The 243,793-nt window shown below is 42.2% G+C and overlaps 1 protein-coding gene across 3 annotated transcripts; it reads left to right on the top strand.

Moving 5' to 3' along the window:
* Positions 1-89,289: 89,289 nt before the first annotated feature.
* TSPAN5 (tetraspanin 5) lies at positions 89,290-242,675 on the top strand. Of its 3 annotated transcripts, none has more exons than XM_010980608.3 (8): positions 89,290-89,768; positions 212,862-212,912; positions 229,631-229,777; positions 233,110-233,280; positions 235,618-235,743; positions 237,792-237,839; positions 237,929-238,045; positions 240,464-242,675. In XM_010980608.3, the coding sequence occupies exons 1-8, from the start codon at positions 89,688-89,690 to the stop codon at positions 240,527-240,529; spliced, it is 807 nt and encodes a 268-aa protein (XP_010978910.1). In that variant the 5' UTR covers positions 89,290-89,687; the 3' UTR covers positions 240,530-242,675. The 3 variants fall into 3 exon arrangements, with proteins under 3 accessions (XP_010978910.1, XP_031324962.1, XP_064340766.1); XM_064484696.1 differs by lacking the exon at positions 89,290-89,768 and adding an exon at positions 105,038-105,098; XM_031469102.2 differs by lacking the exon at positions 229,631-229,777.
* Positions 242,676-243,793: the final 1,118 nt, after the last annotated feature.

The raw sequence follows: 243,793 nt of genomic DNA on the forward strand, positions 1-243,793 counted from the left end.
AAACTGGAAGCTCGGGGCTGGATGTGTCACCTTGGGAGACAGAGATGGATGGATTATTAAATCCATCTGAATGAGTTCAGCTTCCAAAAGTATTTCTTCTTCTTCTCCCTTCTTCCTCTTCTCCTTCTCCTCCTCCTTCTCCTCCTTCTCCTCCTCCTTCTTTTTTTTAAAGCATTTTCTTAAAGTTTTAAAATACACTCATTATGTAGAATCAGTTTATTTTTCCAGTGAGTGAAGAAAATCAACCAGGATTGGAAAAAATTGAAACACTGAGCAAACCATTTATGTCATAATTTAGGCTTTTAAAGGAATCTCAATAGCTTATTCTCAACATTAACATTATATTTCATCCCTGAAGTGATAATTTTATGCTAGCTATTTAATATATTGATAATATTATACATGTAATATTCAAACAAGTCACTTGAAATCATAGGGATAGTTTTTAATAAGATAACATATGTCCCTGGGACAGTTTCAGTTTATGTCTATTATCCCAATAAAACCATTAAAAGTGCATCCTTTCATTCTCAAAAGTGTCCTTGATCAGACAATAAATTAGATGGTCTCCCTAGTCCTTCCTGGCATTAATAGTGCTATGAATGTAGAAATGTTTCTATATACGGTCTCATGTGAGTACTTTTGAATAAAATTAAATTTCTATGTATGGTCTCGCACTCACATTTTTTCCTATGACAGTGTGGAAAAGTGGACTTTTTAAAGTTGCTGCCTACTTTTTTTCCCTCCACACAGCATGCTAGACAGTTTTACCATTAGTGGATATAATTTGATTATATCTTTACTTGCCGTTATTTCCTTCAACTCAAAATCAAGATCAAGAGTCATTCAGCATTAAGTGCCAATGAATGAGTGGAACAGTGTGGGGTCAGGTAATCCGGAGCAAATTCTGTTTGTCCTTTCCTGAATGTTCCCACTTGTCAACACTGACCCAAAGGTACTTTCCCAGTCCATATCCCTTTTCACATAGGAGTTTGCAAGTAATGAAAAATCTCTTCTCTGTAGTAGCATGGGTTTCAGTAATAAGTGGAACAAATACCATTACGCACTTCTCCCTCATAGATGGACAGCCCATGTGCCAAGTGTGGAGTCATACTCAACATATCAGAGGTTCCATCCAACTGAGAAGAACACACACACACACACACACACACACACACACACCCATGAACCTGTTACAGTGCTTCCACATATGTCATTGTCGTTATGTGACATCCAATGGTTCCGTTTGATAAAGGAGTTTTATCTAGTAACTCATTCTGTTTCCTCTCAAGCACTATATTTTTATCTACAGAAGTTTTATAAACTTAAAAATAGTATGACTTGTGTCTAATTTTGTAATGAGGAATAAAACTATGAATCACATTTTAGTAATACTGGTGTATGCTTGTTGTGATAGAATGTATCAGTTGTCTCTTGAAATGCATTATATAGGGCTTGTACTGGAAAACTTCCTTAGTTTACTATAGAGGTCACTCTTCTTTATTTAAAAATTTTGAGGAAGTTCTGCTGACTTCGATACATCTGTTCGACAAAATTTCAAAACAGTGTATCAAGGAATAGGGATAAATGGATTATAAAGCCAGTACATTTCAGTTTAATGTTTCATCACAATGTACTTCCATTTTGCATTTTATTTTTAGGCTGCATGTGGGAAATTATCTCATTCGTAGATCACCTTAAACCAGAGCATGTAAGTTCACATTCTATATTTACATTGAGTTTCTGATTACTATTTACAATTATAACATTTTTATGAGTTCTTATATTTATGATACATTTTATCATTATTTTATTTTTATTTTAGTTTTTATTGAAGGATAGTTGATGTTTAATATTTTATAAGTTACAGGCATATAGTATAGTAATTCACAATTTTTAAAGATTATACTCTATTTACAGTTATTATAAAATATTGGCTATATTCCCCATGTTGTACAATATATCCTTGTAGCTTATTTTATACATAAGAGTTTGTACCTTCTTAATCCCCTACTCCTATGTTGTTTCTTTTCCTTCCCTCTCCCCACTGGTAACCACTAGTTTCTTTCTTATATCTGTGAGTCTACTTCTTTTTTGTTATATTCACTAGTTTGTTGGGTTTTTTAAGATTCCACATATAAGTGATATGATATAGTATTTGTTTTTGTCTGTTCTACTTAGCAAAATACTCTCAAAGTCCATCAACTTTGTTGCAAATGGCAAAATTTCATTCTTTTTTATGGCTAGATAGTATTCCATTATATATATATATCTCACATCTTCTCTATCCATTCATCTGTTGATGAACACTTAGGTTACTTCCATATCTTGGCAATTGTAAATAATGCTGCTGTGAACACTGGGAGGCATGCATCTTTTCAAATTAGTCTTTTTGCTTTTTCAGATATATACCCAGGAGTGGAATTGCTGGGTCATATGATAGCTCTATTTTTAGTTTTTTGAGAAACCTCCATACTGTTTTCCACAGTGGCTACACCAATTTACTTTCCCATCAACAGTGTATGAGGGCTTCCTTCTCTCCACATCCTCACCAACGTTTGTTATTTGTGTTCTTTTTGATGATAGCCATTCTGACAGCTGTGAGATGGTATCTCATTGTGGTTTTGATTTGTATTTCCCTGATGATTAACGATGTTGAGCATCTTTTCACATGCCTGTTGTCTATCTTCATGTCCTCTTTGGAAAAATGTCCGTTCAGGTCCCCATTTTTTAATTGGCTTTTGTTTTTTGATGTTGAACTGTATGAGCTGTATATGTATTTTGGAAATTAACCCCTTATTGGTCATATCATTTGCAAATCTTTTCTCCCATTCAGTATGTTGTCTTTTTGTTTTGTTGATGGTTTCCTTTGCTGTGCAAAGCTTTTAGGTTTAATTAGATCCCATTTGTTTATTTTTGTTTTTATTTCCTTTGCTTTAGGAGACAGATGGAAAAAGATATTGCTATTATTTTTATGTCAAAGAGTGTTATCCCTATGTTTTCTTCTAAGAGTTTTATGGTTTCCAGCCTTACATTTAGATCTTTAATCCATTTTGAGTTTATTTTGTGGTGTTAGAAAATGTCTAATTTCATTCTTTTACATGTAGCTTTCCAGTTTTCCCAGCACCATTTATTGAAGAGGCTTTTCTCCATTGTATGTTCTTGCCTCCTTTGTGGTAGAGTCATTGACCATAAGTGCATGAGCTTATTCTGGGCTCTCTATTCTGTTCCATTGATCTATGTATCTATTTTTGTGCCAGTATCATACTGTTTTGATGACTGTAGCTTTGTAGTAAGTCTGAAGTCAGGGAGCATGATTCCTCCAGCTCTGTTCTCCTTTCTCAAGATTGTTTTGGCTATTCGGGGTCATTTTATCATTATTTAAATTTTAGAAATCCTAGAATTTTAGTCTGTGGTCCATTTTTATCAATTAGAGAAATAATAAAATGAGTCATAATGTTAGATTTGAGCTGACTCCTCTGATAAAGCATAATGCAAGTTTTAATAATGAGTTGGTTGTTGAGACTATAATAGCTTTTCTGTGAAAATCACAATTAATCTTTTATTTCAAATTTGTGAAATGTACATTGAACCAAAATCTCTTTGCTTGTCCCTGTGAACCTGCCAGGGGACTAGCCATGTTCTGAAAGCACAGTTTTAGAACAATGCCTCAAAGTTAGGTCCACCAGTTGCCTCCACATTGACTTCTGTTGGCCAGAAAGGCATAAAAACTACATGACTGTTATTTTCCTGTAAAGTAGTACTTTAGCACAGAGAAAGTCATGTTCTCAAATATGGATATTTGAGAAATCAGGAAAGAAAATCATCTGAGTTTGTTTGGTTACACCAGTGTTGTTTCACAATTCTTGCAGCCTGGAAGTTCTTTCTACAGTGCAAGAACACAGAACATTCTACCAGACAATGATGTTAGTCACCAATAGCAACCAAGGGACATATGAACTACAGAACTCTATGAGATGTAACTACAAAATAATGACACTAGTATTGCAAAGCCATACATGAAAACTAATCTTGTTACATTAATTATTCACTTATTCATTCATGTATTGATCCTTCAATGAACATTTACTGAATGCCTATTTTTCTTGACTCAAAACACTGTAATCTCTGCCTTTACTCTCTTTACCTCACACTATTTACATCATCAATTAAGTTTTTGAACCAGGTTTTGAGTCTCAGCTGTTAATCTTTTTTAAAATTGAGGTATAACTTACATATAGTGTATATACAGATTTTAAATGCACTTTTGAGTAGTTTTGGCAAGTTAATACCAAGAAGCAGAATAGGTCTAGAAATTAAGTTTTAGATGACAATTTTTTTTTTGTATGTAAAAGCCTTTTTTGAATCACTTAACATCTACCTGGTCATATATTTAGGTCTCTTAAATAGCACATTAGACATGACTGAAGAGAGAGTTACTGAAGTAGAAGACAGATGTGAAAAAATTACCCAGAGTGCAGCATATACACACACAAAGCAATGGACAATGTAAAAGGGAGATTAAGAGATACTGAGGCTAGGCTATCTTTGGATAAGCCTACCTTCAGCTCTTGAAGGTGTGCCTTTGCGTGGCTAATAAAGTCTTTAACTGCTCTGGAGAAAAAAAAAAAGAAATACAAAGAACTCTTAAAAATCAATAATAAAAAGAGAACTCACTCTAAAAATGGACAAAGCAGAGACATTTCTCCAGTGGAGGTATACAAAGTGGCCCATAAGCCACATGATAACATGCTCAACATCATTTGTCATTAGGGAAATGCTAGTTAAAGTCACAGCCAGGTATGACTTCCCCCACACCAGGATGGCTGTAATAAGAAGGATGGAAATAACAAGTATTGGGGAGGATGTGGAGACATTGGAACCCCGATGCATTGCTGGTGGGAGTAAAAATGGTGTAGCCACTGTGAAAAAAAGTTTGACAGTTTCTCCAAAAGTTCAATATAAAGTTACCTCATAGCCCATCATATATACTCCTAGGTATACACTCAAGAAAAATAAAAATATGTTAAGTCTTTACAAAAACTTATATATGAATGTTTATAGCAGCAGGCTATTCATAACAGCTCCAGAGTGGAAACAACCCAAATGTCCATCAATGATGAATCAATAAACAAAATGTAGTGTTTCTATAGAGTAGAATATTATTTGGCCATAGAAACACATGAAGTGCTTATATATGCTACAGCATAGATAAATCTCAAAAACATGCTAAGTAAAAGAAGCCAGTCACAAAAGATTACATTTTGTATGATTCCATCTATATGAAATGTCCAGAATAAGCAAAACTGTTAAAAAAATAGATTAGTATTTGCCTAGGGTAGTGCTGGAGGTGGAAAGTGATGAGGAATAGGGAGTGACTGCCACTGAGTACATGATTTCTTTGGGAGATGATACAGATAGTCTAAAATTAGACTGTGGTGATAGATGTCCAACTCTGTGACTATACTCAAATTCACTGAATTATAAACTTCAAATGAGTGACTTTTACATAACTCAGTAAAACTGCTTTAAAAATATGATATTCAGAACATTCAAAAGAGGATCTTAACCTTACCCAAAACTCTCTTAGTGATCTAGCTTGGTGTGGTCCAGAGAATAAGAAGAGTCAGTGGGAGAGAAACCTGCCACACTTGATTGTAACAGTTACATGCTGACAGGGGAATTTTTAAAAAGTCACATCAGAGTACTCCGCTTCAGTGGTCTCATAGGTAATAAAAACCAAGATGTAATTTCATTTTTACAACCTAGATTTGAGCATTCTTGCTTTGTTGGGTCTGATTAGAAACAGAAAGTCATTCTAAAAGATAATCAATTCTGTTCTTCAGTGGTTTCTCACTTATTTGTATATTATTACCCTATCAAGGGCAAAGAGCCCAAATGTGCAGCAAGGGAAGAGGAGAGAGGACTTTGCAAAACAAACAACTCCCCCAGACATGCACATTCACATGCTTTTATCAAAAAATAGATAGATAGACAGACTGTGTGTGTGTATATGTGTGTGTGTGTGTGTGTGTGTGTGTGTGTGTGTGTGTGTGTATAAATAGCAACTTCCTTGTTTATAATTTGATAATAGATTAGTCTGGGTTGAAATTTTAGAATTATGTTTGGGAATAGTGAGCCTGGAATGCTAACCACTTAGAAGATGATCCTAAATCTACATAGATGCATATATATATATATATACACACACACACACACACACGTATTTTATATATATACATTCTAAACTTAAATGTGTATGTTGAAAATTCAAGGTATCTGATAATGATAGGGCCCTGCACTTACTGAGCAACTACTAACAGCTTTTGTTGCTCACATATACTAACTTAACCCTCACAGCAATCATGTGAGACAGGTTATATTATTATGCTCAATGGCAACACATCTAACGTTTAACAAGCTCAGAATGGATCTCCTGCCTGCCCCCACCACTAACCTTCCTCATGGAAATTTTATCCTTGTTGCTACACCAAAAACCTGAAAGTCACCTTTAATATTCTCTCTCTCTTCCTCCCAACACGTGTGGTTGTGCAGGTTGCACACTTCACAAGGTAAGGCATTGCCATTCACACTGTAGGCATCACAGTTTGTGCATTAAGTACAATAATTTCCCAGCAGCTGCCAATTCTAATAAAATAACAATTTTCTGCGAGATGGAAGGAAAGCAGGCCATGAGGCTTCCTTTCACCATCTACGCTGAATTATTACTGTGGCCTCCTCACTTCCACCCTGGTCCTCATTCAGCTGTTCTCAGCACATCCTCAGCACGAACCTGTAAGGTCAAGTCACGCCTTCATGTAAAACCCTCCAATGAGCCTTCGCTCAGAGAAAAGTCCAAGACCGTACAGCAGGTCTCCGAGATCGTCCGGACACTGCTCTGACTTCGTGCTGTGCCCTCAGCTCCCACGCTGGCCCTTGTTCTTGCTCCCCTCTGCTCACTCCTTTCCACTTTCAGGTCTTCACACAAACCTCCCCTTCTCGCCATGCCTGTGCCTGGCCACCCTACTTCAACTGCAGTCCTGTCCGCTCCCCATTTGCGTCCTGCCTTCTCTCTCAGTCATGGCACTTGTCACTGTCAAATTTTTTGAGCTATTTTATTTGTTCTGCTAGATTTTATTTCGACATTGTAAACCCCATGGGGGTGGGGATTTTTGTTTTATTCACTGTGGATCTCAGGTACCCAGAATGATTCTTGGCACAGAGAAATCCATCCATCTTGTAAAATGAATACATCTTTGTTTTACAGATTAGGAAAATTAGACTCAAATCATTAAGATACCTTTTAAAGACCAACAGTCAAGAATGGATCCTGTGGGTCCATCCGGTGGTGGAAACAGGGTACAAACTCAGGCACAGTTGAACTCTAAACCCTGTGCTCTCTGACCTCTGTGCTCTACTGCTGTACATCCAACAAGACGCCTCTTTAATGCTGATAATGATGATGATGATGATGTTGGTGGTGGTGATGACATGGTAACCATAGCTAGTGTGCCTACTTGTGCCGTGCGCTGTGCTTCACATGTATCATCTCATGTAACATCTAATTTAATATCCAGGAAACATCTCACCTAATTCAGGTCAGAGTCCTTAAACTTTTGGCAAATGAACCATCATGTCATTGAAGTACAACTAAAGGTGAACAAGACCTTATTCCCAAACCCTAAAGATCAGCACACACGCCCCTTCTCCCTGTGGGGAAGGCAGGAAACTAACAACTTCAAACTGCACATGAGCAAGTTGGAAGTTGTATCACTATGAGACAGACCCAGTGTAATCATCCTATTTTGGTTGGGTTTTTATGCTCAGTTTATTATTCATTTATTCACTCATGCATTTATTTATCCACTCATTCAATAAACATTTATTGAACAATTGCGGTGCGATGTACTATGCCGAGTTCAAAGGCTACAAAGATAAAGACTTATCCTCTGCCCTCGAGGGATTCTCAGCCTATCAAGAGAGACAAATAGGAGAGCAAGTAATTCTGCTGAAGGAGTAAGTGTGATGTCAGAGGATCAGCGCAGAATGCCGTGGGAGCCCAGAGCAAGAAATGCCTACCTAACCCTGTCTGGGGAGACATGGAGTATTTCTCAGAGAAGGTGACCCCAGAGGAGTTTGTCAGGCAGGATGGGGGAGAAGGACCTTGGAGCCGAGGAAGGGGTTTGCGAAGGCATGGGGGGACTGACTCATGCGGGCATTCAGGGCACTGTGTACAGCTCAGTATAACTGGAGCCTGGAAGCCATGTGGGGCTGGGGTGGGAGAAGGGGAAACAGGAGCCAGAGCGACTTTAAATACAGTCATGATTAGATGAGATTTTCATGTTGTAAAAATCCCTCGGGAGTCTGGATGAAAACTAAATTAAGGGGGCAAGGCCAGTCAGAAAAAGGCAGCAGATGCTTGACACTTTGAAGCTGCTGCTTTGATACAGGTGTTTTGATTTGGGGATATTTTGAGGTGGCGTAAAAGTAATTACATTTTCAGCTCTTAAAAATTACCAAGTGACGTGCAGAACAGCAGTATCACCTCATTGCAGAACCTTGCCCCACACCAACTCCTGAATCTGTGGAGGCTGGGGATGGGGTAAGAAAGAGGGTGAGAATTAGACAGCATCTGGCAAATAAGCCACATACAACCTGCTTCCTGCAGGTTCTTATCTCAAAAAGAGCCATTAACATGCAGTGAAAAGCCTGCTCCTTCTCTGAGAGTTCCCTTGTGTTTTGCAAGAGCTGCACCTCAAATCCCCTGGTTACACCCTTGTGGTTATAATTTTACCAATGATTTTCTTTTCGTTAATAAGTATTATTAAGTGCTTTAACTAATATGTGTTCTATTTTCCATCAGAGAAATCTCAAGAATGGAAACCTCCACTTTTGCAGGCTTCCATATAATGTTCAGTTTCTTTGGGGGGGGGGGTTCATGTCATACCCTGGAAGGGGAGTTGGAGAGAGGGCATATTAATTTGAAGTATTTTCATTGTAATTTTTTTTTTAGAGTCATGTCTCATTGAACTGAGGAGTCTGGAATGCAGCTGACTTGAGGCACAGCTGGATTCAGGAGCTCACTGTGGTGGTCCCACTTTGAGACAGGCTTTCTCCACATGGCAGGCTAAGGAGTCACTGAGATCCCAATGCTCATATCCAACCAACTGAGCAAACCCAAATAAAAGAGAATTTTTCCAAAAAAGTCTGTTCCAGGAAGGACTCTGATGGGCTAGCTTGGGTCATATGCTTATCCCGAAACTGCAGTCCCAGATGTGAGCTGTTCTAACTGGCCACACTGGAGGCGTGTGTCTGTCTATGGAGGTTGAGGCTTGAGGGAGTAGCAGGTGGTGTTCAGCCCTATTGGAATCCCATATTATGGGTACTTTCCAAGCAAAGGAATCCTTCTACAAGAAAAAAGGAGGAAGTTATATGAGATGTCCATTCTAAGTATAGCGATGTAACGTTTATTGCCCAAGCTGGATAAATAATGACTATTCCAGGACACCCCAGGCATGGACTGGAACTAGAACGCTCCTTGGTCACTTAGGAAGTATGGTCACCCTGCCCATGGGGAGAGGCTTTCTGGGCACAACATGGTTCTTTATTTTTCACTCCAAACTGCACAGAAAATCCTCAATGAAATTTCTAACAGTTCTTTCAGTATTCTTATAATATATACAAGTTATATTTAATAACATCAAAACTCATTCATGGTCTGATGACTTTGATACCCTTTTATAGGCTAACTTTGATTTATCAGAATTTAAAACATCATTTTCCTCTGATTATAATAGTCATCTTTTCAAAGGACTCGTGAAAAAATAATATTAAAGAATATAGATGTGATCAAAGTATAAAGTAAAAGTTGCTGTAATTGGGGAACCAGGAAATACTTAAATGTCAGCTATAGCTTTTGGTAATACAAAACCAGTGAGTTCTGACCAGGCAGTTTGACTTAGATGCTTAGAGGTCAAATAGGAAGTTACCCTAGGAATCCATGTGTGAAATAACCAGTCAGGGTCTCAGCTAAGGTAGTGGTGGTGGCTTTGGAAAGAAGGCACGGAGTTGAGGGATTTACTTAAGAAATAGGACCCAGGACTCGGTGATCGGACCTGAAAGTGCAAGGGAGAGATTAATGTCCAGGATTCTGGATCAGATAACTCCCCAGAAAGGGCACTCATTGCAGGAGTAACAACTATTGGAAGACAAGAAGGACTAAAAGATGTGAAAGAAAGATGGTCCCAAACCTCTTCTGGGTCTGATATAACTTACAACCTCATTCTGGGAAGAAATGAAAAAAATGCATAAGCAATTTTCTGATAAACTTTAATGGAATTAACACTTATTCTGAGAACCAGTCTCCCTCTACTTAGATGACTATCAGTCGGGAGTCTTGGGACCAATAATCAAACCTTCTTTTCTTTCTCTTCCTTGTTTAACAATGATGATTTGACATTCTCTTTACCTGTAAAATGCCTTGCCAAGACTTACTCTTTGAAATGACCTCAACAGGCCTTTTCTTTTGCAGCAAGATCATGATGAAATTCCAAAATTCCAACGTGCTTGTAACTTGGGGGTTGTAGAGGAGAGTAAATGCTTCATTTATAGATATTTTAAGCCTAGTTCCATGGAGCCTTGTAACATGAAAATAATAATTAAAAAATAATTATTAAATTAATACATGTCCGCAGATAATAGAAAGCATATGAATCTTATTTTCAAGTCATCTTTATGCATTCATTTTTTTCCATTATTTGTATTTCTTTCTGTGAATTTCCTGTCTTTGACCATTTTTCTGTTGGTGTGTTGCCTTTTTAAAATTAAATCATTGTAACTTTTTATAAATTCAGGGTATTGCTCTAGATGGGTTGACCTTTCTAGGTGGGAGCTTGCTTTGTGACTGGGACCTCTGCTTAGAGTTGGGTTCTCTTGTAGTTCCCATCATTGACTGGTTTAATCCTGTCAAAAGCCAGCCGGCCCTCAGCAGTTGTTATGCATCAGACACAGTTACCTTGGCCTCCTGAGAAGAACCTTCTCCTGCTGCAGCTCCGGGGATGAGCACTGCATCTGCCACATGGCAGGGAGCAAATACCTGATGGATAATGATTGCAGTTACGTTCTTCAGCGATGAGATTTGCCAGGAGTTACTAAGCATGTTGCAAGCATTGTTTCATTTAAATTCCTCATAATAATTCTATGAGGTAAATGCAGTTATTATCATCATTCTACAGATGAGGAAACTGAGCCTAAAGACGTGGGTAATTCATCTGAGGCCTCACGGTAAGAACTGAGATTGAAACCCGGTTCTGTCTTACTTTGAAGTTTAAACTTTTAATTAGGATGCTATCGAGAGAATTGTATCTAGAAGGGGAATTTTAGCAACATGGATGGACCTAGAGATTATCATATTAAGTGAAGTAAGTCAGACAAAGACAAATGTCACATGATATGACTTATATGTGGAATCTAAAAGTAAGATACAAATTTTATTTATAAATCAGAAATAGACTCATGGACATAGAAAACAAACTTATGGTTACCAAAGTGGGGGTGGGGGAGGGATAAATGAGGAATTTGGGATTAACACACTACTATATAAAATAGATAAACAACAAGGACCTACTGCATAGCACAGGGAACTATATTCAATTTCTTGTAATAAGAAAATTCACTGAGCTGTACACATTAGATTTGTGCACTTTTCATGTCTGTGTTATGCTTCAGTAAAAAGGGTTTTAAAATGAAAAAAAAATGACAACGGAAAAAAAAAATTCCATCTTACTTACAAGTTTCTGTTTTTAATTATGATGCTATCGAGAGAGTTGTATCTAGGAGGGGAATTTAATACTTGAGGCATGGACATCTGACCCTCTGAAGTATTCAGCTTTAATGTGGTCCTGCATCACAAAATTTATCCCCCAAAGTTATTTTGAAGCAGTTTTTTTTAATGAAATTGAGAGCATTGCATTATACAACTAGCAAAATCCCAGATCATAAATTTCATGTTTCTCAAAGCTCTTGAATTATAACATCAGGGAGAATTTGGCAGGGAAAAGACCCAATGGAGGCTGAAAAGACCCCACAGGTAGTAAAATGAGCTAATGATCCCGACTAGCGTCATGAAACTACCCACAAATGCAAGAGGCAAATGGTGGAATTAGCTCTCACTTTGTGGAACTTTCACTGTAGCTCAGACTGAAACCTTGGTCTTACATTACAACCAGTTTTTGTAACACAAGTTAGTGGAGATCATTATGAGTGCTGATGTATAAAATCCTCTTCCTATAGGTAGAATCAAATTCCTAATTGACTTGGCCAATTGAGATTGAGTTCCCTTCTGTTAGCAGAAGACCACCTTCATGGTCACATGAAGATGTCATCCAATGTAGCCCACCTGCCACTTTCTTGGCTCAACACAGACTGACTTGCTGATGGGGACAAGCAGAGAGAGGCCAGCTGACTCCTGTTCCCTGGGAGACTCCGGGGAGTGGCTCCACTTGCAGGACATTGCTTTCCTGGGGGAAAAAGTGGTAGTCCACACTGCCTGGACCTGCAAACTTAGTCAAAATCAGGAGTGCTGCCTGGGCTACTGACAAAGGCTGCATTTTGCCCATCTTCCTTTCAACTCATTTTCTTTCTCTTTTTTTTTTTTTAAACATTTTTTATTGATTTATAATCATTTTACAATGTGTCAAATTCCAGTGTTCAGCACAATTTTTCAGTCATTCATGGACATTCAACTCATTTTCTTTATTGCTAGTTGGTTAGAATATATTTTGTGTTTTGTGGAAAGAGCACAGGACTATGACTCAGAAGATATGGGTCCTTATCCTGCATGATTTAGGACATTTCCGAGCCTCAGTTTCCTCAACTGTAAACTAGGGGTAATCAGATCTTTCTTGTGGGATAATTGCAAAGATCAAGTGAGGCAGTGTTTGAAAATGCACCATAAAGCTCTATGTGCTTATGAATTTGTTTCACACAGAATTTTACACCAATTTTACAACCAAGGATCTTAAAATTTTTGAGATTAAGGCCATACCTCTAATATGAAAGAAGACAGGGATTTGAACTAAGTCTAATTCCAGAATCTCCAATCTTTTTTTTTTTTAACATGCTGCCTCCTTAAACAAATTCAAATTGTTATCATGAATATAATTTTTTTCATAATGTATGCTGGAAATTTTTAACCCTGGTTTCAAGAGTCCCATACAACCCTCTGCAGGACTCGGCTCCGGCTCTCCCTGGTACCCAGAAAAGAGAAGGTACCCAGGTCTAGAACTCTTTTGATTGCACACAGATTTCTCATAGACCCCAAAATAGGGCACAACATACATGTGTAAATGCCTGTCACTGTGGCACTGGCGGCCACCACTCAGTGTGCTATTTTAACACTAAACAATTCAGAGTGAAGAACATATCCTGTGTTTATTCTTTGCCCATTGTACTCCCGAGCCCTACAAATCAAGGTCATGTAACAATATATGGTTGCAAGTGGCTTTAGAGTCCCTTTTATCAAGATGATACAGTAGGAAGCTGCAACCTTCTGACCCTACCGAACGAAGGAGAAAATGCTTGTTGTCTGTCAGATGAAGTTACTAATGAAAAATATTATCTGTTAGGTAACCCTGAAAAAATAAAAAACTTCAAAGGGGGAGGAAAAGAATGAGATGTTTTCCTGCTTTCTTGCCTGAGAAATCTCGAAGAGTTGACATATGTCTTGAATTTGGGTAATCACAGTTCCTTCACGAGGAATAAACACTTCTTTGTTGATTTACAGTTTCTCATTTGGTATTTTTCTTGCAACTGGCTGTAGAAATTCTATTAATTAGCTGACTCCTTAGTAATTCCCCAGTTGCTGCAATATGGAAAGTTCTGATCAGAACACCTAGAAATAGCAGGGCAGGCAGGGTGGACAGGCAAACGACTCAAACATGCAGCGTCTAAAATGTAAAAACCTGACGTAGCGCAGTCTATCATCGTGTTCGAGTGCCTTTGGGCACCTCCTTTTCCTGACTGGTGAAGACCTTAGCTTTCCTTCTGGCCCAGCATTTGGTGCCTGGCACACCTGAGAGTCGCCCAGACCTCCTGGAACGGGGCTGGAGATAAAGGATGCTCAGAGGGCAGAGCAGGACCCTTTGGTCAGCCCAAGGACTTACCATTGATTTCCAAGCTGCTTAAAATTTAGAGTCCAAACTAATCATGGAACCACTAGTCCACTTCTGACTAGTTTTTTCATAGACCTGGACTGGGGTTACTTTGTTCTCTTTTATTACTATTTTAAAATTATCTTTTCTTTCTTGTATGTGTTGTATGCTTGATGCAGACAGAATTTCAGCCAACAGCAGCAAAAATACAAAAAGAAACAGAAAACCATCCTTTCACTCTCAGAGAGAACTTTTTATTGTGCTGTTTCAGCTCCCCCACCCCCACAATAATGTGCTTAATACTACCATACCGCACATGTAATTTTAGCCTTAGTGACAGGCTGGACATTTTCCATGCCCACAAGTATTCATCTGCAGAATGATTTTTAATGACTGGTGTTTTGGTCTATAGATATCTAATAATTGATATAACCAATCCCCTCTTTTTAGGTATTTAGATTATTTCCAATTTTTCACTAGTTTAAACCATGACATGATAATTATCCTTGTATAACATTACTTCCTTACCATAAATCCATAGAAGTGAAATTGCTGGGTCAAATTAGTATGTTTTAAGTTTGTTGGCACATATCACCTGCTTGCCATCCAGAAAGGCATCCATTTCACTCCCGCCAGCTGGGTAGATGAGGGCTGGTCTTCCCTTACCATTGCCACTCTTATACTATTCTTTTTAATAGCAGTCAATGTGTTTGGTTTGAAAAGGGTATCTCATTGAATTACTTATAAATTTTTCTTGATTTTAGATGAATAGTGAGGTTGAAATTTTTTGCATATTTTAATTTAGTCTTTGCCTTTTTTTTTTCCTGAGAATTTCTCCTTTATGCTCTTGGTCTATTTTCCTATCGATGAGTTCCTCCTTTCTTTGTTAATCTGAAAGACCAGTTTTAAATTTTAATGATAGCCATTTTTCACATATGCTAGGAAGGTTTCCCCCTAGAATATCAGTTAGCTTTTATTTGGCATGTGTGTGTATTTAACCAACAAAGGCTTTTAACATTTAGATTGTGAATCTTTATTAATCTTTCCTATAATATTTTCCTCCTTTGTTGTTTTGTTTACAGTGGGTTTCCCTGTCCAAAGACTGATTGCCAGTTGTTTTATGTTTTCATTTTAGACATTTAATTTATTTGGAATTTATTTTGGATTACACTTTGAAATAAAGATCAAACTTCATTTTTTTCCCAAAGAACTAACCAATTTTCCCAAGATCACTTATTGAACAATCTACTTTTGTCACACATTAAATACTTACGACTGCTCAGGGTTTTTTTTTTTAATTGAAGTATAGACGCAATGTTGTGTCAATTTCTGGTGTTAGGTTTGTTGTTAATAGAGGCAAAGTGGGGAAGATAAGCCCTTTAGGACATGGTAAGTGTTGTCACAGTCACGTCCGTTCCTATGGAGTGTGACTATGGACTAGAAATGAAGGCATGAAAGAGGTATAATTTAAAAAGGTAGATGATGATTTTTCAGAGTCTACAAGGTCCTGAGATAGTTTTCTCCCAATTTTTTGTTGATGTGTTGGTTTTTAAAATGCGATCCCAATTTAATGATTACACATAAATTACATATACACTTTAAAATTCTTTTTCTTACTAGTCCACACTAGCTCTCCTCAAAAATAATGTATTATTAAGAAAGCTATTTTACTTCAGTGTACTTGATTACAAATGCATAGCAGATACCTAGATTAAAGCTAGAAGAACCATTATTGGGATTTTTTTACTCCAACTAAAAATAGGGGAAATGTCCTTTCTTCCTTTGGTTGGGACCAGTGCTAAACTATCTAGTAACTAACTGACAAGCTGTATTTTAGTGGCCCTTAGAGAAGATTCCATATCCTCTATTGATATAATCCATTTCAATATTTAATTATTTTCATTAATAAAGAAATCTCATGCAGCAGTTTAAGTTGTTTCTCCTTTTTTAAAGACAAGCTATTGAGTATAATTCTCTGTGCTATATAGTAAATCCTTGTTGTTTATCTATTTTAATATAGTAGTGTGTATCTGTTAATCTCATACTCCTAATTTCTCCCTCCTCCTCCCTTTCCCCTTCGGTAACCATAAGTTTGTTTTCTGTCTGTGAGTCTCTTTCTAGTATGTAGAGAAGTTCATTTGTATCATATTTTAGATTCCACATATAAGTGAAGTGATATTATATAATATTTGTCCTTCCCTGACTTACTTCACTTAGTATTATAATCTCTAGGTCTGTCCATGTTGCTGCAAATGGCAATTTTCACTCTTTTTTATGGCTGAATAATATTCCATTGTATAGATACACCACATCTTTTTTATCCATTTATCTATTGATGGACACTTAGGTTGCTTCCAAGTCTTGGCTACTGTTAATAGTGCTTCTGTGAGACTGGGGTGCATTTATCTTTTTGAATAAGAGTCTTCTCTGGATATATGCCCAGGAGTGGGATTGCTGGATCATATGATAACTCTATTTTTTGTTTTTTAAGGAACCTGCATGCTGTTTTCCATAGTGGCTGCACCAATTTACATTCCCACCAACAGTGTAGGAGGACTTCTTTTTCTCTACACCCTCTCCAGCATTTATTATTTGCAGACTTTTTGATGATGGCCAGTCTGACTGGTATGAAGTGATACCTCATTGTAGTTTTGATTTGTATTTTTCTAATAATTAGCAATGCTGAGCATCTTTTCATATGCCTGTTGGCCGTCTGTATGTCTTCTTTGGAAAAATGTCTATTTCAGTCTTCTGCCCATTTTTTGATTGGATTGTCTGTTTTTCAATATTGAGTTATATGAACTTTTTGTATATTTTGGGGGGGAAAAAAGCCCTTGTTGGTCATGTCAATTGCAAATTTTTTCTTCCAGTCTGCAGGCTATCTTTTTGTTTTGTTTATGGTTTCCTTTGCTGTGCAAAAACTTATAAATTTGATAAAGTCCCAAGTCCCATTTGTTCATTTTTGCTTTTCTTTCTTTTGCCTTGGGAGACTGATCTAAGAAAATACTGCTACGATTTATGTCTGAGATTGTTTTTCCTATGTTCTCTTCTAGTTTTATAGTATCATGTCTTATATTTAAGTCTTTAAGCCATTTTGAAACCATTTAAGCTTTTTAAAAAAATTTAATTCTTCATAGTGACTTTCTTTAGGCTATTGCCCCTCAGACTTCACTTCTCCAGACTGAACAATCCCAACGCTATATGCAGACCAAATCAAGATACTTTCTTTTATATTTATCTGGTGTTCAAGAACATCTGAGCAACTGGTGACACTAACTGAGGACCACGCACACACACATACACTCACATATGCACATGTAATACTCCCTCATTTAAACAATATTTAAAATTGACTCCAAATTTTCCATTTTAATTTTGGCAAAGTGTCTTTTACTTGGCCTAAACAAAGGCCAACTGTAATACAATAAGTTGGCTTTTCATCATAGTGAAAATTTTGAACACAGTCCAAGAGGACCCCTCAGTGCAGAGGGGCCCTGGAGCTGGCTGTTGGGAGGCCAGGACTGCCAGGCCATGTTTGTGGTGAACATAAGCTTCTAGCCCTCACTGTCATTGTGCATGGAGCTCAGCTCTGAGCCTGCGCTTTCAGAAGGAGATTATCTTTTCCTGGGGAGAGAGAGCAAACAAATGACACATCTATGTTACTAGATAGGACAGATATACAAATAATGAAAGACAGCTGCAGTGCTAGGTGCTCGGGCGTAGGAATGGCAAATGCCATGGGGCAGAGTTCATGCATTCTGAATTGAATTTGTTGTAAAGACAGATTTTGTAGGTTTGGGGGCTATGTTGTAGGTCAAGGGACCTCAAGGAAATAACTGGGCACAAGGGAGGTTGGTCACATTTAGGCTTTCAACAGGATGCCTTACCCATGGCCCATATACCTTGCCAGCATCTTTGAGAAAGGATTTCATTCCCTAGGCCTGTTTTCCTCCAACTCATCTCTTTACCCATAGCTATCTGCCTTCCTAATTCCTACTGGGGACTTCAGGGGTGGTGCCCAGAGACTCTGTGTGGAGCCAACTCTTCTCAGGTGGGTCTTGGCTGGAAAGAGCTGATACCTAGGGTAAGAGAACTTGGGAGTTGAGTAACCTTACTCTCATTGCCCAGTGAAAATTGGCGAAGTGACTGCACAGGTGTCCTGCTTCCTCTTTTTAACTCTAAAGTAGAGATTTGCCTTGAGATCTCCCCACTTACACCCACTCCCCAAGAGGAAGGTCTGGAACCAGGACACTCGAATCACCTAGTTGAAAAACTGTCCAGATGAACAATGCTATCTCCCCAGGATGAACCAGTCGAAGTTCCAAGATGGCAAACTCCTAAGGTCCAGGGTCTTAGCCAAATGTGTGGGTTTCTTGGCAAGCTAACGTTTTGGCACTCCTTCAACTAATATTTCAAACATACTCTAGACTTTTCAGTTCACTGGTTGAGGGAGATGCCAGAAGCTCTGGCAGAGAAGGAGGACACGGGCTGCAGGACTCAGCCTCTCCTCTGTTGACCCAGCAGTTCTGCTCTGGCCACATTCCACCAGGGAAGACAAGAACTTAGTAATTAATTGCGCTTGTCTTCCTTAGAAGACAGTTGGTTAGAAAGTTAGACAGTTAGTTAGTTAGTTAGTTTCTTAGAAGTAGTTAGTTGGCCGGCTGTTTTTATTCAAGGATGCCTCGTAGAGGTTCTCATTCCCAGCCCAGGTGGCTGTATGAGAACTTTATGCCTTTGAACCACATACAGCACTTTCCTTCTCCGAGACAAGTTTGGTGAGTATAATTTTCACCCTGTCACCATATTCCCAGTGTGGTTTTTTCCCCACACATATTCACACACGGACAGATTGAGGCTCTTGGAAATCACCCTTTTCGCGTCTTGACGTAATCTGCGTGGGCAGAACTCCACGTGGGTCACCTGTTGCTCTATTTTTGAGTTAGCTCAGTGCAAACAGAAAAGAATACTAGAACAACTTACTTCCTAACCAGTTCAAAGCAATCCACAGGGCACTCAGTTCCAGGTTTTGTTCTCAGATTACATCAGACAGGCAGGAGGTGCTTTTGAGCAGGTGGCTTAGGTTCCGAGGGACTGTTTTCTTTTAGGAAACAGTCTCTTATCATCAGTAAGCTCGAGCAAGGCCCTAGAAAGGGTCTTTGTTACTTTAACTTGGGCACGTTGTGTTTGTCCAGCTGCTCTGACCTTTCCTGGTGCGAGGGGGCCAGTGGGGAAAGGGAGAGGCAGCAGCCCCTGAAGGCAGGCCTAGGGAGCCCTCTGGGAGGGGAAGCAGCCTCTGGACAGAAGCACAAAGAACAAAGGGTGCCTGCGTTTTCACGTCCCTAATGGATGAACCCACTGCGTGCTAGGGACAGCAAAAGGCCACCTGGCCAGCCGTCTGCTGCATGGTCTGCAGGGAGATCAGGAAGTTGTGTGGGCCCCATTTCCTCAAGAGAAGGACTCAATACTTGGCCAGATCTCCCAAGTGAACCTGAAGGACAGCCGCCCCCACGGATGGAATGGATGCCAGCACGTATCTCCTGGGCTGTGCGGGTCGTTTTCTGGGCTTTATGGTTCGAGCTTTTCAAAAGCATTTTGTGTAAACCAACACTGCAAGAGAAGGTCAAAAGTATTTCAAGAGGGTCAAAAATTCCTTGTTCAGGCAAATCAGTTAGTGGTCCTAAATTGGTGATCAGTGGGGTGAATTCAGTGATTGGTTTGGTTTGCAGGATGCTTTAGAAAAAATTTCAAGCCCTGCACAAAGAAATAATAATACTCTAGTGGGGGAGGTCTAGCTCAGTGGTAGAGTGTGTGCTTAGCATGCACGAGGTCCTGGGTTCAATCTTCAGTACTGCCATTAAATAAATAAAGAAAGAAACCTAATTACCTCCTCCCACAAAACAAAAAATGAACCCCAAATAATAATAATACTCTTGTTGAAGTTCAGGATTTCGGTGGAGGCCCACAAGTGGTTCCTTGAGGAAACACACGATGGGGCAGGCTTGCTGGTAGAGGGTTGTTCCATTGCGCTAAGCCCAGGGACCTGAAAATAAATCACATAACTGAAGAGCAAAGGGCCCCACCTTCTGAGTGTTTGAGCCTCTCCCCTCCTGAGTGTGACTCAGAGCAAGATGTGGAGAATGGCGTGTTGGCATCAGATAAAGGAATCAGCGGAGGCAGGAGCAGCGGAGGCCTTGCGGACATTTACATAAGCCTGCTAGAAGTCGGGGCTCAGAGGCCCAGGCGGGACAAAAGGGCACCAGACCGAAAGAAAACATCTGTAATGAGCTGTGAGGGCGAGGGAGCTGCAGAGATTGCAGCAGGCGCCTCCCCATCTACAGAACAATCCAGCAGCTGCCAAAGCAAACCTTTCTCCAGTTGGGATTTCTTTTATTGTCATTCCTCCCTTCCTGGGGCTGCCAGCCTTTGAAGTGATCCTCAGTGTGAAAAGCTGGGAGGATGCGCACAGAAGAGGTCCTTTGAAAAAGCCTTGGGGAAAGTGGCTAAGCTCGGCAGGGAGTAATTGCAAGGTGCCTAGGACAAGAAGTCGGAAGGCCTGTGGGAAGACCTGAGGTGATGGAAGAGAGACTGGGTGGCTGGTCAACTTAGCCATGGTGGGGCTTCTTAAAGCAACAAACCCCACAGTCCCGCCCCTGGGGCCGCATCCAGCACTGTAAGTGTGGGTCCTGCTTCAGTGTGGAGGCAGAATACTTGACCTCAACGACTGTACCCCCAAACCACAGAGGGTCCTTTAAAAAGATCCTTTGTTGATCTACTTCGTGAATAAGCAGTAATTATTTGAACACTTAACACTAGCAAAATCTAGCGTGTAAGGTATAGGCAGCAGAATAATAATGAGGAATTCAATCTTAGTTCCTGGACCACTTTCCCATCAGACTCAGAAACGTGGGGCTTACATTTGCTCCACCGGGGACTTGCAAGAAACACAGTAGAGAGGCAAAGAGAAAAGCAACTTTAGCCTTTTAGGGCAAACATTGAGGGCTCTGCTGTGACACTGGAGAGATTCACAAAGCAGGTGTAAGTAGAATATTGGCCCTGCCACTAACCCCGATAAAGAGCTTTGAGCCTCAGAGAGGGTGAAGGGTTTGCAGTTGAGGAAAACTATAAAAGGTAGCATGAAGTCCTTGTAATGTGCCCCATACTCTGAAATAAACCCTGTACAGAGGGTGACATGACAAATTGTTTGTTTGGTTTTGTTTGGGGTGGGGGTAATTAGGTTTATTTATTTATTTATTTTAGTGGAGGTACTGGGGATTGAACCCAGGACCTCATGCAAACTAGGCACGTGCTCTACCACTGAGCTATACCCAACCATGACCGGTTGTTTCCTGATGCTTGGGGGATCCAAGAGTAGAGACAACTCATGCCCCATCCTTCATTTGGAGTTTTGACGTCTGTATGGAGAGGGCCAACAGGACAACGACATGGAAAATCTAAGCAGGAGAAAGCCATAGACTGGCCCCAAGTTTCTGAAGTGGGGTTGGAAGGGGATCCAGAAGATTCGCAGGTAAAGAAGTTAACTGAGAGAAAGAGAGGGAGCATGTCCGCTCCAGTGCAAGTGAAGGACCGGCAGAAGGAGGGGTAGGAGGCCTCTGCCAGTGATGGGCGAAGGTCACTGCTGCAGTCTTGGCGGCATCTCCAGCCCCGAGGTGCTGAGTGGCAGCAGGATGGGGACCCATGTGTAGATGGGCTCTCACCGTTTCCAGGAGAGAGACCCTTGGGTGATGTGCCAAGAACTAGACTGACCTAGGTTACCTGAGGAGGGGGAGCTGCTATAGAAGGAGCCCAAAGTGGACCCACTTTCCTTCCCTAATGATCCCACTCAGTACTTTGTATAAGCCCCTGGGAGTTCATGGTAGCCATCAGAAAGAGGAGGTAGAAAAACCCTGAGGAAGGGGAATTCCTAAATAGAACTTAGTTCCCAGTTAGATGCTACTGAAAAGTCATTGGCCAGGGCTAAGAAGACCCAGAAAGTCGCTCTGAATGTGACAATGAGAGCTGGCTCAGCTCTAGGACTTAGACTCTTCAGGGTCTTGGGGCAAGTGGAGGAAGTACTTAGTAAGAAAAGACAGATGAACCTGTCAAAGTCTTCTACTAGATAGCTCTAGTGCAATAGATTCTTGTGTAATGAAGGATTATTTAGTAGTAATGGCAAGTGCCCATTTTCTTGCTTTTCTTCAGATTCTAATTCAGGGATGCGAAGGTATTTACAGAGTAGCACAGAATTTGTGACAGTGGCACACGACGAGCAGGGGTGGTGTTGCAATATTAGACAATTCACATTACTCTTAAATTAGTGGTTCTGGGGACCACTGAAGTCCCAGAGACCTTTCCAGGGTCTAGAGGTCAAGCTATTTTTTTTCTTAATACTACTAGGACTTTATTTGCGTTTTACATTCTCATGCATTCTCAAGTGTACTGTGGAGTTTTCTAGAGGTTGCAAGACATGTAATGTCATCATTGCTCTGAAAGCTAATGGGATTTTCTTTCCGGCTTACTTCACTTAGAATGACAATCTCCAGGTCCATCCATGTTGCTGCAAATGGCATTTTATTTTTTATGGCTGAGTAGTATTCTATTGTGTACACACACACACACACACACACACACGTGTGTGTGTGTGTGTGTGTGTATTTACCACATCTTCTTTATCCAGTCATCTGTCAATGGACATTTGGATTGTTTCCATGTCTTGGCTATTGTAAATAGTGTTTCTGTGAACATTGGGGTGCATGTGTCTTTTCAAATTCTATTTTTCTACAGATGTACACTCAGGAATGAGATTGCTGGATCACATTGTAAGTCTATTTTTAATTTTTTAAGGAACCTCCATACTGTCCTTCATAGTGACTGCACCAATTTACATTCCCACCAACAGTTTAGGAAGGCTCCTTTTTCTCCACAACTTCTCCAGCATTTATAGTTTGTAGACTTTTTAATGATGGCCGTTCTGACGGGTGTGAGGTGATATCTCATTGTAGTTTTGATTTGCATTTCTCTGACAATAGTGATGCTGAGTGTCTTTTCTTTGCTTGTTGGCCATCTGTATGTCTTCTTTGGAGAGATGTCTTTTGCCCATTTTTTGATTAGGTTGCTTTTTTTTTTTTTTTTTTTTTAATGTTGAGGTGTATGAGCTGTTTGTATATTTTGGAAATTAGTCCCTTGTCAGTTGCATCATTTGCAAATATTTTCTCCATTCTGGAAGTTGTCTTTTTGTTTTGTTGATGGTATCCCTAGCTTTGCAAAGGCTTTTGAGTTTAATTAGATACCATTTGTTTATCTTTGCTTTTATTTCCATTACTCCAGGAGCTGGTTCAAAAAATATGTTGCTGTGATTTATGTCCCAGAGTGCTCTGCTTATGTTTTCCTCTATGAGTTTTATAATATCTGGTCTTACATTTAAGGCTTTAATCCATTTTGAGTTTATCTTTGTATATGGTGTTAGAGAATGTTCTAGTTTCAGTCTTTTACAGGTAGCTGTCCAGTTTTCCCAGCACCTCATATTGAAGAGACTGTCTTTTCTCCATTGTATATTCTTGTCTCCTTTGGTAGATTAATTGACCATAGTGCATGGATTTATTTCTGGACTTTCTATCCTGTTCCATTGATCTATGTGTCTGTTTTTCTGCCGGTACCATACTGTTTTGATTACTGTAGCTTTGTAGTATAGTCTGAAGTCAGGGAGCATGATTCCTCTGGGGCTTGAATTCTATCACAGGTCTGTTTTGGATAAGAACCTATAATGACTAGCAGTTAGACATTTGTGTGGCAAACGAGTAGAATCTGGGACACCCCAGAGGGTAAGATGTACATCACAGATGGTAGGTTTTTTTGTTTGTTTGGTTGGTTGTTTAAGCATTACTTTTTTCTGAGTATTAACTAAACTAATATATAGCTTACAAAAAAAAAAAAAGTCAAAGGAAATTTCAGAAAGAAAAGCTGCAAGGTCACCTATAATCCCACCATCTAAACAGAACTACTTTAAAAATTGCAGGGAGGCGGGCATTTCTTTCCAGAGGTTTTTCTCTGCTTTTGCACACATGAGCAGACACATGCACACTTTAAAAATTGTGATCTGTCTCATAACCTACATCTTGTACTATTTTGTGGCCATCTTTCCATGTGAATAAATATAGACTTACATTGCTATTTAAGGATTGATTAGTATTCTGCTTTTGTAGATTTGCTGTTATTTACTTAACCTCTCCCCTATTGATGGTTATTTAAACAGTTTCCAGTTTTCACTCTTACAAGCAATACTTGAAGGTCTTTGTGCACTTGTTTGATTATCTTCTTCAGAAAAATTGAAGATAAAATTTGTGTAGCACATTTTAAGACTTTTGATATATTCACCAAATTGCCCTTTGGAAGCATTGTCCAAATTATGTTCCCACTAGCAATGCTTGCAAGTGTGTTTCCTCAAACCCTTACCAGCTCTGAATATTCTCCTTCTCTTTAATCTTTGCCAATTTCACAGACCAGTGTGAGATGTCAAGATTATTAATTTATATTTCCTTGATTGATAGTAAAATTAAATATATTTTATTATGCCTGTTGGCCATTTTTACTTCCTTTATGAACTGTTATTTTATACTCATGTCCTTTGCCTATTTTTCAACTGGGATGACAGGCTTTTTAAAATTGATTTTTTAAGAGTGTTTTCTTCTTATAGTTACTGCAGCCTTTAGCCTACTTTAAAGCTTTGAGTTTGCTTTAAAAAGATGGGTGTTTTTCCTGATAAGCAAATTAGTAGTATGTGTTTATTATTGAAAATTGAAACCTAGAAAATACAGAGAAAGAAAAGTAAAAATGGCCCATTATCCCACCCCATCTTCTTTTTTAAAATGTACAAAGTAAAAAGTGAATGTTTTCCCCCTCCTCCCCTACATCACAACTCTGTCGACCTTCAGAATGCATCCTTTTAGACAGAATACTTATTTGCATATTAAAGATAAAGATAAGATTGTAATTTTCTTTCAACTTTATCACTGGTATCATTATTATGACCATGAAGGAATTTTATGATCATTTCTACTGGTTTTTTTCTGTTATGTTCTCTGGATTTTCTTAGAAAGCCATTTGCACTCTCAGGGATAGATAAATATCCAACTCTATGTTCTTTGGATAATTTTATGCCTTCATTTTTTAAACTAATTAACCCTTTAATTCATCTGGAATTTATTCTGGAATATGGTATGAGGTAGTAATCTAACTTTATATTGGTTAAATGGTTATTCACATCATATATTGAATTACCCATCCCTTTTGAACTAATTTTAAAAGTCACATTCATTATTTAATTTTTTTTACATGCTTTTGACTTTGCATTTTGGCACCAGTTTTGCACATTTAAAGATCTGGCCAGGCAGTTATAATTTATTACTCTTGTTTTTAGAAGTTTTTTCGCTATTCTTACTAGTTCATTTTTCAGATGAACTTTTATTGATAATTATGTTAATTGTATATATTAATTTGGGGACAACAGTAATGACCGTCCTTATGCAGGAACTCAGATTTCTCTCCAATAATTAAAATCTTGTATGATTCTCAATAAAGTGAGTCTGGATGTTTCTTGCTAAATCTTTCCCTGGGAATTTTGTCATTTTTTTTAGGTCTTTTTTTTTTTTCTTTTCTGTCAGATATCTAAGTGATAATTGTTGGAAAGAGACGGCAAGTGTTTTGGAGGAGTGACTTCAGGGATGTTAGTCAAAGGAAGTGGAAGGGAGCCAGGGCACTGTCACAAGCGCGTGTAAACACACCTTGCCCTGTGCACATCCTGTTATTGAGGAAAGGTAAATGCAAGCTTACTGGAAAATGAAATTTATGTCCTTCTAATCTGGGCCATAAGCTTCCAAAAAACCCCAACTTCTTTTCCTGTGTTCTCTAAAGCATAATATAATTTGAAAAAAGGTTTTAGGTCTTCTTCGGGGCCCAAGACTGTATTTTTCAGCAATTTCTTTTCATGCTGATGAGAAAGAACTTCAGATCCCCGGATGTGGTAGCCCCCCAGGAACCCCCCAGCCCCCACCCCCACCACTGCTGTGTGTAGATTGCCCTGAAGGTTTGTTTATTTCCTTTGGCCCATCTCATGCCTCATCCCAAACTTTATTGTCTCAAGAGTAATGACATTAGCAAAAGGAGGATTGTGTTTATCTAAGAAGAGTGGGAAATATGCATCATTTGGGTGAGTTTTGTCTTAGATTAAATTTCAGGATTATATCATTTAAAACTTCTATAGACTAAAGATACCACCAATATTTCTGAAAATAAGTCACAAACAGGAGAGCATATTTAAAACTTACATAATTCAAATATAGATTATAAGACCATATATGGTACTCCTACAAATCAGTAGGGGATAAAAAGTGACCAGTTATAAAAAAGGGCGAAGGATTTGTTAAGGCAATTCACAGAAGAGCATACCTTAAGGGTCAAAAAACATTTGAAAAGATAAAATTCTTTACCAACAATCTTGGAAATCAAAACCGTGAGCTACTATTTCACACATCATTTTTATTAAAGAAAAAAAATATGGCAATATCAAGTACTGGGTATTCTCTGATATTCTGCTGGTGGTGATATAAATCAGTTCTGTAACTTCAGAGAACAATTTGACACTACCTAAAACAATTTAAGATATTCATAACTCCTGATCCAGCAATTCCATTTTTAAGTATATTGCCAAGAGAAACTTGCAAAGGTGCTCAAGGAGATATGTATAAGGTTGTTTAGTGCAGCATTATTTATAATAATGAAAATTGAAACTCATATGTTCATTGAGTATCAAAATTGTGTATATGGGGTTTTTTTCCCCACAGTAGAATACTGAATGGACTACATCTACATTTAGATGTTGATGACTAAATGTCAAACACATAATAATGGATAAAAATGTTGCAGAATTAATTCCTACAGTTTGATACCAATCAATATTATATATTGTTTCTGTGTATGTACCTCTGTAGTAAAACTAGAAAGATGCAGATAGAAAAGATACACACCAGCTTCAAGATACTGGTTGACTCTATGAAGCAAGGAGCCAGTTGGAATCAGATAGGAAGAAAAAGAGGCTTCAACTCTCTCTAAAACTTAATTTCTTAGAAAAAAAGATTCAAATATGAAAATTTAGAAACACTTGCTAAATATTGGTAGTGGAAGCATGGATACTCACCATTATTTTCTGTACTTTCTTATACGTTAATAGTATTTCTGTGGTGAGAACACGTCCTGGACTTCATCCTGTGTGACAGATAAAACATAGCCTTCCCCTTGCTACTCTACCCTTTATGTATATGACACACACCCAGGATACTTCTCTTCAAGTCTTTGATTTCATCAGTTCAGAAAATATTCTCTACCAACTCAGAGGAATTGTAAGGCTCTGAAGGACTGCTCATGCCAGGGGGTCATTAGAAATGATTATGTGAAGATTGATTTTTCATTGTCTGAAAACTGGACTTCACTAGAAAAATATGCTAATTTTCTATTAGACTCCAGGAAGAAAAAGCTCATCTTACCTAAAAACTAATAAATTTTCTTTTATTGGGCACTAAGAACTGCACAATTCAGATTCCCTTTATGCCTGGGCTTTTAGGAAGCTGGAGCTAATGTAACGATAAGTTGAATTTACCATCTTATTCTTGATCCTGATCCCAGATAATTGCTTTCCCATTTCCCCTATATGGTTTTTGATTTTCCTTTCTGATTATTCTGATTTATTTAACTGCTATATTTGCACATGTTTGTAAGTGTTCTTAGATCCATCTAGAAGGAAATGCATTTTAAAGTAGTAAGCAAGTCAATTGATGGATACCCAAATGGACTGATTTATGAACCATAGATTTAATTTACTCTGAGAAATACGACTGCCAAATAGACCAGCATATTTTGTCAGCTGCTCAAGGTACTTGCTTACCAGTATGAGAGTCTACAAAGGAAAAAAATTTCTAGCAAGAAGGTTTCTCAGTGAGTGCAAAGTCAGTCTTTCCCACAATAATTTGTAATATGTGACTGCCAGATTACTTTTCCCCACATACAACCCTAGTCTTATTATATTCCCACTCAAAAACTTTCAGACATTCTTATAGCCTCCTTGGAATCAAGTAGACATTCCCCACCTGAGCATCTTATATGATACTCACCAAACACTCTAACTTCTGTGTCTTTTGTTCCTAATGTATACCCTCTGCCTCAGCCAAACTGGAAAACCAGTAGTTTTCTGAGCACCCTCCACTTTCCCATACTTATCCTTCTTGAATACTGCTTCAGCCACTGACACACCTCCCCCACCGCAGAATTTTACTCATACCTAAATGTCCATCTCAAGTTGCCTGGTTGGGGGAGGTTGTAGCTCAGTGGTAGAGCATGTGTTTAGCATGCACGAGGTCCTGGGTTCAATTCCCAGGACCTCCATTAAAAAATAAATAAATAAATAAAAATGAACCTAATTACCTCCCCTTCCCCCCTAAAAAAAGTAAAAAAAAAAAAAAAAAAAAAAGAAAAAAGGTTTTAATCCAAAGTTGCCTGGTGATAATAACAGCACATATTCATGTATTAACTCATTTGATCCTGATACAGTTGTGTATATAAGTATTATTAACCCCATTTTACAGATGAGAAAAACTGAGGCACAAAAAGGTCAATACTTTCCCAGAGGCACACAACTAACGAGAGATGAAGCAGGGGTTCAAACCCAGCCAGCCTGGCTCTGGACTCCACCTTCCCATTGATGAGGTTTGGGATATAACATCCCAAAATATGGCACCTTGGCATATTGAATATTTCAAGCTGAGGGAATCTGAGATACTGCTGGTGCAGGAAGGACTTTCTGATTTTCCCCAAAGCATATCATAAGACCTTCATGTGAATGGTGCCTTTCCTATACCTGGAGGAAAGGACTATCCTTATCTCTGAAGACTGAAAGATTAGACAAATCTGAATGAACATTTCAAACCTGGCTCTTTTTCACTGTCTCTTGCCTCAGGGAATGTTTACCAAGATCTAACGTCCCTGCCTACCCCACTACCCCTGTCTGGCGCTCATCTCCCTTCTCCATCAGTGCTCCAGTTCTGTATCATCTTCTGGTTTTTCGAAGTTCTACTCCACCCTCTCCTCACTGCCTTTGCACATGTGGTTGCCTCTACCTGGAATAAGCCTTCCCTCTGACCCCCCACACTTACCACCCAGGGAGCCATTACTCAACCTTCAAACAGGCTCAAATGGGACTTCCTCAGAGAGCTTCCCTGACTGACCCTATAGGCCTAATCAGCAACTCCTGCCTGCACTCTTAGAGTTCCCTGTACTTTTCCTTCATAATACATAGCACAGTTTGCAGTCATATGTTGTATGTCCCAGTTTAAAACTGAGGACCCACATGGTCCAGTCCTAGCACAGTCACTTCCTAATAAACATCAACACAAAGCATGTAATTAAAAGCAATTCATTCTTTACTAAAGATCAGTCAGAGAATACCAAGGGAGCCAGTTAATAACTCAGTTATACTTAATAACATCTATTTTGCCATTCCTCTCACTTTCAATCATTTTGGATTACTATCCCAAGATTTGTCTGTCTTGTAGCTGGTATGGACTCTGGGGTCACACCACCTGGTTTTGAACCCTGGCTATACTGCTTATTAAATGTGTAAACTTGTACAAGTTACTTAACTTCTTTATGCCTCCATTTTCATATCTGAAAAATGGGGATAAAGTTAGCACTTCTCCCATTGTTTTGGGGAGCACTATAAGAGAATACTAGTAAAGCACATTGAACTATTCTTGAAATATAATAAGGTACTCAATGGAAGTTATAAAAAGCAATCGCTTAGACATTTTATTTTATCTTTTAATAAATAATTTCCATCGGCCTCTGTTGTTTCTTTTCTTGGACAAATTGCTCACCCTTACTTCTAAAGTCTAGTCTTTTTTCCTGTCAGTTGGATTTGGCAACAGAACAGCTCAGGAACCCAGCTGACAGAAAAAGAATTTTTCATGGAGTGAAGCAGGGGAGGGAGTGTGATGGGAGAAGCTTAGAAGAAAAAAGCAGAATTCTCTTTGATTGTTGAGTGAAGGAAATTGCTAATATTGTAATTAACAACTTTTTTTCTTTTCCATTTATCACACTTTCCTGATTATTTGATTATTGTATAGCATCCCCACTGGGCTAAGCTCTAGGAGAAAAGAACCTGTGTTTATTCAGCTCACCATTGCATGCACAGTTCCTGGAACACAGCAGGTGCTCAAAAGTCTGATGCATGAGTAAATGAGGGAAGTCATAATGGTTAAATGAAATCACTCTGATGAAGCACTTGGTACAGTGCCTCGCACACAGCGCTGAACACATATTCATTTTTGGTATGTTCTTCTTTTAACATCCACCTTCTTTATAAGAAATCTTTCCTGTGCCAATTTTACACCTAATCTATTTCCAAAGCTCATCCTCAGGCCCTCTTCTCAGGAAGCTTTCCCAAAATACCCCTTCTTAGAGTTCCCTGTAGTTTTCCTTCATAACACATAGCACAGTTTGCAATCATATATTTTTGTTTGTTTTTTTTTGTTTTAATGGAGGCACTGGGAATTGAACCCAGGACCTGGTGCATGCTGAGCATAAACTCTACCACTGAGCTATTACCCTCCCCCGCTGCAATCATATGTTGTATGTCCCAAATTAAAGCTGGGGGCCCACATGGTCCAGTCCCAGCATAGTCACTCTCTAAGAAACATCAACTCAAAATAAGTAATTAAAAACAATTCATTCTTTACTAAAATGAGTCAGAGAACACCACGGGATCCAGCTAGTAACTCACAATTATACTTAAAACATCTCTTGTGCCATTCCTGACTAGGAGTTCTACCCAGGTGCTCCCACAGCCCTCCTTGGTTCTCATTATCTTAGGATTAGCCAGTAACATGTCACTCTCGTCACCAGATTGCAAACACCCCAGGGGTCAGTGACCATGTCAGATTTGACTTGGAATCTCCATTGCCTGGCACACTGCTTGAAACATAGCAGGTATCCAGCAGATGTGTAATGAGTATTATTACATCACAGTTTCTCTTAGATATGTTTCAATGTGGTTTCTATTAATTTCTTAACAAAATTTGGGAAATACTACTTTTATTAGTAATATTTGCAGACCAACTCTGAGAACTACATTACTTCAGCATATGGCTAATATTCATTTTATGTTAAATCTTTCTAGCTTCAGAATGAAAGATGATATATTCTGGTGACCTTGTTACCAAGTGTGGGAAATCTGGTCTTCTCTCTGCACTAGCTAAACATTTTAACTTGGCTTTGAGAATTCAAATACATGGGAATATAGAGTTGAAAGGGATTTCCTTCTTGAGTAAGTTGCCTAAACTACCCAGAGCTAATGGCTGTTGAATGCATTTTCAAAGCTCTCCAGCGATGGTAATGACAGAGTTTAATCACCTTTGCAGCTGAGTTCTGCCTTAGGTCATGGAGAACTCTCTTGTTGCATTCTAATCCAATTTTGTCTGGTTTTCATCTCTATAGAGATGGAGAAAAGCCAGCTAGCATCCTCCTCCAAATAAACCATCCTTTTCTCGAAGAAAGTTATTAAATCAGTCCTTGGCCTGCAATTTTCAAGGCGAAGCCAGTTCAGAGTCTTTAACCTTTCCTCAGAGGTCTTCTCCTCCCTTCTCTTAATGGTTTTTGCTGCTTCTCTTTGGACCTTTTCCAACTCCTCTACAGCTCTCTAGATATTCCGAAACCAAAACTTGATTCAACGCTAATAGGGGCCTGACCAATGTTAAATACAGAAAAAAATTATAGGTTCTCAGCTTTTGTGTGTCACACTCTGTCAGTCCGTGTCAGGGCAGGAGAAATTCATTAATCCAGACATCACTAAAGCATCATTTGCGATATTCTAAAACAAGGTTGAACAAGGATTTACCACTTTAAAAATATCTTTTTCTTCACAAATAATGTAAAGGGATGCACAGAAAGATATTTTAAATCCTTACAAAAAATACTATTTCAAAGATTCATTAACTGAAAAAATACCCAATATCACATATTATAAGCTGTTTTTAACTTTTTACTAAACCAATTTGTCTAAGAACCCTTTTAAGCATTGGTTTAGTAAACCAGTCTGTATTTCTGTGAGTATCTGAAGATGGTATTACGTTTTCTTTCCTGTTTTTAAGTTTTAATTTGCTAACGTAAAGTCCGGTAAAATACAATATAAACTTAGGTTGCATTTCATTATTATTATATAGATTCAGAAATATAAAGAGAAGTAATATATCACCTCCTTCCTACTATAAAATCAACTTAAAAGATGATATTACGTTTTGACATGCAAATACATTTTGTACCTTGGAGTTTTTATTGATTCAATTGCCTTCCAAATGTCTTAAAATTAGTGATTTTTCTAAATTAAAAATATAATCTGGTATTTATAAAATTTTTTAAATTACTTATTTTTCTGATTTTTTCCTCTTTTTTTTCTTTTGGATCCTTATCTGTAGAAGACTGTTCCCAGAATGGATTTTCATGTTCTAGTTCCCTAGTGTCACCTGGAGATAAACGATCTAGTGTGGAAAAGTAACTCGCATTTGTTGGCGTCTCTCTGAAGAGATGGTGGGGTTAAGGGTACCCCACATGTGCCTTTCTGCTTCTCTCTAGCACTGCCCACCCACTTTTTCACTTTTTCAGCTCCCAGGTGGATAAGAAGTGGATTCAGAGACAACCAACCTCTCTTCTATAAGATTTCTAAATTTCCACCTCAATTTCTTTTGTTCTTCCAGGGATGACTACCCCCCCCAACCCCGCCCAGTATTTCTGTTACCAAATCCCTTCCTATTCTTTTAAAAACACTGTATATAAGTATATCATATTGCAAAGGCTTTGTCTGGGTTCATGAAATAATTCCTTTAGATATGTGTTTCCTTAAGTCAGTTACATTCTGCATAGTTTAGATTCTCTTTTAGTTCCCCTAGAGGAGTTTTAGTTCCCCTAAAGGAACCCAAGGAACTGCGTGCAGGTGTTTTGTTTGGGAGGTTATCCCAAGGAGTAGGAGGGAGGGAAAAGGGAGAGTGGGGCAGGGAAGGAGGGAAGGTCAATGTAAGGTGTGTTACCAAGGTCTAGCTGCAGGCAATACAGATTCAATTTCTGAGATTCAAGGACCTCTGAGGAACATACGCTTCTCCTGGAATTTTCCCCTGAAGGACAGGAGGCTGGAGTGTATGTCCATTAGTACCCATCCCTTCTTCTTTGAGGGCTGCTGCCAGCGTTGTTAAGTCCCCAGTACTCGTGGGCTGACAGGCGCACAGGCAGGTGTTCTGTGGCAGGTATTGGGACGGGCCCTGAGGATGCTACAGGTGGGTACCGGAGCGGGGTCCAAGCCTGCGTGGAACTGTCCATTGCCCCTGCACTTGAATTAGAGGTGGGATGAGGTGATGTGATAGAGGGCACAGGTCCCTTACCTTATCAGGCATTCCATATCATGAACAGGTGTGAGTCATAGGAACACTAAGAACGAGTGGGGCCACTTGATGGGACTCTGTGCTCATGATGGGCCCCTTAATGAACAATTAACTACTGGGAGTTGAAATTTGGGGAATGACTTCTAATCTCTTTAGAATTAAAAAAAAAATCAGCTTTAATATGAATCTACACCAATACGAGGGTACTTTCACCAACAATGCCATGGATGTAAACCTGATTTGCCTCCTCCCCCCACGTCAGCATAAGGAGCAAGAATCAGGCAACAACCAAAGATGGTGTTCAGAGAGACCCCTGGGAGAGAAGGAATGCAAGAGCCAGCTCCACCAAGCGACTCAGGCTGAGACCCAAGGAGCTCGCAGGGGCTCAGCTGGTGTCCTGGATCCCCTGTGGCTCCGTGCATCTGGGGCACCATTTTTGAGAAGGAACATTTTATTGCAGTCACATGATGAGAATATTTTTCATTAGAAAAAAATGTTAGATTTATTTGTATAATTAAATCAACCAGTCAGTGCTGGTGGTTTAGAGGACTGTATGTAAAGAGGGACGGTCAGTGCGTCACTTTATTCTTAGACAGTACTGCTCAAACCCTTTTGGCCATGACCCACAATAAGGCCTACACTGTACATGGTGACTCAGTAGACACATACATAAGTATATAACTGAAACAAGCGTTCTGTGAGGTAATAATCCTCACCGTGTACTCTGGTATTTTCTATTCTATTCTTTTCTATTCTGTCCTATTCTGTTTGTTCCATTCCATTTTTAAAATGCTAGACCCACTAAATTGTTCACATGACCTACGAGCAGGTCACAAACTGCAGTTGGAAAAACACTGCTCAAGGGCACCGTAGCTTTGCACTCACAGTTCCTCAACTGATTTGCTTCCTTTCATGTCATAAATCAATGGACATATAATTTGTTGCCTGCTATAACCGTGGAATTGGTTTCCTATCCAGCCTTTCCCCCCCATCAAACCTTTTTCCTCCAGCCAAGACTGTAATAATGTAGGATATATTGTTTTGTACACATTGGAAACATTTCTAAATCCTTTGGTACTTCATTCTAAAAAGAAACCTGTAAAACTGTAAAATGTACAAAAGTGGGTCCTGGCTCAGGATGCTTTAGGTTGTAAGTAACAGAAATGCTGCCTTAAGCTGTCTTAAATAATGCACCAATAAAATATCTCATAATCAGGAGGTTCAGCGCTAGGCTTGGTTGACTCAGTGGCTTCTTGGTGTCACCCAGGATGCTGGTTCTTTCTGCCTCTCAGCTCTGCCAGTCTCCGGGTTGGCCTCATCCTCAGGCTGGTATCAAAAGGGTGCAGAAGTTCTAGGTAGCATATCCAGGCACAGCCAATCCAGAGAGAAAAGAGACTCTCTTCCTGTGGCTTTTTAATGGAGACACTCCCAACAGATGTCTTGCCATATCCCATTGACCATAACAAGGGTCACATGTCTTTTCCCAAGTCAATAACTGGCAAGAAGGATATGATTACCCTTAAACAAATCAATTTACAGAGAAAAAAGACACCTGTACAACTAAGTCAAAATCCCTGAAGTTATCTTGGATTCCTGCCCTTTTCTCATCTCCATATTTAATTTGTCACCAAATTGTGCTGATTCTTCCTCTGAATGATTCCAGTATCAGGCCACTCCCCACCGGCTCCTTTGCTTTCACCCTGTCCAAGTCGCCATCATCTCTTGCCTGGATATTGCCATAACCTTCAAACTGGTTTCCTTTCTTCCTCTCTTCACCCCCTCAGGTCTCTTCTCAACACAGAGTAACCTTGTAAGTACAGCAAGTCAGGTCATGTCACTTCTCTGGTTAAAGCTCTCTCATTGCTCCTCAGCTCAGTAAGCATGACCTAGAGGCTTTATACCAAGAGCCGGACCTGGAGGAATGTATGAAACAGATGTGAAAGGTAGGGATATACAGAAGCCAATTGAATATGTAGCAGAGTAAATGGTGATAAGTGATGTGGATAAAAATAGACAAGTCCCTGCCATCACACAGTTTATATTTTAACATACTTGAAGGACCTGGTACAGAGTAAGTCCCTGATATGTGATAGCTCTGTTAGTTACCCTTTCTTTCAAAAGTGACGAGTACCTAATTCATACCAAGTTAAGCAGATCAGGAGAAATGCAAAAGCAGGTCCAGCTCCAAGCACAGCGAGATTCAGAGGCTCAAACATCATGTGGAGCCTGTCTCTCTCCACCATCCCCGCATGCTTTTCACCACCTTGGCTTCGTTCTCAGATACACTGTCACCAAATGGGGGCAATGATGGACCACGGCTCCAACCAACATCCTACTGTCCCAGCAACCTGGTGGGAAGAGAATCTATTACAGAGTTCTAGCCACATTTCAAGCCACACTTTGGAAAAACACAGCTCCAAATAACTGATTAACCTTTTCTGTAAATTGAGGGCATTAATAATAATACCTATTTCACAGATCACTGTAAAGAAAATTTGCTTAATGTCTCTAAAGACAACTTGTATAGGATTTAGCCAAAAGTACACACTTAATATTGACTCATTGTTAATTTGTTTTCAGATGTGAGTGAGTTGATCATAATTTCTGCTTTAGGGAGCTGTCAGAAATCAGCAACTTTTTATCAATGTTTAAAATGAATACTTTGTCATGTATCATCCTGCCCTGTGGCTGTTTTAGGTTTCTTCCTTTGTACTGCAAAGTCTTCCCTGTGAAATAAGGTAGATAAGAGATGAATTTGGTATCTGAAAAACCTGGGTTCAAGTCCTGTTCTGCCACTTAAAACTTGTGGGAGCTTGTGCAGCTGTTTACCTTCCATGAGACTCAGTTTGCTTATTTGTAAAGTGGGGCTAGTGATGCCTGCCTCACTGGGGTTGCCGGAAGGATGACATGAGATGATATTTATTATTTCCTAGCACCATGGCGGGATCAATATACAGTAGCTTGAAGCTAAGAGCCTAGGATGGTGTCCCCCACACAGTGACTGTTCAGTAAATGCATACTTAGAATTAGATGCACATTCTGGACCCTCGTGTCTGGTGAACATGCCTGGACTCTTGGCGCAGCGCTGCTTCCCCAGATATTTCTGCAGACTCATTCTTAAGAATGTCCTTGGACACAAGTTGTAAACAGTCAAGTTTTCAAGACACTTCTTTGGTTTAATAACTATTCCCAAAATGCGATTTTACTCTAGTTTTTCACAAACTAAGTTTGATCCCACATCAGTAATTGTCCTCCTCTGTCATTTCTCTCATAGTCTGCTCTTCATTTTCTTTTTTCTCAAGTAAACTAAGAGGCTATTTCTCAAGGGGCCCCGGGGTAGAGAGGGGCGAGGGGCAAGTGTACTTGTGCTCTCCCTCCTCCTGACCTTTTGGTTTAGGCGAAGTCATGAGCGGGTGGCTTTGAAGAGGGGAAGAAAGTGATAAGATGACGTTTAAGGACAGCATGTAACTCGTGTGTGGACTGTGTGAGGAAGGGCTGGTGTCACCAAGTAGAAAAGCAGCAGACATTCTGGCACCAACTGGTGATGTCGTCATCACCTCCTCCATTCACCAGGTTTCTCTTTTTGTCTGTTTTGTTTTGTTTTATTCAAAAAACTTTTTGAGCCTGTATTATATACCAGGCTATGTACTAGATGTGGGCAACACAGAAGCACAAGGCACTGCCTCTGCCCTGAAGAAACTTAGCGTTCTCGGAGAGAGTTGACAGGTGGGTATGGGCGGAAGGGGATTCTCTGGGAGAAAGACCTGGAGGGCGCTGCTGGGCATGGGGGCCAGTGAACCCGGCTCTGAGGTCCATGGACTGCAGGAAGGGGAGTATGAGAGAACAGGTTAGACAGCAGGGTGGCACCAAATCACGTGTCAAGGAGTTGAGGCCTCCATAGTGCAGATCCTACCACACGGGTCTCAAAAATCATCGATTGCCCCACGGAGCCGCCAGGGCTGTCGCCTTGATGAAGCTGCGCAGAAGACAAGCAGGGGCTGCCGCAGCTCTTCGAGGGCAGCCAGTTTGCCGTCTGCTGGGGCTTCATTCCTCTCGTGATTTACTTGGGGTGTAGGAGGACACTTTGAGCTTCTTTGGTTGTGAAGGACAATTTGATCATCTGGATTCGGAAGCGATCATTGAACAGGAGCAACGTGGAAGGTGTGCGCTCTGACTAGGATGAGAAACAGCCCATCGTTCAAGTGCCCACCACCTGGATGGTGCAGGCATCTTGCTTTATAGACGCATCTGTGAAGGAGCAGAACCTCTACTGACTTATTTACGGTAGAGTCTCCAAGGCAAATGTTTTTAACAACGAAAAACGAAATAAAAACCCATCCACCCAGCCTCCCTGTCTTCAGGGTAATAAGAAATTGTCTCCATTTGACTAATGAAAGCAACGAAGTTCAGAGACAAATGACTTTCCCAAAGTCACACTTGCTTCCTTGGGTCTTCTTTGGGAGCGTGAAGCGTCCCTCAAAGCCACATCTTTAATATGGCTTTGTTCTAAGAGAAAGGGTCCCTCTGAGTTACAATGGGATTTTTATAACCAAGTTGACCAGTACATTTCATAAATAGTGACAACTACAAGTATTTTCATATTTCTTTTAATCTATTTGCACTCAGCTCAAGGAATAATAATCTGAATAGAGACACTATTTAGATTTCATTCATTCATAAACACCCATTACATAGAAAGCTCAGGGCTGGGATTCTTCAGTAAAGAATAAACAGTACATGCTTTCTCTTCTTGTATGCACGCTAATATAATCCTAAAATGAGTTCTGTACTCCATCAAGGTAATAAAAACTATCCATTTTGACATTGAGCTGTCCATTATCCAATACAAAGCAAGTATTTTTTAAATTAAGACGATTTTTTTAAAGTAATTTTAAGTTCACAGGAAAATTAAGGATAATGTACAGAGATTATCCCATATATTCCTTGCCCCTGCACACGCACAGCTTCTTTGGTTATAAACATCCCCCACCAAAATGGTGCATGTGCTGCAAGTGGTGAACCTACAGTGATACATCACTATTGTTGCTGCCAGAAAAACAGGTTCACCTCTTGGTGGGTGTGGAGCCAAAAGACACAATCAAGCCGAATATCAGGAGAAGGAAGGATTTCTTACTTGCAGCAAGTAAGGAGAACACCATGGATCTTTCTCAAAGCAGTGTTTCCAAGAACAGCAAAACTGGAGAAGTTTTAAGCTGAGGGTACATGTGTATTCATGAAGATACCTGGGCATAGACCAGAGCGTAAGCTTTAGTTGATGGTTGACCACTTCAGGCTAATCTTCACCACTGAAACAGAACTGAGAGTCTTTACAGCTGATATGTTCTTTGATATTGTTACTTCATTTGTCTGATAAGTCATTTGTTTCTGCATTCTTTTGTCCATGAGACCTGTTTAAGGACAAGCATTGTGACCAGGCTTAGATCACAAAATGGCTTAGGCCAAAAATGGTCTCTTTTCTGTCAAGAAAGGCATGCCTGGCTCTCTTTCTCAGGGGACCTCATTCCTTCTCTGCTTACATTATCACGCAGAAGTCCAGAGTTGACATTAGGCTTCACTCTTGGTGCTGTGCATTCTGCGGGTTTGGACGTATCCATCATTATGGTATCACAGAGGGTATTTTCACTGCCCTGAAACTCCTCTGTGCCTCGCCTATTTGTCCCTCCCTACTCTCAACTCCTGGCAATCAAAGATCTTTTTGCTGTTTTGATAGTTTTGCCTTTTCCAGAATGTCATATTGTTGGAATGATATAGTTTGTAGTTGTGATATTGTGATTTATAACGAGAAATAGCTATTTGGTTTTCATCTGCTATTCCTGGCACAGAGCTCCTAAAGCCCTTGGAATTTGCTAAGTGATAAGAGCCACAAAGGTGTCTTTTGTTATGTTAATGAGGTACCCCTTGGACTGCACCTAAGGCTGATTGCCAGGAGAACCAACCATGTGATTAGAGGGTTGGAGCTTTTATTTTTTTGGTCTTCTTTTTTTTTTAATTGAAGTATAGTCAGTTTACAATATTGTGTCAGTTTCTGGTGTACAGCATAATGTTTCAGTTGTACATATACATACATATATTCTTTTTCATATTCTTTTTCATTATTGGTTACAAGATATTGAATATAGTTCCCTGTGCTATACAGTATAAGTTTGTTTATCTGTTTTGTATATAGTAGTTAGTATCTGCAAATCTCGAACTCCCAATTCATCCCTCCCCTGACCCCGGTAACCATAAGTTTGTTTTCTACATCTGTGAATGTCTTTCTGTTTTGTAAATAAGTTCATTTGTACCTTTTTTTTTTAGATACCACATATAAGTGACAGCATATGGTATTTTCTTTCTCTTTCTGGCTTCACTTAGAATGTCAATATCTAGGTCCATCCATGTTGTAGCAAATGGCATTATTTTATTCTTTTTTATGGTTGAGTAGTATTCCATTGTGTGTGTGTATGTGTGTGTGTGTATATATATATATACACACCACAACTTTATCTAGTCATCTGTTGATGGACATTTAGGTTTTTTTTCATATCTTGGCTATTGTAAAGAGTGCTGCTATGAATATTGGGGTGCATGTATCTTTTCAAATTAGAGTTCCCTCCAGATATATGCCCAAGAGTGGGACTGCTGGGTCATATGGTAAGCCTATTTTTAGTTTTTTGAGGAATCTCCATACTGTTTTCCATAATGGCTGTACCAAACTACATTCCCATGAAAGCTGTAGGAGGGTTCCCTTTTGAGGTTTGGAGATTTTAGTCCCACCATGACCTCCAGGGAGGGGAGAGGGGCTGAAGATCGTATTCATTCATCAGTGGTCAATGATATAAACATTCATGCCTATATAATGAAACCTCCATAAGAAATCTCTGAAGTACTAAGAGCTTCTGGGTTGGTGAACATGTGGAGAGGCTGGGAAGGTGGTTAGAGAGGGCATGGAAGCTCCTCGCCCCTTCCCCTATAGCTTGTCCTATGTATCTCTTCCATCTGGATGCTCCTGAGTTATATCCTTTCATAATAAACCAATAATCTAGTAAGTAAACTATTTCTCTGAGTTCTGTGAGCCAGTTGCTCTAGCAAATTAATCAAACCCAAGAAGGGGGTGATTGGAACCTTCAGTCTACAGGTGACAACCTGGACCTGCGACAGGCATCTCAAGCAGTGAGGGGACAGCCTTGTAGGACCAGTCCTTAACCTGTGGAATCTGATGCTGTCTCTAGGTAGTATCAGAATTGAGTTGAATTATGGGATACCCAGTTGGTGTCTGGAGAATTGCTTGTTGGTGTGGGGAACATCCACTTACCCGCACGTTTGAATTGGCACCAGAACCTGGAGTAGCTTTTTCGGATTGGCTTCTTTCCCTTAGTAATATGGATTTAAGATTCCTCCATGTCTTTTCATGGCTTGATAGTTCATTCCTTATTAGCTCTGATAATATTCCACTGGCTAGATGTACCACAGTATATTTATCCATCCACCTACTGAAGAACATCTTGGTTCCATTAGTGGATAGAGAGACCCGTAAATTAGGAGGCCCAATACTCAGCCATAAAAACTGATAACATAATGCCATTTGCAGCAACATGGATGCTCCTGGAGAATGTCATTCTAAGTGAAGTAAGCCAGAAAGAGAAAGAAAAATACCATATGAGATCGCTCATATGTGGAATCTAAAAAACAAAAACAAAAACAAACAAACAAACAAAAACAAAGCGTAAATAAAGGACAGAAATAGACTCACAGGCAGAGAATACAGACTTGTGGTTACCAGGGGGGTGGAGGGTGGGAAGGGATAGACTGGGATTTCAAAATTGTAGAATAGACTACACTGTATAGCACAGGGAAATATACACAAAATGTTATGATAACTCACAGAGAAAAAAATGTGACAATGAGTGTGTATATGTCCATGAATAACTGAAAAATTGTGCTGAACACTGGAATTTGACACAACATTGTAAAATGATTATAAATCAATAAAAAATGTTAAAAAAAAAAATTAGGAGGCCCAAAATGTGGGTCTTTACCACTGTCTGTGAAAGAATTCACAGCAGAGAAAGAGGGACAAAGTGGATGGCTGCTTTATTTCTCAAAAGAGGAAAAGGACTCGAGTAAAGTCACAGCTCCAGCAGTGGCTTGGGCCATGTGGACATTTATAGGAGGCTCCCACCATCAGCATCTTCCTTTCAGGTGTGAGCCAATCACCTTGTCTTCTGTCCTTGTATGGATTTTTCCAGTTGTTGTCATGGCAATTGTCAATTGTCATGGAGCTGGCAGGTATGTCATTTAGCATGTTTATACATTACAATGAGCTTATAATAAGTCTCAGGGTCCACTGGAAGTAAAATCTTTCACCATCTTGGTCTCAGTTGATTCTAACTAGTTCTTGTTTCTTCTCTTTGTGGTTGCCTCCTGGGACTTAGATGAGAGTAATTGGTTTCTCTTTGAGGAAGGGGCAGGAGTATAATCCTGGGGGCAACAGCCTTGGTAACAAAGAGGAAAGTTGCTTTTAATCAGAATGCTGGCAATCTGGTAGACCCAGTTTTCCCCAAAAAACCATCTTGGAAGATTCTGCTTAGCCATAAACAAGAGGGTGGGGGTGGGAGTGGGGCTTGAGGAGGAACCAGGACCCTGCCCCAAGGCTGCACTATTGTTTCTTGACAACTTCTCCCTTGTTTCTGCATTCTCCCTTCCCAGATTAGCAGCTATTTGAATCTGCTAATTGGAACTCACAGAAGTTCAAAGGGGCTGAATGAAGCCTATTCCCTACAAATCAGAAACAGGAAACATGGAAAGATTTGTACCAGGGAGGACCCCACAAGGTCCTGCGTGGTATGAGTTGCTTCCAAGTTTTGGCAATTATGAATAAAGCTGCTATAAATACCTGTGTGCAGGTTTTTGTGTGGACATAAATTTTCAGCTCCTTTGGGTAAAAAGTAAGGAGCACAATTGCTGTATCGTGTGGTAAGAGTATGTTTAGTTTTGTAAGAAACCACCAAACTGTCTTCCAAAGTGACTGTACCTTTTGCATTCCCACTAGCAATGATTGAGAGTTCCTGTTGCTCCACATCCTCAACCAGCATTTGTTGTCAGGATTTGCACATTCTAATAGGTGTGCAAAGCAAGTTTTTTTGTTTTTTTTTTTTTTAATTGAAGTATGTGAAGGGAAAGCCGGGCTGGGCTAACAAGATCACTCACAAGTCTAGGAATGTGAAGGAAAAGCTGGGCTGGTCTAACAAGATAACTCATAGGTCTAGGCATGTGAAGGAGAGGCTGGGCTGGGCTAACAAGTCTAAGTTTTGGAATACTGATCTGAGTTCTGCTGGACTAACTTGTAAATCTAGGTTAATTAGTGTTGGTTTGCTGTTCATGTTTTTTTGCTAGCCAGCTGGATTTTCAAAGAGATATATCTGCCTTTGGAATGTTGGTTTGCTGCCTCCCTGCCTCCACTTTTGTGATAATGATGCTGCTAAAGCTGTTCCATGCCTATTGGCCGAATACCCCAAGCTTGTACTTTACCCTATAAAACCTCATGCGCTCGTCTTGGAGGTGCTCAGAGCTTCGGAGCAGAAGCCCCTCTGAGCCCGCCGGCGTAATACATCTGAGTGCTCCAACCCTCCGAGTGGTGCTTGTTTCTTGGCTGGCCTGTCGTTTCCGTAACAGTATTGTTGATTTACAATGTTGTGTTAGCAAAGCAAGTTTTAATATAAGGAAATCCAAATTTTATATAAATATATATATCTCCAATGGTTTAAGGGCAAAAAGATAAACTTAGGAATCTGACTGGTAAGGATCCTTGCTCCATCACTTCCTAGCCACGTGGCCTTGGGCAGATTATTTAACTTCTTCATTTCCTCTTTTACAAATGGGTCATGGTAATAGAAGTCTCATAGCATTTTGAGGATATTGTGTGAAACATATGTAAAGCACTCAGCAGCGTCCAGTCACACAGCAAGCACTTAATGAGCACCCGTCTTCATCTCCCCTCCGGAAAACACGCGGTCATCTCTCTTCATTATGACAGCCCTTCTCTGTTATCTCCTCACTTACTGAGTCACTTACCAACATGACTAGACTTGAGCTTCTGAGTTTTCAGGATATATATTTAATTCATTTCACAGAATAATGGTGAACTTAATCTAAGCTACTGCCTTTCACTTCACTAATTGCTACGCAGCACATAGGAATCCAGTATTTGATGCTCATTTCACTAAAATGTTCTTTTGAATGAATTAATAATCAAATTCTCTAATTCTGAGAAGCTTCTAGATTATTAAGAACCCACCAAGTAATAACATATTATTGTCCTAACAGTTTATAATTCCTGCTTAGATCACCTATCCTGGAACACATTAGAACTCAGATTTTTAGGTTTCTGTTTTTAAATGTGATATCCTTCAAAGGGAGATTATTAAGTTTTTTCACATTATGAACATTACTACTAAATGAGTTATGCCCACCTGCAGAATGCTTTCTTACAAGAGCTGCAAGAGGCCTACCGGAAACGATCAGAGACCTTCCAGAATCATAACAAACCATTGGAACAAGCATCGTTGGTGACATAGAAAAGGGGAGCAAAGGAGGAAACAGAACTTGGAGATTTGGTTCAAACCCCAGCCAGAGGAATTAGGAAACTGGAAACCTGATAGTACAAGCAAGATTTGCCTTTGTTTATTTCTCAAATAAAAGTAAAGGAAACCATGAACAGTGGGAAAATTCCTTCCACCTTCCCAAAGGAAGATAGAAGGGGCCTAGGAGGGCTGTCACAAGATTCATAAATAAGAAACTGAAACCCAGCCAGCTGTACGGCCAGCAAAATGTGAGCTCCTTCCAAACGTTGCTAATGATGGGCACATTGAGCTAGGACAACTTAATTTCAATTCCAGAACAAACACATCAAATGCTTGTTTGTTTTTTTTTAATCCTGCTTTTCTGTTACTGCCATAAATGATGGAAATAGTATATTCTCTTCTCTGGGAAGAATAACAGGAGTGACTGTGGTTTGTTTTTTAACTCTTCTGTTTGGTTGATTCGCTTGACCAGGGAGAAATCTGCCAAACGTATAACATGCGAGCAAGTCCGCCTGCAGCTTGGGGCTGTGAGTTCCTTGAGGGTAAGGACCGTTCTGGCACTGCTTCCATGTCCTTCAGAGTCTCTAGCCTGGGGACATGGGAGCAGTGCCCTTAGAACCTGGAATTTGAAAGAGAATTAGGGAGGGGTTCCTAGAGGCCTGGGACCATCCTTACCCCACAGATCACAGAGACTTTTTTCCACCAAATGAAGGAGGCAAATTAACATGTGGAGTAGAGGAAAGCCCCTCCCTCATTTGTACACCTCACAAGCAAATTGCAGGAAGGAGGTGGTAACTGATACTTCACAGAAATCCTTTCCTGAATGTTGGCACCCTAGGTATGATGACATCCTCTATGCATTAGACGTTTAGAACGATTTTCACTGACTTTTATGCCTTGGTCCACTATGTGGCTGGGTGTGATCCTGGGCCCACCATGGTGGCAGATTGATACCCTCTTTTCCTCACCCCTCAAAAGATCCATCTTTTGGGCTCTTTCTTCTCCCTTTACCCCAACTCTTCTTTTTCTTCCTCCTTTCCCTTCTCCTCTTGCTCATTCATCAAATTCAGCATTGCCATTCACTATTTTTCACTTAAGATGCATCTTCATCATTGTACTCTCATAATCCAATTGGACTTTAGAGGGGTCTCAACAGATCAACAGATCAATGACAGTCAAAGCAACTGTGAGAAATTAGTCATTTAATATGGTTATATAACCACCTCTGGTGGCAAAAAGAATAAGTTGTGCAATACTACTACTAGTTAGCATTTTTTGAAAACCTAGTAGGTGCCAAAGAGACAATGTAGTAAGTGTCTGTCTGTATTATTTTTTTCCAGTCCTCACACCATGTGATCAATTAGCTACAATTATTCCTATGTCACAAATGGAAAAACTATGGCTTAGTAAAAAAGGTGAAGCCCAAGGTTATGCGGCCAGTAAGTGATGGGGCCAGGTTTGAATCCTAGAATTTTAATTCTCTGACTTAGACTCCTAATTACTGTGCTATGTGCTGCATTACTTCCTTGGGTGGCAGGGGGTTGGGGAGAAGGGTACCATTCTTGGTTTTTTCCCTCAAAGTTTCAGTGTTTTGTGTTCAAAAGTCTTGTCACATCAATTTTTTTAGGTACTGTCTTGTGAAACTTCTAGGAGTCTGAAAAGTTGTCTCAAAGTCCTTTAATTATGAAAAAAATCCTTGTTTGAGGATGCAATTCTGTGAATCTTTTCAACAATTTTTTTGACTTAGCTATCTTATTTTATTTAACCCAACATCTATAATTTAATACTCCTCTTCAGCTTCTTCTTAATGTTCCATAAACTGTGATGATTGTGAAGACAGAAACAGGAAGAAAACTCAGGATCTTAAAATTGTTTTCTTTGTCACATGAGATGAATCAGACTTGCAAAGTCCACAGCACAAAAGCTCCTGATAATTCTAGTTCTGTGGAAGCTCTGCACACCACCCTCTTTTTTAAAACAAAACTTCCTTTAGATGTTTGTTCTATTTGTGACAGATTTTCCAAGTTTAGACTAATGTTCTCATTCCTTACTGATGTGTGAGTAGAAACTCCATTAAGTCCTAAAAACCATGACAGTCCCATATCTATCACTGGGAGACCTTCGGGAATTAACTTAATTCTTTGAGCCCGAATGCTTTTATTTTAAAATGAAGTGTGGTATAATGAAGGCACCTCTAGATCCGTTCTCCCCCTTTCTTCTCTGGGGTCTTTAGGGACTGTATCAATGGATTCTCTTGCCCTCTGCCTTCCAGTTGGGTTCAACCAATCAGAGGTACCAGCAGAAGAAGGGAGGAAGTCATATTTATTTGGCCAGCTCCCTTACTGTCGTGGCAACAGCCACATTCCTCTACCAAAGGTCATCGCCTCTCCAACCACAGCTCTTAAGTTCCAGTGACCATTCCCTCCCTTCACCCTTCCTCGTCCAGGTCAGCAATGGCTTCCTGCCTAAGTTAACCCGATCCGCACCCTGTCTGATACAGAAGATAGAGGTTTAGATAAACTCTGAAGTTTTTTTAAATTCTAAAACAGGTAGCATCTCCTTTTTATATGTCCTAGAAAAATCTTTTCCTTTTTGAAAGGAGATGGTTGTGATGTTTAGTTGATAAAATGTACTCTCATAGGAGCCAGTGTATGTAAATGAGAGGATACTGGACCGGGGGTCAGGAGATCAGCACTACTAAATACCAAGCAGGATACAACTTTCTTTCTCTTTAAAAAAAAAATGTGGTAAAACACACATAACATAAAAATCACCATCTTAACTTTTTGTTGTTGTTGATTTTGTTTTTTCTTGGGGGGGTGGATAATTTGGTTTGTTTGTTTATGTAATGGAAGTACTGGGGATTGAACCCAGGACCTCTTGCATGCTAAGCATGCACTCTACCACTGAGCTATACCCTGCCCCCCACCATCTTAACTGTTTTTAAGTGTATAGTTCAGTGGCATTAAGTACGTTCACATTGTTGTGCTATCATCACTACCGTCCGTTCACAGAACACTTTTCATCTTGCAAAACTGAAACTCTGTGACCATTAAACAATTACTTCCCATTTTCCCTCCCCACAGCTCCGGGGAATGATTGTTCTACTTTCTGTCTCTTTGAATTTGACAATTCTGGGTCCCTCATGTAAGTGGACTCACACAGTATTTGTCTTTTTGTGACTGATTTATTCCACTTAGCATAATATCCTCAGAGTTCATTCATGTTGAGCAGAATTTCCTTACTTTTAGAGGCTGAATTATATTCCATTTTACATACACACCACATTTTGTTTATCCATTCATCTTCTATGGACACTTGGGTTGCTTCCACTTTTTGGCTACTGCAAGTAATAAGGCTATGAACGCGGGTAGCCAAATATCATTGTTAAGTCCCTCCGTTCAATACTTTTGGATATATTCCCAGAAGTGCAGTTGCTGGATCATATGGTAATTCTGCTTTTAATTTTTCAAGGAACCACCCATCCTGTTTTCCACAGTGGCTGCGCCATTTTACACTCTCATCAGCCATGCACAAGAGTTCTGATTTCTCCACATCCTCACAAACACTTGTTATTTTCTGGTTTTGGTTTTGGGTGTTTTAAATAATAACCATCCTATAGGTATACAACTTTGAGCCAATATTCATCCATTCACTGTGTCAGGTATGGTGAATGCAACAAATAGACCCTGCTCTAAAGGAGCTTATAATTCTAGGGGGAACAGCAGACAAAAACAAACAAATGAAATAAAATACTTACAAATCTTGATAAATGCTGTGAAGGAAACACAGAGATGAGACAGATAATGATGGAGACATAAAAAATAATATTTTATGAAGAAGTAACATTTAAACAAGAGATATGAAAGAGCTAGCTAAGTGGAAAGGAAGAATATAGAAAAGAGCAAGCCAGGCAGGGGTGCAAAGTCCTCAAGGCTAGAAAGAACTTGGGGTGTTCAAGTTGGGGATGTGACGGGATGGTGGAGCAGGAGGACGCAGACATGGAGAGAAAGGTGGGGCCTTGTGGTTCAAATCTGGGATTTTATTCAGCGTTCAGTAGGAGGCCACTGAGGTTTTCTGTGGGAGAATCACATGCTCTGAGCTTTGCACTGAACACTGCCCTTCCAAGCGTCCGGGCACTGGGTGCCTTCCCCGGAGCCCTTGCGGCCACTGGGCTGTGGGTCTCGGGCTCCTGGAAGCCATGTTGTGCAGGGTCAGAGCGCATGCTCCATGGTCAGGTGTACTTGGATTCAAATCCCATTTCTACCGCCTACTGGCCGTGTGACTTTAAGAAGGTTACTTAAACCCTCAGAGCCTCAGTTTCTTCATCAAGGAAATTGGAAAAGTGGTACTTTCCTCATAAAATTGTTTAAGGATTAAGTGAGAAAATATGTGTGAATCCCCTAACACAGTGCCCAGCACACATTAAATGCTAATAACATTAGCTGTAATAATTATTATAATCTTTCATTCAACAAGCCTTTATTGAGAGCCTATTATATCCCTGGCTCTGAGCTAGGTGAGAGGGATGAAAAAACGAGACCATCCAAGTAGCAGCAGCAACACATCTAATTAGAACACGGAATGCTGAGTGCAATGAGAGACGTGTGGATAGGATATTATAAATGTACGGAGAAGGTGCACTCAGCCTAGACTGGGGACGAAGAGAGAGAGGAGTTCCCCAGAGCAAGTGATACTGAGCCATGTTTTAAAGGATGAGTTGAGTTGGGTGAAGGGCAGCTAGGCACGAGTGAAAGCAGGGAGACAAGAAGCAGCATAGGATGCAAGAAGGGAGCTCGCTGCAACTCAGGGGCTGCCAGGACAGTAAGTGTTGGGATATGTGGCTCAGGAAAGCCAGATGGGGGCCAGATCATAGAGGTCCTTGTATAATGGGTGGAGGAACTTGGAGTTTACCCTGTAGGCAGTAGTTTACCCATTGCAGGATTTCTAGCAGAGGAATGCCCTGTCCAGATTTGAGTTTTAGATAGTTCATTCTTGGCATGTACAGAAAATGGATGTAATTGGGAAAAGAATGAAAGCAAGGAGAACAGGTAGGAGGCAACTGCAGTAAACCAGGCAAGGAGACAGTGTGAGACTGAATAAGGTCATTGGACGTAAGGATGGAGAAGATGAGGCAGATTTTTCAAATTTATCTGAAAGACTAAATTGGCAGGACATGGTGAATTACCAGATGTGGAAGTGGTAAGGGGTGGAGAGAGTCCAGGATGACTAGAAGCTATAAACTTGGATGTCTGAGTGGGTGGCAGGCACAGAAACCAGGGGGAGAGCCTGTAGTGGATACTACAAGGCGGTGCACGGTCTTCAAGGTGGACGCCGTCACTTCCCCAGCCTCCAGGGTGATAGCCGCGGAGGGCTCACAGTGCAGTCCTCTCTGGCCCAAGGGAGCTACTTTGCTCAAGGGTGTGCTCCCTTGTCAGGGGAAGCCCATATTCAATAACTGGTTGACACAGAGACACAAAAACCAGGTCTCCTTTTCTCTATTCTGGAAAACTTTGAAGGGCCAGTCCAGCTGCAGTGCAGAGCTCTCCAAAGACCAGCTGAGGCCTGTGTTGTGTCTGCATCACACTTCAGCTCCTCCTGGTGCCTGGTCCTGCTTCCCTCACTGGCTTCAGGTACTGCCCCCTGCAGCACTCCCCAGGAACTCTCCTGCACACAGACACCTGTCTCAGAGTCCGTCTCTCAGGGGACCTGACCTTAGACAGAGCGGGTGATACTCAGTTTTGAATGAGGTGAGCTTGGTATGTCTATAAGACATGCAGGCAGAGATGCCTAGCCTGCTTTGGACAGCCCAAACTTCCATATAATGCTACAACCTGGATGAAGATTTGATTTATATCAGCACATTGGTGGCACTGCTCTATAATCCCTTACTTGCAATTTCTAAATCCAAAAAAAAGTCTAAGAAGCAAAAGTCTTTTAAAAATTCATTTGCTGCTTGCAAAACCTGACGTAATCGGAGCATTTTTTACATGAAGACATAACCAGAAGGTACATGAAAACTATTTCTAGCCCCTTTACAAACCCTACTTAGTGTGACTATTTCTGTGTTTTTTGCTACAGAAATACTCTTGTATTTGATTAAAAGGTGTTCTACTGAGACCAGCATGTAATTTTCAGTGTGCATTCCAAATAACCTTTCCAAAATCTGAAAAATTCTGCATTCTAAAGCCACCACCTAGCCCCAGGGCTTCAGATAAAGCACTGTAGACTTGGAATTTGGAACGTGAAAGAAGATCATCTAGGGAGGAAGTGTAGATAAAAAGCAAGCAATAGACGGGCAACAGCAGCTCTGTGGGCTAGCCAGAGGAAGTGTGGCCGACAGAGAGAGAGAAGAAATGTTCACAAGGTATGGTTAGTTGGAGAGCAGAGAGTCACGAAGGCTGAGAGAACATGTTATCGAACAAAAGTTCTTGTGCCTGGAATATGGGAGTTTGGAGCAGAGAAAGGTTTATTGCAGGGCCCAGCAAGGAGGATGGGCGGCTCCTACTTGGAAAACCTGAACTTGCCATTGGTTTTGAGGGGAAAGTTTTTATAGGCAAAATCTGGGGGGAGGGCAGCAGGGTGTGTGACATTCTACTGATTGGTTGGTGGTGAGGTAACAGGGCGGTGTTCCAGGAATTTTGTGCTCATCCTGAAGTTACCATCCTTCACCTGGGTGGGGGCCTTAGTTCCTGCAGAAGAACTCAGAGATAATGTTATGTATTTTCCTTGAGGAGTAACCAGGACCCTGCCCCAAGGCTGCACTGTTGTTTCTTGACTGTTCCTCCCTTGTCTCTGCATTCCCTCCCTTCCCAGATTAATAACTGTTTGAATCTACCCTTTGGAGCTCAGGGAAGGTCAGGGAGGCTGAATGATGCCTATGCCCTACTAAGAAGAAATGGAGCACACAGGGAGGACCCCACAGGGTTCTGCTGTTTCAAACAGAGAGCTTTAAGAAAGAGGAGTGACATCACATGCAGTGACTTCACGTGCAGCAGGGGTCTAAGAGCCAGGAATTAAGACTTGCCCTCCAGACTTGGCAATTGGTGCTTAATTGAAAACCATAGTGAGCACAGCTTCAGAACAGTGATGGGGGCAGTGGCTCACAGGCAGTGGATTGTGAAATGAATGGATAGTGAGGAGAGAGAGAACACAGTTGCTGATGGGTAAGGACAGGTTATTTTAGCCTGAAGAAAGCCTTGGGCATGTTTATAGGGAGGTGGGGAGGAGACAAGAGTGAGGGAGAGTTGGATGATAAAGGAGAGGGAGGAGAACTAATGGGACAAGATCTAGGAGGAGGCAGGGAGAATGCAGGTGGTGTTGGGGTGGGCATTCATTTAAATAAAGGGGGGATGGGGTTGGTCTAGAACTGAAGGAGGGACCTCTCACCTTCTGAGATTGGAAGAAAAGGAATGAGAGAGGGATTAGATGTAGAAAAATGGGTCTGTAGAAAGGGATAACAAGGTTGATCATCTCTGATGACTTCTATTTCTCATTGAAACAGACTGGAACATCTGCTGGAAGCAGAGGATACAGGCTGAAATGGGATCTTGGGGAGAGGTGAAGGTTTGATGTAAAGAGAGGGAGTAACTAAGGAAAATCAGAAAGATGAGTGATTGGTGGTATTAAAAAAATTCAGCTGAGTAAATTTGAATGTCTAATTGGCTTTGTTAAACAATTCACACATATCAGGCAGCATCTCATTTAGCAAAGAGATGTTCCAAGGAGTTATACGAAATGAAGGCTTTTATAGAAAGAAGGGTGGGACAAGGAAGTCATTAGCAAAAGAAACATGAAAATTCAATGGGGGAAAGTAAGAGTTCAGGGTAACGATGGCTTCTCATTGGCCAAGCTGTGGTGTTTTTCATTGGCTCAGCTTGTTGCTGGGCAAGAAGGAAATCTTCCTGCCTTCTGAGGTAGTAAAGTAGAGACACTTTCCTGTTGGAGATGCAAGGTGCTTCTCTTCCGGTTTGGGGTAATTGATGACGTGTGGCAGGGCATGAGAACTCCTCTACAGGCCTTCCTGACTCCAATTTTAGTTGTGGTTTCCTTCATTAATTTTCACAGTTGTCTAAAGTTAGAGAGCATGGACAGGCATTAATGGACACATTGGTATTTGGCGTGATTTTTTTTGCCCCCAAGTCCTCAGCTTTATGCACAGAGATGTTAATTAAACAAAATATCCATGTAATTATGAAAAGTTGTTACAAAGAATATTTAATGGCAAGGAAAAATGCTTAAGATACACTGCAGGAGATAGTGCTGGCACCTTCCTCAGGAGCCCTTGGCATTCATCGCTGTTCAGATCTCTGTTCCTGCAAGTCTGCCTGCTGTGATCACATGAAACTGTCTCCCTGAAGCTTTCCCCTGGCCAAGGAGCGTGCTTAGAAGTCACTGCTGGGGAAATGCCCATACGTCCCTGTGGGAATTATTGTTCCCTCCCCAAACGTCCCAGCCCTAAACAATTACTGATAGGCAGTTGGTGGTTAAATACTTCAGCTTCCTCAGTCTTCCCAGGGGACAATTGTGAGATGTTTTCTACACTGTTTCCAAGAGTTCTTCAGCAGAACTCAGCTCCCATTGCAATACAGTGCCATTTGGATTTATTACATACCACTTATTGGCTTCTTCCTTCCTGCGGTGATTTTTTTTTAAGGCCCTGAATTCTTTGGCGTTTTTCCCATTAAGTTGTAGAGTCTATGTCCCCTTCCCTTGTGGGCTTGTGACAGCTTTGACTAAAAGGGTGTGGCAGAATGGACACTATCATTTCCAAGGCTAGACCACAAAAGGCCATCAGCCTTCATCTGGTTCTCTTGGGCATTCACTCTTGGGGAAACCGATCACCAGGTAGGAAGTCTGACTCCCCTGAGGCTGCTCTAGAGAGCAGATGCTCCGGTGGACCACCCTAACTGAGCCCAGGGTCCACCGTCAGGCCCAGGCTGTGTGAGTGGACCATCTGGAACATCTAGCCCAGCAGAGAGAGCCTTCAAAGGCCTGCAGCCCCAGGGGGTATCTCTCCACTGAGCCCTTCCTAAATTCCTGACGCACAAAGTTGTACGCAAAATCGAATGGTTCCGTTGTTTTATACCGCTAAGGAGCAGCTTGTTACTTAGCAATAGTGACTAGAACATTCCCTTCCTCTGTATCTCTTCCCCGTTTTCCATCTGGTTTTCCTGGGTTTGCCTTCAAAATAAAGTACGTGCTCTTGAATCTTTATTTTAGAATTTGTTCCTGGAGAACTCAAACCAAGAAAAATCATGTTGCAAAAGAATGATTATAATGTCACCACAACTATGAAAAAACCACAAGGGGGAAAAAAGTGTTATATATATATACAAAATATATAAAAGTGTTAACCAGGTTAATTTCTAAATATGAAGATTGAGGTTGATTTTTATTTTAAATATTCTTTTGTGTATTTTCTAAGAATTATAAACTGTGTATATATTTCTTTTTTCTTTTTAAAAAATATTTATATATTTCTTTTATCAGAAAAAAACTTTTCTAAAACATTGGAACGTGACTAATATATTATGAAAAAATATTTCTACAAAAATCAAAATTTAACAGCTGTCATAGTTAATGTAAAATTTATGTTCTGAAATTTTTATTTATGGTAGAACTCCTCTTTCTAGCTTAAGGGGCCCTACTTACATTTCTTGGACAGGGTGATTCTAGTATTATGGGACCCACCTTTGCCAATTGCAGCCTATTGGACCAGGGTTGCTGTGGCTGACCCTCAAAACACCAGTCCATAACCTACCCCAAATCCAGTCATTTTCTCTCTAGAATTTGACTGGGAAATGCAGTGCCTATAGTGACAGGGCCACGGAAATTAGACCTCTGAGGCCCAGTAGTGTCAGGATGGGGGCTGGCCTACAGTCAGCTGAGGCCACATACAAACTGAAGTCATATGGAGGGGCAGAAGCCTTGAGAAAGAGAGGACCTTGAACTGCCAAGTGGAGAAAGGGCAAAAGCAAAGAGAGAAATGATGACGAAAAAACTCTGTGTGTTTGTGTGTGTGTGTGGACATGTAGGGGGAGAGACAGAAAGACGGATGGGTTTCCAGTTCTTACACAGTTTGGCTACACTTCCTGTACGACAATTCCCTGAGAGTCTACCATATCTCCTCATTATCCTTTTCACTTGACCCTTTTCGAGGGGTTTGTGTTCTTTGTAACCAGTAGAATCCGATCTAAACAAGTTCATTTCCCAAGACCAAAAAGCTAAAATAACACTAAAGCTGATATTAATATTGTCTTGGTCCACTGGGGCTGCACTAACAAAAATGCTACAGACTGGTTGACTTAAATGACATGCATTTCTTACAGTTCTGGAGGCTGGGAAGCCCAGGACTAAGGTGCTGGCAAGTTGGCAAGTTTGGTGTCTGGTGAGGACTTGTTTCCTGATTCAGAGACAGCTATCTTCTCGCTGTGTTTTCGTACGGTGGAGGGGGTGAGAGAGTTCTCTGGATCTCTTTCATTAGGGCACTAATCCCATTTATGAGGGCTCCACCCTCATGACCCAGTCAGCTCCCGAACATCCCATCTCCTAATACCACTGCACTGCGGGTTAGGATATCAGTATTTGAACTTCGGAGGCACACAAACATCTAGCCCATAACAAATATTAACACTAATTGCTTAACAGAGAAGTATTAACCATATCCCTGTTTCACATATGAGACAGCTGAGACATCAGGACACTTGGCAAGGCCCGCAGTCCCATGGCTGACAAGTGCAGGGCGGGGTTCGCACATGCGCAGTCTGGCTCCAGGGCATTTAACCTCCATGCCATTCCATTTCCACGCTCCTATGATTTCGCACACTCTAGCTTGGGATGGGGGCTGAGGCCGTGGCTCTCTGTTGAGAAGCTCATTACAGGGTGCTGAGAGGTGAAGATTCAAGGCTCCCCAAACCGCACAGCCGGTTGGGGGCCACCTTAGGATACCAAAGTGCGCAAAGCGTGGTGATTGGCAAAGACAACGTGCGTGGCATTTCACTCTTCCTCCGCATGCTTCCACTCTTCAGTGGTGTCTGTTCATTTTCTACCATCACCTGACCACTTAAGAATATTGAGAATGAGAATTGAGAATATTGAGAATGAGAATAAGAATTGAGAACGAGAGGAAACTACAAACCGCAAAATGCCCTAGGCTGAGAGAAAGACAAGGCAAGCTAAGTGTGGGACAGAGCTTTGTGGGCACTGCGCCATCACCCGTTGAAGATGCAGGAGCGCTTAGCTGTGCTTGCCGCCCCGGGTTCAGGGACTAGGCAGGAGGCCTCAGTGCTTTCATGAACATTCTCTCATTTTACCCTTGCCAGAACCCTGTGGAGTATCATTAAACTTATTTTAGAGATGGGGCAAATGAAGTTCAGAGAGGGTGAGTGATTTGGCAAAGGACACACAGCGAGTAATGGCAGAGCTGAGAGTCTAAATTCCATTTCCATTTCTGGATACTGTCTTTTCAGTCTGAGCTGCTCTACATTCGATTGTACCCTTCTTCTTAACTCTAAGATTACTGGCATGTGGGCTCGGGTAGCAATCTGACCCTAACAGCATTAAAACATAGGTAGTTGTTTTCAGTATGAACCTCAAATTGTGCCATGCACTGACCAATTGCCCCATCTGCTAGCATGCAAGGCCAGCATGATCAGTTTCTTACGGAAGCACAAATTTTTTGAACGTAGCTGCTGCCAGTTTTTAAATTTGTAAATTGAGAGCTGTGGCTAACCAACTCAGATGTTAGTAGGGCTTTTGTACCTGTTACTAGCCTTACAGGAAGACAGACACAGACAGACAGACAGACACACGCTCACACACACACCCCCCAAACAAGAAAGGACATACTAAGCTAGGAGGATGATCAACTCATATCTGATAGCACCGGTTCCGTCACTGGTTAGAATAGTTCATCTTTTTTCCAAGGTGTCCAGAACACTTTCTCTGGTTTCTAATTTTTTTTTTTTTTTTTTTTGGCAAGTAACAGAAATAGAATCTCAAAAACATGTAACATTAACGGGTGAAAATGGAAATTTCTTTCCAAGATTTATAATGAAGAGATAGATTCTCCACATAAATAATGAGCCTAGCATTTTTATGGCGTGAAATGAGGTCAGTCGTTTGTAAAAGACATGTCGTTTCATACTTCAGCAGCTCCCTGGGCCATTAAAAATGCAGCGCACGACCTCGCGTTAACGCTTGTACAGGATTGTATATCTTTTAATCCAGCCTGAAAGTCAGCCCTGAAAGCACTGCATTTAACAGGGGACATCAGTGGCTCATGAACGTTCAGGAAAAGGAGAAACCTGCTGACATGCATGTTCAGGGAAAAGAGAGAATGCAAAAAGAGACTTTCTGACTTTTTTTTTGGCAAGCAGCGACAGTGAAGGGAAAAGACAGGCCAGAGGGACAATGGGGGAGGGGAGTCCCCAGCCCCTCCCAGAATGGTTTCCACAGATCTGTGGCCCCAATCAGCTTTAAGACAGAAGAACTTCTGAGGTTCTCTGACAGGCATAGCCAGCCCCAGCCACAGAAGTACAACTTCTAAGAGCCATATTGTGGCCCCTGGGTATGGTGGCTCTCACCTTTGAACCCTCAAGACCCACAGAAGACTGAGAAGTTTCTTGGGGATGGGAAATTCCTGGGGACAGGAAGTTCAGTGTGGCGTAGTGGGGAGAGCATGACTTAGCTCCAGACAGCCTTATGTTGAAATCCCGACTGCACAACTTGCCAGCTGTTTGGTGACGGGAATGTCACCAGACTCAGCTGAGCCTCAGTGTCCTCATCCATAAAGTTCACCGGGCAGATGTTTATCCAACATGCACCCTGGATGTTCTGGGCTGTCCCAGGTGCCGGGGATGCAGCGCTGCCCTCAGAGAGTATGCCCTCGTGATCGCAGATTCTTTCAGGACAATTTCCTTGAAGAATTGTGAGAATTTGAGCTCATGGCGGGGAGTTTCTGGAACTCTGTAGGTGGGCTTCCTAGACATCAACTCTTTTACTATGAGCAGTTGCTCTGAGGGTCATTCTTGGATCTCACTTAATGTCCAGTGTCAGAGCAGGCCCCGGGCCTTTGTGCTCAGAGGTGGAGCTTGGCTGTCTTCTGTTTCAAGAGGAGGTTACAAACTACTCCTATAACCCTGACTGAATTGTGGGCTAATATATATGCAAATCACTTAAAACAGTGCCTGGATGGATGGATGTGTATAACTGAATTGCTTTGCTGTACACCTGAAACTAACATTGTAAATTGACTACACGTCAATGAAAAATAAGAATTAAAATATAAAAATAAAAAATAAAAGACAGGTACACCCTTCCCCCTGCAAAAACAAACCAAAAACAAAACCACAGTGTCCGGAATGCACAAATGCCACATAAGTGATTATCATGCTGTTGAGTCTTACTGAAAGGGAAGTCAGAGTGGTCTCTGAGGGGGTGCCACTGGAGCTGAGACCTGAAGGCTGAGGAGAAGAGGGAGGGTTGGGTGGTGTCTGATAGCAGGGCTGTCAAAGGGGTGCCACTAAGAGAAAACAATAGACTCATTTTGGTTATTGTTGTTTTGTAGAAACAATGTTGTGAATTGAGGACCTTCTTTGTGCTGGACACCATGTTGGACATTGGAGATACAGGGATGGCTGCCTCACCCTCCCTCCCTCCAGGAGCTTACTACCCAGTAAGAGAAGAATGACAGGTGAGGAGGCAGGTGCATGAACTGAGGGCTGTACGGGCACCAGGGAAGAAGCAGTGAATTCCCTGGGGTGTGATTTAATGATGGTGTCACAGAGGAGGTAGTGGTGATGGAGGAGGTGGTGGTCGCCAAGTAGGGAAGGCAGAGGAGGACGCTCCATCTCAGGTCCAGGGATCAGTGCGGGCAAAGGCGCAGAGGTGTGACTCATTGTGGCACGTTTAAGGACCAGTGAGGATTTTCAGGGGACTGGAGCGACGAAGGGTGTGGGACAGATGCAGCTGGAGTGTGAGGCAGGCTTGGTTATCCAGGGCCTTGGAAGCCAAGCCACGATGTTTGGATTTCATCCTGGAGAGAGTTTAGAATGAGCACTCTGGCAGCAGTGTGGAGAGATAAATTGATGGTGAGACAGGAAGCAGAGAGAAGCATTAGGAGACTGTTGCCACTGTCTAAGCAAGACATCGTGAGGGGCTGAACAAAGTAAGGGAAGGCGGAGTGAAGAAGAGGGAATGAAACCAGAGGGAGATCCTACCTGGTGACTGGAAGACCGAGGGCCGACTCCAGGGCCTCGTGGGGTGGCTCAGTGCCTGGAAGCTTATTCCACAGTGCAGGGCAGGGTCTTCGTGACCCTGGGGAGGGCTGGACAGGCACAAACCAGAGAGAATGTACACCTTCTGAAGGGCATAGCTATGCTTACTGAATGAGTTCTCTGTTTCTGCATAACAAATTACCCCAAAACTTACCAACTGAGGACAGCAAGTATATATATTTTCTCAGTCTATATACATATACATTATGGGCCAGGAATCCAGGCATGGTTTTGCTGGGTCCTCTGGCCCAGGTTCTCTCATGAGACAATAGTTAATGTGTCAGCTGTGTCTGGGGGAGGACACACTTCCAAACTGATGATGTGGCTGTTGGCCGCAGGCATCAGTTCCTTGCCACGTGGGTATCTCCTTAGGGCCGCTCACAACAGCCTCCCTACAGAGCAAGCAAAGAAGAAAGAGAAAAAACAAGATGGAAGTTAGTTTTCTGTCACCTAATCTCAGGAGAGCTGGCCTACCACTGTTGCTGTGTTCTGTTCATTAGAAGTGAGCCGCTAGGTTCAGCCCACACTTGAGGGGAAGAGGTTTCACAGGGGCATGCACACCAGGAAGTGGGGTCACTGGGGACCATCTTAGAGGCTGCACTACATTATTTGCCTTCTGGGAACATTATGCAGTGTTGCTAGTGTTTGATGTTTCAAGAAGAGTTGAAAAGTCAAAATTTTGTGTGAAATCTTTCCATTTTTAAATACTGGCCTTTCATCCAAAAAAAAATTTTAATGCTATTGGTCAGATAGAACATCTCTCTCAAGCATGACCCATGGGACACTGTTCTGAAACCACCATCATAGAGACCACAGTAGAAGGAGCAGGATTGGAAGGGAAGGAGCAGAGGTTTCCCCCGTTCCTTTTATTTGGAAAACCAAGTCATTGTTAAAATGGTGGGAGCTTGAGAAGTACAAATGCCAGTCATTTGATCCGGATAACTGTATTCATATAAATTCTACAGTCATAGTGACAAAAATGACTTGTTTTCATTAAAGGCAAGCATTTGATCCCTGATCTGAGGGCTGCACATCTATATAAAATGAGACACTTGGACATCCACAGCTCTGATCTCAATGGGACAGGTGATTTCCTGCACACTAATGGAACAGAAAGACAATTGAGCATTATTAGATAGGAGAGAATGTTCTCACACACAGGAAAACAGCTTTTTCCTTTGGAAAAAGAAACATGATAAAGAACAGAAAATGACTGACAGAATCAGAGCTTCCCAAATGTCAGAAGAGCTGTTTCAGCCACACTCTGGCCTCTGTTAGGGAAGATCAGGATAGTTTTTAGACAAGTATTGAACATACCTTAGCATTAGCTGACTCAGGGAGCAATTTGCTGGTAAAATAAGCCTGCTTTTGGAGCGTGTCAAAAAGCTAAGATGCTGCTTGGGCTTTTTGTATTTAAACAAAGCAAACACTTCGGTAAAGCTTAATTTGTACATACTCCCAGAAGAGTTTAGTAAGCAGAACCACTTTAGTATAAAACCCTCCTTCCTTCGTTATTCAACAAATACCAACCCAGGTGCTGGACGCTGAGGGGGTTGTGGGAAAGACAGCCAAGGTCACTTTACCACATTGCTTTACAGACCAGAGGACAAAACAGACATTAATCTCATAATGAAAATACACTCTGTTGCATGTTGTGTCGGAGGAGGTAGAGGTGCTGCGGGAGCTTCACCCCAGTGACTTGAGGAAGGCACTCAGAGAACCAAAAATGTCTAGCAGTTCACTAGTTCAAGGTGGTGGGCTGGGAGCCGACTTTGGGCTGTTTATTACTGAAGTGATAATATAAGAATTATTTTTCACACAGTTCCAATCCAGGTTTGGATTCCCCTTTCACTTTCCAAATTATTATAGTACACGCTGAAAAAAAGTCAGCTTACAGTTGTAGTAGAGCCATAAAGTAGAAGAAAATAAGCATTTCTTAGAACATAGTAATAGTGGGCTCTTTGGCCCAAAGTGTAAATCTTGTGTTCTCATCTCACTTCTTTTGTCACATAAGCTATTTAAAGCCAAATAATGAGAGTATATGGCAGGCAAGGTTGTGGTCAATATGTGGAAAACAACCTGGCACTTCCTCAAATGGCTACACATCAAGTTAACATATGACCTAGTGATTCTGCTCCTAGGTGTATAACCAGAGAAATAAAAACATAAGTCCACACAAAAACTTACACATGAATGTTTATTCATAACAATCATAGTAGCCAAAAGGTAGAAACAACCAAAATGCCAATCAGTTGACATTTGGATATACAAGTGTGGTATATCCATACAGTGGAGTATTACTTGGCCATAAAAAGGAACAAAGTACAGATACATGCTACAGCATGGATGAACCTTGGAAACACTGCTATGAAATAAGCCAGACACAAAACAACATATTATATAATCCATTTATATGAAATACATAGAATAGGCAAATCTATAGAGATAGAAAATAGATTTGTGCTGGGCGGAGGAATAGGAGGATGCAGGGGGGTCATAGTTAAAGGGCACAAAGTTTCTTTTGGGGGTGATGAAAATATTCTAAAATTGACTGTGGTGTGTGGAGAAGGTAAAGCTCAAGTGGTAGAGTGCATGCTTAGCATGCATGAGGTCCTGGGTTCAATCCCCAGTACTTCCTCTAAGAATAAGTAAGTAAACCTTATTACCTTCCCCCACAAAAAATAATAATAATAAAGTAATAAAATTGACTGTGGTGATGGTTGCACATTTCTATGAATATACTGAAAATCATTGAATTGTATACTTTAGATAGGTGACTATTATGGTGTGTGAATTTTATCTCAATAAAGCTGTTAAAAAAAGAAAGAAAGAAAAGAAAACAGAACACATGGCAGGCACCCAGTTCTTCCTCACCAGGTGTTGGAGCTGGCCAACCTGGGAGATGTGGGCTTTGGCTCATGGGGCGGGAGCACGGCCCTGCTCTTCCCCGTGAAGGTCTTTGGCATTTGCCTTCTTTTCCTTCTATTCATTTTTTTAATTCTTCCCCCACAAACACCAGGAATACTTAGGTGTCATTTTTCCCCCTTTGTTTTAAACCTTTATCCATCAGTCACTGATAATGTATTTGAAGTGTAATATTTTTAATTTGGTTTGGAATTGCGATGCCTTCCCTTCTGTACTACAACCTGAGACCCTCATTTTCAAATTTCAGCACTGCTATTAACCATCCCCACATGTTTACATTTCAGCCTTTTTCCCATGACTTTAACCTTGTTCCTCCTCCATTTATCTATGGAATCAGCTCCATGGAATGGTTGATAACTCATCAGTCAGCCACGATGATTAGTCCCCCTCTCCAGGGACCCGAGATGGGACTGAGGTCAGACGTGACTGATCTGATGATCCCAAACGAGTCAGTGACAGCAAACATTTTAGATGTCAGAAAAACTGGTGAAAATTAATATTGGTGTTGATACATAGACATGATCTAAGGGTTTTAAGTAAAAAAAAAAAAAATCAAAAATTTACAAAACCACACAATTATTTGGCCATACTATCCCATCCCCTCATTTAATATAATGAAATTAAAATTTTTACATCTGGCTTGTTCAGCAATCTTGGCAAGTAACTGCAAGTTAGAGGATCCAAAAGTCATAAATGTTTGATTTTTTAATGTATCCCATTTGTGGCCGGAGATTTACCTTTCTGCTCATGTAATACGTATCTTAATATTAAATTGTATGCATTCTATAAACATACAAGATTGGTGGTGGGAAGTCAGCCAAGAGTAAACGAGGAGTTCATGGGAAAATCTCCTTACTTTCAAAATTTTGCTGGAGCTAATTTGCAAAGAGAATAACCCACATGTGGATTATTGAGGGTTAGCTCTGTAATCCCCAAAGAACAAAACACTGGGTAATGATTCCTATTGAGAGAGATATACTGCCAGTTTCTGTATTTAAGGGCTTTTCCATATATTATCTCAAATTCTTAAACAAATGTACAAGGTGGGTGAGAGTCTCCACACTTTCTAGATGAGGAACAGGCCCAAAGAATTTAATCTGCCCAAGGCCATAGAGATGTCACAGACTTGACAGACCTGGGCTTATCCACTGCACAACATTGGCTCCTTTGTCCATTCATTCATCTGTTCAGTCATGATTGTAGTGTACAAAGAACTGCCTTGACTCTGGGATAGTATCTGTGGGTAACAATTAACAAAACAATTTAAAGGAAGAACAAGTTAGAGGTTAGCATCTTGATTGTAAACAGTTTAAATGGCAAAGCATAAAAGGAAAGGATTACTTAGCAGAGGCTAACCTCTATATAAGAAACAATCATTTCCCAAAATCAAAGATGTCTAGTCAATAGGTGACAGTCTTCCAGAAAATCCCAGCTGGGTCTCTGAGTTGCAGCTGTGACATCTCCGTCTCCACGCCTGCCGAGCTGCTTTAGATGTTAGTCTAAAAGAAGTGATTTTTCTTTGATATGTAAAGTTCAAAGGAACTTTGTTAGACTGGAGTTTACTTACAAGCTGAATAACAGCATACAGGTGAAAAGAATTCTGAATGACTGATAAGCAGTGGTCCCACCCGAACTGTAAATATTTGGGCAAAATCAGGAAAGCACGAAATGACAAAGGAGCAATGAAGGGAAATGGACCACCCGGGAGCCTGGAAATGGACTTTGATGCCCTTTGTTTTTCTTATATAATCAGCCAAGACAAATAATAACAAAGTAGAATTATTTTGTCTCTTGGTCTCATGTGCAGGCTTGATAGCCATTCAACTCATACAAGATACAACCCTAGAGTTCTTCCTAAGAGGCGAGATCTCACCAATGTCTTTTTATTATTGTTATTATTATTATCACTACAGGTTGTTTGTTTTCTTGCAGTTTGTTTTATTGAGCTTCATCGATAATGCATTTTTTACAAATTGAAGGTTTGTGGCATCCCTGTGTCAAACAAGTCTATTAGCACCATTTTTCCAACAGCATTTGTTCACTTCATGTCTCTGTCACATTTTGGTAATTCTTGCAATATTTCATACTTTATTATTATTATTTATTATGATGATCTATGATTAATGATCTTTTATGTTACTACTATGACTCACTGAAATCTCAGATGATGATTAGAATTTTTTACCAATAAAGTATTTTTTAATTAAGGTATGTACATTTTTTAGACATAATGCTGTCACACACTTAAGCTACAGTATAGCATAAACATAATTTTAAGTGCACTGGGCAACCAAAAAATTTATGTGACCCACTTTTAAGTAATATTTGCTTTATTGTGGTGGTCTGGAACTGAACCTGCGATATCTACGAGATATTCCTATATAATAATAGTAATTATTATTATTAATTTTAAAAGAGAAAAGCCATTCCCATCTACCTCATTCTTACACCACCATGTTGGAAAACCTCTCCCTTTGATGGATTAAGAATGGAGATATTCCATGAAATGTCCCTTGCAGAAGAGTGGGAAGGCTGCTGAACCTACCTCCCTAGCTTCCAACTCTACATTCTAGGCTAGGGAAATGTGGTTGGCAGAATAAAGACCCCCCCCCAAAGATGTCCACATTTTAATCCCCACAACTTGTGAATATGTATGTTACCTTACATGGCAAAAGGGACTCTGCACATGTGATAGAGTTAAGGACTTTGAGCTGAGAGAGTATCCTGGGTCATCCAGGTGGGCCCTGAAAAGTGGAGAACCTTTGCCAGCTGAGATCAGAAAGAGACGTGCTGATGGAAGAAATGCTACATTGCTGGCCTTGAAGATGGAGAAAAGGGGACATGAGCCAAGGAAAAATGTGGGCACCCCCTAGAATCTGGCAAAGGCAAGAAAATGAATTCTTCCCTAAACCTCTAGAAAGGAACACAGTCCTGCCGACACCTTGATTTTTTAGCTCATGAGCCCATGTTGGTCTTTTAACCTACAGAACTGTAAGATATTATGTTTGTGCTGTTTAAGGCCACCAAATTAACGGTAATTTGTTTCAAAAGCATGAGAAGGAGAGAACAAATCAAGGCAGTTAGAAAATCTGACCTCTTTTAAATTTTTAGATTTTTTTTTACTTTTTAAATTACTTTATTTTATTTTTTAATGAAGGTACCGGGGATTGAACCCAGGACTTCATGCATGCTAAGCATGTGCTCCACCACTGTGCTATACCCACCCCAATTTTATTTTTGTTTTTTGAATTTAACTATAGTTGATTTACAATTCTTTGTTAGTTTTGACTTAAGATTCTTTTCCATTAAACGTTAATACAGGATATTGAATATAGTTCCCTGTGCTATATAGTAAGTCCTTGTTGTTCATCTGTTTTATACACAGTGGTTTGTATCTGCTAATCCCATACTCCTAATTTATCCTTCCCACTCCCCTTCCCTCTTTGGTAACCATAAGATTGTTTTCTATGTCTGCAAGTCTGTTTCTATTTTGTAAATAAGTTCATTCATATTATATTTTTAGATTCCACATATAAGTGATACATATAATATTTGTCTTTCTCTGTCTGACTTACTTCACTTAGTATGATAATCTCTAGGTCCATCTATGTTGCTGCAAATGGCATTATTTCATTATTTTTTATGGCTGAGTAGTATTCAGTCATGTTTATATATACTACACCTTTTTTTAATCCAGTCATCTGTCAGTGGATAGGTTGCTTCCATGTCTTGGCTATTGTGAATAGTGCTATTATAAATGTTGCTGTGCAGGTATCTTTTTGAATTAGAGTTTTTGTCTTTTCTGAATATATGCCCAGGAGTGGGATTGCTAGACATATGGTAACTCTATTTTTAGTTTTTTTAAGGAACTTCCATACTGTTCTCCATAGAGGCTGCACCAAACTACATTCCCATCAGCAGTGTAGGAGGGTTCCCTTTTCTCCACACCCTTTCTAGCATTTATTATTTGTAGACTTTTTCATGATGGCCGTTCTGACTGGTGTGAGGTGATATCTCATTGATTTGCATTTCTCTAATAATTAGTGATGTTCAGGATCTTTTCATGTGCCTGTTGGCCACCTGGATGTCTTCTTTGGAGAAATGTCTATTTAGATCTTCTGCCCATTTTTTGATTGGGTTGTTTGTTTTTTTGATATTGAGTTGTATGAGCTGTCTGTATATTTTGGAAATTAAGCCCCTGATAAGTCATATTATTTGTGAATATTTTCTCTCATTCAATAGATTTTATTTCCATTTTGTTTATGATTTCCTTTGCTGTGCAAAAGCTTAAAAGTTTGATTAGGTCCCATTTGTTTTTGCTTTTATTTCTTTTGCCTTGGGAGACTGATCTATGAAAATGTTTACTCTGCTTTACATCAGAGAATATTTTGCCCATGTTCTTTTCTAGGAATTTTATGGTGTCCTGTTTTATATTTAAGTCTTTAAGCCATTTTGAGTTTATTTTTGTGTATGGTGTGAGGGAGTGTTCTAACTTCATTAATTGACATGTGGCTGTCCAGTTTTCTCAACACCACTTGCTGAGGAGACTGTCTTTTCTCCCTTGTATATTCTCACTTCCTTTGTCGAAGATTAATTGACTGTAGGTGGGTAGGTTTATTTCTGGGCTCTCTATTCTGTTCCATTGATCCATATGTCTGTTTTTGTGTCAATAACATAATATTTTGATTACTGTTGCTTTGTAGTATTGCCTGAAGTCTGGAGGTTATGTTCTTTGTTCTTTTTCTTCAGTATTGCTTTGGCAATTCTAGGTCTTTTGTGAGTCCGTATACACTTTAGGATTATTTGTTTTAAGTCTGTGAAAATATCCTGGATAATTTGATAGGGACAGAGTCACATTAAATCTGTAGGTTGCTTTGGGTAGTATGGCCATTTTAACAAAATTTATTCTTCCAGTCCAAGAACAGGATCTATCTGATAATCTGGTGTCTTTCTCAGCATATCCCTCCACCCTATGGCTCCAGCAGTGGCATACTCCTAGATGAGGAAGAACACTCATGTAATCTCTAGCTTCTCAGACTAAAGTCAATACCTGTTAAAGTCCTTGTTACTTTTTTTGATTTATTAGATTGTTTCTTTGTTTTCATACTCACTAAAAATAGATCACTTGTTAATGCCTTTGAAATTTATTTATTTGCCTTTCCTCTATCTGAAGATCTAAGAGAGTAATTTAATTATTAACCAGAAGGTTGCTCCTATTTTTATAAAGAAATCTACCCAGTAAATAAGGGGTTGCTCTTACCTTAACACCAATGGCTTCAGTTGAACCAAAGAATACAAAACCACACAGAATTTAGTGAGCTTACAAACTAGCATAATCATTATTATCACTATGACAAATACAGACTTAGACATTTTCCAATTTATTATCATCAATACTAAAAACAAACCTTGTGTACTTTCCATTTATAAATATGTTAAGAAAATCCTTTGGGCTGAGGCCTACAGGAAAATCAGGTACAAAGTAACAGCTCAAATTAACTTTTAGTGGGTAGGTTCTTATCTCACAGACCTTTCTGGATTGAAGAAAACCAAGTTCTCTGACTCCCTCAGTTAAATAAATCAGGTAGACATTATCTTGTCTTTGAGGATCATCTTCTATCCTTTATGTTAGACACACAGGGCAGAGAAAATGCTTGTATTTTGTACTTGTAGCTTATTATTTCCATCTTCACTACCACTTCCCAACTCTTCTAATGATTCCTCTCATTTACTCCCTCTTTCCATTTCATCACAGCCAACCATTGCCCCAAAGGGTTGTCTAAACTTTATTCCTTACTGCCAAAGTATAAATGATCAAAAACCAAATATATAAAGACTACACCTGTAATGAAGCTTTTGATCATTCATTTGGCATCCTGAAAGTTAGGTTTACTGAGAAAAGAAAGAAATGTAAGCTTCAAGGTCCCTCTCATGAAGGGATCCTCTTATGTGTGGGCTCCTTCTAAGGTCCTGGGAAGGATTCTGACACATTCACACAGTTACAGATTTTTGTAAACTTGGCAAAAGTAAAATACTTTTATTTATCACACTGCAGTCAGGTGGTGCTTCCGAGACATGAGCATTTTGGAGTCTGATTAGGGGGAAGTTGAGTTGGCACAGTAAGTTTTGCTTTAGTGGGATATGTTTATGAGGGTCCCAATCACTCCTTCATATAGTTAAGCTACTCCTGGCTGACTTGGGACAACTCACCAGGTGTTGTGACTTGAAGGACCAGGGTCGGAGGTCATGTCGGGATAAGAATGTGTCCTGCAGTACCTTGCACTGGAAGCATGTGGGGAGTAGAGAGAAACAAGGTTTGCAGTGATTAGAACCAGAAGTAATTCTGTGGAAATTTCCTCCAACCATCAGATGTGTAAAATTATAAGCAGAGGATTCAGTTATCATCAATGCCTCATCAAGGCAGAAATTCTCTCCTGTCAGGAATATACTTAATAATACATTGTATATAAACTCCAAATACATTTTTATGGAAATAATCTAAAATAGATTTTATTAGAATTCCTGTCTTACTGGTTCACAATCCTGTAACAGCAAGTACATCTGTGTGTGAAGCTGCGTGTTTTATGCGTCCTGTTTATCAATAATGAAACAGGAATTTTGACCAGCCACGCCAGAGGAAGATAAATTTCTTTTCCTTCTATTGAAAACCATGCTGCAAACTTGGTGCCATATTGAGAGGTGATCAAAAAATGTGCAGCCAAAATATGTAGGAAAAAAGCATTATAAAAGGATACGAAATAATTAAAAAACAAGAATGTTATACATTTTTTGATTTAGGGGGATAGATAGTGTTCATCATCTTTCTAATGTTTGTAGTTTGTTTTAATTTCCTTTTATTCCAAGTAAATATTTACTTCTGTACCTAATTTTGTATTTATAATTTTACACTTTTATGTGGGGGGGTAATTAGGTTTATTTATTTATTTAATGGAGGTACTGGGGATTGAACCCAGGACCTCGTGTATGCTAAACATGCATTCTACCACTGAGTTATACCCTCCCCTGCCCTGATACTTTTAGAGAAGATTAAATAAACTTAAGGCCCCATGAAGCTTAGATCCATTCAGGCATCCCATTCTAATCATTAAGTACGCCAATTTGGCAATCTAGGATGGAGACCTTTATTGTTCATTGAAGGCCTTTGGGTTGCTTGGTTATCTCTTATGTCTAAATCCACTGGGAAAATAAGAGAAGATGAACTAACAAAACATTGTGATACTTCTGAGAGCAAGGTGTACATCCTGTGCACAACTGTCAAACAAACATTAATTAGCATCCGAGTCCTTTTCTCAATCTCTGCTTTCAGGGGAACCCAAAGTAAGAAATACGCCTGTATTAGTTTGCTCTGGCTGCAAAAACAAAGTAGCACAGACTGGTGGCTTAAATAACAGAAATGCTTGTCTCACAGTTCGGGAGGCTAGACATCTGAGATTGATGGGTTGGCAGGGCTGGTTCCTTCTGAGGGCTGGGAGGGAGAATCAGCTCCAGGCCTCTCTCCTGTCTTCTGGTGGTTTGCGGCAATCATTGGCATTCCTTGGCTTGTAGTTTCTTAGTTTCGATCTCTGTCTTCATCTTCACGTGGCATTCTCCCTGTGTATGTGTCTTTGGGCCCAAATTTCCCCTTTTTATAAGGATACAAGTCATACTCCATTAGGGCCGACTCTAATGACTTTGTCATAACCAATTACATCTACAAAAACCCTCCTTCCAAATAAGGTCACATTCTGAGGTAATGGGGGTTAGGGCTTTAACGTGTCTTTTGGTGGGGACATAATCCAACCCATAACAATGCCTAAAATTTTTTGTTCTTTTCTTCATTATAAAAGCAAGAACAATGATACCCAATGCTGATGAGAACACAAGAAAGTGATCATTTGTATGTACTGCTATCAGGAATGTTAATCAGATCATTAGAAGCATAGAATTTAAGTTCATACTAGAATGTGAACTCCAAAAAGTCAGAAACCTCGCCTGTCTTCTTCTGTACTGTGACTTCAGCTGTGAAAATAGAGCTTAGCACACTATAGTCACTCAACACATATTTGTTTTAAATTAATGTATGCTCTTCATATGCCTGTACTGAACCATTAATTTTGATAATGATTAGTAACCCAGACCAAAGTATTGCCAAATGCCAGCATCTTGACTAAATAGATGGAAAGGGTCCATCCAGCCTGAAAATCCATCCAGATGAATAATTTAGGTCTTTATAAAAATAATAGAATTTATTAAATATGATGGAATTCATACAATGGAACAAAAGCTATAATCATACTTAATTTCACTGTGTGGGAAACATATGTACATTATATATTCAGTAAACCAAAAGTAAGTTTTCCAATTCCTTCTCCACTAAAGAACTGGTAAAAAATTTTTAGCCTAGCTTAATCTTTTTCACCTTTCAAATTTCACTTAAAATTTTGAATCCCAGAGAAACCTAAAGGATTCTCTGATCCTCTGAATTAGGTTAGGTTCTCCTGCTACTTACTCTCACAGACTTCAAAACTTCTCTTTTGTTAGTACGTATCACATTTGAACTTAAATAATAATTTGTGTTATTATTGTTTCAATCTTAGCTTTGCTACCATTATATGTTCTATGAAAGAAGATCTTCGTTTTTTTCACTAAGGTAACCCCCAATACTTGCTTTGTGCCTGGCATATATTTGGTGCTCAATAAATATTTGATGAATCAACTGATAAATTAATGAGAGAGTGAGTGAATAAACCAACATGCATGGAAGTGTGACTTAGTGGGCAGTCTCTAGTCTGGTCTAGATTCCTCTGTTCTGCTGCTCATCTTCATCTGCTTCCTATGCTAGTTTTGCAAGAATGTCATTTTCTGGCCCTTATTTCTCTGCAAAAAGTCTGTCTTTGCTTTGAGTTTGCTCAAAATAGTAGTCTTTATCAATTTCATAGCAAAGGAAACTTTGTTTTCCTTCAGTAAGCTCTGCAAAATGCCTACCACTGCTTATTTATTGTCAGAGGAACCTCCCTTTCTATTGCAAGACCTTGAAGCTGTCTAGTCCCTTAATCTGGGTTCTCTGTGTTCCCTGATCAGTGGCCTCTAAGTTCTGCCTACATTGTGTGGAGAAAAGCTAAATTCTTCTCTTGGTGGACAGAGTAACTTACTGATTGGGGTCAGAGCTACAAAGAGATCTCCACTGGGCAGAAATATACACACAGTGAAACTGCTTTTGTAACGTTAAGAATTATTTCTGGCTGTAACAGGGAAGGCTGTTTTCTAATTTAACCACTTCAGGTCCACTGTATCCAAAATTTTTCTACTATTTCCATTTTGAAGCTTTTATAAATTATGATATATATATATATATATCATATATATATATATATGATATATATATATATGTAAAAAGCTTTCTCCATGTAAGAATTATTTCTTTAATCTAGTCTACAAGTGGAGATGCTGGGCCATCCATTGAGCATAGACTTTTTTTAAAAAATAAATCATTTTTTAAAAATTTAGTTTAGTCTTTTCTGGGGAGGTTGATAATTAGGTTTATTTATATTATTATTTTTTTTAATGGAAGTACTGGTGATTGAACCCAGGACCTTATGCCTGCTAAGCATGCACTCTAGCACTTGAGGTATACCCTCCCCTCAAACATGGACCTTTTTTTAAAGGATCTTGATACAAATTCAAGTTGCTTATCTAAATGTCCATCAGAGCAAAAGAAGTACGTCTTAAAGACGTATTGTATGGTATCGCTTACATGTGGAATCTGAAAAATAAAACAAACTAGTAAATATAACAAAAACCAGACAGATTCACAAATACGGAGAACAAACCATGGTTACCAGTGGGGAGAGGGTAGGGTACAGGATGAAGAGGTACAAACTACTATATATAAAATAAATAAGCTACAAGGATATAGTGTACAGCATAGGGAATATAGCCAATATTTTATAACTATAAATGGAATATAACCTTTAAAAATTGTGAATCACTATTTTGTATATCTGAAATTACATGATATTGTAAATCAACTGTACCTCAATAAAAAAGGTAGTAAATAAATAGTAAAAAAAAGATAGTGAAAAAGAGTCCTCTCTATTGAACTCTTCTCAAGACTGTATATTATGATTTTTAAAAACTAATCTTTAGTAATAGTACTGGTGAAAAATTATAACAATTTGTTGTATTATTTCTTTGATAATTATCAAGAATGAACATGGTGGCATATAAGTTGACTAGCTGGCTTTTCTCTTTTGGGTAATAATATAATTTTTTAAATACTCTAATGACCAGTTACCACTGGGGTCCCATTGCTTTTCTGATTAGTTTGCATAAATTTTTTATGTAGAAAATATATCAACTTTGATGTTTTATTGAAAATATTTTCCTGTTTTAATATTTACCACATAGTTATTTGTGCATTGAATTTTTCATTTTTATTGATTCAAAATTGCTTGTCTTTTGCTTTATAATTTCTTCTGTTATTTCTAAGCTTAAGAAATCTTCCCCCTTGTAGAAGTTTTACAAATAGATGTCCATATTTTCTTCAAATATTTCTTTTGTCAGAACTTTAAATATTTAACTTTTTAATCAATCTAGAATTTACTTTGCTGTGTAGAATGAAGTGAGAGATCAATTTTGTTTTCATATGGCTCGACACTTGTCCCAACACCATTCATTGAATAATTTGTGCCTGCCCAACGGTTTAATATGCTTCCTTATGGCATGTAGATTCTCCTAGGATCACTTTATGAGTATCAAAAGGAAAATTTCTTAGACGTATTTTTCTCAAGCACTTGCTACATTTTATTAACTTGCTGCAAGGACACCAGCCAGGTGACTGAAACAAGTACAAAAGAATAAAAATGGAGAGGTTGGATAGTGGGAGATAGAATGCTTACACAAGCATATAGATTATTTTTAAGAAAGAAAGATTTCATTTTCATTTTATAAGATCATAAAAACATGTCCATGTCATTTGTTACAAAAGAAAATGTGGTGAGATGACCCATTATCCTAGGTGTGCATTAAGCTTTTCTGGTATGTTTTAGAGTGATATTGTCAGTTAGTAAAAATGAATCATTGATACTTGGATGGGAGTTATATTAAACCACTTATTTGGCTTCTGAGACTCTCAGGTTCTCTCCTGTTTTACTAGCTGCCTCCTTTCAGTCTTCTCTGCAGGATCTTCTTCCTTGTCCCAAACTCTGAACATGGCATTCCCTAGGCATCTCTCTGTGTATTCTCTCCATAGATGACCTCATCCAATCCTGTCTTTACATTTCAGCCCCGTGCTGATGGACCGAGAAGCTCCCCTGAGTTTCAAATTCATGGGAACTGCCTGCTCAATGTCTCCACTTGGTGTCCGATAGAAATTTCAAATTTGACATGTTCAAAACCCAGCTCTTGATTTCAGTCTGCCAACTCCTGCTACTTTTCCAGTCTTCCTCGTCTCATTAATTAACACTGTGATCCAACCAGGTCTTCGAGACAAAAACCTGGCGGCCAACCTTGATTCCTTTCTTTCTCTTACTCTTAAGTAAGAGGATACTTAACCCATCGGCAAATCTTTAATGTCTGTCTCTAATCTGTATCAGGATTCTACTTTTGATTTCTCTACCCGACTCCCCAAGAACAAGCCTATTTTTTCCAGCCTGAATTATTGAAATAGGCTCCTAATTGATCTCACTATTACTCTCTCACTTCTACCTTATCTATTCTCGGCTCTGAGACCAGATAAATCTTTTTTAAAAAATGTAATTAGATCACATTCTTATCTGATCAGAATCTTCCAATGGCTGCCATCAGACTTAGGACAAAAGCCAAAGTCCCTATGTGGTCTACAAGGCCCATAAATGATCTGTCTCATGTTTCTTCTGTCCTCATCTCCTGCAATGATCACATCACTTGCTCTGCTTCAGCAACGCTGGATCAGTTATTATTTCTGGAAGACATCAAACATGATTCCATGTCTGGGCCTTTGCATTTGCTGTTCCCTCTGCAAGAAACACTATTCCTCCTGACAGCCACATGGCTCTCTACTGCACTTGATGCAATTATCTGTTCAAATGTTACTTCTTCAGAGGCCTTTCCTGATCCCTCTGTTCTAAACAGCATCCCCCTCCTCTCATTCTCTCTCAACCCTGTTTAATTTTTATTCAGTGCACATATCATTACCTGACATTATATTAAAGCAAGACTGTATTTGTTTGGTGTGTCAACTCTGTAAGTATCTAAACACCATGCAGGCAGTCTTTGTGTTTTTGGCTGCCCGCATGGTTATCCTCAGTACCTAGAATTTTGTTAGGCATACGGTAGGTGCTGAATAAATACTTGTTGATGGTCTTGATTAAACCTATGGAATTTTGAAAATATTTAAATATTTATAGCAATGTCTTCCTGATCAAGAACACAGTATATTTTCCCATTTTCTCAATCTTTAATAATATATATATCTCAATAAAATTTTGCTCTTTTCTTTGAATAGGTGAAAGATACCAAGCCTTAAGGCTAGTTCTAGGATATTTTATATTTTTCGTTGTTACTGTGTCTGGGCTCTCTGTATTCATTTTTTCTCACAACCATCTCAAAAAAATTTTAGAACTACATGTAAGTATGTATTGTAAAAGTTTCTAGTTGATTATTTCAATTGTATTGAAATGCTTTTGATTTCTTACATTCATCCCCTGTGTTTAATCAATTTTAAAATTATTTCTTTGTTCTAGTTATATAATGACTTCATCTCCCAAAGAGAGATATCATTTTATCTCTTCATTACTAATAATATACCTCTAATTTTGTATTATGTCTTATTGCATTGACTATAACTTTCAGAACAATATTAAGTAATATTCTTCCTTTTCTACATATTTTTAATAAGGATATCACTAATGTCTTACTATTAAACATAATACTGGCTATTGGTTTTACTCTTATACTTTTCTTATATTAAAGAAATATTTTTTTCTATTTCTACTCTCAAAATAATGTTATTAGGGATTGGTGTTGAATCTTATCAAAAACATTTCAAGCGTCTATAGAAGCAATTTTTTTTTTTGTATTTGATGTTTTATATTAATAGCCCTCCTATTATTTAATGATTTCTACCTTCCTGACTGTGGTGGCTTATTCCTTTATGTACTGCATAATGTAACTTGATAATACATGCACTGCAAAGTTGTGGCCATTTTATGTCTCTTGAATATATTGCTGGATATTTTAATCCAAATTTTCTTGCTCCTTTTTCTTTCTTTTCAGGCTTTTTGCCATTTCACTATTACTACCAACCTTTATTATTATTGGCCAATAGATAAGAGGTAAGAAACCATTACTCTGTTTCAGAGTCTTGTCTCAAAATTTAAAATAGCCCTATCATCATCTTATTGAGTACAAAGGACCAGGTAGTGGATATCTATCGAGGAAGGTTCCCACAAGGCTCGGTTAGCAGGACATCACCTTCCATTGTAGAAAAGCCTGTCCAGCCCCCATCTGACAGTTGCTAACGGAAACTACCATTTGTTGAGAGCCTTTTTTTGTGTCAGACATCTTACACATTTTATCTCATTCAAACTTCACTTGAATCCTAGGAACTGGATGTTAATATTCCCATTTCACAAATTGGGAAACTGAAGTAGGGAAGGGCTAAATAAGGTGAACTAGGTCAAACAGCTGTTGGATGGCAGAGCTGGAATTTAAACAGAAGGCTCTCTGGCTCCAAGTCCACTCTTTCTATACAGCTGCAAGGCTCACAGGGCAGTGCTCTGAAGAAGCAGAGGCTCAGGAAAGGGGATCAGATACAGCCATAGATAACCACACTCCAAGACAGGATGTAATGACTGCCATGAAACATGGTCAAGCACAGTGTTTTCCATTGTGCTTCAGATTCATTTGGAGACTGTAGGGAGCCTTTAGGAAGGGAGGAGCATAGAATGGGGAGGAGGGTCTTCTAGGCTGAGGGAGCAGTAAGGGTGAAGGCGTGCAATCAGGAAAGCCTAGGACATGTTTACAGAAGAGCCCTTTAGTTGGTGGATTGTGTTCATGCTGCTCTGTAATTAAAGATGAGGCTGGAAACTTAGATTAGGTTCCTACTGTGGAACTTAAAAGATAGATGAAGGGGTTTATTTTTTAAGGTGGGCTACAGGGACCCATTGAAGTTTTTCAACAAGGGGCTAACAAAGTCAGATTAATATAGATTGAAGAGGGTAAAGTCGGGAGATGAGAGTCCCATAAACAAAAAATGGAGCCTGGTTGAGGAGTGGCAGTAGGAATAAAAAGATGAGACCTGATTTAAGGACAGATACAAGGGTAGGTTTGTTAAGCTTGTGCAGATAGGATGCTGGGAGCACAGGAGTGGCAGAATCAAAGATGCCTTCGGGTCCCTGGGAGCCTGAGACACTGGAAGAAGCATGGGGCCACTGACAGATAGATGGATATTGGAGGCAGGGCTGGTTGGTGGGCGAAGAGCTGAAACACCCAGATGGAAGGTGGACGTCTCTCGAGAGTTGCACTTGGAGTCGTCTGCCTACAAATGATAACTGGCCTGTAGGAGGTTGTTGATGTCTTTTAATAGAATAAATAGTCTTAGTGAAGGTTGGAGAGCTGAAGCCAAGCAGAGATTCTCAATCCTAGTTACGCATCAAAGTGACCTATGGATCTTAAAACCAAACCAAAGTGAAATAGCTGAAAAATTTCTGTTCCTACATCTGTTGACTCAGAATCTCAGGAGCCCAGGCCCCTGAATAGTTCCATGGGCGAATCTGTTGGGCAGCCAGAGTTGAGAACAACTAGGTGAGGGGTAGGCATGTGCTGGGAGAAGGGAAGGAGGAAAGAGTGATACAGCTCTTCTCCCCGACCTGGAAGGGAGATGTGTCACCTGGGTTCTCTGTTTCCTGTTTCACATCCTCCAAGCATCTCTTCATTTTGCAGATTCTATCAATATCTAGTGAATACTTTAACTGACAGCCTTCTGGTGTCCTGAGCAGGCATTCGGCTCTCTTATTGTTGAATGTTAAAGAATCAGAGCATGTAAGAGCTGGAAGGAAACAGTTGTTTTAGTCCAGGGGTTTGCAAACTTTCCTTGCCGTGGGTTACCTTTCAGAAAATGAAATCTTATGTAAAACCCCAATGTGTAAACAGAACAGAACTGTTCTGAGAGAACCACAGCCCAGAACCCACTTATTTTTCCCACTTGCCCCAAGCAGGGACTTTGGAGAGTTCTTTTAGCTCTCTTTTTTTTCCCCCTTTTTGTGGCGCAGGTGGAGGTAATTAGGTTTATGTATTTTTAGTGGAGGTACTGGGGATTGAACCCAGGACCTTGTGCATGTTGGGCATGTGCTTTACCACTTGAGCTACACCCCCAGCCCTGACAATTCTTCTAGATCAAGATCTCTAGCCCACAAATTCAATCTAACCTCCTCCCTTTCAGATAAGAAAACTAAGGTTTTTAAGAAGTGAAGTAACTGATTTAAGGCGTCAAGTTAATTAGGGTAGATTTCCTAAGCCCTGGTACAGTTTTCCTCCCTTTGCAGGGTGTTGCCTCCCCCTCCATCAGTCTAACGTCACCCGAAAATTCACGTTCATTTCAACAGAGAAAGGCGCTCAGGGAATTAAATTACCCACCACAGCTTTGGTACAAGGTTAAGTGAGGGAAGAGGCTGCAACTCCTGACTGCCCTGAATTATGTGGTTTATCTGCAGGGATCTCATTTGCCTGTGCTGCTCCAGTTTCAATTCTCTCGTAATTCTGAGTGGCCTGTAAAGTCGTTATCTTGCCAACTCAGGGAGATAAAAAAGCCTTGTTAGTTTGAAAGGGAAAGTTTCCGTGATTGAAATTTTATCAGCAGGATAGGCATGGAAAAACTTTTTTTATACATATCTGAGGAAGAAGTAATAAGACCTAAGGAATTATAATTGAAAATGAGAATTGTTAAGTGTCTTTTGCATATTTTATGTGACTGTCAAAAGAGGCTATTCAGAGGCATATTTGATACTGAATACACTTTTGGCATCTAATAGACTTCCTATTTACCCCAAAGCCATCTCCTGGCTGCAACTCGACTCCTTGGGAATGTTTGTCACAATGAAAGGAGCCACAACTTCTAAAGAGGCTAAGATACATTTCTGAGCTTGAGGAGCGTTAACTTTGAATTCCTGTATCTTTTAAAATTTATTCAGAAACTTGAAAGAATCTTCCCAAACAATTGCAGCTAGGAGTTCTAACTGCTCTACTCATCATGCTGTTTATTTGTACAATGTGCCTTTGCTGAGCTGAGTTGCTAATACTTAGCTGTATAATCATGGCTTTAGATGAGATCATCAGTCCAGGGATGGGAGGTATATAGTTCAGTGGTAGAGCATGTGCTTGGTGTGCACGAGGTCCTAGGTTCAATCTCCAGTGTCTCTGTTAAGGAAAAAAAATATATTTTTTTTAAAAAAAACACCAGTACATTTCTCTGCTACTATACAGGAATATATTCAATCACAGAAGACTGAATTCATCTTCTTGGCTCATATTGTTTGTTTTATGAGGGAGAGGTAATTAGGTTTCTTCATTGATTTCTGCTTGGAGGAAATCGAACTCCTGACCTCTTGGGTGCTAAGCATGCGCTCTACCACTTGAGCTATACCCTTCCTCCTGAATTCATCTTCTTAAGGAGACTTGGAGCATGATTTTCCTTTTCTTAGTGCCAGGTGATTCTACAGGCCACTATGTAACTCACAACTTCTTGTTCAAGTCTCAAATAAATGATCTCCTAGCACCCTATCAGAATATGCATTTCTTTTACATCTGGCATCATTGCAAATTTTCTTCCTCAGTATTTTAAGGAAGGGCCTGGTCTTTGTGTACATGGGGGAGACAGTGCTCTAACTACAGATCCATCTTTAATTTATGATAAGTCAGCAGCAAAACTGCCAGCATAGAGACTTTTCCCCAGCTGTGGCAACCTCATGGAATGACGAAACCTCACAGGCACCCAACTTTGCATGGCGACCCATCATATAGGTGCTTATCTTAGCACCAAGTTGCTCCTGAGAGCCCAACTCACATTTATTCACATAGTAGTACTAAAAAAAATTGGCAGTTTGATAAATGAATAATTCAGCTAACACATTCAGTCTTTAATGTCTGGAAAATTCATGCTGTTTGCATTTCTCCCTGACTCTCCCTCCTTCTTCCTTTACTGCATGTCAGCAGCCAGAGCAGCTGTGGATTGAAATACACGTGTTAATTTCCAGGCTCCAGCCATTGCTCCTCCTCCTCCTCCCTTTCTCCTCTGCCTTTGGCCACTCCTCATCCTCAGAGACTGGGGCTGGTCACTTAGCCCTGTGCCTTGAGGAGAAGCTCACCCCAGCTATGCATATTGTCCTGGTAGCTGGGGCGAAAGGTATAGAATTATGATAATGATGATATACCTTGGGTTTACAGAAATACCCAGTGTACAAAGCACACTCACCTTCATTTTCCCCATAGATGACAAGGCTTGAATCCAATCTACACAGGGCACCTCCCTCCTACCATGAGACTCTCTGGAACAGTTTGAAAATGTGCTGAACTCAGTATTTCCCCAAATTCCCCAGCATAGCACTTGTTAAAAATTCTGATTCCTGGACCCCAAATAGACTTACTGAAAATGAACGTCTAGGGAAAGGACCTGGGAATTTATGTTTATGTCAATAGCCCTAGATGATTCTTACCACCAGACAAGGCTAGAAAACAGTGCTCTGGAAAACGTCTATGGTTCTCAATGGCTCAGTGACAGCAGTCCTGGGAGGGCCCAATGACCAAAGTGCTGGGCATTTCTGTGCTGCCAGAGATATATCAATAGCAGGGTGCCAACGGAGAGACTGGGTACAGGAGAGTCCTCCTAGGCTACATCCTTGGTCCTAGAGAGATACTCTAGATGGTGGTGAGTCTTGTGGGGCCGAGGAGTCAAGAGGAAGGGACAAACCCACTCTTTGTAACAGCAGTTGACCCCCTCTTAATAGTCTTGGCCCAGACCTGGTGTTTCGACTGACCTAGGTGTGCAGTTGGATGTGTTCTTCCCTCCAGGAGGGTTGCCTGGTCCATGAGAGCAACAGTATACAGAGTTGTTCCTCTGCTTCACAGAGAATCTTCCCTGCTCCAGACAGTCTTGGAGAGAAAGCGGTGGTGATGGACCAGTGGGAGCAGAGGGGCAAATGGAAGCTGAGGTTCCAGAAGCTGCAACTTGAGACCTTTCCCATTTCTCAGGTTATATAAGGCAGCAAGGTGCTAGGGCTTAACCTATGGTACTTTGGTTATTCCTAATTCATCATACTGAGGGGTAATAGTTCCTGTTCTGTACCTCAAACTTTAGTTTCCCATGGTGACATTAGGTATTTATAGAGCAAATCTGAACATATAATTTTAGAATCCCAATCATCTTATGCCTTTTTTTTTATGTTTAGAGGATAAATGATCATTGACTTGAAATAAAGCAAAAATGAGTTTTTAGTTATAAACCATTACTGTGTATTTTATGCCTAATAGCTCAATCATGTCACTCTGGGATCGATGAATTTGAAGAAACATGGAAATTTATTGGCTGTGGCTGTGAATCTAGCGATGTGGAGATGCTGCATTTATATATGTTAATTTGATTCATATGCAAGTCAAAACATGCATATTTTTAATCAGCAGATGGTTTAATATGCTTTCCACACTTGTAAAAAATGAAAAGTACTGTGAGCTATTTTTTGCCTTGTCATTCATTCTGTCAACAGCATTTATTGTGAACCCAGTGAATGTGGTGCATTTGGGTACAAGGCAGAGTTACAAACACAATAGAAAACAGGTCCCTTTGTAGGAAAAGATAGGATAAGCGTGGACACAGATTTTGCTCACTTGATGCTTTGAGGATTGTTTCTCTGAAATTGTATGTGTCACCTGAACTTTTGTGACGCAATTGGATTTCTTGCATATTAGAATTTCAGAGCTGCTTTGTAACTATTTCTGTTTGACCTTTCATTGCCATTTTATGCTAAAGTTATTAATGAATTCATTCATTTATTCAGTAAATAATATTATGCAGTCAGCACTTGTGGAATATTTGAAAGGTAACACACTACAGAGAAAATCTGATTCCTGCCCTCAAGGAGTTCGCAGTCTCATAGAAAAGGTAGCTGACTGACTAAAATGAAAAACTCAGGCCTTCAGCTGAGAAGGTAGCTAAGGCTCTCACCACCACATCCCCATCACGTCAGGTATATGGGATGCTCCCAGGAGGCTTGAGAGGGGCCAGAGCTCCTCTGGGAGGAGAAAAACACAGGCGGCTGGTCTCCTGGGTAAGACTGTGTGCTAAAGAGGGACCCCAGCTTCCTGACATCTCTTTCCAGAGCACGTATGCACTCTCAACAGCCTTTGTTGGGTTGTCCCTGATCAATTAGTGAACAATTAAGTTTTACTGGAGAAGCTCCTTGGTTAAAGGAATACTTGGGTAAATCCCTCTGTAAAAGGGAGCCTTTTATATGCAATCATCTCTACTTTCATTTTTTTCACTTCTGTTAGATTTCTTCAAGTGAGAACATACACAACTCGTAACCTTGGAGTGCATATATATTGGACATTTAATTTTGATCATATTTAGACTTGTGCAAGCAACTTATTTCTGTGTTTTGAACTATTCTTCAGCTTGTTATTTGTTGTAAATGTAGACTGTTTAATGTGCTAAAATATAGAGACCATAAAATTTAGCATTTTAACCAATTCTAAGTGTACAGTTCAGTGGCATTAAGTATTGGCCATGTTGTGCAACCATCACCACCATCCATTTCTGGGACTTTTTCATCATCTCAAACAGAAGCTCTGCGCCTATTAAACAATAACTCTTCATCCCCTTCTCCCTCAGTCCCTGGTAATCTCCATTCTACTTTCTGTCTCTGTGAATTTGCTTATTCTAGGTACTTGTCTTAAGTAGCTTCACACAATATGTGTTCTTATGTGTCTGTGTCTTATTTCACTCAGCATGTTTTCAAGATTCAGCCATGTTGTAGCATGTATCAAAATATTCCTTTTTCAACCTGAATCATAAACTATTGAATGTAAGCATATTTTGTTTATCCATTCATCTGTTGATGGAACTTCGATTGTTTCTAACTTTTGGCTATTGTGCTGTTATGAGCATTGGTATACAAGTATCTCTTTGGGTCCCTGCTTTCAATTCTTGTGGGTTATATACCCAGGAGTAGAACTGCTCAAACATCTGTTAATTCTGTTTAACTTTTTGAGGAACAGCCAAACTGTTTTCCACAATGGCTATACCTCTGTGGTTAAGTATAAATCTTAAAGGTTATTCTTTCAGAGTCTTGAACTGATTCAAATAAATGATTCACGTATAAGATGGTCAGTCTTAAAATGTGACAATGAATATAAGTATGTTCATGTATAACTGAAAAATTGTGCTCTACACTGGAATTTGACACAACATTGTAAAATGACTATAACTCAATTAAAAAATGTAAAAAGAAAAAAAAAAGACGGTCGATCTTTGTAAATGGAACTAGTTTTTGTTCCTAGTAGAGTTGCACCTTAATGTTACTATTACAGAAAAGTTAAAAAAAAAAAAAAGAACTAGAAGAGGGTTTTTTCGTGATTCTGTATCACACTGTACTTTGCTGGAATTGTAGCACTTAGCTCATTTCAATCTTAGAGCAGAAACCATGACTGCAGATGTGTTCAGTGGGAGATGTGCTCAATAAATATTTGTTGTTGAATCAATTGATTCTGCATAATAAAACCTAAATGGATATCTGATGAATCTGCTAATGTCTATTCCCTGTTTCTGGACATTAGGTTCAACGTTCCACCAATTATAGTTCCATTGGAAAGAGATACATCACAGAAGCAAAGTTTTTAGAAGGTAAGAGAAACCAAACAGTGAGAGAGGAAATTACTGAATATGATTAGCATGCCTAGTGTTAAATGGGGGCAGATTTTATAAGGCATTGAAATGCTTAACTGCAAAATAATTTGATTTGGTGATAGAGGGAAGGAAGGGTGGAGTTGGTGGGATGGGAATGGCATTTTGAGATTGTTTGGAAGAGGAGTGAGTTAGGAATGTAGGGGAGCATGCATGCATGTTTGCCTTATCAAAAAAGGAAACAAAGACTGATACGAGGTGGAAAAGCAAATCACTTAAGGGTTAGCGATATGGGGCGACGAGGTTAGAATCTTGACTGGTATCCAGAGCCGGGAAATTGAGTGGACTTGCTTCTGCTCTGATGGAGGAATTCTCTATGCCAGTTTTGGGCACTGGCAAACAGAAAATATGATGGGTTTAAGTTTTTTTCTCTGCAGAATGAGATCAATCATACAAAAATATTATTGAAGAAAATATTCAATACTGATAGTAGTTTTCTTTGGAAATGTTGTCATGGGTGATTCTTTAATAATGTCTCCAGTATTTTCTAAAGATTGCAGAATGAGAACATCCTATTTTGGAAATCAGAAAAAAAAAAGTTAACATTTGTCTCTGAAAAGTGCAGCTTCAAAAGTTCACATAGTATTGACTAGGAATTTTATGGTCTAAGCCATAAAACAGGCACTGAGTGATTTAATCAGAAGGCAGATTCGCTAGGAGGAAGGAAGCTAGCTTATGGGACCAGAGGGAGGGCAGAAGACCCAGGAGGATCCCGAAGGTGTTAAGGGTGGCCTCAGACTTGTCCGGGGGCTGCAGTCAGTGAACTTGGCAGTTTTGGGGTTTTTTTCCCCTCCCCCTGCGCAGTATCATGAAAGGGGGTTTCCAATTGACCGAACGTGTGTCATGCACTTGCCCTAGTGAGGTGAGAGTTGGGCCTGGCACCTTGAGTCAGAGGCCTCACTGTTTCCAAAGCAAGAGGAAACTGAGGTGATATTTCCAAAAGAAGGTGGAATAAAAAAAAAAAATCAATGCCTGCTCTGTCATATTTTGTAAAAGAATTCATTTTATTACACAAGCAATTATAATTGATTTTAAAAAGTAAAACAACTGTGTTCTACATATGCTTGTTTAATCATATTTATGAGTGAGACATGCTTTCTTTTTCTGTTCTTCCTGGGGCCTCCAAACTAGCTTCTTTAATGGGTATGTGTGGGCGTGGGGCCAGAAGGGCATAGGCGTGGTACTGATTGTGGGGATCCATTGTATTTTAGAGAAATCTAATAGTTTAATCTACTCCCTTTTCAACCAAAGAACAGTAGGCACAATATTTAATTCACTAATATAACAAAAATTTACATTATGGCCAATTAAAAAATGTTTTAAGTCTACTTCATTAGGTAATGGATTTGAGGTGGGAGGACCTGCTGTTTTAATCAAGGTTCTTTGATTTCAAATATGAGATGCCTGTGGCAAAGTAGCTTGAGCCAAAATGGGATGCCATGGAAGAATTCTATCTAAAAACCTCATAAACCTCAAGGATAGGGTCCTCTTGAAGAAATCCAGAAGTAGAAAGCCTTTAGCAGGGCTGGAAGCTTTTCAGAGCACAAAATGTACAGCCCACGCTGTCAGAGACTCTGACCTAGTCTCTCTCTGTGTTTGTGCTTCCTTCCTCTTTCTGCAGAGAGAGTCTTGGCTTCCTCCTGGGAACACAGCACTCCCCCCCTCACACCTCTTGAAAATATCACCTCCATTTCAGCCATGTGCAGGGATCCCTTTTCTAAGGAATCTCAACTGGAGAGAGACAGACTCTCCAGCTGGCCCCGCCTGGATCAACTCTGACCTGTCAGCCATGATGTACAGACGTGGCTGGAGGTGGGGAAGCACTTTGTGGTTGAGAAAGCGAGAGAAAGGAGTGGGTGTGAACTGGTCAGACTGTGCTAAAGGTTTCCCCTGTGTAGTTGAAGAGAGACAGGAACAGTTGGGGAAGAGGTGGGGGAGGGATAAGGAGAAAAAGAGTGGTGCTGAGAGAAGCGTGGAAACCCTGCTGGTGACTCAAGAAGAGAAAATCAAAGGGTCGGGGGAGAACACCAGAAGGAGAGTGTTTAAAACAGAACACTCTGAGCTGCAGGAAACAGAAAACCTCCCTCAGGGTGCCTCCACCAACGCATTCTCTCCTGGGACAGGAAGCCCTGAGGTAACAAATCAGCCAGGTGACGATGGCTCGGTTCTTTTCATTTCCTCACTCTGCCATCTTTGGAGTGGTCTTTATGGTCATGCTGTAGAGGATCCAGGTGTCACATCCAAACACAATTAAGTCCAATGCCGAAAAGAGGACATCTCTTTGACTTGAGGAAACTACCAGCAGATTCTCCTCATTGGCCAAAGTTGTCTCATGCCCATTTCTGGACCAGACATTGGCAAGAGGCTGGGTTTGGCTCAGAAGGTCAAGCCTCATTCACTGGAGTTGGGTCTTCCCAAAGAATGTGGGTGTGAAAAGAGTGGTGATGCTGGAACACCACCCGGGATCTGAGAGGAAGGAGGCATTGGGGGTGGGTAGGCAACCACCAGGGCTGGCCACAGAGCAGGAAAAGGAAAATAGAGGATGAGAGTTGCAGAGAGACAAAGAAAGGGAGGAGGGAGGTGGAAAGGTGGGTGGGAAACACAGAGACTGACAAGCTCATTAAATTTGGTGTCTTAGGTTAACATGCTGTTGTCATATCTTGCTGTCTAGCTAGGCAACTATTAGAAGAACATGCTTTACCTGCTCTCACTGCCATTTGAAAGGCTGATTAACTTTTCAGTAATTAAACTTATTAACCATTTTTTCAACCTCAGAAATATAAAGGAGATGGCTATAACATCTCCAGGGAGAAAATTACTCTTTTTTTTTTTTTCCCTCCTTAAAATAGGTCAGAATTGATTGAGTCATGAAAAGTTGTGCTGAAATAAATAGAATGATTCCTTAGTTATTGGTTTATGTCTTTATTGATAGTTGTATCCATGTAATTGTAAAAGCAATATAACCACGTTAAAAAAATGGAAAGCAGAAACGTGAAAACGAAATCCCCACAGTCCCACCATCTAACAACTGTTATTATTTGGCAAGAATTAACTCCTAACTTTTTTTCGTATAATCGCCTACAGTTTTGTAGGTTGACTTGTTTTTCAAAACAGGCATATTATATACATGTACAAAATTTGTACACATACATGGTACAAATTTTGAAAACAGAAGAGTATATTAAAAAAAAAAAAGCAGTAATCTCATCGAAAAATAAAGCGGGTCTCCCTCCCATTATATCTTTAGCCCTGCGGTCTGTACTCCCCAATCCCCTAAACTATTACTACATTCTTTTGTTTTCTTCCATACGTAGCCTACCCATTAACAAGGAAATATGCCAACACACTATATTATTACAACTATTTTTTACAAAATGGTAGCCTACTATGTATACTGTTTTGTACCTTGCTTTTTTCATCTAATTTTCATATTACTTTGAGATAGTTCCACATATAGTACCTTTAAAAATTAACATTATAATGTATTCACACATTGCCACATCCTCTTTATGATCAGCATCCTTAATGTCTATCAAAGGTCTGACTCAGTGATTCATCCATATTTTAGATAAATATTTCTCAAGCACCTGAAGCATGTGCAGGGCGCTCGTGATTCTAAGATCAAAAGGCGATAGACCACACCCTTGAAGGAGTCGCAGTGGAGTGGAGGAGACCAGCAGGTAAACAAGTAATTACAGGTCGTCTCCAAGTGCCAATGCAGAGAATGTAAGAGGTGTTGGGGGAACAAAAGACAGAGCCTTTAAATGCGGATCAAAAATGTTGAGGATAAGTAAGAGAGCCCAGCTCACAGACACAGGCAGGGAGGGTGCTTCAGGCAGAGACCAGGAATGCTCTGGGCAAAGCAGAGAAATGTGAAGCCACATGGTGGTCCAGGTGGCTACAGGAAGTTGGGGATAGCCCCTACTCTAGCCTCTTGTAGCTGTGGCCAAGTCTTCAATATAAATAATGCTGTGACGTACAACGTGCAGGATATAACTTTTTCCCTATTTTGAAGTATTTCTTTGGCTAAATTCCCAGAAGTGGGACTGCTGAGTCAAAATGTAGGGGAGCACTCTGACCTGTAACATACAGCCAAAATGCTTTCCAAATGGCCAGTATCATTTTACAGTGCCATAAGCAATGTATGAGCAAAGCATGCTTATTGTCTCTGTATCTTTATCAGCGATTTGTTTTAACATCTATTTCTTTAATTACTTTAAGGTTACTTTTCACCATATATTTACTACTATTTGGTTTCTTTGTATGTGATTTATTTGTTTTCTGTTTATACTCAATCATTGAGATTCTGTATTTTACCTTACCTGTATGAGCCCTACTTATAATACAGCTATTCATACTTCTTTCAAATTTGCCATCACTATTTTTGTTGTTGTTGTTTGTTTTGATTTAGGTTGCTGTTTAAAACAATGTTTGACACAGAAGTTTTAAGATATTACCCAGACATATCCATTGATTATTTTCTTCTGTTGCTTCTAAGTTGAGAAATACTTCTAGCCAGAGTCCAGAGTGCTCACCATTACATGGAATGCTTCTAGCCAGAGTTTAACAAATAGTATTCTATTTTCTGGTTTGCTTTAAAAAGTATATTTAACTCATAAATCCTCCTAGAACTTACTTTTTATTTATTTTTATTGATGTATAGTCAGTTTGCAATGTTGTGTCAATTTCTGGTGTACAGCATAGTAGTTCAGTCATACATATACATACATATGTTTTCATATTCTTTTTCATTATAGGTCACTACAAGACATTGAATATGGTTCCCTGTGCTATACAGTATAAACTTGTTTATCTTATATATAGTAGTCAGTATCTGTAAATCTCGAACTCCCAATTTATCCCTTCTCAGCTCCCTTACCCTCCGGTAACCATAAGTTTGTTTTCTATGTCTGTGCATCTGTAGAACTTACTTTTGACATATGAAATGAGAATTCAACTAGCTACCCCCTGCCCTCCAAATTACCAGTGAGTTATCTGAACTTCCCCTTCTCTGTTGAGTTTTATTTTGAAGATAAATCCTGCTTAGGGATCAACTCAGTCATCAGCTGGATCTAATTTCTAGTCCTTTTCTAAATTGTGTCACATCAGCTTAAGGTAGACCTTTCCTCTGACTTATCTGGGAATCTGCAGCAACTGTTCTATTTATATATGGAAAGAATTACAATATAGCACAAATAGACTTAGGTAAACCTTGCCAGTGCCTTTCTGTTAGTAGGGAACCTGCTGCTGAAAGCAGACTTTACCTTTGAAGTCTACCAGATTGGTGGTAGTATGCTGAGTGTTTTGGGTAAGTGGAGGACACTTGAGGGAGAGAGGGTTAGTTTATCCAAATGGCTAAAGTTACTGTTAGCCAGTGTCATAGTTCTGGGGTATTGAATGGGTCAGATCTCCTTCCACCTTTGTGGGTACCCTGGCTCCTATCTGTGACCTCAGAATGGCCCCAATCCCTTGCAAGGACAAGCCTATCGACGTGTGGTTTATTGCAAGAAAAAGTAACTTCTTGCTGCTCCATAAGGTTATCAACTAGCTAGCTAGTTTTTGAGAAAAGTTCTTACTTTTAGTTAACTAGGGAAATCCTATGCCAAAGGTTCTCAAACTTAAGTATACTTAAGTATCACCTGGGGACCTTAGGAAACATGCAGATTTCTGTCCCCAGTACCAGGTTACACGAGGTGGGGCTGGAAATTTTTCCTGATCTCATCTCTTTCTAGCTTTCTGAAGCCTTAAAAAAAATTCCCACAGATGTTTACAGAGTTCTGAGCGGTTCTTCATTCTTTTTCCATGAAATACTGGTACTGGCTTGCCAGAACCCATGAAACCCTCCAGGAGGTGGGCAGACACGCAACTCATGGGCAGATCTTCTCGGGTAGGGTTACAACCCAATTTCCAGCCACGTTCTATCTTTCTCAGAGGTCAAAAGCTTAATCGGTCATGAGCTATAAACCCAATTCAGATTCCCCAGAAGACCGTCCTTCAACTCCTTCTGGATTCCTTCTTAGAGTTAGGACCGGTCAAGTTCCTTCGGGCACTATTCCATTTCGGGGCGGGGGGTGGGGGACTCATTTGCAGCTGGGTTTGTGTTGTTGGAAACAGACCTAGGGCGAGGATCGTGTCCCCGGTCAGGACTCCTTTGGGCCATCTCTCCTTCCTCGTCCCCATTTCTAGGATAAGCCTCTTCCTCTCGCAGATAGGGAGGTTGGGATGGAGCCACAGCACTGGGATTCCGGGGGCTTTCTTGTGCAACCCTCCAGATTCGCTCTCCCCCCCAACCCCCCTCCGTTTCCCGTCTCTCTTTTCTCCCCCTTCCCTAACACCTTATCCTTCCCCTTTGCTCCCAGCAAAGTCTACGACCCATTTCCTCTCCAGTTCGGTGGCCCGGCGTGTTCTCTTGCAACGTAACCGGGTGGTGGAGGGGGCGCGAGTGTGACTACACCCAGATGGAGGCTTGTCGGCTGTGGGACTCTCACTCAGGATTGCTACTCACCCAACCCTCTCGCCCCGAAGCCACCCTCTCCCCCGCGTCCCTCCAGAAGCCGCCTGCTGCTGCGAGTGGCAGAGGGAGACCCACTGCTTATCAATCCCGGTCACTCCTCCAGGCTGCTCCCAATGGGCGCTCTCCTCTGGTACCCTTCCTTCTCCCTTCTGCCTGCCTTCCTCCCCACCTACCCCGCTGCAGTGCCCGGGGGGTCGGCGGCGCTCAGAGCTGGCCGGAGAAGGGGCGGGGAGAAAGGGTGCAGGAGGAGCGCAGAGCGCTGGAAGGAGGGGCGGCGCGGCTACGTGGTGCACAGCGGCCGCCCGGGAGCGCCCGAGCCCGTGCGCGCGCGCACCTCGCTGAGGCTTGGGCGGCAGGCGGCGGGCGGCGGGCGGAGCTGCAGGCGGCGCGGGCGGAGGAGCTGCCGGCTGAGCGGGCGGAGCGATCGGCGGGCGGAGCGAGGGGTGGGAGGGAGCGAGTAGCGTCTCCACCAGCATCTGCCGCGGCCGCATTTGCCCGAAGCCCGGAGACGGACCGACGGACAGATCGCCTGGCAGAGGGACTTAGGAGCTCGCCTTGTGCTCGAGGCCAGCTTCAGCGAAGCTCGGGTCTTGCAACGCGCGCTTCCCCGCCGGATCGCGGCCACCCCGGCTCCGGCGGCCTCGGCGCGCGAGGGGCTGGAGGTGCGGGAGCCGCTCTGCGCCGGTCGGTCCCTGCGCTGCTCAGCCCCGGCCGCCGCGCCGCGGCCCCAAGCAGCGTCCCTGAGCCCCAGCTTCCCGCCGGGCTGCTCCGAGCAACCGTGCTCCGGGGCTCCAAACTCGGGCTGCCGGGGCAAGTGTCTTCATGAACCCAGAGGATGTCCGGGAAGCATTACAAGGGTCCTGAAGTCAGTTGTTGCATCAAGTATTTCATATTTGGCTTCAATGTCATATTTTGGGTAAGTTGGAGCACTTCTGGGATTTCAACTATTGTGGCCGGTCGATTCGCGACGATTTCCCCCACGTTGCTCGCTGCCTTTACTTTTCGCAGACCTTTGGGAGCTTGCCGGAGCACTGAAAGGCATTTGCCTTCCGCTTTTCCAGCCTGCGCGTTGGAGAGATAAACATTTAATCCTTTCTAGGAATGAGAAGAGGTAAAAAGAAAAATCGAGCCGGAAAGGGGGCACCCAGGCCTTGGGTTGGCTTTTTAAGGGACGAATAGCAGGGATGCAGATGAAAGAAAGGGCTCGGCCGTTTGAGAAATGAGCAACCACTCGAATGAGATTTGCTCCCGGTGGGATATGGATGTTGGTCAGAGCGTGGTGTCATAATAGGGAAGGCTAATCGGGTAGAGCCGACCCTGAGGTCCACCTTCTAACAAGGATCTGATTGGACAAGGGCTTGGCTCCGTGTTGCCGCGGCTGGTCTGTGCCATGCTCAGCGTATATCTTCTTGCACCATCTCAGGCTTTGTGTAGGATGCAGATGCGGTGGTATATGGTTCTGTAATGTGTACGTAAATAACGTTTACTGCACGCTCTTCCTCTTCATCTGGAAGGCGCTCCTTTTGCATAATGGACTGAGCAGTGGGCTTGTGGGGTTGAGGGATTTATTTTTCTCTCTTATATTACTGTCAGGTTAATAAGTCACCATCAACATATGTTTCAATGTGTTCGTGCCTCACGTCCTCCTTTTCTGAGGAGTGACATGGAGCGGGGCCGTTTGGGGGAAACCTTGGAGAAACGCAAGGGAGAAGGTGTATGAGACATGCTTTAGGGTGCTATCAAGAGAGCAGATGCTTGAACGAAAGATTCAAACCATGCTCTGCTGGCACTACAGTGTGCTGGGCACCTATTGTAATTAGGCTGGGACGCCTACTCTTTTGTTTGTTTCTTTTCCTTGATCTCACAAACATGTTCAGCAACCAGACAAAGAGTTCACAGGACAAGGGGAAAATGTTGGTTCAAGGACCTTGTTATTTTTCTTCTCCATCTCATCCCATCCCATCCCATCCTCTTCCTTACTGTGCACTCTTCTCCCCGTTCTCCTCCCATGGAAAGTAAAGATGGTGGCTGTCTGGGGTTTGGAGGGTTCTCCAAGTTGCTGTTCAGTATAGGTTCAGTATGAGATAAACAAAAACCCAATGGTGGGATCAATAATAATCCACAGCAGTCTGAACACAGGGGGTATTTATTTTGATTCTCCTTTAATTTAGGCCTTTGCTGTAAACATATACATCTATGAGAACAGTTGTCAATATAGCTCTCTATATTCTTTTTTTCCTACCACGCATTTACCAGGCTATTTTGTTTTCATTTTCTGTTTTCTGTAGGAGCATCCTGCATTACTCACGCATGTTTTGCGAAAGGAAGTGGAAGGGGTTGGAGATCACTTTCTGTATCAATATGTCATCCGGCCTCAAGGACTGATAAAGATAATGAGGGGGGACACGTGAATAAATACCAGATTCAGTCCTTCACAGGCAATTTTTTGTCAGGGATGAGACATGATTCCTGTTAGCAGTCACCCCCTCCCTGCAGTCAGACACTGCTACAAATATAGGAAGAAGAAATTATTTCTTTGCTTTCTTTTTTTCAGTCCCTCTTGGGAATGTTTAAAAGTGGTGGGTCGTCACATTTCTGAGTGAGGCATTTTGATTTTATTTGAACTTGAAACTTTCATGACTTTGAGAGTCAGGGACTACGGAATTGGGGCCAGATCTTGTGAGGGTAGTGAGTCCAAGCCTCTTGATTCTACTTGAACACTTCCAAAAGTTGCACATTTCAGCTACCAGGCAACAAAAGGCACCCAGGGGCTTTCTCTGCAGTTTCATAGCAAGAGGTGGAAAAGAAATAAAGGGATTTGGGCCTGTTTCCCTGACAGTTTGGTGTAATTTTGTAGTGTACAGAGGCACATTTAGTATTTTCTGTGGACTAGGTTGTAGCAAAACCTCTAGAATTGTGGAGAGCTTCAAAGAATTGCAGCATGCTTGCATAGAGAGTTCCAGAAGAGAGTCTGATTTTGAAGGTCTTCATCTCTGGAGGGGAGTTTTATGGGATGCCTGAAAGGAGATTTAGTCTCTGGAACGAAACCAGCTGCCCCAGGTGGAATTATTTCATAGATGCCTTTGTTATCGGGGCCCCTCTCTTACTTTGCTTTTTACACACCTTGTTCCTCCTTTCTGTGCCTGAAGCCTTCCACTCCCATAACCCTTTATACCTTCCCTAATCTGCTGTCTGTTTCAAAATTACCCGATATTTGAATCTCTCAGTTTGTCAGTACCCTGGTCTCTAGAGTGACAGTCAGCAGGCAGGTGGCCATGCTATTTGATCACAGTTATTCAGACTAAGATGTTAGTGACTGAATGACTGGGGTCAGTAACTGCTAGGCTGCTTCTGTACAGTTGCACGCCTCTGCTCTGTACAGAGTCACCATCCTGTCTGCGACTGCCAGAAACGGCAGACTCAGGGCTACTCTTACAAGATTATGAACAAGAGATTGATCACAGAGAGCATGGTTTCCTAATTTTCCATTTTCACATTGTGAAATTCTAGGCTAGAAATTTAAAAACATTGAAGACATTTTGAGGTAAGGTTCTGGGAAAATAAAAATTGAGAACGTAGTAGCACCAGCACTAAGAGCTTGGCTCTCTTACTAATGAGTAGTTTGACTTCTTGCTAGTCAGTTAACTGCCCTAGGCCTCAATTTCTCAGCTGTTAAAATGAAGAGTTAGACACGTTGTAAGGTTCTTTCTGGTTCTGAAAAAGAATGAGTCTACTGAGCTCTAATATGCAGGGAAGAAAAATAGAAGAAATGGGCACTAATATATCATGAAAGAAGTATATATTGGGACACTTATTAAATTATAGACTTTTTCTCTTACTGAGACTTGTCTGAAGGCCACTTTTTTTTTCTCTCAAAGATCCTTTCATTAAAAAGAAAAATCTTTCCCTAATTTCTTCTTGGCTTATTCACTTATTGGCATAATATACATTCTTTCCTCTCCCCACTCTGAATCTCAAACGTAGTCCTGTGAGTCATTAAATATATTTTTATTATTACAGTTTCATGTGCAAAATCTGAATACTTTTTATAATGGTTGTAATGATATTCTAAGTAACAAAGTCAACATCTTGTACAGATTCCTTTCTCATTAGTTATCAGGGGGAATGGGGAAAATCTTATTTTCCCTATTCTATATTGGAAGAACTCAAGCCAGAAGGGAATTGATTTCATTGAGAGTGTCACCATATTGGGACATTTCTCAGAAAACCCTGAGGCTGCTCTGGGGTGGGGGAGGGAAGAGAAAGGCAGTTTTATTTTAAAATTGCTTCTTTTGGGTACTGAACCCCCACATCTCATTACTCACCATTAATAGATGTTTTGTTCTGGAACTTTTTATATTCTGGCTCTAATACTTCACTGTTCTTAGGGAAGTAAATTGATCTCTCAGTATTCTGGTTATCTATTGCTACATAACAAACAACCCCAAAACTTAGTGGTTTAAAATAAAATTGTATTGTATCTGATAGTTCTGTGATTTGACCAGGCTCATCTGGGTGATTTGCACTTGGAATCTCCCATGCAGTTGCAGTGGGCTGGGACTGGGCTGGAGTTACCTGAAGGCTCACAGGGGTGGGATACCCAAGATGGCGTACTCACATGACTGGCAGGTGATGCTTGCTGAGAGCTCAGCCAGGGTTGTTGGCTGGGGCACCTAGACATGGCTTCTCCCTGTCTCTGAGACTGGAAGGAGAAACTTCCAGCCAGTTAAGGCTACTCCTGGAACTGGCCCAGTGTCACTTTTATCTCTTCCACTGTTTAAAGCATATGTGGAACCTGCTCAATTTCGGAGGGGCAAAGAAAGCAATTCCTTCTTTTGTTGGACAAGTGTCAAGGTTGTGGGTTGTGACCATCTCTGGAAAATACAGTCTGCTGCACTGATCCTTAATTTTGTTTATAAAGGAAAGATAACATCATTCAATAGAGTTGTAGATTCAAGGATGCAATAAGGTACGACTCAGCACAGTGTCTCAGTATTTAACAAATGGTGAATATGGTTTGTGTCATTGTCTCCAGATTTCATACTAATTTCATCCTGGCTATAGAATTTCTAGAATACCTTATTAGCCTGGTACTCCGGCATCCTTACTACCAGGTAATGATGCTCCTCTTAAGATGTGCCAAGAAGTTGAGGTGAATGGATTCAGCAGATTTAATCTTATTTGAAAAAAGCCCAATGGACCAGTGGAAGGCTTGAATGACTTGGGAGATCAAGTCATTGTTCTCTTTTCTTTGCTGTACAGAGTTTAGAAAGCCTTTGATACTTGAGGCCAAATTTCTCTTTGATATGCTTTCAAATATTACATTGTGTCTTTAAGTGGAGGTTTATCCAAGTCTGATGGCAGAATGTTGCATCTAATTTGTTTCCACAGGGCTTAAATTCAGAGGAGAGAGATTTAGGGAACCTTGCGGGAGGCATCAAGTGGGAAGCCTTATCTTATGATTCACTATAAATTGTAAGATGTTCTGGGATGATGATACATCAGCAGTTTATAAGTCATAATTTTTGTTTTAATTTGCTAGACATCTGTTAGCTTCGATGGCAACCATATGGGAGTCTAAATTGCCTTTTGAATTACAGGGAGATGGTAGGAAGAAAGCTAAATATGGTTATGAAAGTGTCAAATGGGAAAAATGTAAGAAGGGTGTAGAGACCTCAGTGGGGAAAGGAATTGAGTACTGACTTACTTGGTCTGGTTGTTCATTCTTGGGTCAGTGAGAAGGCACTGAAGCATTCTCACTTGATGATATGCCCGGAAGATTCAAACGAAGCCAAGGCGAAAAGTTGGAAAACCAAGTAAGGTTCCACCCACCATAAAATTCCCAAGGTGAGCTCATTTAGATGGATCACTCTGAATTAATACGTCCACGGTAATAGTTAGTCCCAGGCCAAGGGTATAAGCAACCTGTATTTTAACAGAACTTTGTAATTATGATGTCTTTCTTCAAAGCATCTCAAAGCAGTTTACAAGCCTATTATGACATCTTCGCGACAGACGAAGAAATTGGAGAGCAGGAACGTGGAATGACTTTCAACGTGTTGAAGAACATATCAGGGTTCACTTCTAGAATGTTAAGTCTCTTGCATAACTATAGCCCTAGCTTCTCCTTTGAAACTTATTTTAGAAGATGCTTGTTATTCTAAAATAAAACATCAAGCAAGTCATTTACATCTGTTCATAATTGAAAAGTGATAAAGATTTTGCATATGCCTCAGTTAACACCACCCACAAGCGCAAAAAGTTAGGACGAAAATGTTGTTAAAGAATATGATAGAATAATAAACTATTGTGTAGTCACTAAAAGTTCATAAGAGAAAAATGGAGTATTAAAGACAGTGTTCTTGAGTCACATACTTTTTTCTATATGTAATACTGATGACTGTCTTAAAATTGTAACAAGACTTCTGAATCATCATCCTTCACTGGAATATAAGGGCTTCAACTGCAGAGACTCTTACTCATTTTCGTAAGCTCATGGTCTAGCAGATTGTCTGAAACACAGTAGGTTTTTAATAAATATTTGTTGAATGAATGAATTATGAAATCATTGGAAAGTACAGAGGTGTCGTCTTCTCTCACTTTCTAATCAGTGAGGCACTTTCTCTGTAACATCCTGCCAACCTTTCTAAGGATGGATCTGTTTTGGGACCACTTTAATCACTTGAGAGTTTCATCAATCCCTCACACTAGATGTAACCTTTTCCCCCAGATTCTATCTTCCTAATTTACTGTTGTTGATTTTTAATTTTTATTTTGAAACAATGTCAGACCTGCAGAAAAATTGCAAGTGGTACAATTTGTTTTTTTCCTGAATCATTTGAGAAAAAGATGCTAGCATGATGGCTATCACACCAATACTTCAGTGTATATTTCCTGTAAACTAGGATATTCTCCTAGAACACCACAGTACAGCCGTCAAAGCCAGGCGATTATCACTGATACATTACTACCATCATTCAGGTTTCCTAGGTGTTCCAATCAGGTCTCATAAAGCAAAGGAATTCAGTCCAGAAGACACATTGTATTTAGTTGGGTCTTTTTCTCTTTTAGTCGTTCAATGTCAGGTTCTTGACAGTTTTGAAGATTTTAAACTAGTTATTTTGTAGAATGTCCCTCAATTTGGGTTTGTCTGCCATTTTCTCATCTTTAGATTCTGGCTGTGCTTCTTTGGCAGGAGAATTACAGAAATGTTGCTGTGTTCTGCTCAGTGCATCCGTCAGGTGGCAGTGATTTCTGTTTGTATTTGTTCCATTACTAATGATGGTTACTTGATTAAAGTGTTGTCTGCCAAGTTTATCCACCGTAAAGTGACTCTTTTCCCTTTTGTAATGTATACATATTTTGTGTCATGTTACTGTGAAACTATGTGAATAGCTCATCCCTCATCAGATTTTCGATCTGTTAATTACATCACTAAGAACTTACGATCTTTTTTTTCCTAGTGTGTTTTAATTAAACTGTTATTCTTATTACTTCCTTTGGCATTCCAGTTGGTCCCAGGTTTGGCAGTCCATCTTTTCATGCTGCCTCTTGTGCCCTTTAACTCCCATCATTCTTCGAGCACTGCTTTGCTTTCTGGCAGAATAAGATGTTCCAAGCTCATCTTGAAATTTACTGCTGTCATCTTTTGTATCATGTATTTCCCCAAGAAGTCCTGGTTCCTTTGAGTGGAGGATGGTATCTAGAAGCCAAGATCCAGTCACAAAGTGTGCTTATTGCTCTGAGTCTATCACCACCCCTGGGGCCTCTCAGTGGTCAGAACTATGGAATATGTGTGTGCGCATACACATATGCACATGTGTACATCTGCATTTTTATACGTAGCTATATATTTTGAAAACTATGCATTTACAGTGGTACCTCAGATCCCTGTCTGATGCCACAGGGTTTATTTTAGGTTTTTCCTTTTCCATATTTATAACTACCTTCTTTGACAATGAGAATTCTGGCTCCCATTATCCTTAACAATGTACTTATTTAATTAAATCTCCCCTTATGTAGCCAGTCTTCCACTGCTCCCCCTGCCCCTCACATGGTTGCCCTCCTTACCTGCTGGTGCTCCAGCCCCACATCCCACTGTGGACACTGATCAGGCTCTGTTACGCTGCTCTGGGCTTCCACATCCCTCCCCATGTCTTTCCCTGCATGAAGGTCTACCTTCCTGTGCCCCCACTCGTAACTTGAGGACTGAATTTTTCGGGAAGGAAGAGTGGAAGGGCCTAGGTTAGTCCTGTATGATACCATACGACTTGTCTTCCTTCTGCCTAGCCCTGTGTTATTAAAAAAATGGCTGTTATTGCCATTCCCAAACCTTCTGTTTTCCATCTTTAAAGGCTCTTAGTTTTTCCATTTGATCTTCATACACTATTTCCAGATTGTTCTTTGTCCTGGTCATGGTACTCGGCCTGTGGTCCCATTTGGACACACCTCCCTTAATGTAGCAAACAGAAGGGAACACATTTTCACACACTGTTCCAACCTTCCAGAGAGTGGTGGGCGGTTATTTTCGAGCTCCCCCTTAAGTCTCTGGGCCATGCTGGACCTGGAGGCAGAAGCCTGGGTTTGTCCTGGAGTTAGTTATTCTGACATTCGTTCTTCAGTTGCTTATCTAAAATGTGTTGAATGTAATTCCAATAGCTTGCAGAGTTGTTACCTAACATTAAACAGGATCACGCATGTGAAGGTACTTTCTAAAAGGAAAAATGTCTCAGTACAAGTAGTAGTTCTTAACCCAGGCTGAACCACACATGCTTGTCCTGGCAGCCAGAGAACATTGTTGGCTCAAGTTGAATTTCCAGTGAAATGAAACCTTCATCTCTTTTTCAGGTGAACTTCTGTTAAACCCGTTTCCCTGCGCTAAGCGCTAATCAGAAGCCCTAACCCTCCAGTGCATTACTTGAATTTAGATTTAGTGCTATGTATTTATCCCATTGAAATGTCTTATTCTGGCCCAGTGGCTTTCAAACTGCGCTTCCAGCAGCCCGGGGCTTCCCTGAGGTGTGCCCGGGGCTGAGTGAGAGGTTCTCTGCCCTCTCTTTCCCCTGCAGAAGCTCAGCCATTAAGTTTGATGTTTTGGGATACCACGAAGAGTTCTGCTTGAAAAAAGGGGTCTACTGCTTAAACAAATGATTGAGAACCACCATTCTAGCCTTCAGATAATTTTAAATCTTGAAGGTCAAGGCATGTGTAGAAAAAAATATTTCTCATCTGGGTTTTTCTTCTGTGGGCTTTTCTTCAAGCATAGGAGGTCCCTCTCCCTGATGAGGGGTGACTTCTGACGGATTAGTTGATATTTCACCCCTTTATGGACACAGCAGTGTAATCAGTCAGTTGTTAGGAAATTTCAGTCTTCCCACCAGGAGGCCTAGGATGGGACCCTGGTATTAGTGGGGTGTTTTTGTTTGTTTTTGGTTTTTTTTTTTCTAATCCCTGCAGGTGATTTTGATGCCCAGCTGAGGTTGAGGAGCTCTAGCTTGTTTTTCTTGGCAAGATGTGGCATCTCTTCCCATTACTCTCTGGAGGGTACACTGGGGGAGCTGGGAGAGGGCGGCATAGGGCTATGACCAAAGGGTGACTGATCTCATCAGCACATGAAGCTGGTGTTCTTTGCTTACGAGGAAAAAAAAAAATAGTGTGGCCTATTTTATCCCTCATGGAATTTTTTATTAATCCAAAGATGCCAGTTTATTTTTAAACCTGAAAGCCCCGAAAACAAAATGAGAAAATCTCTGCTAAAGAGACTCTCTTGTGCTGCAATTAGGATGCTAAAAATTAGCATCATATAGGGATGGAAGCTAGTTATTTATTCGACAGGAACAATGAAGAAATAGGCATTTTGTTCTTTTGCCCTTGCTGTCCTGCACCCTTCAGTGCAGTGGACTGGATCTAACCATAGACGCCGGACAGGACAGCGCACTGCCCTCCCCTCCAAAAACCAGCCTCCCTGTCCAAGGTGCTCTTCCTTTCAGGCTCTGTTTCTGGAGACTTCCTCCCGTGCCCTCAGCCCCAAGTGTCCTCCCCTGGAGGTGGGGAGGTGGGGAGGAGGGGAGGAAAGGAGGAGGGGAGGAAAGGAGGAGGGGAGGAGGGGAGTTGCTTTCTGAGTCTCTGTGGCTGTTTCATTGACTTCCCTCTGCTGTCAGGTTGAGGCGGGGACATTTCTTCTCTTGTATCCAAGTTTACAGCACTGTCACAAAGGGCTGACAGTAAAGTGAACATCGGAGACCCAAACCTGATATTTGTCACTTTTCTTTAGCAGGAAGAGTTTCAATGTTGAATATTCAGAGTGGGCATAATGAATTCTGCCCCCTACCCCTGGACTTCTTCCTTTCCCCTGCCCCCTTTAGGAAAAAAAATAGGTATTTGATTATGGCTGAGCTCCTAAATTGGTAATCTTTTGAAAGAAATACAATTTGGAATAAAAATCTCTTATGAGGGGGAGGCTATAGCTTGGTGGTAGATTGCATGCCTAGCATGCATAAGGTCCTAGGTTCAATTCCCAGTATCTCCAGTTAAATAAATAAATAAACCTAATTACTGCCCCCCACCAAAAAAAAAAAACAACAAAAACCCTCAATTATTTCTCAGAGGTATTTTACTGGGGCATAGTTATCAGCATTTCTAAACAAACACACCCAGAATGGCATACCAACCCTGTGGTTAGCACTGTGATATTATCTGTATGTACATAAACGAATGTTAATCATGAAATGTAAGGTATAATTTTTAAATAATATAATCACCAACCTCAATAACAAAATAGTATTTGGACATGGTGGGCAAAACATTTTGGCTCTTCTCATTGAAAAGGCACAGTGATGTTCCACACCTCTTCCAGCTACTGTTTACTATTTGGATAAGTATTGCAAGACATAGGGCTCTTTTTACTTGTTGAATTTTTTTTTTCTTCTAAATTATACTTGGCACCAAGTCTTGAATTTCTAAAAATCTGGAGGGAACAGCTGGTGCTCTAATAAATATTCAGGCCAGCTATTTTAATGGTTGGTACTTAATTAAGTAGTCCTACTAAAAGAGGAATACTTGACTTAAGCATTTCTCGAAGTATAACGTTTTGCTTCCAACAAAAATTTCCCTCAACTGTTAATATTTCCCCCGAAGCAGCCTTAAAACTTAATTCTGCCAAGTGAGTAAGTAGTTCTAATCACTCTTGAAGCATTTAATGCCAAAACTTAGTTTTCCTGTTTTAAGGTATAGTCGTATCAATATAGTGCAGTCCCTTAACCTTCGAAGATTCCAGTCATTGAGCTTTTGGAAGGTTCTTTACAGGGTCCGGCATTAGAGGGTGATGAAAGGTGCATCCTCAGTTGGGCACTCTAGTGCTCTGGTGGAAGGCAGGTGGAAGAGCCTGGTGTTAAGGGGCTTGGTTGGAGTTGGAGTACGTCTGGATTTTTACCCAGTGCCATTCCCAGGCTTGTGTCCTTAGACAGGCTACTTACTCACCTTGAGGTTAAGTCTCCTCATCTGCAAAACAGCACTCTCTGTAGTAGTACTGATGCTCTTCACAGTAGTATTAAGACCTAACATCTATCTCAGAGTCAGGAGGATTGGAGGAGTTCATATATATAAACTGCTTGGAATAATCAACAGGTATTAGCAATTATTCCTCTATTTTCCTCCACACCTGTAATTTCATTTGGGTTTTTCTTGACTTCTTTTAGAACCATTAAAATAATCTCCCATTGTAATATATAGTTTTTGTTCTCTGTAATGTTCTGCCTACATAAGTACATTCTCAAAATAACTAAAGGGAAATAAGATCTAACAAATGTTCACAATGTTCTTTTCATTGTAATGAATGGCATGTAATTCTTATCACATATACCAGACCATGAATTCAAGTCTATTGTTTGTTGTTAATTTTCCTATTCTTCTTTACCCCTTAGAGTCACTCTTCATTTTCTTTGTAAAACCAGACTGTCTCACATTAGTGTTTTGTACTGGGAAGTTGAGTTTCTGATGTTGAACTCTGGTGTTAGGCCTAACACCTGGGAGAAGTAGAAACACTGTAGTGGGGAGGGTAGAGCTCAGTGGTAGAGCACATGCTTGGCATGCACTAGGACCTGGGTTCAATCCCCAGTACCTCCATTAAAAATAAATAAATAAACTAATTACCTCCCCACCCCCCAAAAAGGTCCTTAAAGAAAAGGAACACTTTATTAAAATCTGTTAAATCTAGATATTCTGGAAATATCTAGATGGCTGTAATGCTACATTTTTAGCTTTTAAGGTATCACAAGCCCTGCATATTTTGGTCATTGTTTTACGCTGTATTTCTGACATGTTCTTTCAGCTGTGAAGGTGAACACTGAGTCAGCTATACAGATCATTCAGGCTTTCCCCTTGGATGTCTGTCCAGTTGACGAAGACGTAAAATTTTGGCCTGAACTACTGGATCATTGGCCACCCATCTTGGTCTGCCTGGCTTCTCCTTTGAAGCATCACTGGCGTGCACCAAGAGCTGTGCTCTTTTGCTTCCAGGACTGCCACCTGATGCAGTAGACCCAGGTGTTTTTATTTCCAAGCATAATTATCTCTCTGACTGGGCTTAGCTCTGGGAGAAAAGACCAGGGCATGCTAATTTAGTACGTGTGAGGAGCCTGGGCACTCATTCCCATGCTGAAGGTGTGCAGAAAGCCCTGGCCTTCGAAGAGGGAAGTGGAGGGATGAAGGGGAGGGTTAAGTAGAATTTTTACTATAATATTCATTAGTAAAAAAAGATGATCTGTGTCACATGACAGGGTATTATAAGAGCATATTTAAAGCCATTTTACCTTACCCACAACACCCCCAACACCACTGGTTTAGATTCACTCACTGACCTCACAATCCACTGATGTTTGTGACTCCCAGCAGGAAAGCACTGGAGTTTCCTCCCTGTCCTTCTGACCTCCACTAGCTGATTTCAGTGAGTGCCTGGAGGATGGTCACCTGATGATCCAAAGCAGCGAATCCCAAAACTCAGTCATTTGCAAACTGCCTGCATGGTTTTGGACAAACTTTTGTACCACCCTAGAGTTTCTCAAATTTTAACTCACGTGGGGATCTTATTTAAAATGCAGATTCTGATGCAGTAGATGTAAGAGGGGCTGAAGATCTGTTATATTAACACGCTCCCAGGTGAGGCTGGTGCTACTGGTCCACTGAACTCATTTTGAGTTGCAAGGATCTAGACCATTTCAAACTTACTCTTTTCTTTTAAATCTACTCCGTTTTTGTTTTTGTTTTTGATGGACTGGGGGAAGGTAGTCAGGTTTGTTTGTTTGTTTATTTATTGGAGGTACTGGGGATTGAACCCAGGACTTTGTGCCTGCTAAGCATGAGCTTTACTACTGAGCTCTACCCTCCCCCCAAATCAATTCTGTTTTTGAACCTTCAACACGTTTATTTAAAAATGAAACTTAAAAAATATCACTATTCAAATGCATGCAACAATCTTATGGCTTGTTAACTTCTAGGTAGCCCTGGGTTGGAGGAGCTCATTTCCTTTGTTACAGTGGAGGTTAACAAGTGTACAAAGTGTTCAACATCCTGGCATCAGATGGAGACTTTCTTCTTGATTAGACCAGAGGATTAAGAGAGAGTTGAAAAGGATATGACTTTCTTATTCAAGATGACTTAATGCTGTATTCTAAAATTGTCTCCTCTGGCACCCCAGGTCACCAGGGAGTCTCACTTTGGGGAACACTGCTTTTAAGTAATTTGCAGGAAGACCTGCATTTATAAGCTGAAATCTATTAGCCAGATGGATGAATCTCTTGAGGTAAAATGTTTGGGAGGATGTGTTAAAATTTTTCCCTATTCCAGGTTCTATTTCCTATTGGGAAGAAAGAGGGGTACCCCCATTTCTGAAAAGTTGCTAACTCTAGAGCCAAGTGAGTAGTTACACTGTAGGTGTAAAAGGAAACTGCTTTGGGAAGTTGGATTTCAGGTGAACAGAAAGTCAACCTTAAATACTTAGGAATTCTATCTCAGTGGGTTTCTTCTCCTCTGTCTCTTCTTCCTTCAAGTTACTATTATGTTCAATTTGGAATGAATCCATTTATTTGGTGCATTTTTTAGAATAGGGTACTTTCTTTACACTTTTCTATTGTAAAAACAATACAGCAACTTTAATATACCTTTTTTTTTAAGGAAAAGAAATTCAACACAATCCCAGTAATTTCTCTTGGTTCAATTACATTAAAAGTAGAGACTTAGTCAAATGTTGAGAGCAGCAAACACCCCAAAACAAACAGCCCACTTTAGAGTTTCAGTGGTAGTTACAATGATTTGGATTTAGCAAACCCCGGTTACTTAAACTTCGCAAAGGAAGTGTGCTTTTCCATCACTAGCTTTTAAGCATTTCTTCTGACTTTACCAGTATCTACCCCCCTCAGGATAACATTTAGAATAAGTGTTTCAACATACAGAACAAATACCTTGTAAATAAACATCAATTTCACACAACTCCCCCCAAATCAATAAATCTGTGTTGGGCATTTGAAAAACCCTACACTTTTAAAAGAAGGTGTTAAAGCTTTAAGTAACTGAAAAACAAAACCCCAAAACCTAGGCTCTTAGCTTTAAATGTTTTTTAACATGACCTTTACTTGGGCAGAAAAATGTAGCTGGCAACTTTCTGAATACCTGTTTCATTGTTGGTACCCTGTGAATTCAAGGATGTGCAGAAACTGCCCACATGACAACTCATGTGAGAAATACTACTTAGGTTTGTTTTTTTTTTAAACGTCATCACTGGAATCTTAAAGTAGTGTATTTTGGTACCAGTTCTTTTTAGCTTTGTTGGTTTTTGAAAGAATAAGTTGAATGGAGTGGCTAGATGATATTATTATATGTGGCACTTTAACTCTTTTCCCTGGTCTGCAAGATTTAATACCTAATATTCCTACTGTCTGCTTTAAGAGTTTTAAAGTTGCTGTCTAGTCAGGGTCTGAAATAATTGTGTAAATTTTGAAAATAATGTTTTATTCATTTTTTAAAAGATATAGAATCAATATTTTAGAAATGAAAGAATTGGTGTCACTAAAAAGAGGATTGGAATAGCTTTTATATTTTGTAAAATACATATATTCCATTTAAAACTGATATATATCCTTGGATTTTTAAAGTATATATAATCAGGGAGGAGGGTATAACTCAAGTGGTAGACAGCATGATCACCATACACGAGGTCCTGGGTTCCATCCCCAGTACCGCCTCTAAAAATAAATAAATAAACCTAATTACAGCCCCCCACCAAAATAAATACATAAATAAATTTAAAAAATTAAAAAAATATATGATCAGTACATAGCCTTTCAGTTGTGGAGGTGAGCATTTGAGCCAGCGATACAGATCATTCAGGCTTTCCCCCGGATGTCTTTCCAGTTGACAAAAAAGTAGGATTTAAATTAAATATTGTATCTAAACAGGAAAAAACGCCATTCTTGTTTTTCGTTTGCTTGTTTGTTTTTGGTTGGTTGGTTTGTTTTTGGTTTTTAGATGAAAACTAGAAAATAAACTCTTTGAACTACAAAATTACTGTATCTTAGCTGGAGGCCCCAACAAGTCATTAATTGTTGCTAAGAACCTTTTAAAATGCAGTTTTAAAATTTTAAGCGTCCTTTCTGTTGAATCCCGCCCCACCCCCTTTTTTCCTGTGAAGTTAATTCCAGAGTTGAGAACACAGGTTTTTTTTTTTTTTTTTTTTTTTTTTTGCTTTTGCTTTTGAGGTAACAAAATCTGTTGCTCACTCTTTGAGAAGGTTAACCTGCTGATGAAAGCACAGAAGGTTGGAATTATTTGGAACAGGAATGGCCGCGCACACATTTGAGTGTTCTTTGGAGAGTCTTTTGTCTTTTTAGTGCTCAGGTATTGGAACTATCCTCTAATTGGTCTTTTGCCGTCTTGATAAAATCTCGACTTCCATGTTGCGACCTTAAAAATCTTTTAGGCCTCTAGTTTTTACCACCTTTTCTCCCCCTTTTTCCCCTCTTCATAGTGAAATCCTCCCCCCTCCCCCATGGAAACTTCTCTGCAAAACCCCCAATTGGTAAAGTTGGGACAGCCGGTGCTCTTAGCGCGGAGCGTCTCCGTGGGCGGGAGGTTCTGCGCTCGGTGCGCGGGCGGAGCGTGCGGAGCGGGAAGAGCGTGCGGGGCGGGCGGGGCGTGCGGAGCCGACCACTAGAGGCTTTGAGGATTTGACGTGGTGCTGAGCGCGGTGGAGAAGGTATCTATCTGTTTACCGCTTAAACGTTGATCCAGGCTGAAGCCGGCATTTGGTCTCTGCTGTCTGTAGGCTGTGTACTTGCTGAATTGCCCAGGTTTCCAAGACCCAGTGCTTTGACTCCGTTTGGTTCTACTAAACAGTTTTGGCTCAGTCATTTTGATTAACATCAGCCTGACTTTATGTTAAGTGAGTATTCAGATTATTTGTTACGCATTACTCTTGCGCTTTGGAATGAGCAGACTCAAAAACTCCTGCTTCATATCGATTCCATATGTGGCTTTTAAGTTACCAGAGAAGCAAAGGCCTCCAGTTAAATTGCACGTAAGGTTTTGTATTGAACAGATTAAGCTCGATGGCATAGGTATTATTTGAAGTTCTTTGTCATTTCTAATATTGTTCATGTTTCATTTAAGCTATTAGGTGTTTGGTGATTCCGTGTGATGAACTTAACCTATGATTTCGCTTGTGACCTATTTGGGGTTTTTTGGGGTTTTTTTGTTGTTTGTTTTTGTTTTTTTATTACTCAACGCAGATACCCATGGATTTTGTTATTTGTTTTGCACTGATGTGCTCCAAATAGTACGAGGTGATACATATTTTTTAAAAGGTACATTTATTCTTTTTCTCTCCTCCCTCCCCAGCCCCCCTCCCCCATCCAAGCTAGGCAGAGAATATTGCAGTATTTAAGATAGTCATTAAAAGTGAGACTTATTGGGTTCAAATACTGGCTTTGGTACTTTCAAGCTGTGTGACTGTGAAGAGTTATGTCATCACTCTGAACTGTTTCTTTTGGGCAGAAAGTGGTAACGGTAGTGCCCACCCATAAGGATAATTGTAATGATTCAGTGAGATGAAGCATGCGCAAAGCTTGACGAGGGGGTTGGGGGTGGTGAGTGCCCCGTGAATGCTGATATTGGAGTCGGGTGTGGAAGGGATACCTACTCAGGACAGGTGCAGGCTTTTGATTCATTATTACCTGGGAGAGGTGATGTCAGAATCCAGGAATGTCAACTTTTCCTTACTAGGGAATTGCACTCTGTATAATAGCACTTTTCACTCACGCCAAACTTTGCTTCTTTTTGTCCTTCACCTACTGGAGGAGTTTGTATCTCCATGCTTTCCTTTGACAGCTGGATCTGAGAGTTTAGTTTTCTCGCTGGGGCAGCTGCTCCGTTCCCCAGTCTCCTGGACCCTGCTTTCTCCTCTCACAGCTGCAGCTGTTCTCCATGTCCATTCCTGCCACGACCTGATCAGCCCTCTGTGGCTTTATCACAAATGCCAGCATTTCTCATGTATTGCCTATAGGGTCATTTTGAGGCCACATACCTACCTGTTTGTTTTTTTAATGGTAGTATATGCAGAACATTATAGTTCCAATAAAATAACATAAAGAAATATGCCTAATAATTAACAAGTATCCAGTAATTATTAATTGAATTAAGTTAGTTGAAACTAAAGTAATTTTCTCAGCTTAGGAACAAGATTAGCATCCATCTGGGCCCTTCTGCAAAAATTTGTTATGCACAAGGAGGTGTGTTTATGAAATGTGGTTTATTATATAATTGATTGTAATTACAAATTTTCTAATTGAATTTATATTTAGAGTCTCACAAGTTTTTGTTAGTGTTATGGGCTGTTGAATTTTAAGGAATCTGGCATTTTAAATTGTTCTTCACTGTATGGGAATGAAACAGAAGTCTGAATCAGTGATGTTATAGTAAAAGAAAGCAATGTCCCTCCCCAAAGTTAGTGCCTTTCAGAGTGTGAGCGTTTATCAGGTGGACTTGTTGCTTTTCATTTTCTGAGCTATGGCAAAGTGGTTTCTCTTCCTTCAGCTGTACAGGTGAAGATCCCTGGAACTAAAGTTTTGCCCAGATTGAGACCAGCCTCTATCCTGTCCACTATAGATACATGTAGATTTTATACGGATAGATGTGTATAGGTATGTGTGTATATGTTTATTTTTTGATTACTTGTGCGTTTCTAAATATAGGTAAGTCTCCAGAAGTGGAGGAGAAGCAGCAGAGGTGGTGTTAGGCCACTGAATTGACGGAGGGATCTTGGGGGCATCCCAGACCGTGCCGCTGAACAGCTACATTATGGGGTGTTTCAAAGTACCTTTCCAGGGAGCGGCATAGTGCTGCTGCTTTTGTAACTCATGGCATGAAGCGTGGAGGGGGCTCATGTGGAGGGGTTGTTGAGACCATGAACCCCATCAGGGCCACCGTCTAAACTGAGGAATGTACACAGTTTGTTTGGAGACAGTTCTCTGTGGGTCTCTTGTGCTTCTCCACGTCTTGCCGGCTGTGCCAAAAATGCTATTCACCTGGACTGTCCCTTAGGGTTGTGTTTGTGGCAGCAACCCTGAAGGGTGAGGTAACATCTCTCCCTGGGACAAAGAGCAATCTAGCTTCTTACTATGAAGCAGCAGGTTCCCGAGGCACAGGCTGCACAGCTGTGACCCCGACGTAAAGCAGCACGTGCACCTCCCTCCGGGGCCCCTCAGAGCCACCTCTGTGGACTTTGGTTAGAGGAGGGCTAACACCCATGCTGCGGATAATGCCAGGAGTCTCGAGTCTTCGGCCAGCTTCCATGAAACAGTACTGAGGTGAATGCGTTACCTTGGAAGGAGGGTAAAAGCAAATCCGGAGCAGACACAGGTGTGCTGTGTACCCGTTGAGTGCGTAGCCAGTTAAATGTATTCAGATGTGTCCTGTTTAGAGCATAATCACCTGGGCCTCACCTACAAAGAGTGTAGTTAGGAAGGCGAGGGTGGGTGGCTCCTCGGAGCTCAGATTTCCGCGACCTGATGGGGGCTTCTCAGGCACTTCATCACAGTGCCACTGGCCAGTGTGACACCAGGGAACCGAGAGAGACCAACGCGTCTTAGCAGGCACTGTTGCGCCCTGAGTGAGGTAAGACATAGAGCTGACACATGAGGGGCTGATTTTGAGTGTCGAGCAACAGGGTCCATGATTATTGGTGGCAGTGGAGGAGAGCACAGAACATTGGGAGCCTCGGCAGCCCCGGAGGGCACAGACAGGGCTGGGTGCAGAGATGGGCAGACATCTGGCCCTGAAGGGAGAGAGATGGGCAAGTCCAGGCCAAGGCAGCGGTGGACCAGAGCTAAGAAGGAGCAGGGACAGTTCGTCTTAGAAGCCGCCTGGCTCTGCTGCACTGGACTAGGGAAGAGACTTTGCTTGCTTTTTGATACTTGTGGAATGAATTGTTTTCAAACAATCAGTTAACCAGCCTACTGGAGAATGACACTGAGATCACCTCTAAGCTGCTATAGGCAATTTAGAGAAGCGTTTATAATTGACAGTTGTGCAGCTGATGAAAGCTAAGTAAGAACATTTGTTCAGAACATTGTTTTGTGAGTGTGTTTTTAAAAATATAGCTGTAAAAATGTATTTACCAGTTATCTGCAATAGATACTTGCTTCTTTCCTCATCAGAGGAATAATATGTCTACATGGTAATCAGGCCAGACATTAAGATTCTAGACGGAGAGAGGGCTCTCAAGGCTCAAATACACAAGATAAGATGTAGAAACCCCACTCCTGTTGTTTTCAGCATGAAATAAATAAATACTGTTTTTCATTCATTTAATGATATGTGAAAATTATTAACTTCCTGCAGCCATCAATTGAGATCTGTGATGACTGCAAGAATCTGGGGATTCACAGGTTATGTTTAAAAGAAAAAAATTCAAGGATCGGGAAGTGGACTTTGATGGGGAAGCATCTGTGGGAGTGACCCCCTACCCCTGAGGGTGCTGCCACCCATAGTGACACAGGTTGTGGACCTCACAGCTCCCTGGGACAGGCGTGCGGCTTGGTCCCCAGAGTTGTGTAGGGTGGCATCTTGTGGGCGTTGGGCAGTCATCCAAAGATTTAAACAAGTGGTGTGTTAAGTGGGTGATCCTTTTAAATTGAATGGTTCAGACTTTTCTGTCAGCGTGAGTAGGCACCACCTGTGCCTTTCACCCCTTGAAGAGGAACGTGATGGTGAGGGTGGGGCTTCTCAGGGGGAACTGAGAGCGCCCTGACAGGGGGGAGGGTCCCCCAGTCCGACAAGGACTGCTTAGTGGCCTGAGCTAAGAAACCTGAGGCCAGAGTCTGCTGTCGTGCTGGCTCCCACTGAGCACAGGGAAACTGAAAGGCCTGCAGGTGCTGAACCTCTGTGTCTCCTTGGGGTCAAGCAAGCCATTTGTTCACGTATGTTAATAAATGAATAAGCTTGCTCGCTCGTGCTGAAAAGAAAGGCCCTCTTTGGTTAGTAGTAATTTTCTGCCGTTACTAGTTGATTCTTGAATCCAGTACGTAATCAAAATGAAGAGGCTGCCAACCACATTCTTTTTAGTTTCTTAATACAGTTTACTTTCTTTTAATCATATGTGACATGTTAGCTAGTTTAAAGGCACAGATGGGTAGAGGTCATTTTTTATATGGAAAATTATTTTATTGCATACCTCTGCAAGTGATTTCAGGAAGTAAAGACTGTGTATTAATATATAAACCTTCTTCACCATTCTGAATGCATTCTAACACAAAACTTTAAATTTTGCAGGGTGGATATTACAAAAGACATGGGAGTAGACCTCTCCCCCACCACATAGAGATACCCCTATGTTGCCTTCTACAACAGGCTTCTGTTCCACCATTGGAGTTTTAAAACATATAACTAAAGGAGAACCTTTATCTTTAGAGCTAGGCAGAGTCACCAGCCCCTAGTATGTCCCTCTTCCCTTCCCAAGTGAGCTGGTAACCTCCAGGAAAGCCTGGAGGACCTATTTCCCACCCCTATCCCCTCTTGCTCTACGGAAGTCCTTGTGTTCTATGTAAGAAGATTTTGAATAGTGGAGGGCAGTAAGGCTTAGCGTCATAAGGTCTGGGTTTGAATCTCACTTCCCTTACCTTCTAACTGTTTTAGCCCAACTCATCTTAAGCTCTTTGAGCTTTAGTTTCCTCATGCATAAAGTGAATATGTTGGGAAACAGTTCTCCATCAGTCTCATGTTTCTGTGCTGCTTGCAAGCTGAGGTACTAACTGCCTTTGTTCTGGACCGTCTTTTCAAGGCTGTTTGTAGAGTGAGAAGTCTTGGAAGCTAGATGCACATGAGAAAAATACTTGGGCTCCCCGAGTTCAAGGGTCCTCTCTTGTGATGCAGTCCACTGGGTGAGCCGTCTTTGCATTGTCCAGGGGGAACTGTTGCTCAGGGAACCGGTGCAGATGCTGATACTGTGGCTGCTGTCTTGCTGTGAGTAATAAACCATCCTTCGTCTCCGACCCAGGAATTGTGCGGGTCCTGCCAGCAGCTGTGAAACCGTGGTTAGCTTGCAGGTAGGTTAAAATCGCGGACCTTGCACAGTGCTGTCAGCAATAACACCTGTTCAGTCTTAATCAGTGTGCTCTCACCTCCTCCTCTCCACCTCCTGACCCTGCCTTGGTTCAGGCATTGCCATTTTTCCCTTGCAGTGTTGTTGTACCCCCACTCCTTCCCCAACACTCTATTCTCTGCGGGGAGGATTTGCTAGTGGTAAATCTGATTGTGCCATACTGCCTGCTTTAAATACTTAAATGGCTTTTAACTGGGACAGGATTAAAGCCGAACTCCACGGTAGAGACCTTGCCTGTTCTCACTTCTCATCCGCATTCTGTTCCCCGGCCACAGGAATAGGCATATGTGATGTCTGTTATATAATATCCAGGATCTCTAAATTCAGGATCCTCTGCTGTGATGCAGTCGGCTGTGTAAGAGGTGTCACTGGGTTCTCTCCCCGTCACCCTGTGGGAATGGGAGTTTGGGAACGAGCCCCAAATTGTGAATTTATTTATCTTTCCTGACTTTAATTTTGCATTTACCCCTGCTTTCAGTGCTGTGTCTGCCATTTCTGTCTACCTTCTCCCGAAGGTATGGTATCTGCCATACAAAGTTGTAAAGCACAGAGGCCGTGAGTGCAAAGCACTTCTCTCAGGGCCTGGTTGGCTGCTGGTTCTAGAATTACAACCTCTGGGAACTCTTTGCTGAATTTCCTCTACCCCGCAACCCCACCCCGCCATTTAGCTCTACCCCATTTAGCTGTTCTGAGCTTCAGCATATATTCCTTTATAGCTCTTTTACAGACATATTTTTAAAAGCATCAAAAATACACCAGAATATACTACAATACTGAAAAGAAGGAGCTTACAGATTTTGCTTCTGGCTGGTTGGTTGGCCTCTATAGAGGGGGCTGTGGAATGTTCTAGCAACAGAGTGCCAGCCTGTCTCTCCCCCCTCCCCTTTTTAACACCCTGTTTTTCACCTCATGGTCTTTGATTCACAGCACACTTTTTTAAATGGTAAGTCAAAGGTGGGTTGAAATGGTTAAAATACAGGCTGGCTATTGTAAGTGTTAGCAGCTGTCAGATCACATGGATCAGGTTCTGTCTAGCTCGGTCCACCCTTGGAACCATTTCCATTGGTGGACAGATAAAGACATCAGGCAGTAAATCTCTGCCTTGTGTAGGAATTATGTTGGTGGATTGCGCCTCCCTGGGGCGCTTGCCACAGTGGTCATCTTGGATGCGGATTCAGTTAGGAGGCCCATTTCCACTGGCCTTTGAGGTCCTTGTGGGCCAGGACCTGAATGGGGTTTCATTCCAGGTCTTGACAGGGCCTGGGTCCTAGAAGGCATTCCAGAAATTGTTCTGAATGCGTGAATGACTCAGAAAATGTGAGAGTGCTTAGTTAACTGTAAGCCATTAGCCCAACGTGAACTAACTTGTTCCCCCTTCTTGGATATGGAAAGATGTGCTGGTGCGGGAGCGGCGGGCTGACAGTGGAGATTGAGGGGGATGGAAAATGCCTATTTTGCTTGGCTTTCTCTCTGCTTGTACTCCTGCCTTTTCTCACCTCTTCCCAGAAAGCTTGGAGAGGCTGGCTGTGGAGCGAGTCCTCAGCAGTGTGTGGTCCTGATTTCTGTGACCCGTCTGAGCTCAAACCTAGAGGGCTTTCCAAAGATTGGCTATCTTTTGTCTCTTCTCCCACCCCCTCCTGATGGGTTTATAATCCTTTTATTCCCTTAATTCTCTCCACCTCCCTTCAGCTCTTCACCATAAAGACTCACCTCTGATGCAGTTTTGCGTATCCAGGAGAATCTCTCTCCTTCCAGAACCACAGACCCCTCCTTTGTGTTCTAGGGCCTTTTTGAGTGAGGTGGGGGTATGTCTGGTAAGATAAGAGAGGGGTGACTATCTACTTTTAAAAATTCAACTTGGGACAAAATGTCTACAGATTTTTTCCCCCTATTTATGGACTTTTGTAACAAACATTTTATAATAGCATACAAATTAAACTATTTAATGAATTATTTTATTTTAAAGAGTACACTTAATAAGGCAAAAAAAAAGTCATATATGTGTGTGTCAGTTGATGATACTTGAATATTTGAAATCTGGATCATGGCACTCTCAGGTAGGGAAACTTTATATACTGTAATCCAGACTTTGGTCCAAGACAGTTTTCCTTTGTTGGCTCATGTAGGGCCCTTGTGACAAATCTTGATAGTCAAGTGCACATTCGCCTGCTTGTGCTTTCAAGGTCACTGAAAATAGAGCTTTGCAAACTAGAGGGTATGATATCAGTTGTAATTTTTGCTGTGATTGATCATTTTTACTTATGTGCGTGGGGATTCTTGGCATGCAGGAGAGGCTGGACACTGTTCTGTTTTCTGCTTGTGATATATTCACGCAAGCCTAATCTTTAGGGGTAGGGGTACAGGGTGCTGTAGCCACTGTAATCATAATGATTCCTTTCCATTTATTTATCAGATTCTCTCAAAGGGTGACCATCAATCCTCTTTAGTTCTGTTCATTGAAGTGATGAAATAAATGGGGACCAGATATTTTTAAAATTCAATTTATTTTTTAAATTGAAGTAGTCTACAATATGTCAGTTTCTGGTGTACAGCATAATGTTTCAGTCATACATATATATATTCCTTTTCATATTCTTTTTCATTATAGGTTACTACAAGATGTTGAATATAGTTCCCTGTGCTACACAGTACAAACGTGTTGTTTATCTATTTTATATATAGTAGCTAGTTTGGGACTAGATATGGTTTTTTACAGATTTTCACTTCTAGAACGGATTTTCAATTTGAATACCATCTCTGAAGATGGAAGGCAGACTTCCTGTATCCCTCAGAACTCTTAACTTCATTTTCAATTGGATTATTGGGTGACATAACTGAAGAGGTCATGACAGACCCTGAGAATATTGAGTTGTTTAGGTGAATCAGTCTTGTTTAGATTGTTGAAAAATTCATTGATTTGTGGGAGAGAGAAAACTGGCAGGGTAGCTTTCAGTGTTTCATTTTAACATTATGTTGCGTGGGGTTTTTGAGGCTGCGTGAACAAGATGGCAAGGCAAGCTTAGGCAGTTTAGGAACTGGGCAATGTAAGGAACTGGCTTTGCTGTCTTACGTTCAGGCCCTTTTTTTCTGGCTGAGCCAGAAGCTTGGCAAGCTTCCTCCCCATCAGTGGGGTCATTGGACGTTGCATCTCCATTTCTTTCACATCTGCTCTTGTTAGTCCACCTGTGCAGTCATTGCCCTAGTCCGAGCCCTCATCCTCCTGACTGCATAGGCCTCCTGCTTCCTTTTTCCTCCCTGTGGTCTACTCTTGACCCTGGGCCAGAGTGGTCCTGTCCTGGGTCTGATCATGACTCTCATGCTTTGAGTGATCTCCCCGGCTTCCCACTGCCTTTGGTCTTGCCTAAAATCCTCCCTATCCTCTTCCTTCTCCAGTGCCCACCTTTCAGCCATATCCCCTCCTTCCTCTCTTCCTCCTCTCCCACTCCAGCTCTGGTCTTACTTTTCTTTCTGGAATTCCTCCCTACTTCACATCCTTGACATGTGCTCTGCTCAGAGCATGTGGGATTCCCCCCAAATCAGGTTAAGCCTTGGAATATTCTGTTATAACACTAGGACTTTTGAGCACCCATCATAATTAGGTTAGATCATCATTACTTATTTGGGTGATTATTTGATTGTATCTTGCACTAGTCAATTTCAAGAGGGTTGGGGCTACCCTTTAATGCCACTTTGATGATAACCTCAGCACCCAGGGTTGCATCGTTCAAGTGCTTAATGGGTCTTGGTCTTCTGCAACAGTTTTAGCTTACGCGTGTAGTCTCAATGTAATGATGAATAGTGTCCCCTTTCACTTTGAAAATTATTCATCTTGGATGACAGCATACACAGTGATTGTACTTAAAGCCCAGGGATGTTAAATCACTCTGGTCGAGGGTTCCACTGCCTGGCTCTCAGAGCAGGAGGCTCCCGCGTAGGGTGGGGGTGGGAGGGAGCTGTTGATAAATTTCGATTCTAGCTGAAGATAATTTATGTTGTTAAAACTCTGGCAGCACATACAGACGTGCATGTTAACATTTTGAAGAGGGGAGAATGTTGCCAGTGCACCTGGGACTTTAGAATATGATAGTGGATGCATCACGACTGTTAATGAAGTGGAGGGTAAAGCATCAGGTCGGTGCTTCCTTCAGTCCAAGGCTTGCAGATTGTCGATGGGAAGGGGTTGAGGATGCTGTTGCATTTTGTTGGGCCAGCAAGCATGGTCCTTGCCTCTCAGTCCAGGGCAAACCCATCACTGGAGGCAGTGTGTTTTGGGGGGAACTGGTAGGAGGCACAGGGATAATATATGCTCCCATTTCCCTGCCCACCTGTGGACTCAGAGGTGATGCGGACAGTGCCAAATGATCGTGTTGCATTAAAAAAAAAAAAATCTAAAAGGCAGCATGAGGGAGGCCCTGGTCTGTAATGGCCCAGGCCCCCAGAGACTCAGTTTCCTTCCCTCTGACTTGGAGCTGCTGCGCGTCTGCCTCAGGGAAAGCTCTGAAGACGAGAGCAAGAACATACTTTGCAAGACGCTTTCAAATTGCAGGGTCCCTTTGGGGGAAAAGGGCTTTCTGTGACTCTAGCCTGAAGATAATTTTTCATCAGATTCCATAGCCTGAGGTCTCAAAAACAACAACAGCTAGGAGCCCCTCTCAGACCAGGCTTCTGGGCAGTAGCCGGGCTGAGTCCTGAAGAGGTGGATTCCTTCACGCTGGCCCGGCACAGAGGCCCAGGCAGGCAGAGGAGCTGAGAACGAAACAGACAACAGAACCACAGATAAGAGCACTGTCTTTGCCCGTGTGCAGGTGTGATCCTTTCATAGACGCAGGCACGGCCAGTCAGAGCCAGGGATGGGGAATGCGGGCTCAGGCCCCAGCCTCCTGGGATGTAACCAGAGTCCAAGATAGGCTCGGTGAAATTAAACACAGCCTGCCTTACTTTCCCGCCATCTGTCAGTTTCACAGTTGTGTGCTGAGGTCTGTGTTTACCTGTCCAGTCAGCTCAGGCCTGAGCATCAGAATGTGGATGTGAGGCCTCGTGAAGATTTTGCCTATCGGATGATTCAGCAAAGCATTTGCAAGGTTCCTCTAATAGTTAAATAGCTACAACAGGCTGGATTTGGATTGGCTGAAAAAGAAGGTGAAATGAGGTAATCAGAATTATGATTTGTGTGTGTGTGTGTGTGTGTGTGTGTGTGTGTGAGAGTTCTGGCATCTTGTGTTCTCTGCCTACCAGGAATACTCCAGCAGAACCGTTGATAATGCCTTTCACGTGCTAAGCCTTCCAGATGGCGGCTTCTCAGCCAGTGAGCAGAAGAGGGCGTGGAACGTTTGAGATTTACGAGCGAGTTAATTCCCTCCCTTGGTATGACCCAGGGAGCTCTTCCTCGTTCGCTCTTTGTACATTGTCCTGAAGCCCTCCGCCCTGCAGGGTCTTTAAAAACCACTACCCCTCATTTTAAAGGGAGGAGTAAGTCTTCACATTCCTGGGAATAACTGACTCTGGATAGAGCACTTAAGAGGCTTTCTCACAGCTCTTTGTAACCTAAGCAGACTCTAAGTTCCTTGAGGACAGGGGCTCTCCCTTCTGCTCAGCAGCGCCATGAGCGGGCGAGCTTGGCACTGGGATCCGTGGGCTCCACCTCAGTGCCTCACTGTCTGGATAGGATCCCTTCCCCTGGCTGAGGGACCCTCCCTGTCACTCTCTCCAGGGATGTTTACTGAGTGTGCAGGCCTGGGACCACAGTACAAGATGGTTTCAGATTGTTCTTGGACTTGGGGAGCTCTCAGTCCAGTGGATGGAAGACATGTAAAGAAATACATCAGGGGAAGCGGTGTGTAAGCCCGCGGAAGGAGTGGTCAGGGAGCGCTTCCCAGGAGGCAGAGTTGCTGTGTGTTTTTAGGGGTATTAGGGATTTACTGAGCAGAACAACACTTGCTGTATTTTTTTTTTCCAACAACAAAACCTCCGCCCCCTTTGCCCAGCTTGCCGGGGTGCAGCCTGGGTAATGCGTGTTACACACTTGCTTTATGCAGCCTGGTGGATGGAGACAGCTGTGGCGCTGTTACGCTGGCATCTTCTTCCTTTGTCTGGATCCCGTTCACTTTGAGGGTACTTGCAGCGTGCCCTTGGGTGCCCCTCTCTGTGAACTCCTAGAGTGGATTGGATACTCAGGGGCTACCACTTGGTTTGTCTCTGTTAGTTTTGTTTCCCACCTAGATTTTAGACTCACTGAGGGCAGGGACCACCCCATCAACATTAAGCCCAAATGCATCAGTGCATACGGAAAGCACCGAGGGAACGCTGGTTGAGTATTTTCCTATGTCATTATCACCTTGCTCTGTAAGTATGAAAAGATAGTTCGGCATTGACTCTTAAGTACAAGCAGTGTCTTTTTTGTTTTTTTGTTTGTTTTTAGGGAAAGCAGAAGTTTGTGATCTGCAGCATGTCACCAGTTGTGTATTGATTTATTCTTTCATTCATTCGTTCACTTACAGGCTCTGCCTTTAGGGGATGGTGCTTACCTTTTCCTGCATTGATGGTTTTTTTTTTTTTTTTTTTGAATGCTGCGTTTTTAATGCACTGGGAATTTTATTCTTCAAACTTGATTGTTTTGATAAATCTATCACTTGGATACTGGTTTAGAGCTAATTCTTTTCTATTAAGTACTTCGTAGAGAGGTTGACCATAAACCATTTGAGAAATCACTACTTTTATTAATGACTTTGAGATTTGACAGCCAGTTAAATTGATAATAATGGAATGTGCTCTGAGTAGAAAACTGTAAGACAGTGTTTGACTCTGCAAACCAAGGCAGAGATGAAGATGGTTCTGACAGAACATAACTTATCAGTAATTTAGGTCAGTGTATCAAGTAATACAAGGCTGGGCAATAGTGATTGTTTCTTTTGCTGTTCTAAATCCTGCTTGTGTGTTAACTCATTTAATCTTCCCAGTGACCCCATGAGGTGTCCGTGCTGTTCTTCACCTTGTTCTGATGAGGACACTGAGGCACAGAAAGTGTGTGCCTTGTCCATGGACATGGTTGTGTGTCCACAGGTAGTCCCTCTGGGATTGAAAATGTTCTGATTACGTATAATCCGGTATGCAACTAGGAAATTGGGAAGTATTCAGAAAAAAGTTAAAATATTCATTATTTTGACAATTGAAGGCAATTATGCTTATTAAATTGTTTCTATTACAGTACATGTGTGTTTATGATGGTTATTTTTTTCTCATATTTTCTAATTCGTGGTGAAATATACACAACTATGATGATTAGTTTTGAACTGATGTAGAGGGCTTCTGAAACAAACAGCTGCTCATTTTGATAAGCAAAGATACTTTCAAAGCATTCCTGTTTTCCCCAGCAAAGTGTTTTCAGTTAAAAATGATAAACTTTGCCTGTGCCAGTGATGCTTGTGAGAATGCCTTTGGAAGAATGTGAATGTAATTTATTATACATAATGTTATTAACGTGGGCTTTCTCTTTGAAGTCTGATTAGAGCAGAATGTGTAAGATACAGGTGAGAAGGGATAAATTGGGAGTTCAGGATTTGCAGATACTAACTACCGTATATAAAATAAATAACGAGTTTCTTCTGGATAGCAATATTAAAGGTATTCAATATCTTGTAGTAACCTATAATGAAAAAGAAGGAATATATGTGTATGTATGTATGATTAAAAAACCGAATGCTGTACACCAGAAATTGACACAACATTGTAAACTGACTATACTTAAATTAAAAAAAAAAGGTACAGCTCAGTTTTGGTATCCTCCTCGCAAGTTGGGTATTTTGTTGTCTCTCGTCTTGTTTTGGATTTTTTCCAAGCTGGGGTTGCAGATCCCTCTGCTTAGAGGGACCAGGCAGATGACGAGCCATTGAGGGTCGGAGGGGAGTGTGGTAAAGGGTCAGCCATGCTTTCGCCCAGCGCAGGGAGAGCTGCTTTCCTCCAGCTGATGCTCGGCCAGAGGATATGAGCCTGTGTTGCCAGATCTAACTGTGTTCCAGGAGCAGCTGGAACTTCACATTTTTAAAATAAGCCATTTCTCAATTTCACCACTGTGGAAGAAAATCTAAATGAAAACAAGCCAATACCAGAGAGCATGGTGGACCCCACATACAGAGGAGCGGAGGGAACTTGGAAGGTGCTCTCTCTCTCTCTAGACCCTCGCTGTGGCATTAAACTCCTGCTTTCACTTGCCTGTTGACGTTTTGGTTGTACAGTACGGAGCTGTGTCCCTGAGAAGTTGTATGTTAAGCTAATTTTGTTTCTTGCCTATATTTTAAAAATGGCCTTACACCTCACCATGGAAGACCAGGGGACTTCTGATGAGTCCTTTGTACCGTCGGTGTATTTCTTTTGTATGTTGTTCTAATGTGTTTAAAATGGGGAACGCTGTGAGCAATTGTACGCTGCTTGAGTTACGGGGTCATTAGCTAGGCACGCTTTGGGTTACTCTGAGATTCTTATGGCTGTGGTGTTTGTTGTAATGATATTGGACCTGTCAGCGGAGCTGCAGATGCTTGGAAGAGAGTTTGGTCCTTAATACTGGTATCTAAATTCTAGGCATGTTGCCTGTAACTTCCAGTTTCAAAAAAAAAAAAAAAACTATGTCAGTCTGTTTCTCTATACCCCAAGCTGTTTCTCCTCCACCCGCCTTATTTTATATTTAATCATTCTCTTTGGCTCACAACAGCAATCCAGTCCAAAGATTTACTTTTTCTATCTTCAACCCCATCATTATTTTTATGTAAATAGTATGTTTTGAGTTACAGCAATTCACGGGGCTCAAGCTTTACTCTGTAGGGAGAAGAGAGATGTCATTTACTATAGAGTTTATGCAGACAAATGTCCTGCTGCGTGCTGTGTTTCCACTGTGATCCAGGGGGTTTGTGTTATACTTAAAGAAAAATGACCATATTTGGCCTGACTCTAAGCCAAGATGACATAGGCCCAAAGTTTTTCTTGGAGGAATTGGGGAGCAAGGGGAATAGAAATGTTTGAAAGAGATAGTCCTTTTTCCTCCTATTTTATTCATTGGGCATTTAATTCACAGATTATTTAATGCGTTACATTTACTCATATAATTCTGATTCCTTTTGTGTTTTCCGACACCCCTTGCCCCCTTTTTCTTCTTTGGAAACAATTTCAAACTTACAGGAAAGTTGCAAGAATACTACAGAAGAACTGCTCTATACCTTTCTTTATCTATGGCCTCCAGGTTTCTCCAGTTTCCCCAGTAATGCCCTTTAGAGCAAAAGGATCCAGTTCAGAACCACACACCACACCCAGCTGTCACGTCTTCCTGGTCTCCCTCAGTCTGAAAGATTTCCTCATTCTTTCTGTGTCTTTCGTGACATTGACATTTTTGAAGATTGCAGGCTAGTTGCCATGTAAAATATCCTTCCTTTTCTAAGAGACTGTTTTCTGTTCTTCCTTCAAAACCCAATTTGTGTTCGCTTCTGTGAGGGGAGGTGGGCTCTTCCCATGAGGAATGGGTAGTCTGTCCTCTAGAGTCCTACAGCACTCCACTGGTGCCTTTATTTGAGCATTTATGATAGTCAGTCATTCATTCATCCAATGAGTACTTTTTGATGTCTGTGTGCCAAGTGGTATACATTTAAGAACAAAAGAGATTGAAACAAAACCCCTGCTTTTTCTGAAGCTTATGTTTTAGTGAGGGTAACAGACAACTAACAAGATACGTAAGTAAACTGGTAACTATTTCAGATACTGGTAAGTCCTAAAGAGGATAAAATCAGGAAAATGTGTATCTGTGTGTGGTGGGGGAAGGGGAGTGGCTCTTGATAGGGTGGCCAGGTAATGCTGGAGCATGACTCCCAGGGAAATGAGGTGCAGGCCATGAGATACCTGCAGGAGAGCAGTCCGGGCAGGGGAGCCTATGGCCACAAAGGCTGTGCCTCTGGCGGGCCAGGTGTGGGAGGAGGCAGCACAGTGATTGGCACCACGGGGAGGGGGACGTGGCAGGAAAGGACAAAGTGGGAGATCATTCAGAGCTGTGGCCATGAAGGGACATGAGAAGCCTTTGGAGAGTTTTGAGCAGAGAAGTGGGCATGATCTGACTTACACTTTGAAAAGGAACCCTCTGTTGTATAGAGACTAGCGTGTGTGTGGGGATAGAAGGGCAGAACCAGGGAGACCAATTAAGGGGCTGAGATAAGCTCTTTGAACAGCTGGGATGGTGGTACTCAAACTTTGGGAAACATGTGCACAGTTTGTGAGCGATGCAAAATTCTGCCCTCAGAAATGAAATTCATTAGGCCTCACCTGTGTTCACAGCCACCTCTGGGCGATGCTCATGTGGATGGTCCTTGAACCACGGATTGATAGAGTAACAAGTGATTTTGGAATGAGTGAATAATTGGTTTATGAAAAATCATTTAGAGATATTTATCGATATGAAGTGTTTCCACTCTAATTTTTAAAATTTTTTATTGAAGTGTCATTGATTTACAGTGTTAGTTTCAGGTGTACAGCAAAGCAATTCAGTTATGCATACATATATATTTTTTTCAGATTCTTTTCCATTATAAGTTATTACAAGAAATTGAATATAGTTCCCTGGCTACATAGTAGGTCCTTGTTGTTTATTTTATATATAGTAGTATGTGTCTGTTAATCCCCAAATCCTAATTTATCCTTTCCCCTTTGGTAATCATAGTTTTTCTGTGTCCATTAGTCTGTTTGGTTTGTAAATATAATTTGTATCATTTGTTTTAGATTTCACATATAAATGATACCATATGGTATTTGTCTTTCTCTGACTGACTTCACCTAGTATGATAATCTCTAGGTCCATCCATTTGCTATGTTGCTGCAAATGGCATTATTTCATTCTTTTTAAAAATTTTTTGGTTGAGGGGGGATAATTAGGTTTACTTATTTATTTTTAGAGGAAGTACTGGGGGTTGAACCCAGGACCTTGTGTATGCTAAGCATGTGCTCTACCACTTGAGCTATAGCCTCTCCCTATTGCGTTCTTTTTTATGGCTGAGTAGTATTCCTGTGTATATATACCACATCTTCATTCAGTCATCTGTTGATGGGCATTTAGGTTGTTTCCATGTGTTGCCTATTATAAATATTGCTGCTATGAACATTGGGGTGCATGTATCTTTTCAAATTAGAGTTTTCTCTGGACATATGCCCAAAAGTGGGATTTCTGGATCATATGGTAAGTCTATTTCCACTCTTATTGATTTATTTCTTATAAACATATTACTCAAAAAATTATATGTGGTAGTATAAATTTCTTCTTATGACTTATGTAGTATGTAAAGATCTAACTAGACAAGACTATTATTTTTTAAAGAGAAGATGTGTATTTTATGAAATAAACATAACACTCTAACATGCTATTTTCCTGCCTCCTAACATGTGGTTTCAGAAGGAATGAATAAATGGTGCTAATAGGATTCATTCACAAAGAAGCTATTAAATGTATTCAAGAGAAAATTGGATTCGGGGAGTAGTAGGTTGGATGAAGCCATTAAAGATGTGAATGAGTATTTGAAGTACAAATGAGTGTTTTAGAGCCGGAATGGGCCAGATATGGCTTGGCATTTTATTGTACCAGAGGTCCAAGGGACCCGTGACAGAGGGAGCAGTGGAACACGGTTCAGTGCAAAGCATTAGGGATTTTTGTTTCCTCTCCTTGGTGAAGTAAATTCAGTCTTGCGTAGGTAATCCTGGGTTGAACGTGAAAACAAGTTGTGCCTTGTTTAACTGTATAATGTTGTGGCCAAGGGCGTGGACTTTGGAGCCGGACTAGCTCCAAATCCTGCTCTGAACTCTCAAGGTGACTCTGGAATTACTCCCATGCTGCCGTTTCCTCTCAGGAGAGTAGTAGCACCTGCCTCACAAGCTCATTGTGAGGGGCGGCAGTTAACGCCCAGCAGGTGCTTAGAACAGGCCTGGCATGTTGCACGTGTTCAACAGTTATTAGTATTTCTCCTCCACCCCCTGCGATTATTGTTATCATTATTAGTACATTTCAGTGCTTTCAAATCATATTTTCCCTTCTGGAATACTACAGATTTTCAATGATTATTTTGGTATGAACGTAGTTATTGTGTCTAAAATTAAGCTCATCCATATCTCTGATATATATGAGGAATTTAAAGTCTTAGTGTAGTGTTTATCCTTTGTATTTATGACTAACACTCTCCTGGAAGTCGGTTGCCATCACTTCTGTAACATTGGGGTTTTTCCCTCTGTAAAAGGGGGATGCTCATACTTGCTTCAGGGACGTGTGTTGAGAATTAATGGATACATTAATGGTTGTGGCTCTACTGTGTGAAGTACTGATGAGCAGTGGTTACTGCTCTTATAATCTAAGTGTCATCATCAAACTGGGTCTCTGAACCAGGGGCACTGGGAGGACTTTTTCTTATGAACTGTGGGGAAACAGTGTTTTGGAACACCTTGGCTGTTTTATTACTTCCCGTGTCTGAAACAACATGAAAATGACTCCCCATATCTAAAATTCTCATACCTCCCCAACACCACTAACAAAACTAAATCAAATAACTTCTTGTAGAACTCTTAGTAATAACATGTTACTTATTAACTGAGTATTAAGTATATTTTCCGCTGGGAGATCACCATCTTTCATTTCTGACTTTCTTTTCTCATCATTATGCAGCAGTTGCAACTGTACTTAGCAATAACATTCTAAAAATTCCCACATCAGGTCTCTGAAGGCTTAGTCTGGTGGAGGCAATTGTAGTAGTGTGGTTTAAAAAAAAAAATAAAGTACATTTCAATTCTGTGTCATCAGAGGCAAGATTGGGAGCTTCGGCACTTCTGGACCTTTGTCCGTAAAACAGGGATAATAATACCTTTGGAATAACATATGTCAAGTACCAGGCACGAATACCAGCCTGTGTGACTGAGTGTGGCTAATGCTTGCAATGATTTTTATTACTTTTCCCAGTGTGATTCAGTTTTCTAATGTAACTGGAACCAATTTCATAGTTTCCATGTAAAGCAAAAGAAAATATCTTTTAGGTCCAAATGTCAATTGGGTTTTTGCCTGGCATGGACTTGCCTCAAACAGCTAATTTCCAAATTTACTCTGGGAGGACCCCCCTTCTATCAGTTGATAATATTATCTGTTGCAAAGGGTATGAATATGGAGTGAATACAGGGTTGCATATTTTATTCAAATAAAATAAGTCGGTGTAGTGCAATTTTACATTTCCTGATTTTTATTAGTGTTGCGAGTCACTAAAGGAGTAGACTAACCAAGGACACAGGTCTGTATCTAAAAAGGACCACAGCCTGAGTGGAGATTGGTTCCTGTGCAGTGTTTCTAAAGGCAATGTTTATTTAACCCCAAAAGTCCTTTGTTCACACAGTTGCAAAGTTAAAATTCAATTCCTTGTAATGTAGTTTTAGCTGCACCCTTGATTAATATGTAAATCTCTGGATATGGCTTTTGAGGAACAAAATAATCTAAACTATAATTTTGAAATGGGACAGAAGATGTCATTACAGGTTTATTCTTAGGAGTCTCATCTTTTGATTTGCCTCTGTAATTAAATACCTACTTGTTGGCCAGGAGGGTGTGCAAGGGAACGGTTTTCCTCCTGCTTTAATCACTGTGGATTTCTTACTTTGAAGTGGCATGTGACCGTCTTCCCTGGCTCTCAGACGCTTTGATGAAACAATAGGAACTTGTTAAGTACATAACCAGACTTTTCACGTGGCTCCCTTACGGGAGCTCTGTTTTAAGCTAAATAGGTTTGATGTCCAGACTGAAAAACGTTTATTCATCAGTTCTGATAAAAGATCAAGTAGTTTAACCTCTCACAACATTAAGAGTGAGGGAACTAAAATGAGTTCCTCTCTCCCTTCCAAAAAAAAAAAAAAAGAAAAGAAATAAAGGGAAAAATGGAGGAAGAGTAAAATGGTGCATATCTGATTCTTCGTTAAAGTATCAGAATTTAGACCCTTTTCCCATCTTTTGTTTCTTATTACAGTTTTTTTCTGTTTTCTTTGTTTTTTTCCTGTTGTTTGGCTTTTTTTAATCTTTTGTCTCCTTCCTCTTTCTTAATCGACCAATTTTATAATTTTGTGACATCCTGTTTATCTTGTTCCTTTCTTCAGACTCCATTTTCCTCAATCCCACCTTTCATTTGGATCGCCTAAAAGATCAGACCACGCTTTTCTTTTTCTCCATTCGGTGCTTCCTCTTGAGGAATCTCGGACATGCTCCAGGCTGCTGAGCCTCAGATTTTAACTCTAGAGCCGGCTGACCTCCTTTCCAAACCTCTCCTACCTGCTATCCTGCTATTCCCACTTGAATTTTATTTTTTGATTTTTTTTTTGGAGGGGGTGGAGTTAATTAGGCTTATTCATTTAAAATTCATGCATGCTGAGCACGCACTCTGCCACTGAGCTATACTCTCCCCGCTACTTGAATGTTTTAGGACCCATCAGTCCTAAACCAACTCAGATACTTTCACACAAGCTAATTCCTCTTGTTTTTCTTTTTCAGAGCGCAATTCTGATGTTTACCCTCATTGGCTTATAACTTGCCAGGGAGCCCTCAGACATTGCTGGTAGGAATGAAAATGGTGCAGCCACTGTGGAAGACACATTGGTGTTTCCTCAAAAAGTTAAAGATAGAGTTGCCATGTGACTCAGCAGCTCTACGCCTAGGTAGAGGCCCTAGAGAACTGAAAACAGGTGTTCATATAAAGGGTGTCCAGGAGTGTTCAATAGTACCTTTATACATAACAGCCAAAAAAAAAAAATGGAAACAATTCAAATATCCATCAGCTGATGAATGGATGAATAAAGCACACTCGATGGAACATGATTTGGCTGTCTAGAGGAATGAAGTACTGATACATGTACAACATGGAGGGACCTTGAAAACGTCATGCAAAGGGAAGGATGCAAGACACACAAGGCCACATACTGTGTGATTCCATTTATATGAAGTGTCCAGAGTAGACTAATCCACAGCGATAGAAAGGAGATTAGTGGTTGCCAAGGCTGGGGAGAGAAGGGAACAGGATTTCCTTTCCAGGTATGAAAGTGTTCTAGAATTAGATAGTAGTGATCATTACACTATATATATATTTAACACATTTTAAATTTTATTATTAAAAGTTTAAATTTTTAGGGGGGAGGTAATATTTATTTATTTATTTAACTTACTATCATTATTATCTTTTTATTTAACAGAGGTACTGGGGATTGAACCCAGGACCTTGTGTGTGGTAAGCATGCGCTCTACCATTGAGCTGTACCCTCCCCTGACACTGTATTTTGAAGATACTAAAAATCAGTGAATTACATACTTTAAAGTGTTTTAAAATGGTGACAATCTTAGTTCCCTGGGGCTGCTGTAACAAAGTACCACAACCTGGGTGATGTTAAAAGCAGGAATTTGTTGTCGCAAAGCTCTGGAGTCCACAAGTCTGAGATCAGGGTTTTGGCAGGGTTGGTTTCTGCCCCAGGCCTCTCCCCGGCTCCTGGGATTTGCTGGCCATCCTCTGCATTCCTTGGCTTGTAGACCCATCACCCCAATCTCTGCCTTCGTCTTCATATGCCGTATCCCTGTGTGCTTGTCTGTGTCCAAATTTTCCCTGCTTATAAAGACACAGTCCTGTTGGATTAGGACTTAACCTAGTTGCCTCATCTTAACTAACTACATCCCATCCCCCATGACTCTATTTCCAAATAAGGTCACACTGTGAGGGACTGGTTTTGACGTCATATGAATTTTGGGGAGACATAATTCAATCATAAAAGTGACTTTTATGTGAATTTTGCCTCAATTAGGAAAAAAATCCAAAAAACAAACAACCGTCCAGGAACTTCTGACTGCTGTCACATAAGAGACCAGAGCCCTGAATGTGGTCTGGCCCCCGTTACCTGGTCAGCCTTGTGCTCTTCTCTCCCTGTGCTCTGCCCAGCCGGCCTCTTCCGGCACCAGCCATGCTCCCTCTGACCGCAGGGCCTGTGCCTACAACCTACTCTTATGCCTTTTTGACCATCCCCTCCCCTTCCTTTTGTTGCAAGCCTTTTCACCCCTTGGCTCTCAGCCCCAGCCTTACTCTCACGTAGAGCACTTGTCTGGCCAGCGTACGGCAGGCTGCTTTATATATACACCACCTCTGATTGGGTTGTTTCCCTGGGTAGCGGAGCACTCCACAACTTCCTGGTGTTAAACAACCATCCTGTTATGCTCTGGGATTCCATCGGTCAGGAACTCAGACACGCTGAAGATGGCTTGTCTCTCCTCTGTGATGTCTGGAGCCTCAGCTGGGAAGATTTGAACAGCTGGGGGCTGGAATCATCTGGGAGCATCTCCACTCATGTGTCTGGGGCCTGGATAGGGGTGGCTCAAAGGCGAGGCTCAGCTGGGACTGTTGACCAGAGCTCCTACTCAGAGTTCCCTCGTGTGGCTTAGACTTCCCCACAGCCAGGGTGTCCTGGGGATGGCCAGACTTCTTAGCACGCCAGTGCACGGCACCGAGATGGAGTATTCCAGCAAATAAAAAGAAGCAGAAGGCAACATGGCTTTTGTGACTTAGCTTTTGGAAGTGACATAGCATCATTTCCACCCTACGCTAACTATCAAAGCTATCATAGCCTACCCAGATTCACAAGGAGGGGACCTAGACCTCACTTCCTAATGGGAGAAGTATCAGAATTTGGAGCCATGTTTAAAGACTGCCACAGTACTTGCCAATCTCTGTTCCTTCTCAGTGCTCCTTTGTAAATCACTCACTCCTTTGTGTCCTTACTTGATTAATTTCTGCCTTTTCAACCAGGCAGTATACTTTGCTCACCATGATATTTCCAGTATCCAGCACAGCGGATGGCACATAAGTGGTGCTTGATAAGACTATGAAATGAAAGTTGACTGTGAAGAATTAGACAAGGTAGAGAGCAAGGCAAGACATTGGCCTCTGTCGTAAACATCACAAGCACGTGCCGCTGAACCGAGCACGATCACCAGTAAGTACGCCCAATGGCCTGTAGCTTTATCGTTCCATCCTTATGATCTTAGTTGTTCAGCAGTAAGTCTGTGGCTGCCTTGTGCCTCTCGATATTACATGTGATGTCTGAGACCCGCTACCCAAGAGAAAGTCATATTGACGCCCGCAATAAAACAACAACAGAAGTATAAGCAAAGCCAAATGTTTGCCGAGTGAATCCCCCAAAAGAAAATAAACAGAATGAAAAATTTAAGGTGTAAATAGGCTAATACTAATAGGGTTTGTGTGTGTGTCCATGGGTTTCTGTGCTCGCTAGGTGAAGAAGGGAATGTAGTGAAGGAAACAGTTTATTTTTTCATTTCTAACAGACTGACTGTCAGAGCTGTACGGGGCCTACTATGTTCATTTAACATTCTCTGCAGAATTTAGAAGTAGATTCTCCCTTCCATCTCTTTGGCTTCTCATTTCTTTTAGAAATTTCAAGTCTGAGACAGATGCACTTACAACTTTGCCGGGCACACGGTTCACTTGTTCCCCCACAGCTGCTTGCATCTGTGCTGCAGACTTGGTAGGTGAGTGCCAGTTTCCCTCCCTTGCCTGTAAAATTTTCAGGGCAGTCATTTACACAGGACCTCTTAAAATGCAGAGGGATGTGGTTCAATGAAAAACGCAGTTTTAGTGTTTGCTTCTACACCAAAGATCCCAAGCCAGAGTGAAGTCATGTTAAAAACGGCTTTGGGGTCATGTGGACCTAGGTTTGAACCTTGACTTGGCTGCTTTTTGTTGACCTTAGGCAAGTTAGTTATCCTCCAGATGCCTCTTTCACTTAAAAAAACGAGGAGATAGAGTTGTTAGAAGAATTCAGTGAGATCATACATTGAAGAATCTCATGCAGTCTGGCACATGGTGAATACTCAATCAGTGTTAGTTCTTATGACTATTATTATACAAATGTAGCTGCTTGGGGTTTACTTGGAATTTAAATATAATAATGGAGTGGCTTTCAGAGAATGCTCAGTTTCATTCTGGTTTTGCTCTTAATTGAAAAGTAATTTTATGCTGTTTTAGGTCTGGGATATTAGTATATTATTAGTGTGGTTGTTCCTACTTTGTATTTAATACTTGCAACTTGTGCTTCAAAAAGTGTCTATTAAAGAATAAGTAAAATGTGCATTGAAAGAGATAAATGGTCCAAGATCCTAAGAGTTGAGGAAATTGAATGTATTATCCTAGCATCTACTGTCATTAATGCCCTGAGACAGAATACATGGAGGTGTTTGTTTCAGGATGTCGGATCTCAAACTACTGGCTCCTGTGTTTCTGGACGAGGTCCTCATGGGTGGCGTCCTCTCCAAGGTCACCCCGGAGAGCACCACAGACTTGGTTCCGAAGGCTCTCGCTAACTCCCACTTGTGTAACCAGGGATGGTGGCAGATGCCGCGGTGTGTTACGAAGTGAAGTGGGAGGAGGGAGGGTTTTGTAACAGATGGTTTCTTGGATATCTGGGGCTTGTCCAGCTCTGAGCTTGGAGAACGATGGGCTAGACCCTGAACAGGCGCAGATGTAGTCCTGACTGCCAGAGCAGGAAGTGAGGTCCGCGGGCCGTGTCTTTGGGCCAGTTGCTGCTGCTCAGCTGGTGGGCTGGCACGGCAGCACCGGCGTCCTGAGGTTTGGTGAGGTAATTGTGGTACAGTAACAGCAAGGAGGTGGGAAACCCAGCCTGGAATCTGAGAAGGTCGTAACCACTTTTGAGCTATTGGTCTGTTTTAGAAAGAGTGTCAGCTACTGTGCCTTATGGGACTCACGCCACCTTTGGATGAGAATGTGTGAACCGAAGATAGATGCACTGATTAGCACTGATCAGCCCCGTGTTCCAGCTTGTGTGGAACAGTAAGCAATGCTTTGTGGGAGGGCTTGGCTGTCCTCTTTGACATTTGCCTCTAGAGACTAGGAGCTTATCCCAGACTGCTAGCATCCTCTGATACCTTTTTGGAATGAGTAAATTATTCTTGGCTGGGTTCTAGTGTTTGGCCTTCCTCTCACTAGCTGGGTATCCTTGGGCAAATTACTTAATCTCTTTGTGCCTAACTTTGTTTATCTATAAAATGGAGAGGCCTGGATGAAAGACTAGATGAAATCATACCTATGAGATCTTTAATGCCCGGCTCTGATTAGATCATTTCAATGTATCCATTTATTTTGGTATTTGCTTTTTTGAGTAGAGGGCTCCACAAATTTACTTTTGTACAAAGTACAAAAGTACTTTTCCTCTTAAATTCTTCCTTATGGATTCAGGTGGTGCTTCTCCATATCTAGTATTCAAGAGTTTGGAAATTAGAATCTGCATCATTATCTTACAGAAAGAGAGGGACCCAGATTTTCTCTTTCTGCAGCCTGGAAATAATTGCTTCCCATATGTGGTTGGGACAATGCTGGTCATAACTGTCATTGGGGAGGTAAAGTATGGAAAGCACGGTGTAGAATTATAGAAGCATATTGTTGCAATGGCAGTAGTGGCCATCTGGTCAACCCTGTCATGTTGTGAGAAGAATGGGGCCTGGAAAGATTTACCACGTGTCTGTCTGAGACTGTGCAGCTGGACCCCATGAGGAGCGAAGTGAGCACATGTACTGTACTCTCTTCATCTTGACATCCCCACTGCCTCTTGGGCATCCCATCCAGCTGATTTCTTTATCGGTGCTTGTCGGAGTGACCTGAGGTAAAGATGCTTCACATGAATTCTCCCCTGACCCATTCGGTTCTGAAATGTCAAATCACCCATACTCCAAAGAGTAATTTCAAGATGGAGAAAATTCCAGGAGCCTTGGATTTCCTCTTCAGTATGGTCTGTGTAAACATGAGCTGCTTCTCCGCAGCTGGGCTCAGGCTCTGCAAGTGTTCTTTGTGAGAGGTCACTTCTTACCTCTTCCTCCCACAATTCCTTTTTCTCTGGGGTTTTAATTTGTAAGAGGGAAGCAGAGGTACAGTTCTGAGGGGTGATGCAGATTCTATGGAATGCAAGAGAAGCAAGAGCTAGGTGGGTTGGGTTAATGTGGAACTAAGAACCATTGTGGGGGTGAGAGTGGGGGTAGGGGAAAGTACAGCCAGAAAAGCCTTCCAAGTCTGCCTGGTGTTTGGATGGAATTCGTCTGCACAGCTCTGGGAAATTGGAAGCATTCTCTAGAGACTGCGTGTGCATCACCTAAAGTGAGTTCTAGTGTCTGTGTCTTGCTTCCTTTTGCTTCTCATTGTTCTACTACTTACCTGGCTGCAGCCATAACACGCCCTGTGTGACGTTTCCTAGAACTCTGCTACCAGCCCATTTTGGCCATTTCTGCTTTAATCCCACCACTTCTCCCTAATTGAAATAGACACACTTACCTTATTTTCTTCATTCTAAGACAGTTTTTAAAAACCTGTCTGAAATCCTGGTGAGTCTAAGAATTGATGTGTATATTTAATGTAGTGTTTTTCTTTTCCCTAAAAGCACTGTTGGGAAATTTCTGCATCTAAGAATTCGGAAATAACAAGAATTAAACGCTGGACTTTCTTAGTGAAGAGATTGAAGCTGAGGGATTGAGAACAAATCGATTAGAAAGAAAGGGCAAGAAAACCATAAAGCTGGGGATGATGTGCTAAGTGAGGTGGAAAAGCACTGTGTTCTGCTGGCCCCCTGAGGTTCTCCGGCTTGTGTAAATTTTGCACAGGGGCAGCCTCTCAAGGATTTGCAGGAAAGTTGTGGCCTTAGGCTCTCCTGTTCCCAAGGCATGGGGGTTATCATGCAGGTTACATGTGGCAAGGGAGACAGAACCTCAGGACTGTCTTACGGATACAAACGGTGTCCCAGGCCTCACGCGTACCAGGTTGACAGGTTGTTTTAGACCCAGGGCAGCACTGGGGATGTTGTCAGTGGGAGTTTGTGACTGACTACCACTTCCTCCTTGAAACCTGCTAGGATGACTTACTGTGGGTGTAGCTAATTACCAGCATCTCTGTGTAAGTAGCACTTTTACTTAAATACGTTGTCCTCCATTGCTGCAGGGCATCAGTGTGTGTGTGTTGGGTCAGGGAGGATGGTGGAGGTTGTTGGCTGCAAGGTCATTTAGCTCAGGCCACACATTCATGAAGGGCCTCACATTTATTCCTTTAGTGCTATCTCCACATGTGTTTAAACCTTCAGTAACAGAGACAAAGTGGCAGGATTGAAAGAAGATGGCATTCATCATCCAAATTTAAATTTGTTTCTCATTAATAGACATTCTGCTTGTAGTGCCCTGTGAATTAATATGTTTTATAAATCTTGTAACTGTCTTATGAAGAGCATAATTAGTCGTAAGTGTTTGAGTGTTAGAAACGTTAACGCATTCAATGTAGGCATTAAAAGGGCTTGTCATTTCTTTATTTTTAACCTAACGGGGAGTGTTAACAGTTCAGAGTGGCTCAGTCCTCGAGTCTAAAACCGTGCTGAACCGTCTTCGCATTGGCTGTCCTGGGTCATGTGCTCACTCCTGGTCCAATCAGCTGGGAGTGGGGTGGGGCCACCACGTGATACCGAAGACTTTGCCTCCTGGGTATGTGGACCAGCCTGGGACCTTTTCCTTCAGAAAGCGCAGTGGGTGTGACAGGCTCGCGACAGAGTTGAAGTTGGGGAACCTGAGAGTCCGACTTACCCGATGGAAGAGTAAGCAGAACCCTGATTTCAAGCGTGAGATTCCAAAAGTTTTAGGCGGCTTAGCTCCTTCCTCTGCTTCTACCCTTGGAAGTTACAGATGAATGTCACCAAATTTCTTTGGAAAACAGAGGACTGTAAAACTCATTTGTGCTCTGAGATATCAAGCCACTGCTAAAATACTTCCTTAAAAATGAAGTAATTGTTTTGGTGGCTGGCAGTTGTTTCTGTAAAATTTCAGAGTGAATGGCTCTATGAGAAAAACAGTTCGAGAAATAAGAAAAGAATAAAGAGATGCAAGGGGCCATTTAGCTGGGGAGATGAAGGCTGGAAGTGATAACTGGTTGCACTTAGGAAGGGATAAAATTAGAAAGCGGTGTGAAAATGCAGCTTGAGTCATCGATGGGGGGAACTCTGAAATGAAAATCTGGTATTTAGTATTAATAGTGACCATGCATTTTAAATTCATAAGCCTGCCTCCACCCCAACTCCCCCTTTCTCTTTATCAGCCTGTAATGATTTCTGCTGTAACCATCACCAATACCTTAGTCAGGGCTGGATTGCATCAGTCACCATTGTTGTTGTTGTTACACCAAAGCTTTTTTATTTACAATAGGGACTAGAAAGCTTTATGGGGAAGGATCGGCATGTTAACAGACGTTGAGGTAAAAGCAGTCTGGGACTTTGTTGCATTATGAGGGAAGGGATTTTGGACCTTGGTGTTTTGCAAAGGTGCATTTGGATGATTAGAGAGCACAGAATTATTTATGGGCAAAATGGTTGTAACTGCTTAACTAGCCAGTATATGTGGATTCTTGTGCCTTCACAAAATAGCTTTTCTGTGTGCTTGTTGAAACTGTAACATCCTGGATAGGTTTTATTACAGTCACTTGTTGGACTGTCAACATATCTGGAAATAGTAGAAGAGAGTGGAGCGTAGGCAGCATTTGTAAGCCTGCTGCTTTCTGGACAGATGGTGCTTATCAGAAATTGTTGCATTACTGTAAAATTTTCTTCAGGCTTCTTTCGTATAGAGCGATCGACTTGATATTTCAGTGCATTATTTTGGCAGGAAAATTCCAGGTTAGTACTCCTCTCCATAGGGCACCGTGCGTCTCAATCACCTGTGGAACTTAAAGGAAAATCTGGATCCTGGGCTCAGCAGAGAGCTGTTTGAATGAAACCTGTAGTGCTTGGTCTGTCATTGTACTTTTGATTCTCATGTCTCTTCCAGCCTCTGTTCCTTCAGTAAATGAATGCTGAGCTTGGTGGCTGTTACTGAGCTGGTTATAAAGTCAGGAACAAAACCAAAATGATTCTTGACTTCTTGGTGTTTACGTCTTTAAGGGAGCGGGGAGTAAGGACATAAATACTACAGGAAGCAAATTTATAAATTGCAGTAAGTGCTGTGGAGAGAGAAACAAAACACAGGGGGCAGTGGAAGAATGACGGAAAGACACAGTTCAGGTGGGAGGGAAGGCCTCTCTGAGGACGCCCTCTGGCAGCTGTCCTGTGGGACGGAGAGGATTATTCCTGTGAGGGAGGCACTGCCTGGTGGAGCAGGCTCAGGAGGTGGAGGAGCTGAGAGGGGGGCCTTGTGGAGGGAGAGCTGGGAGGGAGAGACAGGCAGTGGTCAAGCTGTGTCTCCTCTCCATTCCCTTGGCCTTGTGGTTACAAGATGACTTGCCCGAACGTCCCCTTAAAGGCAGAGGGGTCCTTGCCAGTTAGAGCGGTGTTGCTGTGGAGGGCCGCTAAGCAAAATTCTAGGTATCCGTTGGCTTTGTTTTGGGAGTTGTAAGTGGATTTCACTTGAGAACATTACAAGAACCGAAAGATTAGTTTAAGCAAAAGAACTTAATTGAAGGACACATCATTGTTCTTGCAAATCCTTTGATGCCTGGCCACTGTCTTCTCACCTTTTCATTCAGTGTTCATTGTCATCTGCTTGGAATACTGGGCTGTCAGCCTTCACCTCCAACCTGTCTTTTTGTAATGCTTGCAGCTTTCCTTTTTTTATTTTTCCCTCTTCCTTTTTTCCAGCACATGGGAGATGGGAAGGAGGGTTGCCTTAGCTTTTCTTTGAAATGGAATATACCTCAGTTTCCAATGAAGGAATGCTGATGGATTTAGTGACAGGTAGTGGGTTCTCTCCGGAACTGAGATCCCCAGAAATGTGATCTACTTTATTGATAGTAATGCCATATGCACTTTAAATTTGGGACAGTGCCCATATACCGTTGTAGAGTGTTTTTCAGCAAAAGGGCCCTGGGCGAGGGTCAAATGCACTGAAACGTTGCCCACTCTCAACGTCCAAGGCCACGGAGGTGGGTCAGCCTGGAGGAAGGAGGTACCCTTTTTTTATTTCTTATGAAAGCAACTTAGCCAACTGAGCCTATTTCCAAAATGCCCCAGAGGTGCCATAATGGCCGTTGGGGCCCTGCCTGAGAGAAACCTTAGGGGAGCTCTGGGTCCTGCCCTCCTGCTCGGGAGCGCCCTGCGCAGACCTGGTGGGGTGTGCTTAGAACCTCCTTTGGTCCTCGTTACACCACACAGGGCTGCCTTGCTTTCTCTCCTGGTATGTCACTGGTTTTGATGGACGTAGTTGTGCAGTCATTGCCTACAAATCATATTTGTAAGCATTCAGTATGTCTTAAAATATTTTCATCATCACACGAAACTCCCCTGTTAGCTTGTCCAAAATAGTAGTAGTCTGGTATAACTCAAACTTAGTTTCCTTCTGGGCAGTGCTTTCCACCAGCGTGCAGTGCCCTGGTTGTGGTTACATCAGATTTGTTCACAGAGGCTGCCTCACACAACTTTCCAAAGCATATGCACTTGAATGATTTGCTTGATTTTTCTTAATCTTCTTAAATAACATTGAACAGGTACTTTTATCCCCAATTTATACAGGAGGAAATCCTGGAAGCTGGAAGATTAAGTGGCTTTGCCCCAAACAAATTAGGGGTTGGAGTCAGGGCTGAAGGGTGGGTTCTCTGCTTCCATGTGGAATTGCTCATGGTGTGGATTGATCTCCTGTTGTGACAAGGGTCCCTTCGAGTACAGTGGTCCTCAGATCCTAGTCCAGAGATGAGTGGGGAGGGCTGGAAGGGTGGCTCTGCCTTCTTCCACCCCTGGCCCAGGTGGCTACATGCGCCACCGTGTCTCAGCCAATGGTGCGAGTGGCTTTGTCCTTAAGAAAGTGACCGAGAGTTGACTTCTCACTTTAAGTCATATCATACCACTTAGAGTCACAGGAGCTTACCTAGCTTCAAGAGAGCCTGGGAAATGTAGTCTGTGTGAGACAGGGCCACATGCCTGGTTACCAATAGGGAGACTGGGGGAACGGTATATAGCTCAGTGGTAGAGCGCATGCTTAGCATGCATGAGGTCATGGATTCCATCCCCAGTACCTCTGTTATATATAAATATAATAATAATAATAAATAAGCCTAATTACCCCCCCAACCCCAACAAACAATAGGGGAACTTATTGCTAAAAGGAGCAAGAGGAGGATGCTGGGAGACTATCTCCCACATTGATGTATAGTTGACTTATAATACTGTGTTAGTTTCAGGTGTACAGCACAGTGAGTCACTATTTTTGCAGATTATATTCATTATAGGTTATTACAAGATAATGGGTATAACTCCCTGTGCTATAGAGTATATCTGTGTTGCTTATCTATTTTATATATAGTAGTTTGTGTTTCTTAATCCCATAGTCCTAATTTGTCCTTCCTCTTTTTCCTCTTCCCTGTGATAACCAAAAGTTTGTTTTCTATGTCTGTGAGTCTGTTTTGCATATACATTCATTGTCTTTTTTAGATTCCAAATATAAATGATACCATGTACTGTCTTTGTCTGACTTCTTTCATTTAGCATAATACCCTCTAGAGCCATCCATGTTACTGCAAATGGCAGCATTTCAATCTTTTTTATGAATGAGTAATATTCCATTTTGTGTATATGTGTGTTTATATATGTATATGTTTTTGTTTTTTTCTGGATATATACCCAGGAGTAGAATTGCTAGATGATGTTTTTAGTTTTTTAAGGAAACTCCATACTGTTTGCCATAGAGGCTGCACTAATTTACATTCCCACCAACAATTTATAGGAGGTTCCCTTTTCTCCACACTCTATCCAGCATTTACTGTTTGTAGACTTTTTGATGATGGCTATTCTGACAGGTGTGAGATGATACCTGGTTGTGGTTTTGATTTGCATTTCTCTAATAATTAACCATGTCGAGCATCTTTTAGTGTGCCTGTTAGTTGTCTTTGGAAAAAAGTCTATTCAAGTCTTCACCCCTTCTTGATGCAGCATTAGGGTGAGTGAGGGACACTAGGTGAGTGGTTACTGATAGATACAGATAATGAAGGCAACAGAACATTTTATGATGGTTCTACTGTAGCTTGATCAGACTCCTTTTTGTACATAGGGTTTAATGTGCTTCTTGGGGTCCAGTTCATTCACTCAACAAATACGTGTTGAGCACTGACTCTTGGCCCGAGCAGTCCAGGAATTGACGGTACCTGTAGGACCGCCTGGGCCAGCCCTGCTCATGACCCACCAGAGAGGTCCTGCTTTTGCCGCTAATTTCGAACCCTAGACAAAGTCGGAAGTTGGCTTACCTGTCAAGTTTTACAAGAAAGGTATCTGTGACTGGTAGTACCTGAGTGGAGCTGGAGCAAGAGGGGGCCGTGCCGGCTCAGGGCGTCTGCTGTGCAGGCTGGGCTACTGGCTGCACAGTCTCTTAGCCTGCTGGTGTGGACTGAGGGCCCTCCTGCTGGCTCCACGAAGGCAGGGTGCTCACAGAGCCACAGGCATCGGTTAGCCAGCCTCTGGCTTCCCTTGTGCTGTCCTTCTGCTCAGAACCCTTCAGCGGGGGCTGGTTGTCACGCTCACTTTCCCTCGGGCTCATCTCTGTCTCCCCTGCTCTGTCCCAGGCCTGCGTTTGTGCGGGCAGGGGCCCTCTTGCCTCACTAAGGTAGGGGATCAGTTGTGCCTTGACCCTTCAGGGAAAGGGGTTTGGGGCATTAGGAACCCTCTGAACTGAGAGGTGATGGTAGCGATGGTGAACAGCTGCTGGGAGTGATGTCCTTTAACACACCCGTGAGTCAAAGGGACATCTGCACCCAGACCCCGAGAGGGATGGAACCTGGGTTGGGGGACATGTTCTTGTCCCCTGTGCCAGCTGGGTTGCTGTCTGTCCCTACTATCGCTCGGAGAACAGATTCCCTTCAAAGACCTGACTTTGTGTCTACTTGGTGATTGTTACTGAGAGGACCAGCAAAAAGGGACACGCAGAGACACATCTAATTTTTCCTTCCACATTCCAGTCACCACCTCTGCTTTGGCCCTGACTCTCTCCTGCCCGCCACTTGCCCCAGCAAAAGGGCTGGGTTGGGTATTTTTCTGCTCTAGCCCCACAGTGGAGTAACGTGGTAGCTTTAAAATATCCAGTGTCCAGCTCCCACTCCAGCAATTCTGAGTTAATTAGTTATGAATGAGGCTGGCAACAGTATTTCTTTTCTTTTTTAAGTTCTTTTCAGTTGAATTTAATGTTACGACTGGGATTGAAAATACCGGTCTACTTAGACTATTTATTGTTGGTAATGATTTTCCTCCCTCCCTCCCTTCCTTCCTGTTGGTGATGATTTTCCTTCCTTCCTTCCTCCCTCCCTCCCTCCCTCCCTCCCTCCCTTCCTGTTGGTGGTGATTTTCCTCCCTTCCTTCCTCCCTCCCTCCCTTCCTCCCTTCCTGTTGGTGGTGATTTTCCTCCCTTCCTCCCATTGTGATTTCCTAGTCTACCTTAATATGCTATATAAAACCCTCTAAATTTAAGTCCTACACAAGGGAGTGATGTAAGTCTAGATTTATGAGATACCTTGGTCAATAAAAAGAGATTCGTGTCATTTATTGGTAACTGCAATTTTATCTGGGGGAGCAGCAGAAAAGATTTTAAGTCAGTAGTGTGGAAAAGAAGAAACATTGGTCTTCGAGTACTAAGGTTTTGGATTTAGTGGAAAAAGGCCTTAAAAATTCAAATAATTGTTGAATTTTATCAAGCATTTAAAGAAGAATTAACACCATTCCTTCCTAAATTCTTCCCCCAAATTCCAAACTCATTTTATGAGGCCAGCTGCATTGCTGGGCGTATTGGGTGCAGGAAGGACTCCATGTGGCTTCCTGAAGTAGAAACTGACCACCTTCCCTGCCATTCCTCTGGCAAGAAGGAACCCAGATGGGGCAAGGGGTTTGTGAACACCTTATAAATTATGTGTTAAACATTGTGCGTGTTTGTTTGACTGTGCGTGTTTTTCTGGGGGAGAAGTCCCGTGGCTTTTAAAAATCAGAATCGTAAAGGGGTTCCACTGACTGTAAAAGGAATCAAAGGATTCCTATCACAGGTGTGTTTGTCTGTGATGGGGGAAGGGGATGTCTGTATAATGGACGAGAGAATCCTTTGAATTCAAACAGGGGTTTTTGTTTGTTTTTTCGTTCATTCACACTCTGGTAGCTTATATCTAGCTTGCTATTCCATAATGGATGAGGTTTCCAAAGTTAGACTTTTTCTGATGATTTCTCAAAAAATGCCATTTTATTGATAGCTACAGCGTATATAAACTTTATGTCAGGCATTACAAAAAAATTTTTTAAACTGTACTCTAATTATGGGCAAAAAGTAAGGAAGTTTATAACAAAATGTAAATATAGACAATAGGACTAATAAAATACAAATAAATGATAAAAACCACTTAGAAGAAGGGGGAAGTAATTATATCAAATAACATAGGTTGGTGAAGTTACTGTAAATGAGCATTACATTTAAATCTGAGCTTCCTGCAAACTAAAGTAAAAACAGAAACATAGTGGGTATTAGAATTCTTTCTTAATGAAAGAAAGCAAATTATTTCAGTAGGTGACATACTGTCTGTGGCTAACGTCTAAGATTTCATCGCTTGTCTCCATGTAGGGGCCATCCTCTGCGCTTCTGCCAAACACATGGAGATGCTTTTCCTTCTACGTCACCAGTTGTTTTATAGGGGAAGTCTTTGCGTGGGATACTAGCTAGTGGGGTCCCAGTGTGTGTGGGTCTTTGAGTTTTCTCTCCCCTCTTTCTGAAAACTTAGTTGTCTTAGCTGCCAGCAGTTGTAATAGCTAACGACGCAAGATTATATCCTGGGACTGCCCGGGGCTTGGATAATGAGGAAGGCCGTAGTGTGCTTTCCTCAGGACCCACCCGCAGCAGTGATGATTTTCTGCTGTGGGAATTGAGAACCCTGGAACATCAGGAAGCTGCGCTGCAGGAAGGCCCTTTACTGCTCAGTCTGGCCCTTGTCCCTTACGAAGAACTGTTTCTTTCACCTGCTTGTGGAGCACATTCACTTCATGACTGTGCATAAATGCCCCTTTAGTTTGGAATGTAAATCACAGTAAAGCCTCTTTAGAATCAAATTATATTTCTTTACCGAACTGCAAGGTTTTCTGCTCTTTTTCCTCCTCAAAAAAGTTATAAAAATTCAGGAATAGAGACGGCTTTTATTGAATTCCTCATTTCTTTCTGTATGTGTTCAGCAGTTGTATAAACTTTCTCACTTAAGCCATAACTAATAATAGCTTTTATGTTGTTCTGGAAAATTAAAAACAAAGTTTCCAAATACATAAATACTTCAAAATATATTTTCTTGGTAGTAGTGTTTGCTCTGGGGAGAGGGTAGAGAATGAGGTAGGGAGAAGAAAATATTTAAATACTTAGATAGCGTTTAAGAATTCTGTCTCCATTAGGATTTTATCCAGAAATAGTGTGCGATGCAGACAGATTTCCTTATCTTCCTGGAGTAGTTCATGGGGAGAACCTCATATTGCTTTGGAAGGTTTTGTCGTCTGAGTGTTTTGTGTTTGTCCTATTTTCTTTTGAAAAGTACACATCCGAGCATGAACCTTTCAGAATTGGGGGGGAAGCTAGAATTGTACGTGACCAGTTGCTTTGTGTAGCAAAGACTGTTTCAAGGGTGCAGGTAATCTGCAGAAATAAAATCAAACTTGTTTTGGTCTGTTGCTGCATCACATGAAAATGGTTCAGTAGATTTTCACTTGATTTGGAGAGTATATTTAGGGTGTTCTGATGTAAAATGTAGGCTCTTGTGATGTGCATAATTTTAGATGGTCCTGATTGCCCAGAGCAGCTGAGAGGGCTGTACAAAGAGACATGTTTAATTGCCCTCTGGGAGAGATGTACCATAGGCATAAAAATGCCGCCGACAGAGACAACCCACAGTGTTTCACTGCAAGCCCCACATCGGGTCACCAGGGCACACTCTGCATTCCAGGGGCAGAGGTACAGTTGAGCTGCTGCTTAGGAGGGCACCTCCGTGAAGGCTGCACAACAGAGGAGCTGGAAGGTGTGCATTTCACAGTGGGGCATGGTTTTCCTGAGCAGCCCTGGGTAGGCAGCTAAGATGTAGTTACACACACACACACACACACACACACACACACACACACACATACACATTAACTTAAAATGGGTGAATTTTATTTTATTTTATTTTATTTTATTTTGCAGTTTTTTAATTGAAGTATAATCATTATACAATGTTGTATTAATTTCTGGTGTGCAGTGTAGTGATTCAGTTAAACGTACATATATATTCCTTTTCATAGTCTTTTTCGTTATAGGCTATGACAAGCTATTGCATATAGTTCCCTGTGCTATACTGTAGGACCTTGTTTAAAAAATGGGTGAATTTTAAATACACACATGCGCATCTCTATTGGTAGACTGTTTAGAAGTCATTGAAAATTGGTTCTTCCTATGGTTACTCACAGGGATGGAGTGCAGTACTGTGGTACTACACCATCCGCGGGTGATTGAATCCGCGGATAAGGGGAACCGCGGATATAGAGAGCTGACACGGGCTTTTTTGACTCCACAGAGGGTCGGCTCAACTAACCCCAACCTTGCCCAAGGCTCAGCTGTATTGAGGGAGATTAGCAGTTACGGGCTGAGCCATTTAAAGGCTGTATAAACACAAGGCATTTAAAGTTAGCCTTATAAATGAACTACAGTCTCCTGTAGAATATTTTGCTTAAACATTGTATACCTGTTGTCTTCTGGGCATTCTTTGGGCTAAAGGCTCAGGAGAGTCACACAGGAGAGCCCAGTGAAAGCGGCTCCCGTGGGAAGACGCAGGTGGGCAGAGGGACCTTTCCGCTCTTCTCACCTGCAGCGGTTGTATTCTGGGGGCTCTGTCCACAGACTGGTCCCGGTACCAGCTCTGGAAGGGTGATGATGCCACATCTTTTTTGGTGAATTAACTCACGCCTCCAATACTAAACTTTAGCCAAGCCGTTGCTCGATTATTGACATATTTTTCCCTGAGATGCTGATAATCCAGTTACTGCTTCAGGGTTACTTAAAATGTTTGTTTGACTCTCTCAAGCCTCAGGGTTTATGATGATGTCAGTAGACCACCAGACTTTGTGAAACAGTTCTTTGATTTAACAACAACAAAAAATTACCAAAAAAGAAAACCCCAGAAGGAAGGAGCATGAAGAAGCATAAGTAATAACCTGCTCTTAATTGTTAAATCAAGAACTGTCTTCTTTTGTGGGAATAGTTATTTAAAATATTTAACAGATTACATAATATGTAAAATGTGGAGCAAATGGAGCATGAATTCAGTTTTGGATCTGCTGAGTTTGCCGAGTCTGGTAGCAGTTGAATACGTAAGGGTACGTCTAAGTGGGAGAGAGGGTTGAGGAGGCTAGTTAGGTGTCTCTGGGCAAACTGCTTCATGTATTTGAGCCTTAGTTTCCACGGTTTGTGCAAAAGGCATGAAACCTGCTTTTTAAGGTGGTATTAGAGATGAAATGAAGAGTCCTCTAAAGAGTACTAGGAACATAATATGTGCTCAAGAGATACTCTTTTCCATTTCCCTTCTCTCTGGGTTTTGAGGATAGTTGTAAAACTTTTTTACACGTTTGGAAGCACATCTTTCCCTCAATGTAAGCCTCCTGGGCTTGTCCCAGTTTGTTCACCTGTCTTGAAAATTGGGACCTCAGACGACATTTGGAACCTCAGATGACATATGCTATTCGAGTACGAATCCCACTGCCTGGATTATGGTAGGGCGGTGACTTCACAGTCCTTCCATGCCTTCTTCCTGTTGCTCTGGCTCATGTCATGTTAGCTGTCTTATAAGTCGATTCATTGCTGATCCATCTCAGCTCTTCAGTTCCAGAGTGACATGGTGTCCAAGAAGCATTGACTGTTGTGTTGATGAGATGTTGGAATGATTTTCAGGGTAAGAATCTGCTTAGCATTACAAAACATTCATTTTTGTGGAAAGAAATCTTGAGCAAGCCTAGGAATTGACTAAAGTAACTTTTTTTGTTTCGTGTTAAGCAGAGCGCACATTTGAAGTTCGTGTGACTGGTGATGGGGAGAGTTATTATATGAACCCGAGCTTTGGCCTCGTCTTCTGGAGTGACAGTAGTGAGCTTGCGTCGTGTGGCAGCACCACCTACTCGCAGAGCACCCGGAGCTCACTGCAGTGCTGGGTGATGGAAAGTGCTGATATGCCCTCTCTCTCTTCATCCTGGCTCACCCTATTTTCATACAGTTCCCAAGGCTAAGTAAGCATCAATCAGGGACAAGGAAATGGCAGGCGAACTGAGTGGTAGTTCAAAAGGACCAAATTGTTCCCGAAATTCAAGAAAGTAATTGTTTCTCAAGTGCCTATTAAGATTGAGCTGCCTTAGAGTCTGCACAACTCAGAAGTGATTAGCGGGGCTTTGTGGCTTTTCTATTCTCTGATGGCTGGAGCTGGTTTCAAGCTCCAGAGCAAGTAGCAGGGGAGGGAGATAAGAGATGCTGAGGAGCCAGGGTGGCACTGGTTGTCATTCCACTACGAGGGAGAGCTGTGTCTGTGACCTGCCGCGGGGTCGTTACACTGGACTCTTGTGCGGTACGGTAACTTTACATGATTTCACTGAAAGAGTTCGATCCCCATTGAAAGTGTGTGTTCCACTAGAACTCTTAAGACAGTCGCATAAGCCACAAGTGGTTTATCCATTTCCTGGCTGATATCTAAGTTCTCTGGGTAACTTTACTCATGAGAGTTGAGATAGTAGAAGACAAAATCCAGTGGCAGTGATGTATCAAGGCACCGGTTCTCTTTTTCTTCCCTGCCCTAGTGCAAGGTGGCTAGCTCATCATGGTTTTAGGCTTGCTGTCTACCGACAGCAGACTTGTTTTGATAATAAAATTGCTTTTAGGCTTGAGTTTCTGAAATCCGATCTTTTGTAATAGGCCTTGAGGAACATCATGAAAACATGTGATGTTAATGATGTGGCTGGGGTATTCTTCAGCAAGGTGTGTGTGTATTTGTTGCTAGGGTTGAGAAGGCCATAGTACCAGCAAAGTGCCTGGCAGGGTGAAGTCGAAAGGAGCTAGTAGGCAAAATGATTGTTGAAGATCTGATTCTAGCATAGATGGCAACATCCAGCTTACAAATGATAGATATCCTATTGCCACCGCCATGCTGGCCATTACTATGGGTTCTGATGTACAAAGAACCTGAGACTTTTTGGAGAATTTGTGAATTCAGAGGTATAGAAGAAGGAAAGAAACTGTGAAAAATGGAAATAACTTTGGTAGACAGAGACTGTCACAAGGCAGGTCTAGCTTACAAACACAGTGAACTTTCTATCCTAAAATGAGAAAGTAAATCTTCTCCTGCCTTACCTTAGACACCCACCTTTCATTATTTCACTCTACTTGATTGCACGGCTGTATGTCATACACGTTAGGGACTCGTGTGGCATAAGAGCACTATTGTGAATTATAGAGACAGTCATTTCTTTAACCTTTATTTGAACATCTTCATTTAAGGGTTACCAGTCCTTCATCCGAAGGTGCTTTTAATCCGATTGCCTTCCTGATTCCTAAACTTGAACAGTAAAACAGAGGCAGAAGTTTTGATTTGTAGGAGAGGAAGGGGAGGGAAAGAATCGTAGCTTTAGGAAATGGAACACTTTGGAAGAGAGACAGGCTAGTTCTGTCGCTTCCTCAGGGATTTGGAATAAGGTTAGTGTGAGGGCTGTGAGCACCGAGGCATCTGTGGAGACTAGGGGAGTGAAGGAGAGGTGCATAAGTGGGGCTTTGTCAAAAAATTTTGAAATGGGCAAAGTGTTTCTAGTTTTGCCAATAGAAAGATGGCACAGGCTTTTTTTTTTAAAACCATCCCAGTAGTGATAATATCAGGCCCACAGCAGACTGAAAAGACATTTGTGGGTCAGCTTTTAAACTTTAGCATTAATCGCAATGTAAAATGGCACAGGCACATTGGAAAATGACTTAGTTCCCTAAGATAATTAAAACATGTGTCCACAAAAAGACTTACTTGTGAATGTTCACAGCAGCATTATTCATAAGAGCCCCAAACCAGAAAGAATCCAAGTGTCATCATCCAGTGAAACAAACGGTGGTATATCCATACAACAGAATCCTGCTCAACAACAGCAAAAAGGACTGAGCTATGGTTATACACAACGGCACGCCTGAGTCTCAGAAACTCTACGCCCAAAGTAATGAGACACAAAGGAATACATACTGCATGAATCCATTTATATGAAGTTCTGGAGCTAGCAAAACTAGACTGTATTTTTAGAAAGCAGATGAGTGGTTGTCTGGGGCTTGGCATGGGGGGATTATGCCAATGAAAGAATTTTTTTTCGGTGCTGGGGTTGTTCTATATCTTGAGGTGGAATGATTACATGGTGAATATAATTGTCAAAACACACTTAACTGCGCATTCTAAACGAGTGTATTTTAAATAAATTATACCTCAGAGTTGCTTTTTTAGAAGTATCTGTTAAAAAGTAGACATTTGTAGTTTTTCTTTAAAATATTACTACTAATTATTACCTTGTTTCTGTAGACAGGTACTACTTTCTAAGTTTAAAAGACCAATTAAAAATGACTTTTTAGATTATCTGTATGAAATTGGGAATATCTGCACTTTTATATTATTGGTCCGTTTTGATTCCTTCTAAACAGCCTTCTGGATTATGTGCTATTTTCAGAAAGCTTTTAGAGATTTTTTGAAGTGTATGTTTAAACAGGATTTTCCTGTAGATTTTTGGCAAACTTTGTACTTTATTGTTTGAAAAGCATAAATAACAACAGGACAGAATTATTTTCTGGCACATTTTCCTTCTGTCCTGATGCTTCTATGTTAAATAACTTCAGTTCCTGTTGTTCCTGCTTTTGAACTTAGAAAAACAGACTATCTCTCATCTACCTGAAATAAAGGGAAAACACAAAATACAGGAGAAACCTGGCAGGGCAAAGAGGCTGGTTTCTATTAGGCTATCACTGAAGACAAAAAACGAGGGAAGTTGATTTCCTGTGTGATGCACACACAGATATTTGAGGTTTACTGAACTACCCAAAATGTATGTTCCTTCTAGCCTTCTTTGTTTCCTGCATTGATGGCTGGTTATTTGAAGAACTCATGGTTCAAGATCTCAAAATTTCAGAGCTATTATCTTGTCAAGGTAAACCTAAATTTGATGAAACCCAAATTAAAGGGAATTGTCCGAAGAAATCAGTATATTGTATGTTTGGCTTGCAAAACATGAATTGAAGTGGTTGAGGATGGGTTGTTGGATTTTCTAGGGGGTGAGTTCTGCTTGGAATCCAAGACCAAGCCCCACTGTATTGGCAGACTGCTTATGGCCTAGAGTCATCCTGTCCTCAGAGAAACAGATCAGATCACAGACAGTTCTAAGCTTCTTAAAGATCAGCTGTAGGCTTTTCTTAATACTGGTCACTAGGTTAAACCACTTCCCTTGGTTTAGGTAATAAGTAGAAATTACACTAGACTTGGAGTTTGACCCAGCGCTGGCCAGCAGTGTGACCTTCGGTAAGATAATTTATGTTTTAAGCCAGTTTCCTCATCTGTAAACTAGGGGTATCCACTTGACAGAGTTTTCTGGAAAATGAGATAAAAGGAGGGGCAGTGCTTGGCGTTGTGCCTGGCACATAATAGGCACTTGGTAAACCTGAGTGCATTTCCTTTCTTTGTTGGGTAGCTTCCTGGTTCTGGTCTGTATTACGTGCATATGACTGTATGTCCGGTAGCACCATACTCATTTTATACAGTGCTTGAACCGTGAGAGTGAGGCGAGGAGAGTTTGAGGCCACGTGCTAAATGTTTGTTAATTCCTTATACCTTCTGAAATGGAGGTGGGGCCCCTTCATTTCCTGGCCTGTGTTGGGCGCCTTGCCTTCAGTATGCAGCCACGTGCCTGGAATTGCAGACAGCAGGCTGGGAGGCTGAGAGTAAATCTGATTGGCGAGGCTCATTACCTTGTGATTGCAGCGAGGGAGAGAGGAGGTGTGATGTGTGAATGGATCTTGATGTGCTATTGAAATCATAACTCAGCAGATTCTTAAAAGAGAAAGAAAAAAAAAGAAGAGGAAAAAAATCCCCATCTTTGCAACAACATTTTCTTGATATGTTTCTGTGGACACTGTGACGCCAGATAGAGATTCGGTGCATTTTGCTCCAACATTTTACACTTGAGTCAGAGGAAACACTTCACACAAGGCAAGAAAAATTTTTGTGCCAGGGTAAAGCATTTGTAAAAAGCTTAATTATTAAATATATCATCGGTGTTTCTGTTTTGAGTCTAATTCTGGTAGTCTGCATGTGGATAGTGAGCCAGTCCCCAGTTGTGGGTCTAGGCAATTGAAGAACGGAAGCAATTATCCAGCTAATATAAAGAAATCTGCTAAGGAGGAAAGAAAGGCGCCCCTCACCCTCTCATCAATTACTCCAAATTGGTGTTTATGGGGAATTAAATTCTTTGATAATTGCCTCTCTTCCTTTGTCTGTTAGTGCCATCATCAGAGGCCTCAAGCGAAAGCCCTGGGAGTATTTCGGCCTCTTCTCTAAGTCGGGCTGTTGATCTGCCTGTTAAACACCCTCTTGGGTTGGGTAGGGGGTGCTTCAGTGGTGCTTCCAGGCCAGGATTGGTTTTAGTTCCAGGAAATTAGTTGACCCTTAAGATATAATATATTGCAAAAATATGCCCACCCCAATTTGCCAACCAGCATTTACTATGCCGGAAATTACGCTGTGGTGGCCTACAGATGTCTGGTATTAAAAGTAAGGTATGTCTTGTTTCCAACATGGACTGGTCCAGGGGGAATTTCGGCTCACGTAGGGAGCATTGTGCAGGAGTGTTGCAGAACCAGCACTGGATTAGGGGCCAAGGGTGTGGAGCCTAGTCACAGACTCCCACCTTGTAGCTGTATATCATTTTCCAGGCCTCTCACCTGTTCTGGGCCTCGCTTTTCTCATCTGTAGAGTGTGATAGTAGTAGTTTACTTTCCAGCAAACCTAGGGTTTTTATCAAAAATAAAAATAAATGTGATATTTATAATGATACATTATAAATGAAGACACATCACAAAGCACTCTTGTGCTTTGATGTGAGATGTTATTGTAGGTAAATTCCATGACTTGGTTTCAGGGCTCACGTTGGAGCAACAGCATTTGAAGTCTTCTGAGAGCATACAAGTAATTGGAAAGCTTCAATGTCCCTTTGGTGAGGCTCTTTTAGGACAGCTCAGTATTCCCCAGGACAGACTCATCTCTATGAATATCATGACTGGACTTTCTTTGGCTTTCTTTTTCCATTGTTTAATCCTCTTAGCTTTGTCCTGTATTTTCAAGCTTTGGGAATAATGGGAAAACTGGAAGGTTTTTACAAAGAGTGAAAATAAGTTGAAAGACCCCTGTAAAGAGAAAAGAGGTTCAAAATTGTAGAATAGACTACACTGTATAGCACAGAGAAATATACACAAAATGTTATGATAACTCACAGAGAAAAAAATGTGACAATGAGTGTGTATATGTCCATGAATAACTGAAAAATTGTGCTGAACACTGGAATTTGACACAACATTGTAAAATGATTATAAATCAATAAAAATGTTAAAAAAAAAAAAAAAGAGAAAAGAGGTTCTTTAAAAATGGGCAATGGTAATTTAAAAATTTCTTTTTTCAGAAGCAACAGACTCAGGAACAGAGTTAAGAAAAAAAAATTGAAGTCAATACCCAGCACTTCCCTTTCTTTACTTAGTGAAACATATGGTGGAGACAGATTTTGTGGTTCCCTGTGCTCTGTCACCGATCACCTGTCGGTGTGCCGTTGGCACCACTGGCTCAATTAAAAGCCTCAGTGACGTCTTAGAAGCCTAATGGCGCTCTGTTTTATTTTTTCATCCTTCAGGACATGATGAAGTTAATTCCTTTTCAACTCTGAGACATGGCCACTTTTACAAAACAGGAAAATGAAAGGACTTCTAAAAGTGGGACACAGAATATCCAGTTTGCAGAGTAGACAGTATAGGCCTGTGCTCGGCTGGAGGACGGAAGGCTGGCCATGGGTTTCATTTAAGAACTCAAGGTAAAAGGACCAGGTGGGAAGTGTAGGGAGCACCTTCAGGGAAATAAATGCCAAAGGGGCTGATTATTATTAGAAAACATGGAAATGGCTGGGCCTTGTGGACCGGGGTCCAAGTGCCCTGGTCTTTAAGGAGATGGCGTGAGTGCCTGGCCTCTCTGAGGTCTGCACGGAAGGAGTCCCTCTTCCTGCCTTGCTCATGTCTCCCCCATCCCTGCCCACTGCCTTCAGAGTAGCGAAATATGTTTACTCTTCAAGGAGCTGAGAAAAAGGCAGACAGCCGAGGAAGAGACTAATAATTAGGCCTCTTTGGAAGGTGTGAGACAAATTGGCAGCAGGGATGCCCGGGAAAGCACAATGGGTCTTTGTTAGCAACTCAGAACAGTAGAGAGCCCGGTGTCCCAGAGCGTCAGGCTTCTGTAGCTGCGGGAGCCTGGCCCTGCCTGTGCCAAGCCGGGCTCTCTAACTGGACCACTGGTACACACGAGTGTTTCTTCTCTGCCCGTGTCCCTCCAGAGCATCTATTTGTTTCTGTTACTGCAGTATTCAGAGCTGACCCACTCCCCCAGCCCCCACCCCTCCTTTGGCTTCTTTCATCCTTCTTGAAGGAAGGCTGGGAAGCAGCTGCTGGCATGTGCGGTGGGCAGTGCTGCATGCTGGCCATCGGAGGATGTCTGTCGGAGTAGAAGATACCCTTCCTCAGCCCCTTCCCCTTGGCTTTTGATCCCTTCTGCCTCCCAACTGCCAATGGGTTCAGTCCCCTGCCTTTGTCCAGGCGCTGGACACAGCACCACCTCCTTGGCTTCCCTTCCCCGTTTGGAAGCCAATGTCACCCCTCCAGCTGGGGAACTGCCAGTTTCTTGTGCACACCACTGGCTTGGTGGGAAGATGAGGGTGGGGCTTCTGACCGCTGATCGTGGGGAGAGTTGGCCAGGGTGCATGTGTTGTGCCATTGTTGGTTATCTGTAAGGGAACTGCAGGGACAAGTGTCTAGAATTAGGTCCAGTGCTCCAGGACCCCCCATTCCTTTTTCCATTTAGACTTTTCTCAACAGAAGCTCCTTTTCGCCTGATTAACTGTAACAAACTCTCTTTGGAGTTTTGTGTTTTGGAATCCACGTTGCCAAAGGAGAATCATTATGTCTGTTGTAAAAGCCTCTGATAAATCCCTCCTAGTATAAATGGAGGCGAAAGAATAGAAGGCTTTAATCTTTTGCCTTGCCTATTAGTGAAATGCTACTGAGTGACCTAGTTCATCTGCATATTAAATGTGCTAGACCTATCTCTGCTTTTTTCTTTTACTTGTTACCTTGGAAACGATGCCCTGGCTCAGAAATTGCTTAAGGCCTGCTGCAAATCTTCAGCATGGCTTCTTCACGCTGAGAAGGCAGTTAATGGGGAAAGGTTGGATTTTTCCAAAAACGTCTCCAGTGGTTCGTAGAGAAGAGAGGAAGGAGAAAAAGTGAGAGAGATTTTATTCTTGGAATAGTTCCAGGATACTACTTTTAAATTAACTGCAAGCGGTTTTATCTAGATTTCAAAGGAAAATCTGAGTCTGGCCTCCGATGCCTTGAGACTGCTTTTAAAGAACTTCCCTGATGCCTTTGGCAGCACCAGCACATGGGAAGACAGCTACCAATTGACACTGCATTCCAGTCCTACCACTAGGGAATCTCGCCTCTCACTGCTTTGTTTAAAGCACCGTTCTTCCAGATTGTTTTGTGGCCTCTTAGTTTCTCAGGCCAACTTGTTCAGGAGACTGGGAAGCAAGATTTGAAAATAAGGTTCAGTCAGCAGCCAGAGAGCAAAACTTGCTTGTTGTCCAAGCTGAATCCGGAGGCTGCATGTCATGGTGCAGCAGTGAACTCTCACTATCTTCTACAGTCTTACCAGCCAGGTGAGGAGACCGCCCAAAGCATGCCTCTCTTGTGGGCCGAGTCTGGACGGAAAATCAGATTTCTTGACTCCAAGTGTAGGGCTCTTTCAGCATCAGTCCTGACCTGTTAGAGGTAAAGGCATGTGAAGGAAGTGTAAGAGGAATGCTCTTCTCTTGAGTGAAGCCAGCCACCAGCCACCAGTCAACTTGGGAAACTGGACTGGGGAGGCATGACGTCCTCAAATTCTAACTCTCCTCTTCTTGGTATTTGCTGTTAATAGAAGGAATTAGATCCATTCTGGATCCGTGGGTGCTCTGAGGATAAGTTGTCCGAAGTGTGCCTTGTCATTCAGGGCACATTGGTTCTCTTGGTACCTCCAACTTTCTGAAGTCCTGTATGTCTTGCTTCACAGCCACCATGGACCCCTAGTACGAGGAGACAAGATGTCCTTTAGGCTTTTTTCTTGAAAACTTGGGATATGGACAAGTTAGCCTGAGGCAATCACAGCATCTTTAAAAAGAGACTTTAAGCTAGGAAATCGTTTTTTTCGCTAGGACACAGGATTCTGGACATTGGTCACTGACTTTGAACTGGAAAGTCTGCAGGTAAAAGGGAAAACCGTGTGTACTTTCTGCTGTGTCTGTTCCTTGTTGATAAATGTTTTCTTACCCGCTGCTTATTTGTGCATTCAGCAGTTACTGAGCTTGTATTAAGGACCACATACCGTGCAGATGCTTGGGAGGCAGGTCTGAGTGTTATACATCATCTCTGGCTTCAGAAATACTTAGACATACGCCTGTTCAGTAACTGGAAAACTTTAAAAAAAGAGATGAGCATTTTGACTGCTTACATTTAATGTGAAGGATTGATTAACTTTTTGTAAGATGGTAGTAGTTCAAACATCCTTATTATACGAAAAATAATTCAGAAGGTCTTTAGAAGGTCTCACTTCTCATTTTCCTCAAAACAAGTTCAGGTGCCAGAGGGTATACGGGGTTCCACAGCCTTTGGCTCAGGAGGTTGTTTGAGAGGGGAAGGTGGGGGCGGGGAGGGAGCTGTGGCCAGGAACGGTAGCGTCCCTGAGTCTGCCTGTGTGTAAATACCACAAAGACCTGTGACTGTGCAGTGGGTGGGAAAGGGCGTGGGGAAGCAGTGCATAATAGTGATATTCCATGCACTTTACTATAACACCTGCCAAGACCTGGGCCCCTATAGGCACTTTATATGTATCCTCTCACTTATTTCTCTCAACAACCCCGTGATGGTGGTCTGGTTGCCTGTTCCCATATCGCTGATGAGGACACTGATGCTGTAAGGACACCAACATGGACAGGCCCTATGGCAGCGTGGTGGAGCAGACCTTAAATCTGGGGCTCTCTGCTGTCCAAGCCCACCTTGCCTTGTCAGGACCATGCGGCTAACTTTTTTCCTCCTTTTACTCATTAAAATGGGATCTCTGTGGTCCCTAAAGGGGAAACAATCTGAAGGAAAATTGTATTGAGTGTCAAGAGTAAAAGTGAGAATCAAGGACCAAACTGGTAAAAGGAAGTAGAAGTTAAAGGAATCACATCCATAGCTTTGACTTCCAACTCACTTTGCCTTAATTACGTTATTTCATTTGAGCTGAATTTGGGTTAGGGTTGCGGGGGGCATGGTGGGAGGAGGAGCCCGTGAGTTCTGGATAAATACAATATTCCGTGTTCTAGGTGTTAGTAGGTCTGCCCCTCTTTTTGTACGGTACCAAGAAGTGTGTTTTGCTTTCGTCTCACGTAGGGACTTCATAATTAACGGCAGTAATTTGGCCTCTTTGGCTACCATGCACACTTCTCTTCATTCTAGGGACTGTGCTTTGATACAGTAAAGCCAACATAATCCCTGCCTTCAGAGAGTTTGCAGGGGATGCATGATTACAATATAGTGGGATTAGTGCTGGGGAGGCACCGATAAACGTAGTGTGAATTCATATTTAAACTTTATTGATGTGGAAAACAAGCCAATGGAAAGATATTTTGGACTTCATTTTACAAGGAGCTTGAGGAACTCCTGGAAAAATTGTTTTGCCATTAAGACTTGTGATTTTAAGTTGTGATTTAGTGTTGATCATGGCGAGATTCTTGTCAGTGAGGCTTCTGTTCAGATCTGTGTGTGGCAGGTCAGCATATGGTGGTTGCCTTCCTGCATTTCCTGTCAGAGTTGCAAGCAAGTCTCTTCATACTTTTCCATCTTATTTTCTTTGTTAGTGCATGTGTAGGGTGCATTTATTTTCCTTGCAGGTTTGCGTGAATTTGATCCTAGATAGCATCACAATTTGAACCAGATTTTAGTGGTAATCACTCAAGGCATCTGAGTCATCCTGGTCAGCAGTTGAGTTTTTCCCTATTGGGCCCCTGAGGGACCTCAGCTTCTAGTCAGTTTTGTGAAAAATAGTATAATTTGGTTTCATGTGGCAGGTCTCTTAGGCAGAAATCACATTTATAGGCAAGTTTACTGGCTGCGCAGGTTACTTTGAAATATTTTCAGTGTTTTAAAAAAGATTCAGAAAGTCAGTGGAGCTGAAGGCAAAGGGAAAGAATTATATTTTTCTTTTTAATGTGCAGCAAAATATGCACTAATGATGCAGTTACAGTCTATGAAGTTAATTCAATAAATACAAAAGTTAATCCATTTTGGACTTTATTGTGTTGTCCTTGTTTGTGGAGTAATGTAATTGGGACTGAGTAATTAATACCCTACAGAGGGATTAGCAGTAAGATGGAGATAAAAGAACAAGGAGAAAAGAACCGAGTTGTCTAGAAGACGGGAGTTTAGAAAGTGCTGAGGCATAGAAATTCCAGAGGGTGATTTTTAGCTTTCCTGACTCTAATTATACATGTTCACATCTACTAGGGATCACCAGCTGGGGAATACGGGTAAAACGTGTCGGGAATACGGGTAAAACGTGTCGGAAATGACGGAGTTCCGAGATGCATCAGCAAGAATGCTGTTCCAGCCGAGCCTCTGGCCTTTGCCGTGTTATCAAAGGCTTTCTCATCTCCGCAATTTACATGGTTTTGTTATTTTTGTTATGAAAATATCTTTTTGGTCATTATTTCATCTACACAAATCTTAGAAAACCAGGAGGAGTTCCCCCGAACAAGTACTTGGTTTTATATCAGAGCGTGGTGGGCCTCTCAGGGCCAACAGATTGTTCTGGTTCATTTTTCTTGCCCCTTTTATTGGCTCTGGAGTGTTTGATGGTCAGCCTGTGCTTCCAGATTGAAGTCATTAACTTTGACCCAAATGAAAGGGATCTGAGAAGAGAAGGAGGCAGTAGAGGGGAGAAAGTGGAGATAGAGCTGGAATTCCTTGTTTTCCACAGAAATAATTGCAGTTGGGAAAAAACTTTAGGAACCAGATTAGGTGAGCTTTGTCCTTCTTCTCGGCTCCTGCCCCAGGCAGCAGGGAGGAAGTTCTTTCCATATACTTGGCTGACATTGTAAATTCTCTCAAGTGGCAGGCAGTTTTCTCCTTTTTGAATTGAAAAATAGGCTTCCATATTAAATTAGTAAAAATTCTGTGGTTTGGCTTTGAAATCAAATCATTTGTTCATAGATGAATTGGACATGATTTTTAGTTTGCTTTTCATTGTTTGTCGTCCAGTGTTGTTCATCTTGGCCTTTTTGGCCGTCGTCTTGGTGTTCATGGGTCTGCTCTCTTTGTCTCCTCGACTTTGCTCTGGGCGGCCTTGTCCAGGTTGGTGGTCGTGCTGTCCGCCGCTGCTCTGCGCAGGAAGGCTGGAGCAGGTACAGATGGGGCTTCTGGCCTGCCCTGGAAAGTCTGAGCCCAGGGTGATTTTACCCTCAAAATCTTTCCACCGTTGCCATCAGCGTCAGGGAGGTCAGCGAGACAGCTCGGCCTCACTGGACCTGAGCAGTCTGGGCCAGGTGGTGTTTCCATGGGCCGTTTTCTGGGTCAGATGGACTTGTCTACAGAGCCAGCATCCTCAGCCCCCATCTGCGTGAGCCCGGTCCTAGTGGGTGGTCACTACCTGTAATATTTCTCAGAGACCTCTGTGTGTAAAGCCTACATCCCAACGTGTATGTTTGCAACTGTGGTGGGCAAGAGCTTATTTTTCTTACAAAGGGTAATGGAAATTTGTTTCAACCAGTGTTTCTATTTTCTCTGGGCAAAGAGGTAATTTTTTTTTTTCCCTCCTTGAGAAAAACCTGGAGGGAATCACGAATAGAAAAAATGCTGTTGCGTACTGTTAAAATGTCACAAAGCAGATATCCTAGCCAGGCATCACATAGACATACAAATTCTTTTAAAGGATGATTTAAACATCCTTTAGGATTTATAGGTTTTTCTTTTTAAAAAAAAATGTTTACCTGGCCTCTAAATACAAAAGTATGAACAATTTTACATAAATTCTCACATAAAATTTCACATAATGGTCACATCCAAATTATTTTCCTTTTTATTTTCCTTTTATGTCTGTCTTTCACATTGTTTATGAAGGTCTGACTTGAATAAACATAACCATGGGAACTTTTGCTTTCTGTAGATAAGCCTGAATGTTGTCCTGATGCTGCATAAAATAGCTAGGATTAGAAGAACTCTTGAAAAGCAGGATTGGTAATGGGGAGTGATAGCTGTGTGTGAAAGCCTTAATGTTGAAATACATTCTTGTAACGCAATTTTCTTGTCCTCCTTGTTATCTTACAATTTTAGTGGGAAAACTAATAACAGTGTTATTTCAAAGAAGTAGTTAAAAAATAATCAAATTTAACAGAAAATGGAGCTCTGGCCTTTGGTTAAACATTCATTTACTCAACTTTCTCTCTCAATGCCTCTCTCCCTCTCTGTCTTTTTTTCAGACAGAACCACGAACCCTTTTTTGCGCAGTTTCAGGGGTTGGTACTAACTCCTCCTCGGGCTACTGTTGGTTCAGGGTCCAGAGGTTTCACTCGCTCCTGGTTCAGGTGTGAAATGCTGCACTGGGGTAGGTTTGCGGAGGTTTGAGAATTTATCTTCTTCCTCCGATTGAGTTTATGGTGGGTGTGACACAGGAAGAGGAACTTGCATGAAGATGCTGGAGAATGCCAAGATGAAGCCAGGAGTGTGGAGGGACCAGAACCAGCTTTGGCCCCCTGGAGAATGCCGTACCACTGCGATGTTATGTGACAGTTGATAGTGCCCTTTCTAGGGACCTAGGGAAGCAGCTGTTCTGCTTCGGCAGCTTTATGGGGGAGAAAAGCCGCCCCCCTCCCCGGCCCAGCACATCTCCTTGTTTTCTGGACATTCATAACTGTATCAGGGATACACCGAGGACAGTGTGGTATGATGTGGGGCATACACAGATGGAAAACAGACCATCCTCATCCTCTAGTAGCTTTCAGCTGGTGGGTGTGTCGGGGGAGGTGAGCCTTAAGGATGTGCTATATTCGGGTTAGAGGAAAGGATTCCTGAGATGATTGGAGGAGGTGAGATCTTACACCAGATCTGGAAGGAAGGAGGTGCCACTATCCACCTGAGAAACTGATACAGAAACAATTTGCTGTTTCTTCCGTAGTCTGATGGGTCCATGACAGAGGGAAGGGCTCCCTTGCTCAAAGGGAGGACTTGGGATGAGTGTCCGGATGCGGGTGGAGGTGTAGTTCTGTTTGCTCCTGTGGATGCAGTGTGCCTGCAGGACCCTTTTGTCAGTGCTTGTCTCATCCTGTGCCTCAGCAGTCCTGTCTTGTCCACGTAACTTCACATTACTCTGAAGTGAATTTTTAAAAACTCAAATCCATTGGGTACGGATTTTCTAAATAAAGGGGAAATTCTTCTCAGCTTTCAAACAAGGGAAGGGACTGTGGCTCTTTTGTTTGTATCCTATCCCCAAAGCCCAGCACAGGGTTTGGCTTATAATAAATGCTAATAAATACCAGTAGAAAGAAGGGGAAAAGTCTAGGGGTTATTATTTGGGAAAGAGCTAAGAGGGGAATTCATTTTTGAGGAGAGAAACTGAATATAATTTCAGGATTATTTTCTCCTCAAGTGTAAGCATTTGGGGGGACTGTGGATAAACTTCCTTTGCAGGTGGGGTTGCTCCGCAGGGATGAAGGGGGTGGGATTCTCAGCTCATGTTCCAAGTTCATGTCTCGAGGGGAGGCTCAGTGAGACTAGGGGCTGCCTCCTGACCACACACCTTTGCATAATTGATTAACTCTGCATAGCTGTTTGCATTTCTTTTCCTAAAATAAATATCATTTTCTAATGAACTCTCCAGAACTAATAAGTGCCAAAACCCAGGATGTGTGTTGAATCTTGTGATCTGATACAATACATCCACAAAAGCTACAGTGTGTGATCTTGAATCTCAGGGCATTCTTAGTTCCCGAGGTGGTAAACGGGCCTCTGAAAAAGCTAGTGTTTATTGTTGACCATGGGCCAGGCGTTGTACTGAGGGCTTCACCTAGTTACCTCCTTTGATGATCTTTTTCTAAATCATCATAAACACTAAGAATTAGCACCATGAGTAGTAGCTCCATTTCCAGCTGTGGGAACAGATTCCTGAAGTGGCAGTCACTCCAGGTTGACACAGCAGTGAATAGTTAGTAGGACTGGATTTGAGTTGAAACAGGTTCCTAAAGGCCAGGTGACACAGCTCCTCTCTCGTGGGTGTTCCCGTTCTCCTGAGTGCTTTCTCATTTCCACTGTCTGTCATCCTCATACTTTTGTCAGATGTGATAAAGGGCATTTTGAGTGGGTATATCACAGATCCCAAATAAACAGACCCAGAGGCCATAACACAGGTTGAGATTTTTGGCAAATCACATCACTTGCGTAAAGGTAGGTGGCGATCACGCAGGGCGTTGGAGGTCAGTTTTGGAGCAATGCTGCTAGGGATAGATGTGTAGTTTATACCGCAGAGACCTTGGAGCTGGGAGAAACCACATGATGAGGGGACTTGCAGTTTCAGGGGGGAGAAGATTAAGGATTCTGGTTGGCAAGTCTCTTGGAAAATTTAAGGGCAGTAAACATTTTACATTCAGTACATGGGTACCTTTTGGATGAGGTGATCCAGGTACTTGGAAACACTTAACTATAGTGAGTGAGCATTGTGGTTGATAAGCGGGGTTGACACTGATTTTCTCTTCTGTGTTACCAGAAACATGAAAAAGACAGATGAATTTTTTTTAAATTGAGTGTTAGGTTTTGGTACAAACAGAATATAAAATGATTGAATACCTGGATAGAAGACTTATTAAAAAGGAATAGCTAAGTTTATGCTAGAAAAAAATCATCAGTCATGACACTTTTTGGATCAAAGTGTCATGAAAATCAAAGATAATCAGTGCCTTCAGAAAATCTAATTTGATTGATGTACAACTGTTATTTTCCTTTTCTAAAAAAAGACACATTTTGTGGATATTAACTTGGCAATACAACTTTACATAACTTTTGTAGCATTACAGGTTGATTTTGAGTTAATTGAACATTTTGAAGTTTTAATATCATTGGGAAAGAAGATATGTGCACATGAACTTAGATGAAAAGAAAAAAATTAATACTGTTTGGTTTTTTAAAAAAGGTTCTTTTGTAAATAATGTGAATCTCTGTTATGAAGAAATATACTAGGCCTTCAGAAATAAAATAACCTTTCTCCTTTTTTTTCTTTCAAGGCAGATGAATGCGGATGCATTGTTCCCATTCATCTGGATAAAATGTTCAGGGTGTTGTTTCGAATGAAAGAGAAAAAGTTCACAGAATATTGTGTTAAGGTGCTGATCATTTAGGAAAAAAAAATATTTTTTAACTCTCAGGAAATTTTTTTCATTAGTTAGGACATGTGGAAGAGTTGGAATATTATCCCTGACCCTCCCTTTCTATCTGAAGAAACTCAGATAAACCTCAATGGCTCTGACTGGCAAAATCGCTCATTAAGTAATCACAGATCCTTGTCTTAAGTAGGAAGAGAAGAAATTAAACAGAAGGAGCTGGGGAACAGTGTTCCCTAGGGGCTCACAGACATTTGTGTGTTGGAGAGTTTCAGTCTGAAAGATGAGCATTTCTGTGTCTCATTGGGAAAGGGGGAGTATGGGCTCTTTCTTCTTTAAAAACAAACTCATCCCCTTCCCCCTGCCCCATCCCATTACAGGTACACTGTGTGTTCCAGTCATTCCCCCAAACTTAGAAAACCTGTATATGAATATGAAACAGTGTGTGTGCATAATGCTTGTCCCTGCTGATTTTTATATATTTTTAACAATTTCCATATTTTTTGTGTTTTCCAAAAATTTGTGTCTGTGTATCCACACCTTTTTCACGTTTAGTTTGTGCTTTACTTTTTCATCTGCCGGTACCTAGTGAATTTTCCTCTGTACCACTAGATATTCCCTGCAGAGGGGAGTTGTGGGCTGAGAGCTTCTGTGGCTTTAGCGAGCCCCGACTTGTCCATCTCCATTCGGCACTCTGTGTTCCAGTGTCTCCTGTGCTCTCAGCTCCTGCATCATGTTCTGTGCTTTTAATCTTAATGGTAGCCTCCCCCCTTTTAAAATTTAGATGGATTTTAATGTATTGGAAAGTGGGCAAAGACCATTTTCACTCGATTACAAAGAGGAGCCTTCTTTGGGCTGAACAATCTCTAACGTCTTCAGTAATATTATCATTTATTGTGTGTCTGTTGTGGGGCTCAGGCCCCTTGCTAAGCACCCTTCCTGCTTTCACATTGTATTTATAGCTACCCTGGCTGGGAGGTGGTGTTCTTGTTTTAGAAAAAGATGAAACCAGGGCTGAAAGCAAGGTGTGAGGCCAGGCCAGGACTGGAAGCCCCCTCTGTCTCTCTGACCTTTTACTTGCGACTCGCTGGGACATCGTGGTGGGCAGCAGGGGAGAAATGTTGGTAGGCACTTGGTGAACCACTGCAGCTCTGCTAACCATTAACGGGGCCCCGATGGACTGGGAATCGGATTCATTAAAAGACCTAGTCCTAGAGGTCTCTGGGAGAATGTTCAAGATCTCTGAGGAGGGTAACTGTTAACAATCTCCTAAGAATTAGTCTTAGGCTACACGCATGCGAGGAAGGTAAATAACCTTGACGCAGACAGGAGAAGAGCCTTTAACAAAATCTCTCATCTCTCAGGAGGAACCCTACGTGTCATTAGCAGTTGGTAAGTTTAGACAAAATAAAAGAACTGCAACTCAACTTCAGGAAGGCAGTGAAACACGATGTGCTAAAACCTGTAAAGGTTTGAGAGGTTGATTGTTTTGGTGACAGGGGTCAATTTAAGGATTAATGAGTCAAGAGATCTACAAAGTTAAAATTTCCTTTCTTTGCACTATTCAGTTCTGTTCAGCAAATACTTCCCCAGGCCAAATGGAACCATTAGCCTGACTTCTAGCCTTCTTTTAAATGATGAAATTGTGGCCAGCTTTGTGAATGTAATTTCTGCTTGACTCTGGGGACCATGGGTCAGATGAATTTTCTAATGCCTTAAGGGAAGTTGGTTGATGAAGAACTGGTTTCTCTGGGTCTCACCCGTGGTGTTAATGACCCATTTCTACCATGAGATTCTGATGTTTTTCAGTTACCGAAATGTGTTAGTGTTCTCTGTCATGTAATTTTAAATCATAGGCACATTTGGGGGATAAATTTTATTCATATTTTGCTTAAAAAAATAAATGAAACCAAACTAAATCCAGAACATTTTGTACGGCTCCTTCTTATTAAGATTGTTTAGTCATTGGTGGGTGATGTGAAGAGAACAGTGCTCAACAATTTGAGAATTCTCTCATAAATCAAAAAAAAAAATAGCATTGGATGACAGTTTTTGTATAGTTCCAAATGGTGATTTAAAATCATTTGCAGTTGTTACCTACTTGAGAGTGGAGTTACTCTGATTGTAAAGTTGCTGTTTGATGACCTCGAGTACTGAAATGCCATAGACGAGATAGGCAGAACCGCGTGTAAGACAGTGTGCTTGAGTGTGCTTGCCTTCACGTCGTCAGGTTAGACCATCCGAGAGAACTAAAATTCTGGGGCTCTGAGCGTGCTCACCCAGGGTCTCTTGGAAGAGCCTTTACAGAAATGTCTAGAAATTGTTAGGATTGTTTGGGTTGGTAGCCAGAGACAAGCGTAAACAGAACAAAATAACAATTTTTAATTAAAAAAATGTGGTTAAGGAGAAGTAGGTGTCTGCCCTCCCTCCAACAGCCCCTGCACCAGAGGAAAAATGGGTTTGTAGCATTTTTGGGGGGGAGGAGTGTATGTTACTGTAGTTCAGCCGTTGATGAAAACAACATATGGTTAGTTTTATGAGGACTTAGAGACAGATGGTGACCTATGGGCTAATTATGCAGTGGGCAAGATTCTTTAAACAAATCACTGTGATTGTGGCATGGCTCTTTCTCAGGAGTTAGACAGTCTGGACTGTTTATTGTCACACCAGGTAAACACGTTCCAGGTGAATGGGGAAGAGGCGCTCCGTGAGGGAAGTATATGAACAACTTCTTTTCATCTCCATGTTCATTTTAGTGGCTAAAGAGAAAAAGGAAGAAAAGCAGTCAAAAGAGGCAGTTACAATAAAACTCTTGCTTATGCTACCACTGCACTATTTCGGACCGCTCGCTTTCTGCAGAGCAGAGGGTTTGGCCCTGTTAAACATCAACATTTGACTTTTCGTCACTTTGAATGAAACCCTCTTTGAAGGAGCGAAATAAGGTCTGAGATGAGCCCGCGGGCAGGGCTTCCACCTGGGAGCCTTCCTGCTTGCTTCTCCCGCCCCCGGAGCCGGCCCTGCTCGGCTCCCCAGTTCCCTTGGGCCCATCCCCGTGCCAAGGTTGCGCCCTCTTCTGGGCTCTCCCTCTCCCTGACTTCACTACACTACACTTTGCAACCATCTGACAGATTATTATTATTTTTTTAACTTAAACATTTGTTTATTCCACATTTCTTTCCCCACAGGAAAGCCTCACAAGGGCAGGGGTCTTAGACGGCTCTCTGCTGTGACCTCTGCGCCTGGAATAGTGCAGGCACAAGAGCTTTTAAATATTTGCTGATACAATTAACTGACGGATGAGAACTCCTTTAATCTTCACTGTGCTGCACTGGGGGCCCTGTTCTCTCTTGCCTGTGCCCTGGTCAGATGTACCGCTCATGCACCACTCCTGTGCTTAGGGTTCTTGGCATTCAGCTCACTGTATTTCTAATGCCTTTTCTGGTCTTTCTCCCCCATTGGACTGTCTCATCTTTGACAGTGGACATTTTAGAGGTTTTCCATGTTGTTCACAATGCCCAGTGAGACTTACTGGCACTTGTTTATAGACCGCATGAGTAAACGAATTCCCCAAGGAACATAGTCACTGCCCTGGGCTCTTTCTTTCACAAAACCCTTTGAGGTAGATGGTTTCATGCCCATTTTACAGATGCTCAACTGAGAGAAGCAGCCATGATTTGAATCCAGATTAGCCTGACTTCAAGGCTCATCTTTGAATATGCCCATCTTTTCACACCTAAGGACTCTTTCCTTCAGTGTCAAATTTCTCAAACCTCACACATCATGACAGATTACTTTGTTTTTATTTTTTGTTTAATGTTGTTTTAAAATACTTGATTTTTTTATGGGCAGTTTTCAGTTGATAAAATTGAGAAGATGGGGCAGAGATTTCCCACATGTCCGTTGCTCCTCACACACCTTTTGATAACCACCTCCATTGTCAGCGTGACTCACCAGAGCAGTACATTTTTCACCAAGGATGACGTATCACCCAAAGTCCATGGTTAACCTTGGGGTTCACTCTTGGTGCTGTACATTCTGTGGGTTTGGACTACATATAATGACATGTATCCATCATTATAGAAGGTACATATATTTTTTACTTATCTGATTGAAAAACTGTACAATAGAAATGCTGTAAGAGTAGCAGTGCTTTTAGTTAAGAGCTTTATTAACTCTACTAATATACATTTGAAAAATAGCCGGTCCGCTACGTGGGAAGCCTTCTTATCTGTGATGATGCTCGGTGCTCCCTGGAGCGTCAGCTTCCTGTAGTAACTCCGTGTCCCCCGGCAGCCCTGGGACCCCTCTCAGGCACCTCTGCATCCCCTGTGTGTCCTTCCTTCTGTGAGTGGCTGCAGGCTTCTGGATCCGCTTCATTCTTTGCTCCACCCTTCAGGATGTGATGTCTCCTTGACTGTCCGTATAGCTCACAGCCAGCCCCATTTCTTCCTTCTAATTTGCTGCTCTGTAATAAGCCTCTGGTTCAGAAGTCAGGTGATCCAGCCTGCTGAAACTTGTCAGAATGAGCAAAAGGGACAGGTGGGCACTGAGTGAGCAGCAGAAACCTGGATGACATGGGGTCTGTCCTGTAGAGGAATCTGGCTATGGTCCTCATCAGGGTGCCTGCTGCTAGGCATTGCCCGGGCACTCATTGCACACGAGCCAGTGTCGCTCAGTTCTGTGGGAGGTAGGTTGTGGACTTAAGGGAGGTGGGGTGGAAAGAGTAGAGAGGAAGAAAGGATAGGCAGGCAGGATGAAGAAGCATGGCCATGGGCAAAGGTGAGGACTCGAGGGGCAGGTCGGCTTCATGTCAGGGCTGCCTCAAACCTCCCTCCCTCTGCGTGAGCTTCCCTGGTGCAGATGCTGTGTTGTGGCTTTTCACAGTCATGCTTTTTTCTTCTCACCCTGCAGAGGGCTGAAATTTGCAGTCAGGATTTGTCTATGCTCTATAAATAAGGCAAATTAGGGGTACAAATAAGATGCTACAGGGGACCTTACTTAGCCTTTCTACTATAGAAGAGTGGTTGCTTTTGTTTTGCTTTATTTTTTATCACAGATTATAGTTAAAACTGCTATTAATGTGGGAGTCTCTGGGGGGAAAAAAGATACAAATGAACTTATTTATAAACCAGAAATAGACTCACATAGAAAACAAACCATGGTTACCAAAGGGAAAGTTCGGGGGAGGGAGAAATTAGGAGTATGGGGTTAACGTATACACATTACTGTATAAAACACATAAACAACAAGGACCTATAGCACAGGGAACTATATTCAATATCTTGTGATAACCTGTAATGGGAAAGAATCTGAAAAATATATTTATAGAAGTGTATAACTGAAGAATCACTTTACTATACACCTGAAACTAACAACATTGTAAATCAACTATACTTCAATTAAAATTTTTTTTAAATGTGAGTCTCTGGTCTGCACCCAGGATGTACCACGTCCTACCTGGGGTATCTCTAGCCATTTTCTATTGTTAGTGCCCTTTCCCCATGATTTGGTTGAAAAGCCACCACAGAAATATGAGATACTGATCTAGTTCTTCACCTCTGTATCAGTTTGCTCATCCATTTGCCCATCCCGTCACACCCTAACTTTTCCAAAAATAAAATTTAATACATTTAAATATATAAAATATAAATATACAATATGTGATATATGTTATAAATACCTTACATGGTTTAAGGAGTCATAAGGGATGTGTGGACAGGGTATGATATTAGAATGTCTAATAATAAGCACTCAATAAATATTTGCTGTTAACTATTACACTTTTTTGTTTATTGTTTTTAAGTAAATTAGGAGAATGTGTGAAGGGAAAATCAGGGATAAAAGTAATCTTTTTACACTGGTGAGCAATTCAACTTGCTGAAAGTGTGCTGCAAATGTTTCCCTGAGCTTCCTGTTAACCAGTGCAAAAAGGGAAACACGTCAGCCTCATGTTACAAAATACACAATACTGCTTAGAGAAGTCATGGGGCCTGGTAGAATGGATACTGTGTGATAGTGTAAAACAGCTTTAGCAAAATCCCTACAGTAAACACCATGAGGAATTTTTAGGTCAGCTTCCTAGGATATTCCTCAGTGTTGGCCATTGGGACAACCAAAAAACGCATCTCAATAGAGTAGACCACCAGGGACAAAGCTGTTTTGAAGGTGTATTCTATAGAATGTGTAATGGAAATACTTGTTTCCTAATCTTCCAGTCTCACTCTTCTGCAAACACAGCTAGTATATTATACTAAGACTGGGTGGATTGTTGGGGTGAGGGGTGGGGTAAAAAATGTGAGCAGGAGGTATGAGCTCTAACTAAGACCATCTTTCTTTCTGCTTTTTGATATGTCTCTGCATTTTATAATGTCTGTCTTTCAGTGCTCTTAGTTATGTATTTTCCTGTGTACCTCTGTCAACACTGACATGGTGACTGAGGAAGATCCTATGACTTTCCAAATTTTCCAATTTTTGGTGACCCTAGAATATTTTTTTTGCTTTATACTGGACATCATTACTTTTTTGGAAAATTCCGTTGGGTTGCAAGATAACAATATCTTGGAATTGTCTTGCTTTCTAATTTTGCTTTTCTTATCAACTCTGATTTTGTGATCTCTTAAATTCTCAGTGAGTGGAAAATTAAATTGTTAATATGAATTTCAGTTTTGGAATTTTATACTAGATGAGAGTGTAGTCATTACATAGGCAGTGCCTCACAGGTTTGGTTTTGGCCTGAGTATTGAGTGTTTGCCTTTTCGTGGGTTGTCATAGACCTGGCTTCTACCTTTATTTCATTATTGGGAGTTTTCTACAAATGTTGCTGCAGTCTCTCAGCTAAAGTCATATTTTTCAATCTTCTTGCTATTTCTTTTTCACCACTTACAGGATGAAAGAAGGTAAAATTAGATATGACTTGATGTCTGATTTACAATCAACGTTTCAGTGGATTCAAAAATTCAAGAAGGTGAAAAAACAACATTGATTCTTCTTTTTAGAAAATCATTCATCTCTTTTGGCTGAAAAAGTTTAGTTTTTCTCCCCCATGGTGTTCCTTTTAGACATTCCCATTGTACCCTGTGCATACCCCCATCATAGCACCTATATTTACTAAAATAGTAAATTAACCTGTCAACGTCACTAGACTGTAGGCTCTTTGAAGGCAGGGCTCCCTGGTGACTGGTGGCGTAATATCTGGCATGTTGTAGATACTTGATAAGCCTTTGTGGAATGAAAAGAGTGACCAGCAACATAATACCTTTATGGTCCCAACTGGTCATTGGACTGGGCATAGCTACTATACTGTCATCTCCAAGGACTGTCCCAAGCCAAATCCAGTTCAGTAAACCTTCTCTCTGTGTTTTAGAGGTAGAGGCCCTACTCTGAGTCCTTAAAATTGAAAATCTTAGTCATCTTTGCATTTCTTTGTCCCCTTGATTTTCTCTTGTATTTTCTTTTTTTGTACCCCCTCTGTTCCTATTGCCTCTACTCTAGTTTACACTTTTCGTCACCTAACACCTGTGGCTTGCAAGCTAGCTTTGCTGACACGAGTCTCCCTTGCTGGCCCTGCAGCAGGCAGACTGGCTGCCTCCGACATCCCTCCATGAGACCCCGTGGAGACAGTCAGTGTGGGCTTTCCCAGGGAGCTTTGCAGAGCAGCCTGTTCCAATAGGCGTCCTCATTCCCTTGGTGACCCTCCACTCTATGGGCTCAGAAACGGATTTGAGGAGCATAACAAGAGTTCATCTCTCCATCTTGTTGACTCAGTTCAGGAAATGGATATATAAAAGCGAATTGCTAGCTTACTGATTTAAAATGAGAAGAGAACTGTTTCTACTTCCATTTCATGGCCTGGAATTCCAGTGTGGGAACAGCGGGGACATACTTTCTTCCTGTGGCCAGACCTGCATGGAAAGCCAAATCATAATCAGATGCTTAGTTGGCCAGCATGGAATAAAAACAAAGAAGTTAAGTTTCAGATGGCATCAGGGTAAGTCGGAGGCGTCCATTTCACGGTCCGGAGGCTTGCCAGTGGGAGTACCCAGAGGGAGTTGGCTCATCTCCGCAGGGGCACTGACTTGCCCCAAGGTCCTGAACCCTCCAAGGACTAAGGATGTTGCCCGTGGCTCTCTCCCCCTGTCTGTTGCTCGGAGCAGCAAGGCCACTGTGGCTGTCTTTAAATCTCCACTCGGAGCGGCAAGGCCACTGTGGCTCTCTTCAGATCTCCACTTTCAGGTCCGACCAGGCCTGGTCTGATGGACATTCTTGCACCTAGATTCAGTACTTTCAATTTGGGGCTTTAGAGTGGTTTCTCTAGGATGTCTTTGCAGATCTGGACTTTTAAAGTTTAGCTCTGAAAGCAGTATTATTTCCATAATTTCAGAGCCTTACTGTTACCTACCACCCCTACCTCATCTCTCTTTTCCTCTAAGACCTCATTAGCTCCCTGACTCTTGTTGGAGGAAGTCTGAATTTCTCTGCCTAGCCTTCAAGCTCCCGCCCACCTCGGTTGCACTAGCCAGTCCTGATACCTGCTTTCCTCCCTGTTGAATAAGTGGCCTAGAGCAGAAGCCTCAGCACAAGTCATTCGTGTCTGCTGGAGTTTTTTGAGCCCCCAAAATTTGTCTTTGTCTCTTTCATAGGATTGTTGTCAGGGCCAGATAAAGTGATGTATGATCGTTTATTTATCAGTGTAGGATTCTGCATGGGTAGGGTGACTTCTTCTTTTAAGTTATCATATGTTGAGCACAAGCACTTCATACACATAGTTTCACTTAGTAGGTACTATTATTATCCCCATCTTACAGATGAGGTAAGTAAAGCTCAAAGTCTCAGGACTGATAGGGGCTGCCTGATCTGTCCAACTCCTTTAATCCACTCTGAACTTCCAGTGCCCTCTGTCACATGAGGCTGGACTCTTCACTCACCTCCAAAGTAGCCCCTCCTATTTCTTGCATCTCTGCCCCTCCAGCCTGGCGAAGACCCACTCACCTGTCCAGGTCTCCTTCAGGTTGTACCTTCTCTCACTCCTCTTTCCTCTCCGGCCCTCTTTGCTCATCATTATCCCTGAACTCCTATGGTGCATGAGGATGTACTGGAGTCAGACCCATCTGGGATTACATCCAGGCTCTGCTGTGCTGCTTTGAACAAGCTGGTTAACCTCTCTGAGTCACTGAAAAAATGGACAGTTCCCTCATGGGGTTTCTGGATGATTCCTTAAAACAGTATATGTGAAAGTCCTTTGTAAATGGCTAAATGTTCCTGGCTTCCTCAGTAAATCAGCTGCTTTCAAACGTACTTTTACTCTGATCCACAATAAGAAGTATATTTTAACTTCGTGACTTGGTGGTGGTGAATACACAGACTTGAATCAAAAGTTTCACAAGAGTTTTCTCTTATTCTTGTATGTGTGTGTGTGAAAACCAGTGCTGATTTTGATCCATTTAATTGACTTCGACTACCCACTATGGAAGGCTAGCCACAGTTTGGGGAAAAAAACCACCTGGCCCAGATGGCGATAGCCCTTTGAGGGCAGAGAGATTATTTCCTCCAACTGCATCCTCACAGGCCTAACAGGTTTTGAGAACCTTGGCAGGTTCTGGTTGATGGGTTTTCGTCTGGGGGGTAGAGGAGACTTGAGCCAATTATACAGTCATTTATCGAGTGCCCTTTTGCACAAATCGGCCAGCAAGGCCCTGGGGGCGGCTTTGTTTCTGCTCTGCTCAGGAGCCTGCACCCTCTTGAGGACATCGTGCTGGCGTCCCCGTACTTGGCCGCATAGCTGCAGCACAGCTGTTTCTGCGACAATCGACTTCAGTGTTTGATTCCTCTCTCCCGGCCAAGGCACGTCTGTCGCCCCCCCTCCCCCCTGGGGTTGAGGGGGGATCCGCTGCGTTGGATCTGCCCCTGCCCCGGGCCACGCACCCACCCGCTTCAGAGGCCAGCATCTCTGTTGACATCGTGTTTTCCCTGCTGTGCTGGCTAGGATGGCCTCCCGCAGCCTCCATGAAGCTCAGCTGTGTATATGCCGCCTGCCGGCCTCCCCAGCATCCAGGCTTCCAGGGTAAAAGGCTCTTACAGCTTACATCCTTGGGCCGGAGAAAACAAGCCTGCCGCTTGTGGTGCCTTAGCACCAATTTGTCACCCACTTCACTCAGCGCTGGCCCCCAGCTTCTCCTCTGTATGGAATCTTTCTTTCCCATGGCTGCTCCAGCTGGGCTCCGGCCTGACATTGGAATCACATGTTTTGGCTCCAGCCGTTGGCATTATTCTCAAGGTTGTCAGCACACATCTCTGCTGCCATCTTTTTCTGATGCTAAGGTCTTTCCATTAATAGATGTTTTTTTCCCTGGGAGACTTATTGAGGCTAATACTCCCCTCACCGCCCGCGACAAGGGTTTTACCTGCCAAGTCAAAGACTGATTTCCAGCCACCTTCAGAAAAACACCGGGGATTCACTTTGTTTTTCAGCCCAATCAGCACACATAACTTTTCCTTCTTCAGTTACGTTAAATGTCACTTGCTTCTGACCCTAGAGAGAGTTTAGAATGACAAGTTAAGGTTCATAAGCACTTGTAATCTCAGGAGCCAGAGTAAGGAAAACCGGTTTCCACCATTTCCCCCAAACGGACCTGGCAGACAGCTGGTGCCCCACCTTCCTTCTTATTTCCCATCCAAATGTGTCCAAGATGCTGTCTGCATTTTTCCTTCTGTCCTCACTAAAGCCAAAGAACTTTCCCTTGTATTTCCTTTCAGCTTCTAAATTGCTCACTTGGCTTTTTATCTGAGCTCATATTAAATTGCTTCATGATTTCATGCCTGGAGAGCCTTTGGCATAACCTGGCTCAGAGAGAAGTGTTGTTTTTTTGTGACTGGACCGCTTCGCTGCTGCGGCCTCTGCTTACATGTGAGTCGGGCATGCAGGTGAGGCTAGTGCTCTGGGCCAGGGGAAAAGGAGAGACCACAGGCACCCAGGCTGACTGTTGGCAGCTGTGATTTACTCAGGAGAGATGTTACTTCTGTGACTTGCAAACAACCCCTGGGGGCCTCAGCCGCTTGTGATAAGGGCTGCAGAAAAGCGGGAAACTTCATTTCCTTGAGTACGTAACTTTCCTACCTTACAGCAGGCTGAGTTTAATGCAGAGCCGTGGAATTAGATGTATGTTACTGATGTCACGTCAGCAACCACATCTTGAGTCATTACTCTTTTCAACAATTCTGCTTCAAGAGGATTAAGGGAACTGAGGAAATCCATGTGGGGAAAATTTTCTCAACTGTAAATGTGGGGTCTACTATGTATCCGTATCCTTCTCAATTCTTTAACACCCCTGAAATGGGATGAAAAGTTGCTCAAAAGTTCTCATGCAAAATCATAAGAGCAGGAGATCTGATCCACATGGAGATATATTAGGAAATGATCAGATAAGTTTCTGAAATCCTATTAAAATGCTCAACAGTTATATGAAACATACAAGTATTAAGTTATTTAAAACTTTAATTGGTATGGCGGAATGGGATGTTCCTGTGATTTTTAATAAAAAAATTCAGGGCACAAGGAGGAAAAAAAACCTTAAACATCAAAAGGGAAAATGCCCTTTATCTACTCATGAAAACAGTTCCCTTGTTCCTGGCTGTCACAAAGGACACGACAAGCCGTATTGTGCAGGGTCCAAGGTTCATGAGAAGCAGGTCTGTAAGTGGCAGGTAGTGGGAAAGTGATTTATGTTCCATGAAAAGCCGTTCAGTGGTTGTAACACTCCCAGGACATCTGATGCTTAAGGGAGCTATTGTCTTAACATTGGCGGGACAAAGGCCTCAATTACCGGAGGGTGCTGGTTTGGGGTAGCGATATCCTGTCTGCTCTTCCAGTAAAGGCAGGAGCATGATTATCTAGGATTCTTTAAAAAGAAAAAGCTTTTGTTCTTTCTCAGTTACAGTGGAAATTAAAATAGCACCTTAAAAATTAGGAACATAGTCAATTTTAGTGGCAGGATCTACTAAGCACATTGGTGAAAGTTAAATCAGATGCCTCCTTATAAAACGTGTGAACAGTATTTACTTTCATTTAAATTTAGGAAAACAAATGACTGGCTATTGAAGTTAGGCATGGGAAGCAGTAGTTAGTAATGGGATAAGAGGACTCAGGAGTGACATTAACTTAGATCACCTATATTTAGCTTCCACTTGTATTTCATTCTGTGTGGTTTTTTCATTAATCTAAATTTAACTTTCAGAATTGCATTACTCAATATGTAGAACAGTGATCAAGAAGTGTTTGTATTTCATAGTAGACCATTATTTTTTCACATTTCTGTGACTTGGAAAATAATAATGGAATTTTACATAGAAAGATTTGTTTATTCTTTTTAAAGATTTTGTTTGGGGCAGAAACTTGGTATATTCTATGAGAATTTGACAGAAATTATAGCGTTTGCTTCATCAAAAAGCACTTAAGCTGTATACATCATTTAAGTTTCCAACCCTTCTTACTGGCTTTTTTGGTAATCGGAAGTGGAAGCCTAAAAGGAAGGCAGCGACGGCAGGAGAAAAACGTAAGTGAAATTGTTGCCCAGTCCTTCAGTATGGTGTGGGAACTGTCTTCCATTTAATTTTGTCTTATCAAACGTTTTGGGGCATCAGAAGTACGTATTGGTCCCAGGCTTCAAGAAGCTTGTAGTTTAACAGTTTTCTCCACCTTGACACCACCGACATTTGGGCTCAGCGGATTCTTTGGGATGGGGGCTGTCCTGTGCATTGTAGGATGTTGAGCAGCATCCCTGGTCTCAACCTACCAGGTGCCAGTAGAATTCCCCCCACCCCCAGACTCCTGTTGGGACAACCAGAAATGTCTCGATGTAGTTAAATGTCCCTTGGGGAAGGAGCAGAATCATCCCATTTCAGAACCACTGATTTGACTCAGTGCATCTCTCTGTAGAAACTCAGCTGCGTTGTATGCCATTCCAGGCTTCCAGTTACTTAACGTTTATTCCTAGTTTGGGAAAAGCCTTTTGGAAATGCCCTAAAGTTAATTTCATTCTAGGCCAGAGGAAGATTGTTCACTGTGTGTAGGCGAGTGTGTATGCATAGGGGTGTTTTCTTCATCGTCATCACCATCATCACCAGTTTACAAAGAAAATGGAGCCCTGGAACCTGTGAGCCGAAGGAAGACCCAGACTGAGATCTCACGAGCAAGCAGGCTGAGGATTGTTTGCCATGAACTCCTGCTGTTCCCTGTAGTAACAGAACCTGCTCAGACCATGAGAGCTTTAGGGGTTAATACAGCTTTTGCAATCTTCAATGTAGAGGACAGAGAAGATTTTATAGATCAGTTTTGAAATGGAGCCTAAACAGAATGGATTGGCTTTGCCCCTTTTCACCCTGACCTGCCTTCTCCCTTTTTCTCCTCTTTCTTTCCTCTCACCTCTGCTTGTTCAGGAATAGCTCTTTGGGCAAACTTGTTGCTTATCCACACACTAATTTTGGTGAATTAGAAAGAGATGCCCTTCTCTCCAGATAATTCATTACAGTTATCTACCAGAAAAGTGCCATGATATCTGTACAAAATGGCAATGACCCAGGGCACCTGGCACCTTGGGAGTTGTGCAGTGCACAACTTCTGCAGCAGTATGTGTTGGCCGTGTTTGGGCAATTTCATTCATTCCCATAACATTAGCTGTTACTTGGATGCTGCTGGTTTCTTCCAGTTCTGAGCCAGACAAGACCTTTTCCTGGAACATCACGCCGATGTGTCCAGATGCCTTTTGGACATTTCCTCTCGTGACTACCTTCAACTATCCCAAACGTAACGTCTGCAAAACTGGATTACTGTCATTTTTTCCCAGCCTGCTTTTCCTTAAATTTAGGAGTCGTCTTAAAAACTCTTTTTTTCCTATATACAAAATAATCCTAAGTCCTCCCCATAGTGTTCCTGGATCTGTGATTTTCATTCTACCCCCACTTCCCCTCTTACCTTATTTCAGTTTTTGTCTCCTCCCACCTGGGGCCTGGGCCATCGCAGTCATCCCCTAAGGATCTCCTGTGGTGACACACCCCTTCACGCAGATTTCAGCCAGAATGCTCTTACGAAATGCAAATCTGATCTTGTCCCTGGCAGAGCTCTCTGAATCCTTCTCTGTCCAGTTCCTGCCTCCTCTCCACAATGACTTCTAAACTTACCCTCTTTCCCCAAATCTGACATTTCCGATCTGCCCTTCCTGCAGGCTGGGTTCCAGGCACTGGAGACCCAACATGAAGAAAACAAAATCTTTGCCTTCTTGGGTCTTACTTTCCAGAGGGCTGAGCTATTTGCAGTTCCATGAATTCACCAGGCTGCCTAAGCGTTTGTTCCTCCCCTCCCTTTGGAGCACCACCCCGACACCCCGAGAATCTTCTGGAACTTTAGGATCAGGATCAGCTCTAACATCACGATCCCCAGTAGAGTTAGCACTCCTTCTCAAGTCTCCTTTGCATCCTGTACTTCAAGATTTCCTCAAGAAGGGCCCAGCCTTACCAGGCTTTGTGCCTTTAGCACCTTTGGTAGTGCCTGGCACAGGGTAGTTGCTTAACACTTGTTTGCTGAAGGAAAGGTACTCAAGTATGGCCACTTTTTTGGGTCACGTCCCTCAGATATATCCTATATTTTCTTCTTCTCTTTGCTCATGCCCTTTATTCTGCTGAGAATCTCTACCCCTACACTCCACCCATCCCTTGTAAGTCACTCACTCCATATCCGTATGGTGAACCCTTGCTCATTCCTTTCCTCAGTTTCCTTTGAACAGAACTTACTGCTTTTTTCACTATTTCAGTAGCATTAATGCTAGGAACTTGCCACTCACTAGGAGTTGTGCCCTGGCTTAGGGCTGTGAGGATGAAAAAGGCCTGATCCCAGTCCTCAATAAACCCACAGTCTAATAGGAGACAGCGTTTTGTTCATGCCTTGTTCAGCGGATGGCTGTCCTCATGCAGCGATCCGGGGGCCCAGCCCCGCCCCTGTGGCTCTGCTGACCTCACTGGGCTCACTTTGTGAAAGGGAAAAAGGAGCATGGGGTAGACACGCTGGCTTCTGAAAGCTTTGCCTCAGAAGTGACACGTACTGCTTCTCACTTTCCATTTGCAAAGACAAGTCACGAGGCTACCTGAACGGCAAGGGCAGCGGAGACCTGTGGTGTCCCTGGGTGCCCGGGAAGAAGGGATGGGGTTTTGGTAGACAGCTGGCAAACCCAGCCACATACCCCATCATGCTGGTTGCAAGTTGTGTTATCATGAGTTGCCAGCATACTGATTAGTCCTCTCTGTCTAGAACATTTGCAAGATGGGCTCCCTCACCACATTTAAATCTCATCTGAAAGGTCTTCCAAGTGTAGGGCCACCCAATCTTGAAAAGCTTCCCAGCCCTTTAAACTGCTTTTATTTTTTTCTCTTTAGAGACCCTGTCACTCACACTGGATTACATATATATGTCAAATATAGTTTTATTATTATATAGAATTTATCATATTTATAATAGTTTTAAAATTTTTATTTGAAGTGTTGATTTACAATGTAAGTTTCAGGTGTACACATACATGCAGATATATGTATATATATAAGCGATTCAGTTATACATATACATGCGTATGTATATTATATAATATATAGTTTTAATTTGTCTCGCCCATCTCACCTTTGGCTCACCTTCTCTAAAATATATGTCCCTTGAGGGTACTAGGTTTAGTTTGGCTCACTTGCTGTATCTGCAGAGCCCAGAATAGTCCCTGGCCCTTCAAAGATTATGAACTCCTTGAAGACAAGGATTTGTCATTCACATTTCAGCAAATATTTGGTGACAGTGCCTTGTGCTAGGCAGGCCTTGGAGACACATGCTGAACAAGGGATTTTTACCTGGAAAAAAAACTCCCTGTAGTAAATATCTTATTTAGTTTTAGGAAATAGTAATAATCTAACTGAAATACTTTGTAGATCATGAGAAAAGCTTGGATAAAAATCCACTCTGCTCCAGCCTTTGAAAAAGGCTGCTTCAAAGTCACTCTCTTCATTGCTAATAATACCACCAGTGGGGAGGGGGGGCACTTGAATAAAGAGGCATTTGTCACCAAATGGTAAGTTAGCAGCATGTCTTGTTATCTGGATTGGAACACATAGTCATTAAGTGGCATTTCGACTAAATCTGATTAGAATTTAGAATCTACTTGGAGACAGACAGAAAGATGTTTCTGCTTTTTTCCACCTCAAATGTTTTGGGTTATAAAAAGATTAAAAGTAATTTTTAAGGGAATGCCTGTCTTAGGATGGTTGTATAATGGTGGAAATTCTTCAGGGGAGTGACATCTCAGGAGAAGGAAATACAAAAACAGCTCAGTACAGTCAATTCATTTTTACTTTGAGGAAAAAATAAGTGAAACTGCTTGTTGGTTTTCTGCAAGCTGTAGCAGTTGGTTGACTCAAAATTTTACTTCCGACCAATTGTGAAAATTTAGCCTTCATTTAAAGAGTGCCTGAATGTTCATGTTCGTTAGATACAAGGGTTAAGGAATACAGCTGTGCCTTGTAAGTGGTTAAATTTCTGCAAATGCAGAAAAGCTTTGGAACCTGCTTATCGTATTCTGAAGTATTTCCAGTTAATGGTTATTAAAGTAGTTCAAGCAAAATCAGTATCTAATGATAGTAAAAAAAAAAAAAAAAAAAGTTAAAAAAAAACTGCTTTAAAACAGTGTTCAAGAAAATAGTGTGTATATGATAATTTAGCATATGTAAAGCTTTAAACTCTCTTGTGAACTCCTACTCATCAATTCCTATATTATCCTGTTTTAATTCAAATTGATAAATTCTTCCTTTCTGGATAACAGCAGGAATAAATAAGAATAGACAAATTCTATCCCCCTTCATTAAAGTTTAAAGTTATTCTCGATGGTTCCCAAATTTGAGAGACTGGGAAGGAAGATTGTAGCCCGTTGGGCATTTTATCTAAACAGTGACGCCCTTTTGCTGTAGAGAACATCGGAGGGACATGGTATTACCGTCTTTACTGATGCTGCTTGAATTCTAGAAGGGCTATATCCATGTGAGTGCTGCTGCATTATATTTGGGGAAGGGAACATGTAAGCCAGAAAGAATACAGGTTTGGGGCCAAGAGGCGTGGGTTAGAATTCCGGTCTGCCACTCCTAGAGGGAGTTACTTCTCGTGGCTGATTCTGTGTCATTAAAGTGGGGACATTTAGAGGACCTACCCCATACCAGTAGGTTTGAACAGGACAACAAACCGAGACCCCTAGCACAGGGTAGGCTGGAACTTTTGTCCTGCTGCTAAAGAAAAGGAACGAAAGTTTTCCATTTGTTTATTTTTAAATGACAGTCCGGAAAATCTCGCGATCCTCAGTTAGACCCTGGCCTGTTCCAGTCAGATGCGCTTGCCCGCGTGGCTCGGAGAGAGCGGTCAGAAACGGGGACGGCTAAAGTAGAAGCTAGAAAAAGCGGAAACTACACATCAGAACTCAAACCTGCCTCCTGGAGTGTTCAGATGATAGAGGGAAAAAAAACTTTAAAGGCACTTTGGAATATTCTACGTGTGTTAATCAAGAACCTCAAAAAGTGAGTGGGCAGAGCAGATCTCTGAGGTCGCCCCACTTTAAAATCCCCCGCGGGGACTGTGCGTGTTAGCTGGCAGTGGTGCGTAAACGCTCACTTCTCTGCAACTTCCGAAACTTTCTGCTTAATAATCTCAGTTCTACACTCAGTCTGGACTGACTTTGTCAGGAGATTGAGATCCCGAGGCATGGATTTTAATTGCTAGTTTCATTAAAAATTACTTTTTCAAGCCTTTTTTTCCCCTTTGAGCTTTTTAGTTTTCTAGTCTTCACACTCCAGTAAAATTGGAAATGCTTTTAATGTTTCAATGGCTTTTTAAATATTATAGTGTTCTACAAGCATGAAATTTGAGAGAAAACTTTTTTCTTTTAAGTTTATTATGCTCCGTTCTCTGAGAAAAACATACCTTTTATTTTTATTAGCCATCCCCCCCCCCCCAACTGCTAGGTTTTAAAACTGGTATTTGAGCAATAAAATAGCCCCAACTCCAAAAAGGATTCTAAGGCAGGTTCCTGTGTCCTATTCAGGGATTCAGCCAGCTGAAAAGTTTGGATAAATAAAACCCTTCAGCCAAGTTCAATGGTAGACATCTTACAGTATAACTACTGCATTGTAATTGTGCTTAGAACTGCTAGGAAGGAAGGAAGATGATTCCTTTCAACATTTTTTAAATTAAATCTCATGTTTTGGAGTGCCATGCAAACCTCACATCTCTAAACTTATTTGATTTTTTAAAAAAGAAAATCGTTCTGTTTAGTGAAGAAATCAAGTAAAGAAGGATACATAAATTTAAGTAGAAGAATGTTAAGTTTTCACCATGTGCCCCTGTTCACACCTCTTCAGTTGTTCTTATTAAGTCTTCCGAGGATCAGCTTAGAAGGGAACTATAGGTCCTGATTCTTGGTTGAGAAAGATTCTGTTCTATCTGCAGTGACTGATCCACAGTTTCCAAAGAAAACTGCCCTGGAGTACAATAGCTCTTCCTTCCAAATTCAAGTCAGTAATCCTATCTGCCGGGTGCAAAGCAGTGAGAAGATAGACTCTTCGTAAGATTCTCTTCCTCCCAGATGAAGGCACATGTTATACCCCCCACCCCAACTTTTTAATTGTAAGCTTAGACAGAAAAGTGAAAAAGTAAGATAGAAATCCATGTGCTTCAATAACTAAAAATAATCCCTAGCAGTGAACACTGTGGGCTGGGCAGTGTCAGGAAACTAAGAATCCCATGGGTCTTGGTTGCCTTGGGGAAGGGGGCTTGCCCTTGCCAGAGAAGGCTTTTACAGGAGCTGTGTTAAGAGCTGTGTTAGCACCATGTTAACACCATGTTGAGAGGTATGTTTCCCCAAGTTGCACCATGACACCTAGTCCCTGGGGATGCCCCTCCCAGCCCATAAGTCTTCTGGTTGAAGATGTTTGGAAAATGATGCAAAGTATCATCCTCTTCCCTGTGGCCATTTGAATTAGAGACCCTAAGATGTTCACCCACACAGGAACCTGTTTGACCTTGACTTTACTAAGCTTGCCAAGAGATTGTGGCATGGAATTTGCCCACCACACACCCACACCCCTGACTCTTCTCCACCAGGGTTCTGTGGAACTGGCAGCCCTGCAACAGCTTTGTACAGGAAGTCGGGAGATGCCACTGCTACCTGAGCGGGGAGTCGATAAGAACAAGCTCTTCTTAGACTTCCTTTTGTTAGAATCTCTCTTGTTTTCATTCAGCGTAGAACAATCACCTTCTAAACAACAATGAAAACAAATTTTAAAAGGGTTTAGAACTCTTAGCAGCATATTTCTACCTTGTTTGTGTTCATAAGGGAACTGAAACATGAAACTCAGCTTTTAAAATAAAGTTCATTTTTTAGAAGAGTTTCAGATTTACAAAAAGACTGCAAAGATAGTACAGAGCCCCCTTCTACCCCTTACCCAGTTTCCCGTTATTAACATCTTATGTCTCATTGTGGTATATTGATTACAGTTAATGAGCTGGTATCTATACATAAGTATGTGTAGACACTAAAGTCCATACTTTATTCAGATTCCCCTAGTTTTTACCTAATGTCCTTTTCTATTCCAAGATCTCATCCAAGACCCCACATTTTCACTTAATCATCGTGATTTGTTAGGCTCCTCTCGTCTGCGACAGTTTCTTAGACCTTTGTTTTTGATGACCTTGACAGTCTTGAGGATCTTCTCAAAACCATTGAGGTATTATGTAGTGTGCCTCTCCATGAGGGTTTGTCTGATTTTTCTCATGATTCAACTGAGGTCATGGTTTTTTGGGGAAGACCACAGAGGTAAAGTGCTGTTGTCACACCACTACATAATACTACTATTATCAGCATGACTTACCATCGCTGACGTTGGCCTTGGCACTTGGCTGATGGAGGGTCTGCCATGTTTCTCTGCCGTTACTCCTAACCCCCTCCCCTGCTATACTCACTGGAAGGAAGTCACTATATAAAGCCCATACTAGAGGAACAGGGAGTTACGGCTCCCCTCCCCTTGTGGACAGAGTATCTACATATATGATTTGAAATTCTTAAATACATTTCTAAGTGTGTGACTTTAAAAACTACTTGGATAGGACGGTTACTGCTGTATTCATTATAGTTACCTGCTGACTTTTTCTGATAAACACGTTATTCTAAGAGAAAAGTCGGCTTCCCAAATTGAAGCCACCCAGCTTTGATCAGAGACTGTCGAATTTGTGTGCCTGCCAGTGTTTGTTCTTACTAGCCTGCCAGAACTTCCAGATGCTGCCCTCTCTTTTTTCTGTGTCAAGATTTAATCCTGTTTGTGCATTTTTCTTCTGCTTCAGTTGCATTGGTGTCATTTTTGAAGACCTCAGACCTGTTTGTGCCTTATGTCACTGTCAAGCGTGTACCCTATTTAGAAAAGTGCTATTATGACTAAACTTACTATGATGTCTTTATGTATTTTGAAGACATTACCATCAAACACATCCTTTCATGTCTATTAGTTGCTTTGACTTTAGCCACCCCCAGTAAAAGTATGTAATTAAAGATTTTCTGTGTAATCAGCTTTTAGATTACTTCATATTTAACATTTGTGCACATCATAATACAGTGTGGTTGTAGGGATTGTTTTGCTTATTAGTTCTTTCAAAATATTGGTATAATTTTTAACAAAGTTATTTTAGAATAGCCATTTCAGTTACCTTTTGATAAGAATAAACTTGGTGAGAATTAGAAGTTTCTTCCCAGTGTAGAGTGTATATATATTTTTCTTATGTTTATTTTATTATCTTTATATCAATATTAAAGATTAAAAGATGTTTAATATTTTATAAATATAAAGATGAATATATACATATATTTACTTATTTTTAGCAAAGGGTGATAGTAACTGGACTTTAGAAGACTTCCCTTAAGGCAGTGATTCATAGATGTTCTTCCAACTCAGCAATTTTATTGCTAAACATAGCTAATCACCTATCCCTATCCACAGAAGAAAAAAAAAAGGGTTAATAGAAATAATTTTTTCAGTTGCAAGTTTTTCTCTTGCCAACTTTTCTTAAGCCTTTGGCATCAGCTACCACATACCTACTGAATATTAGCAGACATGAGTGTAAGTTGCAAAAGATTATTAACGAAAAAACTCAACCAGCCAATGAGTTCAATAACTCTGTTATTTTGTTGAGCACACACGGTTTTAGGCTGTGGTTTTACATTGCATTCATATTCTGCCTCTTCTGCCAGAAAAAGTGTTCCTGATTCATAAGAAGAAACGAAGTATTTCATGTTTTTCCTCAATGGGCAGCATGACTGCCAGGTGCTTCATCATCTCAAAGTTTGAAGCCGGCTGCACTGAGGAACCGGAGGCGATTAGAGAGCCTCTGGGAGCTTCCTGAGACAGGAAGGCATGGGTCATCCTGAAGCTGTGTAATGATTGTCCATATATCCTTCTGCAGGAAGGATAGAATTGGCTTTCCCACCCACAAATTTGGCATGCAGTGTCTGTATCTCAGGCCAAGGGTGTGTGTAAGGATTATGGAGTCCCCAGTGGGTTGGGTTGTAGCTGGAGATACCAGTCCAGTGCTGGAGAGCCCTTCCCGGCAGCACTGTGTGTGTGCGCGTGTGCACGCAAGTGCCTGAAGTGATTTTCCAGTCTTTTTACAGGAAGAAAAAAATGAATTAACAGGATTGTCTTTTTTTCTAATAACATCCTAATAATGTGGTAGATCTATTTAAAGGGTAGGTTAAACTTCTGAGTAGCTGTTAGTGTGTTGTTTTGTCTTCAGCATTGTGATTCCAGTGCTGGTGGTGGTGAGTAAAGCACGGTATGTGGAAGCAGTCTGAGAACATGGTTTTTATTCTGCTTCATTTCAAACTAATTCTTAATTTTAACTACTTGTTTTTTTTTTTTCATCTACCTTTTAGCATAATAACTGGGACATTTTTTGATGCGAGGTACCATTTATTCGTTCAGGCAACTTGCTTTTGAACACTGATGTTCAAGGCCTTACGCTGGGGGAACACAAGTGGAAAAGATGTATTTGGTCTCCATTCTCATGAAGCATACATTCTAGTAGGGGGAACGGCTGAAAAACGACTACAAATGCAATTAAAAGATAATTGCAGGACGTGGTAAGTGAGATGACAGGGGAAATAAATAGGTGACATAGTCAAGACTAGCAAGGGTGGGCAGAAAAGACTTGTCTGAGGAGATGTCATCCAAATGAGCCCCTGCATGATGGAATAACCACTCTCTATAAAAGGAGAAGGCACAGGTTTACTAATCCAGGGCTGAGGTGGGAAATTGCGTGGTGTGGTCAAGGAGTAGAAAGTAGACCTGTATTGCTGGAGCGAATGGTGAGAAGGGACATTGAAGAAGACATGGAGACCCTCGTGGGTTATGAAGTATGATGTGCTTACAGAAAAGTGCTTCTCATGGTGGGTTTCCACAAATTGAACATAATTGTGTGACCAGCACTCAGATGAGAAAACTGACCATCTCCAGTTCCACTGGGAAGCGTTGTGTGTGGCTATAACTCACCCTTCTTGTTACTTTCTCATGTGTGTGTGGTCCAGTCAGGTGTCAGGGGCTTGGATTGAGGAAACTTATGGTTTTCACAGGCTGTTTCTATTATAACCATCCAATGCCTAAATGCTTCTAGCAGAACACAGGGTATTTTTCTATGGGGTTTCATAATAATGCCCATAATCCACATGTTCCCTGCAACCCTCACTGTGAACATGGGCATGGAATTATTTGGTAACTCAGATACACATGCGTTCTCCCAAAGTCTTTTCTTTAGAAAGCAAGACTTGATCTTTCAGAGGATTCTTTCTCATATTTGTGGATCTGACTTAAAGGTCCAAGCTGAAACTTTTGTTTTCATTTGGAATTCATGCATGTTAACAGAGTTTATATTGGTGGTGATGGAATATTTTAGGGCTTGTTGCCTCATTATACTTAAATAAAAACCCTGAGGGGGTATTTAACCAAGTTTAAGCTAGAAATAAAGATAATATAGTAATTTCAAATAGTTTTGTGTGTTCGAGATGAGATTTTGAAGCGATGATTCCACAGTGAATTTTAATGATGATTGTGTATAATGACGTTTATGGATGTTCCATCACCATTCATTTTAATGAATATAATTAGTATGTTAGATTATGGATTTGTAATGTGAAATGAGAACTTTTAATAAACTTTCTCTATAATGGTTCATGCTGCAGGCACACAAAGTGTGAGACACTGAACTTGACTAAATCATAGCAGGGCTTTCGGAATCAGTAGGCTCATGTTTCAAATCAAGATGAGTTTCAAATTTTGAAAAATGCAGCTAAAAAATTAAAAGGCAGTTACACAACCAGATACTTTATATCCTTTTGGGGAAGTTGGGACAAGATGTTAATTTTTATAACGCAAAGAAAATTTTACTTTTGAAGGGATCAAGTAGAAAATGGAATTGAAGTTACACTTTGAGTAAAACTTGTTGATTGCAAGATCTCGTTAGCATTTTTAACATATCACCACAAATGCTTTTGACATTTTCTTTGGGAGACTTTTGGAGAAGAACCAGCCAAAGTCTGAAATTTGTTTTGGTGTAGTCTTGCCCAAACTGGCAGTGAGTTGTTTTGACCCCCGATCTGGTGATCCCCAGAAGCTTTCTGGATACGTACCTGAAAATACAAGAAATGCCAATTTCATCATTTAAAGTTTTTTTTTTTTCCCCGTAAAAGGATATGAAAAAATTTTTTTATGAAGTGTATCCATTCTTACAACATTTTGAAGGAGAAGTATGTTATTATTTTCAGTCTATATCATTAGCTGGTCTTTAATTTTTTTAAAGCTCAATTTTTTCCCCCTTATCAAGACAGTATGATCTGGGTAGATAATTTGGGAAAGACACAAGATTCATTTTGTTCTACTTTTCTGTAATGCCGCCACCTGGGGATAACAGTTTTAAAACTGTCGAGGACTTAATGTCTTGTTTTCACTTCCTTTAAGATCCATTTTAGTGTTTTAGCCTTGGACTTTAATTTTTTTTTTCCCTCTTGGAGATTTAGGTTGGCCCTAAAATGCTATCATGTTGTTTCAGCTTTTACGTAATTTACTCTATTACTTTTAGACAATAAATCAGATACTTTCATATTTCTAGTGTTATCTAGCAATGTTTTTTCTTACTGTTACATTTTAAGATGTTAGCTCAGAAAAAAGTCTTTCAAATAAATCCGTATTAAGTAAAATGTTGAGAATTCATGCCTGTAATTAAATAAAGACCATTGTTTTGTTGACTAGTATTGTAGTGGCATCAAGTAAAGTAACAATAAATGGGTCGTTGATCATTTTAAATCTGTTATGTTACAGGACAACTTAGCAAATTCCTGGTGGTGTGAACTAGTGATAGGAAAGCGGGTGGAGAAGTGTAGAACCTGAAATTACTGTGGTGACGGATGGACTCCATGAGGTTGGAGCTTATTAACTCATACACTTGAAAGAGCTTCAGCTACAGCTGTATCCAGTGATCAAACTACGTCATAAGGGATCTGTCCATTTCTTGGCTCTGCTTTCTCTTGGGTTGATGTCATTCTTGGTCAGGGTATCCCCATATGGTTTCAAGATGGCTACCAGCAACTGCTGGCATCTTTCCTGCATTTAATAATCCTAGCAAATGAGGGTTTCTCTTGCCAAAGACTTGAGCAGAAGTTCCAGTACTGAGTCTCATTGGACTCGCTTTGAGCACTTGCTATTTTCAAACCAATCATTGTGGCAAGGTAGGTGGAATGCTGTGATTACCAGGGTTGGGTCACATCCCTCCCATGTCACCCTAGGGCACAGCGCATTCCCCCAACAAACATCAAGATGATGTAACCAGAAGAAAGGAAACAGACTCTAAAGCAGAAAAGCTTCTGCGTGTTTGCTGTGAAGATCAATGAAAAGTAAGGTCTAATTCCCATTAAACCTTTAGCTGTTGCCACATGAGTTAGCATGTAACTGTGTGTGGACTTCTTTTTCTACCATTGCTTCATGTTTTGGTTTTGTTAAGATGGAGGACTGAAACTTCTCTTTTTTAAAAATTTCTCTTTCAGCACTAAGCATGGTCCTAAATAACTGAATATTGATTTCTGAAGTATACTAGAGTTAAGTAGGAGATATTGACACCACTGTTTTGTTCATTGTATCTTTTGGGATGTGTTTGAGAGAAATCACGTAACTCTATAAGTGCGCAGGTTTTTTTTTTTTTTTTTTTTTTAGTATAAGTATGTGGGAAGATTTTTTTGCTACAAATATGTTTAATACTATAAAAGGTGATAGAGATTAGGACTGAGAATATTAACCTAGGGTTATATTCTTTCTAAGAGACCATGGAGGGCTTTCTGGATGTCTATGAGCTCCCTAAAATCCTAGCAAAATCTGTATACCTGTGTAGTTTTCTTGAGAGAGGGCCTGTAGGTTTTATTAGATACTCAAAGGAGGACCCATAACCTACAAAAGGTTCAGAACCACAGGATCTAAATACCTTATACGAACCAGTATTTCCTCACTTGACGAGGTTAAACAGCTTACTGTATGGGGGAGAAATTAATAATGCAACTTTGGAGACACACGAGGGAATTTAAGCTCTAGGATGAATTAAGTCATGCTAACCAATTCAGTCTGTACAGGGTTCAAATAAAATATATTATGGATGAGCCTGTAATAAAATGAGCTTCCTCTGTGCTGCCAGTTCAATGGTTAATGACTGGAAATGTGCAGCCAGCTGATTTTTGGCTCAAGGCTCTGAAGCAGGCACAGGCCCCCCTCTTGCCATTAGGAAGTAAAGGGAAAGTGATAAAAGATGTTACTTTGCTCTCATAAGCGATTTATGACAACAGTTTAATAAAAGTTTAAGAAGTTTCCTCCCCCTAGGATGAGGAGGGGAGCCAGTCAGCCTCCGGGGGAGTTTCATACGGGATGTGAAGCCCCTTGGCATCTGCGTTGCTTTACCCCGGGAACCACGCAAGGAACGAGGGAGGAAGATGGAGCCTGATGTTTCTCTAACCCAGTCAGGGCTGCTGCTGTGCTTGTCTGTTTCTTTCCCCTGCAAATGCAAGTTGTCCCAGTGACTTTAAGCTTCAGCCTCACGTCTGTGGTGCTGCCCAGGCTGTGAGCCTCGCTAGTTTACACACAGGGCGTTCTGTTTTAATACCACCACCATCACTCTTTTCAGCTACATAAACATCATCAGAGATTGAGGGTTTTGTGAGGGGATTCATGGTCTCTAATATTTAGTGAAGGAACAAAAGTTCTCCCGGGGAGTCCAGTGGGCTCGTTTAAAGGATTGCTTCATGAAGATGTATTGCAGTGTAGGTCAGTTTTAATTTTCTTCAACTTTTTTTTTTTTTTTTGGAGGTACTAGGGATTGAACCCAGGACCTCACGCATGCTAGGCACCCACTCTACCACTGAGCTGTACCCACCCCCCAAATTTCTTCAACTCTTGAGGCCATCTCGTTTTAATGTCTGCCTTCCTCCCCAGTCCTGACCCTGTGGGTCCCAGTGTAGGTGGTTTTGCAGCCAGCATGCACAGAGCCTTTTGTTTATTAACGGCTTAAAACTCTTTTGACAGTAGTCTGTAGTAAGATATGTTTTACGTCATGACCCAGTATATACATATATCAATGGGTATGTAGGCATAACAAAAAAGGTTTCGCAAAGCAATATTTACTCTTATCCACTGTGTTCTGATATTTTATTTTCTATTTGGTCAAAGGAAATACTGCTTGTTCCCATTCATTCAGTTGGTTTCATAGCCCACTTACAGTTTGCTCCCTGCAGTTGGAAAGCCACCTCTCCAAGGGCTACTCCATGACGTGTTGACATTTGTCGCTGTGGTGAGGGTGGCTCAGGGCACCGCAGAGCGGCTGAGCCTTTGTGTGGCGTGGCAGAACCGAGCTGTGTGTTGTCTGTGGCACATGGGATCTTCTGGAGGCAGTAGAGCATAGTGGTGAAGAGCGAATGTTCTAGTTAGAGTTAGAATATTCTAGTTTGGTTCATTCTTTTTAAAAAATTTTTATTTTAATTTTTTGTTGAGGGGGGAGGTAATTGGGTTTATTTATTTATTTTTAGAGGAGATACTGAGGATTGAACCTAGGACCTCGTGCATGCTAAGCATGTGCTCCACCACTTGAGCTATACCCTCCCACCTAGTTCGGTTCATTCTTGCTCTGGGACACCACCATTTGTCTCTGGTTCTGGGCAAGTTTCTTAAATCTCTCTGAGTTGGTTTCCCCATATTTAAAATAGAAATAACGAGACTACTTCTTTAAAACATTGTGAAGGTTGAGTTATATAAAGCATTTGGCATAAGCACCTAGTGATGTTCAATAACTGTTTGCTATTAATGTTGTCAATATTGTATCATAATAATCACATGTGTCCCCAGCTGGATTGCATTTTCCTTCTGCCTTTTGGAATAATCTGGGCTGAGCCCACTAAGGCTATGAGGCTTACGTGTAGGGATAAATCCTGTGTTCCACAGCATGGATTGTAAGCAGTATAGTTAAATGGAAGCAATATATTACAGCCATTTACACCTTGAATTGGTCAGGACTAATTTCAATGACATGAAACCGAAACCTTAATCAAACTGGTTTAAGCAAAAACAGGAAATTATTGATTCATATAATGGAAAAGTCTAGGGGCATTGCTTTTGGCACTGGCTGTATCCAGCTGCTCTGACGATATCAGAAATGTCTCTCCCTTTCTTGCCCTTCCTTTCCCTGTTGGCTTCATTTTCAGGCAAGCTTGCCCCAAGCAGAAACAGCCACCAGCTTCTGTAGTTTTGTATGAGATACCATCTCACACCCTATAGGATGTGAGCAGAAAGAGGAAGCCTCTTTTTTTTTTTTTTTTTTTTTAGTAGTTTCAACTTAGTTCTACATCTGATGGGCATTGACTCAGATAAACTCAGTCACCCCTCCTGACCTCTGTGGTCTTAGTCACTGAGTCAAAGGAGGCAGTATTACCTACCCTGGGTCTATACCTCCCCGTCCCACTCAAACCACACGGGAAGGACTGGGCAGGGCTGCTGCGTGGGGCAATCACCACAGATGTCCACCGTGCACCTCCACCGTTCCGTCTTGGAACATAGGACTTTGTGCATGAGACTGCCTTGGAAGAATACAACTGAGATCCGTGTTATCACTTAGGTACTTCTCATTCCAGACTACATTTCAGTTCCACTGTATGGCACAGCTGTGTTTGAAGACGTGCCATCTCTTCAGAAATTTTCTGATCACCGCTAAAAAAGTTCTTTTTCCTCCATCCCATTTTTTTGTTGCCACTTAGAAGTTATAATTTCCTTGTGTCTTATTTTGTGCCTCCATCTCTGATCTGCTTTCTCAAGCTTTTAACACTTGTTGCTTTCATTACCAACAAAAAAAATGCAGAGATGTGACACCCCACCTCCTCCGTGGTCACTGCCATTCATTTTGTGGTCTGGCCAGTCTGAGGGTCAGACTGTGTTGTGCAGTGCCCTTTTCATCCTTTGGCCGTGAATGAGGATCTCCTATTTGCTGGACTCCATCAGGTTGGATCTCTGAGTTGTTGGACAGCCCCTGACTTTCCCTGTACATGCATGCATGCACACACAACACACACACAGCCATGCACACAGACACAGATGGGGCTGGTGACAATGGGCACTGTAGCTTCAGTGGAGGCTCCAGATGGTGATTTGTGTCAGCCAGGTTGTTTAACAGTATTGTGGGTCTGGAGCCAGCGAAGTTGAACACACACCCCAGAGCCTTTCATCTGCCATGTGCAAGATGCATTTAGCCCTCTAATTAAATTAGAAATAAGGAAAGCACCATTCTATTCTTTATTGTGTTAAAATACACATAAAATTTACCATCTTAACCATTTTGTAAGTGTACAGTTTGGTGGTATGGAATATACTTACAATTAGGTAATCATCACCACCATCTATCCCCTTCACTCTTTGCATCTTGTGGAATTGAAACTCTGTACCTATTAAACAATAATTCTACATTTTCCCCTCCCCTGGCCCTTGGAAACCACCATTGTACTTTCTGTCTTTGTGATTTTGACAGTTCTAGGTACCTCATATAAATCAAATCATGCAGTATTTGTCTTTTTGTGACTGGCTTGCTTCACTTAGCCTAATGTTCTTAAGGTTCATCCATATTGTAGTATATTGCAGAATTGCCATCCTTTTTAAGGCTGCATAGTACTCCATCATATGTATATACATTTTGCATATCTGTTCATCCACTGATAGACACTCGGTTGCTTCTATGTTTTAGCTCTTGTGAATAATGTTGCAATGAATATGAGTGTAGAAATATCTCTTTGAGACCCTGCGTTCAGTCTTTTTGGGTATATACCCAGAAATGGAATTGCTGGGTCATATGGTACTTCTAGTTTTTAATTTTTGTAGGAACCTTCATCCTATTTTCCACAGCAGGTGTACCATTTTACATTCCCACCAATAGTGTACAAGGGTTCCAGTTTCCCTACATCCTTGCCAACATTGTTTTGTTTTTGGGGGGGGGGTTTGGCTGGTAGCCATCCTATAGGGTGTGAGATGGTATCTCATTGCAGTTTGATTTACATTTCCCTAATGATTAGTGATGCTGAGCATCTTTCCATGTGCTTAGTGGCTATTTGTATGTCTTTGGAGAAATGTGTATTCAAGTCCTTTGCCAATTACTTGCTCTCCTTTATCTTTAAAACCCAATATTGTGCTTTAATATTCTATAACTATATAGGAGACACAGACCAAATGCTATGAATGTATACACAAAGGTACAAATTCAGTTATTCCGAAAGTATGTATTATTTTAGGGACAAAATTAGGAAACTCCCTAAAGACATTTAAAAACTTTTTAAGTCTCAAAAGTTTTTATGTGTAAATTTATATATATGTGTGTTTATAAAATGTAAGTATATTAAACACCAGGCAAGGAACAGATGTGATTTGCATATATTATCTAGTGGGAGCTTTGTAACTCCATTGAGCATGTCCAGTTGTGTGAAAACACGAGCATATGCAGAGTTGCAGCCCTGTTGTGAAACTGAGTAGGACTGGCGACTGGATAACCTGAAGGCTCAATTAAGATAATGAGGATACATGATAAATGACCCATACTTTAGACGTTTTATTTTAAATGAAAACATAATTTCTGAGCAACATGTTGATTAGCATTTTGATGTTTCCCAGCAAGTGATGTGCACATGGAGACCCCGATACTTTTCTCCCAGTGGTTTGTCACTTGCTGTAAAATTTTGAGGACCAAAAATGTTCTGATGTCGGCCCAAGACCTTCAGGAAGGATCCTCTAACAGAAGTATTTTTCTTCTATAAACTCAGCCATAATTTATCACCATTTGTATTTCTTTAAGGCAGATCTAGAATTTAGCAATACTTGCAAAATAATCTACGTTCAGGATCCTTCCAGAATTTTCCTAGTCTTTTATACTTGTCTCTCCCACACCTGATTCACCAGCAGACTTTTTTCATGGTTTGCTTTCACTGAGCTTTTACAAGGCATTTAACTTAGTTTTTAGAGAAATGTCTCCTTTTTGACATTCATAGTTAATTGCTTTTACATGGTGCTTAGCGAGTATAAATGCAAAGCAAATATGATTGGCCTAGAAAGGAACCGCAGCTCACCTGGCATGAGTGCGCAGCTCCCTTGGTGGCAGCAGATGCGAGCAGGTGTGCTGGCACTAGGAGCACCATTGACGGACACGTATGTGGGAGTTGCTGTGTGTTCTAAGCTCTTTACATACATTGACTCACTTAATCGTCACAGGACCCCTATCAGGTACGGCACACTTATTTCTTTCTCACAGATGAGGAAAATGATGCACAGAGAGGTTGGGAGACTTGCCTAAGAGTAGCCTGCTAGCTGTCAGCCTCCAGCCTGCCTTAGTCATTTTGTTTTGCGAAGGGAATGAGAATATTTTACATGGAGGTAAATTAAGAGCGAGGAGAGTGAGAGCAAAACTGTGGCAATATCTATCCCTTAAACAAAAACCCCGTCATAACACGTAAAGCCTTCTGAAACTTTCTCCGTAGCACCCTAAATTAGAATCTAGGCTTTTAGAGGTAGAAATGACCTTTATAATCATTTATCCCATCCCCCACACATCCTGACAAGATTACCAAGGCCCAGAGGGGTGAGATGATTTGCTTTACAAGGACCCAACTCGTTCGTGGCGTGTTCTTTGTGAGATTTAGCTTCCTGCCTTACTTTACGTTTCTTTCCAGGAGAAAGGGATGCATGTCTTCCTGAGAGGATCATTCAGGAAGTGAGTCTCAGAGTCTGCCAAGAGAGAAGGAAGGTTGGTGGATATGAATCCACAGCTATCTATCTCAAGCCAGTGTAAGCCTGTACCAGAGAGTCTTATGGCTAGAAAGGGTCTAGGAATGTGGTTTTCTCCATTCTGTCTAGAAAAGGAAGGAATGCGGCCAGCTGCACACCTCCAAGGCAGGTGGTGCTATCACTACTTTATGGGTGAGGAAGCAGAGCTTCAGAGAGGTATAGTGATTATCCAAAGTCACACAGCCAGAAGGAAATGGAAGCTGGTTATGAACCTCTACTTGCTGAAGCTGAGGCCCATTGTCATTGTGCCACCTCGTGATGCCACCCAGGGGCAGGGTAATTGTTCATCCCACGTGGTTGTGTGACAAGTTTTCTTGGCAAGAAGTTCTTTGAAAAGCTAATCCTAAATATCTCTTGGATTTAAATCTATATCCTCTGCAGCCCTCAGTCAACAATGAAAGTAATAATAGATCATAGTATCTTGGGTAATAATCTATATGTATATATTTAATTGGGGTGTAATTGACAAATAACAATTGTATATACTTAAGGTATATAAAGTGATGATTTGATATATGTATACAGTGTGAAATATTTTTAAAAGTTTTTTTCTGTTATCAAACTTTTAAAAGTTGAAGTAAAATTGATTTACAAACACTGTGTTAGTTCCTAGTGCATATCATAGTGATTTGTTATTTCTGTACATTACAAAATGATCACCACAGTAAGTCTAGTTATCATCTGTCACCGTACAGTTATTACAGTATTATTGACTTATTCCCCATGCTGTACATTTCATCCCTGTGATTTAGTCTATAACTGGAAATTTGTACTTCTTAATCTCCCTTACCTATTTTGCTCATCTCCCATACCCTTCCCCTCTGGCAACCACCTGTTTGTTCTCTATATCTATGACTGTTTCTGTTTTGTTACGTTTGTTCATTAGTTTTGTTTTTAGATTCCACATATAAGTGAAATTATATAGTGTTTTGTCTTCGTTTCACTTAGCATAATACCCTTAAGATCTATCCATGTTGTCATAATGGCAAGATTTCATTTTTTATGGCCGAGTAATATTCCATTTTATATATTTATATATGTATGTGTTATGTATACACACACCCACCCCATACATACAGACATCACATCTTCTTTAACTTCATGTATTGATGGGCACTTAGGTTGCTTCCATATCTTGGCTAATGTAAATAATGCTGCAGTGAATGTAGGGGTGCATATATCATTTTGAATTAGTGTTTTTGTTTCCTTCAGAAAAATACCCAAAAGTGGAACTACTGGATTGTATGGTAGTTCTATTTTTAGTTTTTCGAGGAAATTCAATACTGTTTTCTGTAGTGGTTTTGATTATATTTTCTGAGTGAAATTGCATCTTGGATAGATTTTTTTGAGGAGGGAAAACAAGACCGGTTGGGAATGTTTAGGTGTCAGTAGAATCTTAGGATCGAAGCAGTCTATTTCGAATCACCGTTATCCATGCTCACATCTGCTATGCAGCATCTCCATCAAGCCTGTGCTCTGGATGGTTTTCAGCCCAGGAATCAAAAGACATGAGACAGAGGGAATTTACCACATTAGACAGCCAACTCCATCTTTGCCTGGGAAGTCATGCTCACACATAGCCTTTTACAGGATGAAGGTTTTTAAGACATTACTTTAGACTCTGTTTGCAAAAGTAAATGATGTTTGTCATGGAAACTTTAATAACAGAAGAAAGCTCAAGGAAGACTATGAAAACCTATGTATATTAGTTACTTATTGCTGTAGAACAAATTACCCCCAAACTTACCCACTTGAAGTGGGTACTTTTATTATTTCATGTGATTGGAGAGTCAGGAATCTGAGAATGGCGTAGCTGGCTTGATGGCTTAGTTCTCTCGTGAAGTTGCAGTCAAGCTGTGAGTTGAGGCTGTAGTCGTCTGGAGACTTGACTGGTGCTGGAGGGTCTGCCTTCAGATTCACTCATGTGTGGGTTGGCAGGAGGCTTCAGTTCTGGCCTCTCTATAGGGCTGCTCACAGCATGGCTTCCCTTAGCACCGTGTTGATCTGAGAGAGAGAACTCGTAGCAGCGAGTGACCAAGATACAAGCCAGGATCTTTTATAAGCTCATCTTAGGCATGACAGCCCATCACTTCCATTGAATTCTGTTGGTTTTGTAAGCAACCCAGGTATTGTGTTGTAGGAGGGACTGGACTACATGAGGCTGTGAATACCAGGAGGAGGGGACCATTAGAGGCCGTTGTGAGGCTGCCTACCACGGTTTGTCAATTACAATTTTGTTTGCATAAATTACATAAGTTTTTACTCACTGTTCTTTGTTCCCCCCAAGAGTATTACAAAATACAAAAGGTCGTCAGGAAAAAGAAATCGGAAGGGAACATGATGTTGAGAGATGAATGACCTGTAAACTTTTTATTGCTCTCCCATCCTAGACGTTGCCAATTTTACCCCATCTGCCATATTGAGACCCGTGTGGTTTGGGGAGGAGTGGACTGATGGCAGTCATGTGAATAGAAGGATCTGGATGTGCCTTGATCCCAAGGCTGTTTGTGTTTTGGGGAACCTCAGATCCCACTGCCTCTGAGATAGGATAAGGAGTTTAGGATTCTGTCCAGGCAGAGAAGTCTGGGAGAGGCTTTTGGCTCCTGGACCTCTTCCCTCTGCTGTTTTGGATGCAGTATAAAAAAACAGAGATGTGTAAGAGATACTCTAATTTTTACAAATACTACAAACAGTTATTTGGGAAAAAAGGTGTAAGTACTTCAAACATAAATGTATTGAAAGTGACTTAAAAGTGTTTTGTGGGGATACATGCACCCCAGTGTTCACAGCAGCACTATTTACAATAGCCAAGACATGGAAGCAACCTAAATGCCCATCAATAGATGACTGGATAAAGAAGTTCTCTCTCTCTCTCTCTCTCTCTCTCTCTCTCTCTCTCTCTCACACACACACACACACACACACACACACACACACACACACACACACAGGAATATTACTCAGCCATAAAAAAGAGTGAAATAATGCCATTTGCAGCAACTTGGTTGGATGTAGAGATTATCATAGTAAGTGTAGTAAATCAGACAGAGAAAGAATAATATCATCTGATATTACTTACGTGGAATCTAAAAAATGATATGAAGGAACTTATTTACAAAACAAATAGACTCACAGACATAGAAAACAAATTTTTGATTACCAAAGGGGAAGGGTAGAAGGAGGGATAAATTAGGAGTTTGGGATTAACAGATACAGACTACTGTATATGAAATAGATAAACAACAAGGACCTACTGTACAGCACATGGAACTATATTTAGTATCTTGTAATAACCTATAATGGAAAAAAATCTGAAGGAGAATATTTATATGTGGGTGTATTACTAAATCACTTTGCTGTACACCTGAAACTAATACAAATCATGCAAATCAATTATACTTCTGTATAAAAATTTTTTTAATTAAAAAATGTTTTGTGGGGGAATTTTGTTTATGCAAAAATTATACTGAAGTCTAACAGGAAATCATAACATCTGGATAAACAATAATATTGTATAGCCCTCCACCAACTATTAAGTCATACAGATAATATAGGAAACTCATGGGTACTTAGTAGGTAATACATTGATAGATATGTGACATTTTAAATCACATATGCAGAACTTTAAAAAAGCACACACCTGTATAGTATTTTGGTGAATAATGGTAATGCAAAAGCAAACTGTAATATCAAATAAATTCGAATGAATTCTTTTATAGTCAAAGGAAATTTATCAGTAAAAATTGGCACAAAACAAACAGCATAATGGAATAAATTTGAATAATTCCTGTATAGGCAGTCACAGGACGTTTTGATAAATATTTCAACATAAACTGATACAAAGTGTAAAAATATTAATTTAGAAGGAATTCCTATGTCATGCATTCCAAAGATGCTAATGTTTCACTGAACAGTAGTGTGTGTGTACAAAGCCAGCAGCGGGGGAGACTGACTAGTTTATGGCTGTGTGTCTGCTGCTTGGAGCTGCAGGTTGCAGTAATCATACAGATGTGGATCTTAGATGTGAGGGGAAAGCCCAGACCAGTGGTCCTTGGCCCCCTCCCTGCCCATCTGGGGACCCTCTAGCAGACAAAGGAGCTAACATAGCAAACTGGTGTGACCTCCCCATCCTGTCTCCCTCAGCCAGAGGCAACCCCTGGGTTTCTCTATCCCAGGCCAGACCTGTTGGTGGCCAAGAATGCGATAGTAGGCAGGATGGCCATGAAGTAGCAACTCTTGCTCTTTGGCTGGACCCTGAGAGGGGAAGTGTGCAGAGTCATTGTTTTGAAAATGGAGCAATTTCATAGTGAACAGTTGCCTCTGGAGCCTTTGGCACATCGTCCCTTTCAGGCCTTGAGCTCTGTGGCCTTGGAACAGTCTGTGTTCTCGGTTGGATCTGAATGTGGTTGGCCTACGAGTGTGAGAGGCCCAAGCCTTCTGGAGAGTGTGCTTTCCCCTATTGCTGCTCATGCTCTAGAAAAAATCCATGCTGGGCATCACGCTGAGCCCCTTACAGGTGGCCACGCAGCCCCCAGGCCCCTTTTGTCCTGCAGTCAGCTGGAATCCAGCTAGCCTGGCCCAGAGCACGGGAGGTCAACCCCCGACATCTCTTCCTGGGGAGCAGTGCTGCACTTAAATCACAGTGCCACGGAGGAAATGGAACTAGAGCCAGGTGACAGAACACAGAGGGATCTGGCTGCGGATGGGGTTCTTACCCACTTCTGGCAGGGAGAGACAGCATTGGAGAGACAGACCTGAGTGTTGGTTCGGGCATTAGCACATTGGGAGGGTGGCGAGGGCTTGGTGGGGAGCACAGGATCTCGCAGTGAAAGATCTAAAATCAGTTACATAACCTCCTTCACACCTTAGCCTCCTCATCTGTTAAATGGGGCACCTGCCTAATGGGGTTGTGGCAGGATTAAATTAGATAATGTATTAAAAGCACTAAGATCGTCGCTGGCGCATCATAAGGGGTCAGTAATTCTAGTAAAGAATATAACAGCTGTGTAATCCCATGTGACTCTAATAACCCCTCTAGTTTAATCTGCAAATGGAAAGACAGAATCTTTGTTGCTTCTAAGTATCTCTTCCTCAGATTAACCCCCATTTCCTTCTTCCTAAGTTCATCCCCGCCCGTCGCCTTGCTCCCACTCATGTACCCTGAGCACGGCTGGAGAGAGTGCAGCTGGGAAAGTGGAAATGGCTTTAAATTCTGTCTATTTGAAGGGTACAATTATACCTCAGTAAAGCTGGAAAAATGCAGATTTTGGTAATACTGCAGTGCTACCTCTAAAGTGAAGCAGAGAGCTCTGTAGTTATCATGACATCTTATTATAGTTGGCTGACTTTGGGTTAAGTATGAGGCCTGATCATCCCAATTTGGCCTCTGGGTTTTTGGCTGTTTTATTCAACATACTTACATACACAAGTGTTCTCTACATAAACATTTATGAAAGTCAAAATTGCAAAACGGATTAAAGATCGAACCAAGTAGAGGCTACAGCAGTGTTTTAGTGGCAGCAAAAAACGTCATCCATTAGATTTAGTTACTGTGACTAGTTTGAATTTTTGTTGGTTTGATAGTGTTTGGAGTTGATTTATAAATGTATTGGGGATTTTATACCAGTTTTCTGTTTCTGTTTCAGGAGTATTTTAGTAAAAGTAAATTAAGTCAACACTAAGAGTCAGTTTTTTTCTTTTGAAGAAGGTCCATATGTCAGTCAAGAAGCAGAGACTAGATGAGAGTGTGCAGAGCAGAAGCCTGTGCTCCACTGATTTTTCTGATTTGCTGGCTACTCAGTACACATTCTCTGTCCAGCTCACACACTGGGCAGAGAAACACTTACCATCCTGGTTTCTCCAAGCCGTGGGCAGCCGGGTTGTTTGGGCTTTGTGGACAGCTTCTTCGATTCTTTATTGCTGTGCTTTTTTCGCAGAAAGGGAGAAGCGCATTTTCTTTCTTTGACCGCTCAGTACTCCTACCGAATTCTATTTAGCAGATATCACCACTTACAAAGTCTTAACCTTTTCCCCCATTAAATTAGACACACCGTTACTCTACCTACTGTTATTTCTTTTTCACATTTTTATATTAGGAAGTCGACTCTTGGCAAGTTCTCAGCACCAGCCCTCCCGGTGGTAATATCCGGGCTTTTCTCCAGCCTGCCTTTCCCTGGGAGATCTGTCCTCTCCACAGATCACACCATTCGTCATCACAGTTGTCCCCGAGGTAGGTGGGATCAGACAGCGCATCTGAGTGTGAGAACAGAGGGCCCGAGTGAGTGAGTCTGAGGGAAGCAGTGGGTTGCTGCTTTTATATTAGTTAGCGTTTTTCTGCTTTAGGCAGACTTATGCATTTGCACCTATTTTTGTATTTTCTTCAAAGAATTTTTCAAGTGATAACAGTCATTAACTTCGTTGCTGTGGAATGAAATAAAAGGGCTACTAATGGAGTGTTGAGAAGTAAGAACCTGCACTCAGATCTCTTTAGGGTCATTAAGAAAGAGCAGTTTTAACTGTGGATTTTGGTGTGATTTTCTCCTGAGATTGTATTTAAATGGGTCTTAAATTCTGAAACTGAGTCATCAAAAAAAACCCTCTCATAATGTAGTTGTCTAAAGTCTATTCAGTTTAGCTGTTTGAAGGTGCAAGATTAATATGCCTAAAGCCTAGCTCTGATCAGTTCATAATTTTGGTTCGTTTCTTTTTAAACATTAAGAGCTTTGAAGTGAAAAGACTTGGCTTCATTTTATGGACTGGTTATATAATCTGTCTGATTCTCACTTTCCTCCTCTAAAATGGAGATGATAATACCCACTTCAAAGGATGGTTGTCACCATCAGGTGAGATCGTGTGTGTGAGATACTAATCACAGTAGGTGTCAATAAAACTTAAAAATAAAAAAAGTGACAGGCTAAAAACCTATAATGACTTCTCTGTCTTTACAACATAAAATCCAGATTCTTTGATGCCATGTTCTAGACCCTCCATAGTCTGGCTTAGAGTGACCTCATAACCAAGTTGCTGTTTTCTGGCCAGCCAGCCAGTTTCACGCTTCATTTTCCATAAAACTTTCAAACTTTTTGACCAAGACCCTCAATAAGAAATACATTTTACACATGAAACAAAAGCTTCTTGAAGCAGCACGTCATCTCGCCACACGAGATACAGTCTGTCCTGTGTAGAAAATGCTGGTCTGACCCACTAAACTTGCTGGTTGAAAACCCATGGATCCAGAAATCTCTCCATCTGTTTCTTGAGATTCTCACCCTCCCTTGAGACCCGTGCCCCCTCATGAAACCCTCCCTCATCTTGGCACCTGGTGGCCTTCTCTGAACTTGCCATTTTCCTTCAGTCTCATTGATGGCTTCTGCTGCAAATTGGCTTGTATATCAATAATTGATCCCTATCATCTTTGTGACTAGATGGCACGTGCCATCAGGGCTTGGTCCCTGTGGTCATTTTATCAACCTGTGCGTGTAGCAGGGTGTCCTACCCATCACTCTGGGACCCAGACTCCGAGGTGTTTGTTAAGAAATTGTATGGTGCCTTGGGTGCTTTGCTGCCTTTGTGCTGACATTTGAAAGCTGTGAAATTAGGTTTGTGTGTGGACTCTTGGGAGCGGGAGCTTCTTGCTGTGACCACTGCCCAGATCAGAGGTCTTGGTCGGCTGGGCTGCCTTGGACTCCTGTGTGTCTGAGAAAGGATAGTACTGGGTGGGCATTGGGATTCCAGCTTCTATGTGGAGATCCTCAATTTCCTGTTTTCCGACATGACTTTGATAGATCTGAGGTTCCTTTCAGCTCCAGCTGAGTATGAGCAGAGATCAGTAACAGCTTCCTCTCTGATTAAGCACAGCCTGGTACCTTTAAACATCAGCTCTTGAAGCATGGAACAGATAATGATTTTAGCCTATGAGACCTGCATTTTATAATGGAAGATGTTTTTAGATGTGTTCCATGGGTGTGTACACCGTTCTGTAGATCCTCTGTGTGAGGGTATTTATACACAGCATTACTCATGTAGAGCCTTTCATCTACAATGAAAAATATGATATAAGCCAGAATAGAATATTTATGTCTTTACTATACACCCTGTCTCATGTTTGGAGCCCAGTTCTGAGATCCTGACTACTGATGAAATTTAGAGGAATGTAGGACCCATTTTATGTTTACACAAATCATCTACCCAAAGGTTGACCTCATTTAAAGAGACTGATTTAATTTAGGAAAGTTATTTCATTCTCCTTTAAATTGAATTTAAGACGCTTGACTGAAACAATAACAGCAGAGAACTGTCTGTGCAGCAGTATAAACCAATGGATCTAGACATAGTGAAATCCACGGATAAAGTGCATAGCAGAAATACCTAGAGGATTATGAGTTAAAAGCAAATTACTTAACACCTAGTGATACAAACAGTGAAAAGATAAATAACCCACTGATCACTGAATAATAAAATCTAGTAGAAGTTACTGATGCAGTTTTTATAATGACTTTCTTTTTTGAAAGGCTGATGGATACTTGGGTTTGTATAGTAAATCTGTTCATCCATAGGCACATTTTTCTCTTTTGAGCATCAGACACTTATCAGGGACTTGGGAAGTGAGTTTAGTTCAATTCGGTGCTCAGAGAGTTTGCACACAAGCTTCCTTATTTTGATTGTTCCCTATCCAGTCTGCCATTTACCATTTAAATGTATGTCAAAGGAAGCAGGATTTGTCTTAAAAGAGATTTGGAGAAAAATCTTCCTTCAATATTTAAAGTGCTCAACAAAGTCACGTTCACACAGAAGTCAGTTTTGAGATGAGGAAGTTAAAATCAGGCAGCTTCTTGTACATTTCTGGCTGAAAGCCTGTCTGATGCGATTGACATGGAGCACTAATGAATCACCCAGGGTCTCTTCATTCACTAATTACACTGCATCAAACTTCCCTGCTGGCTGAGGCTCAAGGGCAAACCTTGGGCTTCTAGCCAGCTTATTTTTCATAAGCATCATGCTACCTCTGTAAATTAGTGTGAACCTACTGCATACTGTCAGTGGTTTACTTTCCCATGGCGACCCTCTCCGGTTAAACAGCTTTAAATGAAAACTTACATTGAGAATGAAAAGAAGTTTCTTGAAAAGGAGGGGAAAAAAAGAGAAAGATTTAAAATCAGTTTTGTAATCTTTTTTTCCCACAGTATATAGTATTTTGGTTCCAGTAAAAAAAAAAAAATCTGCTAGATTAATTGACTAATGCACAGATGACATGATGAATACTTTTTGTTATCTGAAAAGTGAGCCTCTCTGATGCTTAAGAAAGCGGCTTTTTCCATGACGTTGTTAATTGCAATGATAACCTGTTTATTGAGTTTCTACCACACACAAAACACAGACCTTAACTCAAACTCTCACATCAGTCCTATAAGGATGTTATTACTGCCTCCATTTACAGGTGAGAAAGTTGAGTCTGTCAACTTGTATCTAGTAAGTGCTGGAGTCCAGATTTGAACCATAGTTTGTCACCAAAGGCCGTGCTCATTTAATTGTGTTACTATTCATGACTCATTGAGTTCCTTTATATGACCCCTTTTCACTTGAGGAAAATACGAACGGTCTTAGTCTTTAAAAATATTCCTATTTCCATATTCCTCTTTTACATTCTTCTGAATTAATAAATCACTTTAGAAGCATGTTGATCTCTAGCACGTTGTTATGTCTTCAAATTATTTTAATGTCATGCAGCTTTTGTTTGGAGAACAAAAAGTTGTGGGCATCTTTGAACCAGAGGAAATAGGTGCGGTGTATTCACACATCATTCACGCTGCTGTTCATCTTGAGACACTTCCAAACAGCTCTGATAGAAAAGGAACATTCCAGAGTGCACATACATGGATAGTTTCCAAGGCAGTGCCTGTTGAGAACCCGGCCTTCCATCCTGAAGCACCAAATGGTTTGGCTACAGCTTGTCCTCTCTGTAAATTAATTTGCAAGAGCTGTGGAATAAACTCTTACATAAAAGAACAGTACAAAAGAGTGATTTGTCAAAACCCAATCCCCCTGTTAAAAATACCTAACTAGAGAGAGCAGGTTGATAGTCAGTGGTTCATACGGGTACTGTGTTAAGCCAATACTCTCCTCCTTAGTATGCAGGGCTGATGGTCTTGGTTGAAAAGAATCCATTCCATTTCTTTTTATAGTGTCATGAAAAGTTGGAAAGAGGAAAAACTGAGCTGAACATACAGAATAAATAACTAAATGGTGCCGGCAGTCTGCCCTTTTGTTTTCAGACCTTCTCCCTCCCCATCCTTTGTGAGTCATTGAGCCAGTGAGATGGATCAAAGACGCCTCAGTGTATGGGACATTTTATGTGGAGTTTTATTTGTCATCCCCAGCAGAGGACTCACTGCCGGCCGCCTTCGACGGATAATCAGTGGGTTCGGGTCTCCGGGGTGTGTTGCCTGTATCCTGCATTCATCTTGCAAGATGTTTTAGGTTGCGATTGAATATAAAACATCAGAAAGATGATGTCAATCCAGGGAAAATATTAAGGGGATTTTATTTTATTTTTTAAACAACTTTTTTTTGTGGTGTAATTTCTGCACAGTAAATTACACGTATTTCAGATGTGCAGTTTGATGAATTTTGATGGATGTGCACACCCATGAAACCACCACCACAATCCAGATGCCGAACAATTCCATCACTCCTGAGGGGATTTTAAACATGAGTGTGGACATGTGAAAAAAGAGCTTGAAGTGAAGGTACCTAGTGTCATTCTTTTTGGTGCTTATTTAATTGGATCAGAATTCTAAGTCCTGTAATAGCTGTTAAGAAGCCTTCATGGCATTTGTAGGATGTGGCTTATTTCTCTTAGAACTTACTTAACATTTCAAAGACCCAAGGGGAGAAAATTCAGTTCTGTTTTAACATGAACTTGTGGTTCTCAAAGATGATTTCTTGAATGCCTTTGTTATGAATGTTATCAGTAAGATTTCATTTTAAACATTCTGAATTCTAACAAGAGGTGAGTGTACTCTGAATATAGTTTTCTGTAGTGCCTTTGCCTGCATGTGGTGGGAGGAGGGTGTGTGAGAGTGGGTGATGGGGGCAGAGGGGGAGGCACCACCATTCCGCTCATTCTGTGTAATGCTGGAAAAATTGAAGTTACATTCCCCTGGGATTCTGTAACATTTATTTCTAACTGAGGCACCATGTTTACCGAAATTCACCTGAAATATGCAGTTATTTCTTTGAAGTGTTTTTAATATTTACATTTAAATGAGAACATTTTTAAATGAAAGAATTATACATTGACTCATGTAAATTATACATTGACTATAATGGCAGCGATGTTTATTTAGTAACAGAGTCGCTTTTTCCCCCAGAAAATATGTAAATGTCACTGTAATTCTTAGAAAAGAAAGTAGATTTTACTGGCCAAGCAAATAAATTTTTTAAAAAAGACAACAAAATTAAAAAAAAAAAAAACGGATACACAGGCACAGACAGTATTCTTTTCCATTATAAGTTATTACAAGATAGTGAATTTAGTTCCCTGTGTAATACAGTAGGACCTTGTTTATCTATTTTATATAGAGTAGTGTGTATCTGTTAATCCCAAACTCCTAATTTATATCCCTCCCCTTTCCAGCACTTCTATTTGTATGTCCAACATTCATCCAAGTGGTAACATGTCTAAAACTGAACTTTAAAATTGATCTTTCTCCTGAAATATTCTCCTCGACCTGTATTCCTAACTTACAGAAGGCCACCACAGCCTATCAAGTTGCTTCAGCTAAAAGCCTAGGAATTTTCTTCAATTCCTCTCTCTTCCTCATCGCCCGCAACGAATCCACTTGTTTATTCAACAGACACTTACTTAAGATCGACTGCAAAACACATGTTCTAAGGTTGGGGGACACAGGATGAACTCAGCAGACAAGAGTCCTGCTCCCAGGGAGCTAGTTTTCATGGACATGAATATCCCCATTTTATAGATTTGGAAACTGAGGAATAGAGAGTAAGGGACTTGCCCTTGGTCACATATTTAGGGTTCAGATCCAGGCATTCTGGTTCAGAAATCCATGGTCCTACCCTTATGCCCTGTGCTTCCTGCCGCCCAGTCCCGAGACCCCCGCAACCTTCTCTTCTGTCCTCATCCTCCTGCCATTGCCTCTGCCTTTCTGGGCCGGGGTCACTGTCACCAGAATCACTGCAGTAGCCTCCCAGCTTGTCTCATGGCCTGCAGTCTTGCCTCTCTTCAACTCATTCCCTGTGCTGTCCTGGAATGATTTTTCTAAAATGCAGTCTGATCCTGTCACTCACTGTTTTGCTAAAAATCCTTGGTTAGCTTCGAGTAGCCTGGGTGGTGCCTTGGTCCCCAGGACACACACTGCTGCCTGCCCTGATAAGGCCCCTGCTTAGCCACCTCTAGCCTAGAGGTTCTCAGACTGGACTGTGCATCACCATTAGCTGGGGCGCTTGTCAAGACGAGGCTTGCTGGGCCCCACCCCCAGAGTTTCTGAGGAGGCAGGTCCGGCCGCTGAGAATTTGCATTTCTACCAAGTCCCTGGGTGACCCGCTTGCAGATTCCTGATGGACGTGCTGTTTCAGGCTTTGATCCTTTGGTACAAGCTGTTTCCTCCACAGGAGGTGGTCTTCCTCTCTCCTTCCCTTTAACACACAGTTCAAGTGTCACTTCCTAGGAAGCTTCCTCTGACCACCCCTCCCTCCGCATCCCTGAGCCTCCCCTCTGAGTTTCTATGGCAACATGTCTCTGCAAAGACGCCACCCCTTTCTCTCTGCCTGAGCCTTGGTTTTGCTTATCTCTTCCCACCCACTGCCCCGCAACTGTTAGCTCTTTAAGAAAAAAGATCATCTGTTATATTTTTCACCTTTCTGTCCCTGGCACCCCATAGGGCCCAGTATATATTGAAGGTATGTACTTATTAAATGACTTGAAATATATAATCCTACTTGTGCTTTAAAAAAGAGTAATCCTATTTTAATTTTTATTTGCATTAACCTTTAAATCTTGCCTAGGTTGTTTCTGTAAAACCTGAAGACGTTTCAACTCAAAAACAGTATACATCTGAGGGCATTAAACTTTCAAAGCTGCCATTAGCTGGAGCTGCACTGTTTGGCTGTTTCATGCAGACAGCAGGAGCTTATTCCCACAAAGGCTGATGTTTGTCTACAGATAACTTGCTTCTCGTGGCTCTGGTTTGAAATACTTGAATTATCCCTCTGTCCTCCTCAGCCTTCAGAACATCTCTCTGGTCTGTTCTTGGCCTTGGTTTATCTCATCAGAGAATCACAGATGGAATAGCCTGGGCAGCATAAGCCTGGCTTTTCCTGAGACAAAGATCCGTGGGCCGTCAACTTGCAGCCTCCACGTTTCCATCCCGAATTGTGTAATCCCCCACGTTCCTTTCTGTGTGCCTGCATTGCCTGAGTAATTTCCGAGAGGCATACAGGTTTTATTGCCTACATTGCCCTCCCCTTTTCTCTCCCTTCCCACCTCAGATTGCTAGTTCTTGCCAAAATGTTAATAAGCTCCAACCTCTAGCAAAGGAATTTCCGAACAAGACTGTCCCCTCATCACAGACATTTCTTCAAGAGGTGCTCTGGCCCTCTCCCGGTGCGGAGCAAGCTCAGAGGCCTGGAGCCCCTCCATCCTCGGGGGACCAGGAGGAGAGAACACGGGTCCACAATGCCTAGGGGCCGCTGCTGCTTCAGAAACCATTTCTTGGGTTCTAGCTGTATCATTCTGCTTCCAAAATTCAACAAGCAAGTAGGGGGGCAGCCATCTCTGTGAGGTAGAAGTGGGCTGAATTATGTGTAACTTCTCACACCAACTCACAACCGCTCACCTGGTTGTTCAGAACAACGAGAGTCTCTCCTCACCTACTTGGAAAGGAACTGCCTCTCCATCAGATCGTTATTAGTCTCTAGAGCCCCACTGTGCTCGCTCCTGTTCGCATGTTTGATTGTTTACCATAAACTTGTCACAGGACTAAGCACAAAGGAAATTAATCTGCTCTCTTGTTTCTGTCTTAGGACCCTCTTGGTTGCAAGTGACAGAAAGCCCCCAAGGTAGCTTGAGGTAAAATGGGTGGGGAGGAGGGGAGACGTCCAATAAGGACCCAGGGGCGGTGCATGGAACGCAGGATCGGGAAATGGGACCAGGGGTCCTGGGGATAAGGAGCAGAGGGTTGTCGGAAACAGAAGTCCGCCTTGGTCTCTTCTAGGCCATCGGCATCAGCGTGCCCTCCCCATAGCACCCAGACTGTTCTAGCATAAGGGAGACTGAAGCTGACCAACACCACCATGTCCAGAACCCCATTTCTGGGCAAGAAAGCCTCATATTTAGTAAATAGCTCTTCCTGAGTCATGGTCCTGCCTTAGTCTCCTCCTCAGTCTACAGAGGGTTGAGAGGGAGTGGGCTCTCCTTTGCAAATGTGGCTGCAGGGGCCCACCCTTCGTGGGGCCAGTTTTCCCAAAAAGGGGGGGTGATATATCCCACATTCTTCCAAAAAGATTGTGTTTTTTTTTTAATGGATGTAACGAAACCAAAACACATCACAGAGGATATAATATAAAAGCAAGGAGTTATAATAAGGTTAGGGAGAGGGGAGATACATCAAGAAGCCCTGATGGGGAGAAATTTACTGTAATGTGGGATTTCAGGATTATTGGGCCAGTAAACACCGGGCGTTCACGAACCAGATTGCTAAGATTAGAAACGGAAAAGACCTGAAGGTAAACATGATCTCAGCATTTTGATCAGGGCTGGTTTCTTGTCAGTGCACGGGGATGCTTGTATCCACTGTTCCTGGAAGGAGCCTCCCGCCTGCATCAGGGGAAGGGACATGATTAATTGGAGGGCAGGTGCTGCTGCCCCTTAAACAGGCACCTGCTGTCCCTGCGGTTCACATAGCCCCCACCACTCCTGGAGTCCGACCCAGGGCACGTCACTCCCTGACAGTCCTGTGCGTGTAAATGTCAACTAAGGGTCCATGCAGTGAGTGGTGCAGAAGGTGAGACGAGAGGGCCCTCTGGTCACTGTGAGTGAGGGTGCACTCTCATCCCAGGAGAAGGCAGGCCTGGAAGCAGGGTTCACACTGACACATGGTGGGTCTGGGAGGGGAGGAGGCAGCTGAGGACGGGGAGGGGAGGGAGCGAATATGTAGGAAGTACCGCTATTCCAGGCATGTGATTTGATTTGAGAACCTCAGCCGGTCCTCACATTGTCACATTGACCCCTTCAGTTGTTTTGTGCGTTTCCTGGGGTGCCCTATTACCTCCATCTGACAGATGAGGACCAGGGGGCTCTCGGAAGTCAGGAAACCCTCCAGTGGTTCTTCCTGTTTCTGGGAGAAACCAGCTGTCACCATGGCCTTCTAAGCCCAACCAGCGTGACTCCTGTTACTCTGCTCTATGGGTTCCGTCCTCGGTGGCCATTCCTCCAACGGGCCTGCACACTGGGCCTTAGGGTCTTCACCAGGCTGCTCCTTAGCCTGGAACACAGTTCCCCACCACTCCTGGAGTCCGACCCAGGGCACGTCACTCCCTGACAGTCCTGTGCGTGTAAATGTCAACTAAGGGTCCATGCAGTGAGTGGTGCAGAAGGTGAGACGAGAGGGCCCTCTGGTCACTGTGAGTGAGGGTGCGCTCTCATCCCAGGAGAAGGCAGGACTGGAAGCAGGGTTCACACTGACACGTGGTGGGTCTGGGAGGGGAGGAGGCTGAGGACGGGGAGGGGAGGGAGCTAATATGTAGGAAGTACCGACTATTCCAGACATGCGATTCGATTTGTGAACCTCATCCAGTCCTCACATTGTCACGCTGACCCCTACAGTTGTTTTGTGCGTTTCCTGGGGTGCCCTATTACCTCCATCTGACAGATGAGGACCAGGGGGCTCTCGGAAGTCAGGAAACCCTCCAGTGGTTCTTTCTCTCTCTGGGAGAAACCAGCTGTCACCACGGCCTTCTAAGCCCAACCAGCGTGACTCATGTTACTCTCTGCCCTGTGGGCTCTGTCCTCAGGTGGCTGTTCCTCCAACGGACCTGCACACCCGCGCCTTAGGGCCTTCACCAGGCTGCTCCTTAGCCTGGAACACAGTTCCCTGACACCTGCCAGTCAGCTCCATCTCCTTCATCATTTTGCTTATCTAACTCTTAATGGAGACTTACTTGGTCCCTCTATTTTAGTGTCACAAGCCCTCCCTCCGCCCTGGGCCACATTTCAGCCCCCTTGTGCTGTTCTCTTTTCCCGCAGTGCTTCTCGTCTTCTAAAATTGTATATTACCTAACTCACTTGTTTCTTTTTATTGTCTTTCCCTCCACACGCCGGACTAGAATGTCAGCCCTAAGGGCAGGCATGTTTGTCTGTTTTGCCTCTCGGTTTATCCAGAGCCCCTGGAGGGCTGCCTGGCTCTTAGTAGATGCTCAGTAAATACGTGTTGAATAAATGAAGAGCCTTTCCCGAGGTCACCGAACCACGACGTGCCGGAGCCGGGCTTCCGCAGGCTGCACGTGTTCAGGCCGCGTGGAGGAGGCCATTCAGGCCAAGCGAAGTGAGAAGTTGACCCTGGCTCAGATGGGGAATGTCCGGTTTACAAGTTCGGACTTTATCTGCCGTGCCATCTTATCATGAGGATTCCAGGCGGTTTGAGTGTACAAACTGGGACGTGGGGACCCGGTGGCAGAATTGAGATTGCCTTTCTGTGTATTGAATTTTCCACCAGCCCATGTTTACTCCTCTGACGTGGCAAGAATTGTGCCCACAGGCATTTTGTTCCTGAAATCACCCCTGCTTTATAAAAACAACATGGGTTTTGTTAACATAAGTATTTAGCCCACTTGTGTGGCCTGCTCCACCTCACCCACCCCTGCCAGGCCTGGAGTGGTGGTCACAAGTGTCTGAAAGCATCTAATAACACGTACACGTGTTGCAGCTTCAGGAAAATACGTCTTTCCTCGTGGCATTCTTTCTCTTTCCTCTTTTCTGTGCCAAACATTTTAAATGAATCTCTCCTGTTTATTCAGGCAGAACTTAACATTTTAAAAACAACTTTATCAGAATGATGAAGGAGTAACAGTTCTTTCCATTGTTACTTAGGATAATATTTTTGAGGCTCCAGTTCAGGTGGGAAGGATTGACCTGGTTTTTATTTTCCTCTGTTGTGTTTACCTTGCTGCCTTGTTATTTTGAGTCTATTCACAGGATGCTGGCAGATGCCGTTGACGTAATTGTTACTTTTTAAGCAAAACGGATTGAAAATGTCCATTTGAGAGTTGCCTGTGGACTTTAATGTCCATGTAGACATTACTACTTCCTTCTATGAATAAAAGTAATAGGTGGTGGTGGACGTGTGTATAGATTTTACATAATTTATTTTTTTTAAAGTATACAAACTGAAATTTGCTTCAGAGAGAATTCAGACAGCAGCCCAAATGCCCACGAAAGAAAGCTGTCCTTCAGAAATGTTGCTAGATCTCAAGCTAGTTATGAAACTGACACCCGAGAGTTATTTCTGTCAGAGAGGACGAAAGATGGATTTTGAAGAGCCATGGTCTCCATGAAGAAGATGCCAGAAACACAGGCATTACCCTTATCCCCCCCACACACCTTCTCCATATTCAGGCATCGCTGAAAATGTCAGTGTTACTTCTGAATACTCTCAGTTCCACCCACTTCTCCAGCACATTCAGTCCAGGACACAGTCAGGTCTTGTCTGCAGGACCACAGATGCCTCCTTCTAGCTGCTGTGCACACACACTCAGCTCTCTCTCACCTTTTCTGCAACTCAGATCCTCTTTCCAAAGCCCAAATCTGATAAAGACCCACCTCCTCACCCCACCCCAGCCCTCTACCACAGGGGGCCCTTACATGGCTGCCTGTCACTTGTAGGGAGATGACTGAATTCCTTAAAAGTGTTTCACGAGGCCCTGCATGGGTTGGCCCTGTTTGTATCTCTACTTGAAAACCTGCCATCCCTTCCCCTCTTACCAGTTCTCTGTGCACCAGCCGTACCAGTCACTGTTTAGACCCTTTTACTTGCTGTGCTTCTCTCACTGAAGGGCCTTTGCACATTCTTGTCCCTCTGCCTGAAACACTCTTCCTTCCTTCCTTTGCCTGTTAACATCTTCTCATCTTGCAGACCCCAGTTCCTACATCCCTTACTTCGAGAAGCCCTTGTGGACCACTCTCTGGGTCCCACTTCCCTCTTATGGTTTGTATTGGCTGTATTTTCTTCTTTAGAGCACTGTCAAGGGCTGTGTCTGTTACACTTTGTCTGTCTGTCTGTCACTGTCTGTTACACTTTGATTGAAATCTTTCTTACTGAACTGCAAGCTCACTGGGGGCAGGAACTGTTCCTGTTTTCTTCCCTCCATTTATCACCAGAGAAAAGCAGTGCCTAGCACAAAGTAGGAACTCAAGAATATTTGTTGAAGGTTGTAGATAGATGGATGAACACCTTGAAATATCCATTTTTGCACTGTTACGGTGGAGCGCTGGTCCATTTCTAAGATGTTGGAGGCTCAGCGGGGATGAAAACAACAGATGGGGGAAGAGATTCCCTACTTGTGCCCCTCCTAGCCCTGGTCACGTCCCAGGGCCATCTTCCTCTCCAGCGTTTGCTCAGGGTCAGCTCCGCAGAATCTGGTCCCGCCAGGCTTCCGTCAACGTGCCGCTGTCCCAGCTTCCACCTAGTGCCACTCTCACTCCCAAGCAGGAAAACACACCTTTGCCTTGAACACCTAGAAGTTAAAGGAGCAATTTTGAGTCTTAGGACATGAATTTCAGGATAATTCTCTATCTCTTACGTGGCTGGACAAACATTGTAGGCACATTGGCAAAGCACTGTGATAGTTTTGAGCTTGGGATGAGGGGTCAGGTCTCCTGGGCAACCCGGCTCAGGCACCTGTGTAATCTCAGGAGGCTGAATTCATGTTTTGGAGTCTCAATTTCCTTATGTATAGAATGGGGATAATACTGTTACTACATGGGATTATTGTGGGGTACTTTAGACCAGCGTTGTCCGTTAGTCATATAGGGTGAACCGTGTATATAATTTAAATGTTCCAGCAGCTGTATTTTAAAAATTACACATAAAATAAATAAGCTTCAAGGATATGTAAACAGCACAGGGAAATATAGCCATTATTTTATTGCTTTAAATGGAGTATAATCCATAAAAATATTGAATCACTATGTTGTACACCTGAAACTAGTATAGTACTACAAATCAACTGTACTTCAATTAAAAAAGTAATGTGAAATAAGTGAAGTTAATTTTAATATATTTAACCAAATATGTTCAAAGTATTATCATTTCAACATCAGAATCAAAAATAAATCAACTGTTAATGAGATCTTTTACATTTTTTTTCTCTCATAGAGTCTTTACTTTTTAAAAAAGATTTCTTATTTTGCGGGGGGTGATTAGGTTTTTTTTTTATTATTATTATACTGTTTTTCTGTAATGGAGGTACTGGACATTGAAACCAGGACCTCGTGCATGTTAAGCATGCGCTCTGCCACTGAGCTACACCCTCCTTGCAAGCGTTTGTTTTTGAGACATGACAGAAAAATCTTACAGGTACACATGGAAAAGTATTACATTTTAAAAATTCATATTGTCTTTAAAATCCAGTGTATATTTTACACCTACTAGCACATCTCAGTTTGAACTAACCGTGTTTCAAATTCCTGCTAGCTGGGGGCTACAGTATTAGGAAGTGCTGTTTTAGCTCATTCATGTAAAACCCAGTACTTAGCACAGTACTGAGTTCACACTTAGCATTTGACAAATTTTGGCAGAATTAATATTCATTTGAAACATCAAAAGCTGGGTGGACAAACATTTGACTACGTGTTTGCATATATTGCCACATGGGAAGATGCCTCAGATCTGGTTTTGTTTCTGTTTTAAAGGAACAAAGAGCTGACTTTAATGTTCTCAATCGTTCCCCGTAAGGTTGCCTCTGGGTGTCAGAATGAGGTCAGTTTGAAGGTTTATGGTCGCCTTTTCTTCGGGAGGTGGAAAAGGGGAAACTCGGTGTGCTTTTAGTACTGCCTGCCTGTCTCATTTTTTGGCTCGTCTCTGTTTAATTATTTGGAGCTGGAACAACTTGATTTTAAAACAAAACATATGGGCTGAGAGAAATTGGGAGGACATTTGCTGGTGATGGAGCACCGAAGGTATGTGCGGGCTGAGGCCCCGCCTGGCACCATTTGCTTAGCTATTGACCAGATTCAGTGTCCTTTCTCCAAATTCTTAAACCATGTTTGGAAAGTCACAATTAAGGCAGGAAATATTGAAGAAGGATTATAAAGGAAATTGTGCATCTTCTTTTAAGTCCTGATTTTTTTTTTTCTTTGTCGAAAACTTGGTTTCCAATCTGTTTATGTGATTCAAAGTGCCAGGAAGAGAGAGGAGAACTTTATACCAAGAGGAGAAAGTTGACCCACCCTGAATTTCTGTGTTTTCTACTTTACTCCATCGCTGACACCAACACAGGGCATGTCTGTCCTAGAACCAGTTCTTAATGTGAGGGCAAGGTTTTCATCTCTTTTTACCTCCTCAACTTCCCTTTGCTTCCTGGGGAGGGAATATATGATGTCCTCATCAGATCCCACATAATTCTAGCCTGAATGCCTCAACTTTCTGTCCTATGTGGGAAAATGGGGACTTATCTGGACTGATAAGAACATGTACGTTGATTGCTGTTAGACTCCTCTTGGCTCAGATCTCTGCTTCTCCACTCAGAAGCTGTGTGCCTCTAAACAAATTAAACTCTCCTAGCCTCATTTTGCTTTCTTACAGTGGGGCTAATAATAGTGCCTATCTTAAAATAAGATTGTTGTGATGCTTAAGAGAGACACTGCATAGAAAGCACTAAGCATAGTGCTTGGCAAGTAATAAAGAGAAATAAATGTCAGCGGTGAGGCCGGGGCCCTCAGCAGTACCACGTCCACCCTCTTCAGCATCAAGAAGGACAGCTGATCAGGATGTCCTCTGCCACAACATCCCACCCACTGCTTGTGGTGACGCTGATTAAACACCACATCGGGGACATGACCGAACATTTGTCTGCAAAGAGCTTTAGCATCAGAAAGTCATTCATTTCACTGTGCTGAGTTTGATTGTCAATGTGGATGAAGTCAAGGGCTCCATGATTTCTGGGTCTGATGGGCTCCTGTGTGCGTTCTTGTCCCTTGTTACCCGGTTGTGGCTGGAACCTATGAATATGAGAGTGACACGCCGACTTGCTTCATTTTTGTACTACAGAGTCCCAAGGACCTTTGAGTCATTTGAGGGACTGATCCATTTCTGGTTATGGATTGGAACTGTAAAGTGAAGTGGCATTCTGGCTAGGACGGCAGAGAGGTGGACCATACTGGTTTTTTGTTGGGATATTGAAAACAAATTTTTTGAAACATTTTTCAAACCTCTGTGAGCCAGGTTAGGAAGAAGAGGGAGGGTCCTCCGTTTTTGCTAAATCAAGGGCACACTGAAGCTTCTTTGTGTAGGGGTTCAGTGTATTGAGGGCTGTCTCACAACAGTGTCAGATAATTGCCAGGGGATTTGGGAAGTTCTGCTTTTAAAGACACCACCACTTTTTCAGAGCAGTTGTGTGTTTTCAGACCCTGCCTTTCCCTCTGCTCCTGCTGTTTCCCAGCCCCTTTTCAGATTTATTAGCCGCTGCCTGCAAAGTGTCAGTAACTCCCCACTGAGAATGGCGGAGACCTCGCCAGGTGGACGGTTCTCAGATTTCCCTGAAACTGAAAAGAGTAACCACCCTCACTCTCGTTTTCTCCACCCACCCCCCTCCTGCGGACAGCTTCCCTGACACTTAACTTGATCAAGATGTTAGTGAAATAAACAGCGTGTGCTGCTGCCATCGGACTGAAGCTTCTCCTCAACCTGCGACCCTCTTTTCAGTGTCTGGAGAGAAGGTTGAGAGTTGCTGTTGATGATAAAGATGAAGACAATGATGTGTCTTTCTTCGTGGCCAGTCACACCCCGTCCTGACCACTGAACTCTTCGTGGGTGGACAACCGTGTGCAGTGTGTCACCAAACCTGTGATAATCTCACTATTAAGACTCACTATTATTTTATGTACAATCAAGGGGAAAAAAAGCAATTAAACTATGAGATACCATCGATTTTAAGACACATCCCAATTTCAGAGATGTTAAATCGTGGTAGAAAAATGTGTATCTTAAAGCAGCTGGAATACAGTGAGAACTAATTAAAATGGACCCCCCCCCACCCTCTTACTGTCTTCTCCCCTCCTCCGCCCGAATACTCAGCGCAGCTGGTGGACGGCTGAGTCTTCATTTCAGTCTCTCATAAAAGTGTGTTATCTGTGTGCTCCGTGTTGTGCATGAAGTTAGGGTACTGAGTTGAGACTGGGCTGAGTCATGGAAGCCCTCTCAACTACAATATAAGTAATTTAAGTTTCTGAAAAACAGAAGAATCCAGGCATTTTCTTGGGGTCACCTTGGACTTGATAAGATTCCTGGTCCCTTTTGTTTGTTTTATTGGTGGAGGAGGTAATTTTTTTTTTTTTAACAGAGGTACTGGGGATTGAACCCAGGACCTCATGCATGCTAAGCACACACTCTACCACTGAGCTATACCTTCCCCCCTGCCATAGTCTCTTTTGAAGAGTGATGAAGAGCTTGCTGAGGGACATCAGGGGCGTTTGCATGCTCTCCCAGACCCAACCCGTTCCTGATGGCGTGACTTTGAAGAGAAAATCACCAGCTCTTCTAAATTCACGCCCGCACTTACCCATTTTTAGTGAATGCCATGCTTGAATTTGTTGGATAGGGGACTCCCTGTTTCCTCTCCTTCCCAAAAAGGCAACATTAAACTTCACTGATGACTTTCATTTTACTCAAGATTCTATCTAATTCTTCTCCGTCATCTGAATGACTTCTAAGCAAGTGTCCCTAACCCTTCTTAATGACAATAATAACTTTAATCAAGGAGATGATGGTATTTCTTTCCCTGTTACAGACAGTCTGATTTCAGAGAAAACTATTTCTCAGCCCGGTAAAGTAACAAAAGAATTGATTGAAAACTTTATTTGTGTTAGTAAAATCATGGCATTTACCCTCCTACTTACCCCACTTTCTCCCTTTCTTTCAGTTTTTGGGAATCGCATTTCTTGGAATTGGACTGTGGGCGTGGAATGAAAAAGTAAGTTAAACATCATTAAATGCTCACGTTTTGGTTGTTAGAAACTGCACAGTGTATGCTGTCTTCCTCTTCTTCTTTGACAACCACAAGTAAACGGAAACATGACCCTTTAACAAAAAACTATTCTTGGAAGATAATGTAGTTCAGAGACTTAAATTGGTCACTGCTCCAAAATAATTACAGAAGTAACAAAACACATGCATACTAGAGAATGAGTACTGGAATTTTCTCAGTTAGCTAGAGAGATGTGTTGCTTTGGAATGTTTCCTCATGCTGACACAAGAATTTCAGTAATCATTATAAATAACACTAAACCACCTGTAACCTTTTTTTTTCCTCTTTTACTAAAAAAAAAACCTTTGGAAGATTACACAAGCTGTAAAGATGGTATTTTCGTGTGAGCATTATGTGCAAGGCTAACACGTTAGCATGTGAAGGAAGCTAGAGGTAATTCATGTTTGAATGTCACATAAACTTGTCACTAATGCTAAGAATGGAAACACGTGTCTGCTGATTGAAAATGTTAAGGCATATTCAGTTTGTGATCGATTACAGTATAAGGGAAAATCTGGAAACGTGGAGAAGCATATTCTAGGCTGCAGTGAAGACAGTGCATTCTGGGTAGTTTATCCTGTAAGTAACACACTCATGACACCCCTGCCCCGTGTCCACCCCTCCGCATGTCTTGCCAGCCATTCCTTTAAACTTTCTCTCTGCAGCTTCTCCCTCTGAGGCCAAGCACTGGAATTCAAAATAAATCCTGACTCCTTTTTTTTTTTCCCCTTTTTTGGAAGTGAAACCGTTTGGCAGCATTTTATCTATTCTGGTATTTGGCTACATTGTAAAGCTTTATTATCTCCCACCTGTGAGAGTGAGCGAGCGGCTAGATTGGTTAAAACTTGAAAACTAAGAGGTTAGCTTAGATTTTCCCAGAAGAACATTCTCTTATCGCTTTGGTATTTCACCCTCTGAGTTTGACCAAGGCCTGAAGTCAGGAGTTCCTTTGAAGTGTGTTAGGTAATAGGAAGGGAGAGAGAAGCTAAGAAAGTCCAGCAAACAAAAGACCCTCAGATGCAGGAAGGAATTTCCACATTTAGTAAAACAATGTTTAGATAGACTGCATCAAAGAAAATGCAAAGTAAATCCAGAGTTTTGAAACTGAACCACCCTCTGTGTGTTTACAAAATACTTCCACAGAATGTGAAATGTTTTATGGAAAATGGACCACCTTCCAGCAACCTTATGAGGCAGGGCAGTGATTGTACAGGAAGGGAGACAAATTAAGTTCCCCAAACACAGATAATTTTATCTCTAGAAACTTTTATGTTGAAGACTGGTCTTCTTTTGGATTATGATGGGCTTCTGCCTCAATTCCTTTGTAAGCTTGGAGATTTGTATTGGTGGAATCTCAGAAATTCCACTTTTAGAAGCCTTCTCTTTGGTTCGATGCCAGATAATACAGCTTTTTATAACTCTCCTTTAATCAGAGTCCATTTCTATCTGCTTTGAAACGACGCTGGAAGGCATTATATGAACTAATTGTCTGTTCTAGCAATAAATAGACAATTTGTTGTTTTGAAGGATTTTTTTCTCTTTGTGGAATATAATTATCCTTTTGTTTCATCAGTTACCCCAGATGTCTCTTCTTTGATAAAAATGGCAGTGTCATAGAAATAGCAGAGCAAGGGGATGACGTGGTCTTTAGGGAGGGATGAACAGCAGTTCCCCCTTTCATCAGGGCCACCATCAGTACAGGGTAGTTTCTCTGCAGACTTGAAGTTACGCGGCCAAGGTTACCCAGCTTCTGTGTAGCAGAGCTCTGTGAGCTGGGACCAAGCAGAGGTGGTAGCTGGTAAAGGACACACAGCAACCCAGTTTGGTGCGCACTGGCCACGTGCCTGGGACCTGGCATGGGGATGAGGATGCAGCAGTGAACGATGCAGGGTCCTGCCCCGTGGAGCTTACGTTCTAGTTGGGGTGTAGGTGCACTGGCTGTAAGCAGTTAACTAGCCAAGAGTACACATGCAGGTATGGGTGAGTGCTCCTGAGAAACGTAAGGTGTAGGGTGAGGCTAGTTACACAGCGAGGGGGCAGGGGTCTCGTTTAGATAGAGTAGTTGGAAGAGGCTCCCAGAGGAGGTTGCACTGGAGCAGAGACTTGGATAAAGTAAAGGGGGGGGGGGTGGCCTGCAGAGTCCTGAGGGAATAGCGTTCCAGGCAGAGGGAATAGCAGGTATGATGGCCCTGAGTTGGGGACTTCATGATTCCAAGGAACAGGAAGACTGGCTGGTGGGCCTGGAAGGGTGAGAGCCAGAGCAAGAAGAAGTAGGGGTGTGGCGGGAGAGGCAGGTAGAGCCCAGAGTAGGCAGAGTCCTGCAGGAATTGGATGGGAGGAAGTCACCAGGGCACTTTGATAAGGGAGTGTCCTGATCTGGCTTTTGTTTGAAATTGCTCTGGTTGTTGTGAGGAAAAAAAGCACAGTTCTGGGGCTGAACAAACTGGAGTTCAAATACTGACTCCTCCATTGACCATCATGTAAAAGTGTGACTGGGCAACCTCATTAACTTCTCCGAGATACCCTTTCCTCGTTTATGCAAGGGACAGTAATGTCACCTCATAGGATTGCTGTGAGGATGGAATGAGATGGCTCCTAACACAGTGCCTGGTATAAGGTAAATGCTCTCTAGAGACCGGGTTTTGTCCTCTGGATGCTTTACCATAGTATGTCCACTCCTAGGTGGGGACACGAGCAGAATGGTGGCTTTGAAAGCTGCCTCAGAGTTTAGGAGAGTTCTGGGCTCTGATCCATGAACCGAGAACTGGCTTTGTTTTGGGTTCTCTTAAGGAGCATGGGATGTGCATTGATTGACTTGGTAACTGCAGAGGCTGCTCTGTTGAAGTCCTTTGGGTTAACTTCTAAGCTAGACCAGGCCTCTGATGGGATAACGTTCTGAGGTGAACCACGGCCGATCAAGTGTGGCAGGCAGTATGCACCTGCAGGGCCAAACCAGCCCAAGAAACAGTAAATCCCCCCAATGGAGATGTGGTGACATTTAATTGAAAAGAGGCCTAGAGGGTAAATCCCCAAACTGGGTCACAGCTGGAAGATCAGATTTCTTTCATAGACGGGGCTTTGCACATTTTTATGTGGACAACAGAAACATTGGAGGCAAAAATTATTACCGCTCATACTTAATACCAGGCTGAGCTTTAAACCTAGGACTAATATTACAGTTGAATATTAGATATAATAATTAAATAATTCATTTTATCTAAATTTCAAATTGTCAAGATGCAAAGGATGAGTGTGTCTCCAGGGGATGGTGTGCAATTTTTCAGAAATCATAGAATCTGCTGTTTTAGAAGGAACATTAATAATTACATACCATGAATTACCTCTACAACAGGCTTGGCAATGTCCATCCATAATCAACTCATTCATTCAAAGAACACTTACTGGGTGTACAGAATGGGGCAGGGCTTGTGCCGAACTCTGGACATGTAATTCCTCAGGGAATTTATGTTCTAGGAAGGACATGCCTATATATAAAATATATGCATACATACATAAAATAATACATTGCAATCAATGCTAATTTGAAGTGTATGTAAGTAACAATTCCCATAGCAAAGTACTCATCACTTCTCTCCAGTTTTCTCTGTTAGAAAGACCTTCCTCCCACCAAATTAGAATCCTGTCCTACTAGTTTTCATTCATTGAATGTGGGTCTACCCTGTTGGATCCCACAGTAAGTCCTCCATATCAGCCCTTTGGGGTATCCAGGGTGTAGTTCCTTCTGAGTTTCTAGAGTAAACACCCGCTTCTCTCTGGGTGGAGTCCCTACACCATCTTAGTCTTGCTCCTTTGACCTCCCTCTAGGGTGTCCTCTGCATCAGGGAGAGAGTGCTTTAGGGGCTGTAGAGGGTATGGCTGGATCATGTGCCTTCGCTCCTGTCTGCTCTCCATGCAGCAGCTTGAGATCGTGCAGTTGATCACTGAGAGTCCCAAGTGGATGCCCCAGTGCCACCTGGGAAATTCTGATTCAGAAGGTCTAGGGTGGACACTGGGAGGCTCCACCCACCACCACTGGAGAGGGGAGGTAATTAGGTTTATTTATTTATTTAAATGGAGGTACTGGGGATTGAACCCATGACCTCATGCATGCTAGGCATGCACTCTACCACTGAGCTATACCCTCCCCTCTGGGAGGCTCTGTTTTAACACACCTCCTATATTGTTCTGATTAAAGTCAAGTGTAGTTATTACTGATAGAAGCCACTGATATGTTGAGCAGGCCAGGGACAGAACCCAATGACATGTCACTAGAAATTTCCATTGGGGTTGACACTCATTCACTTACATGTGCCCTTGGGTGTCATCATTCAAAGAGTTTCTAATCCATCTTCTTGTCATTACATCAGATTGTCTTTCTGCATCTTGTCTTTGTCTCTGTTAACCAGCAGAAGACTTACTTGACCCTGGCCCTTGTTGAATCCATACTGGGTCCTGGAGCACAGCATTTTCTCATCCAGGTACCCAGAAACCTTTATCAGTAAAGCAAGGACTAAGGCATGGTTTATCATTCCTCCCTTCAGGGGACACATTCCTCACTTGGCTTCCAAGATATCACACACTTCTGGTCTCCTACCTCATAAGCAGTGTCTTCTCACACTCCTTTGCAGGGTCCAGCTTGCCTCTTGGACCTCTGAATTTTGGAGTGCTCCAGGCTTGGTCCTGAGACACCTCCTCTGTCTTCACTCATGCTCCAGGAGCTTTCATCCAGGCTTGGGGCTTTAGTCACCATCCATCACTTATGACTTCCAAATTTAGGTCTTTGGTCTCGACCTCATTTGATCCTCAAACTTGTCATAGCTAGAAGCCTACCCAGCATCTCTGCTTAAATGCCCCTCGGGCTTTTAACGATCCAGAACAACACTCCTGATTTCTCCCCTCAGACGTGTTCTTCCCAGTTGCAGGAAATGGCATGTCTGTGCTATCAGCAAATACTGTCAGCTCTGCCTTGAAATTACATTGAGAATCTGATTTTTTCTCACCACTCCACTGCTATACCCCGATCTAAGCTGCCACTTCTTGCCTGCATTAGTGGCCGAAGCCTCGTTTGTTTCCCTGCCTCTGCTCTTATGCCCTGACTCCCACCACAGGCCACCTCCCCATAGCAGCCAGAGTGATTCTTTTAAATGTGGGAGAGATCCTGTCACTTCTCTACTCAAACCCTCCAATGAACTGTCTCACTCAAAGCTGTATATGGTGCCCCATTACTTCTGAGACCTTTTTCCAACACTGTCCCCTCCCCCGATGTACTCTAGCCCCCATTAAGCAGCTTGGTGTTCCTCCAACATCTAGATGTACCCCCGACCCCAGGGCCTTTGCACTGCTCTTCCTCTGCCTGGCATTCTCTCCCCCATAGGTCCACAGTGGCGCTTTCCTTTACTTCTTGGTCTTTGCTCTAACGTCACCTTTATTTGTAGGCCTTCCTGGCCTGTTTAAAGCCACTCTCACACCACTCTCAGCACTTTCTTCCTCCTTTCCTGTGTTTTTCCCCTCTGTGTTTTCATAGGACTTATTACTTCTTTGCTAACGCGGACTTTTAAAAACAAATATAAATAGGGACCTTTTTTTTTTTTTTAACTGCTACACTCTGGTACTTAGAACATTTACTGGCATATAGTAGATGATCAAGAAATAATGAGGATGAAAGAATGAATGAGCAAAGGTAAGATGAAAGCATTTTTTAAAACCCTGGCTGTATCATTCAGTATAGAAGTCATTAGTCACCTCAGATGTCAAGTAAGCATACTGTATTAACAGTTCTTACAGTCTAAAAGGAAGTAAAATTACATGTGGTTTCTGATGTCTGATATGATAACGGTACAGTGTTAGAAACAGCACATTTCTAACATCCATTAATTCTGGATATCAGGGGAAAAAACACTTATTTTTGGGATAAAAGTGGAACTCTATATATGATTGTCTTGATTCATGGAAAAATTAGGGGTATCTTTCCTTTTCTGTTTTGCCCAAGGTTTATGCTTATTACTCAGTTCTTAGGCGGGGCAAGGGGCAGAGTGATATGGCACTACCTACCGCAAGTGAGGGTGCCGCGGCAGAGCTGGTGGAGGGCGGGGGGACAGCTCTTCCCTGGTCCTCAGTGTGAGTTCCTGGTTCCCGTTGCTCCTGCTGCCACCTCTAACACAGCTCCAGCCCCGGCCCCCCTGGGCGGAGGGTGAAGTGGGCCTGGCTTGTCTGACCGAAAACTCCTTGAGGGCAGGAGCCTGTCTTCGTCACCCCTTGATGCTCAGTTCTGGCACTTCACCTCCTGTGCCGTGGATGCCCTGGTGTTTGTGACTGAATGAATGGGAACACGCAGGAGAGCTTTATACATCATAAAAGACTCCACGGGGCCTCCATCCCCAAGCGCCCTCCCTGGTTCCCCATCGCGCTCACCCAGCCGGGCTCTATCGGGAGCAGCCAGAAGGGAAGGGCTGGGGCACCGCCCTGACCCCAGGAGTCGCAGTGGGAATGAGAAGAGCTCCAGCGCGTGTTGCTCTTCTCCCTGGCTTTCCTGGGGACAAGCATGATTCCTCCCTGGAGGCTTTCCCTCCGGCCACTCTCTGTAGTTATCAGTCTCCCTTCAGAACTCTCCAGTGGCTTCCTGTCATGATCATAGCGTAGACGCACCGTGGAAACACTTTCCGTATTTTCCCAGGAAGGAAAAGTAAGGCAAGGAGAATCAGTGATTCAGGCATTTGGAGCAGGGGTGGTCAAGTTTCTGGAGCCAGGGGGCCAGGGTAGGTGGCAGTGCTTACCCAGACAACTCAAACAGAAAACATATGCCTCGGCTGAGAGGCTACTTTAAGACATTTCTGAGATGCTGAAGATACTTTTGAAGGTTTCCTTTTATTGACTGAAATGTAGTAAGCTTGCATCTCTCTTTTTCAATTGTCCATGTCATCTCCTCATGCTCTCTGTTGCAGCTAAAAATTTTATCGAAGTACTGGAAAGCGTACAGTCTGACGTGCTGTGATCAGTATATTCAGCAGACATGGGAAATAAGTTGACAAAAAAATCAACAACTTTTTTTTCTCTTTTTGAGTGTCCCTGTAAACTTTTTTCAGAGGAGTTTCTCTGGAATGAAAATTCAGGTGGGTCAAAAATGCAGTGCCTTTGTTGTTCACCCTCAGGTGCCAAAGTCCTGCCTTCATTTTGAGGGACAAGGCCAGGCCCAGTTATTAGCCAGGGCTCGACAATGATCGCAGCCCCAAACCTCACTTTGCGTTAAAATACTCCCCTTTGCCCAGCTCTGTCAGCCTTGGGCCCCTGAAGGGAGGAAGGGGGTGAGGCCTTCGCCCCGTGCTTCCTCCTGTCACCATGTCCCCGCCCCCCAGAGCTTCCTCTGCCCACTTCCTGCCAGTGAGGGGTGGGGGTGAGGCTTTCCCCTCCAGGCCTGGCAGATGGTAAAGGGGTGATGTCTTGGCCTTTCTGAAGCTTCCCTGTGAGTCCCTTCAACTTGATGGGCATCACCATTCTGGGTGGCTGCCTGGTAGCCGTGCCCAGACCTGCCGTCTCCCTCAGCCAGTGCTCCTCCGATCTCTGCCTTCTGAGGTCTCTTCTTCTCACCCCAAACTGCCTGTCTGGTGCTGCCCTCATGTTTTCTCCTGGGCACACTCATCTGGGGGTGAGGCCAGTCCCGCCAGAACAGCCCTCGTCTGCCCTGGCTCCCTCCTCGATCCCTAAGGCAGGGGTCAGACCTCAAGCCCACAGCCTCCTTCCTGACAGACGCAGGCCCTAATCGCGATGTCTCAGAGCTTCCTCAGTGGTCCTCCTGAAATTCTACAGTGGGTTTTGGATAAAAAGAAATCGGCTCACTCCCCGGGGAGTGGAGTCACACAGCGCAGCAACTGCTTTCCCCAGAGGAATCTGCTCCCTCACCGAGTCCTCCCTTCAGCCACTTTTTATCCCCCTGATTTCGCTGGGGTCTGCAAGAGAGGGAAGTTTTGTCTGTGGGGGCCGTGGGGAGAGGTCTTGTCTCCTACTCGCTTTGGTTTTCAGATCGTGATCAGTGCGGTCTGAGGTAAGACTATCGCTCTGACATCACTTTTCATACTTAACATTTTAGGACAAGTGCATGATGTTGCGTTGGAAGTCAGAATCCTCTTGCCCACTGCTGCCTGCTCTGGGGTCACGTGGCTGGGCTCAGATCCCTGCTCTGCCACGTTCTCACCAGGATCACCTAGCAAGTTACTCCATCTCTGGGTGTGCGTCTTGCCCTGGGTAGCAGTCCAACCTGGAAGTTTTACTTGGGGGGAAATAATCCAGGTCTCCCGGTGCTGGCATAGGGTCAGTGTTCAGTTGTGTCGCTCTCCTGTGGTTTTTGTCTGGCTTTTGTTCAGCCCTGCCCGCCCACATCACCACCTACTGAGCCAACGGCTGTTTCCTTAGCACCTACCTGCTGCCCAAGGAGGAGTGAGCTTTCTAAATGAACAAATGACCTGGGCTGCCTTCTGCTTGAAATGCCTTCAGATTCAATCCCGGCCCTGCCCTGCCAACCACTTAGTCTCCTCTGCCCACGTGTCACACTTGCACATAGACCCCTCAGTGGTCCAGGTCCTGCCACTCTGTCTCCGCACTTGCTGACGGGACCTTCTGCCCCTTCCCTCTGCACCCCCATAACACACATGCCGATACCTCTGCCCAGCACTCTCCTGCTTACTTACCTGACTCCCCTCTGAACCAGCACCTAAGGGCGTCTCCATACGTTCACTTAGTGACCCGTGACTAACACAGCACCTGGCATCTCTCAGGTGATCCCCATGAGACCCTTTGCTCAATAACTGAATGAGCTGTATATCTCTGAACCCCTGGAACATGGTGATCACCTGCCACTAGGGCTAGACTTCAATGTTTTTCACTTTAGTTTATAGGGACACCACGATCAGAGTCTCTATTACATATTTCAGTTTAAACTTCTCACTTGGGAACATTCCTGAGTCTACCTCTCATCTTTTGAACATGCAAGTGAAAATGGGAGTGGCCAGGAACACGCCGGACTTCTGAAAAGTGACGCTTGCAAGGGGCTGTGTTTCCTCGTTCAGAGAGGCAGCCGTTCCCACCGGGCAGCGAGGCGCTTCCCTGGCCTGAGACGGTGCCCGCGAGGAGCTGTGGCACGGCAGGCCTCCCTGTCAGCTGCCTGGTTGCAGGACTTCATGGAGACCTGAAAGTGACCGCCCTCCTCTTCCAGCCTCTCCACAAAAGCAGGTCAGGGCCATGTTTTATCTGCAAGAAAGGGTTCCTTGAATCTCACCAATGACTTAAAAAAAATTGTTTCTAATGGGGGTACTGGGGATTGAACCCAGGACCTGGTGCATGCTAGGCATTCACTTTACCACTGAGTTATATCCACCCCTCTATCCCTACCGATGACCTTTTTGACAAGAAAAAAAAGGGAAGCCCCGTGCATCGAAAGCAGCTGGTCTTCCTTTAACATTGCATCTCTTCGCCAGGCCGTGAGTCATGTGGCCCCTGCGCCCTCACGGCTCCCTGAACTGCTCAGGGCCCAGCGAGCTCCCGTTTTTCCATGTCCTCTCTCTGGATTCTGCAGCAATTAGAATTGCCTAGACAGATGGATGCTTTGGGGTTTGCAGAGTGGCTTTGACCTGTACCATTCTTAGAGAATCTCTCATGAATTGTTAAGGGGCAGATTTCCCTGTGGCCCATCTTGGTCTTCCAGTGGACACAGTTTTAAACCACATCACCCGCTCTCCAGGACCACCCTTCCCTCCCCGTGTCATTTGTTTTCTTTAAAATGTTCTATCTTGTCTTTCTTTCTCAAGTAGGGAGATGCCTCTCTCCCTCTTACTGTAGGAAAACTGTTGGCCAGTTCCACCCAGTAGGGTCTAGTTTAGGGAGGGTGGGTGAATCAGGACCCAGGCTCATAAATCTCGAAGGGGTCCATCTCGCCTGGCTTCGGGTACACATTCCATATGCCTGTCTCTGTTTCTCGTCCAGCCGTTGGAAGGAATGTGCGTGTCTACGCCAAAGCAGAAGAGTCCCAGACCTCAGGGGCTTGTTAATGCTATTTTTGCCTTTCTCTTCTGTGTGCATTGAGAGAGAAGAGGCTGAAGCTTGCCAGGTGGCACACAGGCCACTCTGCGCTGGTGGAGAGAGCCACAGACACCCCCGAGGTTTCTCTGTTTGAAACCCTTCTGGAGCTCTGTTTGCCTTTTGGTGTCTGCACGTGTGGAGAGACCTCTTTCAAGAAGAACTAGTTACACCCAGAACATAGTCCTTTATTGCAGAACCATGGGGAGAAGCTGCTTCAATTCCAGAGATTGTCAGATGAACGAGGTGCCAATGAGGAGACAGAGGCTGGAGGGACAGTGGGCTGGTTTCTCACATCCTTACTGAGATGTACCGTGTTCATCACACCATGGAAGGGTGAGCCCTCACAGCGAGTAGGACACGCTGTAGTACCTGGAAAGTCTTTCAGGAGTCGTGAATCTTCAGTGACCGGAGTGCCTGGTCAGCGTCTTGGCAGCAGTGAGGTCCCTGGCCTGGTTCAGGGGGCCGCGGGCACGGCCGCACGCTGCTGACTGCTCGCTGCTCTTGCCCCGCTGTACCACTTCTGTGCGCTCTCAGCTTCCTCCCCCTCACGGCTTCTGCCTGCTCCTGGCTTTTGCTTACTCACGGCCTTTCCCTCCTGCCTTTACTCTGAGTGCCTCTTAGGTGATTTCCAATTTGTCAAGAAAGAAGATGGATTGGCAAGTTGGTGACTGCCACCTCCTTTAGGCACAATCATCCAGTGTGGCCATGGCTTCCTTAGAAGGGGGTCCGGCAGGGCAAGTGCCAGAGCAAAGTGGATTCCTCTCCCATGGTGCTGGGTTAGAAACCCCTCCAATGTGCTTCGATAGCATCTGATGTCTTTCTCTTGGTCCAACATAATAGTGATGATAATGACGATGATAATGAACTTTGACTGAATTCTTGTTATGTGCAAAACAGCATAGTGTTTGCATTTCTTGGATTATTTCCTGTATCTTCATAATAGCCTTGGGGTGTAAGGTACCATTTCACAGATAGGGAAATTGAGGCTTCGGCAGGTTTGATAACTTAACCAAGATCACACAGGTAGTAAGCAGTGGAACTGAGATTCAAGACAAGGTAGTCTGTATTGCAGGATCCTGTCTGTCTGTCTGCCCACATCTAGCGCTTGTCCAGGCCACCCTTTTTCTGGATTCCAGGGAAATGGCAGGTGAGCCAGGTGGCTTGAGAACAGGATGGTTTGTGCAGGAGAAGGCTGACTGGAATGCTCTCTCTGCCAACCTCTAGAGCTGGCTTCCCTAAGTGGCTGAGATTTCAGAGTCTCCCTTGTACAGTAACAGACGCACATCGATACCTGTCTTGTTTGTTGGCGCTCTCAACTTCTGTTACGTGATACTGCCTGAGATGTGTTTCATTAATATGTCTTACTTCTTCTTAGATGCATATTGGTCTCCTTGCTAAGTTCTGAGAGATCCTGTCTAGTACCTGGGGGATCTTGGGAATCTATTTTCACTAGAGGATCATCTCTTAAAGCCTCCAGATTGATATGCCGAGAGCTAATTGTCTAATAGCCGATATGTGGAATGGCTAATTTTCAGAAAATACTTGTTTCAACTTTTTAAATTGACCACTATTCATTTTGTCTCTCTATAGCACTTTGTTACGGTCAGTTTGTTTTAGCCTCTGCTGCCTGCTGCAGCAACAGCTGCAGACTTCGAGGAGATGACTGAGGGTCACGAGACTAAACATATAGGAATACTCAGTATGAACAGAAAGAATTCTTATGTTCATTTATGTGAGGTTTTCTTAATATAATCTTTGTTACTAAAGAATATGTGTATAGGAAATCCTCCTATATTCTCGAGTCTGTAGTTTTTGAATATATCCTTCTTGTGACCTGCTGTCTTGGTCTCTGGCTCTGGCTCTCATTCTGACTCTTTCCCTTTCTGTCCCTGCTGCTGCTGTTCCGAACTCCACCTTTATGTCACCCAAAACAAATGACTAAGGGAATAAGGACCTATGGACAGTGGCTCCACGTCTTACTCATTTATTCTTATTCCAGCTAGATTCAGCTTCGTAGGATGATATTTTCTGGCTTTACACACCAAGTCCAGCACCCTTGCCGTCTTTAACTCCCAGGGCTCTGCTGCAGGATTCAGGTGGGAGGAGAAGGGCTTACTACCAGGGTATAGACAAGGCTCTGTGTGTGCACCTCCCAGAAGCAGCAGGTTCTGGGTACAGAGAAAAGTGGCCAAAAGACAAATTGCATTTTGTTCCCAATCAGTTTGAGTCCTAAAAAGTTCATTAAACCAAGGAAATGAACATTCACGTTAATGTGGAAAACTGGACCTTAAATCATGTAAGAATTATCAGCGATATAGACAAAACACCTAAAAGTTCCATTCTGAACGGATTGTTTCACTGGTGATGCTGAACAGATAGTGAGTCAGCCTGAAGGGAGTCATTCACATGGACTCAGTTATTGCCTGCAGATACCAACCAGTTGAGTAACTTATTAAATAAAACTTCCCTCTGCCCCTCGTCTGCTTCCCACCCTACCCCCAACACTTTTTTTCCAGCAGAGATTGTGAGCTTTAGTCTTGGGTGAGTGTGTGTGTGTGAGAGAGAGAGATGCCTACATGCCGCACTAAAGCATAGTTATCCAGACTCCTCAGATGTAAATGCAGATCCAGACTGAGCCAGTCCATGCAATCCTGAGGTCTGAGGATCCTGGAGTGGCTAAGAGCACCCATGCTCAAGCCAGGGATTCTAACACTGGCAGGATTTTCTCTCTTCCCCCCTTATTCTTTGTTTCTTCCTAAGCACTGGCTCCCCCTCTCACTGCAGTCTGACTCTCTCCACAAGGTGAAAAACTCACTGCGCGTGGCTCCTGAGTGGGGCCTTTTACAGCTTCAGCCACTAGAGACAGACCCTGTTCTAAGTCCTGGTGTCTGAGGATGGGAATTTGGGGCTTCCCAACTCTCCACGGGGCAGTGGGGTCAGGTGAGAGCTGGCAGCTCTGAGGGGCTGATGGAGCCGATTTGGGGAGAGGGAGTCCTTACAAGAAGGGAGAGGGAGGTGCTGTTCCCCGAAGGAGAGGGTGGTGCCCACAGGTTCCCAGAAGACGAGGTGTCTGCAGCCGGGTGCTTACGCATTCCTGAGGATTTACCACGAATCTGAATGTCTATTTTAAAGCACTTGGCAGACTTAACTGTAATCTTAGATTTTTTTTTTCTTCCGGCTTCTTGTCAGCTACAGGCTTTAATTATAATTCTTCGCCAGCCGGCATGTTCTGGCACTTCTTACTCATTTGTCAAGTTGAGTTTAACAAAATTAAGAAGTCCAGTCAAAGACCCCATCTTTGAGACAACTGAAGGCCAAACTGTCAACTCCCCATCATTTTTGTAATCCAAACTCTTTGTTGCCAGAATTATGTTCAGCATCTCTCTCTCTCTCTCTCTCCCTCTCTCCCTCTCTCCCTCCCTCCCTCCCTCCCTCCCTCTCTCTCTCCCTCTCTCCCTCTCTCCCTCTCTCCCTCTCTCCCTCTCTCCCTCTCTCTCTCTCTCTCTCTCTCTCTCTCCCCCTCCCTCCCTCTCTCTCTCTCTCTCTCTCTCTCTCTCTCTCTCTCTCTCTCTCTCTCTCTCTCTCTCTCTCTCTGTGTAGTCAGAAACAGTAAGACTGCTCTTCAGTGAATATTTGGAAACATTGCACAGGTCAAAGAGTAAGGTTTTGGTTTTTTTTTTTGGTCTCCGCCTGGGTAAGTAACCCTAACCCAAAAGGAAACAAAAGCGGGCATTGGGCATTGACGTCCACATTTTGTGTTTGAAGATTCTAATTAGTTTCCAATGGATAACTACCTGTGTAGATTTGGAATCCATTAAAAATAAAGTTCTTGGTAGTCTTTTCCATGCTCTGCAGAATACTACAGGCTCTCAGTATCTCTCTCCAGCCCTATCTTTTGCTGAATGTAGGATTAAATGAGTAGAATCTGCAGTCCAGCTCGGCCCCCAAATGATGGTCGTTTCCATGGAAACCGTTGAAGGCCTCTCAATTAAAACTGCCCCTGCAGGCTGGGGAGACTAAAAGTATGAAAATGAGTTTGTCTGAGAAGCCAAATTCTCACCCTCCAAATTAAGCCCAGAGAGGACCGTGATCCAGGAATCCACTGACAGTTGGGCTGGTCAGGCAATCAAAGGCGATTTTTTTTTGCTTTTGGGGAGGGAGTGCTCGGTATTTCAGGCGCAGGTGTGTTGTTGGTTTGCTTGTTTTGCTGAATTCCCCAGATAACTGTCCCTGTTGTCCATGGAGCTCTTTGTGTACAGCCAGGGATCACAGAAGAGTGTTTGGAAACAATCTGATCTTTGCGCGGACTTCAGTGTGAATCACAAACAAAAAGCCCATTAAAAATGGATGAAATCATAGAATGGTCTTGAAGTTGGAAGAAACCTAAAGGTCACTGAGTCCCAGTTTCCCATCCACTTTGGGAACCCCTCCTGGAGCACTGCTGATGGAGGCTCACAGCCTCGGCTGCCACGAGGGAAGCCCATGTTTCCTTCTGTGAGCCTCCTCTGAGCCCTGCTGGTATTAGAAAGCCCTCCTGAGGATGGAGCTGATGTCTCTTCTGTCACTTAGACCTCTGCTGCCTCTTCTTGGGGCCAAGTAAATTGAATCTACTTCTCCCATAATTAGGTTGACTTTTTAAAGTTTGAGAATATCATGTACCCCTTCTCCTGGCTGGGCGGGTCCAAAACATTGAGATTTTAAGTATTAATACCTCGAATGTTCAAAGGCGTTCTGACGGGAGAGGTTAATTTCCTCCCAATGCTGGACCCTCACCACTGTCGCTTAGATTTTGTCTGACTCCTCTGGCAATATTCCTTTCCACAGCATCATTTTATATAGGTGGAGAATTGGTAACAGTATTTCTGTGTTTTTCTTTTCCCCCTAGAGTATTCATAATTCAGAGCTTGGTAATCTAAGAAACACAAGGTTGGGTCAAACCATTGGTCTGTGCAGTCTCGTGGAGGGGGTGGTTGCCTGTATACTCTCACCCTAGACGTTTGCGAGTACACCCTGCATTCCTAAGTGTTTAATAATCTCTCAACCCTTCATCTGTGACTTTATTTAAACCCTGGCCTTTTTCATAGGGTTTAAGTTGCACATTTCAAGAGTCCTTTATTCCTCATATGTGTTCTGTTGTTAATATCCTATGATTGTTCTTAAGGTGATCTGCCTCCCAAAGAAGCAAAAATGTTACAAACAAGATAGCCTTGTTCAGTGTTCCTACAGCCTTAAAATGGGTTAACGCATAAAACTCCTAAACTCGGGTGTCGGTTAGTGCCGACTGGGAAGTGCTGGGAAGCGAACACCTAGCTTCCACTTGGTAGAGGAAGATGACTGAAGTAGACATTCTCTTCTGGTTCCAAAAAATCAATAGCGGTGTGACCTTCAGAAGTCACCAACCTCTCTTTCTCAGGTGTAAAATCAGATAAGTGCTTTTTATTCTTCCAGGTTGTTGAGAATGCTTTGGAAAAAAATTGTTAATATTAAGACCTTATAGCAAACTATACTATGGTACTCAGAGGGTATTTTGAGAGCTCAAACTTAATAAGAAAATAAAATATTGATGATGCTGGGTATCTAAGACTCACATACATCCACAGCTTTAAAATAACAGTAGCTGGCCTCTGTAAGAATGAATGGTAAATATATACTTTCCATTTTAGAGAAAAAAAAACCTTATAATTTCTAACGTAGGTTCTGGGTGATATTTGATATGGTATCGCACTTAAGGGAGAAAAGATTTCAGTAAAGAAGTGGCATTATTTGTGGATAAATGAAATTACTCTGGGTTCTTTTGGCAGGAGAATAAAAGGATTGTAAGCCAGGAAGTAACCTTCGATCTGTAAGTCATTTAAATCCCAGTTCTTAGAAAAAAGGTGGTAAGGAAATACCCTAATAACTCAGTGTGGGGCAGCCATCAGCCCAAACCACCCACGTGGGCTTTGGGGATCTGAGCCTGATAGGGTGTCCCGCGAAGCTCAAGGGAGGACCTGACGTGAGTTTTTCCCTGGAAAACTTTTCGAGGCTGTGGCTGGGACTGGCTGTTGTATTGGCGTTAAAGATTCCAGCTCTACCTCTGTTTCCTGAGAAATGCCAAGGGCTTAAAGCAGGCCCTGGTCTGGTATCTGCCTGCACTGAGGATGTAAGGATGACCCCTGTTGGGGGTTGAGAGGTGTTTTTCTAACACATCTGTTTTTTGCTCAAAACCGCTTATGTTTGGAGGCACAGAAAGCAAAGGTAACATCCACGGCTGCTCCATACAGGATCTGATGACAGTTTCTTGGGGTCATTTCTTTGCTTTATATAGTTTTACCAAAAATAGGAACCAATCTAGACCTTGGAAAAAAGGTAGTTTCCCTCCCCTCCCCTTGTCTTTTCTTTTCTTTCTTTATTTTAATTTTATTTATTTTTATTTAAATTTTTAATTTATTTACTTATTTTGCAGTGTCTCTTGAGTATTAATCACACATACGATGTGATTACCTCTGAAGTTTTTCTTAGGGCGGGGCAGGGAAAGACAAGGGTGATCATCTTTTCTTGTTGGAAAACTGACCCTGCCTCCTGGCACCCTGTTGTGTGTTCTTTTCCGCGCCCAGGGAGTTCTGTCCAACATCTCTTCCATCACCGATCTCGGCGGCTTTGACCCGGTTTGGCTCTTCCTTGTGGTGGGAGGAGTGATGTTCATTCTGGGATTTGCAGGGTGCATTGGAGCTCTACGGGAAAACACCTTCCTTCTCAAGTTTGTAAGTACCACACTCTGCTCTCAGGTTGAGAGCCAAACTCTCAGCTCACGTCAGGAGGGCACCCTGTCTACAGGCAGGAGTGAGCAGTACCAAAGGCACCAGCAGGAATGCGGCCGGGGTGATGCTCTTCCTTTAGGAGGGCTGTTTAGGTTCCACCCCACCTCCACCCCCACCCCCGTCTCCTTAATAATACAAGTGCCACCCCCGCCCCGAGCTGTCCATGGAGGTTCTGTACATGGATATCACACGTTTGCATTCCATCCCTAAAATACCTTTAGGACTAAGGTGGGTCTATATATGTATATAGCTTTCTTCTTTTGAGTGATGTGTGCCCCTTCTTTTAAGCACATAGTCAGTAGAAAGCTGTTCAGGTAGTTGGTTTAGAGAAACCAGACATAAGCACAGTGGTTGTGGCATGTCTGTCTCAAGTCTATTAAGCAGTAGGTTTTGGCGAATATAGAGAAACAGTCCCTGCACATCCCCTGTGCTCTCTGCCAGTGCAAAGTCCTCCTTTGTATGACCAGTGTAGTTTTTAGGTCCCTCGCAGAATATTTTGGTGTGATCACTTTTAGCATGAGTATTTTTGGAAGAGGAGTTGTACCAGGGGGTAGATAAGGATTAGGTCGAGAATGAAAAGTAAAAGCAAGTGCTTACGCACATGTGCACGTGTGTGTGTTTGTGTGCATGTGTGAGAAATCCGTGTGGTAGGTGTAGCCGGTGGTCAGCCGAGTGTGCCTGTCTGTCTGGAGCTTGGTGGGCGTCTGTCTCACAGCCCTCTGTACGACAGCATCCACTCTCTCTCCAAGAACAGAAAAATGATTTGAAAAAACCCCGCCTTCCTGTGGTGAGATGGTAGGACTTCTAAGAAGAGGATTAGTGTAATATTACCTTTTCCTAGGATGATTCTCAACCCTTGTTGACTCATCATCACCTGGGGACATTTTCATTTAAAACAAGAGCATCTCCCAGAACTAGTCCCCACAGCCGGGCAGCACGTGATTCTCTTCCCCAGCATGTCTGCCGCATCTCCCCTGGCATCTTTTCTTGAAGTGCCCTAAGAAGAGCAGACTCACTGCCCACTCACTGTCCCCCAGGCTCTCTGCTTTTGAATTGAGGTGGCTCTGCCTCAGACAAAGTTCTGGAGGCTGTTTAACCCAGAAGTTCATATGACCCATGCTAATGGGAAACCCAAGGGATGCTTGGTCCTGCGTGCCATTTAAGGAGCAGTTGGTTCTCTGTTCTTTATACGTAGGTGTGACACACACACACACACACACACACACACACACACACACACACACACACACACACACACACACACACACACACACACACACACACACACACACACACACACACACACACACACACACACACACACACACACACACACACACTTCATTCTTCACCTGTGGAGCTCCCAGGAGAGCTTTGCCTCTGATTGTGACCTGCCAGGCTTCATGGTATGAGACACTTAGGAGTGGCACCTGATAAACCGGGGAGTTGTTTCATGCTGTGGGGTAGGCATTGCGTGAAGTGATAGGATTTTTTCTCTATCTTTTTTTCTGGATTGAGGAAAGCTAACTTTGAAATTGTTGGTACTACTGATGATAATTGAGAACTATTTAGGTGGTGTATAGCTCAGTGGTAGAGTGCTTAGCATGCATGAGGTCCTGGATTCAATGCCCAGTACCTCCATTAAAAAAAGAAAAAAAGAACTGTTTTAGATTCTGTTTCTAGTGAACTCATCATGGACAGATAACCAGGAGCTCTTTGGAACCTGAGGGGCTGAGCTGGAGAGTCTAGAACTTGGATGTAAGCCTTGGGGTCCTAGACTTTGCCAGGCACTTATTTCTTCCTTCCACCCCTCCCCTCAGGCCCATCCTCCCAGAGTGGCACTTGGCACCCTGGAGAAACACTGTCAGATACACTGACATCTAGTGTGAAACAGCCTCGCCCAACCCTCATCTCCTACCCCATCCCTCAGTCACGAAAGACTGAGCTCTTTGGAGGCAGAGCTGTGGTCTTACTTATCCTCGCTTCTGCAAAGCCCAGCTAGGCCAGGGCCTGATCTGTTGTGAGCTATTCAGTAAATATTTGCTGAATGAATAAACGTTTTTTGTCTTTTAATTCTCACAAGTAACTGTACTTTCCTTAGCACCCCTGGCCTATGTATTTGTCTCTCGGTTGGCTGCTTGATGTCTCCGGCTGGATGTGGAAACAGCAGGCGGTACTAGCCCCACTGCCTCTTCAGCCACTCGCTGGGCAGCAGCCTGTAGGAGCTCGGCTGAGCAGGGGGCCCAGTGTCATCTTTTCTGCCCTTGTCGCCAGAAATTTGCTTGCACTTTTTACCCTCTGGTCCTTCACAGCCTCATTTCTCATAATCTGTGTGAGCAAAAAAGTTTGAAAAGGGTGAGAATGTAGGGGTGGGAGGAAGTGGAAAGAACCATGGGTGTGAGTGGGATGTCGATGTGACTAAGATGGGGCACTTCTTGTGGGTGAAAGGGACATTTCTCCAGACTGATGGCAGCCATACATAACCCATGGCCTTTAGCTTCCGTCCTTCCTTCCTTTTAAATGCTTGTTGTCTCCATCAGCCAGGAGTCTTCCTCTGACTGTGTGTTGATGTTGTTTGAAATATTTCCGAGCCTGGTGCTTCACAAAGGAAGGCTGGCACGGCTCACATTCCCGAGAAAAGCCCTCAACCCAGTGGTTTCATTTTGTTTTCATGATGGGAAATTATTTTCATGTCACAGCTACCCGCCCCACCCCACTCCTCTTTGACCCCTTCATCTCAGATGAACACATCTGCTGTTGTACCCTGTATAGCAGGGGCAAAGGGGAATTAAAACAGTGTCTGAATCCAGGAAAGGAATATATTGCACACAGAATCAAGGCCACAGTAACAAATGACAGGCGATCTTAAAATATTGGGATAGTTTATCTTTCAGCATTACAAAAGCTTATTGGAGGTAGGGGCAGGTCATTGTTCAAGCATCTGAGAAGTGCATTAATCAGGAGAAATTCATTAAGCCTTAATGTGGGTCTAATGAGAAATTCCTATTACCCGTGTTTGCTTATGGGCTTTGTTGGTTAATTACCAAGTGAAACACCAGAGCCCCTAAAAAGTGATTATGAAGTGATTTTTAAAAATCATTTATTGGAGTGTGATATTGTATCAGTGACTCTTAAGAAATTGATGGTTATCTGCTTTGGACATGTGTAACAGCCCAGTGTGATTACAAACCTTTTTAGAAAGAACCATTTAACTATCTATGTATGATCAAACTAGTCCTCATAACTGTTCTCTTGTGTGTGTTCTTTTGTCTTAGTTTTCTGTGTTCCTGGGAATTATTTTCTTCCTGGAGCTCACTGCCGGGGTTCTGGCATTTGTTTTCAAAGACTGGATCAAAGACCAGCTGTATTTCTTTATAAACAACAACATCAGAGCGTACAGGGATGACATTGATTTGCAAAACCTCATAGACTTCACCCAGGAATATGTAAGTTTGAATTTGGTTTATTTTCAAGTTGAAAGCCTTCTCAGAAGGATGACCCCAATGAACACTCCTCCTGGCTTCTGTGTCTGCCAGCTGGAACCTACCTCTCACTTCTCCACGTGGTTTTTTGTTTGTTTGCTTGTGTGTTTATTATTTTCTGACTTGTTTTATGACGTAACACGATCTGTACCCTAATTGGAAATGTGTTATTTTCACTTATCTCAGTTTCTACTAAGAGGAACCAAGAAGAAAACTCTTGAGCAAACGTTTAGGTTATCATCAAAGCTGCCCATTCCTGTTGACATTGAAGGATGTTTTGCCATAGGTTTACCATTTTATTTGGTGTTAAGTTTGGATTCTTTCCTATATTCTTTGCCCCTTTTTTGGTTATCCTGTATACTTCATAAAGCTCATAATACTGTACTTATCAATAGAATGTTTATCCACAAAGTTCCTAAAGTTATGCCCCTCCAGGTATTTTTAACAGCACCTGCAGTTAAAACTGAAAAGCGAGACACTTCTAAGCCTGGTGGCTTCTCACAAGTGAAGAATCTGTGGAGCAGCACCACTCCCATTGAGGTTTCTGGACATTGCTGTGTGACGGCCTCTGCTACACAAACGAAGTAGCAGCTGCCCTGTTCTGCTCAAAATGCACAGTGGTATAAACAAGGGGTCAGAAGACACAGAACTAGTGCCAAAATCTGCTTAGCCAAGTGACCTCGGGTTAACAGGACCTCGAGCTATTTCCGCAGGAGTAAAATGGAAACCCTAGAAGCTGCTGTTTAACTCATGGGGATGTTGACGCGCTGATGAGCTGTGCGTGGTTGTATTAGGCTTCAGGTATTACTGTCCTACAAGCGGTCAGGCCTATATTGCACGCACTGAAAAGCTGGGTACGGTGAGCAGACCTGGACAGTGACGTCCGTGACATTCGTGTATATGGCAGCACCGGAGGGCTGACAGAAACCCAGCGGACCAGGGGCTGTCTCTTGGTTGGACAGCCTTCCAGAGTGAGCTGAGGTCCTTTGGTGAAGGGAGGAGAGGGCTGCCTCGACATTCACCCTGAGGGAGCTCCCCCCACCTCTGCCCTCACCAGGCATGCAGAAGTGAGCTGAGTTGTGTTGGTTTTGTTCGGTGACAGCGTGACTGTCCTGGAGCCTGCTGTCTCTCAGGTGTGAAATTAAGCCCTGTTTCGTCTCCTCAGCAGACTTGACTGTTTTGTTAGGTCATAATGGATGCAGGCTCACCTCTTGCCAAGTATTATTGCTGACTAGTTGGTGTGGCAAGTCTGATGGAGCTTTGTAGGCAAACTGGAGGTGCACAACCCAAGCCCGAGGAGGACCCAGCGAGTTGGAAGAGCATGCAGATACACATTCTCTTGAGATGCTGTCTGCTTCCTATGGAAATTCTGTTATTTCATGTGATTTCACTTTTCTGTCATGGACTTTTAATATTTTGAAGTAGCTATTGGTCCTGAAACTCTTAAAATGGTCAAGGCTTGATGTGTATTAACTCGCAGAAGTCGAGCTGGTCCAGCATGGGGGGTGTCAGAGGGGCTTATTATGGGACCCCTTTTGAATCAGGCCTCGCTGAAGACTCACTGAACTGAACAGCTTGTTTTATTACGTTTTAATTAGATGATTGAATTTTTTCAGTTGAAAATACACATACATGCTCTTGCTTTAAAAAATTCAGAGTAGAAACATAATGAAACGGATTTATAATGCAAAAAGTAAGGCTCTAAAACTTGGGGTGATGGGTATCTTCAGTATCTTTTGATTGCAGTGATGGTTTTACCACATATAAATATGTCAAAACTTATAAAATGGCACACTTTAAATATGTACAGTTTATTGTATGTCAGTCAGACCTCAATAAAATGGATTTTTTTTAAAAAAAATCATTAAGGTGTAGAGATCAAAATTTAAAAAGTAAGCCTCTGGATGTCCCGCCCATAGTCCCAACCTGCCTCTGTCAGACACTACCACTGTTTGGTGTCTTGTTACTCCTTCTAGAATATTCCACGTGTACTTGAGCCGAGCAGGTCTTGTTCAAACTGAGCCCTGCTGTACGGCTCCCGGTCTGCCCACCCTCCCCGGACACCATGGGCCTTGTCAGTGGCTCAAGTCTCATGCAGATACATCCTTCCAATTCTCCAGCCTTACCTTGGAGGCTTTTACAGGGGCCCCTTAGGTTCAGTTTGGTTTACAGATAGATTCTGAGCCAGAAGAGAAGGCAAGAGCTGGCAGCAGCTGGGTGTGGGTCGTTCTGGCGGGTGTGAGTGTAGGTGCCTGGTCGCCTCGCCGCCGGGGTGTTCTAACTCTCTCCTGTTTGCTCTAGTGGCAGTGCTGTGGGGCTTTTGGAGCTGATGATTGGAACCTAAATATTTACTTCAATTGCACAGATTCCAATGCAAGTCGAGAGCGATGCGGCGTGCCCTTCTCCTGCTGTACTAAAGACCCCGCCGTAAGTCCCCACCCGCGCCCGCGCCCAGAGCGCGTGGGCCAGAGCAGAGCGGGCTGTGGAAACCTCTTCTTAGTCCTGACGGTAGCTCCTGCTGGAGGGGCGGGTGTGGGTCAGCGCCCAGACCTTCTGGAGGAGTCCTAATCACCAACGTTGACTTAGCCGTGCGGGCGCTGCTTCCTGTTCTAAGCCTTTTGTGTGTTGGCACATTTAAGTTGGGAGCACTCCGACTGGCAGGTACCGCCACTGTCTTCCCTTTTCAGGTGAAACCAAGGCCCGTGGAGTTTAAGTAATTCTCCCCAGCTCCCACTGCTTGTGAGTGATGGAGCTGAGCTTTGGACCCAGGCAGCTGCCGGCACTGCCTGTTATTCCTTCTTTGTGAGAAGGACGGGCTCGTATGAGCGTGCTCTGCAGTGTCTGGGGTTAGTCACGCTTTTCTTCCTGCCTTCATGCTCGGGGAGTGTTAGGAGCAGGAGAAGAGCGTGAGACCAGCTAGGGCTGGACTCCTGGTAGGAAGACTGCAGGTGTCTACTCGGTCGTGATGACTACAGGAATGGCAGTTTGTATTTTATTTCATACATATACATACATATGTGTGTATATATATGTGTGTGTATGCGTGTGTATATATGTATATATAAAGCCTGTTCGTAGGCCACTATTTTTGCCCCAGGTTTGATTGTATTTTGAGTCAAATCATGTGCCTGGCATACAGAATGGCTTAAAATGCAGCTCTCCTGCTGTAAATTTAAAAGCCAGAATTGAGTGTTAGAACAATCCATGTGGTAGAAAAGGCATCCTTGCACTTGGCCCTTCGGCACCCTCCAGCCTCTCTCTGGCCAGTTAGTCCCCAGCAGCCCTCCCCAGACCAGCCCTTCCCGAGGAGGAGTAGAGCCCAGTGGGCACTGCGGAGTCCAGTGGCCTGTTTCCCCTGAAAGGGCGGGGGTGCGGGGCCCTTTACAAGCGGCCATAGTTACTCTGTAAAAATAATGAATCACAATGCTGGGCCCCTGAAACTAATATAATATTGTAAATTAACTACATGTCAATTTTTAAAAGTGAAAAAAAAAGGAGGGGTAGACCATGCTCTCAGTTGGAAAAGCCGAACTTGCTGCAGGCCGCCCCTCAGGGGTCAGCCGGGGCTGTTACTCCTGGTCTGAGGGAGACTGAGAATCAGAGGACCACGCAGCCCTGCTGAGACCTCCCCGGGAAAGCCAGCCTTTCCCACTGGCTCATTTCTCCCTCTTCTCTGAGGGGACTGAAGGCAAGAGAGTGCCTGGCACAGAGCCCAGGCAGCAAGTACAAGCTGGGCTCTCTCAGTCTCCAGCCCCTGCCCTGAGTGAACGTTCCATCGGAAGAATTCTGAAGATTCTCAGAAAGCATTATGCCCCCCTTTCAAGTACAGATCCTCTGGGTAGAGATACCTCATTCCATAAATGCTAAGCTAATAAAATCTACCCTGTACCCTGCAGAGGGGAAACACAGACAAACCTAAAACAGCGGAGCCCATGTTTCTGATCAGGCCTGTGAGATGTCAGGGCATCTGTCCACCTGTGATGTGGTCAGGGTATTGCTTTAATTATTAAAGTAATACATTCTTGTTGAAAAACCATTTAAATAATACACAAGTATATAGATTCAAAAGTAGAAGCCCCCCCCCCAAAAGAGCATAAATGAAGACAGTCATTATAAAAAAACAAAAACCCTTTAACGATGGTTTTTGTTTGTCTCCAGTTCCCTCAATCCATAAGCTTCTTGAGGTGTCAGCTTTGAATCTGGAGCCTTCTGCATAATGGAATTGCTAGACTTTCTGATGTTTCCTGAGTTTCAGTTTTCCTCATTTGGAAAAGGACTGTTTAATACTTTCTGAGAATCGTCATAATAATTACATGGGATTATATATAAAAGCATTTAATGAGGTGTCCGGGACACCTGTGTGCCCAAATATACATTCTATTACCAACATTTGACAGGGATCTTCTGCTAATTCCTAGGTGGGCTTCCTGTCGAGCAGGACTGGATTTCACTTTTCTGTTTCCTTTCTCCCCCAGGAAGATGTCATCAACACTCAGTGTGGCTATGATGCCAGGCAAAAACCAGTAAGTGGAATCTCCTCTTGTCACTTAGCGCATTGGAGGAGCTTTTGAACTTGCTTGGTGACACTGTGCTCTCCTCTTCCCTTGTGAAGGAAGTCGATCAGCAGATTGTGATCTATACGAAAGGCTGTGTGCCCCAGTTTGAGAAATGGTTGCAGGACAACTTGACCATCGTGGCTGGTATTTTCATAGGCATTGCGTTGCTACAGGTAAGTCCAGGCTCCGTGGTGGGTGTCACAGGGAAATGACATCCCAGGAGAGCCCTCACCAGGGCAGGAGCTTTGCTCATTCACCTTCACGTCACAGTTTTCAGGACCCATTGGAGAGTTGGGGAACAGACCTTAGCTGGATTTGGTTTGGATTTTATTGAAGCTCTGATTTTCAATGCTACTATCCTCAAATACTTTAGGAAACCTGCTTTCCTTTTCAAGTTGGAGAGATTGGCTGGATCAGACAGGAATGGTCAGATGTAGAGCCTTGCCCAGTGGCAAGGCAAAAGCTTTTTGGAGCGTCACAGACGTGCTATGCCCCACCCCCCCCTCTCTGGCCCATCTTGCCAAAGTGCTAGTGAGGGAAGGGAGCATCCACTCTTCCTCCTAGGCAGTCCCGACAGCTGGGCTTTTCATCTTGTGGAGATGTGATGCTTTTAACTTAGAGGGTCGCAAATGGGGCACAATGGTTGAAAGAAATTAAAGAAGACCATCCGTATTCATGGATTGGAAGACTTAATGTTTTTAAGGTGGCAGTACACTTCAAATTGATCTACAGATTCAGTGCAATCCCTGTCAAAATTCCAACTGCCTTTTTGGGCAAAAATGGACAAACTGATCCTAAAATTCATATGGAAATTCAAGGGACCCCAAATAGTCACACAAAATTGAAAAAGCAAAAAAAGTTGGAGAAATCTCACTTCCGGGAGCAACACTTACTACAGAGCTGCAGCAATCAAGATAGTGTGTACTGGTGTAAGGTTGGACGTGAAGATTAGTGGAATAGAATGGAAGGTTCAGAAAAAACCTCCACATCTATGATCAGTTGATCTATTTATTTGACGAGGGAACTAAGACCATTCAATGGGGAAAGAGTAGTCTTCCCAACAAATGGTGCTGGACCAACTGGATATCTATGTGTGAAAGATTGTATTTGGACCCCTAATTCACACCACATAAAAGAGATTAACTCAACGTCAATCAAAGACCTAAATGTAAACGGTAAAGCTGTAAAAGTTTTAGAAGAAAGTATAGGTGTAAATCATTGTGACATTGAATTAGGCAGTGTTTTCTTAGATATGATAGCAAAAGCACAAGTAACCAAAGAAAGGATGGATCAATTGGGCTTCATCAAAATTAAAAACGTCTGTGCTGAAAATGACACTGTCAAAAAAGTGAGAAAGACAAGCCACTAAATGGGAAAAAATATTTGCAAATCATTCCATCTGATAAGGATCTTGTGTATAGAATGTACGAAGAACAACTCAACAAGTAGAAAAAGACAAACTCTGTTTAAAGGTGGGCAAAGGATTTGAATAGACATTTCGCCAAAGAAGATACACATTAGCTATTTGTAATGACGTCATTCATTGTTGGGTAAATTCAAATGGAAACCACAGCGAGACACCACTTCACACCTACTAGGATGCCCGCAATAAAAAAGATGATAACAAGAGCTGGTTAGGATGTGGAGAGATTGGAACCCTCATATGTTGCAAAGGGGAATGAAAATGATGCAGCCTCTTTGGAAAACACTTAGCAGTGCTGAGAAAATGAAACAGTTACCATATGAGCCCGCAGTTCTACTCCTAGAGTACTGAAATGTGCCCCCAGAGTACTGAAAATATGTCCACCTGAAAACTTGTACCCAGATGTTCATAGCAGCACTGTTCACAGTAGCCCCAAAGTAGAAACCATCCAGATGTCCGTCGTGTGATGAGTGGATAAACAAAATGTGGTTTATCCATATAATGGGATATCATTCAGCCATCAAAATAGTTGAACTGCTGTTACGTGCTGCATCCTGGATGAACCTTGAAAACATTTTGCTCCGTGAAAGCAGACCGACACAAAAGGCCATGTATTACATGACTCTTTTTATATGAAATGGCCAGACTAGGCAGATCCATAGAGATAAGAGAGTAGATTCGTGCTTGCCAAGGCTGTAGGGGTCGGGGCACTGAGGATGACTGCTCTTGGGTACAGAGTTTCTTTTCGGAGGGATGAAAACATTCTGGAATTAGTGGTGCTAGTTGCACATCCTTGTGAATACACTGAAGATCACTAAATTGTACACTTTAAAAGGATGAATTTTATAGGCTATGAATTGTATCTCAATTTTAAAAATCAGTTTAAAAAAATTTAAAATATATACACAACAAGTTTATACTGTATAGCACAGGGAACTATATTCAATATCTTGTAGTAAGCCTATGGTGAAAAAGAATATGGAAACGAATATATGTATGTGCCTATGTGACTGAAGCACTGTGCTGTACACCAGAAATTGTTACAACATTGTAAACTGACTATACTTCAATTAAAAAAAAAATCAAAGATTTTTTAAAAAACAGGATTCGGTAGCCGAGGAAGAGCCCAGAGTACCTCTGTTTGACTCTCTTTTCCTTCCCCTATCAGATTTTTGGGATCTGCCTGGCCCAGAATCTGGTGAGTGACATTGAAGCTGTCAGGGCCAGCTGGTAGAGCGCCCACCACAGCTGCATCAAGACACTGGACAGACCCAGCCTTCCTGCCCCACCGTGTGCCCAGCTGATAGCCATGCAGCACGGACCCTAATCACAGAGGCACCCTGCAATCCCACCTGATGGAGCTGCCAAGAACTCGTTCTTTGGGGGGTAAAACTGGGAAATGCTGCTCACTGACAGAATTAAAAAGACAAAAACCAGTATGAAAGTCGTTGCGCCGTGAATCTCTACTGTGGCCGTGAATTTCTGGATGTTTGGATACTGACCAAAAGAGAAAAAAGGGAGGGTGGGGGACCCAGATGTACTGAATTTGTGGAAAAGTCTCGTTCTCTGCTTCGGTGACTGGAGGGCCGGGGGAGGCAGTCTTGCTGGTGTTCGTCATGCCTTGAAAGCACGGCCTTCTGTTCCGTGGCTGGAGGAGGTGCGCCTTTCCTAAGAAGGCTGTGGGGTTTGGGCATCCCGTCACTGTACATTTCAAGAAACTATTACAACGATCACCCCGAGAAGAAAGCAGCTTGCCTTTGGGTTCAGATTTTTGTGACCACGTTCAACAAGTTAACTTGGGCGGGCACATCTGGTCTCTCCTGGAGTGTCTCCGTGTAAGACAAGTTGTGTGTTCTTTGCGCACTGGGCATGGGCTTTGGAACACTTCATGATGCCGAGTTTTAGTGGGACAGATCTTTTTTCTAAGTAGGCCTGAGTTTTATTTATCAGTGCAATCCAAGGAGAAAATGAGGTTAACGAAGAGGTATTGAATACCACAGCCCACCAAATTAGTCGTTGGACTCTTTAGAATTCTCTGGGGTTTTGTTTTGTTGTGGATGTTTTCCTTCCTTCCTTCCTTCCTCTTTTTTTTTTTTTTTGTCTTCCAAAAGTGAAAGCTATGGTACAGTTTCTCTTGAATTTTTAAGTCTTCTCTTACTTGGCTCGAATATTAATTTTTTTCTATAATCTCTCTGCATGACCCGCGAATCTGAATCCACCAGCTCTTTGTCCTGTCATCTTTCCCACAAACCTTTATAAACGTTACCTGGTCAGCATTTATTTCGGAGGTTCCCAGTCTGGAGAGGTGTGGCGTGTCCTCCAAGCCTGGGAAGGGGCCAGCTGGGCCATCGCGGATGCTTGCACGGACTCCACCGGGAGGTCTGTTGGCTGGGTCTGGGGATTGATCATCGTGGCCTCTTCTGCAGCCTCCCCCTCTTTCCTTTAAATGGAATTAAACCAAGTTCTGAAATGGTGTTGATACAATCACAGGGCTTCTGATGCTTTTTTTTTTTTTTTCCTCTTCTGGTTTTAGTTTGTTTTTATTAAAAAGAAAACAAAAAGGAGTGCACGGCCAGAGGCCCTTCTGCTCCCTCAGTGCAGACTCACCATCAGCCTGGTGGCAAAGCACAAATACTTCAGAGGGGAGAGCAGGAGGGGGGCAAAGTGTTCTGTGACGCAAGGTGGGAGAGTGCACCTCCAGGCACTGCCCCCGCCCCGCCACCCACTCCAGATGGGAGGGACGAGTTTTGCCCCCAGATTTTTCCTACTAACAGGTGTCTACCAGGATGTCGCTCTCCGGGGGAGCAGATATTAGTCCGTGGAACACCGGGAAATCCACAGGCATATTTGAGAGTGATGACACATTTGCAGCACATAACTGGGCAGCCAGCCTGCGTAGTTTGTGGAAACTTAGCAAGGTTTTCCATTTCAGCCCCGCGTTGCATCGCCATGGCTGATGAATGCGTCAGTCTGCTCAGAGAAAGGACAAAAGTTCTCTGCAATTCTAGTCTCCAGAGGGAGGGCGTGTGTATGACTCTGCATGTTTGTGTTTTCGTGTCTGTAGGCTTAGAGATGTTGAGTCCATCTGCTGGCCGTAAGATTTTACTTCCCCTCTGTCCCCACCACTGTGGTCATTCTGCACTGTCATTCCAGTGTGGAGGAGACTTGAGCTCTCCAGTTGGCCTTCTTGTCCTGTTTGTTACCTCATTCTCCAGTGAACCCCACCTGACCAGTTGATGCAGAATCGGGCGAGATTCCCACCCTTTGGCACATCCAGTGAAAGGCCAAACAGCAAGTCCAAGTGAGTTCTAAATTTTAATTAATCACCCTTTATTTTTTACACTTGAGAGTGGTTGTAATAAAGGCTGTCATTAATAAACTTGGTTCTACCCTACATGGAGTTATGTCTTGGCTTCATTACTTCTCTCTCGAAATTGTACAGTTCTCTAATTTCAGTGGTACTCAAACCACAGCATGCACTGGAATCACCTGGAAAGCTTGTTAAAACACACAGGACTGGGTTTGCCGCATCCCTGGCATTTCTGATCTAGGTCTAGAGCGGAGCTTGAGAAGGGGGATTTCTGACAGGTTCGCAGGCGGTGCTGTTGTTGCTTGTCTGGGAGGAACTTGGAGAGGCCCTGCTCTGGCCCAGTTCTCTGACAGGGGAGAAGGAGAGGAGGGATGTTTTGTGGTTGGGGAGAGAAAGATCTCTCTGTGCTGCTGGACACAGACTGATGAGAGATGGGCAGAGCAGGGGACGTAGGAAATCTCTGTCCCTGAAATCATTGTCTGCTGGTCATAGTCACCTGGGGACCGTGGAGAATACAGATCAGGCCTTGCCCCTAGCAATTCTAGAGTGGAAGAGCCAGATCCTGTATTTTTAAGAAACGCCCATGAAAATTTAATGCACGGTGAGATTTAGGACCCATGGTCCTAGGTAAATCTTAATAGCATTCACAGGTTTTTTTTATGAGAAAATAATTTCTAGCGGTCCCTTAGAGCAGGAATCTTAAAACCCCCTCTCCTGAGTTTTTAAGATTAAAATACCAACGTAAATGTCCTTTCGTTGTGGATTATGACTGCAGAAGGCTTCTGTCTTTCAAGCTATTAAAGACTATTTTTCAAAGATCAAATGAAAGCATAGGTTTAAGGTTCACATAGTGTCAGGGTCTGAGAATACTGTGTCCCAATACTTGTTGGAGAAACAGTTTGCCTCACTTCCCAGGATATTTAAAACGAAGATAAGGAAATTTATCAGGGGTAACTGGAGATAACCAATCTCTATTTCTAGAGTTTTCTTAGCTGTGCTGTAGAGATTATCCATGCACAGGAGGTAATTGAGGATCACCCTCCTTGTTCAGAGCAAACTCTGGGCCAACAGAGGAGAAAAATCACAGCTCAGAAGTCAAAAGATGCTTTGTCTGCAAAACTCGAACTTACAGGAAGTTTCTTCCATGTTTGGAAGGTAGACTTTGGAGGGGGATTATTTAATTTCTGT

This window comes from Camelus dromedarius, chromosome 1 (assembly GCF_036321535.1).
Source record: "Camelus dromedarius isolate mCamDro1 chromosome 1, mCamDro1.pat, whole genome shotgun sequence".
NCBI lineage: Eukaryota > Metazoa > Chordata > Mammalia > Artiodactyla > Camelidae > Camelus > Camelus dromedarius.

What these genes read in the sequence shown, in the direction of transcription:
- TSPAN5 (XM_010980608.3), top strand. Translation starts at nt 89,688, where the DNA reads ATGTCCGGGAAGCATTACAAGGGTCCTGAAGTCAGTTGTTGCATCAAG. An exon ending in TGTGGGCGTGGAATGAAAAA is followed by an intron (nt 212,913 to 229,630) that starts GTAAGTTAAACA and finishes TTCCGCGCCCAG; the next exon opens with GGAGTTCTGTCCAACATCTC. An exon ending in ACACCTTCCTTCTCAAGTTT is followed by an intron (nt 229,778 to 233,109) that starts GTAAGTACCACA and finishes CTTTTGTCTTAG; the next exon opens with TTTTCTGTGTTCCTGGGAAT.